General features: G+C 32.6%; 6 protein-coding genes and 1 long non-coding RNA gene across 11 annotated transcripts; 2 read left to right on the forward strand and 5 right to left on the reverse strand.

Moving 5' to 3' along the window:
- Positions 1-16,140: 16,140 nt before the first annotated feature.
- On the reverse strand, positions 16,141-73,853 carry LOC127709252 (coiled-coil domain-containing protein 137-like). Of its 2 annotated transcripts, none has more exons than XM_052214679.1 (7): positions 73,777-73,853; positions 31,216-31,355; positions 27,260-27,417; positions 25,497-25,561; positions 24,294-24,376; positions 22,980-23,068; positions 16,141-16,357 (listed from the first exon to the last, which is right to left on the reverse strand). In XM_052214679.1, the coding sequence occupies exons 1-7, from the start codon at positions 73,836-73,838 to the stop codon at positions 16,145-16,147; spliced, it is 810 nt and encodes a 269-aa protein (XP_052070639.1). In that variant the 5' UTR covers positions 73,839-73,853; the 3' UTR covers positions 16,141-16,144. The 2 variants fall into 2 exon arrangements, with proteins under 2 accessions (XP_052070639.1, XP_052070638.1); XM_052214678.1 differs by lacking the exon at positions 73,777-73,853 and adding an exon at positions 38,256-38,380.
- A 589-nt stretch (positions 73,854-74,442) lies between these two features.
- LOC127709261 (transcription factor MafK-like) lies at positions 74,443-84,277 on the forward strand. Its single transcript, XM_052214690.1, has 2 exons — positions 74,443-74,647; positions 78,767-84,277. The coding sequence occupies exons 1-2, from the start codon at positions 74,636-74,638 to the stop codon at positions 79,235-79,237; spliced, it is 483 nt and encodes a 160-aa protein (XP_052070650.1). The 5' UTR covers positions 74,443-74,635; the 3' UTR covers positions 79,238-84,277.
- Positions 84,278-93,033: 8,756 nt separating this feature from the next.
- LOC127709242 (uncharacterized) lies at positions 93,034-172,125 on the reverse strand. 2 transcript variants are annotated; one of them, XM_052214657.1, is made up of 20 exons: positions 172,073-172,125; positions 161,016-161,110; positions 130,280-131,645; positions 123,638-123,892; positions 116,886-117,146; positions 116,250-116,486; positions 115,038-115,286; positions 113,259-113,480; positions 111,876-112,196; positions 111,305-111,502; positions 110,789-110,955; positions 110,423-110,540; positions 109,316-109,477; positions 108,308-108,427; positions 105,647-105,933; positions 102,069-102,254; positions 100,741-100,921; positions 98,834-99,013; positions 98,136-98,300; positions 93,034-97,215 (listed from the first exon to the last, which is right to left on the reverse strand). In XM_052214657.1, the coding sequence occupies exons 2-20, from the start codon at positions 161,094-161,096 to the stop codon at positions 97,010-97,012; spliced, it is 4,962 nt and encodes a 1,653-aa protein (XP_052070617.1). In that variant the 5' UTR covers positions 161,097-161,110; positions 172,073-172,125; the 3' UTR covers positions 93,034-97,009. The 2 variants fall into 2 exon arrangements, with proteins under 2 accessions (XP_052070617.1, XP_052070618.1); XM_052214658.1 differs by lacking the exon at positions 172,073-172,125 and adding an exon at positions 171,875-172,066.
- Positions 172,126-183,426: 11,301 nt separating this feature from the next.
- LOC127709262 (uncharacterized) lies at positions 183,427-184,451 on the reverse strand. Its single transcript, XR_007985564.1, has 2 exons — positions 183,987-184,451; positions 183,427-183,589 (listed from the first exon to the last, which is right to left on the reverse strand). It is a non-coding gene; the product is annotated as an uncharacterized LOC127709262 (long non-coding RNA).
- A 2,352-nt stretch (positions 184,452-186,803) lies between these two features.
- Positions 186,804-205,239, reverse strand: LOC127709258 (ubiquitin-conjugating enzyme E2-17 kDa). 2 transcript variants are annotated; one of them, XM_052214687.1, is made up of 6 exons: positions 205,110-205,239; positions 201,981-202,044; positions 201,163-201,194; positions 200,426-200,503; positions 198,644-198,749; positions 186,804-188,173 (listed from the first exon to the last, which is right to left on the reverse strand). In XM_052214687.1, the coding sequence occupies exons 1-6, from the start codon at positions 205,131-205,133 to the stop codon at positions 188,034-188,036; spliced, it is 444 nt and encodes a 147-aa protein (XP_052070647.1). In that variant the 5' UTR covers positions 205,134-205,239; the 3' UTR covers positions 186,804-188,033. The 2 variants fall into 2 exon arrangements, with proteins under 2 accessions (XP_052070647.1, XP_052070648.1); XM_052214688.1 differs by having other exon boundaries at positions 186,804-189,008.
- A 9,271-nt stretch (positions 205,240-214,510) lies between these two features.
- LOC127709249 (alpha-L-fucosidase-like) lies at positions 214,511-225,716 on the reverse strand. Of its 2 annotated transcripts, none has more exons than XM_052214671.1 (8): positions 225,131-225,716; positions 222,514-222,620; positions 221,226-221,356; positions 219,722-219,855; positions 218,455-218,552; positions 217,220-217,352; positions 216,685-216,855; positions 214,511-216,156 (listed from the first exon to the last, which is right to left on the reverse strand). In XM_052214671.1, exons 1-8 carry the CDS (start codon positions 225,490-225,492, stop codon positions 215,901-215,903), a joined length of 1,392 nt encoding a protein of 463 aa, XP_052070631.1. In that variant the 5' UTR covers positions 225,493-225,716; the 3' UTR covers positions 214,511-215,900. The 2 variants fall into 2 exon arrangements, with proteins under 2 accessions (XP_052070631.1, XP_052070630.1); XM_052214670.1 differs by lacking the exon at positions 222,514-222,620 and adding an exon at positions 222,669-222,775.
- Positions 225,717-225,766: 50 nt separating this feature from the next.
- Positions 225,767-235,784, forward strand: LOC127709256 (nucleolar protein 12-like). Its single transcript, XM_052214685.1, has 5 exons — positions 225,767-225,899; positions 230,901-231,006; positions 233,173-233,358; positions 233,805-233,908; positions 235,646-235,784. Exons 1-5 carry the CDS (start codon positions 225,817-225,819, stop codon positions 235,776-235,778), a joined length of 612 nt encoding a protein of 203 aa, XP_052070645.1. The 5' UTR covers positions 225,767-225,816; the 3' UTR covers positions 235,779-235,784.
- The last annotated feature ends 17,645 nt before the right edge of the window (positions 235,785-253,429 follow it).

The raw sequence follows: 253,429 nt of genomic DNA on the forward strand, positions 1-253,429 counted from the left end.
AATTGTGATTATGGAATGATTGTAAAGTGTACATTTCTTTCTTGCAGGTATCATCTAACCTTGACCTCATTTTCATGGTTCATTGTACAAGGTTAAGTTTTTGTGGTTTTGTTTGTTTTTCAAGTACTATAAGCAATAGGTCAACTTTATTTAGTGTATGGAATTACTGTAATTTTAGTCTGGTAGGTTTCATCTTACCTTGACCTCATTTTCATGGTTCATTGGTCAATGTTAAGTTTTTTGTGTTTTTGTCTGTTTTTCAAGTACTATAAGCAATAGGTCAACTATATTGGATATATAGAAGGATTGTAAGGTGTATATGTCTGTCTGGCAGGTATCCTCTCACCTTGACCTAATTTTCATGGTTCATAGGTCAATGTTAAGTTTTTTTTGTTTTGATCTGTTTTTCAATTATAAGCAACAGGTCAAATATGAATTGTAAGGTGTATATGTCTGTTTGACAGCATTTATCTGACCTGAGTTTCTGTGATGCTTTTAGTTAAACCTTTGTCTTTAATACTTTCAACATTAAATCAATTGTCAGTAAAGCGGGTGAGACATTTCAGCGTGTGCACTCTTGTGGTAAAATGTTTGCAAGTGAAGGAGGTAGTGGTTTAGATCCCAACCTGTTTGAACAACCTGAAATTGGTATTTGCTGCTTTTCTGCTAATTACACGTCATTAGGAGCAAGAGCAACAATTGGTTTTTAGGTTGCGTCCAACTCTGGTTCAGTGTCTCTCTAGTTCAAAGCAGGGTCCATGCCCTGGTATGTAAGTAATATTTGCTGCATTACATTAACACTCATCCATCCATCTATTGAGAAACATCCGATTCAATTCGGGTCGATTTGCATGTTACTGGTAGAAACAAGTATCTGAGGTCTATTATTCTTGTTCATGTGCAGGATTATATCCACCAATGATGCATGTACTAGTATTCCTTTATTTTCAATTGTAATAGGTGTTGTAGGATCTTGTAGTTTAACCCTGCAAATATTCATATGCCTCTCTTGGAACTTGTCTCTGGTTGACTTGTGTCATAATGATACTAGTATTGTAATGTTTTATGTTGTTTTGGAGAATTTGGTGCTGATGGGAGTTCTTTAATATGTTCTGTTTTCTTAAAGATTCATCGGAAGATTTAGATCTTGACTTATTATATAAACTCTTTTGTTTTAAGTCTATGTATGTCTTTTGGTTGTGGTTTACTTTTCTGTTCTCATTAACATCTACCCCATATCTCTTCATGAGCCTGCAACATTTTGTCCAAGAAGCAAGATATAGTTGTCCATCCATAGCAGTGTCAACATTAAGGTTGTCTGGTTAGTTTTTTTCCTATTGTGATTTTTGTTGCTGAATGCAATACAAAGGGATTACTTTCTGGTGACAGCAGCCTAAAGCTTTATATTTCAGAAATTTGAAAACCTGGATGCTTCATACCTTATACCCGTATATAGATGCCTTAAATTTTGAAGTTTCTGGCCCTGTTTGGATATATGCATTTTGGCAGCCTATAGTTACCCTAGGTACCAATGGGTACCCATGGCTTGATATTTTTATCCTTACAAGGTCTTAATGTCCTCATAAAGAGTTCACCTGACCTGGACCTCATTTCATGGATCAGTGATCAAGTTTTAAGTTTTTGTGGTCACTTTCATATATCGGATACTGTAAACAATAGGTCAACAAAATTTGGTGTATGGTGCACGTGTCAGACCTATGGGTTTCATCTGGATTTGATGACTTTATGGAATGAATGTTATGAAACTTTGACAGAAGTTTTTTCAAGAAAAAGAAATAGCATCTGAAGTAAAATATTTGAATTTTAAAAATATTCTTATTTTACTAATAAATGAGCATATTGTATGGAAGTCAACATTACACTTATATCTCCGACTGTTAATGACGTCTTTGCACTAAATCCATTGGATGTTGGATGTGTACTGATTGATATTTTAGTCTTAGATACATAATTTTTTTTTATTAGTTGTTATTTGCTTTGAACTAGCTGTCAGTAACTGTGAGTACCCTCAGATCTGTTCTAAGTGTCTTTGTTGTGGGGATGTATAAGTACCTGTCTACATCCACTCTGTTTTTTTGTTAGATGTATTTCTATTATATCCATCTGATGATTTGAGCCTTTTTCAACTGATTTTTATAGTTTGTTCTTATGTTGTACAGTTACACCACTGTCCTAGGTACGAGGAGGGTTGAGCTCTAACAGACATGTTTAACCCCGCCACATTCTTTAAGTGCCTGTCCCAAGTCAGGAGCATGTAGTTTAGTGGTTGTCGATGTCTGTCATATTTGTTTTTCATATATTGTTTTGTTATAATTTAGGCCGTAAGTTTTGTCAATTGAATTGTTTCATATTTTTCATGTCAGGGCCATTTATAGCCGACCATACGGTATGGGTTTTTCTCATTGTTGAAGGCTGTACGGTTACCTATAATTGCTTACATCCACTTCATTTGAACTTTGGAGGATAGTTGTCTCATTGGCAATTATACCACATATGTTTCTATATTAGAAACAATAGCAGGTGAGACTCAGGATTGTACTTATGCATTCGGCCACTCCTTATTCAAAGTACAAAAATTTTTAAAGGAAAATAGGAAATAGGAGTCCAACAGATCTGAAAAGCGCTCGCTAATAGTACCCGAGAAAAATTTGACAAAAATTATTGTTGGATGACAAAAAAAATATTAAAAGTATTGGAAAATAGGAAGCTGAAAAGCACTCACAAGTTATAACTCACCACTGTCAAAGCTGCTGACAAAATATGAAGTCATTCTGTTCAATAGAAAGCAGAAATTGTCCATGTTTTTGTATTGGAAACCCCAAAAATCACTCCAATAAAAACAAGGGTGTACACACTGAAATGTTTTGCCTGCTTTACTGACCATTGATTTTATGTTGGAAGTCTTAAAAATAAAGTTTTACTAAAAGCATTACAGAAAACATTTTTAATAATCTATAACAATGAGGACAAGGTCAGATAAATTGTGTCAGACGGACATATACACCTTACATTTTTTTTAAACACCAAATATAGTTGACCTATTGCGTATGCAAATTGAAAAACAGACCAAAACAACAACTTAACATTGACAAATGAACCATGAAAATGAGGTCATGGTCAGATTATACCTGCCAGACAGACATGTGCAACTTACAATTATTCCATACACCAAATGAAGGAACCTTAGTGAGCGCGCTCACATACCCCACGTCCCCACATTGTCATTGGAGAAATAAAATAAGTGCAAGAAAAAAAAGTTGTATCAGAAAAAAAAATTGAATCATAATTTCCTGTCAATATGCACATCTACATAGTATGTCCTTATTATCTACACAGTTTCATGAAATTCTGTTGTGTGGTTTGAGAGGAGTTGCGATGACAAAAGGTTGCAGTAGTATATTGGGCAAATAAGTTCAAAGGGGCGCAACTCCTGGAAAAAAAATTGAATCGTAATTTCCTGTCGATATGCACATCTACGTAGTATGTCCTTATTATCTGAAAAGGTTTCATGAAATTATGTTGTGTGGTTTGAGAGGAGTTGCGATGACAAAAGGCTGCAGTAGTATATTGGGCAAATAAGTTCAAAGGGGCGCAACTCCTGGAAAAAAATTGAATCTTAATTTCCTGTCGATATGCACATCTACGTAGTATGTCCTTATTATCTGAAAAGGTTTCATGAAATTCTGTTGTGTGGTTTGAGAGGAGTTGCGATGACAAAAGGTTGCAGTAGTATATTGGGCAAATAAGTTCAAAGGGGCGTAACTCCTAGAAAAAAAATTGAATCGTAATTTCCTGTCGATATGCACAACTACATAGTATGTCCTTATTATCTAAAAAGGTTTCGTGAAATTCTGTTGTGTGGTTTGAGAGGAGTTGCGATGACAAGAAACAGGACTGATGGACTGACGGACTGACGGACAGATGGGTCAGAAAAATTATACCCTCCACAACTCGTTGCATGGGGTATAATAAAGCTGACTTATTGCTATTAGTATTTGAAAAACAAACCAAAATACAAAAACTTAACATTGACCACTGAACCATAAAACATGGTCAAGGTCAGAAGATACCTTCCAGATAGATATGTACACCTTACAATCATTCCATACACCAAATGTAGTTGACCTATTGCTTAAAATACTTGAAAAACAGACAAAAACACAAACACTTAACAGTGACCAATGAACCATGAAAATGAGGTCAAGGTGGGATGATACCTGTCAGACAGACATGTACACCTTAAAATCTTTCCATACACCAAATATAGTTGACCTATTGCTTATAGAACTTGAAAAGCAGAAACTTCACATTGACCAATGAACCATGAAAATGAGGTGAGAATCAGATGATACCTGCCAGTCAGACATGTACACCTTACAATCATTCCATACACCAAATATAGTTGACCTATTGCTTATAGTACTTGAAAAACAGACCAAAACACAAAAACTTAACGTTGATCCACTACAATCATTCCATACACCAAAATTAGTATTGTATATGTTAATTGAAAAACAGACCAAAACAAAAACTTAACATTGACAAATGAACCATGAAAATGAGGTCATGGTCAGATTATACATGCCAGACAGACATGTGCACCTTACAATTATTCCATACACCAAACATAGCTGACTTACTGTAAATTCAGAAATTATTGCGTGCATTAATTATTGCGATTTTTCAAGAATTGACAAAAATGCGAGATTAATTATTGCTATATCATGAAAATCTGCATACAGATATATGTTGCAGACATCAGAATGCGAGTTCTTATTTTTACGATAGTCACCCAGTCGCATTAATAAAAACCTCGCAATAATTTCTGAATTTACAGTATTGCTATTAGTATTTGAAAAACAAACCAAAATACAAAAACTTAACATTGACCATTGAACCATAAAAACAATGTTAAGGTCACAAACTACCTTCCCGACAGACATGTACACCTTACAATAATTCCATACACCAAATATAGTTGACCTACCGCTTATAGTATTTGAGAAAAGTACCTTATAACGTAACTTTAACCTTGATCACTGATCCATGAAATGACGTTGAGGTCAGGTGAACTCTGTCTGACGGTTATGTAGACGTTGCAAGGAACCCATATACCAAATATAGTTATCCTATTACTCATACAAGAGGCTCTCAAGAGCCTGAATCGCTCACCTGTATATCATAGAGGAGAAGATTTTTAAATGTTAGCAAACTTGATGAACAAATTGTGTAAAATTGTCTTTAAAGGGCAATAACTCCTTCAGGGGTCAATTGACAATTTTGGTTATATTAACTTTTTTGTAGATCTTACTTTGCTGAACATTATTGCTGCTTACAGTTTATATATATCTATGATAATATTCAAAATAATAACAAAAAACTGCAAAATTTTGTTAAAACTACCAATTTGGTGGCAGCAACCCAACAATGGGTTGTTCGATTCGTCTGATAATTTCAGTGCCGATAGATCTTGACCAATTCAACAATTTTACCCCATGTCACATTTGCTCTAAAAGATGTAGTTTTTGAGATATAAGCCAAAAACAGCATTTGACCCTTATGTTCTATTTTTAGCCATGGTGGCCATGTTTGTCGATGGATACAAACTTCAGATACAATTTATAAACAAGATACCCTAAGGAACATTTAGTTAAAGTTTGAAGGTAATTGGCCCAGTAGTTTCAGAGGAGAAGATTTTTGAATGTTAGCAAACTTGATGAACAAATTGTGTAAAATTGTCTTTAAAGGGCAATAACTCCTTAAGGGGTCAATTGACAATTTTGGTTATATTAACTTTTTTGAAGATCTTACTTTGCTGAACATTATTGCTGCTTACAGTTTATATATATCTATGATAATATTCAAAATAATAACAAATAAAATGCTCCGCTGGGCGCAGCTTGATACGACCGCAGAGGTCGAACCCTGAACAGTTGGGGCAAGTATGGACACAACATTCAAGCTTGATACAGCTCTGAATTTGGATTGTGATTTAATATTTGACACAGCATAGGTTACTGACACAGAATGAATGTGGTCTAAGAACTTAATTTTTTTTAATTTACCTATTATGGTCCAATATCCAAAATCTAAATACATGGTTAGATTCAGCATATCAAAGAATCCAAAGAATTCAATTTTTGATGAAATCAAACAAAGTTTAATTTTGGACCCTTTTTGACCTCAATGTGGACCAATTTGATAACGGGGCCCAAAAATCAAAATACATGGTTAGATTCAGCATATCAAAGAACCCCTTATATTCAATTTTTGTTGAAATCAAACAAAGTTTAATTTTGGACCCCAATTTGGACCAACTTGAAAACTGGGCCCATAATCAAAAATCTAAACACATGTTTAGATTCAGCATATCAAAGAACCCCAATAATTCAATTTTTGTTAAAATCAAACTAAGTTTAATTTTGAACCCTTTGGACCTTAATGTAGACCAATTTAAAAAACAGGACCCAAAATTTAAAATCTAAATACACGGTTAGATTTGGCATATCAAAGAACCCCAATAATTTAATTTTTGATGAAATAAAATAAAGTTTAATTTTGGACCCTTTTGACCTCAATATGAACCAATTTGATAGCGGGGCCCACAAATAAAAAATCTAAATTCATGGTTAGATACAGCATATCAAAAAACCCCATATATTCAATTTTTGTTGAAATCAAACAAAGTTTAATTTTGGACCCCAATTTGGACCAACTTGAAGACTGGGCCCGAAATCAAAATTCTAAATACATGTTTAGATTCAGCATATCAAATAACCCTATATATTCAATTTTTGTTAAAATCAAACTAAGTTTAATTTTGGACCCTTTGGACCTTAATGTAGACCAATTTAAAAACTGGACCCAAAATTAAAAATCTAAATACACGGTCAGATTTGGCATAACAAATAAATAAATGTGGTCAAAGATTTTACAAATCTAATGCGCCATACTGTGCAATTAAAGATTACTTCTTGAAATTTTTCAATATTTGAAATTTGAAAAAAAAAAATATTTGAAGAATAATTCTTTTTAATTTCTGAAATCTGAAATGAGAAAAAATGACCCCCCACAAATTCTTTTTACCCCCCCCCCCCCCCACCTTTTCCCCTAAAAAAGTTCTTTCCCTCAAGATATGGTCATAATCTCAATTCAAATTTCCAATGGAATTTGCAACCATAATTACCCATTTAAATTTACCATAGTGCTAACTTAATCTATTTTATAATAGAATTTAAAATATGGTGTCAAATCTTTCATATGGATTTTTTTGTAAAATAAAAAAGATGCAACATTTGCAGATATTTTTACTGGTCTTCCTTTATAAATATGCATTTCTTTAAACATAATTTAAAAGCAGTGTAAGGGAAGTAATCAAAACGTTGTTTGTGGATTACCTCCCTTACACTGTTTTAAATTGTCTTAATTGTTCATTAACCATTACTTTATACATAATTTAAAAGCAGTGTAAGGGAGGTAATACAAATGATGTATTTGATTTATCTCCCTTACACTGCTTTAAATTATGTTTTGTACTAAAGTATTTGTCCATATAAAAATGCTTGTTTTTTGTCCCTTTTTGGCCCAATTACCCCAAAAATCAATCCCAGCATTCCCTTTGTGATATGGAACCTTGTGGTACAATGTCAGAGAGATCCATACACTAACACACAAGTTATGTCTGGAAGTTACAAAAATGCTTATTTTTGGCCCCTTTTGGGCCCTTAATTCCTTAACTGTTGGTACCATAACCCCCAAAATCAATCCCAACCTTCCTTTTGTGGTATTGAACCTTATGGTAAAATTTCATAGAGATCCATTCACTTAAACTAAAGTTAGAGTGCGAAAACCAATGCGTCTTTGGACGACGACGACGACGCCAACGTCATACCAATATACGACCACAAAATTTTTTTGCGGTCGTATAAAAACTGCAAAATTTTGTTAAAACTACCAATTTGGTGGCAGCAACCCAACAATGGGTTGTTCCATTCGTCTGATAATTTCAGGGGCGATAGATCTTGACCAATTCAACAATTTTACCCCATGTCACATTTGCTCTAAAAGATGTAGTTTTTGAGATATAAGCCAAAAACAGCATTTGACCCTTATGTTCTATTTTTAGCCATGGTGGCCATGTTTTTCGATGGATACAAACTTCAGATACAATTTATAAACAAGATACCCTAAGGAACATTTAGTTAAAGTTTGAAGGTAATTGGCCCAGTAGTTTCAGAGGAGAAGATTTTTGAATGTTAGCAAACTTGATGAACAAATTGTGTAAAATTGTCTTTAAAGGGCAATAACTCCTTAAGGGGTCAATTGACAATTATGGTCATATTAACTTTTTTGTAGATCTTAATTTGCTGAACATTATTGCTGCTTACAGTTTATATATATCTATAATAATATTCAAAATAATAACAAAAAACTGCAAAATTTTGTTAAAACTACCAATTTGGTGGCAGCAACCCAACAATGGGTTGTTCGATTCGTCTGAAAATTTCAGGGGCGATAGATCTTGACCAATTAAACAATTTTACCCCATGTCACATTTGCTCTAAAAGATGTAGTTTTTGAGATATAAGCCAAAAACTGCATTTGACCCTTATGTTCTATTTTTAGCCATGGTGGCCATGTTTGTCGATGGATACAAACTTCGGATACAATTTATAAACAAAATACCCTAAGGAACATTTAGTTAAAGTTTGAAGGTAATTGGCCCAGTAGTTTCAGAGGAGAAGATTTTTAAATGTTAGCAAACTAGATGAACAAATTGTGTAAAATTGTCTTTAAAGGGCAATAACTCCTTAAGGGGTCAATTGACAATTATGGTCATATTAACTTTTTTGCAGATCTTACTTTGCTGAACATTATTGCTGCTTACAGTTTATATATATCTATAATAATATTCAAAATAATAACAAGAAACTGCAAAATTTTGTTAAAACTACCAATTCGGTGGCAGCAACCCAACAATTGGTTGTTCGATTCGTCTGAAAATTTGAGAGCTGATAGATCTTGACCAATGGAACAATTTTACCCCATGTCAGATTTGCTCTAAAAGCTTTGTTTTTGAGATATAAGCCAAAAACTGCATTTGACCCCTATGTTCTACTTTTAGCCATGGCGGCCATGTTTGTCGATGGATCGAAACTTCGGATAAAATTTATAAACTAGATACCCTAAGGAACATTTAGTTAAAGTTTGAAGGTATTTGGCCCAGTAGTTTCAGAGGAGAAGATTTTTGAAATAGTTTACGACGACAGACGACGAAGACGACAGACGACGGACGAAGGCGGATGCCAAGTGATGGCATAAGCTCACATGGGGCCCTTTGGGCCCCGGTGAGCTAAACTAGAGGCTCTAAAGAGCCTGTGTCGCTCACCTTGGTCTATGTGCATATTAAACAAAGGACACAGATGGATTCATGACAAAATTGTGTTTTGGTGATGGTGATGTGTTTGTAGATCTTACTTTACTGAACATTCTTGCTCCTTACTACTATCTCTATCTATAATGAACTTGGCCCGGTAATTACAGTGGAAAATACTTTGTAAAAATTTACAAAAATTTACAAAATTTATGAAAATTGTAAAAAATTGACTATAAAGGGCAATAACTCCTTAAGGGGTCAATTGACAATTTTGGTCATGTTGCCTTATTTGTAGATCTAACTTTGCTGTACATTATTGCTGTTTACAGTTTATCTCTATCTATAATAATATTCAAGATAATTACCAAAAGCTGCAAAATTTTCTTAAAATTACCAATTCAGGGGCAGCAACCCAACAACGTGTTGCCTGATTGGTCTGAAAATTTCAGGGCAGATAGATCTTGACCTAATGAACAATTTTATCCTCATCAGATTTGCTCTAAATGCTTTGGTTTCAGAGATATGAGCCAAAAACTGCATTTTACCCTATGTACTATTTTTTAGCCATGTCGGCCATCTTGGTTCGCAAGCGGGGTCATCGGACACATTTTTTAAACTAGATACCCTAATGATGATTGTGGACAAGTTTGGTTAAATTTGTCGTAGTAGTTTCAGAGGAGAAGATTTTTGTAAAAAATTACAAAAATTTATGAAAAATGGTTAAAAATTGACTATAAAGGGCAATAACTCCTTAAGGGGTCAACTGACCATTTTGGTCATGTTGACTTATTTGTAGATCTTACTTTGCTGAACATTATTGCTGTTTACAGTTTATCTCTATCTATAATAAAATGGTCCGCTGGGGCGCAGCTTGATACGACCGCAGAGGTCGAACCCTGAACAGTTGGGGCAAGTATGGACACAACATTCAAGCTTGATACAGCACTGAATTTGGATTGTAATTAAATATTTGACACAGCATAGGTTTCTCACACAGAATGAAAGTAGTCTAAGAACTTAAAATTTTTTAATTTACCTATTCAAACCATATCATTATTATTTGCTTTTATATATAAATCAGAAATAACCAATTTAAAATGGAAAATTTTAAAGAAAAAAAAGGAAAAAAAAATCCCCCCCCAAATTTTTTGAAACCCCCTTATGATTCATCACCCCCAAACTCAATCCCAGCCTTCCCTTTGTGGTATGGTACCTTGCAGTACAATTTCAGAGAGATCCATACACTTGAACACAAATTATTGTCTGGAAACTAGAAAAATGCTTGGGTTTTTTGCACCTTTTTGGCCCCAAATTCCTAAAAGTTTAGGGCAATTACCCCCAAACTCAAACCAAGCTTTCCCTTTGTGATATGGAACCTTGCAGTACAATGTCATAAAGATCCATACACTTACACACAAGTTATTGTCATGAAACTAGAAAAATGCTTGTTTTTTTGCCCCTTTATGGCCCCTAATTCCTAACATTTTGAGACAATTACCCCCAAAAACAATCCCAGCCTTCCCTTTGTGGTATGGTACCTTGCAGTACAATTTCAGAGAGATCCATACACTTGAACACAAGTTATTGTCTGGAAACTAGAAAAATGCTTATTTTTGGCCCCTTATTCCTAAACGTTTTGGGCAAGTACCCCCAAACTCAATTCCAGCTTTCCCTTTGTGATATGGAACCTTGTAGTACAATTTCATAAATATCCATACACTTACACACAAGTTATTGTCATGAAACTAGAAAAATGCTTGTTTTTTGCCCCCTAATTCCTAAAATTTGGAGGCAATTACCCCCAAAATCAATCCCAGCATTCAAACCCTCAATCAGCATCATTTAACAGTAATATCTAAAAATGGAAATTACATAATAAAGGTATTAAAATAGAAAATGACATCATAGTCATGGCTAAAAATAAACAAAATCCTTAATCAGCAACATTTTACAGTAATATCTAAAAATAAAATTCCTTTGTAACCATAAAAGCCCATTTAAATACATCATGACAGATATTAAAATAGAAAATGACATCATAGTCATGGCTAAACATAGCAAAAACCTTAATCAGCATCATTTAACAGTAATATCTAAAAATAAAAATTTCTTTGCAACCATAAAAGTAAAATAGAAAATGACATCATATTCATAGCTAAAAATAAACAAAATTTTTTTTTATTACCAAATTTTAAATGGAGTTTATTAAACTAAAACAATAAATTTGCAACCATAAAACCCCATTTAAACACATCATAAAAGTATTAAATAATTCAACTACATCATAAGGCTATAAAAATAGAAAATGACTTCATAGTCAAGGCTAAAGGTAAACAAAAAACCTTCATCAGCAAAATTTTATATTGGCAAATTTCCAATGAAGTTTATTATACTAAAATTGTTGGCAAATTTCCAATGCATTTATTAACAATAAAGTTATTGGCAAATTTCCAATTTACATAATTTAAAAGCAGTGTAAGTGAGATATTTAAATGAGTTTGAATTACCAACCTTACACTGCTTTTAAATAATGTTTTGTACTTATTTGTCTATTAACCTGGAAACCCTTGTTTATTCACCTTTTTTTCCCTTATTATTTAAAGGTTTGAGCCATAACCCTACCCCAAAGCCAATTCTTAATTCCAATGTAACCTAAATTTACAATATACATAACTTCAATTTAAGTTTTTGATAAAATCAAACCACATCATTATTATTTGCTTTTATATCTAAATCAGAAATAATTAACCAACTTTAAGTGGAAAATTTTCACACATCACGCCCCCCAAACTCAATCCCAGCCTTCAGTTTGTGGTATGGTACCTTGCAGTACAATTTCACAGAGATCCAATTACTTAAACACAATTAATTGTTGGAAACTAAAAAAAAATGCTTATTTTTAACCCCTTTTTTAGCCCCTTATTCCTAAACATTTGAGCAATTATCCCCCAAACTCAATTCCAACTTTCTCTTTGTGATCAGAATTAACCAACTTAAAATGGAAAATTTTAAAGAAAAAAAAAAGGAAAAAAAATCCCCCCCCCCCCCCCCCAAATTTTTTGACCCACTTCCCTTTGTGGTATGGTACCTTTAAGTACAATTTCAGTGAAATCCATACACTTGAACACAAGTTAATGTCTGGAAACTAGAAAAATGCTTATTTTTGCCCCCTTTTTTGGCCACTTATTAATAAATGTTTTGGGCAAACATTTTACAATAATATTTAAAACTGAAATTAATTTGTAACCTTAAAATTAAATAGAAAATGACATCATAGTCATAGCTAAAAATAAACAAACTATTGGTAAATTTCCAATGGAGTTTATTATATTAAAACAATAAATTTGCAACCATAAAAGCGCATTAAAATACATCATAAAAGTATTAAAAAAAATTTAACTACATCATAAGGCTATTAAAATAGAAAATGACATCATAGTCAGACTAAAGGTAAACAAAAAACCTTCATCAGCAAAATTTTATATTGGCAAATTTCCAATGAAGTTTATTATACTAAAATAATTGGCAAATTTCCAATTTACATAATTCAAACATAGTGCAGGTGAGATATTTAAATGAGTTTGAATTACCAACCTTACACTGCTTTTAAATAATGTTCTTTACTCAATTATTTGTCTATTAAAATGGAAACCCTAGTTTTTTAACCTTTTTTCCCCTTATTCCTTAAACGAAAAAAAATAATTACCCCTTTTTTTACCCCCCCCCCCCCCTTATGATTCATCACCCCCCCTTCCCCCCCAAACCAAGCTCAATAACAGCCTTGCCTTTGTGGTATGGTACCTTGTAATACAATTTTAGAGAGATCCATACACTTGAACACAAGTTATTGTCTAGAAACTAAAAAATGCTTATTTTTCACCCCTTTTTAGGCCCCTTATTACTAAACGTTTTGGGCAATTACCACAAAACTCAATTCCAGCTTTCCCTTTGCAAAATGGAACCTTGTAGTAAAATTTCAGAAAGATCCATACACTTACACACAAGTTATTGTCATGAAACTAGAAAAATGCTTGTTTTTTGCCCCCTTTTGGCCCCTTATTCCTAAAATTTCGAGGAAATTAACCCCAAAATCAATCCCATCATCGACCCTTTGTGATATGGAATCTTGTAGTACAATGTCAAAGAGATCCATACAATAACACACAAGTTATGTCTGGAAGTTACAAAAATGCTTATTTTCGGCCCCTTTTTGGCCCCTAATTATTTAACTGTTGGTACCATAACCCCCAAATTCAATCCCCACCTTCCTATTGTGGTATTGAACCTTATGGTAAAATTTCATAGAGATCCATTCACTTAAACTAAAGTTAGAGTGCGAAAACCATTGTGTATTCGGACGACGACGCCGGACGATGACGACGACGACGCCAACGTCATACCAATATACGACCACAAAATTTTTTTGCGGTCGTATAATAATATTCAAGATAATAACCAAAAACGGCAAAATTTCCTTAAAATTACCAATTCAGGGGCAGCAACCCAACAACGGGTTGCCTGATTGGTCTGAAAATTTCAGGGCAGATAGATCTTGACCTAATGAACAATTTTATCCTCATCAGATTTGCTCTAAATGCTTTGGTTTCAGAGATATGAGCCAAAAACTGCATTTTACCCTATGTACTATTTTTTAGCCATGTCGGCCATCTTGGTTCGCGAGCGGGGTCATCGGACACATTTTTTAAACTAGATACCCTAATGATGATTGTGGACAAGTTTGGTTAAATTTGTCGTAGTAGTTTCAGAGGAGAAGATTTTTGTAAAAAATTACAAAAATTTACGAAAAATGGTTAAAAATTGACTATAAAGGGCAATAACTCCTTAAGGGGTCAACTGACCATTTTGGTCATGTTGACTTATTTGTAGATCTTACTTTGCTGAACATTATTGCTGTTTACAGTTTATCTCTATCTATAATAATATTCAAGATAATAACCAAAAACGGCAAAATTTCCTTAAAATTACCAATTCAGGGGCAGCAACCCAACAACGGGTTGCCTGATTGGTCTGAAAATTTCAGGGCAGATAGATCTTGACCTAATGAACAATTTTATCCTCATCAGATTTGCTCTAAATGCTTTGGTTTCAGAGATATGAGCCAAAAACTGCATTTTACCCTATGTACTATTTTTTAGCCATGTCGGCCATCTTGGTTCACGGGCGGGGTCATCAGACACATTTTTTAAACTAGATACTCTAATGATGATTGTGGACAAGTTTGGTTAAATTTGTCTTAGTAGTTTCAGAGGAGAAGATTTTTGTAAAAGATTACAAAAATTTACGAAAAATGGTTAAAAATTGACTATAAAGGGCAATAACTCCTTAAGGGGTCAACTGACCATTTTGGTCATGTTGACTTATTTGTAGATCTTACTTTGCTGAACATTATTGCTGTTTACAGTTTATCTCTATCTATAATAATATTCAAGATAATAACCAAAAACGGCAAAATTTCCTTAAAATTACCAGTTCAGGGGCAGCAACCCAACAACGGGTTGTCCGATTCATCTGAAAATTTCAGGGCAGATAGATCTTGACCTGATAAACAATTTTACCCCATGTCAGATTTGCTCTAAATGCTTTGGTTTCAGAGATATATGCCAAAATCTACATTTTACCCCTATGTTCTATTTTTAGCCATGGTGGCCATCTTGGTTGGTTGGCTGGGTCACCGGACACATTTTTTAAACTAGATACCCCAATGATGATTGTGGCCAAGTTTGGTCAAATTTGGCCCAGTAGTTTCAGAGGAGAAGATTTTTGTAAAAGTTTACGGACGACGGACGGCGGACGACGGACGACGGACGCAAAGTGATGAGAAAAGCTCACTTGACCTTTCAGGTCAGGTGAGCTAAAAAGTGAGAATTTCTCATGACAAAAAAACTTAATTTTTTTTTCAAACTGTCGCTGAACCATGAATATGAGGTCAAGGACAATGGACATATGATTGACGGAAACTTTTTAACATAAGGTATCAACATACAAGATATGAAGCATCCAGGACTTCTACCTTCTGAAATATAAAGCTTTATACAAATAGTTTACGCTGCAGCTGGATAGTAATACCTATGTCTCAGACGAGACAAAAATTGAAATAGCAGATGTCATGGAGACATCACAATACAACAGAAGTGATCCATAAACATCTACAACTGGATTCTGTACCACAATAATAAAGACTGATGACAATCTGTATACTCCCCATCCAATCCTGTCCAATTTAATGGTCAGAAGATAACAAATATTGTTCTATTCCAGAACAACCACTTAGACTGATTCTCTTAACAATAGTGCAAATGAATGGTATAACTAAGTTTTACATAGTGTCTAATGAATTTAACCATGAACAGAGTATAGTGTCTACTAAATTTACTTGCACAACAGAGCTTCACTGTACAATTAATCAAATCAATAGTTTTTGCAAAATTATCTTCCTTGTATACTATCAATTAGATAACCTTTTCTACCTCAACAAATATTTTCTTTTAACAATCAATGACAACAAATAAGTCAAGTGAACAATGACAATAGTTAATTTCTTTTTAAAGAAGACAATAAATGCTAAAGCTTGGAAAACCTTTCCAAAATATTAAAAATGCCTTAGGGGAGGTTACCCTCTCAATTCATTTCAACTCTGTTTCAGCTCTGCATTGACTTGGCTTTTATATGGTTTTGGACATTTCTAGTACATCTCAGGGGAAGTAACAAGAATATATCATATATAAGTTACGAGACTTTTACTGTCTTATTTTTCATCAATCTATACAAATCAATAGCTTTCTGTCTTTCAGCATCCATTACTTGTTGTTTAGCCATGGAAAGATTTTTCCTTTTAGTAGTTTGTCCTATCTCTCTATTACTTGAACGTAAGCTACTATTTGGACTAGAAGCAGAATTTGCTAAAATTATTTCTTTTAGAAGAAGTGATCTTTTTCCAGGCTGAAAAAATAATAAAATAAAATGTAAATTCTTCACGCACAGTTGAATTTCCATAATTTATTGTCAGTTGTTTTAATATTGGAATATAGACTACAAAAATCTGCTACTGATAAGTATTTCATTGTTTCTTATATATATATTTATTCATACGCAAAAATATACTGCCTGCATTTCTAAGACACCCATTTTGCTCATCAAAGTATACAAAGAAAAGGCATTTAAATCTTGAGATACAAATTATGAAGCTTCCAAACAAGACATCCAGAGTACGGTTTTAGACTTTTTTTCACATTCATTACACTTGTTTGTTGAAGGTTGAAGGACTAACTAGTATTAGTAAAATTAGGGGGTGTATAGTAGAAGTCTAATACTTTCATGCACTTAGGGAACATGTGTACTAAGTTTCAAGTTGATTGGACTTCAACTACATCAAAAACTACCTTAACAAAAACTTTGACCTGAAGCAGGACAGAAGGACGGACGGACGGCCAGACAGACTGACGCAAAGACCAGAAAACATAATGCCCCTACCACTATCGTAGGTAGGACATAAAAATATTTGTGTTAACTACATATCTATACATATTTGTCACTTGATGTTAAGCACACAGCAATTAATCATATACTGCTTATAAATAATGTGCATAAAATTTAGGCATGTTTTTTGGAAATGGGGGGATTTCATTTAACTTGATAAATTAAGCAAAAGTTAGTATCCATTCTGCAGAAACAACCTGCTATAACTGAACCATATACTTAAACAGCAAAGTTATTTTTCTTTCAAAAAAAAATCAGGCAATTGTACTATAATAAACTGCTTCGCCAAGCACAGCTGGATACGACAGCAGAGGTCCAACCCTGAACAGTTGGGGCAAAAATGGACACAATATTCTCGCTTGATACAGGTCTGAATTTGGATTGTAATTAAATATTTGACACATTATAGGTTTCTGACACAGAATAAATGTAGTCAAAGAACTTAAAATTGGTTATATGATTTGAATTTATATTCAATTGAAGATTTCTTGCTTTTGTGCAATACACTGTGCTGTTGCGCAATACTAAGTAAATCTGTTTTCAGACTATATACTAATCAGCAATTGTGACCCCCAATTTTTCTTTGGAAAATTGACAATTTCTTAAATCTTGAAGAAAAAAAATTAAACCCCCCCCCCCCCCCCCCCCCCAAAAAAAAACATTTGAAGAAAATTTTTTTTTGTAAAATGTGGTACATTTTAAGAGACATCAATATACTTAATCACAAGTTATTGTCTGAAAACTAGAAAAATGCTTGTTTTAGACCCTTTTTGGCCCCTAATTCCTGGACTGTTTGGACAATTACCCCCAAAATGAATCCCAACCTTTGACTTGTGGTATTGAACCTTGTGGTAAAATTTCAGATCACTCAATATACTGATACACAAGTTATTGTCCTGAAACTAGAAAAATGCTTGTTTTGGGCCCCTTTTTGGCCCCTAATTCCTAAACAGTTGGGACCATCAACCCCAAAAACAATCCCAACCTTTCTTTAGTGATATTGAAACTTTTGGTAAAATTTCATAGAGATCCATACACTTAAACTTAAGTTACTGTCCGGAAACCAAATGTCTTCGGACGACGACATGATAGCAATATACGACCCCAAAATTTGTTTGCAGTCGTATAAAAAGTTTCTTTAATTTGTTCTTGGTCAATCAGGTAAACATATTCCAAACAAACAAAAAAGAAATGAAAATAAGAAAGGGAAAATATTTTATGCACATGCATTTATATATAATTGATTGATTGATTGTTGTTAGCTTAATATCCAGTGGCAAATTAGTATATATATTCCATTTCTGGAAATGCTGCACTTCATTCAATACAATAATAAAAATTAACCAACATTTATTTTTTTAAAGTGCAATGCATGCAGTTTGTGTGGAAAACATGTGAAAATGTTTTCAAATTAAAAAAACAATATTTCTATTGTATTTTAAACCTTTAATGAATTTAGTTTTAAAAGATTTTACAGATAAATTGGAAGGAAAACAGATCACTCTCACTTCATGGCTCATTTGGAGACACATGTGAAATTATGCAGATGTCTAACATAAAATATGAATCCAGCAGAAAATCCTTCTTTGTTTAATTTATTATCTGATTAATAACAGAACAAAGAATGTGAAATAGCTATTAAATGAAAAGGGCAATACAAGAGGGTCTGGATGGGGAGTGGGGCCTCCATTTCTTTATTCTTAAGACCATATTACTCAATTCTTTTTAATTCAGCACCCAATTATTTTCTATTCTTTATTTATTTGCCTTTTTTTCTCTATTCTGTTTTTTTGTTTGCATCTCATATTTTCAAACTGATTTCAAATTGTGCATACTTTAAAATAGTGCTAGATTTCAGTGTCATTAATCCTATTCAGCACCCTAGGTCAATATCTTCTTTCAGCATGTTCAGTACTATAGTACAATATCCTTATTCAGTGCCTTATTGCAATAGCATTATTCAGAGTAATAGTGCAAAAGCCTTATGATGGGTCTTAGTGCAAAAGTTTTATTCAGTGTAATAGCATGTTATTCATAGTGATATCTTTATTCAGTGCATAAAATGGAAGTCTTATTTAGTGTCTTAGTGCAATAGCCTTGTTAAGTGTCTTAGTGCAATAGTCTTATTCATTGCCTAATTGTGTTATCCTAAGTGATATATTTATTCGGTACTTAAGTTGGATAGCCTTTTTCGTTGCCTTAATGTGATTGCCTTATTCAGTGTCTTATTGCAATATCATTATTCATTCCCTGATTGCAATGACTTGTTCATTAACTTAGTGTCATAGCCTGATTCAGTGCCATAAGAGCAGTACCATTATTGAGTTCCTGAGTGTGATACCTTATTTAATGCCTTAGAGAAATAACATTATTCAGTGTCTTAAGTTTAATAACCTTTTTGGGTTTGGTGTCTTAATGATAGAATCTTATTCAGCACCTTAGTGCAAAATCCTTATTCAGTGTGTAAGTGCAATATAATTTTCCATTGACATTGTGAAAAGCACTAATCAGTGCCTTAGTGCAATAGCTTAATTCAGTGCAATAGAATAATAGCCCTTTTCAGTGCCCGAGAGCAATAGCTTAATTCAGTGCATTAGAAAAATAGCCCTGTTCAGTGCCTTAGTACAATAGTCCTGTTCAATGCCTTAATGCAATAGTTTAATTCAGTGCATTGGAACAATAGCCCTTTTCAATACCTTAGTGCAATATTTTAATTCAGTGCATTAGAACAATAGCCCTTTTCAGTGCCTTAGTGCAATAGCTTTATTCCGTGCATTAGAACAATAGCCTTTTTCAGTGCCTTATTACAATAGCTAAATTCAGTCCATTAGAACAATAGCCTTTTTCAGTGCCTTATTACAATAGCTAAATTCAGTCCATTAGAACAATATCCCTTTCCAGTGCCTTTGCGCAAAAGCCTTGTTCAGTACCTTAGTATGACATCCATATTCAGTACCTAAGTGTAATACCCTTACTCAATGTCTTAGTGAAGTACCCTTATTCAAAGACTTAGAAAAGTACTCGTATTCAGTACATTAGTCCAATAACATTATTCAATGTCTTGCAGCAATATTCTCATTAAATTTCTTAAGAAACTAGCCTTATTCAGTCCATTAGTGCAATAAACTTGTCTAATGCATGGGTATGGTGACCAAATTCTTAGTGTATAACCTCATTTGTAGCTTTAGTAAATAAACTCATCATAGATACCAGGATCAAAATTTGTATTGGCGCCAGACACACGTTTCGTCTACAAAAGACTCATCAGTGACGCTCGATTCAAAAAAGGTTAAATAAAGTACGAAGTTGAAGAACATTGAGGACCAAAAATTCCTAAAAGTTTTGCCAAATACAGCTAAGGTAATCTATTCCTGAGGTAGAAAAGCCTTAGTATTTCAAAAATTCAAAGTTTTAAAAACAGTTAACTTATAATTATGACCATATCAATGACAACTCATGTCAACACAGAAGTGCTGACTACTGGGCTGGTGATACCCTCAGGGAATAAAAACTCCAACAGCAGTGGCATCGACCCAGTGGTTGTAAATAAACTCATCATAGAAAATAAGCCTTTTTCAGGGCCTTGATGCAATAAATCTATTTAAGATGCAAGTAAAACAAGCTTATCCCGGGCCTTAGCATAACAAACTTATTCAATACCAGACTGAATGTCAGGACTTTAACCTTATTCAGTATCATCATTCAATAACCTTATGAGTCATGACTAAACTAAATGTTTTTCACATGCAAATTGTCGATATATCAACAAAAATTTGTACTTTGCATTTTGTCAGAGATCAAATAAAAATTCCTACCATTACAGGACATATTCTTTAAAGATACAATTTACCCCAAAAGAAGTAAACAAGAGTGCACATGCTGAAATGTCTTGCCTGCTTTACTGACCATTGATTTTATGTTGATAGTCCTAAATATAAGCTTTACTACAAGTATCACATAAACTTAACATGATCCAAGAAAATGAGGTCAAGGTCAGATAAACCAAACTGGAAATACATGTACACCTTACAATCATTCCATACACCAAATATAGTTGACCTATTGCTCATAGTTTCTAAGAATCAAACTTAACTAGGAAAACTTAACATTGACCAATGAACCATGAAGATGAGGTCAAGGTCAGATGAACCATGCAAGACAGACATGTACACCTTACAATCAATCTATGCATTAAATGTAGTTGACCTATGCTTATAGTATCTAAGAAACAAACTTAACCATGAAAACTTAACATTGACCAATGAACCATGAAAATGAGGTCAAGGTCAGATGATACCTGCCAGACAGACCTATACACCTTACAATCATTCCATACACCAAATATAGTTAACCTATTGCTTATAGAACAAAATGTATTAGAAAAAAAAAGACCTAAACACAAAAACTTAACTTTAACCACTGAACCATGAAAATGAGGTCATGGTCAGATGACACCTGCCAGTTGGACATGTACACCTTACAATCATTCCATACACCAAATATAGCAGACCTATTGATAATGGTATCTGATATATGGACTTGACCACTAAAACTTAACCTTGTGCACTGATCCATGAAATGAGGTCGAGGTCAGATGAAAACTGTCTGACAGGCATGAGGATATTGCAAGGTACCCACCTACTAAAAGTTATCCTATAACTCATGATAAGAGAAATTAACATTACAAAAAATCTTAACTTTTTTTTCAAGTACCGGTAGTTTTTGAAACATGAAAATGAGGTCAAGGACAATGGACATATGACAGACAGAAACTTCATAACATAAGGCATCTATATACAAAGTATGAAGCATCCAGGTCTTCCTTCTAAAATATAAAGCTTTTAAGTAGTTAGTTAATGCCGCCGCCTCTGGATCACTATCCCTAAGTCGAGCTTTCTGTGACAAAAGTTGCAGGCTCGACAAAAATACAGTTAATATTTGATTTAAAAGTGATCTTTTTATCTTCAATAAATATTTCTGTGTGAAAACTTGCTATACGTTACATGAATGCATAAGAGTACATTTGATATTCAAGCATGAATCAATTAATCCCTTTCCATAATTGTTACTGTATAAAGGGACGCTATAATCATACCATGTGAACAAAAAGTTATGCATAAAGCACCTAAGCTGTCGTCCCTCCTCTGTGATCTTAATGCACTTATTTTGCGTTTCACTTTTGTAGCTATTTCAATATTTGCAACTAAAATGTATTTCAAATATAGCTATTCCAAAAGTCAAAGGGCAAATCTTTAAATGAAACTGAGGAAACAGGTTTGTCAGCTGACAAAATAATACTATATATATTAAAAAATACTGTTTTTTTATAATGGTTAATGAGAGAATGTGCACACCATTTTTTTGGAAATGAAAAGAGAAAATTTGAATGAAAATTTCCTCAACTTATATATTACATTGCCATTGCTTCATAATGATTTAAACACAGTTTATAGAAATTAACCCCATTACAATTTATGTCACAAATTGATATAAATTTGTTCATCACCTGCTTTTCAGCAAAATCAAAATACTTTAAATTCTGAAATTTTTACATTGTTTTTATCATTGAAAAATTGTGATGGGATAGATTTCACAAGAAGAATGTGTCCATAGTACATGGATTCCCCACTCGCACTATCATTTTCTATGTTCAGTGGACCGTGAAATTGGGGTCAAAACTCTAATTTGGCATTATAATTAGAAAGATCATATCATAGGGATCATATGTTCTAAGTTTCAAGTTGATTGGACTTCAACTTCATCAAAAACTACCTTGACCAAAAACTTTAACCTGAAGCGGTACAGACAGACGGACAAACAAACGAACAGACGCACAGCCGAAAAACATAAACCCCCTTCTACTATCCTAGGTGGGGCATAAAAATAAAACTTGCATTTTAAATTTTAGAGTATGTAATTTGGATTATCTCCCTTTTAACATGTTGGAACAGGATTATTTTCCTGGGTGGTAAAAACAACTTTGTTAAAAAGAGGAGTTAATTTCTAAGGGGAAATATACAAGTGACTTGTCTTTATACCCATCCTTTAAACAAGAACATTTACAAACTTATTTAATTCACATTACCTTAGAAAACTGTTCGTCCTTTACTGCCTTTCTTGGTTTAGATGTCAATATTGGGGGTGCAGAAACTACTTCACCAAACTGTATATCATCTATAAATTATAAACTTTGTAATAAATATAAAGTAATCTGGTCTTGAATAGAGTTAACTTCACTTGTAACATTTACTTTACTCATTTACTAACTAATTTTTTGTTTGATCCCATTATCAGATAAGGCCAATTCTTGGTTGAAAAATACAAAATCAAAGATTTTTATCATTAACTTGCTGGAAACCTTGTATAAAGTATTTCTTGATTTGGATTCAAAAGATATTTGATAATGATGATGATGAATGGCTGTTTGACGTCCAGTGGCAAATTTAATGCATATTCAGGACAAGAACTAGTGCACATGTTATGAATATGTATTCTGCTTTGTACTAGGCCAACACCATAAGTCTAATTTTTACTATGCTAGTTTAAAAGAAAACAGTTGGTGGCGAGACATGTTAACCTAGCCATACACAATATTTTGACTCAAGGCTGACTAAGTCTTTTCTCTTACTCCCAAATGCAGCATGCTTAGGGGAGAAGCAGCAAATATACTAATTGTCAAGTCCTTGGATTGACCAAGCAGGAATCAAACCAAAAACCTGCACTTGAGGCTTGCACACTACCATGAGACCAATGAGGCGGTTAAAAGATATTTGAAAGCATAGATAGATAAGACTACATTAAAATAACAGTTCTGGGTCAAAGTTTTGACAGAAGCATTGAAAGTAAAATTGTAACAAGCAAATAGACAGGAGAGGTCCTTGTAAGTATAAATAATGGAGAGAAATTTATCAAAAATTTCGTGCTCTTATATTACATATACAGTAATGACAGCCATGTTAATATCCAGTATGATTGGATACAATTTTGAAACTGCACTCTTTTTGAGTGATTGTGCCGAAGTTTTCCCTGGAAAACTTTGAAAATAATTAAGATGACATATGCTGAGTGATGATAAAAAAAACATTTGAAAATTGACCAAAATCAAATTTTGTTTTATCAAAACATGAAGTAGAGACTATTTATGATGTCATACTGTGGATTCATTTATTTTTCGTGGGTGCCAGTTTTCGTGGATTGAGAAAACTTATTTAATTATTTAATTTCGTGGTGTTGCCAAAGTCTTCATACAACATTATAGATAATGTTTCATTCGTTGAACATTTAAATTCGTGGTTCACCTGTACCCACGACAATTGGTATCCAACGAATAATAATGAATCCACAGTAACTACATTTGTTGTGACACGCTACAATATGAAAACGTAGCCTTATACAAAACCTTTTAAAAATTCTGTTTCTTTGTTATCAATATCTCTTTCATGTTTCTTTTGTTTCATTTTCTCTTTCTTGTGTTTCAGTTTTCTGAAATCATATGTACAATAAATTAACAAATATCCCCCTTTCCTGAAATCATATGAACAATAATTCAACAAATACCCCCTTTCCTGAAATCAAATGTACAATAAATAACAAATACCCTCCTTCCTACAAGACTCCACAAAAGTTAATCCTCAATTTTTCACTTATAATCACTTTGTGAAACATATGACTTATACCCTTTGTTTAAGGGATGGGGTATCATTATTTTATTGTAATGTGTTGTTTGTTTCTTTACCCTGATCAACTTATTTATATTTTTAGTTTTTCTTCTGTTACAAAATGACAACTAGTGATACATATGGGTGATAGTAAAAATAGTTAACTATACTTCTTCAGCAATTTGTATCACTGGGGTGGTATACAATAACATGGTCAATTTGGGATAGTATCATAAGTTTGCATAACTGCAAAGAAAAAATTTAGAAATTGTCTTAATTCTTGTCTAATAATCTAATTTACTACTGGTATATTTTTTTTTATTAAGATGCAACAATAATAATAGTCCTTCCACATATTTAAACAGCTTAATATTGATTCAATGATCTAAGAAACAGCTTTCTAAAATCAGCATAGAATGGATTCACAATTACAAATTATTTTCCAAAAGATTGATATCTCTTTCCTTTACAGTTGTTTTAGCTAATTTTTAAAGTTTCAGCAAGCCTAAGGTTTCCACAATATCTGAAGCATGTACCTCAAGTGGAAACATATCACACTGGATGTAGTGGTAGTATCTGTATCTTAATAAGACATATTTCTGGAGATTGTGTTACATGTGTGTTTAAAACCATCTTTCTAGAATTACTGTGAACAGTCTGTTTACTGAAGTTGGTTTTTATCTGAAATCTTTCTGGAATTGAGGAATATGTACCACTGTAAACACTTATCTTTCTTGAGTTTGTACTTATGGTTGGCATTGCTGGTGTTTGAGATATATATGACTGTAAACCATCTTTGTTCTGGCATTTATGTTTTATCTTTGACTGTTAACAGTCCTTTTTTAAAAAAGAAGAAACAATTGTTCATGACAGACTATAAACAATCATCAATTAGTTGTTATCAGTCTTAAGTAACATTTGTCATTTTAACAGTTTATATTTACTCTTTTCTGCTTTTGCTCATTGACTTTTTCTTCTTCAAATCTCCATCTATATCTTCAATGTTCATCTGCAAAAAATATTAAACAATTGTAAAATGTTTTAAAGAGGCTTTTAAATGTCCCTGTATCCCTCCCCCCTACAAAAAAAAGAAGAAAATAATATTAGCGAGCTGATGGTTTTTTTTCTGTAGCCACCACATAGAATTTTGTTAGTTGGTCTGGTTAACTAATATCAATTTTTTCTAAAGACAACTCAATCAATAACTATTTTCAATAAGACCATGTATTTTCAAAGAAGTGCAGGTATCTTATTTGCTATATTCTGTCAATGGTCATCTTTGACGGTCACAAAGGTCATATTGACTGAAGGGTCTTCTGATCAATTTAAAAAAAGGACTTTTATTGGACTTCAACGTCACCTGGACTGAAAGCGTTTCAATTTTAGAAAAAGATATCATTCTTCATATTTTAGTCTTTCTATAGTAGAATAAACAAGTATTCTGTGAGTATTGCATGGCAATACATAGTCCCCTACCGGTTACAAATTCATTGTAATGGAACGAAATTCTAACTTGATCTATAACTTGTCATGGTGTAAACTACATAAAAATATCAAGTCAAAATCTTCAAGCATGACGAAAAAAACTGTTGAAAACTGATTATTTAAGTGAATTTTCTATGTCCACAGACCATAACTCTGCACAAAATTATCAGACTGGAACAAAATTCCAACTTGATCTGTAACTTATCATGATAAAACTATATACTAATTATCAAATTAATATCTTCAAGAAGGACAAACAAACCTACCACTAAATTCTTCAAACAATTTACCAAAGAAAAGGAAAAAAATCCAAAATTTTGTCTTTTAAAAGTCTTTTAAAAAATGAGTTATTTCCCTTTGAACAGAAATCTACTAATTAATAAGTATTTCACTAAAATTTAATTCTAGGGAAAGGGCTTTAACTGAACAAAGAGAAAAGCTAAAATCGTGAAAATTGAACTTGACCTGCAACTTGTCATGATAAATCAATAAACCAAATATCAAATCAATATCTTCAAGCACGAAGAAAAAAAGTCTGGAAAACTGATTTGCCGGACTGACAGATGGATGGACAGACAGACGGACAGACAGACGGACGGAGTGCAAACCTAAAGTCCCCTTCGACTTAGTCGGTAGGGGACTAATAAAATGATAAATGAAGTCACTGGCAAGACCTGAACGTAAAACTGTTATGGATAATCCAGTCAATATTTGTAAAAAAAAAATAAAATTGAGAATGAAAATGGGGAATGTGTCAAAGAGACAACAACCCGACCAAACAGCATAAAACAGCCCAAGGCCACCAATGGGTCTTCAACACAGTATGCATTATCTAACATTATGTCATTCAGCTTAGGCCATCACCACTGTGTGGCTTCTTTTTTGCATCAAAAATTGTTTTCAATAACAGAAATCTAATTATACTGTTGATAATAAAAACATGTTACAACATAGCTTCATTTTGAATTTTGGCAAATAATTATTAATAAATAAATACATATTTTGTAATCATATATTAATCTTTTTTCAGAATCAATTTCAATGTCTAATTGTATATACATGTACTGAAACAAAAATAATTGTAAAAGTACAGTAAAGATGAAATAACCAAAAGACTCATTAAAACATAGGTCTGTCATCGTCAATGTAGGTTTAAACTTTAGAGATCATTCAAAAACTTCAAGTTATAACTTATGTACTTGTATTCGTAACATTTACAAACCCCATAGTGATCCGATAATTTAGACTGTAGTAGAACTTTTTGAGTGGCATTATCAACACGATTCAAAAAATCCCTTTCCTTTTCTTTTTTCTTCTGAATAAATACTGGAGGTGGATCAAGAGGTCTTGTCTGTCCTGGGATCATCTTTTGGAAGGTATCTGCAATAAAAAAAACTTATTTGCAAAATTTAAATAATACTCAAAATTGACAACAACACTTCAAATGGTCTGCAATTTTATTTGCTATGGTCTACATGTTTCGCCTTTAGAACAATGTCATGTATCATATAAAAGTAAAACGAACTCATGTTACATTGTAAACAAACTTTACTTTTCTACATTTATCTTATCTATTTATAACTCTTTATTGCTACTTTCACTTTTCATTGTTTCTCTCACCTTGACAACGTCAAATTCAATGTACCACTTTGAGTACTTCAGTAATTAATTTCTGTATGAAAATTGTCCTGATGACGCCTGCCTTGCAGGCGAAACATGTAGACCATAGCAAATAAAATTGCAGACCATTTGAAGTGTTGTTGTCAATTTTGAGTATTATTTAAATGTTGCATTCATTTGCATAATTTGACAACCATGCATACCAAGGTATCCACTTCAGGGACTCTATCGAAATGATTCACACAGGCGTTGGTTCACCAAACGAGTATATTTTAATATTAATTTATTCTTGAACCCCTGCATCCGAAAGGAACTGCCTTGCTACAAGCGCCTATCTACAGGCCACCGCGTATACATCGACCAAGGAATATTCCATACCTGCGACAAAACAACAACTGAACCAAGATGACCAAGATTTCCGATACCACCTTACATACATGTACATCTATAAATGATAGCAGAAGAAACGTACCACACACCACGCGGGTGCCAAATAAATGAACTATAAATTTACAACCATGCCGATAAACAGACCAACTACCAGCAGACGATCAAAAAATTATATATATACCAAATACTTAACAAGGGAACAATTTTTGACAATTTCATTTTCCATTAGCGGCGACCAAAACCTTCCCATTGTTGCCGACGCGCCAGGAAGTAGTAACATCCAACAATGGCCAAGTTGGAAGAGAAGCCTTGCGAATTGGTAGGAACCATGGGAAGTTTGTCCATTTAGATACCAAGCCTTTAGAACAATGTCATGTATCATATAAAAGTAAAACGAACTCAAGTTACATTGTAAACAAACTTTATTTTTCTATATTTATCTTATCTATTTATAACTCTTTATTGCTACTTTCACTTTTCATTGTTTCTCTCATCTTGACAACGTCAAATTCAATGTACCACTTTGAGTACTTCAGTAATTAATTTCTGTATGAAAATTGTCCTGATGACGCCTGCCTTGCAGGCGAAACATGTAGACCATAGCAAATAAAATTGCAGACCATTTGAAGTGTTGTTGTCAATTTTGAGTATTATTTAAATGTTGCATTCATTTGCATAATTTGACAACCCTGCATACCAAGGTATCCACTTCAGGGACTCTATCGAAATGATTCACACAAGTGTTGGTTCACCAAACGGAGTTTAATTTTATTTGCAAGATATATAAGGAGTGGTAAATGATTAGATAATTTGTAAGAATTTTGTCTACCAGGCTGCCAGCACATCTTGGGCAACTTTAATACTCAATCTTAGTTCATACTTATACACTTTAAACAACAATGTATTTTCATTTTATCTGCAGAAGCTGAAGCCCTGAACTAATCGTATAATTCTGTGATGACTAAATAAAATTTCCGCAAGTCTTAGTATCTTTCTTAATGTACTTTATATCAAGCTTATAAAACAAATATACCATATTTGATTTCAGCGGGTTGAGCAGTTTTAAAGAAAAATGTCCTTTATATTACTAATAGGTTCTTATTAAATACCCAATGGAGTTAATACCATATGATAAAACTTTTCTGGCATATCTTTTTTTAATATCTGTTCTACATATTTGCCACAAGCATCTTTGTAAAATTAAGTTAAACGATGTCTGTCATTTTGTTCAACTGATTTGCAATATAGTAACAATAGTTCATTCAGTATCATACTGTTACAGTATCATACATGTACATCAAATCTGTCAATTATGTAGGGTTTAACTAGGTTGAACAGTTCCACATAAAAGTTTCAGTCAATCAGAAAACCTATTATTTACCATTGTGACCATGTCAACTATCAGATCAAAACCATTGTAGCAACATTTTGAACAAATAACCTACCAAATATCCTAAGGACCCTTTCTGTAAAATTTGGGGTGATTTGCTTCCCAAATGCTTAATGATATTGCTGGATAAAATGTACTTAAAAGTACTGCACCTGATATGAGTGTGTTAAACATGATTTCTACATCAGTAGATTAAGAACTTGGAGCTTGCTTTCAGCAACTGCAAGCATTCTTTTTACCATATCATTTACAAAGTATCCCAAAAAGTATCAGTAAAATACTGTTAAAGTAGCTACTACTACTGGAAGTGTTTAACGACCTTGACTGGCTGTTCAGCCCTCACACGGTCGTTAAAGTAGCTGAGGTGTCTTCCTCCATTTTGGATTTTGAAATAGCAGATGGCAATGGGTCTAGATCTTTAATGAAATGTACAAATTTCGAGAGTAGTATGTAATTTATGTGTAAGACTTGTCATGTTAATATAGAAAATTATGTGTTTTATCATATTTACTGCTGTATTTTACACAAAACAGAATATTTTTGTTTGATTCACTTTTTTCCAACTTTGCCACATAAGGGTAGATAACTCAGATATAGGGGACATAACTCAGATAAAGTAACTTTTATAATAGAATGTGTTGTGAATTTACCTATTTTATTATGTAGCAAGAAAACGAGTCCAGTGACTACATTTTTTCTTTTTCTTATCTGAAAGCATATTATAAGAGCTATCTTCTCATATTCTATCTTAAAATTCTATGGTGTAGTTTTCTTTTTATCACACAAAATTGGGTTTTCCATTCATAATCTATACAAAATCTGACAATTAGCACAACCTGTAGCATGATTAAAAGCCCAGTGACCCCTACTTTTTATTATATTTTTGAAAAAAGCATGACATTAACTACATTTTGACAAATTATTAAAAAATTCTATGGATTTTAATTTAGACCCCCCTATCTACCTTAAGTACTTTTCCTGAACTGGTCTTAATTGTATGTTTTACTATGTATATTTTGTTAATCTATTGATTAGATTCAAATGGAGAAAAATCTAGATGAACCTTGCCATATTATTCATGCACCTGTTCCAAATCAGTAACCTTTTAAGTTGTTGTCTTATGTTAGACAGGTGTGGATCCAGGATTTTGAAAAGGGGGGGTGTGCTCCTTACAACCAACGTGTGTAGTGATACTTGTAAATAGTCTATGCATTTATCATATACGGTATTTTGCATAAGGGGAGCCTGGGAACCTTGCCCCCCTAAATCTGCCTCTGTTAAAATTATATCTTACATGTTTTTGCTGTGAAGAATTTGATGTTCATTACAGATCTTTGTTAGTCTCTGATAAACTTAAACACATGTTATCTGGGCAATATATACCTTGACATCCTGTTCTATTGTTGAAGACACCATAATGATCTCTATATGTATTTGATTTTTTTATGTTGTTGGGTTGCTGTTTCATTTATGTAGATACACATGTACATGTAGCCTTCATCTTCTTTTATTCATTTTTGAACAATCATGAAAACCAAATTACAAAAATGTAAAAAAACTGGGAGTATATCCTGTTATAGCGATGTTTCAATCTTTTAGTGTATTTCAATAGTTGCTCTTCTGTTCTTTATTAGCCTTGAAGAAAACTTACATTGCCATTCAAAAATACATTAACTGGAGAATTTGTAATGTATTTTACCACAATGATAAATAAAGTACATGTACATGTATGTTTAATAATTGTTTAATGGTTACCACCATAGAAAATTTAACAATACCTTTTGCTTTCTTTTTCTTGAATTTTTGCCTTTTTCCCATTTTGAACTTTTCTTTATTGTCCATGAAAAATTGCACTTTTCTGGGAATTTCTTGCGCGTCATCATTTTTTGGAGCCTCATCTTGACGAGTTTTTTGATGGCTGAAATGCATAAAAAATTTAACATGCATTAGAGATGTACATACATGTATATGAAATGTAAAGCCAAAAAAAATGTATATGTCTGTTTACGGTTACCCGACCGACCCTAATCAAACATAGTTTGCATCGAGTCGCAACACATTTCCTTTATCCTCTCTCCTTGTGGACAGATCCCAATGAGTTTGGTTTTTTTTAATTTTTATTTGAGTTTTCTTTTCTTTGGTACTGTGTTGTAGGGTTGAACAGTAACTATATAATAAATAGGAATAAATTCTTCAAGGTGTATGAAGAAAGTACATGTATGGGGTACTGGCATGAAATTATTTTACTCATATTCTTCAATAAATTTATATTACTATTTTGTCCACTTGGGATTGACAATTTGCTCTCTTTATTTGGTAAAAGAGAAACTTAACCGTTATGAGCATGTGGAATAGTCATTATTTATGTAATATACAACTCATGTTCCAGATTTGATATCTAATGCCTATATAACAAGAGGCTCTGAAGAGCCTGAATCCCTCACCTGTAAATTTTACTTAAATCTTTCATCAATGATTATTTTTGCTTTTCAATATATATTATTGAGGGCTTAAAAATACCATTTAAAAGTTCTTTGTATCTGTCATATTTTCTTCAAAAGCAAAAAAATGCATTTTACCCCTTTGTTCCATTTTAGCCATAGTGGCTATGTTTCTTGACGTACAAGTAAATAAAATATAAAATTTATACTAGATACTCTGAAACTCATTCAGCCCAAGTTTGGCTGAAATTGATTCAGCAGTTTCAAAGGAGAAGATTTTTTAAAGTAAACAAACTAGATGAACAAATTGTGAAAAATTGTCTTTAAAGGGCAATAACTCCTTAAGGGGTCCATTGACAATTTTGGTCATTAAACTTATTTGTAGATCTTACTTTGCTGAACATTTTTGCTGTTTACAGTTTATCTTTACAGTTTATCTTTATCTATAATAATATTCAAGATATAACCAAAAACTGCAAAATTTTCTTAAAATTACCAATTTAGTGGCAGCAACCCAACAATGGGTTGTTAGATTCATCTGAAAATTTCAGGGCTGATAGAACTTGACCTAATGAACATTTTACCCCATGTCAGATTTGCTCTAAATGCTTTAGTTTTTGAGATATAAGCCAAAAACTGCATTTTACCCCTATGTTCTATTTTTAGCCATGGCGGCCATGTTTTTTGACGAAACAGAAAATAAAACACAAACTATATTCTAGATACCCTAAGGATCATTCAGCTTAAGTTTGGTTGGAATTGGTTGAGTAGTTTCAGAGGTGAAGATGTTTGAAACAGTTTACACCGGACGGACGACAACAGCGGACGCCAAGTGATGGCAAAAGCTCACCTTTCCTTTGGAAAGGTGAGCTAATAATGGTTTGAAATCATTAGAAGTAATGTATTACAGATATTATCTTTCATTTACAACGTTTTATTTATGATGGTATATAATTATTTATATGTACACATCATTTTATTCTTTATTAAATTACATTCAAATTTTCTATTTCGTAATCCATATGTAATTTATAAATATATTTATGAATAAAAAAATATTCAGCACTAGATTTTTTAAAATAAGCAAAAACAAGGGGAGTAACTCTATAAATTTATTATGAAAAATGTTTTTTGTCGTTTAGGATACTCATCATACCTTTGGGTGACATGACATAACCTATTCAACAGTACTATGTTTGATACCTATATATATATATATAGCTAACTCATTGAATTAACTGCCAAACTGGAAGAAACCAGTGGTTCAAAAATGTGTTTTATTATTGTAAAAGAGAAGGAAGACTCATTTGAGAGATAGGATATCATGGCTAGCTTGGATAATGTGCTTCATATAGAATAAAAGTAATTAATATAATGGTCAATTATTATTATTCAATGTGCCAACACTTGCAACAGTTTCTATTTAATTTTAAAACTAAAAACAATTTTGCTAAATTTGTAAAACTGTTGATACTGTTTATGTACAAAAAGTTTTTTCCAATTTGTGTCACTGGTCAGTGGTTGGGTGGTGAGTAAAGCCATAAAATCATTTTCAGAATTCATACAATATCTCTATATTAACAAGCATTCTGAAAGTATTGCATGGCAATACATAGTCCCCTACCGGGTAAAAATTCATTATACTGGAACAAAATGCTAACTTGTTCTATAACTTGTCATGGTGTAAACAAAAAGTAAATATCATGTCAATATCTTCAAGCATGACTACAGTGTGGAAAACTGATTATATGAGTGAATTTTTCAAGTCCAAGGACCATAACTCTGCACAATATTATTAGACCGAAACAAAAATTTGAACTTGATCTGTAACTTGTCATGAGAAAACTATATACCAATTATCAATCAATATCTTATAAGCATGATGAAAAAAACATTAGATATGATTAATAGTTCTTTAAAATTAGATATGATGTAATACAGTGTATATCTATTTTCAAATTATAATCAAATATAATTAATAGTTCCAAATATTTTTTTCTTTCATTTGTCACAAACTAATATAGATTTGTAACTTATCTATAAAATGTCAACAACTTTTATCTACACAATGTAATGTATTGAAATATATACATTAATAAAAATAGATTATTTTCTAATTAAAGGATTTCTCTTCATAATTTTTTTTTATATATATATATAGCATTCAGAAAATTACTTTATACTAAATAACAAACAAACCTGTCAAAAAATTCTTCATATAATTTACAAAGAATGTCTTTTAAAAAATGAGTTATCTCCCTTTGTACAGAAATATGGTTTAACATAGTACTCTAGATATGGTCCATAACTCTGGACTAAATCATCAGACTGGAACAAAATTTGAACTTGATCTGTAACTTGTCATGATAAAACTATATACTAAATATCAAATCAATATCTTCAAGAACGAAGAAAAAAAGTGTGGAAAGCTGATTTGCCGGACTGACGGATGGACAGACGGACAGACGGACGGAGTGCAAACCTAAAGTCCTCTTCGACTTCATCGGTAGGGGACTAGTTAAAAGAATAAAGTTACAAATTGTGCTAATTAATCAATTAAATCCAATCAACTACAGGTTAACCTCATCAGGTCAATCGATCACTGTTTTAAACAATCAAAATGCTGGTTAAATTTTACCTAGAATTTTTTTACCTCACAAATAAGATTAATCAAGTGAGATAAAATTTTATCGATATACAATTTTTTGACTGAAAATTATAGGATCACGCTCCAAAATTATAGGACAGAAAGTCTGAGGTGCTTTATGGGGAGAACACTGGATGCTAGGCCTTCAAATTTTTCCAACTGGTTATTTTTGATTGTACCCATAGTAATTATGTATTTTGGTCCATTTGTTATAATGGAGCTGAACTCAGAAGACAGTTTTTGTATAATATTGCAGGCAAGCTTTTTCCTTACATTCTGTTGGAAATATTCTGATTATATACAATAAATTTCAATATGTGTCATATCGAGATTGTACTTAGGAATCTTAATATTATTTTAATTTTTTTAAAACGGATGTTTGTATCAACTATGAAATTAATATATTTGATATATATATGCGTCTTAGACATTTTTTTTTATCTCCACAACTGCTATTATTCATAAAATTCAGTAACCTACTGCAAGTCAAATATATATCACTTTTATCTCTTGTACAGTTGTAAAAATGTGACTGATCGAGAACCAGCTACCGTCAGATTCAAAGTATTTACTCTTACCGGTATATTTTTTTTGCAGGAACTCTTTAAGTAAATATTCCTTTTACATATAAAGGGTAACCAAAGTTAGGTTTATATACTCCGACTTCAAATCCTCAACCAAACAACCCCAAAAAACAGGTAACTTCTATGCTGATTTTTGTGGGAATTTTATGGGTACAGTTATCATCCCTTTTGAATCTTGTCATTAAATGAAAGAATTTTCATTTAGCTGTAATCATGGTAATAGGCCACTTACATGTAATGGTTATTGCAGCCATATTGAATAGGGGCAGACTTTTTGGATGGAAGTGGAAATAGTCAGAAAGAACGGGAAAACCTATGCATGTTTCCATGCAACTGTTCTGTTTCAATGTTGTTTTCCCATGTTTTTCAAAGCATTTTTGCCTCCATTATGAAAATCTACCCCTATTCAAAATGATTGCAATAACTGTGAAAGGGTCTATATATAGCTACTTGTCTGAAGATATCAGCAGTATGTTGTTTTTGTGCAACACCTCAGTTATTGATTAAAAAGACAGGTGACAGTAACTGGTAACTGACAGTAACTCACTGGTCGAGTGTTTTTATTCTGTTGACAGAATCGACTGGGTCTGGAGCGACATGAAATATCACAGGCACTTGTTTATATCAATTAGAAGATCCGACATTTAATTTATAATAGGAAACCTCAATTCAGGTATAATCCACCATTTGACATATAATGGGATACACCAATTGAGGTATAATGCAGTTTTTATCCAAAAAAAATTTTAAGATATATTGGAGCATCTTTTTGCATTTACCATAACAAGCTTTGATGACCACTTAGTGATGACATGTAATTGATTCTGACACTGCATGCTGCAATTTGTTAGAGAAACCTAATAAACAGCTGCGCCATGAGCGCATGATACGCCCGTCGTCTTGTGTGTGAATTTTTATGCAATAAGCATAAATAGTTTCTGACATACTGCGTGACATGCGAAAACCCCCCTTTTTTTTTTTTACAAAAAACTCAATATCTCTAAAATAAAATTTTGAATCAAAACCAAAAAGTATACAGATCTTTAGATTAATATAACTAAGAAGTGTGTAAAATTTTAAGCAATAATCATAAATCGTTTTTGAGATACGGCGCGACATGTGAAAACCCCCCTTTTAAAAAAAAAAAAATCAATATCTCAAAAATAAAATTTTGAATCAAAACCAAAAAGTATACAGATCTTAAGGTTAATATAACTAAGAAGTGTGTAAAGTTTTAAGCAATAATCATAAACAGTTTTTGAGATATGGCGCGACGTGTGAAAAACCCCTCCCCCTTTTTTTACAAAATACTCAATAACTCAAAAATAAAATTTTGAATCATCACCAAAAAGTATACAGATCTTAAGGTTAATATAACTAAGAAGTGTGTAAAGTTTTAAGCAATAATCATAAACTGTTTTTGAGATACAGCGCGACATGTGAAAAACCCCTCCCCCTTTTTTAACAAAATACTCAATATCTCTAAAATAAAATTTTTAATCATCACCAAAAAGTATACAGATCTTAAGATTAATATAACTAAGAAGTGTGTAAAGTTTTAAGCAATAATCATAAATTGTTTTTGAGATACGGCGCGACATGTGAAAAAAACACACACCTGTTTTAGTTACTAAGTCCCGTAACTCAAAAAGTTTTAATCTTATTTTCACCAAAAAGTATACAGATCTTTTGACCATCATAAGAAACAACTATGTTAAGTTTCATGAAATTTGGATAAGTCATTCTCAAGTTACGGTGCGACATGTTTACGCCAGACAGACAGACGGACAGACAGACAGATATATGCCGGACATTTGTATACCATAATACGTCCCGTCAAAAATTTGACGGGCATATAAAAACTAATATGATCCTCCTTTTCCTACTTAAAAATTCTGAGTTTTCATCTATTAATGCTTATTTTTGTTCTGTAGTCTCTTCCTGTCCATTTCGACTAACAAATCTAAAAGTTGGAACTGATGCAGACTTAAGGAAAGCTATGTGAATATCCACAAATTGGTGGATTATACCTCAATTGAGGTATAATTCACATTTTCACCAAACACAGCACTGGAAGTCGGAAGTAATTACGTGTCATTAATGAGTACTTATCAAATCTTAAGGATTATGTACCCTTGTGTTGATTCAATGCTGAACATAAGGAAATTTTATAGAAAATCCACAGCCTTTTCACTTGTACTCTCATATTTGACAATTAATTAGCAGTGCTAGCAATAATTCCTTTAAAACAAGTTTATAAATTCAGATATTGGTTAAAACAAATATAAATATGGACCAATTTAAGTACATCTTTTATGGTGCGCTCGACTTTAGTGACCTAGCACGAGGTGTTTTGGAATTTAAAGGTTGTTTAGAACTTTTTGTAAACAATAAACGCTAGCTGATCATAGAAAAACAAGTGAGTAATCTATGTTTAAAATTTTATAACAAAAATCTCTGTATTAAAGCCTGTGGATTTTCTACAAAAATCTTGGTTTTATTTTCACCAAATTCTCTTTTTCTACTAAATGCAATTAAACTATAAATAATAATGCTTTACACGAAGTTTCCCCTTGACATATGTACAAAATGGTCCATCTCTTTTATTCATTATCTTTGCTGTTTTGATACTATTGCAGTTTGAAAATTTCTTAATTGACATGGCCACAGAAGGGGTCATAAACCTTAAGAGGGAATATGCAAAAAGATGCTCGAATTTAAAATTTAAAAATTTTTGTGATAAAAACTGCATTATACCTCAATTGGTCTATCTCACTATATGTCAAATGGTGGATTATACCTCAATTGAGGTATAATCTATCAATTAATGGTTATTCCTGACCTGATCAGTTTATGCCATTATGGCAATTAAACTATAAATAATAATGCTTTACACGAAGTTTCCCCTTGACATATGTACAAAATGGTCCATCTCTTTTATTCATTATCTTTGCTGTTTTGATACTATTGCAGTTTGAAAATTTCTTAATTGACATGGCCACAGAAGGGGTCATATGTCAAATGTCAAGATCAAGTGAGCATAAATAATTTATGCCGATTAAATTATGGTGAAAAACTTATTGCTCGTTAGCTTTCAGTTTACAGCTTTATGGATATTGATAGGAAATAAACAAAACTTAACAAACATTTGCTTTCTTTCACCGTTGTAAAATGGGTCAACAAATTTAATTTTCCTGTGCTTTTTACTTTTCTGTGGTTTAGACATTTTCCCCATGCTTGTTTGTTGTTTTTGTTATCTCCCCTGTCAGTTTCCCCTTGATCATAAATTGATGACGTTTTTAGCAGTTCCGGTAACGTTGAAACAAATTTTGAAGTTGATTGAAAGTATCATTCGTATGTATTTCAAAATATAATGTTGATTGGTCGATTAAGTTTAAAATGAACTAAATTGAAAACTGACTCTTAGCAACCTTAAACTGTTTAAATGAAAGAAAATCAGATTTAAGTTTTAACTGGAAAAAAAACCACTAAACACCTTTTTAGCTCATCTGGCCTAAACTAAAGATCAAGTGAGCTTTTGTCATCACTTGATGTTCGTCGTCCGTCCGTTGTAATCTTTAAAAAAAATTCTCCTCTGAAAATACTTATCCAAATGTTACAAACTTTTACCTGTATGTTCCTTGGAGCATGTGTAGGGTTAGTCCAAATAATTATGACGTCTTGAAAGGCTATTATATTTTTTTCTTTGACGCCTTACATCGACGATGTAAGGCATCAAAGAAAAAAAATATAATAGCCTTTCAAGACGTCATAATTATTTGGACTAGTATAGGGTATATATCTTGTTGAAATTCGTATCGTGGATTTGATCCATCAACAAACATGGTCGCTTTTGCTAAAAATAGATCATGTTGTAAAATGCAGTTTTGGGCTTATATTTCAAAAACTAAAGCAGTTAGTGCAAATCTGATTTTGGGTAGAATTCGCCGTTTCAGAATCTAATGCATTCTGGGTAATATTTTCACTGGTGTACACCAAAACATCGTGATTGGTTAAAAACGTCATAAACAATGGAACTTCAACCAATGAAGTGACATTATTTTCATTTTTGGGTACGAACCAAAAAATTACCCATAGTCCTTTAGATTCTGAAATGGTCAATTGATCAACAGATCAAAATATATCACCTGAGGAATTTTTAGAAAAATCCGACAACCAATTTTAGAGCTATTGCACCGAAGATATATTTTTTTTTTACAAATTTCCCTGTATTTCAATTTTGTTTTTTTTCTTGAAAACTATAATAGACAGAGAAATTTTAAACAGTAAAAATGACCAGAACAATAATTATATAGATCTACAAATAAGTTAACTTGTCAGAAATCGTCAAATGAACCCTTACAAGAGTTATTGCCTTTAAATGATGAATTTGATCCTTTTTGCATTTTGTATTAAACTATAGGTAATATAATCTCTCATTAACAATGTTCAACAAAATATGATCAACATAAAAGTTACCATGGATGAATTGTCAATTGACTCCTTATAATTATAGATTTATTGCCCCTGAAAGACAAATTCTACTGATTTTTTGCATTTTCTACAGAAAATATAATAGATGGAGAGAAATTTTGAATGCAAAAGTGTTCAGCAAAATAAGTCAAGATAGTCAAAGTGTCAGTTGACGTCTTATAGGAGTTATTGCCTTTGAATATTTTTTTTTAATTTATTGCAGAAACCACTATAGAGTTTAAAATTGTAAAAGCAAAGATAGCACAATAATATCTACAAATAAGTCAACATGAGTGAAATTATCAACTGACTCCTCTGGGAATTATTGCCCCTGAATGACCATTTATGAAAGTTTTTTTGCAGAAACAATGATAGATAGATAGCAACAATAAAAAGCTCTACAAATAAGTCAACAATGTTGAAATTGCCAATTGACCCCTGAGAGGAGTTATTGTCCTTGAATGATGATTTTATTTTCTCCATTTTTTTCAGTTTTTGCACTAACTATAATCATGATAATAGATCATGTAGATAGTGAGAAACAGCAACAAAAGCAAAAATGTTCAGCACAATAAGATCTAAAAATTAATTATCATGAACAAAATTGTCAACCAACTTCTTACAGAAGTTATTTCCCTTGAATGATGATTTTTATCCAGTTTTAAATTTTTTTCCAAAACTATAAGAGTTGGAGAGAAACTTTTAAAACCAACAAACATGACAAAGATCAGTAAAATAATTAAATCTTTAAAAAAGTCAAAATGGTTAAATTGTCACACTATTGTCATAAACTGAGGTTTTGTATTTTTTTCATTTCAAAGACTTTAATAGATTTTACCAGGTGAGCGATTCAGGCTCTTGGTGATAAAATTGACTCTTCTAGCTGCCATTCATGCTCCCATTGTTTTCTATGTCTATTCCGTGGTACAACAGTCAATTTTGCCAAATAGTTTTGCATAAACATTAGACAAAAATAACTCTGTTCACACAACATGTGCAACTAGAATCATTTATTCATTAACAAACCCGGCAGCAGCTACAAAATGTATAACGGTATATATATAGAAAAAAAATGCTGTTTTGTGTTTCAGAAAAATGAAATTGTTTCAGGATTTCAGGATTTTGAGATCTATTTTTTTTTTTCATCAATGTACAATTAATAGACCACTTTCGAGTAATGTCCTTCACCAGAAAAGTTTGTCAATTATATGCATGCCTTTATGAAGTCATTTACCAGATAGAGGGGCATGCCTTTATCCCTGCATTATTAAAGTTCAAAAGCGTCTTCATGATTGTCATTATGCAGGATAAACTAGAAATAATGTTTGTTCCGTAGGTACTTAATCACAGCAGTGCTGATTATCAATTAGAAGAATTTAATTTGCCATATAATTCGTGCAATATAGCATCATATTTTTCAGCCGCTCTCTCAACATGGGAAAAAAGTGACAATGCCCCTAAACGCACGAATGATGTTCACTAAAACCAAAGTTTTTGACAGAATTGCAACCAACTGGAAAGTGGTCTATTGGGCCAGATGGTTAAACATACTATATATATATAAGTCCCTTCAATCATGACAGTGCATACAGCTTCTTAAGTTGATCTCAAATTTCTAAATCTTTCTAGTAAATTCATCTTTAATTTACACTTCTTTACAACTGAGTCATGCCTTTAGCTTATTCTCTTTTTTCCCTGCTGGTTTTCATTTCAAACCTATTTCATGATGAATGTTATTTTTCATTCTCTAGGACATGTTTTATCTTTTTTTTTCTTCAATATTGTTCAATCTAATTATAACAAGCCATCTCAACTCTTACACTAAGATAAAGAACATGATTTCAATACCATATAAGCATGTATAATTCTACATAAATCAAAATCTGACAGATTCTTGAAGTCTCAAATCTTCTCTTAATTGACCATATTTACATATAAAAGAAAGAGTTACATGTACAATAATCTGAAATAACTTTGACTGTGATTTTGATATGAACAAAATAGAAATTTTCATAATTAATGGCAATTAATTTGCTTAAAAAAGATTAAGGTTACACGAAGGATTCAGGCCCAGTAAGATAGGGATAAGCAATCAGAGAACACAGGAAATGTCTTACTGCTAGGATACAATTATATTGCGGTTTTTCAAAAGAGAGTGTTCTTAGAAAACCTCCTTACATTATCAGATATTCAAACACTTATTCCAAAAACTTAAGATATATGCTTGATGTTTTTAACTTATACATATGTATCTCTTGACCATGTTGACTTTTCTATCATTTTATTTTAGAGGCTTGTTGTGGGATAAAGGAAACATTACACATGCTTTGTCTTGACACACACAATGAGAAGACTGTTAATTGAAAAATGAGCATGTACAGTTTGTCAAAAAACGTTCATTCAGTCTTGACACAAATATTAAGAAAAAGACTTTTATGTTGTGATATAAACCATTTAGTCTATGACGTAAGAAATGGATGTCAATCATGTCGAACAGTGAGACATAACAGTTCTCAACCCAATACACAACCTAAAAGTTCTGACCGTAAAATAAGCGACGATGATAAAGATATAGAACCAAGTTTAAAAACTGTCTTAGGCGATAATGTAAACAGTGATAAAACCTGCAGCACAGATGTTATACCTGGGAAGGGACGACCACCTGAACCTCCGGTGGATTGCTGTATGAGTGGATGTGCTAATTGTGTGTGGATACAGTATGCAGAAGAATTGAAACAATACTATTCTGATGGATCAAAAAGAGCTTTAAAAGAAATTGACACAATAGAAAATGAATCATTAAAAGCCTTCATTAAGCTGGAATTAGGTTTGCTTAAATAACTACCTCAGTTTTCTGATGGATCAAAAAGAGCTTTAAAAGAAATTGACACAATAGAAAATGAATCATTAAAAGACTTCATAAAGCTGGAATTAGGTTTGCTTAAATAACTACCTCAGTTTTACTAATAGTTATGTTCTAACTTATTTATACTGGAGTATTCTCCCTTTGCATAGTGTTTAGCCTTTACTCATTAAGTAAGTACAGTCAGATGTTCACGTTAATTTGTAAACTTTGTCATATATTTTTTGACAAATCTTTTAAAGCCTTCATATACTCTTTTTACAAATATTACAATTTTATTTTTAGCTGAAGTTATCTCCCCTTGCACATCGAATCAACTTTGTTTTAAAGTGCACAAGTGTCAATTTTTTTTTAATTGACTTTTACAGAGAATAAAATCATAAATTTGTTTTTAAAACACTTGTAAAGTCAAATTGAAATTTTTTTTGTAGCTTTTCTCTAAACTAAAAAACTTAAATTGATTTTTAATTTAGATGCTGATCGTCTGACCCAATGTGTTAGCAACTTGGTCTCTGTCATATGGTTTGTTAACAAAAAAAATGTGATAAATATAGTAAAAGATGTACAAGAGACGAATGCCAATTTTGAAAAGTGCATTCTCAGTGCAACCACATGTTGTTTATACATATATTTACTAAAAAATTAATTGGCAAGTACATTTTCATGTCACCTTGTAAATAAAACCCTCAGTTTTACATGTATACAAATACCTCATTAGTACAGTGACATCTATTTGCATTCTAGGGATGATTTTAAGAGTTTATTTTAAATGCACAGTTTACAAAATTTATGTAACTTTTGTTTTAAGTGACTAGTGTGATTTTGTACTTTAGTTTGAGCTTGTACTTTTTCATCCAGAAGATTATTTTGTTTATATATCTAGTATAAAGTATGTATTTTTTATACCTGCCAATCAACCAACATGACTACCATGGCTAAAATTATAACATAAGCCTAGGGTTAAATGCAAGTAATTGTCTAATGTCTTGAACTCCCAAATAGATGGACAAAAATATAACTAGGAAAGAGTTATCAAATGATCGAAAAATCAGTTTTAATTAATAAAAATGTCAATAGACTCCTTACAAGAGTAATTGCCCTTTAAGGACAATTTTTAGGGAATTTTTCTTAATTTAAAAAAAACCAAACGCATATACATGTACTGTAAAATTGATTTTACTATTACATTTTTCTAAAATAAGTTGATTTCTTTATTCTGTACATCCTTCATTACTGTAATCAGTATTCTATGGCCTAATTCTGTTATTTACTACAATTATTCTTTTATACTTTTTGCACACTATTACTCTCTATTTATTTTTCTTTTGCCATTATTCTTTATTCTCTATACCCCATCCAGATCCTCATATAAACTTAAAGGTATCGAAAAGTGTCAATATTAGAAGTAATCAGATATAAAAGATCTACAAATAAATCTGCATATCTGAAATTCTCTTTAGACTTCTTAAAGGAGTTATTGTCTTTTTAAAAATGACCATTGGCAGCCATTTATTGTGTTTTGGGCAATGATCCATAAAACCTATGATAGATAGAGAGAAAGTGTAACAAACAAATCTTAGCAGCAATTTAAGATCTACAAATATGTTAACATAGGCATTATTGTCTTTTAAACATTTTTTAATTATGATGTTTTTTCTCCAATTTTCACATTTCAGTCTATTGATCCTCAAGGAAAGATATACAAGTTAATCACATTAATGAAACTTTCAATTGACAAGCACATTGAGATCATTTCATATTGTGATGACTGCATAGTTGAGGGCCTTTGAGTGAAGGATGCAGGTGGGGAACTGAAGACAAATTAATTAATGGCCTTAATTTCACTTGAATGTGCTTAAATTTATATTTGATTTGCTTCTGGAGAAAAAAAAGTGATTGCAATAAAGGTGAAAATTAATAGCAAAATGGCATATTCTTGCCAGGTGAGAGGTTCAGGCTCATAGGACTAACGGGCCTCTAGTATTATTTGTAAGTAACACTGTGATACTGTTATTTTATGTTAATTTACTTAGTCAGTTATTGTTACACTCAAGATTTTAAATGCAGTGAAAGTTTTTAAATTTAATTTGTGAAGATGTTATTTTATTAATAAAATCTTTTTATTTCTCAGCGATCAATGTTTTAGTTCAGTTGGCTCTTTTAGTTACATTTGTATGTATGCCTTTTATACTGCAGCTTGGGTGGATTTGTTCATAGAAGCTCACAAATCAGATTCAATCGTAGACTTTGTAAAAGTATTTAGTACAAAACACTAACTCATTTTTTTCAATTCTTGAAATAGACACAGGGGACCATCTAGAAGTTTTGCCTATTCTGTGCACAGGTTGAAATACCACTGAAGAGTATTATCATCTTTTGATACATTGTGGTATCAGTTAGTGTTAAACTTTTTATGAAAAATCTGATTCTCTTAAACCAATGTAGAATTTTATGAAAAAAATTATAGTAATTATATATGACTAGATAAAATAAGGAGACATGTAATGAAACAACTATCCAACAAAGACCAAAGGACAATGATGTGAACATCTACAGTGAACTACAGCCTTCAACAATGAGCAAAACTCATTCTGTATAGAAAACTATAAAAGGCCATGAGATGACAAAATGAAACATTTCAAAAAAGAAAACCAACAGCTACCGTAGATTTATGCTTAAAACAATAAAAAAAAACCAATTATCATGGTAGACAGCAGTCCATGACAACCACTGCATTACAGGGCTACAAGCTCATGATGAACTACCATAAGTGTTAAACTTTTTATAAAAAATCACACTCTCATTACAGGCTCATGATTCAGAACCATAAGTGTTAGTAAGTAGACAGAGATATATACTATGTTAAGACATGTTTTGAACTTTTGAAAATAGAATCAAAGTTAGTAAAGATAAAGACAATATTAAACAATCTTACTTTAATGTTAAATTGATACCTTTCAGAATAAACTTATTCAACCCTGCTTTAGTACCAGAATAAACTTATTCAACCCTGCTTTAGTACCAGAATAAACTTATTCAACCCTGCTTTAGTACCAGAATAAACTTATTCAACCCTGCTTTAGTACCAGAATAAACTTATTCAACCCTGCTTTAGTACCAGAATAAACTTATTCCCTGCTTTAGTACCAGAAAAAACTTATTCAACCCTGCTTTGATACCAGAAAAAACGGTTACTATACATATTGTAAAAAGAAGAAAGAGAGGGAAAAAAAAAACACTAAAAAAGGAATTACCAAATTCTTTAATGCCATGCAAGTGCAACAGTTAACTCAAACTCCTTTATGAAAGTTTTATTATTTCATTAAAACATTACACAGTAGTTTAGTACCACAGGAAAAACTAAATCTGCATGATATATATTTAGGTCTTCCCCATAATATATGGTCATGAGTCGTCTTACCTAAAATTTATAAAAAAATATGTATCCCCTTTGGAGATGGTGTCCTCTCTGATTTTGAATCACAAGTGACATTAATCATGTTGGTTACGATGTTTATTTAGTGAATATAAACTGAAATTCAGAGAAAAAATATTGTGTTTTAGCTCACCTGGCCAACATTCAGTCGACTCCTTATTTATAGAGTTATAGCCCTTTGATGACGATTTTTACCAATTTTTATACGACCGCAAAAAAATTTTGTGGTCGTATATTGGTATGACGTTGGCGTCGTCGTCGTCCGGCGTCGTCGTCGTCGTCGTCGTCCGGCGTTGTCGTCCGAAGACACATTGGTTTTCGCACTCTAACTTTAGTTTAAGTGAATGGAACTTTTTGAAATTTGACCATAAGGTTAAATACCACAAAAGGAAGGTTGGGATTGATTTTGGGGGTTATGGTACCAACAGTTAAGGAATTAGGGGCCAAAAAGGGGCCAAATCTAACAGTGTATTTAGATTTTTAATTTTGGGTCCAGTTTTCAAATTGGTCTACATTAAGGTCCAAAGGGTCCAAAATTAAACTTTGTTTGATTTTAGCAAAAATTGAATATATGAGGTTCTTTGATATGCTGAATCTAAACATGTATTTAGATTTTTGATTTTTGGCCCAGTTTTCAAGTTGGTCCAAATTGGGGTCCAAAATTAAACTTTGTTTGATTTCAACAAAAATTGAATATATGGGGTTCTTTGATATGCTGAATCTAACCATGTATTTAGATTTTTTATTTGTGGACCCCCGTTATCAAATTGGTTCATATTAAGGTCAAAAGGGTCCAAAATTAAACTTTGTTTGATTTCATGTAAAATTGAATTATTGGGGTTCTTTGATATTCCAAATCTAACCGTGTATTTAGATTTTTAATTTTGGGTCCTGTTTTTTAAATTGGTCTACATTAAGGTTCAAAGGGTCCAAAATTAAACTAAGTTTGATTTTAACAAAAATTGAATTCTTGGGGTGTAACACAATTGTGTTCCATACGTTAATCATCAGGAAGTAACTAAATACAGCAAATCCGAAACGATTACATGTAACCTTTAGACACTTAATAACAAACTGCACGAATATTATAGACCTATACCCTGCAGCCAATAAATGACCATGTCTACTGTGAAATAACATGTACCCGTCAGGGGTTAATTGCATAGTTTGACAATTATCCACAGACTAGTATTACTCCACAACCAGACTACTACGCAACCTGCCAACAGCTATGGGCCATTGTGTAACGATGGATGACCCCACTGAACTATATAAGATCCAGCTTTGGACTCGAACGAGATAGATTTGTACAGATAGATTCCGACAGGAGATTCCGCCAAGGTCTCCCCCCTTGTGGGTAGGCTGGAATTAATTCACTAACCATCCGAATTACTCAGTCAGGACTGAACAGTTATACGACTATACGATCAGGTATCCGTGTGACGATATGAACATTCGAACAATTCAACTTTAGAGACAGTTTGTGAACAATCTAACATTTGAACTTTAGAAACAGTCTTAACTTTGTAATTACATAATAAAATTATTTAATCAACCATTGACTTCGCCACATAAGTCAAATTGATGCCGTGTGACCAGGATCGACTTGGATTGGCTAAAACAACGCAAAGGAATATAAAACGTAAGAACTAAGTTACTTTCATTTTTTCTTTATGGACAATCAAGATATTTCTATGTCAGCGCAAAAAGTAGAAATGGCTTTTCAAGGGATGGCACACATATTTAGTAAAGTTTTTAATTTTAAAGGGAGTGAGGCCGTATATTTAAAAGGCTTAAAATCAGAAGTTTGTTCACGAGCTGTGGTTCGCACGAAATTTTTTATTAGTATTTATAGATATTGTACGTCAATTTAAGAATTATGAATACACATATTCTTAAAACAATTGAAGATATTTTTTTAGTTATTTTTATATGCATATTTTTAATAGATAGGATACGTTATATATAATAAGTATGATTCTTAAAAATAAAACTTTTTTTTTAAGTTTGAAGAAGCTAGTTTTTCGTTTAGAGTAAATATGTAATAAAAAAAAGTAAAATGTCTGATACTATAGCATTTTTTTCGTATTTAAGATTTTTGATCATATATATTATGGGTTGTTTTCTTGAAGATACATTCAATTATTCTAGAAAATATATATCTTACGTAAAATTAGCAGAGCACCGGTATATATGAAGGTTGATTTAGAACCTTTGGTAGATGAAGTTAAGGGTACATTGAGGATACATTGTTTGCGATGTTATAGCCATTGACGATTATGGTTTACGCAGTTGGGTAGTGTGTATGCACGTTTGTTTAGAGAAAACAAATAGTCTATAATTTTAGATTCCAACCCCTTCTTCGGATGATTAACATAAGTGATGTTAACTAATTAAATGGTGCAATTTGTTTTATGGTGTTAGATTACGCCTTATTTACATAAAATAAATGTTAATAGATAAAGAGAAGTATCTTCAGAAAATAGCACATTAAAGATAAATGTTGATATGTTTTGCCCTAAGGGATTTACAGTATTTTTGTGGTAGATCGATATTTGTAAAAAAAATGAGAGACATATGAACTTCATGACTAATGACAAAATCTAAGTGAAATATATAATTGATATTAAAGGGAAACTAGCATTAAAATAAAATTGATTTTTTTTAACAATTATGAGGATAATTATCAGAAATTAAAATAAGAATAAGAAAATAATTAATTTAGTAGTAAAACAAAAAATGAGTCTAAACAATGGGCTTTGTTCATAAATAAGCATAGAACAAACTTTAAATTGCTTTGGTTTTTAAGAAGTAAGTCAAGTTTAAAAAAAAAAAATAGAATGAATAAAAACATTCAGTCATAATGAAATGTATAAAAAGGAAAGGCAGTAGGTTGCTGATGTTTTAAAGCAAATTAAAATGATATATATAAAAAACGAAAGGAAAGACTATGATGAGGAAACTATAAACATTTTTTGGAAATGTAAACGATTTAAGAGTGATGAGCCTGAATTAATTTGTGGACTACATTTAGCATTAAGATTAATTAATGAGAAACTAAAGTTAAAGACGTAAAAGTATTACTATTGGTAACAAAGTAACACCTATAATTTTTAGTAATTTTTTTTTATAGGTATCATGTAGGTATAGGGGTTATATAAAATGATCGAATTGAACTTATTTGATTGTTACTATATATATATAAAAATATTAATTTTCGCGAACCATTTAGGTCACGGAAATTCCATTTTTTGCCATCAGTAAGGAGAGTTGTACAAATAATGTGAATACACAGAACCCCGATCCAATTCATCTTTTGCTAAAAATATTTATCATTTTCTGTTTTATATCTCCTAACATCATTCCATTTTTCTCTAATTTCGATTAAAATATGCCTAAACCTGCAGTAAAAATAGATGTATGCCCCAAATAAACATTCCCCGATTGGTTGAACTACTATGGCGTCGATGTAAAGCAACGAAAGCCTCGATGTAAAGCAACGCAAGCCTCGATGTAAAGCACACGCTTCCCAGGAGTAAGGAGAGTTGTACAAATAATGTGAATTCACAGACCCCCGATCCAATTGATCTTTTGCTAAAAGTGTTCATCATTTTCTGTTCTGTATCTACCAACAACATTCCATTTTTCTATAATCCCGATTTAAACATGTCGAAACCTGCAGTAAAAATAGATGTATGCCCCAAGTAAACATTCCCCGATTGGTTGAAAAGCTGTGGCCTCGATCTAAAGCAACGCAAGCACACGCAAAAATTTCCGTTGAAATGTTGAACTTCGACCCCGAGCCGATTCACATAGAGATTTTCTTGCGCTCAAATGTAATTCTAAGTGAAGTATACTGGTAAAGTAAAATTATGTTCTTTTACAGAAATATTTACACATTTTATTATTAATGTTTTGTCATGCTTCTGCAAATTTACGCTTAGCTTTAGTTAAATATAATTATATACAAATTTTGTTACGTCAAGCATTAAGAGTAAGAATATATTTCGCGCCATTACAAGAAAATAATCTGTGTCACCAAATAAGTTTATCAGCATCTTTCTGAAATTTTCCAAAAGAAAATAGCGTTAATTATAGAGAAATTTTGGTGAGTATTACTTATTAATGTTAAGGTTCTCCAGAGGTGGTTCTCTACACCATCTTAGCGGTCAATTTAATCCCATTTATCAATTATCCCCGATGGCGACGACACCCAGTCGATTTGTGTCATGACATGAGTGAAAATCTTATCTATTTGATGAAATAACTTCTTCATTAACTGTACATGCAATATTTTTGTAGTTTTTGATAACCGTGCACATTCCCATTGCATGTCCGCAAGATAAATGGGTTATGCATTTGTGAATTGTGTAAGTACAGTAATATTGTGTGATAAAAATTTGTGACGGTCAGTGCGTGATCACGTGACATTATTATTTGTAAACAAACGGGCTCCCCATGTAACACGTGTCGGAACTATCCATACAAGGTGCAATCAATCTTTTATTTCACTATTTGATGATATTTCTGTGTCTGTTTGTAGGTTTTGCAGATCAGATCATCGACAGATGTCATAGTGTAGTTTCATAGGTAAAAAAGTACCATGATTGTTCCTGTTCAGTAGTTGTGAATTTTTTTTATAGAATTAGAAGGTAATTCTACATTAGTCATTATTTGAATTAAGTCTGAAAAAAAATGACTCAACTCTCTGTGTAATTTTTCCCCAATTTTTGAAACATGCATAATTTAAAGAGCATTTGCTTCCCTTGAACCCTCCCCCCCCCCCCCCTCCCCCCCCCCCCCCCTCCTTACAAATTGCCCAAAACTCATACTCATAGTCCGAGATAACTCTGGTGTCCAACATCTGTTTTCGCGATTCCGGCATTTTAACTCTTTATTTTCAAATTGAACACACTCGGCCATTCAGCTTATTTGCATCATAAATGAACAAGGTGTTAGATTATGTTTTCCTATTGAATAAGGGTCATTTTCATAAATCAGCTCTCATACATGTAATGCATTGTAAATTACTTTTTCTGTTGGTCATGTCACAATCTCTTAAAGTTAAAAAAAAATGCAAGTGTTGATGTGTCGATGTGAAAACTGTCCAAATATGAGAAAATAGCGGGTGGCAGGTCGATTAAACTTACTTTAATGAAGAGAAAAATCAACTAATTGAGGCTCGTTTTATATAGATTATGTTTTCCTATGGAATATGGGTCATTTGCATAAATCAGTTCCCATAATGTTGGTCATGTGACATTATAAAGTGAAAGTTAAAATGAGGGTGGTAATGGGGGTACCTTCATGACGAATAACGGTAAAAAATCCTGCCAAATGACGTTAACGATAATTTTTGGTGCATGACGATAAAATACTTTCTTCAAGACGATAAAAAAATAGACAGATTTTGACGAATCACATTAATTTTTCCCCAAAAATAACGGTAACGATAATTATTTGAAACCTCTGACGAATTACGATAAGGATATGTTGACGAATCACGGTAAAATGTTAACCATGTTTGACGCCTGACGGAAAAGGGCATTCATACCCAGAGTTCGCGAAAACTTATTTTGACCCGTCGGTCATGGGACCGACAAAGCATGATTATTTGTCAGTCCTACAAAATCTCTCAATTTTATCCTGAAAAAAAATTGATAACATATTTTATCGAAAAATAACTTTATTAATATTAGTTTTATTCTTCGCACCCACAGGCAAATTAACAATGAAAGACCAGTTCAGGTCTTCTGATTGTTCTTATTTAAAGTCATCTTCACTATCCATTTCATCATCTGAATCACTTTCTCGGCTGTTACAGTATTTGTTTGCTCCATTGTAGGGTTCAATCGCCGATTGTTTGCCAGGGATGGCTCTATGGACAAATTAAGTAGGCCACGTGTAGATCGCCGCTTTGGTTTGTTTATAATAAATCCGTAAACCAGTACCAGAAATTGGCAGCGGATACATCTGATATCCGATGTAAACACTTATTGGAAACAGTTGCGGTACATCTAATAACCGATGTAAAAAAGTGCCGAAATATGCACTACAACGGCCGTTTTTACATTGGTCATTGGGACCGGCACTAGCCTTCAAAATACTGGTCCGAGCCTCATTTTGACCGACAGGACCGACCATTTTCGTGAACTCTGCATACCCTCTAAAATGCCAGTATTGATGGGTCAATGTGAAAACTGTCCAAATATGAGAAGATAACGGGTGGCAGGTTGATCAAACTTACTTAAATGAAGAGAAAAATAAATAAATTGAGGCTTGATTAATATGAATCCAGTCGCCTCCGCTTCGGACAGGCAAATATCATCTATCTGATATGGGACCAGCTGAAGTCCCACTGCCCTAGCTGGTGTCGCAAAACAGTCGTTGGAGGTTAGAGTAATCTCTGACTACAAAACTCAATTCCAATGACAAAAATGCCCTAATCTTAAATTGAAAGCATTGGAAAAGTAAACTCTAAACTATAATTTTGACAATGACCACTATTTGTTTTAGTTCAATGTACATGTAATAATATGCGGGATAATACATGAACTTAATACTGCTTCAAGGTTATACAGGTTTGTCAATGTAAAAAGAAAATAATTTGTTTGCTAACTTAGGGAGCTACCATTTGATTTTTAGGGGGGGGGGGGGGGGGGGTCTAGGATGAAGTTATATGGGATTGTATTTATGTATTGATGTGAGCTCCCTTTAGATTGTTTTGGGATTTTAGAATTTACATTATCCAGTTACAATGTAAGGGGTTTTATTCATTCAAAAAGGGAGATTTCCATGTTTTTGGACATTAACTCGAAAATGCTTTAAGCAGTTGTTATTTGTCATGAAACTTTGGTTAATTGTTTATATATATATCTATTGATGCAAGCTCCCTTTCAATTTAATAAATTGTGGGATTTTATTCGTTAAAAAGGATGGCTTTCCCAGTTTGCAGATTAAATTCAAAAGTTTGTACATGCACTTCTCTGGCATGTTTCAATAAATGTGTAAATTATAACTGACATAACTAACTTTGACAATGACCACATATTTTTAAGTTCAATGTACATGAAATATACAAGGTAATGCATGTAGACTCGATACTGCTGCAAGGTTATACAGGGTTGTCAATGAAAAAAAAAAAATTGTTTGCCAACTTTAGTGTTTCTTTCAGAAGGTTTTGGTGTGGTATGACACCCTGTCATTTTTATACGCCCGTTTACGGGACGTACTATGGTATACCGTTGTCCGTCGTCAACATGTCGGACATTAACTCAAAACAGCTTTAACCAATTTGCAGAAAACTTTGGTGAATTGTTTATATCTATTGACATGAGCTCCCTTTCGTTTTTTATAAATTTTAGATTTTACATTTCTGAGCTATGGGGTTTTATTCATTAAAAAAAGGGGGATTTTCCAGTTTTCAGACAATAAAAGCTTTCACCAACTTGCAAGAAATTGTGGTGAATTGTTTATATCTATTGACATGAGTTCCCTTTCGATTTTTTATATTTTAGATTTTACATTTCTGAGTTGCAGGGTTTTATTCATGAAAAAAGGGGGGATTTTCCAGTTTCGGACAAAAATCAAAAATGCTTTCAGCAGTTCGTATGAAACTTTGGTGAATTGTTTATATCTATATTGATGTAAGCTCCGATTAAAATTTTATAAATTTTACATTTTACATTTCTGAGTTATGAGGTTTTATTCATTAAAAAAGGGGTGATTTTCCAGTTTTCAGACAATAGCTCAAAAATGCTGTCAGCAATTCTCATGAAACTTAAGTGAATTGTTTATATCTATTGATGCAAGCTCCCTTTACAGTTTCATAAATTTCTAATATGACTGGGAATTAATTGAACTTTATTTGTTTATAGTCTGACGACAGATTTACTAAGTATTGCGCAACAGCACAGTGTATTGAACAACAGCAAGAAATCTTTAATTTCATCACGTTCTAATGAAGTAACAAGCTTATTTCGCTGAAAGTTAGAATGATTTGATCTACAATTGAGTAACAAGTACCAGAAGTGATAAAAAAATTGTCTTTATGAAAATAACATGCAACCAACTTTAAAATCAATGCTTTAACCTCCTAAAGAAAATAAATTGTTTACGTCTTTGAATTTCTTTACTTTCAAATGAAAAATTGCTGTTTCATCGACTTGGTAAATGTTGAATATTGCCGATGACGAAAGCGACTGAAAGCGAGTATCGTAAACAACAGGGCGACTAGATTTCGCTTTTGAAGGTCGGTCAAAGCGAAGTGGCGACCGGGAAAGCGACTTTGTCGCCCCAGTAGCATGGTAACGTGAGCCCTGCACAATGCTTATTACTTTAAAACATAGTCCTGTAATATTTTTTATTCTACTTTGAATATTGCCTGCTTATTTCAGCAACTATTCTTACAAAAAAATCCTCTATTTATCCTAGGTGTTGCACTCAGTATTGTTGATTATATTTATATGTATATGTAGTAAAGTGAATGCAACCCCCTTTTTGAAGGTAAGTAACTAACAGTTAACAAACTTTATCACTTATCAGTAGTTTAGAATGGTTTAAAAAAGATCTAATAGATGTTACATGCATTATGCCTTCCTCTCAAAAAGTTTGCATGTGTTTTAAAGTGGTTATTTAGCAATGTAATTTTTTCCCTCAGTATTAACATTAATTTAGAAGTAAGTTAAAGGATTTCAGTTAACCAAAATTATTTCAAGCCTAATTTATATAAACAAATCCCACGTTGATATATAACATGTACAACAATCAAACATCAACCCACGCCAAACTGGATGTAATTGAAAGACATCTAGAGGTCAATATACAGTCTCGAACAAAAGACAAAATGAGGAAAAATATAGCGAATTTTTGAGAATTATTATTGCATGTATATTTGCAATATTTAAAATGCATAGTTTAAAATCTTTTGAGTTTTAGGTTCCACCTACCATTTAAGAAAACTGGGATTTCATTGCAGCTAGTCTATTAGATAACATTTTATAATTTTGAATGTTTCTTCATCAGTTAACTAAAATTAGGTGGAGGTATGTTCTTATTTCTGACAGAGGGGTACTCAACCTATATCAATTTGTGCATGAAGCGATTGATAGTTGCTAGATACTGAATAATTTTACCACAAATTTGTGAAAGTTTTAACCGGTGTATATACTTAAAATATGTTAGTAAAGTTCATGTCTTTTTCAGGACTTCTGATCCAACCATGTAGTATGGCATGTTTGTGAGATATGGTTTTGGCCAGTAGGATGTTCATGATGGACCTGTAGTACAAAGTATATCACTGGATTGAGCTCATTGTCTAATTGTATTATTAAAGTGCTTTGCTTTGAGCTCAGTTCATTGTTATGCAATTCATTCTTTGTGAAATAAAGATTTGACAGACAACTCTCATGTACAAGGAATTGTCAAAGTGGTATCCATTCTATGAACAATGTAAGTAATAGGGAGATAAAAGCATTTTATTTAGATTTGAACCAAACATTTTTTGTCCATTAGCCAAACTAAAATAAAGAAGCACAAATTCACCAAACAATGCTACTGGCGCTACTAGCAATATGATGCTAGGTTCTTTTGTTACACTTTATTATGCCCAGCCGTATCGGAGGGGGCATTAAGTTTACCCTTGTCCGTCTGTACGTACGTACGTTCCAAAATTGGTTTCCGTTCTCTAACTTTAGTTTGCCTCAACCAAATGTTATAAAACTTATACACATTATGCTTATTACCACAAAACACAGATCAAGTTTGAATTTTGGTGGCGTCACTTTTATCGTTCTAGAGTTATGCCCCTTTACAAATGGAAAATTGCTGAATTTATCATTTCCGTTCTCTAACTTTAGTTTGCCTCAACCAAATGTTATGAAACTTATACACAATGCTTATTACCACAAAACACAGATCCAGTTTGAATTTTGGTGGCGTCACTTTTACCGGTCTAGAGTTATGCCCCTTTACAAATGGAAAAATTGCTGAATTTTTCATTTCCGTTCTCTTATTTTAGTTTGCCTCAACCAAATGTTATGAAACTTATACACAATACTTATTACTACATAATACAGATTAAGTACGAAATTTGGTGGCAACACTTTTACCATTCTTGAGTTATGTCCCTTTATAAACATAAAAATTGCTGAATTTTTCGTTTCCGTTCTCTGACTTCCAAATGTTATAAAACTTACACACACTTTTGCAATAGCTTTTTCATATTGAATACTAAAACTTTTTAGATATTTAGACATATTAAGTAGATGTTCATAATATCCACTTGACATTTTATCATATGATTTCTGTAGTTAGTTATGAGTCTTTGAAGCATGCTCACAAAGGTTCTTTTGTTGATATCATTTTCATACTGGTCAAAACTTTTTTCTGCTTTGACCAGCTTTGGAGGAGATATTTTCAAAGAATTAATAAAAAATAACACAGAAATTCACTTTCTAGCTCATCTAGCCCCAATCATCATGTCAGGCATTGTCATTACTAAAAAACATTAAATGTCTTCTAAACTGAGAAACAATTTCCACATTTAACCGAAATCTTTTACTTATGATACTGACAATCCCCCACAAAGTAATATAAATAGAACCATACAAATAGTAAGCAAATACATGTTCTCAGATACCATCTCCCATATAAAAAAAAATCACATTAAGAAAAAAATGAACCTATTATGTGTTCCTCTCCTAGCTACAAAATGTATCCAAAATCAAAGATGTGGAACATATATATTCTATCATAATCATTTGGTAATTAATGCAATTAGTATCTGTTGAACATAAAAAACTAAATATTACATAAACAACACCCCTAATGCTCATGTTGGCTGTCATTGTGCAACACAGTTAATACATAGAAAACATAAAACATAGAACTCCTTTTGTCATATAAAACACTGTCAAACATCCAATCATACTGTCCACACTGATCTGTGTCCACACTTGTAAATTTATAAATATATTTCTTATGTCTTGTGTAAATAAACGTATCTTTGTTTTTATCATGTAGGATTCTCAAAATTGTTGAAGTTGTATACGACAGTTTTTTTTTCCCTCTTTTGTTTTTTGTTTTAACCAGATAATTCGATATTTAAGAGAACGTATTGATTTTACCTAGAAATTGTTTTATTAAAATTTGCTAGGCTTGAATAACCCAATGAACTAAAGGCGATTGAACAAACGATTGATAAATAAAAAAGTAGTAAACAATATTTAGTTTTTCCAAATTGAGATAAGTTTATCGGTGGGGTTTAGGTGCGATCTTCATTGGAATAGCCATATTTTTGTACTGTTAATTTGTTCAGAATATATCTTGGTTGGCCAAAAAGAAAAGTGTGAGTTTTGGTTCTAATGCCACGAACAATGGGTACAAAAGGGTGTCTACGTGATTGGTTGGGACAGATGTTACTGATTCCAGAGAGATGTCTTTCTCTGCGCCATTGATCAAGGACGAAACTTAACCGAAGGCCGATGTTAACAGCCTCTGAAGAAGGATGAACCAACCAGCTAGATGCGTCAACTACTTCGTAATGGAGATGACGATGATGACCGACACGTGTACAAAGATGTGTGCCCTTTCCAGCAGTTGATGAACAATATTCTATAATGGTGACGGGAAACAGTATGCACAATATATACCCAAATATTGAACTTATGATTCGAATGAACTATGTTTAAATATATCCAGCTATTGGACTTGATGAATGTGATGAACTTATTATATCATGATATTGGACTTATAGAACTTTATAAACTTTAGATATGTGGTGATGGTTACCGGAAACCTTACAATAAACTATTAGAATAACCTACAGGAAGAAAAATACCGTATTTTATTGAACTTTCGTTCTATTTTGGATGGAAGGCATTATGTAACACAATTGTGTTCCATACGTTAATCATCAGGAAGTAACTAAATACAGCAAATCCGAAACGATTACATGTAACCTTTAGACACTTAATAACAAACTGTACGAATATTATAGACCTATACCCTGCAGCCAATAAATGACCATGTCTACTGTGAAATAACATGTACCCGTCAGGGGTTAATTGCATAGTTTGACAATTATCCACAGACTAGTATTACTCCACAACCAGACTACTACGCAACCTGCCAACAGCTATGGGCCATTGTGTAACGATGGATGACCCCACTGAACTATATAAGATCCAGCTTTGGACTCGAACGAGATAGATTTGTACAGATAGATTCCGACAGGAGATTCCGCCAAGGTCTCCCCCCTTGTGGGTAGGCTGGAATTAATTCACTAACCATCCGAATTACTCAGTCAGGACTGAACAGTTATACGACTATACGATCAGGTATCCGTGTGACGATATGAACATTCGAACAATTCAACTTTAGAGACAGTTTGTGAACAATCTAACATTTGAACTTTAGAAACAGTCTTAACTTTGTAATTACATAATAAAATTATTTAATCAACCATTGACTTCGCCACAGGGGTTCTTTGATATGCTGAATCTAAACATGTGTTTAGATTTTTGATTATGGGCCCAGTTTTCAAGTTGGTCCAAGATAGGGTCCAGTATTTAAACTTTTTTTGATTTCAACAAAAATTGAATATATGGGGTTCTTTGATATGCTGAATCTAAACATGTATTTAGATTTTTGATTATGGGCCCAGTTTTCAAGTTGGTCCAAGTTGGGGTCCAAAATTAAACTTTGTTTGATTTCAACAAAAATTGAATATATGAGGTTCTTTGATATGCTGAATCTAACCATGTATTTAGATTTTTTATTTGTGGGCCCCGCTATCAAATTGGTTCATATTGAGGTCAAAAGGGTCCAAAATTAAACTTTGTTTGATTTCATCAAAAATTGAATTATTGGGGTTTTTTGATATGCCAAATCTAACCGTTATTTTAGATTTTTAATTTGGGTCCCGTTTTTTAAATTGGTCTTCATTGAGGTCCAAAGGATCCAAAATTAAACTTAGTTTGATTTTAACAAAAATTAAATTCTTGCGGTTCTTTGATATGCTGAATCTAAACATGTGTTTAGATTTTTGATTATGGGCCCAGTTTTCAAGTTGGTCCAAGTTGGGGTCAAAAATTAAACTTTTTTTGATTTCAACAAAAATTGAATATATGGGGTTCTTTGATATGCTGAATCTAACCATGAATTTAGATTTTTTATTTGTGGGCCCCGCTATCAAATTGGTTCATATTGAGGTCAAAAGGGTCCAAAATTAAACTTTGTTTGATTTCATCAAAAATTGAATTATTGGGGTTCTTTGATATTCCAAATCTAACCGTGTATTTAGATTTTTAATTTTAAGTCCCGTTTTTTAAATTGGTCTACATTAAGGTCCAAAGGGTCCAAAATTAAACTTAGTTTGATTTTAGCAAAAATTGAATTCTTGGGGTTCTTTGATATGCTGAATCTATACATGTGTTTAGATTTTTGATTATGGGCCCAGTTTTCAAGTTTGTCCAAGTAGGGGTCCAAAATTAAACTTTGTTTGATTTTAACAAAAATTGAATATATGGGGTTCTTTGATATGCTGAATCTAACCATGTATTTTGATTTTGGACATTGGACCATAATAGGTAAATTAAAAAAATTCAAGTTCTTAGACCACATTCTTTCTGTGTCAGAAACCTATGCTGTGTCAAATATTTAATAACAATCCAAATTCAGAGCTGTATCAAGCTTGAATGTTGTGTCCATACTTGCCCCAACTGTTCAGGGTTCGACCTCTGCGGTCGTATCAAGCTGCGCCCCAGCGAAGCATTTTATTTGTGTTTTGCCTTATATCTTGAAAATTATAATAGATAGATAGAAACTTAAAGATCTACAATTAAGACACTATGGAGGAAATCGTTCGACGACTCCTTATTGGAGTTACAAATGTTTTGCCCTTTAATGACAATATTTACCATTTTTTTGGTGTTTTGTCTTATATGTTAAAAATTATAATAGATAAATAGACACTTTACATAACAAAAATTATCAACAAGGCAAGTTCTACTAACAAGTCAAATTTTGCTGATATAGTTAGTAGACTGTCACTCTTTATAGGAGTGATTGCCCTTAAATTATGATTGTTTTATCCTCTTTTGTGTTTTGAGCAAAAACTAGACAAGATAGAGGACACTAAACAGACTAAATGATTAGCAATAAAAGATCAACAAAACAGAGATTTTTGTCAAGAATTCTATTCTTGTCTACAATGTTGGAGAGTGTCCTTTGTTGAATATGCACATAGACCAAGGTGAGCGACACAGGCTCTTTAGAGCCTCTAGTTTTCTGTTAATGTAGCTGCTGACATTATGTCCTCACTGGCATTAATTTAATAACAATTATATCATCTCTAGTTTTGATTTAAGTGCAAAAGACCTTTCTTTTTGAGATGGACATGTTAATAATGAGGATTTGTTTTTATACGACCGCAAAAATTAAGAATTTTTTGGTCGTATATTGGTATGACGTTGGCGTCGTCGGCGTCATCCGGCGTCGGCGTCCGAAGACACATTGGTTTTCGCACTCTAACTTTAGTTTAAGTGAATAGATCTCAATGAAATTTTACCATAAGGTTCAATACCACAAAAGGAAGGTTGGGATTGATTTTGGGGTTATGGTACCAACAGTTGAGGAATTAGGGACCAAAAATAAGCATTTTTGTAACTTCCAGACATAACTTGTGTGTTAGTGTATGGATCTCTCTGACATTGTACCACAAGGTTCCATATCACAAAGGGAATGCTGGGATTGATTTTGGGGGTAATTGCCTCAAAATTTTAGGAATTAGGGGCCAAAAAAGGGGCAAATAACAAGCATTTTTCTAGTTTCATGATAATAACTTGTGTGTAAGTGTGTGGATCTTTCTGAAATCGAAGTACAAGATTCCATATCACAAAGAGAAAGCTGGAATTGAGTTTGGGGGTAATTGCCCAAAACGTTTAGGAATAAGGGGCCAAAAATAGCATTTTTCTAGTTTCTAGACAATAACTTGTGTTCAAGTGTATGGATCTCTCTGAAATTGTACTGCAAAGTACCATACCACAAAGGGAAGGCTGGGATTGATTTTGGGGGTAATTGCCTCAAAATTTTAGGAATTGGGGGCAAAAAAGGGGCATTTTTCTAGTTTCATGATAATAACTTGTGTGTAAGTGTATGGATCTTTATGAAATTGTACTACAAGGTTCCATATCACAAAAGGAAAGCTGGGTTTGAGTTTGGGGGTGATTGCTCTTAATGTTTAGGAATTTGGGGCCAAAATGGGCCTAAAAACAAGCATTTTTCTAGTTTCCAGACAATAACTTGTGTTCAAGTGTATGGATCTCTCTGAAATTGTACTGCAAGGTACCATACCACAAAGGGACGGCTGGGATTGAGTTTGGGGGTGATGAATCATAAGGGGGTTCAAAAAATTTAGGGGAGGGATTTTTTTTTTCTTTAAAATTTTCCATTTTAAATTGATTATTTCTGATTTATATATAAAAGCAAATAATAATGATATGGTGTGAATAGGTAAATTAAAATTTTTTAAGTTCTTAGACCACATTAATTCTGTGTCAGAAACCTATGCTGTGTCAAATATTAAATCACAATCCAAATTCAGTGCTGTATCAAGCTTGAATGTTGTGTCCATACTTACCCCAACTGTTCAGGGTTCGACCTCTGCGGTCGTATCAAGCTGCGCCCAGTGGAGCATTTTATTGAACAATGTTGTTATCCCTATGTTCAGTAGTGCTGATTAAATTCTCAATTAAAGGTTTGGGATATTCTATTTTTGAAAGTTCAATACATATCTTAACATATATATATCTCTGTCCAATTATTTTAAACATTTATGGATCTGAATCATGAGTGTCTCTCTCTCATACACACACACACAAAGTGTGTGTGTGTTCTCATAATATCATGTCTGTTTTTGGCTTAGTATAATTTGATGTTCTCTCTCAGTTGTGGGTGTTAGAGATTCTGTCCTGTCTGCGTTGAATTGACAGGGACAGGTCCCTGTCTGCATTTGTTTTGGTGCCAATAATGTTATCTCTGAGTTTGGGATAGTAGAGCTTCAATCCTGTCTCTGTTAAGTTGACATGATTACTGTCCTGTCTGTGTTTGACTTAGTTGAATTGATATCTTCTCTGTGTTTGGTGTTCTAGAGATTCCTTCTTGTCTGTGTTGAACTGACAGGAATAATGCACTGTTCTGTGTTTGGTTTGGTAGAGTCATTATTATCTTTAAGTTTGAATGGTAGAGATTCTGTCCTGTCTGTGTTTGGTTTGGAGGAGATAATGTTATCTCTATGTTTTGATTTGTAGATACTCTGCCCTGTCTGTGTTTGGTTAAGTAGATTTATGTTTTCTCTGGAGTTTTAAATGGTAAAGATTCTGTGCTATCTGTGTTTGATTTGATAGAGTTTTTGTTTTCTCTGAGTTTTCAATGGTAGAGATTCTGTCCTGTCTGTGTATGGTTTGGAAGCGTTAATGTTATCTCAAAAATTCAAATTCCAATTTAAAGGATATTCTGTCCTGTCTGTTTTTGGTTTAGTTAAGTTAAGGTTATCTCTATTTTTTTAATGGTTGATATTCTGTTCTGTCTTTGTTTGGTTTGGTGGAGTTATTGTTTTCTCTGAGTTTTCAATGGGGGATACTCTGTTCTGTTTGTGGTTGGTTTGGTAGAGTTAATGTACTGGTAATCATAAAATTTTGAATAGTAGAGATTCTGTCCTGTCTGTGTTTGGTTTGGTTAAGTTAATGTTATCTCTGTCTTTGAATGGAAGATATTCTGTCCTGTATGTGTATGGTTTGGTAGAATTAATGTTATCTCAAAATTTCAAATGGTAGAGATTCTGTCCTGTCTGTGTTTGGTTTAGTTAAGTTCCGTTCATTTTATCTCTATAATTTAATGGTAGATATTCCTTCCTGTCTGTGTTTGATTTGGTAGAGTTTTTGTTTTTTCTGAGTTTTGAATGGTTGATATTCAGTCCTATCTCTGTTTGGTCTGATAGAGTTAATGTTATCCCTATGTTTTGAATGGTAGATACTCTGTCTTGTCTGTTTTTGGTTTGGTAGAATTATACATTTTTCAGAGTTTTAAATGGTAGAAATTCTTTCCTGTCTGTGTTTGTTTTGGTAGAGTTAATGCTATCTCAAAATTTCAAATGGTAGAGATTCTGTCCTGTCTGTTTTTGGTTTGGTTAAGATAATGTTATCTCTATGTTTTGAATGATAGAGATTTTGTCCTGTCTTTGTTTGGTTTGGTAGAGTAATTGTTTTTTCTGAGTTTTGAATGGTTGAGATTCTGTCCTATCTGTGTTGGGTCTGATATAGTTAATGTTATTTCTGTCTTGTCTTTTTTTGGTTTGGTAGAGTTATTCTCTTTCCAAAGTTTTGAATGGTAGAGATTTTGTCCTGTCTGCTTTTGGTTTGGTTAATTTAATGTTATCTCTATGTTTTGAATGGTAGATTTTCTATCCTGTCTTTGTTTGCTTTGGTGGAGTTATTGTTTTCTTTGAGTTTGAATGGTAGATATTCTATCCTGTCTTTGTTTGCTTTGGTGGAGTTATTGTTTTCTCTTGAGTTTGAATGGTAGAGATTCTGTCCTGTCTATGTTTGGTTTAGAAGAGGCATTGTTATCTCTGAGTTTGAATGGTAGAGATGCTGACCTGTCTATGTTTGGTTTAGTAGAGTTATTGTTTTTTCTGAGTTTTTAAAGGTTGATATTCTGTCCTATCTGTGTTTGGTCTGATATAGTTAATGTTATTTCTATGTTTTGAATGGTAGATACTCTGTCTTGTCTTTTTTTTTGTTTGGTAGAGTTATAATCTTCTCTGAGTTTTAAATGGTAGAGATTTTGTCCTGTCTGTGTTTGTTTTGGTAGAGTAAATGTTATCTCAAAATTTCAAATGGTAGAGATTTTGTCTCATCTGTTTTTGGTTTGGTTTAGGTTAATGTTATCCCTATGTTTTGAATGGTAGAGATTCTGTCCTGTCTTTGTTTGGTTTGGTAGAGGTATTGCTTTCTCTGCATTTCAAATGTTACAAATTCTTTCCTTTCTGTGTTTGTTTTGGTAGAGTTAATGTTAACTCGAAAGTTCAAATGGTAGAGATTCTGTCCTGTCTGTTTTTGGTTTGGTTAAGTTAATGTTATCTCTTTGTTTTGAATGGTAGAGATTCTGTCCTGTCTGTTTTTGGTTTGGTTAAGTTAATGTTATCTCTTTGTTTTGAATGGTAGAGATTTTGTCCGGTCTTTTTTTGGTTTGGTAGAGTTATTGTTTTCTCTGAGTTTTGAATTGTAGAGATTCTGTCCTGTCTGTATTTGGTTTGGTTAAGTTAAGGTTATCTGTATGTTTTGAATGGTAGAGATTCTGTTCTGTCTTTGTTTCTTTTGGTAGAGTTAATGTTATCTCAAAATTTTGAATGGTAGAGATTTTGCCCCATATGTTTTTGTTTTGGTTAAGTAAATGTTATCCCTATGTTTTGAATGTTAGAGATTCTGTTCTGTCTGTGTTTGTTTTGGTAGAGTTAATGTTATCTCAAAATTTCAAATGGTAGAAATTCTGTCCTGTCTGTTTTTGGTCTGGTTAAGTTAATGTTATCTCTTTGTTTTGAATGGTAGAGATTCTGTCCTGTCTGTTTTTGGTTTGGTTAAATAAATGTTATCCCTATGTTTTGAATGGTAGAGATTCTGTTCTGTCTTTGTTTGGTTTGGTAAAGGTATTGTTTTCTCTGAGTTTTAAATGGTAGAAATTCTTTCCTGTCTGTGTTTGTTTTGGTAGAGTTAATGTTATCTCAAAATTTCAAATGGTAGAGATTCTGTCCTGTTTGTTTTTGGTCTGGTTAAGTTAATGTTATCTCTATGTTTTGAATGGTAAAGATTTTGTTCTGTCTCTGTTTGGTTTGGTAGAGTTATTGTTTTTTCTGAGTTTTGAATGGTTGAGATTCTGTCCTGTCTGTGTTTGGTCTGATATAGTAAATGTTAATTCTATGTTTTGAATGGTAGATACTCTGTCTTGTCTTTTTTTGGTTTGGTAGAGTTAATGTTATCTCAAAATTTCAAATGGTAGAGATTCTGTCCTGTCTGTTTTTGGTCTGGTTAAGTTAATGTTATCTCTTTGTTTTGAATGGTAGAGATTCTGTCCTGTCTGTTTTTGGTTTGGTTAAGTTAATGTTATCTCTTTGTTTTGAATGGTAGATATTTTGTCCGGTCTTTTTTTGGTTTGGTAGAGTTATTGTTTTCTCTGAGTTTTGAATTGTAGAGATTCTGTCCTGTCTGTATTTGGTTTGGTTAAGTTAAGGTTATCTGTATGTTTTGAAGGGTAGAGATTCTGTTCTGTCTTTGTTTCTTTTGGTAGAGTTAATGTTATCTCAAAATTTTGAATGGTAGAGATTTTGTCCCATATGTTTTTGGTTTGGTTAAATAAATGTTATCCCTATGTTTTGAATGGTAGAGATTCTGTTCTGTCTTTGTTTGGTTTGGTAAAGGTATTGTTTTCTCTGAGTTTTAAATGGTAGAAATTCTTTCATGTCTGTGTTTGTTTTGGTAGAGTTAATGTTATCTCAAAATTTCAAATGGTAGAGATTCTGTCCTGTCAGTTTTTGGTCTGGTTAAGTTAATGTTATCTCTATGTTTTGAATGGTAAAGATTTTGTTCTGTCTCTGTTTGGTTAGGTAGAGTTATTGTTTTTTCTGAGTTTTGAATGGTTGAGATTCTGTCCTGTCTGTGTTTGGTCTGATATAGTTAATGTTAATTCTATGTTTTGAATGGTAGATACTCTGTCTTGTCTTTTTTTGGTTTGGTAGAGTTATTCTTTTTTCAAAGTTTTGAATAGTAGAGATTTTGTCCTGTCTGCTTTTGGTTTGGTTAAGTTAAGGTTATCTCTATGTTTTGAATGGTAGAGATTCTGTCCTGTCTTTGTTTGGTTTGGTGGAGTTATTGTTTTCTCTGAGTTTTGAATTGTAGATATTCTGTCCTGTCATTTTTGTTTGTTTGGTAGAGTTATTGTTTTTTCTGAGTTTTGAATGGTTGAGATTCTGTCCTGTCTGTGTTTGGTTTGGTTAAGTTATTGTTATCTCTATCTTTGAATGGTAGATATTCTGTCCTGTCTGTATTTGGTTTGGTAGCGTAATTGTTATCTCTTATTTTGAATTCTAGAAAATCTGTCCTGTCTGTTATTGGTTTTGTTAAGTTAATGTTATTTCTTTGTTTTGAATTGTAGAAAATCTGTCCTGTCTGTTATTGGTTTGGTTAAGTTAGTGTTATTTCTATGTTTTGAATGGAAGAGATTCTGTCCTGTCTTTGTTTGGTTTGGTATAGCTATTGTTTTCTCTATGTTTTAAATGGTAGAAATTCTTTCCTGTCTGTGTTTGTTTTGGTAGAGTTAATGTTAACTCAAAATTTCGAATGGTAGTTAAGGTTATCTTTATGTTTTGAATGGAAGAGATTCTGTCCTGTCTCTGTTTCTATTTGTAGAGTTAATGTTATCTCAAAATATCGAATGGTAGAGATTCTGTCCTGTCTTTGTTTGGTTTAGTAGAGTTATTGTTTTTTCTGAGTTTTGAAAGGTTGACGTTCTGTCCTGTCTTTTTTGTTTGTTTGGTAAGGTTATTGTTTTTTCTGAGTTTTGAATGATTGAGATTCTGTCCCGTCTGTGTTTGGTTTGGTTAAGCTATTGTTATCTCTTATTTTGAATTGCAGAAAATCGGTCCTGTCTGTTATTGGTTTTGTTAAGTTAATTTTATTTCTATGTTTTGAATTGTAGAAAATCTGCCCTGTCTGTTTTTGGTTAAGTTAAGATGGTGTTATTTCTATGTTTTGAATGGAAGAGATTCGGTGCTGTCTGGGTTTGGTTTGGGAGAGTGATAGTTATCTCTTAATTTTGAATGGTAGAGTTTATTTCCTGTTTGTGTTAAATTTGGTAAAGTTATTGTTATCTCTTATATGAAATGGTAGATATTCTTTCCTGTCTGTGTTTGGTTTGGTAGAGTTATTGTTATCTCTTAATTTTGAATACGGTAGAGACTCTACTATAAAAATAAGAAAGATGTGGTATGATTGATAATTATATCCACCAGAGACCAAATGACGTAGCTTTCAGCAATTTGGTAGTGCGATATTATATTGACATTACAATCAAGGTGTGAAATACCTTTTTTCTTATTATGAAATTCATGCCTATATTTGTAAAAAAAAAAGACTTCTGACCAATTTTAGTCCAAATAATTATGACGTCTTGAAAGGCTATATTTTAATGTTTTGCTGTGACGCCTTCCTATACATAAAAAATAACATAGCCTTTTAAGACGTCATAATTATTTGGACTCGCTAGACCAATTTATGATAACTATATCCATGCTGTTGTTCAGTAATGAAAATGTCAAAATTATTGAAATCTGAGGCATCGCGGCAAAAGCGCGGAGAAATTTGCTCTCCAAATTAATGAATAAGCGAATGGGACTTCAAAAATTAAATCTCTATGGGTTTTGTCGAGGATATGTGCCCAAATGTTGCCAGGCAATTCATGGGAGAAAAGACAGAGATATTTGTTTTGAGAGGCTTAAAAGGTAGTTGATACAAATTATAATTTGAAAAGTTTACAGGCATGCAACAATCATCTTCCAAGACCAAAAATGTTTCTAGTTACCTCCATCCATGGTATTAGGGTCTGGGTGTGGTGTATCCTTCATTTCTTTATTCCGTATTTATTAACCCATTTTCTCTATTATTTATTATTTTTGCCCGTCATTCTCTATTCTTTATATTTTAACACCCCATTTTTCTCTATTCTTTATTTTTTTGTCCTTTATTCTTCACCTTTTGCTCATCATTCTATATTCTGTAAAACCCCGGCATTCAGACCCACTGTGCCCGCTGACAAGGACAAAAGTAAATTTTTTTACCGTTTATCGATTGTTGAAGGCCGTACAGTGACCTATAGTTGCTTCCATCCACGTCATTTGGTCTCTGGGGGATAATTTTCTCATTGGCAAACTTACCATATCTCCTTATTTGTAAATTCCGTCGTCGTTGCTTCACATTTAGTATAGAGTAAGACCTCGGGTTAAAGTATTTGGAACTTCGACATCCGTCGTCGTTGCTTCACATTTGATATAGACCTTGGGTTAAAAGCATTTGGAACATCCACAAAAAAATAAATTATCAAATCTCAATAAACTTATACAAATTTGCAGAGAGGCTTGTACCAGAACCAAAATTATGAATTTAAATTTCCAATCTTCCGTATTTTGACCGCTTTTTGTTGTTCGATTTACGTACAACTTTACCAAACTGAAATATAGACCCTAATAAAAAAAATAAAAAATATGTAGTATGTTTGCTAAGGAGACAAATATCCATAAGAGAAAAAAAAGTGCAGATATAAGTAACTATAGGTCGACGTACGGACTTCAACTATAAACAAACCCATTCCGCATTGTAAGAAAAAAGGCCCGACATGACAAAATATAAAACAATCCAAACGAGAAAACCGACCAGGGGCGGATCCAGGATTTTGGAAAGGGGGGGCGTATCATTAAATTTTTTGGACCTTTTTTGGCTAAAAAACCATAAAATAAGTGTAAAATGCATTTTATAGTTAACGTGTAGGGGTTGGACATTTTTGGTGCCGTATTCTCTCCATCAATTGTCTATTATAAAATGATTGGATGGATCCAAAGCTATGTACTAATTGATATATTTGATGTGGGATTTGTCAGTAAAAACTGGACAAGGAAAATTCTCGTTTGTTGTATGGTTAGTTAGCATAACCTCACAGATTTCTTGTTGTAAACAAGATATACGGCTATTCAATGAAATTTACAATACGACCGACACGAAGAAAGACAAACAAGCAATTTTTATCCAAATGTTTCACCCAAAAAGGGAAGTGAGGGGTTCCAAATCAACCAAAGGCTACGAATGAGTCGGAAATGACAATGAAGTTGTGAATGGCGTTCGACACATGGTGACATATTGGCCACACCCAGCAGGCAGGTTGCAGTCGGGCATTGAAAAAAGTATTCAGTATATCAGTTCGGCGAAACAGACATTCCGGTCAGATATGGGATTCACATGCAACCCCTCAAAAAAAAATACACCAGTTTTTTTATTAATCAGGTTCATTTTAATGCTAAATAATTCTGTTGAAAATATTTTTTTCTCATAGCAAAAAAGTGGACAAGATTATTGTTTTCAATCCAGATACGGCCAGAATTTTTGTTTAAGGCAAAAATCAGGGTCAGAATGTTTTCTCTAAAATATCTCAGACTGACCCCTCAAATCAAATGGTCCGTACCTTAGACTTAAAAATCTATATCTAGAGCTTACTGACTGGGGATCACTATTCAGCAATGTTATTAATGGGCTGGGGCGTGTGGGGTTAAACATGTTTTCGTACATGTAGGTAAATAATATTGCTGTGGAACTTTTTTTTTCATGAGAGTGTAATAGAGTATTACTTTCTGTTGGGTGGAATTGTGAAATAGAAGTCAATACGTTCAACTTCTTGCTCAATACTTTGTTGCTTTGAAGGCGTCATCCTCAGCCTAAGCAATGCGTTACTGTAATCTGAATTTCAAAATGTCTTAGTGACGTTTTTTTCGACGTACTGGTCAACTCCACCGTAGCGAATCACATGACTTTGACATAATCAATAATATATTACGGTAAATACGAGCGAAAAATATCTTTATAAGTAAAGAATTGTCGCATAAAAATTAAATACACGGGAAATGGCAAAATTCACAAAGTCTATTCTGATTAATCATTAAAAAAAAAAAAAAAAAAAAGTGCAAACAAAAGGGGGGGGGGGGGCGTACGCCCTCTACGCCCCCCTCTGGATCCGCCACTGCCGACGGCATAATCTTATACCAGAACAATTTATATAAAAACGAAAAACAAATGACAGACAGCAACCAACGACAACCACTCAGTGATTTTATAATAAATAAATCATGTTCGCCACTAATGAAATATCAAGTACACATCCAACGTCATGAACAGACAAGAAGGCCACCAGGGCTATTGTCATCACTTCCCGTCCGTCCGTCCGTGTGTTCGAGGTAAATTTTACACACGTTCATCTCAGTTTGCAATATTGTGTCAATAATAACTCATCTAGAAAGAACTCGTGATCATTCATGAAAGGCCCTTGACAAACAATTTTCATTTATTTCCGAATTTATGAAAAGCATGACGATGGACGACAAACAGCGCCGGATGTCAACCGAATTTTGAAGAAATCAGTCAAGCATGGTCCTTTGTAGAACATCCCTCATTTTGTTCATATCGTATCAACACTCTGACATAATTGACCCGACAATGAGAGGCGTTCCTTATATTTTTAATAAACCGTCTCATTTGTACAGTTCCTGACATGACTAGGCATTGGTCCGTTATATTTCATTTGAATGGACATCTTCGACAGGCAAGGGTTACGATCCGATACATTTTTCGTTATCAGAATTAAACTGTAATAATTTGATTCATTCTTATCTGCCTTTGTCCCCATTTAACAATATTGTTTTTATTTTTTCGTTTCGTTTCGTTGATTCCCTTTTCGTTTTGGTTTGTGTCTTTTTGTTTCGTTTTTGTTTTGTTTTTGTTTCGTTTCGTACTTTATTGCCCCCTCCCCGAACAGACTATTACTTAAACTTAACCAAGAGTTTGTTTTCCGTTCAGTATATGCTCACTGAGATTGTTTTTGCTTTGTTTTACTGCATGTAAAGGTTTATTGATTCTCCTTAAGCATTTTCTACCCCCTCCTAAATGATATTATCATTCCCAATTTGACTAAAACTTTTAAAAAATGGCACAGTCACTTCGTGTTTTCACTTACGTTTTTCATAGTTGAAATTCAATGTTCGAAATACGTATAACGCTTAAAAGTCTTTTCAACCTGGTCCTTTTGGTCTATGGTGGGTAGTTGTCTCATTGGCAATCATATCTAAATTTGTTAAATTGTCTGGACGTTTTGTTGCCTGAATTCTACCCCTGATCTTAAAAGAACTATATAAGAGGTTAGAATAGTAGGGTGTTGGGTATGTAAATGTACGGCCAAAATAGTGAAAAATTTGTGTTTGATGCGCAAAAAAGAGGCGAAATATACCAAAAGGATATCCAACACACATAAGTCGAAAACGAACTTTCAATGCAATGAAACAAATCAAACAAGAGGCTCCTAAGAGCCTGCATGAATCGCTCACCTGATTTTTTCTATTAATGCGCGTTTAATCACGCCTTTAAAAAAAATTCTCTCTATCTATCATAGTTTCTGCAAAAAAAACTAAAAACAAAAATGGTAAAATTATCTTTCAAGGCAATAACTCCTTTAATGGATCAATTGATAATTTCTGAACATTTCCTGTTTAAATTTTTTTTCCAAAAACTGAGAAATTTAATAAAAAATATTATTATTTCAGGGGCAATAACTCCAAATTTAAGACTGTTTTGGTTTTTGAGATTTAAGCCAAAAACTGCATTTCATTTCTATGTTCTATTTTTAGCCATGGTGGCCATGTAATTTGACTGACCGGAATAAAAAACCACAATCGTCATACTAAATACCATAAGGAGCATTCACCCCAATATAGAAATAAGGAGATTTGGTATGATGATGGCCAATGAGACAACTACCCGGCAAAGTTCAAATGAAGTTGATGTAAGCAATTATAGGTAACCAAGTTTGGTTGAAATTAGTGAATAAGTTTCAGAGGAGGAAATCTTTTAAAAAGTCTACGACGACGACTACGGAAGACGACGACGGATCACGACGGACGCCAAGTGATAGCAATAGCTCACATGGTCCTTTGGGCCTGGTAAGCTAAAAAATTCGTAAGGGTTCCGCGGAACCCAGTGTCTCGCCTACTTTTGCTGTTAGTCGCAGGCTCAACAAAAATGGGGAAAAAATTATTAAAAATTTTACTCTAGATACTATCTTTTGATTGTAAGAAGTTCTGTTCAAGTTTGGTAAAAATCGAAGAAGGTTTATGAATCTAATAAATGTTTTAAAAACTTTAACTGCAGACTGTACGTTATGTTAACTGGAATAAAACTAAGTCCATTTATAAGTAATATACGGAAAAACAGGAAATAAATTTTTACAAAATTTCCTTTTAGATACTAGCTTTTGATCATAAACAAGCTTCTGTCCAAGTTTGGTACAAATCCAGGATAGTTTAAGAAAGATATTAAAATTTGAAAAACTTTAACCACAGAGTGAATGTTATGTTAACTGGCAGAAAAACTAAGTCCAGATATGAGTAAAATACGGATAAACAGGATTTTTTTTTTACAAAATTTACTTCTGGATACTATCTTATGATCATAAACAAGCTTCTGTTCAAGTTTGGTTGAAATGCAGGATAGTTTAGGAAAGTTATTTTAATTTCAAAAACTTTAACCACAGAGTGAATATTTGTGGACGCCGCCGACGACGCCGTACGACGACGACGACGGAATGTAGGATCGCTATGTCTCGCTTTTGCGACAAAAGTCGCAGGCTCGACAAAAACGACCAAATGACAAATATAAATAAGGAAAAGTGGTATGAGTGCCAATGAGACAACTATCCATCCAAGTCACAATGTGTAAAAAGTAAACAATTAAAGGTCAAAGTACGGTCTTCAACACGGAGCCTTGGCTCACACCGAACATCAATTTATAAAGCGCCCCAAAATGACTAGTGTAAAACAATTCAAACAGGAAAACCAACGGTCTAATCTATATAAAAAAAACGAGAAATGAGAAACACTTAAAAACCACACCAACAAAAGACAACCACTGAACAACAGGCTCCTGACTTAGGACAGGTGCATAAAAATGCAGCGGGTTTAAACGTTTTAACAGGCACCTTCACCCTAACCTGAAACAGTGGTGTAACATTACAACATAAAAAGACACACAACATTATACAAAACACAACTTAGAAAACTTTAGACTTAGTAACACGACTCCCACCTGAAAAAGCTCGGAAGGGTAAGCAGATCCTGCTCCACATGTGTCACCCGTCGAGTTGCACTTGTAGTACAAACCCAGTGAAGAGTCGATATCGGTAGGTCACATTCGAGGAAAAGAGAACTGGATTGTGAGCAGGTTACGACATTTGGGACATATCCGTCGTCATTTGTGAAACAGATATTCCATAACTGTCAACAAACTCGTGATGATACCTGTATATATATAACTGTAAAGATGATTCAAACTATGTATCGTATAATTATCTTTACGTGGTGTTTCCTTTGACGTCCGCTTTATATTCAAATGCTTTCCAAGACGTCCGCATTTAATCGACTATATCACCTGAAGCAAGACTTTTTTTGTCAGAATACGCATATTTCCTACAGAGTGGAATTTAGAACTAAGGGGTCAGCGTCAGTGGAAAAATGTAACGACTTTAGTTACGCATCTTGCTTCCAAGAGAGAAAAAACTGCTCCCTCAATTTAATCCTATAAAAATTGGAATACCGATATTTAGATTGACTTGGTATGTATCAAATATATTTACTATTCCCGGTTAATCGTAGGAAAATCTGAGATTACTATAACAGCTAGTTTTGTAATCTCAGGAAATAAACAAGACGAAAGAGGTGCTGAAGTAAATCAATAACGGTATCCAATATAGGAGGCCTGGGTTTAGGAGCTGATCTATTATAACTTGTAAATTTAATGGATGTTGCTATTGTTTACACATTATGCAGTTTATTTTTGACACTATTGTAACACTAAAATTTCTAAACTTCAAAATTTATCATGAAAATGAACCGGCGAAATATTGTATCCCTTAAAAATTACTATACTCACAAAACTAGAAAAATTCAATGATTCCTTTCTAAATAAAATATTAACTTAAAATATCGGCCTGAAAACGTGGATCTAGTCTCCTATATAAGACTAGTTGGATCACATACCTCAGATGCCTCTGTGAACGAGGTCTTGAATTTGAATAAAACTTGACCAGAGACACATACATTTTGTTAAATAAATATAAAAAAAAACAAATACTTTGTTTGCCAACCACGGCGCCCAAAATGATCAAACTTGCATGAGCAGAATAATTACAATATATAATTTTTCAAACATAATATATGAGGGTCATATATATATATATAAAATAATATGTGTCCTCTAAGTCTTCCATTGGACATTTTTCAGATTCTATACTGTAGCTAAATGTCATTTATTACATTTACTGTTGAATTACTCCTCAACACACGAATACCTTTGATCACCTTTGTTCTTCCTTGTCAAATGTTGTTTTAAATTTTTATTTTATTTAGGACAAGAAATTAATCAATACTTGAAATCAATCATGTACCATATTCAAATAATACATTTAAATAACAACCAATCGTATCTATAAATCCATTTTTATATTTAGCAATCCTTTAAGTGTACGCAACTAGTCCCAAAACAAAACAATCTGCTGCTGGAGAAACGGTTCTCCATAGCACTGTTTACATAGTCACTATGGGATTGTGTTATTGTTGTGGTTTTTACTGCTGAATCATCAGAAACGTAGAAGGTTGATTGAGTTCGTGCTGAGTCATCAATTTGAACATTTCACATAGCCAATCAGAATTCTTCCCGAGAGGCGCAAAAATACGCACCGCTCCGAGAATTGCCGAGTCGCAAAATAATACGTAGAAACCAAAATAAACGCATTTTACAGAATTTGGAGATTTTATACTTGGATTTAGGTGACCCAGTTATTCCGAAAAGGACAGTTTAATATTAATTAACCTGATAAGTGTTGACAGATAAAGGAAAATGAGTAAAAAGGTAAGATTTTTTTATAATTTCAACCACGATGTGTAAAGTTGTACTATGGCGTGGCCTTGTTTATGTTTTGTTTACATCTGGAATACACGTTTCTTGCTTTCTGTGAATTAGTTTTACATGTAAAAGGTTACATTTTGATGTAAAAATGATATTGAATCAGTTTTTAAATACATATATTTGGTGATATTGTTATATTTGACAGATTTTAGAACTGCTGAGTTGTTTGTTGTTGAAGACCACGTGATATGTTCGTCCCCATTGATTATTGCGCAGATCGTCTTTGTGTATTGAGCTTATGCAATTGTAAATTTTAATGACATAACCACTGTCCTTAGATTTTGTTCTCGTTCTATAGATTAAATCTATAACATTTACCTAAAGTATAAAAAGAAATTATACCAGTACATAAAGGTACATGCCAAATATGATTATTAGAAAATAGTAAACATTGTTAGGGCAATAGCCAATACCTGGAATTTGACCTAAATGTCACATGTGTTTAAAATGATGAGCTTTCACTTTTATGTCTTCTTTGGAAATTCATCAGATTTTCAGCATTATAGAATAACATTATTGTATTTCAACCAAAAAGACACATGTACATGTACAAATACAGTTAAAAGCTTTAAGTCCAACTCATGATTTATCATCATTTGTACAAAATTGCAATAAGATGTACATTTGTAATATCCTGGATGTAATATAGCCTTGTTGATTGAGTTACAGGTTGGTTTAGAATCAGAATAGTTACAAAGAGGATGATTTACAGAAGTTGAGATTGAAGTATTTCACTTTCACAAATCTTATCACTACTGTATTATAATGAAAAAGAGTTTTCTGAGAAAAATAAAATTTGAAAATTCATGTACATTACAAGAAAAAAATATAATAGTTTAGCTGGTTGAAATTTGTAAGATTTTGGTAAATAAAAGATATCTTTATATTGATTTGTAAAAAATGTTTCAGCTGAATCAGTAAAAAAAAATTCATTAGTCATCTAAAAAGATGAGTGAGTAATACCTATATATTGATTTTATTTAATCGTCTTTTTCTCAGTATACTGTACAGATAACAGAAACAGGATCTAGCAATTTGGAGTGATTAGACAATATACATTTGTACATTTAGTAATAGACCTTTTACCTACATATACATTATAAACTGCTGTAGAACATTTGTACATGATCATGTGCTTATTAAAATTTATTTTTATCAGGAAAGATTATTTAAGATATCAGTTTTATATAATAGATAACCACAATTATCATTTACTTCTAACTATAAAGCTACCTGAAATGAAAAATTTAGAAGATGTGTACGATTACTTGTTCATTCATTACCATGTGATCAGGTTATTTACAGAAATAATGTTGTTTTGGCATGTGATCACATTATAGGTAGACTGCATTGTGTTTTGGCAATGGAAAGTTGACTGCTGTTAAAGAATAAAAAACAAGGACATTCATTACCCATTGTTTATGACTTGTCAGTCCTGATGTTAAAGTTTGGGTCAAATCTTTTCTTATATTTTATATGATTTGCTTAATTAGGAATCCTTTACCATGATTAGTTTCAAGTCCTTCTGGTACATGTGGTAGTGAGTTTTGATGCAGGTTATTTTTGTTAACAACGCAGTAGCTTTAATTCATGTTAAACATTCAAAACATGTAAATTGTATACATTATTTACTATCCACAGTGCCTGAAAAATCAAAATACATTTTGTGTACATGTAGTTAAAGATTAATTAGAATTGAACACCTTGTTCTTGAATTGGGGTATAGTGATGTGTAAAGTAGACCAATTCACTTTGGACTTTAATATATTTTGTGTGAATTGGCCCAGTTTTACACATTCATAAACTCGGGGGATAAAAATTGCTTACCAGTAATTCATTATTAAATTAGGTGAGAAAATTAGAGAATAATCTATAAATGTAAGTTTATAGTTGTAATCTGATATTGGACACTGCTCTATCTATGTCTGCTGTATGACATGACTCTGCATTTGATAAATTTGTTGTAATGGGATCACATTTTGGTGCAATGGGATCACATTTGCATAAAAATTTGTGAGTTTTGCTCAAGTCCCCTATGAGATTAATTGCAATTTTCTGGGCTGGAAAAAAAATCCAAGTCTAAAAACAGTTCAAGTAACATGCACATGTAGTCAAATGTTGAGGAATACCTTTGAAGAATCAAAAAGGGACCTAAATGGTCTTGGAATATGAGGTGTTGCAGTTCTACAGACACAGAACATGCTTGTTTACAATATCCCCATTCAAGTTCCTGAAGTTCATGGTCTTTAAGTTAGACCAACTCTGAGAAAAATTGTATTATCTCATCTTATTTACACCATCGAAGGGGTATTAATATTAAAGGAATTCACAATGTATATCACATCTTATTTACACCTTTGGAAGGGTAAATGTATTTATGGTCAAGGAACTGTAATAAAGATACTGTGTGAACAAAACTACTGACACATATGATAGTGATAATTAGCCATCGATACATGAATAAGGATCTACATACTTTGTTTTCCAACCAATTATGGGAATACAAATTCTACAATATATTTGTGCTTGGAGTTTACCTTTCCTTTAAATGAAGTTTATTGTTATTTGCTTAGATCAGGTCAATTGTTTTCTCTTTTGCATCGTTTCACCTGGGCTTTTACAGATATTAGCTTTATATGTACTAAATCAATTTTCTCATTGTTGTCAGAAGGCCATACTGTTCCCTGAAACTACTCCATCTTTTCTGGACCAAATGTCCAGTGAACTCAGAAGACCTTGGGAATCACTGACTATGTGATGTTACCAAAGAAATGTCCAAAATTAATGGTTAACAGTACTAGTATAGGCAGTATGATTTCTATTGCATGGTAAAGTTTTTCTTGGTTCAGTCAGTTTGATGTGATGTCACAGTGTATTATGTGTTTGAGTTCTTTATCACAGAAAACATCAGGACAAGGTGAGCTCTGCTCCTCCATTCTTAATTGACCGGAATTATTAGTTTTCCTGTGAAAGGTCTTTTTTTCCTCTAGTACACTAGTACTGGCTTCCTGCACCTGGCTGCCATGATATAGCCAAGTGTGGAGAAAATCACATGAATGACATCAATCAATCAATAGGTTGGTGTTTGTTTTAGGTTAGGATTATAATTTAGAGTCAGGCATGGGTTAGAGTTAGTTTAATGAAGCCCTTTATCATGGCTATATGGGTTGGGTCCACTTATAATTACAGTTCAAGTAAATGAAGGCCTTAAAGCCCAAAATTATTTTAGTCCCCTACTGACGAAGTCGAAGGGGACTTTAGGTTTGCACTGTCTGTCTGTCCGTCAGTCAGTCCGGCAAATCAGTTTTCCACACATTTTTCTTCATGCTTGAAGATATTGATTTGGCATTTGGCGTATTGTTTAATCATGACAAGTTTCAGATCAAGTTCGAATTTTGTTCTGGTCTGATAATGAGTTATGGTCCTTGAACTTAGAAAATTCACACAAATAATCAGTTTTCCGCACTTTTTTTGGTCACGCTTGGATATTGATATTGATGATTGGATAATAGTTTTATCATGACAAGTTCAGATCAAGTTCGAATTTTGTTCTGGTCTAATGATTTTGTGCAGAGTTATGGTCCTTGGACTTAGAAAATTCACTCAAATAAATTCACTCAAATAATCAGTTTTTCTCACTTTTTTTCGTCATGCTTGAAGATATTGACTTGATAATTGGGATATAGTTTTATCATGACAAGTTACAGATCAAGTTCGAATTTTGTTCTGGTTTGATGATTTTGTGCAGAGTTATGGTGCTTGGACAGAAAATTCTCTCAAATAATCAATTTTCCACATTTTTTTTCGTCATGCTTGAAGATATTGACTTGATATTTGTTATTTAGTTATGCCATGACAAGTTATAGATCAAGTTAGCATTTTGTTCCAGTGCAATGAATTTTTTACCGGTAGGGGACTATGTATTGCCAGGCAATACTCACAGAATACCTGTTTACATTATTGGTACACTGGTTCTCTCGCACCTTCAAATATATAAGCAAGGACTTTGATACAAGTGAATATTTTGTATGTTCAATCTAATAGGTTTTCTATTATTTTCAGATCTTTCTGTCGCAGTGCAAGTCCGATGCAGCTGCAGCTTTGGCTGCATGTAGCCCACCTTCTCGTCCTAGCAGAAGCAGCACACCTACAGCACCCATCTCGGACAATGAGCTAGTTGCCATGACGGTCAAAGAGCTGAATAAATTACTTAAAGGCTTAAATAAAGATGAGATTATCAAGTTGAAGCAGAGACGTAGAACGTTAAAAAATCGTGGATATGCTGCAAATTGTAGAGAAAAGAGGATGACACAGAAAGAAATTCTTGAAGGTGAAAAAGATGGTTTGAGAGCGGAGGTTGAACGTTTACAGCGTGAAAATGATGTGGTTAAACTGGAATTAAATTCACTGAAAAACAAATATGATGCTTTACAGAGATTTGCAGAGGTGAATAGGATCCGTGTTTTATCACCACCCATTATGTACTCAACTGGTTTCCCACATATCGTCAAAGCGGAACCAAGTCTTGGGTAACCCAAGTTGAACATTCCTTATCATTCACCTGTACATAACATTTCTGTTTCATTAATTTATTACAAGTGTTAATATCAACACGAACTTGACAATTTCCAGATTGAAGATTGCTGGTTGCTCATTTGCCTTACAAGGTTTAAAATGTGTTCAGATTTTTTGTAATTTTGTATTGTATGTAAATTGTAAGGGTCATTGACTAAAGGAGTTGTGTAATGCTGTTACATAAACTTGGACAAAGTCTTACAAGAAACTGATCATTCAACTTTTGCATGATAGTTGACTTTCGGCAAATATTTATAAATCATCAGGTGACTATGTCACATGAAGCCCTAGATACTCCCACTTACTACATGTAGTAAACAAATGTTTATTTTTAGTTATGTTAATGCAGCAGCGCTAAATTGATTACAAGTGAAGAAGTTCATTGACAAGGAAATGAAAAACAAACAAAATATTAGTCATTTGAAAATTAAAACACAAATCATGCACTGGTACTTAAAAACATTTCATGATTTTCCAACTTTTATATTTACAAGATTTGCTGTAGTAATAAAGGAGATATTAAGGTTAATGATCAGTTTCTGTATTTTGACTGATTTTTATGGTGCTGTAGTATTAGTGGCAAGTAATTTTTGCACAAATTGCACATGTCTGGTCATATGGAAAATGTTTTATTTATTTATGATGTTTCAAAGGTTGTGACTTGTTATAGGTGCAACTATTTACCTATGAATGAAGAAGATAGGGATATTTTTAGAACAGATGCACACATTTGAGGTGGAAATTTTAAGTATGACTAACTGTTCAAAAGAAAATTATTTTATCCTTTGAGCATTTTTTTAAAATGACTTCTTGAGATCAGTAGGAAGTTGCGCAATATTTTTTATTACTGAAGTGGGATAACATTCATTTTGATGTGTGCGGAAGTTCTAATTAGTTATCCATATGATGACTTCCATTCCTAGGTTGCCTTGCAATAGTTTTTTTTTATTACACCTGGGCATTTTATTTCATTCCTTACAGTTCAAAATCTTTATGAGAAGCCTTGTGGGAAAATATCTTTGTATGTACATGTAAAACCTGTTTTACCTGAAAACTACTTTCAAATTTATAATTGTTAAAAACAAAATTGTTCTTGCCAAACCTATATTTCTTACAAATTTTTGTGGTTACAGAAAAGTTTTAAAAGGCAGTAGGTTTGGACAACAAGAAAGAGTAATAAGAAATTGAGGAAAAGGTTACATTCCAATGACCCAACAATTATGTGATTGATTTTATGTGTTGATGTATTGAATTATCAGTGATTGCTCTGGGGTACCATGTCAAATTATCCTAGTTCAGTTATTTAATTTTAAATTTAATTTATTTCAATTAACAAATATTGAAATTGTATGAGGTAACCAGAGCAGTCTGATAGAATTTATGACAAAGTTATCAGATGTGGTTTATGAAAGATCAGAATCTAACTCCCAGATATTCATGGGATTGTGTAAGATATTGACCATGTAATTGTATATGAACTTGATAAACTTTTATAAGGTGTGCTGCCTCAAAACTCATAGGAGAAAGATCATTATGTGAGAGTACAGTGCAAATATATTTTTAGACTTTTTAGTCCGCTTACAGTACAATGATCAATTTGTAAGTGCAGTCATTTAAAAAAAAAAAACAATTTCATGCCAAGACATTGTTACACAGTGTTTAAATTTAGGACATTTGTCAACGTTTAGTTAGAAAATCCTGACCAACAAGGAAGGAGAAAACGAAAATGGACTTCCTGAATTAGTTATTTTTGTGACATAGTCATTGTAGTAAACAAACAAATATTACGTCAATACCACCACTCTGAGCTTTATTTTTTGTACAATATAAATCACAATGCCGTCCAATAAGTAGTTGTATATATATTTAGACGTTGTATTACTGTATGAATTTCTGTATTGTTTGATTGACAAGTTATAACTAAGACAGGTGCTTTTTACGTCTTTTTCAGATCTTCCCAATACACTTCAGAACTTAATAAGATGGGATCATACAAATAATGCAGTTTGAAAATTTAATTGATATTGATTTATGTAAAACAAAATTTAAGTACAAAGCCAATTTAAAAAGGTATATTAAAATAAAAAAAAAATTGTTTGAACTTTCAGGCTTCAATTATACCTTCAAAAGTTTTCGTTTAATTAGTTAAATTTATCACATTTGAAGGAGTACAAAAAACAGAGCTTAAATAAGTACATGATCTCATTTTATGACGTGTTTTGGGTGGATCATAGTTTGTGGTTATTAAAACTACTTCACACTAGGATACCACTATTGATGACATTTTTACCTTTAAATTGCTTTAACATGCTTTATCAAGTATTGTTAAAATATACCCAACCTATATACTTAAGAAAAATCACTGAAGCCTGTCAAACCAGGAGAATTTCCTGTTGACATATTTTTTGTCAGCTCAGCAAAAATTTTATTGCTTATAGTGCAACATTAGGATTTATAACAAAGTGTGAATTCAGCACTTTGTGATTTATTTCTAATTTATATGTTCAAATACATATTCTTTTTAGATCAGAAACATAAATATTATCAGACTAGTTAAAATGTTCTGTTGCAATTGATTAAAATTTGTAAGGTTGAGTAATTGTGGTATGATAGATCAGTTGTTGCCACATCTCACTATTGTCAAAGTAACATACTGCACAACCTGTTACCAGTACGTGGCTGGTCATATTTAGTTAATGAAAAAAGTATAATGTAACAAATGTTTTAATGTTTTACAAAAAATACATTTATATGAATTTTTTTGAAAAAGAAACTTGAAATCTTGCAAAGACACTAAGTAACAAAAAGTTATGTAATATTAAAAGTAACAAAAGTAGGCTTTGGGTCATGCACATTTCAGAATTGATTTTAGGTACGAAAATGAAAAGTATGTATGGGCTTAATTGGAGTGAAGGAAAAAAGATGAACAATCCCTGGTCAAGAGAAAAATATTGTTTCTCATTGGTATTTAATATATCAAACCTTCAATATTGGTATTTTTAACTTGTTCATTGAAGGTAACTTATTAAGGCATATGAAATAGATTACAGGTAAATAAATCAATAGTGACCTGTTTACCTAGACAGGTATACAAAACGCTACCTTTTGATCCATTTCCTGGTGTTGTGAAACATGTTATATATTTATGCAGACTAAACAAGTTTTTATAAGCCACAGTAGCTTTCTTAAACAGTCAAAATACAAATATGCACATGAAAAAATCTCTCCTATGCTGATCAAATATAAAAAAATGATGAATAGATCATTTTTCCTACTTTTAGAGGTTCAAATAGGCAATATTTTTTTCAAGTACATGTTACATTAAACCATTTTCCAAATGCTGCTGTTTTAAAAATAAAATAAGAAAAAGGACAGTTTAACATTTTTTTGAATACTGCTTTCAAATTTTAATCAAAAGACCCATATTGAAAATATGAAGAACAAAAAGTACCTCAAAACTAAGATATGTACTTACAACATGTATGACATGTATGGATGTGAAATATGTTTATATAAAACTATGCCGTCAAGAAAAGATTAAGGTACCACCCTGAATTTTACAGAATAATAAAAGTGCTAGAATGTTTCTCAAAGGTGAAAATTCAAAGTTCATTTATAGATTCATGATTTGAATGCCACATATTTCTATTTGATGTGGTTTTATATGCTACAAAACTTATTTCTAATGAATGTACTATGCAGTGATGTAGAAATCCAATTAAAGTGTTAAGTGGCCTCAAAATTATAAGTAGACCAGATGGTAGCTTTACAAACAACCAGTACATATGCACTGAGTTAAAGATAATCCAATTGAGTTGATATATCACTGCTTAGATGATTGAACTTGTGGTCATGACAGATTGTGTTCAGTTGAGATGGTTCTTTTTGCATTTAATTTGCAGAGGGGATTGAGGTTTATATGGACGGGATGCAATATTGTTGTTTATTATTTATATTTATGAATGTATTGTAAGTGTTTATGAGTTCATGGGGCAGCTAATGGATCTTTTGTTTTGTATATTAAATCTTTAATTCATTGTACTTTCCATTTTTTTATTTCAAAGAATAAACGGGTATTGAAGACCTTTAATGAAAATGTCAACAATGCTTATCTACCTTGGTATTACAAGCAAGTCCTTACTTGAGTGCATTCTTGGTAATATTTTCAAGGTACCGTAGGTCAACAATATCCTATTTAAAGGATATTAAACTAATCGTGTAATGTTATTTTCATTTTAAGGTATAAACCTTGACATTTACCAATAAGTTCTGAAAGGCAAATTAATAAAAAGATTTTCAGACATCTTTCAAGTTCAACTGAGGCAAATTTTTTGTGTGTTATATATTTGCGGGAATTGAAAAAAATATTTACATACATATTTGTTTATAAAGTATATCTTTAAAAATTTCCTTTCAAAGCTTTGTGAAACAGAATGATAAAGAATTTTTCATGTAACTTTAGGAAGGGAAAAGATAACATTGTGTGTGATATAGATGGTTTATTCTTTGAAATATATTGTACAAATGTTCAGTCATACTACACATGTACTATATAACTTGATGTAAATTTATGCATTGAATCATTTGGATATTGTAGTGCTATCTCTTTGATCTTCTGAGTGCTGTGATTAAGTAACATTTCCATGTATGTTTTACTTATGTTTTTTTCTTGTACTTGTTTTTAATTACAAAATAATTTGAAAATGATTGATGGATGTATGTTTCAGAGTAAATTATTCAATGCTACATGTAATGGAAAAAAAAATCATGTAAATACATGTATGTAATACAGGTTGAAATAATAGACAAATTAATGTTGATTTCTAAATTTTTGTGCAAAAATTGATTTGAAATAATGTATTTGAAACACTGTTTTTTTTTATTTGCCAAAATTTGTGTGAAATTTCGATCACATTGTGTTTATATTTTACATGCAAATTCAGTTATTGAATGAATATGTACATCAAATTGCATTTAATAAAAACAAAATTTCTCAAAGATCATTTGAGCTGTATACTGGCCCTAAGGTAAATGTTGCAGTAGCTTATAGGTTATATAAGGAGTAAAATACAAAGAGCAGTACATTTTCCTTGACATAACTTTGTTTTTCCATGTCTATTTTGGAAGAGGTTAGAAAGGATTACAGGAAAATCTGTTTCATTTTTGTCTTGTCTGTGATGAGTATATAAATAAGAAGATATGGTATAATTGACAATGGGTCAACTATCTACCAGAATTCAAATAAAGTTGATGTAAGCAATTGCACGCCACTATACGGTCTTCAACAATGAGAAAAGCCCATACTGTATAGGAGGCAATAAAGGCCCTGACATGAAATATGTGTAGTTAAGTTTATATGGCTGTGGCACCAATAGTGTAAACTATTTATAGAAAGCTTTTAGAAGATACAAGAGCTGGATAATTCATGTTTTGTACATACACATTTATAGGAAGAGGGAAAAACCAATAATATTCCTGTTAAAATATACTGATGAGAAATACCCAGTGAATAAGGATCACACAGGAGCAGATTGATAAATGTCTTACCTAAACTTTAGAAATCCCAAATTCATAAACCATTAGTTATGTAAATTCTCTAACCTATAAACTTTACCAATTGTGATACACTGTTTTGCAGGACAAAGAATATGAGACAGTTACCTGTAACAACAACAGACATTGAAAATTAACATACAACATACAACACTGAAAACTAAATTAAAACCAACACAAACTCCTTTAAAACAATAGTATGGGTGAACTCATATCCTTGGGAAGGGTTTCTGCTCCACTGGTGTCACTCAGTGCTTGCTCATGGCAACTCAAAACTTGGTATGAAATTAGAGATATCTGCACAATCCAGGAAAATAGAATGGAATTGTGGCTACATAACACTCAACCATCCATAAACCTTTTGGTTCAAAATTTCTTTGTAAGTTGCAACCCTGCAATAAAAAATCATGAGAGAAACCCAACCGTGGAATGCAGTATCAATTGGGAGCTATTTACTCCATATGGAGGTGCTGCTGGAATGTTCCAAAACAGAAATGGAAAGTTCACAATAGGAAAATCGAAATCATCTCTAGATAAAATGGCTTTAAAGGACCACACAATTTTTGTGGTCGTATAATGTTATGACATCATCGCCGTCGTAATCATCACCTAAATACATTTGGTTTCCAGACAATAACTTGGAGTATAATTGACTACTGTATGGATATCTATGAAACTACCACAAGGTTCCATACCACAAAAGGAAGGTTGGGATTGATATTGGGTGTTATTGTTCTAGCTGTTAAGAAATTCGGGACCAAAAAACAAGCATTTTTCTTGTTTATAAATCGCTTATTTCTTGACCAATTTCAATGGGGTTTAATTCAAAGTCCTGAATTCTTTGGGTTCTTTGATAAGCTGAATAAACTTGTTATGCCTCCGCCGTAGCTGAGGGGGCATTAAGTTTTACCCTTGTCTGACTGTACGTCCAAACATCCTGAAATTGGTTTCCATTCTCTTACTTTAGTTTGCCTCAACCAAATATTATGAAACTTATACACAATGCTTATTACCACAAAACACAGATCAAATTTGAATTTTGGAGGCATCACTTTTACCGTTCTAGAGTTATGCCTCTTTACAAATGGAAAAATTGCTGAATTTTTCATTTCTGTTTTCTAACTAGTTTGCCTCAACCGAATGTTATGAATCTTATATGCAATGCTTATAACCACAAAACACAGATCAAGTTTGAATTTTGGTCGCGTCACTTGTACCGTTCTAGAGTTATGCCCCCTTACAAATGGAAAAATTCCAGAATTTTTCGTTTCCTTTCTCTTAACTTTAGCTTGCCTCACCCAAATGTTATGAAACTTATACACAATGCTTATTACCACAAAACACAGATCAAGTTTGAATTTTGGTGGCCTCACTTTTACTGTTCTAGAGTTGTGCCCCTTTACAAATGGAAAAATTGCTGAATTTTGTTTCCGTTCTCTAACTTAAGTTTGCCTCAACCAAATGTTATGAAACTTTTACACAATGCTTATTACCAAAAAAAATCAGATCAAGTTCAAATTTGGGTTGCGTCACTTTTACTGTTCTTGAGTTATATCCCTTTATAAGGTTAGATGCAAGCGGGGGCATCATCTGTGTCCCATTGACACATTCCCTTTTTATTTTGTATGATTTCATCAAAAATTGAATTATGAGGTTCTTTGATATGCTGAATCTAACCGTGTATTTAGAGTCTTTATTTTGAGGCCTCTTTAAAAAAGTGGTCCACATTGAGGTCCAAAATTAAACTTTGTTTGATTTCATCAAAAATTGAATTCTTGTGGTTTTTTGATATGCTGAATCTAAAATAAGGAAGGCTGGGATTGATTTTTGGGGTATGGCCCTATTCAATTAGGAAAAAAGGGGCCAAAGACAATACTTTCTATAGATACTTTGTATAAATTGCTTATTTCTTGACCAATTTCAATGGGGTTTAATTCAAAATTGTGAATACAAGGGGGTTCTTTGATATGCTGAATCTAGACAGGTTTTTAGATTTTTGATTTTGGGCCCAGTTTTCAAGTTGGGCCAAATTGGGGTCTAAAATTAAACTTTGTTTATTTCAACATCAATTGAATATATGGGGTCCTTTGATATGCTGAACCGTGTATTAAGATTTTGGGTTTTGGGCCCCGTAATTCAAATTGGTCCACATTGAGGTCCAAAGGGTCCAAAATTAAACTTTGTTTGATTTCATAAAAAATTGAATTCATGGGTTTTTTTGATATGCTGAATCTAACCATGTATTTAGATTTTGGATATTGGACCATAATAGTTAAATGTCAATTTTTAAAGTTTTAAATCCACATTCATTCTGTGTCAGAAACCTATGCTATGTCAAATATTTAATCACATCCAAATTCAGAGCTGTATTGCACAATTGATAGAAGTTGTAAGTAGATTCATAGTTAAAAATAGATACATCATCAAAATCTTAATTTAGAGAAGAAATTATGCATAAATATAGTTTGAAATTTACTGCTCATTATTAGATATTTTGAAAAATAATTAAAGAGTTTTATAGATTTAAAAAAAAAAATTGTATTAATGATGAATGATATATTGAAAATTGTTTTTATCATTTTTTTTTTGTAAATTTTATGAAGAATTTCGTGGTAGGTTTGTTTGCTATTCTGTATAAATTAATTTTCATGAAGCAAACCCATTTAAAAACTAAGCTAATAGTGTCCATTAATAAATAAATAAATAAAATTCTTGGTGTACTTGGATATGCTGAATCTAACCGTGTATTTAGATTTTGAATATTGGACCATAACAGGTAAAAGTCCCATTTCAAATTTTTCAGTTCTTTGACCACATTCATTTTGAGTCAGAAACCTATGCTGTGTCAAATATTAAATCACAAACCAAATTCAGAGCTTGAATGTAGTGTCCATACTTGCTGCAACTGCTCAGGGTTCAACCTCTGTGTAGTATCAAGGTGCACCCAGCAGAGCATTTTGTTTTTAGATAATAAGGACATACTTTATAGATATGCATACTGACAGAAATAATGATTCAATTTTTTTCTAGGAGCTATGCCCCTTTGACCTAAATATACTACGCATCAGTTTATCATCACAAATGCTCTGAAACCACACAAAAGAATTTCATGAAACTTTGTACATAATTAGAAAATACTATGTAGATGTCCATATTAACAGCAAATTATGATTCAATGTTTTTTTTCTAGGAGTTATGCCCCTTTGAATTTGGAATTTGGCCATAATATTCTACTGCAACTGTTCGTCAGATAACTTTGTAGTAAATAAGGACATACAATGTTGATGTGCATAAGACAGGAAAATCTTTGAACTTAGGAATCTGGTGAGATTTTGTTTGCCTAATCTCAATTTGGGGAGGGGATCGGGTATGTGAGCGTGCTCACAAAGTTTTTTTTCATTTTTGTCAAGCCTGCGACTTTTGTCGCAAAAGTGACACATAGCGATCCTACATTCCATTGTCGGCGGCAGCGTCCACAAATATTCACTCTGTGGTTAAAGTTTTTGAAATTTTAATAACTTTCTTAAAATATCCTGGATTTCTACCAAACTTGGACAGAAGCTTGTTCATGATCATAAGATAGTATCCAGAAGTAAATTTTGTAAAAATATATTTCCTGTTTTTCCATATATAACTTATAAATGGACTTAGTTTTTCTTCCAGTTAACATTACATTCACTCTGTGGTTAAAGTTTTAAAAATTTTAATAACTTTCTTAAACTATCCTAGATTTGTACCAAACTTGGACAGAAGCTTGTTTATGATCAAAAGCTAGTATCTAGAAGAAAATTGTGTAAAAATTTATTTCCTGTTTTTCCATATACATGTATAACTTATAAATGCACTTAGTTTTTCTTCCAGTTAACATTACATACAGTCTGTAGTTAAAGTTTTTATATGACCGCAAAAAAATTTTTGTTATATGACCGCAAAAAAATTTTTGTGGTTGTATATTGGTATGACGTTGGCGTTGTCGTCGTCGTCGTCGTCGTCGTCCGGCGTCGTCGTCGTCCGAATACGCATTAGTTTTCGCACTCTAACTTTAGTTTAAGTGAATGGATCTCTATGAAATTTTACCATAAGGTTCAATACCACAAAAGGAAGGTGGAGATTGATTTTGGGGGTTATGGTACCAACAGTTAAGGAATTAGGGGCCAAAAAGGGGCCAAAAATAAGCATTTTCTAGATTCCAGACAATAACTGTGGAACGGTGTATGGATCTCTCTCAAATTATACTACAAGTTTCCATACCACAAAGGGATGGTTAGGATTTGCTTTGGGGGGTTATTGCTCAAACCGTTTAAGAATTAGGGGCAAAAAAGGGGGAAAAACAAGGATGTCCTCATTAATGGACAAATACTTTAGTACAAAACATAATTTAAAGCAGTGTAAGGGAGATAAATCAAATACATCATTGAAATTATCTCCCTTACACTGCTTTTAAATTATGTATAAAGTAATGGTTAATGAACAATTAAGATAATGTAAAACAGTGTAAGGGAGGTAATCAGAATACAACGTTTTGGTTACTTCCCTTACACTGCTTTTAAATTATGTTTAAAGAAATGCATATTTATAAAGGAAGACCAGTATGGCGCATTAGATTTGTAAAATCTTTGACCACATTTATTTATTTGTTATTCCGAATCTAACCGTGTATTTAGATTTTTAATTTTGGGTCCAGTTTTCAAATTGGTCTACATTAAGGTCCAAAGGGTCCAAAATTAAACTTTGTTTGATTTTAACAAAAATTGAATATATGGGGTTCTTTGATATGCTGAATCTAAATATGTATTTAGATTTTTGATTTTTGGCCCAGTTTTCAAGTTGGTCCAAATTGGGGTCCAAAATTAAACTTTGTTTGATTTCAACAAAAATTGAATATATGGGGTTCTTTGATATGCTGCACCTAACCATGTATTTAGATTTTTTATTTGTGGACCCCGCTATCAAATTGGTTCATATTGAGGTCAAAAGGGTCCAAAATTAAACTTTGTTTGATTTCATCAAAAATTGAATTATTGGGGTTCTTTGATATGCCAAATCTAACCGTGTATTTAGATTTTTAATTTTGGGTCCTGTTTTTTAAATTGGTCTACATTAAGGTCCAAAGGGTCCAAAATTAAACTTAGTTTGATTTTAACAAAAATTGAATTCTTGGGGTTATTTGATATGCTGAATCTAAACATGTGTTTAGATTTTTGATTATGGGCCCAGTTTTCAAGTTGGTCCAAGTTGGGGTCCAAAATTAAACTTTGTTTGATTTCAACAAAAATTGAATATATGGGGTTCTTTGATATGCTGAATCTAAACATGTATTTAGATTTTAGATTTTTGGCCCAGTTTTCAAGTTGGTCCAAATTGGGGTCCAAAATTAAACTTTGTTTGATTTCAACAAAAATTGAATATATGGGGTTCTTTGATATGCTGAATCTTACCATGTATTTAGATTTTTTATTTGTGGGCCCGCTATCAAATTGGTTCATATTGAGGTCAAAAGGGTCCAAAATTAAACTTTGTTTGATTTCATCAAAAATTGAATTATTGGGGTTCTTTGATATGCCAAATCTAACCGTGTATTTAGATTTTTAATTTTGGGTCCCGTTTTTTGAATTGGTCTACATTAAGGTCCAAAGGGTCCAAAATTAAACTTGGTTTGATTTTAACAAAAATTGAATTTTTGGGGTTTAGATATGCTGAATCTAAACATGTGTTTAGATTTTTGATTATGGGACCAGTTTTCAAGTTGGTCCAAGTTGGGGTCCAAAATTAAACTTTGTTTGATTTCAACAAAAATTGAATATATGGGGTTCTTTGATATGCTGAATCTAAGCATGTATTTAGATTTTTGGCCCAGTTTTCAAGTTGGTCCAAATTGGGGTCCAAAATTAAACTTTGTTTGATTTCAACAAAAATTGAATATATGGGGTTCTTTGATATGCTGAATCTTACCATGTATTTAGATTTTTTATTTGTGGGCCCGCTATCAAATTGGTTCATATTTAGGTCAAAAGGGTCCAAAATTAAACTTTGTTTGATTTCATCAAAAATTGAATTATTGGGGTTCTTTGATATGCCAAATCTAACCGTGTTTTTAGATTTTTAATTTTGGGTCCCGTTTTTTTTAATTGGTCTACATTAAGGTCCAAAGGGTCCAAAATTAAACTTAGTTTGATTTTAACAAAAACTGAATTCTTAGGGTACTTTGATATGCTGAATCTAAACATGTGTTTAGATTTTTGATTATGGGACCAGTTTTCAAGTTTGTCCAAGTTGGGGTCCAAAATTAAACTTTGTTTGATTTCAACAAAAATTGAATATATGGGGTTCTTTGATATGCTGAATCTAACCATGTATTTTGATTTTGGACATTGGACCATAATAGGTAAATTAAAAAAATTGAAGTTCTTAGACCACATTCTTTCTGTGTCAGAAACCTATGCTGTGTCAAATATTTAATCACAATCCAAATTCAGAGCTGTATCAAGCTTGAATGTTGTGTCCATACTTGCCCCAACTGTTCAGGGTTCGACCTCTGCGGTCGTAGCAAGCTGCGCCCAGCGAAGCATTTTATTAAAACATTTATTAGATTCATAAACCATTCTGGATTTTTACCAAACTTGGACAGAAGCTTCTTACAATCAAAAGATAGTATCTATAGGAAAATTTTTAATAATTTTTTCCCCATTTTTGTTGAGCCTGTGACTAGCAGCAAAAGTAGGCGAGACACTGGGTTCCACAGATCCCTTACGAATTTTCTTAGTTCAATGTATGCTAAAATATCACTGTTTTATTCAAATGAATATTTTCAGCTATTATTAGCAAACGTAATAGAACAACTATATTTGGAATATTATTCAAGGTCTGTCAGACCTTGATGTATAGAATGATATAAGGTGTAATTGTCCCACTAACAGGGTTCATCTGACCTTAACCTCCTTTGATTTCTTTATTACTAATTAGTAAAATTACAATATTTAGATGTACTAGCATTTTTCCTAGAATTGTATTTTTTTTCTCAATTTTTTGCTTAGTTGGAAGATGTTGAAAACTAGCATTTAGTTGTGCATGGGCAAGTGGGTGGTGAAAAGTGGGACCTTTTTTATGTAATCAACCTTGAAACTTCACAGGTAGATTGCAAATATATTATACATTTTACACCTGCTACTATGGAATTGTTTGAAGAATTATTTCTTAGTTTTCCACATATCAGAACTTAATCCTTTTTTGGCAAAATTTACAAAAAATGGTTCCAATTTTGTGTGATCAACTCCTCTAAGAGTTTTCAACCAAGATCCTCGAAACCTCACAGATATATTGCACACACATTGCAATTGTGCATCTGCTATTATGGAATTGTTTAAGGATTTTAAGGAATATCTCAGCAAAGTTTACAAAAGAAAGTACCTATTTTGTGTAACTAACTCCTACAGTTTCCACTCAAATCTTTGGAACAAAAAGCTTTTACCACCCTATTGAGGTTGTGCACTACCATTGTGGAATTTTCAAAGATTTTTGTCCATTTTTCATTTTCATATTTCCATAAAGGTATAAAAATGCTCATTATAGACCATTCTCTATTGTTAAAACTCACTCAATGGTCTCTTGTTCGCCTCAAGTGTGAGAGGTTGTGGTTTCCAACCCTGGCTAGGTCAGTTTGAGGACTTTAAAATTAGTTTTTACCAGTACTGCATTTTCTCTAAGAAAGTTAGTAGAATGTGTCTGGGTAAGGTGATATGTCTGCCTGCAGACTTTTACCTTGTGAACTAGCACATTACAATTCTGGCTCAGTGTATTGGCCTAGTACAAAGCAGGTTTCATACACATGTTCTTGTCCCGAATATGCATTTAATTTGCCACTGGATGTTAAACAGCCATCCATCCATCTATCCATCCATTGTTTAGGTAAACTTCTGCATAACCTGGCCATTTAAGTCTTCAATCCATTTTGTAAAAGACATTTTTATGCAAATGTCAGGAATTTTTGTTATGACCTTGCAATTAAGATAGATTTTAAACAAAGAAGTGATAGAAACTAAGCTTTGAGTTTTGAATTTAACAAGTAAGTTCGATAGTCTACTGTATCAATTTCTCCTAATATAAAACAGGTGATGTAGATGTTGATATTTAATTTTAACGCCACTGATTTAACAGAAGAAATTGTATTTTTAGGCTAATCTGAATATAAAAACAAAACACGATTTTGCACAAACACCACAATTTATTTTATAAATAATAACACACAAGTTTGAACATAACACACATTGTATTACTGTGTTATACACAAATGTTTACACAAGCGGCGGGAATGATTATGAGGAATGGCTGACACATAATATTGCCTTATTAAAATAAAAAATAGTTTTAGTGAAATCACTTCCTGATAAAAATAAAACTTTTTTTTTAAGTACGTTTTTCAACCAAGCCCGATCTTGTCTTATGTAGGCAAAGGGAGTTAATCCAATAATCTATAATCCCCTTTATTTGTAATGTAACCAACTCACTTGGAAATACACCATTAAAAACTAGAGTTTTAGTCTTGGGTAAATACTTTTTAAACAGGTACAGTTTATGCAAGTTATAAAGGTCAATGATCATTGGGGAAAGAATAACCTTTAAATGAATGTTTTTTTATAAAAAAAAATCATCTTTTTGAGTTATTGTTCACAAATTTAGGAATGAACAGAGTTTAAATAGTATAATCCTACGTGTACATAATGAACTGGCAAGAAAATGGGTTCACAGAATACATTCTAAACAACATAAAATGAAGGATTTAAGTACCTAATAGTGTAATGGTAACTGACTAGAGTGGGTCAACTTGATGATTTTTTACACATGATTTTTTATAAACAATTCAAATACATAATATGATAACATACACAATATTTTCATTAAAGGTAAGTTATAAATCGTAAAAATTCTAGGGAAAAGCTAACTATTATGTAAAACCTAAAATGTTTACGTTGATTCTTTTGATGAATTATTAAGTAGTAGATTCCTGAATTATTTAAAATTTGCTGAAATATGTGATGTTGCATTTACTTTATAGTAAAGTATCAACCTCTACATGTCTATGTCAGTCACCTTGTATTGTTGGGTTGCTGTCACATTGACATTTTCACCATTTATCAATTTATTTACATATAACATTTTTTTTTGTGTGTGTGCTTTTTTTCTTAAATTTTTATCTTTATTCTTATATGTTTTATATTTTTGCTTACCAAACTTTTTTGTTGTGTAGCTGAAGAAAGTTATTCAAGAAATTTGTGTCTCTTTCATACTCTTTTTCTAAAATAAATGCCATAGTACAGCATTTTTAGATTTAAATAAAAGGCTATGAAAAAACTCAACTATTACTCCCATACAAAACTATATACTAGTTTTAAATTGAAAGTATGGATTAACTGGCCCTACTTTTACAATATGAAAGCTCAGTTAAAAAGTGAATTTCACCCTTTTTCATATAGTCACAGAATTTATAAACACAACATTTATTTTTTACACTACCTATTCCTAAAAAGTCAACTGAGCCCAGCAACACCACATAATCAGCAGAAACAACATTGTTTAGAACTATGATACAGCATCACAGAGAATTAACAACAAAAAGCTGTTATATAACAAGAATTGCATATTACTATGGGATAAAAAGCAAAATCTATAACAATATAATCATTAAAAAAACTGCGTGTTTTTAAGTACAGTTGCACTTCATAAATGTTTTTATTTTTAAAGCATTCTTGACGACAACTAAGCTTGTTAAGCATTAAATTGAGAACAAATTAATATGTGGTATTAAAATTTGAATCTCGGTAAATAAATTTTTTTATTTTAGTTTCAAAAATGATTTTATTTATGATTATACTAATTTAAAAAATAATGAGAATACAATTGATAAAGGATGTGCCATTTAAAAGTTTGATTGGTTTAGCTGATGTTCCATTTTATCTCATTTCATGAAGTTCATTATAAAAATTTTATAACAAATTCTAAATTAATTTGGAGTCTTGCTCATGAAAATTCCATAAAAAATTGAACATATAAAACTTGGTTAAGGTAACTTTAATCAATTGAAATTTTCGAGTTAAAAATCATTTAATCATATTTATCATTTTACAATCAAAGGAGAGAAAATTTACTGCATCAGAATATAATGCATTCTTGGTTATATTTTGTAAATTGTATACCAAAACAATGGAGACTAGAAAAGACAAACTATGCATGATAAAAGGGAGGTAATTAAATAACAATATTTATTTTTTTGTTTGTAATATAAACATCAGGATTCTGGATTTAAAAATGGAAAAATATTTATATCTGAATTATAAAAGAACAATTTAAAAAATCAAATTCAAATATTTTATTTTCAATCCTATTGTTTTGGTACTGGAAATCCACAATATGCAAAAATGATACAACCTATTAAATCATTACAACAGAAAAGTAAACAACTATGTTACAATTTAAAAATGAAGGCACAAAACTTTATATTACAGCAAACTTCACCATTTGTGCCCATTTGTTTTATAATGGTCTGAATAAATAACATTTAAACAGAAACTGTTGATTTTTTATTTAAATTTGTAACTATTGCCTTCTAGCTTGCTTGCATTTAATTATTATTGCCTGTTTATTTTCTATGTTTCGTATATAACATTAAGCATGCTAGTAGTTTAGAGCTATTTTCCTAATGCTTGTAGTTTAAAGGTTTGGTTGGCTTGCTTGCTTTGTTTGTATAAATGTTTGCTCAAGCATTGTAATTAAGATTGACATCTGTAATCAATAGGTAGGCGGGGCTTCAGCTTGTACACATTATACTTAAATGTTATTGGATGTTAAGTATAATGCAGAGTATGTTGTATACCCCGCCTATATATTGATTGCAGATGTCAATCTTAATTACAATGCTTGAGTAAACATTTGTACAAACAAAGCAAGCAAGCCAACCAAACCTTTAAACTACAAGCATTAAGAAAATAGCTCTAATGATAAAAAATCATTAATGGTTTGAACTAATATACACAGATATAAACAAAGGTTTTATATCTCAATATGGAAATATGAAATTACTTTCTGTTATTTTGTTGGTAAATATGAATTTAAGTATGGAATATGACAGCAGTGACCAAACTACATACCTAATCATTAACAAAAACTGTATTGTAAGTAGTTAAAAACATCCACAAACAATAAGGAATGATAAGAGACATAATAAATACAATCTTTAGAATGTAACAAACAAACAATAGAAAACATTAATAACAAAAATAAATTAAAGCACTATAAAAGTTCAATAAAACAAAATATAAAAAATAAATTAGTGTAAAAGATAATGCTAAAAGGACAATTTGAATCAATTTAATCTTATTCTACTGAACAAAGATTAAATAATATGTAAAATTAAGGGGAATATTCAGTTATGTTAATAACTTTACTGTTAAAAGGCTTCAGAGGAAGCGACATAAGTTATAGGTATAAACGTAATATAAGTATTTGCTTGGGAACTGAAATTCTTGGATTAGAACAATGATGGGGTTGTCTTATTTCAAAAAACTTGGTAACTTTTTATATTCAGAAAACAAAGTTATGTCCCAAGTTTCTCACTAAAATGTGAAAATAAGGGTACACGGAAGTGAAAATAACCGTAATGACAGAAATTTGTGAACAATGATTCACATGTCTATTGGAATTCTCCATATGGAATGTTATCCTTTTTAGACGATAAATAATATGAAAACTATGTTTCTATTTACCCGTTATTATATTAATAGAGTTAAATATCACTAACAAAATCTTGATAAATAACAAAATCTTGATAAACTGCTATAATTAATTCTACAATTGAAGTCTGTGATTCACATAAAGCTCTAATGTTGTAAATAGAAATTTTTATAAATTATTAAAATTACATTGTGAATATTGTAATTAAATTATGAAAATCGCTTTAATAATGATTCAGCACTCCAAACAACAATACTTCATGTTTTTTTCTTCTTCAAATAAACTGACTTTCAGGTCACTAAAATGACCAAAAGGAAATCAAACTTGCGTAATCCCTGGTTGTATCATAAAATGCTGTTAAAAAAGATACCATTATTTTCATGGTCATATTTTTCTCTTCAAATTTCTTGAATGACTAGAATCTGACTGGATTTCTGTCCTTAGGAGCAATCACTAGACAACTGTGCTGACATAAACGATCTGATCTGGACTGTCTAGACTTGAGTAACTACAGTGTATCCGTTTGTCACGTCCATTTAAGACTAGTACTGTAGATTTAGACGGTGCTGCTACATACTGACTGAACATATCACCAGTAACTATTGTTCTAACTGATCTTGACCATGGCCAGACACGTTCTGTACGGGCTTCGTCTTTACCTGAGAAAATACAATAAAGGACTAAATATAAAGATATAAAATATTCTGGTCTAGGTTTCAGTAATAGAATTAATCATCACTTTATTTGATTATACAGAAATATATTTAGTTTGGTGATTAGTGAATTGTTTTTCAATTTATTTGTCCTCAAAACTGCAATACATGGTTTAGGGAATTGACACTAAGATATGATGTGATGTAGGGTTTGAACATGATTTCCAATCCGCAATAAACAATTGGAAATGCACAAGAGCACATTTTATAGGGTAATGCTGTCATTTTGTTTGTCAAATTTTAATTCAAACCAACTAAATGTGGTATGATTTCAAGTTGCTATCCATTCCAATGTTAGCTAAAGGATATTTTGATTTGATAAAACTTAACCTTATACCACCTGAAACATTAAAACTATACCTTACTGCATAGAATTTAAGTTGCAGGTAAAGTAATCAAATTTGAGGTCATCATACCTGCCAACATTTCAAAATGGCCATGGGGGTTTTATGTGCAAGATGGCCCTCATAGTCCTACAAAACCTTTAAAGGGGCCTTCAAATTTATTGGAATGTTGCTAATTTGCTTCTTCATACTTTTACAAACCTATAGTCATTGTAGATTGATTTTTTTGTTTTAAATAGTGGACAAAATTGCTCTTTCAAAATTTCCATTTGGGAACTTTCATAGTGGAAATCCCCCACAAATAGTGACAGTTGGCAGGTATGGGTCATGTAAGCAGAGATCATAAATCTATACACCTATCTCTGGCAGTCAAAAAAACTTTATTCAAATTTATACATTTTATTCAATTCAGGTTGAATACACTTGGGCATTATGTATGCTTTAAATTAAGCCGAGATATATTTCATGTTATTATATACACTAACTGATGCTGCAGTTCTTTTTAAATTTCAGATATAATACCTGTTATTGTTGTTACTTGTCCATTATCTAATCGTACTGGATAGATAGATTCCTCACCAACTGCTGCCAGAAACATGTCATATCCTGTCCTAATGTCTGATGGGAAAAATGTTACCTCACTCAGTGCAGAACCTGTTGTCACCTCAAACTTCTTCTTAATTGTACCTAAACAGAAATAATAGAATGAACAGCCAACCCTTATACCCTAACCTTTTATAACTCTTAATGAAAAAAAAAATGTCAACTTAAATATCATGACTCATAATAAACACATAAACTTTATAAAATGAAATGGAAACTAAAATTAGAATAAAATGCTGGTTAAATAATGCCAAAACAGTGTAAAAATTAGGTATTTTTATTTCATACTCATTGAGTTATTGTCAAATTGGCAAACATATTGCATTTTCTTATTTTTATACAATGAGCACCAATACACCAGTAGCATTTTTTACATAGGGATTTTACATGTTAAATAAACTTAAAATAAAACGATAAAAATCAATGAAACATGACTAAGAGGAGTTGAAGACTTGCAATTGGATGCTGATGCAAGATCTTAGCAGAAAACCCAAATTAAAATTTGTGAGATTCTTAAAAATTTGTAGTGTGTCTAAGATGACAAGACTGAACAAATTTGGAATGTATTATGTTATACAAAGTCATCAAGGTTCTTTAAATACAACTCAGGTATTTACCATTTTCCTGAACACTGAACACTGCAACATGTCCCGTTGCCATCTGAACAAAGATCAGGTTCCTGGAGTCTGGTGATACATAAGGTGTACCCATTATAGGCAATATATATATTACGGAATCCGTTATATAGTCCATTATGATCTGCACATGTCTGTGACATTCTACCACAATATAACCTCCTAGGAAGAAAATAATACTGTAATGAAGGAACTGCTAGGCATTCTAATGTCTGGCTGATGTATTGACTGTCTATTGAATATTAAGGAATATTTAAACAATTTTTGCCTATTTCAAGATCTACAGTACAGCTATGTGATTTTTACCCCACTATTATTAAATAAACTGTTATCACAGAGATATGTCTCTCCTTTTTGTAATTTTGATAATGCAAATGTTGAAATTAAAATAGCAATACTTTATCATGTAAGTTATGCAAATATTCAAAGTCGATGAACCATGACTAAAGGTACATGGCTAAACAATCTCCATGGAATGAGATGTGCCAATGCTAATATGACTGCATACCAAATACCACTGACTTATTATAAGTTGTTCCCTTTAAACAAACCTAAACACAAACATTAACTTGTAAACTATGTAAAAGTTTCAAAGTCAATGAATCATGATCAGGGGTGGGGCTATATAATCTCCATGGAAACGATATTTGCAAATGCCAATACATTTGCATACCAAATATCATTGACTTAACCTTAGCAGTTCATCTTAAACTGATCTAATCACAAACTAATACATGTAAACTAAGCAAAAGTTTTAAAGTCAATAGACCATGACTGAGGGGGCGGGGCCAAATATTCTCCATGGAAATGAGATGTGCTAATGCTTATACAACTGAACACAAATTAACATTGGCCTACCACTAATGGTTCCCCTTGAACTGATCTAATCACAAACTAATACATGTTAACTTAGCAAAATTTTCAAAGTCTATAGACCATGACTAAGGGGGCGGAGCCAAATAATCTCCATGGAAATGAGATATACATACTTGTTCAACTGCATACCAAATATCATTGACCTACCACTAGTAGTTCCCCATAAATTGACCTAATCACAAACTAATACATGTAAACTATGAAAAGTTTCAAAGTCAATAGACCTTGACTGAGGGGGCGGGGCCAAATAATCTCCATGGTAATGAAATGTGCCAATGCTAATACAACTGCATACCAAATATCATTGACCTACCACAAGTGGTTCCCCATAAATTGACCTAATCACAAACTAATACATGTAAACTATGAAAAGTTTCAAAGTCAATAGACCTTGACTGAGGGGGTGGGGCCAAATAATCTCCATGGTAATGAGATGTGCCAATGCTAATAAAATTGCATACCAAATATCATTGACCTACCACTAGTGGTTCACCATGAACTGGACCTAATCACAAACTAATACATTGTTGACGCCGTCGCCGACGCCGGAAACAGCATACCTATGTCTCGCTTTTTGACTCTGTCAAGGCGAGACAAAAAGTTTGTGTAACAGAAGTATAGGAATATTATATTAGATGCTTTGAAATGCACATCTAAAGTATTAGATTTCAGCCTTGTATCATTAAGTTTTAGTAAGGATTAAGTTGCTTCCAAACTATTAAACAATTGGTTTGTTTACCCAATATGATCATTATTGTGATATTTAAGGAATTACTGTTTTGTATTTTTGCACTAACCCACAACTATTGTTAATTTTATCAGAGTACAGAAACAAGTGAGAATATAATATAACCAACAGGTTTTGCTCTATAAATCAAGAAATTAAATCCTTGTAAGAATAAACCCATAGTGTACAGTTTACAATCTTTTCGTCAAATAATATCTTTTCAACAGTAAAGTTATACTGGGAAACTTATTTTTTAACGATACTAAATATCATAAAATATTATTACCTATTGGAATAAATGCTACTGATTTTGGAATGCAGTCTTGTTTTTCAAAGTCAACAGCTTTGGTATATCTCATTGAATCAAGGTCAAGTTTAAATAATCCTCTCTGTTTACTGTGTATTACATAACCATGTTTGAACTTATGGTTAAGGTCATTTTGTGGAGGTAAAAATATATCTTCAACCTAAAAAAAAAATCATAATGAAATATTTATTTTCTGTCTGTCAATACTTGAAATAACATGATACTGATCATATAAGCTGGAATTATATGTAATATTTATCATAGTATAAAACTGTCAGATTTTGAACATAAAGAAAAAAATCCTCAATATGACAACCCCAATCTGATTAAAAAACAGATCATGTGTCCATGCTTAAAGCAGCTTTGGTTACAACAATAAAATCTACTTTTTGTTCTGGTAGTTATTACATCAGCCAATGATTTTTTTTTTTTTTACAATTCTAAAGTATGAGCTACTGATGTTACTAATAATATGTGTATTTAAATTCTGTAAAATTCATCTATATTTGCAGAAAAAAAGCAAGAAATTAAAATAATTAAGAATTGGAAACCACATCTGTGGAATGTATAGAATACAAACATGTATGACATATTAATAAACCTGATATTGCTAGAAGGATAGAATCTTATATATCATCGAAAGTCAATAAGGTTAATATCTATTTTATATTTTGATGTTATTGAGAAAATTCTTTAAAAAAAATGAATAACCTGCCAAACCTGCCAAACCTGCTAAAGTTGGCCCCACCATAAGATGTCCAGGATTCCCCTGCCCACCCTCCAATTTCCTCAGAATAATATATATAAATAAGCACAGCATTTTAATGTAAGCAGTATGGTTCATATAGTCTATTGTTGACTTTCAAAAACAGGGTACTGATTATAAAAGACACTCATTTTCTATTTCTTGGACTGACAGAAGGTTGACTGTTCTGTGATCTTTGTTTCTGAGTTCAGGAAATAAAACTTTTTTAAATTATCTTTCACATTAACATAATTTTGATTTTTCTTTTATTTACTATTTCTCCATCAGATGTGGATCCAGGATTTTGAAAAAGAGGGGGGTAAACTAGGCAACATTTAGAGTGGGACAATTTTAATAAGTCTATGCATTAACCATATATGTAGCTCCATGAGGGGTGCCTAGCCCCATGCCCCCCCTAAATCTGCCTCTGTTCATTACCATAATATATTCAATATCACAATAAACCATTACAATAAAAAATCTGACAAGACAGCATTAAATAAATTTGTATATTTTTTTTTGGCAAATATATCAAACTTAATTTTCTATAAATTAAACTGACCAGATCAAACCTATATCCAACAGGTTGTGTATGTACTATGTGATGTCTGACATCTTTGCTGGCATCCCTAATAACGACAATAGTTTTACTGCCAGAGTTATGGTCAGCATTCCAACACAGAATCCATACTTCATCCAGATGTTCTACATAGTACAGTTTTACTGGATACTTGTCTGTCTTTACAATCTACAAAAAAATAGATGATCTATGACTACAAAGTTTGATTCATCCCCAAATTTGCTTGATTAACATTTGTGCTTTTAAGCCAATCTGATTAGTCAACCCCTTTCCAAAAATTACTACAGTTTGTTCTTATGCTGTTACACCACTATCCTATGTTTATCAGGGATTGAGTGCTCAAAAATATTCTTTAAGTGCTAAAAAGTTCCAAACTGAGGAGCCTGTAATTGAGTGGTTGTTGTTAACAGCTGTCTGTCATATACCGGTAAGGCTTTTTTGTTTATTGGTTTGTCAAAAATTGTTTTCTCTATCAAATTGTTTCACATTTTGTCATACATTGTTTTCTCTATTAAATTGTTTCACATTTTGTCATGAATATGGTTTTTTAAAGATTTGTATAGTAAGATCTTCTAACTATAAAAATCCTTGCTATATGTAAGGGTTTTGTCTATTGTTATTTGGCTAGCCATAAAACCAGGTTCAACCCACCATTTTTTCTTAAAATTTCCTGTTCCAAGTCCGGAATATGGCAGCTGTTATCAAATACAATGTAGTCTGTTTCTATGTAATGTTGGCGTTTGTTTTTGTAGCAGTTCAGTGTTTATGTTATTCCGTTGTTTTACTCTTATAGTTATAGTTGATGTGTTTCCCTCGGGTTTGGTTTGTGACCCGGATTTGTTTCAGTTAAATCGATTTATGACTATTGAACAGCGGTATACTACTGTTGCCTTTATTTATGGCCGTAATGTGACCCAAAGTTGTTTAGATCCTCGTCTTTTGGTCTCTGGTGGTGATACTTATACCACATATAGTTTACATCCTCGTCCTTTGGTCTCTGGTGGTGATACTCATACCACATATAGTTTACATCCTAGTCCTTTGGTCTCTGGTGGTGATACTCATACCACATATAGTTTACATCCTCGTCCTTTGGTCTCTGGTGGTGATACTCATACCACATATAGTGTACATCCTAGTCCTTTGGTCTCTAGTGGTGATACTCATACCACATATAGTGTACATCCCAGTCCTTTGGTCTCTAGTGGTGATACTCATACTACATATAGTTTACATCCTCGTCCTTTGGTCTCTGGTGGTGATACTCATACCGCATAGTTTACATCCTAGTCCTTTGGTCTCTGGTAGTGATACTCATACCACATATAGTTTACATCCTAGTCCTTTGGTCTCTGGTAGTGATACTCATACCACATATAGTTTACATCCTAGTCCTTTGGTCTCTGGTGGTGATACTCATACCACATATAGTTTACATCCTAGTCCTTTGGTCTCTGGTGGTGATACTCATACCACATATAGTTTACATCCTAGTCCTTTGGTCTCTGGTGGTGATACTCATACCACATATAGTTTACATCCTCGTCCTTTGGTCTCTGGTGGTGATACTCATACCACATATAGTTTACATCCTAGTCCTTTGGTCTCTGGTGGTGATACTCATACCACATATAGTTTATATCCTAGTCCTTTGGTCTCTGGTGGTGATACTCATACCACATATAGTTTACATCCTAATCCTTTGGTCTCTGGTGGTGATACTCATACTACATATAGTTTACATCCTAGTCCTTTGGTCTCTGGTGGTGATACTCATACCACATATAGTTTACCTCCTAGTCCTATGGTCTCTGGTGGTGATACTCATACCACATATAGTTTACATCCTAGTCCTTTGGTCTCTGGCGGTGATACTCATACCACATATAGTTTACATCCTAGTCCTTTGGTCTCTGGTGGTGATACTCATACCACATATAGTTTACATCCTAGTCCTTTGGTCTCTGGTGGTGATACTCATACTACATATAGTTTACATCCTAGTCCTTTGGTCTCTGGTGGTGATACTCATACCACATATAGTTTACCTCCTAGTCCTATGGTCTCTGGTGGTGATACTCATACCACATATAGTTTACATCCTAGTCCTTTGGTCTCTGGCGGTGATACTCATACCACATATAGTTTACATCCTAGTCCTTTGGTCTCTGGTGGTGATACTCATACCACATATAGTTTACATCCTCGTCCTTTGGTCTCTGGTGGTGATACTCATACCACATATAGTTTACATCCTCGTCCTTTGGTCTCTGGTGGTGATACTCATACCACATATAGTTTACATCCTAGTCCTTTGGTCTCTGATGGTGATACTCATACTACATATAGTTTACATCCTAGTCCTTTGGTCTCTGGTGGTGATACTCATACCACATATAGTTTACATCCTCGTCCTTTGGTCTCTAGAGGTGATACTCATACCACATATAGTTTACATCCTAGTCCTTTGGTCTCTGGTGGTGATACTCATACCACATATAGTTTACATCCTAGTCCTTTGGTCTCTGGTGGTGATACTCATACCACATATAGTTTACATCCTCGTCCTTTGGTCTCTGGCGGTGATACTCATACCACATATAGTTTACATCCTAGTCCTTTGGTCTCTGGTGGTGATACTCATACCACATATAGTTTACATCCTAGTCCTTTGGTCTCTGGTGGTGATACTCATACCACATATAGTTTACATCCTAGTCCTTTGGTCTCTGGTGGTGATACTCATACAACATATAGTTTACATCCTAGTCCTTTGGTCTCTGGTGGTGATACTCATACCACATATAGTTTACATCCTAGTCCTTTGGTCTCTGGTGGTGATACTCATACCACATATAGTTTACATCCTCGTCCTTTGGTCTCTGGCGGTGATACTCATACCACATATAGTGTACATCCTAGTCCTTTGGTCTCTAGTGGTGATACTCATACCACATATAGTGTACATCCTAGTCCTTTGGTCTCTGGTGGTGATACTCATACCACATATAGTTTACATCCTAGTCCTTCGGTCTCTGGTGGTGATACTCATACTACATATAGTTTACATCCTAGTCCTTTGGTCTCTGGTGGTGATACTCATACCACATATAGTTTACATCCTCGTCCTTTGGTCTCTGGTGGTGATACTCATACCACATATAGTTTACATCCTAGTCCTTTGGTCTCTGGCGGTGATACTCATACCACATATATAAGTGTTTATAGAATCTTTGTTTCTGTGCCTACCTGTGCTGGATAATATATGTTCTAAGCATCTTTGATTTGTGCTTGTATGTACAGGATTATACATGTATGTGTATAATTGATTTTGTTCTTACTTTTACAGAATTATATGTGCTCACAGTATCTTTGACTCTGCTTACTTGTAAAGGGATTGCATGTGCTCACAGTATGTTTGACTCTGCTTACCTGTAAAGGATTACATGTGCTCACAGTATCTGTGTAAAGGATTACATTTGCTCACAGTATCTTTGACTCTGCTTACCCATAAAGGATTACATGTGCTCACAGTATGTTTGACTTCATTCTGTGCTTACCTGTACAGGATTATATGTGTTGGCAATATCTATAATGATAACTCTGTTATGTTCTGGCTGGCTTGAGTAGATGTATTTATTCTGAACATTGACAGCTCCTCCCCATACACAATCTTGTCCAATTCCACACATAGATGGAGCTCTGTCTAACTCCTCGGGAATGTACTTTAGGTTCCCAAAGTCACCTTTAACATGACGTACAGTTTCACAACCTTCAGGTTCATAAGCTGTGTAACCATTTTTATGGAAAGCATAGAAAGCTTCCAACCTTTTTTTCTCAGGAGTTCCTGCAAAAAATGTATAGATACTGGGTATGCAACTTCTGTTAATATTCTAAATGCAATTAAATTGCTATATCTTCCAGCTGAATAAGTATCATTCTAATCAATCATGCAATGGATTATTAAGTTACCAGCTGGAAATCGTTTGTTTTAGACACATATATGAACAGACAAAAGGATGGAAGGATAAAGTGACTACTTTACACTCCTGATTTTTTTTCCAGAAAGCATAAAAAGTCAAGGACATATGAAATGTATGAACCACATGTACATAGATATAAGAATATGTGGTTTGAGTGCCAATGAGACAACCCTCCATCCAAGTCAAAATTTATAAAAGTTAACCAATATAGGTCAAAGTACGGTCTTCAACACGGAGCCTTGGCTCACACCGAACAGCAAGCTATAAAGGGCCCCAAAAATTACTAGTGTAAAACCATTCAAATGGGAAAACCAACGGTCTAATCTATATAAAAAACGAGAAACACTTATGAACCACATCAACAAATGACAACTACTGAACATCAGATTCCTGACTTAGGACAGGTGCAAACAATTGCAGCGGGTTTAAACGTTTTAATGGTACCAAACCTTCACCCTTATCTGAAACAATAGTGTAACATCACAACATAGAAAAACACACTATAAAATATCAATTGAAATGGCTTAACTCAATCAAAAGACATATTAACACCGGTGAACATACACTGAACAAATAAATTTGATCTATGATACAATGCAAATACAAAATAAATAAACTAAGGGAAGATTGTTTATTTATTTTGGAAAGTCATGGATAGGTAATGAGATAAAAACTACATTAAAAAACTTTAAGCTGGCTTAAACAACTCAAAAATGAGATAAGTTCATATGACAATGAATGACTGACAATGTTTCATCATTAATAACCTCTATGCATTTTTTGGTTGACAGAGGAAATGAAACTGTTGAAGGGAGAAAATAAATATTAAATACAATATGACAAAGTATTTATTTTCTCCCTTCAACAGTTTCATTATTAGTATGGTACATATTTTCATTGATTTCCTATCTATAGATGAACTTTTGAATATTAAATAATTAAAATAAACAACAAAATAAAGATTTTCCATTGTGTTAAAACCACAAAATTAAGTATCAGTGAACGTACAATTTTTCCTCAATACATGAAATTTTTTACACATGAAAAAAAACAAAAAAAAACATGTTTAACCCTGCTGCATTTTGCACCCTGTCCAAAGTCAAGAATCCTTAACCTTTGTTAGTCTTGTGTGTTTTTTTTTTTTTTATTTTGGTTCATTTGTATGTTTCAGCATTTAGTGTGGCGTCTCAATTCTAGTTAATTACACAGACAATGTAAATATAATAAATGTGGATAGTGTCCACATGTGGACACAGATGATGCCCCCGCTTGCATATCATATAGTTATAAAGGGACATTACTGAGGAAGGTAAAAGTTGACGCTATCCAAATTTGAACTTGATCTGAGTTTTGTGGTAATAAGCATTGTGTTTAAGTCTCATAACATTTAGTTGAGGCTAACTTAAGTAGAGAACAGAAACTTAAAATTCAGCAATTTTTCTATTTGTAAACACGAATAACTCTAGAACGGTTGTGTATAAGTTTTATAACATTTGTACTTGATCTTAAGTTTTATAGTAATGAATATTGTGCATAGGTTTCATAATGTTTGGTTGGGGCAAACTTAAGTTACAGAATGGAAACTAAAAATTTTGCAATCTTTCAATTTATAAAGGGGCATAACTCAATAATGGTTAAAGTGACACTTCCCAAATTCAACTTGATCTGTGTTTTATCAGTGGAAGTCAAAATTAAACATTGCATTGTATAAAGCATTGATTGTAGTTGATTCAACTATAATCATGGACAAAGGACGATAACTCCAATTTAAAAAAAAACTTGATATTTAGAAGAAAAAATTTTTTGGCAATTTTTCCATTTATAAAGGAGCATAACTCTAGAATGGTTTAAGTGACACCACCAAAATTCAAACTTGATCTGTGTTTTGTGGCAATAAGCATTATGTATAAGTTTCATAACATTCGGTTGAGGCAAACTTAAGTTACAGAATGGAAACTAAAATTTTTGCAATTTTTCCATTTATAAAGGGGCATAACTCTAGAACGGTTAAAGTGACGCCACCAAAATTCAAACTTGATCTGTGTTTTGTGGTAATAAGCATTGTGTATAAGTTTAATAACATTTGGTAGAGGCAAACTCAAGTTAGAGAACGGAAACCAATTTTGGGACGTACGGACGGACGTACGTACGTACGTACGTACAGACGGACAAGGGTAAAACTTAATGCCCCCACCGCTACGGCGGGGGCATAACAAAATCCTAACTAAAATACCATACCTGGTTTATTAATTTTAGCCTCAGCTTCACCATTCCCAACTATATTAGTAGCTTTACATTTATACGATCCTATATCTCTCACTATGTCAGAATTATGGATCATTAAAGTGCCATTATTATCTGTAACAAAAAATATATAATCCATGATTACAAATTCTACCGTGTTCAACATGTAACAGAATTATGTCCTAATAAACATGGGATTTAACAACAATTCCAGATGCTAATTGCAAAGAAAGCATAGGAAAAATAATCTAAGATGTAAAAATGTATTCCCAATGAAATGTAAGAATCCACTTTATATTAAAGTGAGATAATTTTTAGGAAAGCCATTTAAGGATGTACTTAGGTGAGGGTTTGGAATATGTGTCAGATGTTCGGACTCCTTGGTGTTTTTCTATACGATACAAGGTAAAATATTTTGCCCCATAACATCTATTTATCTTTTAATATAAGACTTAGTAGCTCATAAAAGGTCATTTGACAAAATTTAAGCAGATTTTTGATTTTCTTTTGTTTGATTTGAGACCCAAATAAAACCAATGAAAATATAAGGTAAAAGTCCGAGTCAGCCTTTTCCCGCCATATTTTATAAATCAAATATCTTGAAAAGGAGCTCCATGACCTATCAAAATTTTTAGCTTATTTTGGTCCTTACCTAATACTCTTCCAGCTTATAGTTCCAATTTTAAATTCTTGATTTATTTAATTTCACCTTAGATTACCTAAGTACATCCTTAATTAACTCAATAAGATGTGTCATCACAGCAAGCTGAATGACTATGTAGGTCATGATGTTTTCTAAAATTAAATTTATTAGATAAAGTTTTAGGAAAAATCAACAAAAAAACATGAAATGTAGTATCAAGGTGGTTGACTTTTATATAACGGGAGTCAATACTCAGCTGTGTTATAATGCTGACAACTTACGAGTAGTTATGAAATGTTTTGGTTTTGCTGTTTATTTTCCAGGTTATACTCAGCTGTGGTATAGTGCTGACAACTTACGTGTAGTTATGAAATGTTTTGGTTTATAAGGAACTGGTTCGTTGTTTATTTGCCAGGATATACTGGGCTGTGGTATACCATCTACATGACAGTCAATGAAAATATCCAAAGAACTCATCTCCATAGTTTGCATTTGCGGTGACACTCTCACTATTGGACGTACTGAAAAAGTAATACAGAATAGTACAATGCATAAACATGTGTTATACCTCTCCATAAAAGAGGTACACTGAATTGTTGGCATAAATTATGTATCTGTATCACCTAATTAATTATATTTCTTTCATAAAAAAAAACTAACTTTCCCAAACAAAGACAGACATGTTTCTTTTTCATTGATACTGTAGTTTTGTTATCATTTGACACACTTTTTTTTTTATAAAATTTATACATCTCTTGTAGTTCTAAGTTTTTTTTAACAATGATTGCTTATTGTATAACCAAGGATTGCATAAATTTCAAAACAAATACATTTACAATTACATGTACTATGATTGTACTGTTCACTGTCCAGCTAAACATATTTGTGAAGTCTCACATTAAACAAATCCTTCTACCTGAACAGATATTAATCAAACCAGAGTATACTGAACTGCTTATCAGCATTATAAAGAATAATGAGAAGAAGAGAAAAGATACAGTAAATTTTCATAGAAATGAAAAATGTGACATTTACCCTAATAAATCCACTTTTCACCTTAACCCCAAACTTCTTTCAACAGTAACAACTAATTAAGCATAATAGTTCTGGTAAACCTTTTCTCTCTAAATTCTGGACATTATATTTGATGGAACCTTGAAAGTTACTAATTCTTGAGAAAGGGTAATAAGGTGACCTTTTCTACTTTTACACATGATACACAGATAGCTATTTTGAAGCATACATATGATAATTTAATGACAATAAAAAGTGCTAAAATTTTGACACATGGTTCAGATTTAAGACATGTTCTTGACATTACACTTGTTTGAACTTCGAAAATAATTCATTCTTAACACAGGGCAATAAGGTGGCCTTTTCTACTTTCACACATGATATACAAAAAGTTACTGAAGCATAAATATGATATTTAAATGACACTGAAAAGTGCTAAAACTTTGACTCACAGTTCACATTTAAGACATGTATCTCCTTGACACCTGGTTTGACTTTATCATAACATGTATAGTTTCCAGTATGGTGAAGACCTACATCTTCAAAGTATAATGTTCCATCAGAAAACACCTGTCAATAAATACAAGTAAGGTATAATTATGTTCACATTAAAACACTATCACAATTTAACAATTTGTTATGTAAGGATTATACATTTTATGTACAAAGTTCTTATATACTATAGCCAAAATATATTTCCACCAGAAATGAAATTCTTGTAGAAATAGTCTTTCTCTGCAATACAGCTTCCTTGTCCAACAACAGAAAAATGCCATATCGGCCTCTCCATCATGAACTAATCATATCAAATCACTTACTGCCATATCAGGAACACTAATTGTATTGAGGTCAATATTGTTTCTCCTCCATACTACTTCAGAGTTCTCCAACATTGGAACACCACACTTGATCTCCAGACCATTACCAGCTGTTGATTTAACATGAATGATTTCCAAGTCTTCCTCTATAACAGCATCTGCCACAGCTATAATAAAATAATATCGTTAAACTTGAATGTTCCCTCTTTTAAAATTCCACAAGAATGCAGGCATTGTCATGCTAAGCAGAATCCACCTTTCAATTCAAGGAATTTGAAAACTAGAAGTAGGTGTCTGACAGATCCAAAATGCACTCATGTGTTACAACTTGTCACTTCAAAGGTGCTGGCCAAGTATGAAGTCATCATGCTTAGCAGTACCAAAGAAAAGTATGAAAGACATATTTGATAGACAAACAGATGAAGGACATAGTAATTGCCATTAAAGATCCACTCTTAGAGTTGGTGTATCAGATCAACTGAAAACTAAGTAGAACGTTAAAAGTACAATACTTACTGAATGCATTTAAGAAGCTCAGATGATCAAGTTTCCTATCTTTTGCCTCATACTTGAGTATATCTAGTAATGTGCATATTGTAGAAATGTGCTCTAAATTCTCTGCAATCTGCATCTCCCATAATTCATCATTGCTTATGTCACCATTCATGTCACGGTCATAGTAACTGAACATCAATGATGCTATGTAACCTTTATCTGCAAAAAATATACATCATGAAAATGTAGGTACTTGTATAGTTTAACATGTGTACAATAAAAGTTCTGATATAAAGGAAACCCTGAAACTACTAAATAAAAGAAGATGTGTTTTACCTTTGCTCTATAAAACAAAGCCAATAAAGCAGTGAATACCATTCTTCCAAATAAAATGAGACAAGTGTAACCCGTGATTCCCAAGTGCAATAGTTTTAAAGAGAAAGTTAAAAGATTTTGAATTCACTAGTATATTAATTTTTATATTGGTTTTTCTTTGAATTGATTTTCTTACTGTAATAAGGACTTCTTCTATCTACTAAAACTGTGATAAGTAAAAGGTCATGAATATATAAACATAGACTTTTGTACTTACTTGGTATTATATTTTCATCACAATGTGTCTCTCTGAATCTAACACAATGGTATCTCAGTAGGTCCGATTTAAACTGTACATAATCTTCTTGTGAACACACTAAATCGTCTTCATTGAAACTGTCCAATAATTTAGGCATATCATCGTATGGTGGTTTAGTAGATGGAAGTAGTGTGGTTGTAGTCTTCAGATAATTTTCTGCTTCTTGCACTTTCTTATTTAACTCTGATTTCTCTTTCCCTTCTACCTTTTCTTTATTGACAATATCAGGTTTGGCATTTGGTAATTCATTTATTTGTGGTACCAGTTTTAGGATTGCCTCTGCAATAAAATATAAATATATTGTTACAGTTGCTGGCATGTCAGTAACTGCTAGTAGTCTGTTGTTATTAATGTATTATTGTCATTTTGTTTATTTTCTATTGTTTCCTATTCTGACATCGAACTCGGACTTCTCTTATACTGAGTTTTACTGTGCATACTGTTGTGCGTTTGTTTTTACTACATTGGCTAGAGGTATAGGGGGAGGGTTGAGATCTCAAAAAACATGTTTAACCCCACCGCATTTTTGCGCCTGTCCCAAGTCAGGAGCCTCTGGCCTTTGTTAGTCTTGTATCATTTTTAATTTTAGTTTCCTGTGTATAATTTGGAGTTTAGTATGACGTCCATTATCACTGAACTAGTATACATATTTGTTTAAGAGCCAGCTGAAGGACGCCTCCGGGTGCAGTAGTTTCTCGCTGCATTGAAGACCCATTGGTGGCCTTCGGCTGTTGTCTGTTCTATGGTTGGGTCGTTGTCTCTTTGACACATTCCCCATTTCCATTCTCAATTTAATTACAGTACTTATTATATGAAATGTTGAAATTTATGGATAACTTTCAATTATTTTCTACGTCTTTATTTGTTGTTGGTTATAGTTTGTCTTTGTTTGTATGTCTGGTTGTCAGATTTATTGATTGTTGGTTGCTTAATGTCCCTGGTTTGTCAGAAGAGACAGGTGTTGGTGTTTGATAGGTTCTGTATTTGGTGTTAACTGATATCATTTTTATGCTTTATTTTATCTTAGACCATTTCATTTAACTTTTCTTTTCTTTGTTACTCATTTAAAATTAACAATATCATACAGTATACAGTTTCTGATCAAAACAAAACAGAACGTAAAAAGAAGACCTAAATATACATTTCCTGCAAAATTATCCATGAAATAACCATTAAAGCTACTACAATCAATCTTTTCTACAAATATCTAAATTTGCTTCAGTTTAAATTGTCCAAAGTGTCTTGGTGAACACATTTTCGTCAATCCCAAAATTTGTATTTACTAACATCCTTTGTGGAAGATGATAGTCTTAACTTTGTTGTAAACAATCTTTCACATACCATGCTTTGAATGACATTTCTTGATGACATAGTTCAGATTTTTCCCCAGAACACAAGACTGATCACTGTAGAGGTCACATTTGAGACTATCGTAATTGTATCTAAATCCAAAACAACTGTCAACATTACACATGTCTCGACATTTCTCCATAGTATCCATGTCACTGGACGTTACTCTACAGGGCATCATTCTTGCTGACTGAATCTGGTGATAGTCACAGTCTGAAAATACAAATATAAATTACATCCACTTGAGTAATATTTTCATTGTTGAATTAGACATACTGTGAATTCATTTATTTTCATGGGTTCTAATTTTTGTGGATTGAGGAAAAATTGTATTTTTGTGGATATTTCATGTCGTGGTTTTGTGAAAGTCTGCATAGAATCCTAAAGAAATGTGTACTTTTTAGAACATTTAAATTCCTGCTTCATCTTTACCCATGTAATCAAGGAATCCCACAAATAATAAGGAATTCACGGTAAACTATTATCATTAACAATTTTAATCTTGTTTAAATAAACCGTTGACACAGAGATATGTCTCGCCTGTCGTCAGTAAATTCAGAAAGAGACAATCTGATGGACAGCAAAATTGCTAATTAATTCAAAGTCGCTGGACAATGAACAAGGGGCAGGGCTGAACTGAGATGTACTGATAGTAATTCAACTTTATAGAAAATATCATTGTCTATTATAAGTAGTTCCTATCCAACTAACTTAAGCAGAAAACTTAACATTGAAAATTGCTAATTACTTGAAAGTCGCTGGACCATGACCTACATGGGCAGGGAGTCGAAATTGTCGTCAAACTGATATGTACTGATAGTAATTCAATTTTATAGAAAATATTATTGTCTATCACAAGTGGTTCTTAATAAAACTAACTTAAGCAGAAAACTTAACATTGAAAATTGTTTATTTATTGAAAGTAGCTGGACCATGACCTAGGGGGCAAGGCCTCGAAATAGTCTTCAATCTGATATGAACTGATAGTAATGCATAGAAAATATCATTGATCTATCACAAGTAGTTCCTATTAAATTAACTTAAGCAGAAAACTTAACATTGAAAATTGCTAATTAATTCAAAGTCACTGGACCATGACCAAGGCGGAGGGCCTCAAAATAGTCGTCAAACGGATTTGTACTGATACTAATGCAATTTCATACAAAATATCATTGATCTGTCACAAGTAGTTCTTATCAATCTAACTTAAGCAAAAAAGTTAACAATTGTTGACGCCAAAGACAACTATGTCGTCGTCGTCGCCGGAAATGCAATACCTATTGGTGAGTCAAAAAAATTTTTAAGTATTAGAAACAAATCAATCTGTTGTTCAATAGTTATCTTTCTTTTCATCAAAATAAATGTTAATCTCTTGGTAGTGGTCAAAAGGAGATCTTTTCTTGGGATGAGAGTTGGAATGACAAATTTTCTCCAGAATTATTCAATTTTTATTACCATGCAAAATACTAATTTTTAACCTTGTTAAAAGGATTCATTATTTTAACAACATGCATAATGTTATAAGTTGACTTTAGTTGTGTAAACAGAAATTGTTTGTATTAGATATAGTAATATATTGACATTCTACTCAACAAATGGCAATTACAACTAAATTGCATTAGCATTTAGTTACTGAGAGTGGTAAATGGAAAGTTAAGTAATTGTGTAGTTTGAACAGTAAACTCAATAATATCATTGGTTTCTATGACATCAAAATTGAAAAAATTAGTTTATCTCTTGTGTATGTACATATATATTTTCAAACATTACCTTTAGGATTTGTACATCTCTTCACATAATAATTTTCCTTCTTTTTATTAAGAAGTTCTATACAAGATTTGTCAAAGAAGATTTCACAAGCTGTAGACTGGTCTTCTTTGGTAAGGTATTGGAATGCTTCACAGCGACCATGGACACAAGCATCATGACATTCTATCAGACTGGACACACTACTGGTAGCTTTACTACACATGAAGGGGGACTTTCCTGGGATAACTTCTAAAACATTGCAGATATCACCTGAAAATATTTGTAAGGAAGAGTGTAAAATGTCAATTGAAATTATGACTGAATTTTATTCATTATGCAGAGAAGAGCAAGAAATAATGAGTGGAATACTATTGATTTTGTCTTAAACATGTTTTCTTTTGCCTTTGAAACGAACTGATTTACAATTCTTAAGCAAAATTTAATCTATAACAGAAAATGTTGAGAATCCTATGTTGTGCATTACTGACATATCATATATTTATTTTATTTTGAGACAGTACAGTACCTGAAATACCAAACATAACTCTATCATTAATATTTTTTAGAGTTAATTTCCTAAAACTTGTAGATTAAGACTTTGGTAGGCTCAATGCTTTGTTTGTGTAAACGTTTGCTCAAGCATTGTAATAAAGATTGACATCTGCAAACATTATGAATAGGCTGAGTTAAACATGTATACATTATACTTAAATTTGATTATTTGATAATGTCCAATCAAATCTAAATATAATGTATACAGGTTTAACTCCGCCTAATTATATTGTTTGCAGATGTCAATCTTAATTACAATGCTTGAGCAAACGTTTATACAAGCAAAGCAACCAAGTGTACCAAAGTCTTAATCTAGGAGCATAAGGAAATTAGCTCTAAGAGGAATTGATGATTTGTACTTTTCTGATGTTGTCAGTTAACATGTTGAATTGAATTATTTCAAAATAGAGAAAACAAATGTCTGAATAATACTACCGGAAGTTAAGTTTTAAAATCTTATGCTTTAAAATTTTTATCATAATTCTGATTCATGTCACTGCTGGAGTGAATTTGGTCACAGATTTCTCAAGTCATCCTTAAGCTGCTGTCAAAACAACTTTAAAAATGTAAAATAATATTTTACATAAGACTTGTTAGACAAAGCAATATATCATTTACTAAGAAACTTGCAATTTCATTATCATCAAAATCTAAATGATAAACTTGAACTACCACAATTACCTTTTTCATTACATCTCTTTATATAGTGGACAATACCTAGGGCATTCATCATATCTATACAAGCTTTACTGTGATGTATGTCACAAATCTTCTCATCTTTTCGGTAAGTAAAGGCTGTACAGTTTTGACAGGAATCTCGACATTCTTCATAAGATTTTACAACACTGGTTTTTACATTGCACATGGCATAGATATGCTCTGCTACTAAGTTAACTGGCTCAAAATCACATTCATAATCTGTAAAAACAAAAGTTTAATAAAATTATTGAGGGCAATTTCAGTTTCTTTACAATGGCAGATGTTTAAATGTGTTGCTAATAAGATTGGTCAGTATGGCAAGTCTTACTTCTCAAAACAGTTTTTTTTTTAACGTTTTTACTCTCACTGAATCTGAGCAAAAAAGTAGCGCGCCTCCAGTTACTGAGACTTCGAAATATTCAAGTTTTTGGAAAATTGCTTTCAAAATAACATCATTTCACTTGTACTACATATATTGAAAAATGTTCTTTCATGCCATTATAGTGACCTATAGATGTTAACTTCTACATCATTTGGTCTCTAGTGGAGAGTTATCTCATTGGCAATCATACACCATCTTATTTTTACTTTAAGAACCTGAGCAACAATAAACAATACCTGGATTGGGTTGACACCTCCTCTGTTCATAGAAATCCATCTCAGAGTTTGGATGTCTGATTATATCAGTTGGTTTCTCAAACAGGAAGCATAATCCACTCTTCTCTGCAGAATACTGAAAAGCAAAGCAACCACTATTGTGTGATTTCTTATCACACAGGTCACTGCATTCTAAGAGAGATTTCACCGAAACAGGCATCAAAATATCTCCCCACAGGATCCCTTCTTGTCCCTTAAACACACTGTATTCACACTGGGTACCTGAAATTTAATGATTCAATTAAAACTATCATGTGGCTGGTTGGCTATTATTTCAATGTTATTAAGTTCATTCAACAACATTTTTAAGCTCAAGACCAAAAAAAATCAAGTTTAAGACCAATCATGAAAAAATATGGTAAATTTTCATCTTCTACGTGCTTATCATTTCAAACTTTAGCATACAGGAAGTGCCTGCAGAAGGCATGGCACTTTCAAAATATCTGCATAATGGGATTCAATGTACTTCAAAATTTGAATGTTGCTGCATATTTATTCATCCCCCACATTCAAGAATATACTCAGAAAGGTCATACAAACTGATGTAAAAATGCACTCCGCCTGGAGCAGCTGGATACGACCACAGAGGTGGAACTCTGAACAGTTGGGGCAAGGTATGGACACAATATTCAAGCTTGATACAGCTCTGAATTTGGATAGTGATTAAATATTTGACACATTTTAGATTTCTGACACAGAATAAATGTGGTCAGATAACTTAAAAATTTGAAATGGGACATTTAATCTACTTAATGGTCCAATATCCAAAATCTAATTCCATGGTTAGATTCAGCATATAAAAAAAACCCCATGAATTCAAACAAAGTCCAATTTTGGACCCTTTGGACCTTAATATGGACTAATTTGAAAACAGGGCCCAAAATTAAAAATCTGAATACACAGTTAGATTCAGCATATCATAGAACCACAAGAATTCAGTTTTTGATGAAATCAAACAAAGTCTAATTTTGGACCCTTTGGACCTCAATGTAGACCTATTTAGAAATGTCCAAATATCCAATATTGTAATACATGGTAAAAACCTCAAACAATTCAAGACTTTAAATTAATCCTCATTGAAATTGGTAAAAAGATTTGTATTTATTTTCAATTGAAGATTTCTTGCTGTTATGTTATGCAATACTTTGCTGTTGCGCAATACTTAGTAAATCTGTTTACAAAACAAGAAATGATTGTAACAGGATGCTGTTACGAAGTCTCCCAAACGAAGCTCCCATAATTCGTAATTCCCAGTGTCGCCTGACATTGGACAAAGTCCAGTGAAAATTGGTTTGGTCCAGTAAAGTTAATGCATTAGTGATGCCTGGGGACTAACCCTGTATATCATTCAAATCATCTTGGCATGACAAACCAGAATATATATGGTTTAGGGGTGGGGATCTCAACCATTTACAAGATACTAGAACATTGGGGGTGGGGGGAACCCCTGGGGACTGACCCTATACATCATTCAAATGTTCGAGAAACTACGAACAGGAATATATATGGTCTAGGGGTGGGGATCTCAACCATTTACAAGATATTAGAACTTTCTCAAATGGCAGGAGGTCGGGATGACCCCTGGGGACTAACCCTGTATATCATTCAAACCATCTTGGTATGACAAACCAGAATATATATGGTTTAGGGGTGGGGATCTTGACCACTTACAAGATATTAGAACTTTCTTAAATAGCAGGGGGTGGGGGTGACCCCTGGGGACTAACCCTGTATATCATTCAAACCATCTTGGTATGACAAACCAGAATATATATGGTTTAGGGGTGGGGATCTTGACTACTTACAAGATATTAGAACTTTCTTAAATAGAAGGGGCTGAGGATGACCCCTGAGGACTAACCCTGTATATCATTCAAACCATCTTCGCATGACAAACCAGAATATATATGGTTTAGGGGTGGGGATCTTGACCACTTACAAGATATTAAAACTTTCTTAAATGGCAGGGGGTGGGGGTGACCCCTGGGGACTAACCCTGTATTTCATTTGATGTGCTTTATCATGACAAACCAGAATATATATGGTTTAGGGGTGGGGATCTCGACCATTTACAAGATATTAGAACTTTCTCAAATGGCAGGGGGTCGGGATGACCCCTGGGGACTAACCCTGTATATCATTCAAACCATCTTAGCATGACAAACCAGAATATATATGGTTTAGGGGTGGGGATCTCGACCATTTACAAGATATTAGAACTTTCTCAAATGGCAGGGGGTCGGGATGACCCCTGGGGACTAACCCTGTATATCATTCAAACCATCTTAGCATGACAAACCAGAATATATATGGTTTAGGGGTGGGGATCTTGACCACTTACAAGATATTAGAACTTTCTTAAATGGCATGGGGTGGGGGTGACCCCTGGGGACAAACCCTGTATTTCATTTCATGTGCTTTCTCATGACAAACCAGAATATATATGGTTTAGGGGTGGGGATCTCGACCATTTACAAGATATTAGAACTTTCTCAAATGGCAGGGGGTCGGGATGACCCCTGGGGACTAACCCTGTATATCATTCAAACCATCTTAGCATGACAAACCAGAATATATATGGTTTAGGGGTGGGGATCTCGACCATTTACAAGATATTAGAACTTTCTCAAATGGCAGGGGGTCGGGATGACCCCTGGGGACTAACCCTGTATATCATTCAAACCATCTTAGCATGACAAACCAGAATATATATGGTTTAGGGGTGGGGATCTTGACCACTTACAAGATATTAGAACTTTCTTAAATAGCAGGGGGTGGGGGTGACCCCTGGGGACTAACCCTGTATATCATTCAAACCATCTTGGTATGACAAACCAGAATATATATGGTTTAGGGGTGGGGATCTTGACCACTTACAAGATATTAGAACTTTCTTAAATAGAAGGGGCTGAGGATGACCCCTGAGGACTAACCCTGTATATCATTCAAACCATCTTCGCATGACAAACCAGAATATATATGGTTTAGGGGTGGGGATCTTGACCACTTACAAGATATTAAAACTTTCTTAAATGGCAGGGGGTGGGGGTGACCCCTGGGGACTAACCCTGTATTACATTTGATGTGCTTTATCATGACAAACCAGAATATATATGGTTTAGGGGTGGGGATCTCGACCATTTACAAGATATTAGAACTTTCTCAAATGGCAGGGGGTCGGGATGACCCCTGGGGACTAACCCTGTATATCATTCAAACCATCTTAGCATGACAAACCAGAATATATATGGTTTAGGGGTGGGGATCTCGACCATTTACAAGATATTAGAACTTTCTCAAATGGCAGGGGGTCGGGATGACCCCTGGGGACTAACCCTGTATATCATTCAAACCATCTTAGCATGACAAACCAGAATATATATGGTTTAGGGGTGGGGATCTTGACCACTTACAAGATATTAGAACTTTCTTAAATGGCATGGGGTGGGGGTGACCCCTGGGGACTAACCCTGTATTTCATTTCATGTGCTTTCTCATGACAAACCAGAATATATATGGTTTAGGGGTGGGGATCTCGACCATTTACAAGATATTAGAACTTTCTCAAATGGCAGGGGGTCGGGATGACCCCTGGGGACTAACCCTGTATATCATTCAAACCATCTTAGCATGACAAACCAGAATATATATGGTTTAGGGGTGGGGTTCACGACCATTTTCAAGATATTAGAACTTTCTCAAATGGCAGGGGGTCGGGATGACCCCTGGGGACTAACCCTGTATATCATTCAAACCATCTTAGCATGACAAACCAGAATATATATGGTTTAGGGGTGGGGATCTCGACCATTTACAAGATATTAGAACTTTCTCAAATGGCAGGGGGTCGGGATGACCCCTGGGGACTAACCCTGTATATCATTCAAACCATCTTAGCATGACAAACCAGAATATATATGGTTTAGGGGTGGGGTTCACGACCATTTTCAAGATATTAGAACTTTCTCAAATGGCAGGGGGTCGGGATGACCCCTGGGGACTAACCCTGTATATCATTCAGACCATCTTAGCATGACAAACCAGAATATATATGGTTTAGGGATGGGGATCTTGACCACTTACAAGGTATTAGAACTTTCTTAAATGGCAGGGGGTGGGGATGACCCCTGGGGACTAACCCTGTATTTCATTTAATGGGTTTTATCATTTAGAACATTTTCAATTAAAAAGATTGTGTCTATCACAAACGGTTTTCAATTTATAATCATTTGAAAATTTAAAAAAATAAAATCCCATAGGGTTCTATAGTAAAACCCTCTTTTCTTTTTGCCCCTCAAAGTACCCCTTTATAAACCCCATTGCACAAACAAAACCCTGATTGCACCACTAGACATGTTAGTCTAACATATTGTGAAACCCTAAGTTAATCTGACAAGCGGTTTTGGAGAACGGGTGCGGACAAGTTCAAATTTAAAAGCGGCGGAAGAGGAAGAGGAAGAGGAAGAGGAAGAAGAATAATAATAATAATAAGAACTGAGCAAAAACAATAAGTCTTCCCAAACTTCGTTTGGGAGACTTAATAAATATAATAATTTACACACCCTGTTTGGTGTGTATCTCCTGCCATATCAGTATTTGTTGTTTCTTTATATAGATCAGAAATAATTTATGTTGGAACCAGCTTAGCCAGTATTAGAAAAGTCTTGTTTTTGGCCCCTATTTGGCCTCTAGTTTCTTAACGATTAAAGCCACAACCCACAAAATCGACCCCAACCTTGTGTGGGTTATGGAACCTTGTGGTACAATTTCATAGAGAACCACTGACTAATACTTAAGTATTTGTTCGGAAACCAGAAAAACCTTTTTTGAACGACGACGACGACGATAGCAATATACGAACGCAAATTTTTTGCGGTCATATAAAAAGTCTAGATAACCAAGATAGCCAATTTCTATGTAATTGCAGCAGTATTTCTATATGTCTGCATTTCAAAGAATTTCTATGTAAGATTTTGAGGATGCAGTACAGTTCTAAAAACACAATTTTTATAGGATGTTTTAAGCCAAATTCCTTATTACAGTAAAGGATACAAGTTGTCACTTAAACTTATGCAATCTAACAAGTTGTCCTTGTTTTTCTGACCTACTTTTTAAATTTGATAAGTAAAACAAAAACAGATAGAATGAGACAATAATAAATGAATTAAATGAATGAAATGTTCAGACAAAAGTACAGTTATGTCAGTCAGAAACTCATCATATGACCATAGAACAATGTACCCTAGAGACTAATACAATGCACTCTAACTAATTGATTAAATTATAAACATTACCAATATTTGCATCCCATAATTGACATTTAGAGTATAATATAAAACCAGGAATCAAATCTGAAGTAAATGTACAGGAATTATCAAAAGTTATAATAATGGTGGGTGTATACATAGTTGATTGTTGCATGAATGCAATCTGTGAAACAAATTATTTGAATAATTGACTATAGTCATGCAAGGATGATGGATATATGCTATATGTATAGTATAACTGACATGGTGCAGTAAAATTTATCCAAACATAGTTCTACACAATGACACAAACTTTAACCAAAGGATGGGAGTGTTGGTAAAATATCATAAATTTGAATGCTCTATAAATAAATTAGATTGGAAAACTAGGGTTAATGTACATGAAACAACATTCCTATAGATATGAGGTCAATGTACATACCACAACATTCCTATGGAAATGGGTTCAATGTACATGACACAACGTTCATATAGATATAGGGTCAATGTACATGACACAACATTCCTATAGATATGAGGTCAGTGTATATAACATAACATTCCTATAGATATGAGGTCAGTGTACATGACACAACATTCCTATAGATATGAGGTCAGTGTACATGACACAACATTCCTATAGATATGGGGCTAATGTACATGACACAACATTCCTATAGATATGGGGCTAATGTACATGACACAACATTCCTATAGATATGGGGCTAATGTACATGACACAACATTCCTATAGATATGGGGTCAATGTACATGACACAACATTCCTATAGATATGGGGTTAATAAACATGACACAACCTTCCTATAGATATAGGGTTAATGTACATGACACAACATTCCTATAGATATGGGGTTAATGAACATGACACAACATTCCTATAGATATGGGGTCAATGTACATGACACAACATTCCTATAGATATGGGGTCAATGTACATAACACAACATTCCTATAGATATGAGGTCAGTGTACATGACACAACATTCAAATATCTGATGAGATTCCTAACTTTGGGTGTGAATAATTATGCAAACACATCCAATTTTTTAATTTCTTATATGTACATAAAATCTGATTTTCGGATGTTTTGTGAGTGCGAATGCTTCTGCGGACACTTTCTGTGTGCCAATAGTTTGAAATTTATGCAAATTGATTGCCTTACAGACAATCCTCAGTTGAGTAAAGCAGCCCCATTATACAAAGTGTCTTTTGGGAAACCTTTAGTTGATATACTCTATGGAACTGGGTTCATAAGATGTTGCTATATGTTATGTAGCGGTCCTATCAAGAAACATACTGATTGTCAGCATCAGGCTTGGCATACTCTAATTTGAAGGCTGTATCTTATATTGTTCTAATGTTTTGAATTTGAGAAATTATTCAGACATGGAAGTTGAAATTTGATGGAAAATCTTTATTTTTTCACATAAAAGAATGATTATATACCCTCATAAATAGGCTGTATCTTGAAATGTTCCTGTAAGTTCTGTCCACATTGCCCATCATGTTTGACTTTAATATGGATCTGTTTTAGGCAGGCCTGACGATGTAACTCGCAGTGACTAGGGTATAACTGTCCATCAGACCCACACACTGCCACTCTATGATGGTGACCTTGACACAATGTGGCATCACCACAAACACAGACACCACTGTGGCACATTCGCCCTGGTGAACATCCTCCATCATCTATACACAGTTCTGAAAAAGAATTTGATGCATAATGTCATTATTCTCTGTTTTAATGGTACAATCCTCAGGTTTTTATTATCTTTCCTCAAACAAATTTACTGTCTGTTTAAATGAGCATTTCCAGGACATGTTGTTATTATGATAATGTCAATTCAATTCTAACAGACTATCTAACATTTGATATGACCTTACTAATTGATCTCCACTATTTTGCTGATGTCATTTATGACTCAAAGCTGCTTTAAAAAAAAGAGGCTAATGACAAACTAGCAAATGACAGTCCAATCAATGTATTTTTTAGGGGAGTTGAGTGTAGGTGGTTTATGTGGTTTGTTTGTTTCAATAGCATTACTTTTATGCACTCTACGATACTGTTTTTTTAGTATTGTTATGAAAATGTAGATGCAGTAAATCTGACAATGAGACAATTACCAAAAGGACAAGGAATCTACCCAGATGGACATTGATCATTTTGCTAGTAAATCTGCTGTCACACAAAGTCTTTAACTTCACCACAAACAAATAATTGATGTCATTCATGTTTCTTGCATTTTTTTACATTTTTGAATTTTCAGCTTTATTTGACCTTATAAAATTACATAGATGGATATAAAATCCTTACATTTTTGTCTTTCTGAATGTTGATACTGTGGATTCATTTATTTTCCTGGCTACCAATTTTTCGTGGATTCAGGGAGAATTTTCTTGGTTTTGCAAAAGTCTGCATACATATACATATGTAAAATTGAACTTTGTTGAACATTTAAGAGATAACTGTATTGTATTTGAAGCTTTGCGGACGTCCATCGGTAGTTTTACTGTCGCAAATTGAGTTTACCTGGCGACGCGTAGCGGAGACAGGTAAAAGGATATTTGCGACAGTAAAACTACCGATGAACGTCCGCAAAGCTTCAAATACAATACAGTTATCTCTATTCTAATGCAAAATAAACAAATCGTTGAATTTAAGTCATTATTTCAGTGTAAAATTTTCATTAAACAAAAATTCCGCGAAATAATGTTATCTTCTTTGGCGCCTAAACTATGTGACGTCATAGGTAAGCTTCCGGCATCAAACGTAAACACCATGCATTTTCTGGCTTCTTGTCCGCTTCAGAATGGAATAAAATTTGATAAAAAGAAAATTTGTAGGTGCAAAATGTAAGTTTTTTTGCTTATTATTGGAGAAATTACATGTCAATACATTCCGGAATTCAAAATGTCGGCTTCCTTAGTTACAGACAAGGAGATAGAGAATTGTACGCTTACTGCCATCCAATCAGAACCATTGATACAAAATAATTGCATTAGAATTATAATTGTGATTCACCTATACCAACAATGTTCAGGTAAATTGGTATCCCAAGAGTAATTATATGAATCCACATACTGAAGATTTGAAAGGCAAAATGTCTAACAACAAGAATTTATTCAAAACTTTCCTAGACTTAGGGTAATTGAGACATTGAGATTATATGGAAATTTGTCTACTGTTGAAGACTGTTATGTTCACCCCTAGATTAACTATACTGCTTTTTTCTGTTATTGGGTTGCAGACTCATTGATGTCTGCTGCGATCACACTTTTCCTTTAACCCATTTATCAAGTACACCTACATATAGTGCTTTGTACTATCTAGTTTTTATAATGTCAGGTAAAATTTTCATCATTCTCAGAAATTTGAAATACTATTGATAATCAATATATAGATGTTTTTAATATTATTCTCCCTATACAACACATAATGACTCAAGTTTATGCTTTACACTGGTGTTGTAATCTATTGTATTTATTCAGCTTGGCATTTCTATATCAGAATTTCCAGATACAAGATTAGTCAGCTTGTTTTTACTACATGTCAGAGGTCAAATTGTATTCAACTTTTTGCTGCCATTTTTTCAATCTGCAAACACTGATTACAAAATGATTTTAATGATTTTTTATCAACACTGATCAATAGTTTTGTAATCAATATGATATCACAGTAAGAAAACATAAAAAAAAAGTATCAAGGGAAATCATTGGAAGACTAAGAAATATATTGTATGAGTAAGATAGCTTTCAAACAGTGGCATTTTTATTGACCATTAATGTGATTTGTACTGATTCCTTATCTGAATCAAATAACTTTCAAAGTGAATCTGTTCCCATACAATTCAACTGTGATTTGGTATTCATGAGGATTGGTATTATACACAATGTCTGAATTGGAGAAGAATGGGTCAGACATGTAAATGACATTGTGAGAGAAAATATAAATATTATACAAATAAATCAAAGATGATCAAAATTGGTCAACTATTTCCTATAAGATTAAAGGTCAAATGGATTCCTGTCATCTCCATTTTACTATCAATGACTTATTGTCATAACAACATAACACATTTCAGTCTGAGTCTAGCAGTAATAACTTTATTACAAAAAAGAACCAAATTAGTAACCTAATACAAATATCTTTCTTTCTTAACAGTAAATATGAAACAATGTAATATTTTTATTAAATCGCCATCCAGAACAGTGCCTTTATATCTATATACCATACTCAAAAAGTGAAGTTCACCACGCAAAGGACCCCTTGAAGCCTAGCCAATTGCACTAAGAGTGCCTGCCCTCTGAGATAAAATTACCCTGCCCTTTTCAAAGTATACAGTGATGAATGATTGTATCCATTGGGTTTTGAAAAAGTAATAAAGGTGAGCACAGGTGGGTTGTATCATGAGAAGAACAAAAGTAATAAAGGTAAGCACAGGTGAGTTGTATCACGAGAAGAACAAAAGTAATACAGGTGAGCACAGGTGGGTTGTATCACGAGAAGAACAACAGTAATACAGGTGAGCACAGGTGGGTTGTATCACGAGAAGAACAAAAGTAATACAGGTGGGCACAGGTGGGTTGTATCACGAGAAGAACAAAAGTAATACAGGTGAGCACAGGTGGGTTGTATCACGAGAAGAACAAATGTAATAAAGGTGAGCACAGGTGGGTTGTATCAATAGAAGAACAAAAGTTATACAGGTGGGCACAGGTCAGTTGTATCAGGAGAAGAACAAAAGTAATACAGGTGAGCACAGTTGGGTTGTATCATGTGAAGAACAAAAGTAATACAGGTGAGCACAGGTGGGTTGTATCACGAGAAGAACAAAAGTAGTACAGGTGGGCACAGGTGGGTTCTATCACGAGAAGAACAAAAGTAATACAGGTGAGCACAGGTGGATTGTATCACGAGAAGAACAAAAATAATAAAGGTGAGCACAGGTGGGTTGTATCACGAGAAGAACAATAAAATGCTCCGCTGGGGCACAGCTTGATACGACCGCAGAGGTCTAACCCTGAACAGTTGGGGCAATAAGGACACAACATTTAAACTTGATACAGCACTGAATTTGGATTGTAATTAAATATTGGACACAGCATAGGTTTCTGACACAGAATGAAAGTGGTCTTAGAACTTAAAAATTTTTAATTTACCTATTCAAACCATATCATTATTATTTGCTTTTATATATAAATCAGAAATAACCAATTTAAAATGGAAAATTTTAAAGAAAAAAAGGAAAAAAAAATACCTCCCAAATTTTTTGAACCCCCTTAAGATTCATCACCCCCAAACTCAAACCCAGCCTTCCTTTTATGGCCCCTAATTCCTAAAAGGAGTAGGTCCGGTAAGGGCCGATTTTGGCCTCAAATTTCAGGTTCATCTGATGAAATATTTTGGACACTTTTTAAACACTCAAGTGTCTACTTTAGTAGATTCAATTAGTTAATCTGAAAGATTTGGGCCTATTTAGTCACTAAAGACGCTCAAATTCAGGCTTAAATATTAAAAATCTATCAATTATGCCATAATATGTCACTTTTCAGATGGTTTTTGTCAAAAATGAAAGTGGCCGCATTCGTGTTCATCCTCGATCTTTATATATGATATGTATTATCATCAAATACAACTTACATTTAAATATTAAGAATGAACACGAATGCGGCCACTTCCATTTAAGACGAAAACCGTCTAAAAATTAACTCAAATGCTAAAATTGTGAAGATTTCAGTAATTCAGCATGACTTAATGATGCTAGTACCCGATACATGTGCATTGTATTGTAAAAAACAGCCCATATTTATGTAACAAAAGTATTCTTCTTTCCTATAAATAGCTATATTTTGGGGCCAAAAAGGGGTCTTACTGGACCTACTCCTTTTGAGGGAATTACCCCCAAAATCAATCCCAGCCTTCCCTTTGTGGTATGGTACCTTGCAGTACAATTTCAGAGAGATCCATACACCTGAACACAAGTTATTGTCTGGAAACTAGAAAAATGCTTATTTTTGGCCCCTTATTCTTAAACTTTTTGGGCAATTACCCCCAAACTCAATTCCAGCTTTCCCTTTGTGATATGGAACCTTGTAGTACAATTTCATAAAGATCCATACACTTACACACAAGTTATTGTCATGAAACTAGAAAAATGCTTGTTTTTTGCCCCTTTTTGGCCCCTAATTCCTAAAATTTGGAGGCAATTACCCCCTAAATCCATCCCAGCATTCCCTTTGTGATATGGAACCTTGTAGTACAATTTCATAAAGATCCATACACTTACACACAAGTTATTGTCATGAAACTAGAAAAATGCTTGTTTTTTGCCCCTTTTTGGCCCCTAATTCCTAAAATTTGGAGGCAATTACCCCCAAAATCAATTCCAGCATTCCCTTTGTGATATGGAACCTTGTGATACAATGTCAGAGAGATTCATACACTTACACACAAGTTATTGTCATGAAACTAGAAAAATGCTTGTTTTTTGCCCCTTTTTTGCCCCTAATTCCTAAAATGTGGAGGCAATTACCCCCAAAATCAATCCCAGCATTCCCTTTGTGATATGGAACCTTGTGGTACAATGTCAGAGAGATCCATACACTTACACACAAGTTATGTCTGGAAGTTACAAAAAAGCTTATTTTTGGCCCCATTTTGGCCCCTCATTCCTTAACTGTTGGTACCATAACCCCCAAAATCAATCCCCACTTTCCTTTTGTGGTATTGAACCTTATGGTAAAATTTTATAGAGATCCATTCACTTAAACTAAAGTTCGAGTGCGAAAACTAATGTGTCTTCGGACGACGACGCCGACATACCAATATATGACCAGAAAATTTTTTTTTGTGGTCCTATAAAAATAATACAGGTGAGCACAGGTGGGTTGTATCGCGAGAAGAACAAAAGTGATACAGGTGAGCACAGGTGGGTTGTATCAATAGAAGAACAAAAGTAATACAGGTGGGCACAGGTCGGTTGTATCACGAGAAGAACAAAAGTAAGCTAGAAAATGCTGTGTCTGCAGATATCAACAAGAATGATGACAAGAACAGCAACATGCTATAATATATATGTAGTTTAAAAATTGTGGTCACATACGCATTAAGTTTTAATATACATGTAGTTTAAAAATGGTGGTCAAATACGCATTAAGTTTTAATATACATGTAGTTTAAAAATGGTTGTCAGTTTAAAAATAGTGATCACATACGCATTAAGTTTTAATATACATGTAAGTTAAAAATGGTTGTCAGTTTAAAAATAGTGATCACATACTCATTAAGTTTTAATATACATGTAGTTTAAAAGTGTTGGTCACATACTCATTAAGTTTTAATATACATGTAGTTTCAAAATGGTGGTCACATACTCATTAAGTTTTAATATACATGTAGTTTCATCATGGTGGTCACATAGTCATTAAGTTTTAATATACATGTAGTTTGAAAATGGTGGTCACATACTCATTAAGTTTTAATATACATGTAGTTTCAAAATGGTGGTCACACACTCATTAAGTTTTAATATACATGTAGTTTCAAAATGGTGGTCACATACTCATTAAGTTTTAATATACATGTAGTTTCAAAATGGTGGTCACATACTCATTAAGTTTTAATATACATGTAGTTTCAAAATGGTGGTCACATACTCATTAAGTTTTAATATACATGTAGTTTCAAAATGGTGGTCACACACTCATTAAGTTTTAATATACATGTAGTTTCAAAATGGTGGTCACATACTCATTAAGTTTTAATATACATGTAGTTTCAAAATGGTGGTCACATACTCATTAAGTTTTAATATACATGTAGTTTCAAAATGGTGGTCACACACTCATTAAGTTTTAATATACATGTAGTTTCAAAACGGTGGTCACATACTCATTAAGTTTTAATACACATGTAGTTTAAAAATGGTGGTCACATATACTTTTTACACTTTTTTGCATTACTACTAAATGTGTAACTTGTTAATCCAATTATTGTTTTCATGGGGTCCCTTATGTCATTTATAATTCTCACAGTTCAATGATGTAGATGTTGGTCACTTGAGACCCAACAAAACATTTAATACTTACGTAGTGGTTTAGACTGTATGTATTCCTTTACACTTTTAATTGGTGCTGCAGTTACGGACACAGCTTTAGTTGTTGGGGGATTAGGACTTGTCTTTGCTACATTTGTTGTTTTAAAGGCAGGATTTAACCTGGATGCTCCTGAAAGTTCACTGGCTTTTTCATGTTTTTCAAGAGTTTTCACTTTGTCAGGTTTTTCTGATGAAGGTGTTTGAGCTTTTAATGTAGTTTTTGACACTGAGAATACTTCAGGTTTTAATGTACCTTTTGACATAGACAATGTTTGAGGCTTTGATGTAGTTTGAATTCCCTGCACATCACCATCATTCTGTTCTTTTTTCTGCTCAACATTAGGATGGAATGGTTTTTCTTTTTTATAACCTAAGTCAATATAGTTCTCCTTTCCTGAAGACTTTTTACCAACATTTTTGTCTTCAATGTTAATATCTTTTTCAATATAACCAGGCAGAACTAGATCGTTTTCATTTGACTTTTCTCTGATGTTCTTGTTATTTTTCTTTCCAGTATTATGCCCTGAATCTGATGACTTTTCATTTATTTGCTTTTTAATATTGTCTATTGAAGCAGAGTAAGGTAAAACTCCACCATAAATTTCCTCTACCAATTCTTCCCAAGACTTTTTATTTTCTGATTCTGAATTAGTACTTTTTTCATCATTATCCTTTTCATCTTGTTTTATTGTTCCTTCCAATGGCACATTTTTCTTTTCTTGTTTTCCAACGATTTCCTCTTCGTCTGCCTCCTTATCAAAGTAATTATAATCTTGATAGTTATCATAATCATCATCTATACCATCTTCATCTTCACTACTTTCATCTACATCTACCTCAGCAGTATCATCAAAAACATCCTCTGAACTACTTCTATCTTTTTTGTCGTCTGTAATTTGCTTATTGTTTTCAACATTTCCAGTTTCATCAGAATTATGTTCTATTATGCCTACAGTTTGTTTATTTTCATTGGCAACAGGAACTGGTTCCTTGCCATCTGTAACATGGTTTATTAGTTGATTATTTGGTTCCTTGATTTCATACAAATTATGCCAAAGTTCATCTTTGCTTCCACTATCTACTTCATTTGGTTGGCTCTCTGAGTCAAATGATATTGCTTCTTGATTTAGAAAAACATCATGATTGTTTCTCTTTTTACTTAATTTCTTCCCCTTTTTAATACTTGTTGGTGTTAAAATATCAAATGCAAGATTTACACCACTGTCTTTTTGCTTATTTTGTTTTGGTAATATAAGCTCTTGATGATGAATTTCATCATTGATTACAATGTCTTTTTTATGGTCATCATTCACTACTAAAGATCTTTCTGTCTGCCATTTATGTTTGTGTTTGTGTTTCTGAAAAAAATAATACAGCATAAGATTAAGCATTGTCTTAAACAAATAATGACTAATTTTGGAAATACAGATTAAATCTCCTTGTTTGTTTCACAAGTTCAATACTGACAAACAGTTTAGATTTGATTGTTATCAGAAGACAGGAGGGTGGTTGACTAAAAGGATTGATGGTTGTGATAGAGTTTCAAATTTAAATGGATGGGGTCTAAATTAATGCACATTGGCCTCTGTGGGCACCATCATGTATAAACCCTCTAGGGGGAAAGTTGAGTCATATGCATCTCTTTTTATAGATCAAATTCATGCAAGAATCAAGTGTATCTGAATCAAAATGCTGATAAATGAGAAATTTCTTCAAAATTCATTTCACATGAGTTTCAAATAAAATAATCAAAATACAATCAGAACAATTTCTCCCAGACTAATTGTCGGAGGACAATGCATGGTTTCATTATCCTTAGATTTAATTTTGATGAGAAAAACCATCCACTAATTTTACATATAAACTATCAAATTATGTTTTGATCGATAGCATTGCCAACAATTTAATTTCCATTTTTTGGTCATTAATATTTGTATTGCGGTAATTCAATATTTTTCTTTCCATTTTCCAAGCAATTCTAAAAGTTTAAACCATTAGCAGTTAAAATCTATACATTCTGTTGTCAGTTCCCAGACAAAAACTTCAATAACAGCACATCGTTAAAATGCATGAATTTTATGGTATTTTATAGGGAACTTGTCTGAAATGTCTACTGGAAACCAACTGACCTATTACTTACATTGACTAAGAAGCAGGTCTTATCATTAAAAAAAGATAAAAGACTCAAATGGCTGAGCTACACTGATTGTTTCAATGGAGAATGGTCTATATTAAACATTTAAATATATGGAAACAACTCCATTATGGAAAATGCATAACCTCAGGTTTGCTAACTCTCTGGAAAGTTCTGAAGAATTTGGTTGAATGCAAAAATTGCTGCTATCTTTGGAAAAAATATTTGCTGGAAAATGACTAAGTTCCCTGGAAAAAATGAAAATAAATTCTTCAAACAATTCCATAATAGCAGGTGCGCAACTTCCTGTGAAGTTGTTTCAGGGATCTTGGTGGAAAACTGTAGGAGTTCAATGAATTTCTTAAACAACAAGAATCACACATAGCATACCCCACTCTTAATTCAAAGTATCAGAAAACTAGAAGTAGGAGTCTGGCATATCCAAAGAGTGCTCATACATTACAACTCATCACTGTCAAGCTGCTGACTAAATATGAAGTCATTTTGTTCACCAAATATAGTTACCCTATTGCCTATAGTATCTGAGAAACAGACCGTATTACGGAAATTGAACATTGACCAATGAACCATAAAAATGATGTCAAGGTCAGATGAACCCTACAAGACAACATGTTCACCATGCAATCATTCCATTCACCAAATATAATTGTCCAATTGCTTACAGTATCTGAGAAACAAACAAAACCATGAAAACTAAACATTGACTAACAAGCCATGAAAATGAGGTCAAGGTCAGATGAACCCTACCAGACAGACATGTACACCTTACAATCATTCTGTACACCAAATACAGTGGGCCTACTGCTTAAAGTATCTTAAAAATAGAACTTAACATTGTTCAATGAACCATAAAAATGAGGTCAGGTTAACCCGGTCTGTCAGAAATGTAGATCTTGCAAGGAACCCATATATCAAATATAGTTATCCTATTACTCATAATAAGTTAGTTTTTAACATGACAAAGAAAATATAATTTTTTTTCAAGCAGTCGCTAAACCATAAAAATGAGGTCAAGGACCATTGGACATATGACAGACAAAAACTTAGTATTATAAGGCATCTGCATACATGGTATGAAGCATCCATGTCTTCTATCTTCTGAAATATAAAGCTTCGGCTGTTGTGTGCTCTTTGGTTAGGTTGTTGTCTCTTTGACATATTCCCCATTTCCATTCTCAATTTTAATTTAATATACAAATAGTTTACACAGTCACTGCTGGATAGTAATCCCTATGTCTTGCATTCTCGATGAAAAGGCGAGACCAAAATTTTCATTTCAAGAAATTCCAATGCTGTTGAATTCTTTTCTATAAATATGAAACAATTTACAATTCATCAAATGTTATGTCACATCAACATGGGAGAAACTATAAAAATAATCGACCATGTTCATATAACATCATTCTAATTTCACTTTCGTAGGAAGATATCAATACTATTCCATGCATTATTTATCCCTGTAAAAACTAAAGTGACTCATGTAAAAGTAAGGTGATGAATTCAAAATGCATAAAGTGACGTCAGTCCATTTACAGTAAGAATCTGACTTTACAGAAGATCAATATGTATTTATCAAAGTTTGATTAATTTTCATTAACCATAGATACAAAAAAACATGGAAATTTCCACACAACAAAACATATAGAGAAATATTTCATCAATAGCATTAAACTGAATCAAAATATTAATGTGCATTAAGTTAAAGGCTAAAAAAATACACATGCATAATAATCCTCCTACAGGATTTTTATGCATTCTATAACTAAACCAAATGTTCTGTACTGCTGTGTCACAGAATTGATATTGTTTTGAAATCTTAATATATAAGCAGTGACATAACTTTTGATCTATAAGCAGTCCCTTATTTGGTTACAATGACGGACTGATTCTTGGGCAGTATCACATGACTAGAGAACATAAAATACCAAATTCCAAATTTCGATGGATATCTCGTTTTAGAAGAACATTTATTGATAGGAATGGACAAAGTTTAGAAATTCACTAAAACAGATATCCTTGTGAAGGTCAATTTCTACAGGTCAGACAAAGACAGGACATTTCAATCAGTAAACTGTTGGATGGACAGATTTGTCATTGATTAATAGTATACATCATATCAATATTACAGATGATGAATGTTTCCTGAAAATATTCCCCAACAATAGTGTTGCAACTCCTATGTAATCTCGGGAATTTATGATTATCTGTTTTATTTTGTCAGTTATAGCTGTTAAAATTGGATTGCACCAAGGACTGGCTTGCTGCACAATATATGGAACAAGCATTCTGTGAGTATTGCCTGGCAATACATAGTCCCCTACCGGTTAAAAATTCATTGTACTGGAACAAAATGCTAACTTGGTCTATAACTTGTCATGGTGTAAACTATATAACAAATATCAAGTCAATATCTTCAAGCATGACAAAAAAAAATGTGGAAAATTGATTACTTGAGTGAATTTTCTAAGTTCAAGGACCATAACTCTGCACAAAATCATCAGACTGGAACAAAATTCTAACTTGATCCGTAACTTGTCATGATAAAACTATATACCAATTATCAAATCAATATCTTCAAAGCATGACAAAAAAAAGTGAGGAAAACTGATTATTTCAGTGAATTTTCTAAGTCCAAGGACCATAACTCTGCACAAAATCGTCAGACCGGAACAAAATTCAAACTTGATCTGTAACTTGTCATGATAAAACAATACATTCAAGCATGACGAAAAAAAGTGTGGAAAACTGATTTGCCAGACTGATGGATGGACAGACAGATTGAGTGCAAACCTAAAGTCCCCTTCGACTTTGTCGGCAGGGGACTAATAAAACATCTACAGTAAATGTAAAGGAAACTAGATTAATTTTGAATGTACATCTAATTAAAGTTTAAAAAAACTTAAACATTGTAAGACACAGGGAAATTTAGATTTATCAAAGCTTAAACTTATACATTTTGGTCAGCAGCAGATCTTTTTGTTTCCCAGTCATCCCATTAAAAACCTGTCCTATTTACATAAACTTTCATTTCCAGTCATATACCAGACACTTTTTTCCCTAAAGCATCATATAACTTATCCGTCTTATTTCTTAGCAGACCCAACTCAACAATAAACCAAGAACTGTAACAACTCGAACAAATTCTCATCTCTTCAATACTTTTCTGATATAAATCTAACAGGGAGTCATTGGAAATTTCTCCGTCAGCAATACTCTAGAAGGGATGATGAACCATACAAGATCAATAGAGATACATATCCATACCGAATTTCAGACTAATTAGCTTAGCGTTAAAATCTTATGATTCATGTAATATGATGTAATATGCAAAATCAATCAGAGATTGACATGACAAAAATAACCTAAACTACTTTTATTATCTGATGAACTGAAATTAAGAATAAAACAGAATTTCAACAAGGGTTTGTTTACACATTTTAAAAAGTATTGTCAGCCAAATAAAAGCCATGTTGGAAGGATTAGCATTCTAGAAGACCTTTTCAAATTTCTGAGTGATATAGAAATATTAATCAACTTTTTATGTGCTTTAAAATTTTGTGTTATGCTTTATCTATCTATGTTATAATAAAACCTTGTCATTTGACAAATATCTATTAAATCTTAACAATAGACTATTTTCGTATTACCCATTTTTGTCTCCAGATTATATATATTTTAGACAGGATACCTAGTCTTTGATAGGACATTCTGGTACTTGGTCAAGTCAGAGAAACTAATAGAAGTAAAATCATCAAGTTTACAATCGGTGCAATTAGGGGAAAAAAATGACTGTTTCCGATGATTTTGTTGTGTATAGAAAATATAAAACAATTATTTTTTTCCCGAAAATTGCACCCATTATGAGCTTGATTTTTCTTCTTTTAGTTGCTTTCACTTTGCAGAGTATCAGAATGTCCTACCACAGAATAGGTAACCTGTAGAACAATTATATACTACAGAGTCAAAAAGTCAGTAATATAAAAATAGTCTATTTATAGGTATGGAAATTAAAATATCAAGGAATTCAGAAATGATTGATAAACAGCAAAAAACATTGACAATACAAAAAAAAAGGCAAAAATATAAAAAAGAAAGTATATTGTACCTGTTTTCAATAAGAATGAAGAGGGTTTATTTTTAATTATTTAGAAGAACCAATAAGTTGCTTCTTGAAACATCCAAAGAATAGGATGTATAATTTTAATAATAATAATTCTTTATTTTTTACGGTACTACAACTAATTTTCCATGAGTTGACACCTATATTCATCTGTAGGAGAAACTACACTCTGGGACTGTTTGGGTGTATATCCTGCAATGTTAAGTTTTTTGAAGAGGAAATCTGTGCGACTTGAAATCACAAAACTACATTTTTCAAAAGACTTGACCCCTCCTGAACTTCAACAGGAAAAAAGTTGAGACATCAAATTGAATCTCCCTTCATTTATGTCTATGCCTACTCTGTCAACAGAGTGGGGTTCAAAAGAAAGTCTTTCCAGGAAAAAGAAGATATTGTTAGGTAGTTGACTTTCGCCTAATTTCCTCGTCTTTATAAACTTAAATGATGAAGAGGGTTTTCAAATACATTATACAAGAGAGGAAGTAAGATAACAAAATAAAATAATAAAATTTATTAAGTATGCCTTTAACAGCTATTATACACCGACAATACCACCGTAAACGTCTTACACCAAGAACTCAATTTAGGTTAATTACTGTAATGATTGGTCCCCTGTTGGACGAAAGTGGTTACAGTTATTGAATAATTATAAAACACTTTCAGACTCTTTTCACATAATAAAAGTAAATTACATTTTCTACTAAAAATCCAATACCTAAGCAACAATCCAGAATTAAAGCTTTTGTATTTGTTTATTTCACCAAGACTTTCTTCAAAGTCCTAGTGGGAAAATAATTAATTTCTAAACAATAATGGCAAAATTGTTTGTGTAATGGACCTTAATGCTGTTGATATTTAATTAACTTATTTTCATATTGTACAATACTGAATTTTGATGGCAAAATAGAGAATATATATTGAATATTTTTTTGATCCTCAACAAAGAAATTATTGTGTTTTATCCACTCTCCTAGGAGACTTTATACTGTAACATAACATAAATTTCAACCTACTTCCTGGAAAAATCTATGAATATATTCAGTACAGAAGCAAGCTGATTATACAAATGCTTCTTTATGCACCAACACTATATACAGAGGACAAAATTTTTCACTAAATCTACCATAGAACAATTATCTTAATGTTTTATGGGTACAGTTGATATTTGACCTTTTGTTTCATTCGGCAAAAAAGGAATACTTGGTGTAATAATGTACACAAAAAAACATTCCAATGATGTAATAAGAAACAAATATATATTTATATCTTCATTGCCTTATTCATCATATAATTTCAAGTGGTGGTCCTTTAACTTAAGGTAGGTTTTTTCTTTAAGACTTTTCATATACATTTATCCAATGCAAAGACTATGTTGCATTTGAAGCAACTGTAGACACAGCTCTGCATTTACAGCAACTGAAGACACAGCTCTGCATTTACAGCAACTGTAGATACAGCTCTGCATCTAAACCAACTGAAGATCCAGCATTGCATTTATAGACTGTAGACACAGCACTGCAATTTAAGCAACTTTATACACAGCTTTACATTAAAGCAACTGTAGACAAATCATTGCATATAAAGCAACTGTAGACACATCATTGCATATAAAGCAACTGAAGACATATCATTGCATATAAAGCAACCGTAGACATATCATTGCATATAAAGTAACTGTAGATACATCATTGCATATAAAGCAACTGAAGACACATCATTGCATATAAAGCAACTGCAACTGAAGACACATCATTGCATATAAAGCAACTGAAGACACATCATTGCATATAAAACAACTGAAGACACATCATTGCATATAAAGCAACTGAAGACACATCATTGCATATAAAGCAACTGCAACTGTAGACACATCATTGCATATAAAGCAACTGTAGACATATCATTGCGTTAAAATAACTGTAGACATATCTGACATTGCATATAAAGTAACTGTAGACACATCATTGCATATAAAGCAACTGAAGACACATCATTGCATATAAAGCAACTGCAACTGAAGACACATCATTGCATATAAAGCAACTGTAGACACATCATTGCATATAAAGCAACTGTAGACATATCATTACTTATAAAGCAACTGAAGACACATCATTGCATTTATAGAGACTGTTGACACATCATTGCATATATAGATACTGTTGACACAGACACAGCTTTGCTTTAACGGAGACTGTTGACACATCATTGCATTTGTAGAGACTGTAGACACAGCATTGCAATTAAAGCAACTGTAGACATAGCTCTGCATTTAAAGCAACTGTATATATAACTATATAATAGAAACTAGACACAGTATTGCATTTAAAGCAATTGAAGACACATCATTGTATTTGCAGTGACTGTAGACACAACATTACATTTAAGCGATTGCAGACACATCATTGAATATAAAGCAACTAGAAAAGCATTGCATTTATAGAACCTGTAGACACAACATTGCAGTAAACACTTCTACAGACACACCATTGCATCTAAAGTGACTGTAACCCTAGCATTGCATTTAAAGCAGCTGCATACAAAGCATTGCACTCAAGACTGTAGACACAGCATTGCATTTAAAGTGATTGTAGACACAGCATTGTATTCAAAAAGACTGTAGACACATCATTGCATTTAAAGTGATTGTAGACACAGCATTGCATTCAAAAAGACTGTAGACACAGCATTGCATTTAAAGTGATTGTAACCACAGCATTGCATTTAAAATGATTGTAGACACAGTATTAAATTTAAAGCGATTGTAGGCACAGTATTGCAATTAATGCGATTGTAGGCACTGCATTGGATTTGACAAGGCAATGTGCCAGACATAGTTTGTGTTTATATATAACATTACCAAGAAAAAGAATATTTTCAACACTTCTGTTAGATCCAAGATTTTTTTAAGAAGGGTAAGGGTACAGTCAACCTACTAACCATATCGACTAAGTATGTGCAACCGTACAGTTTTTTTTTTTACATTTTATTCTTTTTTTAAATCATTTTTAAAGTGCTACTGCAAAATGGGCTAATTCTATTAAGAAGTCAACTACTGCAAGAAATTTGTATAATTCAAAAAATCTTTTAACACAAATTTGCCTACGTTATAATCCAACAATCTTCAACTTAATATTTGCATATGAAACAGAAAAGATGAATTTTTTTTTACTTATTCCCTCTAAATTATGCCATGGTTTATAATACAGATTTAAAATATGACATGGGGATTTATTTTTCATTTCATCTCTTATTGTACCAATACTGTGATAAAATTTAATTTGTTTCCAAATATATCTACTGGTTTATATAATAACACTAAATATGTGAAAGATCTTGATATTTTAGAGGGTGAGATTTTATCTGATGACATTTTATTAATACTATTGGGATTATATTTGATCTGACTTATGTATTCTATAAATCTATCTAATGTTTCATTTATCAAATTGTAACACAATGCAACCCCAATACAATTTTATATAATGGACTCTTCCTCATATTACACTGTTTTTTGTCAGCCGTCTTTAATATTAAATTGTATAATTTCATATAAAATGTAAATCAATCTGATTTAGCTCAAAAGCTATTTAATCCCTAAGACCTTGAATATATAGATCAGAAGAGTTTGTATGGTAATTCACTAGTCATATCTTTCTTGATGTTTTTTGTCTTTAAAGAAATTAGTGCGAGAACTTTGATAGTCTCTTTTAAAATAACTTTCACATTATTTTTAATTACTGTTAATTCATGATTATTCATGGGATACCAATTTTTGTGGATTTTGTGTGCAAAGGTGAACCATGAATTTAAAGATTCAACAAAGTAAAAGTTTTTGATAGGCTTGTTTATATAAAAATAAGAAGATGTAGTGTAATTGCCAATATGAAAACTCTACACTAGAGACCAAATGACGTAGAAGTTAATAACTACATGTCACTCTATGGCCTTCAATAATGAGCAAAACTCCATACCGCATAGTGAGCTATAAAAGGCTTTGAAATAACTTGTAGGCAGACTTTGGCAAAATCAAATATCCATGAACATACAATTTTTCCTCAATCCACAAAAATTTGAACCCACAAAAATAAATGAATCAACAGTATCTAGACACTTGCCAATCATTGACATCTAGAATCTAGAATCTAGAATCTAGATGTCTTTTGATATTTGTGCCGTTAGATAGATGTCTCATCGATGCATATCCCACCTCCAATTTTATTCATAATATCCTCATAAGAATTTTTGAAATGTCCTGAGACACTCTTTCCAACTAGAACTGTAGTATCTGGTGTACAGTGATACACAGAGGTTACACATGACAATGTATTGCAGACAACTGTAGTATCTGGTGTACTGTGATACACAGAGGTTAGACATGACAATGTATTGCAGACAACTGTAGTATCTGGTGTACAGTGATACACAGAGGTAACACATGACAATGTATTGCAGATAACTGTAGTATCTGGTGTAAATTGAGTCACAGAGGTTACACATGACAATGTTTCACAGACAACTATGGTATCTGGTGTACAGTGATACACAGAGGTAACACATGACAATGTATTGCAGACAACTGTAGTATCTGGTGTACAGTGATACACAGAGGTAACACATGACAATGTATTGCAGACAACTGTAGTATCTGGTGTACAGTGATACACAGAGGTTACAAATGACAATGTATTGCAGACAACTGTAGTATCTGGTGTACATGGATACATAGTGGTTACACATGACAATGTATTGTCAGACAACTGTAGTATCTGGTGTACAGTGATACACAGAGGTTACAAATGACAATGTATTGCAGACAACTGTAGTATCTGGTGTACATGGATACATAGTGGTTACACATGACAATGTATTGCAGACAACTGTAGTATCTGGTGTACAGTGATACACAGAGGTTACACATGACAATGTATCGCAGACAACTATAGCATCTGGTTAACAGTGATACACAGAGGTAACACATGACAATGTATTGTAGACAACTATAGTATCTGGTGTACAGTGATACACAGAGGTTACACATAACAATGTGTTGCAGACAACTGTAGTGTCTGGTTGTCACTGATAACACAGAGGTTACACATGACAATGTATTGCAGACAACTGTAGTATCTGGTGTACTGTGATACACAGAGGTTACACATGACAATGTATTGCAGACAACTGTAGTATCTGGTGTAGTTATACACAGAGGTTACACATGACAATGTATTGCAGACAACTATAGTATCTGTTGTACAGTGATACACAGAGAATACACATAGCAATGTATTACAGAAAACTATAGTATATTGTATACATTAATACACAGTTGTTACACATGTATGGCAATGAATTGCAGGCAACTGTGCACCTTTTCGAAAATAATTTTTGTTACACATGTACATATCTAGGCATTTGTAATTAGATTCTTGACAAAAAAACACAGACTTGCGGCTTTTATTCATTTCAGAGGGAAAGATTCTACAATTTACCACTAAGGATTAAGATATTTCTCCACTTTAACTCTTTGAATTCAAAACAAAAATAACAGTCTTCAGTAGATGAATATTTTAATGAACTATAGTGTAGTAGAATTTATATATATCACTGAGCAGCAGCTGCTTCTTCTGTTAGATATTATAAACCAATTTTAGGAGAATATCAAAATTCACTTAATCATTGTCAGAATTTCTCTGTCAACAATTTTTCCTCCCATTAAAATCAATAATCATAAAGTTTTAATATTGTGTATAACAGCAATTAGGTATGCATAACCAAACACAAACAGATAATTAATTTAACACAAGTTCAGGAAATACAAATTTCTAGTGAACTTGTCTGAATACCAAAATATAATAAGGTCTCTCATGAGTATGACAAGTTTAAATTACAGTAAAATTATGTAAATTCTGGGAATAACCTAAAAAAATAAATAGGAATGACTTTTCTCCCTATTGAAACAGCAGAACTGAAGTCTATTAGTAATAAGAAATGTTTAAATTCCAATTTTAAATCTTCCTGTTACATTGTCACCTACCAATGTGCTTGTGTTTCCTGTTAAGTGTTGAGATAAGGATGTTGTTAAGATAGTTCCTGAATAATATTTTTCTTTGACTGCTTATGTTATAACATGTCTTTTTTTGTTTTCACTTTACAGTGTATTTTGTGAGTTTTCATATAACATTGTGTTTTGTAGAGAGTTCATGTCAAATTATGATACAATGTGTTTTGCTGAGTGTTCATATTACAATGTGTTTTGCTAAGTGTTCATATTACAATGTGTTTTGCTAAGTGTGTATATTATTACAATGTGTTTTGCTAAGTGTTTATATTATTACAATGTGTTTTGTTGAGCAATCTTATTACTAAGAGTTTAGTTGACTGTTAATGCTAGATTGTGTTTTGCTGATTATTGTATGTTGTTTACTGTTAATCCTACATTGTGTTTTGCTGATTTATATTGTATGTTGTTGACTGTTAATGCTACATTGTGTTTTGCTGATTTATATTGTATGTTGTTGACTGTTAATGCTACATTGTGTTTTGCTGATTTATATTGTATGTTGTTGACTGTTAATGCTACATTGTGTTTTGCTGATTTATATTGTATGTTGTTGACTGTTCATATACAATGTGGTTTATCCAGGATAGGTAGACTAATGTGTTTGCTTTGTTGAGTGTTATGTTAAAAATTTTGTTTTGATGAGTTTAAGCATTATGATGTGTTTATGATGTGTTTATGATGTGTGTTTGATGAGTTGTTATGTTACAAATTTGGCTTGCTGTGTGAAGTTATTAAAATGTATTTGTAGAGTGTTATATGTTACAAATGTGTTTGTTGAGTGTTATGTTACAAATTTGGCTTGCTATGTGAATTTATTAAAATGTATTTGTAGAGTGTTATATGTTACAAATGTGTTTGTTGAGTGTTATGTTATAAATTTGGCTTGCTGTGTGAAGTTATTAAAATGTATTTGTAGAGTGTTATATGTTACAAATGTGTTTGTTGATTGTTATGTGACAAATTTGGCTTGTAAACGTTTTGTTGACCATTCATTTTATATTGCATTTTGTTCGGAGTTTAACTGTTATAAGTCAGTAGGCTACAATGCCTTTTGTTGAAAATAAGATGTATAAAGGATAACAGGAATCATTAAAATTATTAGACAGTACAAGAGACCACACAAACCATCAACACCCGAATCCTCTAAAAACATGATGAACAGACAAAAACAAACAACAAGGAAAAACATATGGTCTAGATTGCCTGACATGGTACAGGCACAAAATGTGTGCACAAACCTCCCCCTTCATAAAAATAAAGAGATGTAGTATGATTGCCAATGAAAGAACTTTCCATCAGAAACCAAAGGAAAAGAATATAAACAGCTACCTGTCACTGTATAGCCTTTATCAATGAGCAAAACCAATACTATGTAGTAAGCTATAAACAGCTGTATATATTTAGATCACATGTCATGAAAGTAAGAACACTAACTTGAGCAATGAATAAAACAGACAGCACATAATTTGGAAAGCAAGGTCAAAATGTGCTAAATTCTACAGAGTTCATATGAAAATGTCTTTTTAATGTTTTAAAAAAATAAATGGAGAATGTGTCCATGGGACACAGATGATGCCCCTGCTTGCATATAACCTTATAAAGGGACATAACTCAAGAATGGTAAAAGTGGCTCAACACAAATTCAAACTTGATCTGAGTTTTGTGGTAATAAGCATTGTTTATAAGTTTCATAATATTTGGTTGAGGCAAACTAAAGTTAGAGAACGGAAACAAATTTTGGGACGTACAGGCTTACAAGGATAACACTTAATGACCTCTGCTGCGGCAGGGGCATAAAAATGACCTTGCAATGTGTTTATCACATCACCTACTTGATTTATAATTGTTTTGTTGTTTGTACCATCATTGTAACAAAGTAATTTATACTTAATCTTTCTTCAATCATCTCCCAAGATAATTATTGTATATTGATCACTATGTGTCTTTTTTAATTTTAAATGGTATTTGAGTTATTGAAAACTATCAGACTATTGAAAGAAGAAATTGGCTAAAAAAAAAAGTTCAGAGAAAAAAATCATTTAAATTTGTATAAAATGCTTACTTATGTTAACATTATTTTCGAAAAGAATAACTTTTGTATAAATGATCAAGGTGATTGATTTAGTTATAGAAAAGTGTGAACATCTACCAATTTAGAGAGAGAGAAATCTGAGACAAATGATATCCACACACTAATGAACTATTCCTACTTCAATCAATGCTATGGTTTTTACACTCAATGCTTTGGTTTTTACTGGAGATAAAACCAATTACTAAGTGTTTGGTGAAAACAGAATAATATTTAATGTCCATATAAAGAAAAGTACAGGTGAAACATAGGTCATCATTGGTTTCATCATCCATCAAAGTCATTACTTGAGGTTATCTGATTCAAAACGATTTTAGGTATATCCCAATACTAATTTTCATGTGTACAAGAAAAATTAAATCAGAGAGCAGAAAAATTTATACTTTTCATTAAGTATGATTACCAGATAGTATGGACTGAAGTCATCCCAGTTTGCATCATAAATTTCTGAATACCCAAAAGATATCTTCTTATTCATGGTACTTGTTGGTACTAAGCTAGATTTGAATGATTACAAATCTTGTCCTTGGTGATACTGTATATTTTAACATGGTTGCACAAATAAATTATATGAACTTACAAGGCAAACAAAGCCTCTAATATTCCATAGATCTCCACAGAGATTCCTAAATCAATAAACATGGAACAATAAATGAAATATTAACCATGATAATACTAGGAATTCTCAGATGATATATTCACTACAGCGATTTTATAATGCGGGCTTGGTAAAAGCATTGTTTTAATGATACTTCTGACAGTCTGTCAGTTTTAATATATCATATTATCCAAGTGAAAGATGAGATAAAGGACTATTTGATTCATTGTAATGCTGCTGAAATATTTTTGCAATGTTCTCTTGTATGGATCTTAAGATTCTATAATTTAAGTTAAGGATGTAGTCATGTCAGCTTTAGGAATTTTTGTTAGATGCTTGGACTCCTTGGTTTTTTCCTACAAAACTGTTACAGGGTAGAATATTTTGCCCCATATCACCCACTTTTCTTTTCATAGAAGACCTCAATAGCTAATAAAAAGGTAATTACCAAAATTTAAGCAGATTCTAAATTTCTTTTCTTAGGATTTGAGACCCAAATAATGCCAATGCTAAATATAAGGTAAAAGTCTGAGTCTTCCTTTTCTTGCCATTTTTTTAAAAATCAAATATCTCAAAAATGGAGTTCCATAACCTATCAATATTTTTAGCTTATTTTGTTCCTTAACTAATGCTATTTTGACTTATAGTATCAATTCTAAATTCTAGATTTTTTTAATTTCACCTAACTACATCCTTAATGTTTACTGATTTCTATTCCATTTTAACCCTGAAAGAAAGTACATGTAGCTTGTCTTTTTACTTAAACTTGCTAATCAATAATTAGGAATAAGAGGAGATGCTGCATATACTTCTATGAGACAGCATCCCAATGACACAACAAAAACAAAAGACTTGTTCATGATTTTATAAGTTATATGTATACACTTTCGTAAAATTTGATAATTATATTCAGTAATTTTATGGGTGTGTTAACAACAATTTACACTACACTTTTGCTATAAAAGATATTTTCTTATAATGTGACACTTAAATAAGAATGAAATATGAGTAAACTCACTAAATAAATATTTCAGCTTCTGTAAAATTTGAATAATTGCAAAAGTCAACTGACACCTGTCAGATGCATATGAAATTCAAATAATGAAATCACAATACATTCCTAAATTATCATGTTTAATTCAAGAAATTCAGACCTAGTCAATAAAAATAAAATGAACCACTGAAGGTCCTGATCAAATGATGTATGTCACCCAAATTCACATCATCAAATTATAAATGAATTGTAATCAGATATATATGGTTAGTTGAAAATGAGACTAAACTAGACTAATTATGCCACATGAATATTTGATTGTTGTTTTCTTGATGTCCATATGAAATATGTCAGAAGGACATACATCCATTACAACAAGTTCACATTCATAATACAGTTTATTAAACCATTGCCATGACGTCAGCCTATTCACTTACCATGGATTCTTTTTCTAGAATCTACGCTTTCTAAGTCTGTTGCTGAAATGGACTCACCAAATTATATTCAATTTTTTCCTTTGTGGGCCTAATTTCATTAAGTTTGAATTGGCTTATTAATAATTTCTGTTCACTGATGGAATTAATCTAAAAACTTACCTTTAGCTTTTGTAATTTTCATATGCCTTCACTGGGAATCGAACCCCTCCTTGAAATCTGTTTTGTGTGACTGACATCAACACATCAACGAAACCTCTTGGTTACCAATGGGTTGCAATTTAGATGTCTATTTTATATAGATAAATGAACATATGATAAACATTGGTACAACTGACACACAGGGTTTGTACCTTTATATATACATAATAGACAATCGTATAAGTTGGTAGCCACGAGGTTAAGATCCATGAGTTATAGAGTCAAGTTAGAAGTCCTTATTCTTTACTTTTTCTGTTTTTCTTATTTGTATGTTATTTTAGATATTTTTGTAATAATAGTGGGTTTTCTCGCTTATTTTTGGATTGTTATTGGCCAATTCAGGTATTTGAAAAAAAAAATGATTTCATTCAATTTGTCCATTTTTGTTTTATAAATATAGTATGATTTCATCTATTTTATTACATATCTTTACAAATGTTTATTCGCACATACCTATGTGAGTAAATAGTGATGTGCCTAGGTTTCTTGCTAGAAATTTCGGTAACAAACTTATTATATATACTTAAAAATAAGTTCGAATTTGTCTTATTTCGTAAATTATGGATAATTTTCAGATGCATCACAATTCAAAGACAGACGTGTTATGCTATATTTGTGTTTCTCTAACCAATTAATTGAGAACTTTGATTTATTAATGCATCTTTGAACATGATAACGGGGGTTATTCTTACTCACTTACAATACCTTCTAATTAAGAAAGACATCAACACAATAGTTTAAGTTATAGATACAATGAATAAGCGTTGATTCATGAAAAACAAACCATTCGCCCTCCAGGCTCATGGTTTCTTTTTCGAGAATCAACGCTTATTCATTGTATCTATAATACTTAATCATGTGCAGTATCTGAGGACTACTATAGCTACTAAGAAACAGACCTGCTTTTTAAAACATGACCACTAAAGCTTGAAAATGAGGTCAAGACCATATGATATACTTTTCAGGACAAAGCTACTAACCATATATTGTTGACCTGTCAACCAATAGTTACTGAGAAACATACCTAATCCTGAAAGTTAAACATACCTACTTGAGTCTTAAAATAAGGACAAGGTCGGATGATAATGATTGGCTGATAATGTCTCATCATAAACAACTTCCATACAAATTTTGTTTAATCTAAGTGAAAGGGGGAATTAGATCGATAGGTATTGTCAATTATCAAAGCTGCTTGAAAAGTGATATCTAACAATAAAAGTATCCGAGTTGCTTTTCATATCAAACCCCTATTGTAACTTACAAGAATAGCTTTTAAATATTAAACAACATTACTCACAAGTAAGAATGGTTTGGTTAAATAAAAATGAGAATCTTTTGTTACTACTTTTAGTCTTTCATAGTTAAAAAAAAAATTGTTATGCTCTACTTTAACGAGATTATTTCTCGTAATCTAATATTTTTTAGGTGACAAAATAGAAGAAGATTTATTCTTGAAAAGCAAGAACCAAAAATTCTTTATTACATAAAAATTGTATCCTCTATAGGAAAATTTAATTCCCATTACACAGGACATCCTTATCATTACCCATTATGGATGACATTTCTACGCCAGTGTAATCCATCATGGCTATTTGTGAACTATTAAGAGATCACAAGCAGGAAAAACTACATCAAGATCAGAATGAAACAACAAAAATAATGGTGCTGATAATCATCAGGAACAATACGAACAGATATGTCACACAACTGAAATGGCATTAAAAACTTTCCCCAAATAGGAAAATTCAACCCACATAACATTTTCTATTGTTTCATTTCTATTAGTACACTATGGTATAGAACTGTCTATACCATAAAGCACAGATATGATAGGAATACAAAAGCAGATGTTGCACTGCAACCTGTAGAATTTCTTTATAGAAATACTGGTACTGAAGAGTACTTACGAAATAACAAAACTGTTGACCAAATTTGCCTACCATTAAATTATAAAACAGGGCAAATTAATGAAATCTGGTTTGATGTTGTAGTTGTATTTCAACCTTTAACCACTGTAACTTAATAATAGCCACATTTTTTATCTGAAAATTCTAAAACATGAACAAACAAAGGTTATCTATGAGTACAAATGCTGCCTATTTCTGCACACAATATGATGTCAGAAATTCAGAATTGCAGTAAATTCACTTCCAGTAGATTGCATGATAATATTTTGTACAGTGACAGTGAAATATTTTTTGAACCAAAGTCAATGAAGCAAAAAATGTAGGTAACAGTGACCATTTTTGTCTAGATGAAAACATACACTTCAGTATGAATCCACATACTAACTTAGATTATTTTATTAAGCATAGTTATTGAGATATATATGAACTTGGAAGTAAATCTTAACCAAATTCAACAATGCAGTAAATGTAGGTCACAGTGACTTATTCTTGTCTGGATTCTTACCAGTCTTCTATAGTGTATCCATACACTAGTTACATGAGCCATGTTTAAAATTATGACTTAAATATGAACTCAGGTTGTAAAACTTAACCATAGTGAATGAAATGGAAAATGTTGGTTACAGAAAACTAATTCTAGGATAGAGAATGGAAATGGGGAATTTGTCAAAGAGACAACAACCTGACCAAAGAGCAGAAAGCAGCCCATGGCCACCGATGGGTCTTCAACACAGCGAGAAAATATGCAGCAAGAAAAAAATTGTCTAGATGCTAACCTACATGGACATAGACATGTACATGGACCTTCATAAACTGACCAGTTTTACACAAATCTTTCTATATTCACTACTGTCTTATCAAGTAAAAAAATCAAACAAACAAACATCGCATGGCAGATTGATATGAAACAAATCATAGGAGACATAATGAGACGGGCCTCATCAACAAAAAAATACTTGATCAAATAAAATGCTCTCACAAAAAATCATTAATCAATAATGTATAACACATTTACTGGAGAATTAGTAAACAATTGTCTTTCTGGGCTTGTCCAGTTTGTACCCAGTACTGGATCATCTGTATCAAAAAATAATTCTTGTCATAAGCAGACTCTAGACAAACAATACCCCAAAAAATAAGACCATCCTCATAAAAAAATGTCCTCTTCCTTCAGGAATTGAATCCTCCCATCCCATCCTGTTAATAACTTTTTAAATGATCAACAATGGCTATATTGAAAAATTTCTTAGATGTCAACTGTATTACGGATGCTTATAGTATGAGATCAAATAAATATACTATCAGGTTTCAGGTATATTTTATGTATATTTGGTTTCCTAACTTTAAACAAAAGCCCAAAAGGAAAGGCTTTAAGTATGGTATCTATAATTATATACTGTTATACAAAAAAAAACCTCTGTACTTGTTTAGATGTTTGTCTCTTCTATTTATTTGAATTGATATGTTATAACATTAGTAACTGATCTAAATGCAGTAATATCTTGATTATAAGATTTTCTCATCACGAAAGGATGAAGTGAAGAATATGTCCAGCAGGCAGACATTCAATTACATTCAGAACAAGAGAATGTTGATGAATGAAAACACAAATCTGTATTAGTTCAACAAAAGCTGGATTTTTAACACGCAGGCTCATGAATTTACAGTCCACAAGAAGTCATATTACAATTATTCCTACTGCAATCAAGCAATAACACCTTTGCTCTTAATCCTAAAACAAGATTCAAACAAAGTTGTATTAGATTACAATTTCAGAGTTTGCTTTCACCTTGTTTGGAATCAAAGTCATAAACCTCAACTGATTGGAGCTTATTACCAAGTGACTACCAAAGCAGTTTGGCACTTTATGGAGACAGGGGCAGACATATTCAGCGTTAAAGGATGATTAAACATGTTAAAGGTTCCAAGTGAAATAAAGAACAGAAAAAAAAATATATAACAGGGTTGTCAATATTCCATGAATATTCCTTCTTTTATTACAGCATCTTTCTTCATCAATCAATAGTACACTTCTGTCAGATATGCTAATATATTCCATCAAGGAACCACAATGTTCAGTTCTGTTAACATTTCAAGCAGAAAGAAATGAATTAACTTAAAAGATAGAGTAAAGATATACCAAAAAACATCAATATAATGTTTACTTAGCTAAACAAAGAAGGCATCAGAAATTTGATTTAAAAAATGGAATTAATACAGCATACTTTCTCCAATCTCAAACCTGTCAAGAAGTTAAAAGACAAAATAAATCAAATTTCTTCCATCAATAAAAATCTGTCTAATTTAGGCTTAGATGCTTGGCGAACCGAAAGAGAAAAATTACAGCCTTTAAAAATGAATTCATCAAACAAAAGAAAAATCTACTATTTAAGACAAGAGAGTTTAAAATGTCATTGGCTGTCTGGACTTAAACATAGGCTGACAACAGCAATTCATGAGCTAGTTCATTGTTAGGACTTCAATATAAGCTGACAGCAATTCATGAATGAGTTGGCTATCTGGACTTTAATATATAGGTTGTAAATAGCATTTCAAGAGTAAGTTGCCTCTCTGGAATGGAATTTAATATAGGCTGACAATAGCATCTCATGGGTGAGTTGGCTGTCTGGACTTTAATACATAAGCTGTAAATAGCATTTCAAGAGTAAGTTGTCTCTCTGGACTTTAATATAGGCTGACAATAGCATCTCATGGGTGAGTTGGCTGTCTAGACTTTAATATACAGGTTGTAAATAGACAGGTTATATTGACAACACATCCTTCTAAGTATATATAAATCTCATTTTACTTGTATCAACGAATTTTATCAGATACTGACCATGATAAAGAACCAAGTTTGTTTATCAAAATCTGCATTTCAAGAGTAAGTTGCCTCTCTGGACTTTAATATAGGCTGACAATAGCATCTCATGGGTGAGTTGGCTGTCTAGACTTTAATATACAGGTTGTAAATAGCATTTCAAGTGTAAGTTGCCTCTCTGGACTTTAATATAGGCTGACAATAGCATCTTATGGGTGAGTTGGCTGTCTGGACTTTAATACATAAACTGTAAATAGCATTTAAGAGTAAGTTTCCTCTCTGACTTCAATATAGGCTGACAATAGCATCTCATGGGTGAGTTGGCTGTCAGGGCTTCAATATAAACTGACAGCTGTTCATGAGTGAGTTCATTGTAAGGACTTCAATATAAACTGACAGCAATTCATGAGTAAGTTCTATGTCTGGACTTCAAGATATTGATTGATTGATTGGTGTTTAATGCCACCAAAAGCACTATTGGCTATTTCGTGGCGGTCAGTTTTTATTGTAGGAGGAAGCTAAGTGCCCAGAGAGAACCAACGACCTTCGGTAGGATAACTGACAATCCTAGTCAATTAAGATTGGAGTGACTTCAATATAAGCTGACAACAACATTTCATGAGTGACTTTGATGTCAGGACTTTGATATAAGCTGACAGTAATTCATAAATGAGTTGGTTGTCTAGATTTCAATATGGGCTGTGAAAATAGTACTTCAGGTGTGACAGTGCCGTTTTCTGACAGCATTTGTACTACCTGTATATATACAAGAGTCATTTAACATTTTCCTTGAGTTGTGTTCTAATAGCATTCTTCTTCAACTGCTTACTATTTTTTCTCTCATATAACTGTTTAATTTGGTGTGAACGATCTTAAACTCCAACATTGCAATTTTCCTGTTGGTCTTATTCTGTTGATGTTGAATGTGATACAGTTTGCCATACAATGAAGTGCCAACAACTTGAACCATTTCAAAATCCTGAACATTATTGGTCTTTTTTGGAATTATAATTATTGTTTACAATTGACATTTCATAATGTCCATTACAAAAGTTAAAATTTATTTTATTTCTTTAACATGTTCACTTGTAATGTTATGTTTGACGTTCAACCTATAGATATTACTCAAAATCTAAATGTCAATTCGCAGTAATATTTCTTTACAGAATGCTGAAGTTCTTTCATATGGTGAGCAATTTCCGATATTAATGCTGAACAAACAATTACTATAATGAATGTTATTATTATGTTATAAATGCCATGCAATCGATTGTAAATGAATCATACTATATATTTGCTCAAATTGTGGGAAAAAATAATAGCTTTAAATAAAAGTATACTAGAACAAATTGGATTTCAAATGGAAACTTGGTATTATTTAAGACACTTTTATCTTTCTATATCTAAAACTATTTTCCTTCTTAGTAGAAACCTTGTATTTTGTAGCATCTTCAAAAATATCTACATCAATGAGGATCTAGAGCTAAAAAAATCTGAAGATTCATATCAGTGGCGGATCCAGGAGGGGGGGGGGTTCCGGGGATTGGAACCTCCCCCCTTTTTTTTTGGACGATCAATGCATTTGAATGGGGACATATAGTTGGAACCCCCCCTTTATCCTGGGATGGGAACCCCCTTTTAAAAATGGCTGGATCCGCCCCTGCATATGGACCACCATTGTGGATACCAATTTTTGTGGATTGAGGAAAAACCGTATTTTCGTGGATATTTGATTTCCTGGTTTTGATAAAGTCTGCATACAAGCCTATAGAAAATTTCTACTTCATTGAACATTTAAATCCGTGGTTTATCTATATGCATGAAATCCATGAAAATTGGTATCCCACGAAAAATAATGAATCTACAGTATATTCTTTTGTGCGACGACAAGAAAGGAAACCGAAATCAACTCTTTTCATATTAGCACTTTCAACACAGTAGAAAATGTCACAGAGTTCCAGTCTAAGAAAGGCTATGTGTTGATGTTCATAACAAAGACAATTACAAATATCATTCCCAAAGTTCACACTATAAACTTCATTTTGGTATATGAGTCATGTGACCAAATTATAAGAGTTTCTAAGATATATCTTCAAGATGTCTGTCTCATTCTTCTGAGATGCTGTGAACATACAAGCTAAGGTACAAATATATGAAAAAGATACACCAATAATTCTCCCTCTCTTTTGTTGTGCCTAAATAAAACTGAACTGCTGAAGTCATGCAGTGCCATTAAAGAGAGTCTTCTACAAGCATATACATGTAGCAAACAACCAAACAACCAGACAATCAATTCTTGTACATGTATAGAATTACATCAGTTAACATCTGATTATTCATTTACATGGTAGTATAATATGATGATAAATGTCTATATGTAGACAGTCTCCATGTATTGGCTATCTATTAAAGCCATATCTATAACTGAATTCAGGAGATAAACTAAGTAAATGGAAACCATTTCTGCTTTACTTTGGAATCTGAAATGATGACCGATGTTACATCAGGAAGTAGTTACCATAAATAGCGAGGAAATAAATTTCCTGACCAGCTTCCGACTTTGTTATACATTATTCTTTTACAGCTTAACTTCAGGATGAACTCAACTGATAAGAACAAATTTTCAGTGGTCAATATTTAAGAGAAAAACTATGGTATCTATAATAAATACAACAACAGGCACATATTGATTAAATTTTATGAATTCAAGGAAAAGTTAATTAAATTCACTTCTGCTAGAGATCATCTAAGTTTCAAGGTATAAGCACTGAAATAACATTTAAGATTTTTCAGCATAACGTAAGATGAAGTTCATATATAAAAATAAAACTGAAGAAGAATGGATATGATGGGATGAGCAGTGGAGATAAAAAAAAAACAATCTCACTAACTCATAATTTTAACACTAAATATCTGAAAATTAGTAACTGTGATAATATTGTGAAAATTTGATAAAAAACATATGTTCAAATGTTCAATTGTTTCAGTCAAAAAAGATTTTTCATCAATTGCATCATAAGTGATGTATTTGTGACGTCATAAATGTAGATAAACTTAGCTAATTTGTCAAAATTTATGACAGTTTCCTCATAGATTAACAGAAGCGCCACCCCCGCCAACAAATATGTTTGCTGAAATATTCTTTTTATACCTGATTCTTTACTTTCCATCAAAAATTTCAATGGGCGAGGGGTGGCGCCACATATGTAATTATGAAAAAAGGTTGAAAAGGTGACAAATTTCTAGAAGAAATGGACTCAAATGAAATCTATTCCCATTTCAGACTAATAAGAATAAAGCAACAAGAAAATTGCAATGTTGGAGTTTAAGACCATTCACCACCCTATTTAAATTCAGTGGTTGTTGTTTGTTGCTGTATATCATATTTGTTTTTCGTTCATTGTTTTGTACATTAATCAGGCTGTCAGTTTTCTCGTTTGAATTGTTTTACATTTGTCATTTCGGGGCCTTTTATACCTGATTATGCGATATGGGTTTTTCTCATTGCTGAAGGCCGTACAGTGACCTAAAGTTGTAAACTTCTATTTTATTTGGTCTCTGGTGGAGAGTTGTCTCATTGGCAATTATACAACATCTTCTTATTTTTATAATAAACAGGCTATTATTTGAACTTGGAATTATTTTTAATTATGGAATTTGCATAATTTCTTGTGCTTGAAATTTTTAATAAATTCCATGTTTATTTGGTATTATAATGTTTTGAGCAGTTCATAACACTTTCCATAAAATGTATTTTGTATAGATAGTGTTGTGCGCGGCACAGTACATTCTATTGAAAATGTACTATCTTCTTTGTAATAGAAAGTGTTGTGCACAGCACAGAAAATTAAAGTACAGAATAAACATGGAATTTATTAAAAATTTTAAGCACAAGAAATTATGCAAATTCCATAATTAAAAATAATTCCAAGTTGAAATAATAGCCTGTTAATATGTATTTATAAATATGAAGAAGATATATACTTTTTCTTATTTTACTCTGAAAAATAGTACCAGTACATTTAGCCATACATACACATTAGATTTAGACAATCAAAGTTTAAAATAACTTTACATGGCCATTTAATGGGGTTACTGGCTCTACTGCTTTACTTTGAAATTACTATATATATTGAAGAGACAGTGTATTCCTTCTTTTTCCTTCTGTGTTTCCTTGTACAAATGTTGTATCAATATACATTTTTGAATTTGTGCACTTCCCATAAATTTCCTATGTCACAATGCTCATGTTATTACAACACAGTAAGAACTGATTATTCGATGACCATGTTAACGTCAACTGACCTCAGGTTAACCAGTGAAACTTATTCATATAAAACAACTAGAGACTGGTATATTAATACTGGTTGATCTAGAATGTTCACAAAAAATGGAGGGGACTGGAAGGTACACTTTGGTATATATTTGCCATTGTTTGGCAGGATTCGGGCAATCCTTCACACCTTTTAATTCTATACAGCCTCCTTGTTTTAATCGTTTCCAACAAGAACCACTTTTCATGATGAATTACACAAAAAGGAAAATCTTTAAAACAGAAGGAAATGAATATTCAATGCAAATAATTAATATATTTAAGTAAAGAACTACCTTTTATCAAACATGTAAATTAGAAACATGTATGTGCTTAAACTAAGATTATCCGAAAATGGAACCAGAGGCTTTAAAAATTTCCATATAAATATTCTATATTGAGTTACTGGATATCCATTTTTTCCCTATATCAATCGCTGATCTCTGTAATATATGCATAAATCTTTCCTTCATATTAATATCCCAGCACTGCTCTGCTGTCCAATTGTGACAAGTGAGTCTGTGACTCAAAGTTGACAATAGAAAAAAACCTGGTATAATGACTTAATCAACACCATGTTATGTAAATCAGGTTTAGGCATCAATTTCCTTTTCCAGACCATAAAGATAAACTACCAATTATATTTATCATAAAGTGCTATTAGCAATGATTATATGTCTTCTTTTGTAGGAACATATTCCACGTAGAAAAAGCTATAATCAGAGAGTAAACAACCCATATTTAACACTAGCCACCAGGAAAAGATAAGATTCATGAAACTATTGATGAATATTACTAGCTGTGAATAGTATTTCATCAGTATTTTCTCTGCATCTTCCTATTCAAAGAATATCTGAGGCCTAAAATCGCCTAGAGTTTAAACACATTTCCCCCTTTCACCATTGTTCCCAGATGTTCTTCCTGTAAATATTACAAAAAAACATTCTGTTTGTGCCTGTCCGAAGTGATGTCTGTACTTCAGTGGTTGTTGTTTGTTGCTGTATGTCATATTTGATTTTTGTTGATTGTTTTGTACGTAAATCAGGATGTTTGTTTTCTCGTTTTAAATGTTTTTACATTTGTCATTTTAAGGCCTTTTATAGCTTACTATGCGGAATTGGTTTTGCTCATTATTGAAGGCCATACAGTGACTATAGTTGTTAACTTCTTTGTCATTTGGTCTCTGGTGGAGAGTTGTCTCATTGACAATCATACCACATCTTCTTTTTTTTTTATATTTATAAGTAATAAATGAACAGAGTTCCAACTTCATTGTCCCCCACTTTGCACATATTTTATCTATCCAAGGTACATTAAGGGCAATAACTGAAAAAAAAAAAATTGTTTTGTTCTTTAAAACTATTTATAAATATCTTATAGAGAAATGAAGGCTTCAGAGCAAATGCAATGTGATTTCCATTATCATCAATATTTCCAAGTGGCATAACTCTTTAAAAAATATTTGATCATCACTTATTTTCGAAAGTGTCAAAGACATTGCTGATATAAACCTATGATATAAGTTTCATAAAAATCTGCCAAGAATTGTACACATGAAAGCGCTAACGATGCAATTTTCCATATAATAAATTATTCCAAGGGGCATAACTCTTTTAAAAATAATTGATCAGCACTGATTTTCGAACTCGTCCAAGACATTGCTGATATAAACTTATGATATAAGTTCCATAAAAATCTGGCAAGAATTGTACATGTGAGAGCTAACAAGACCAGATGGACGGACGCCCGGTATTTCTATGTCCCCCGCAACACATTGTGCGAGGGACAAATAAAGATTGCCCATGATAAATAAATAATCTTAAGCCCATTAATTTGTTAAGTATTGGTATCATTTGAATGTTGATTAACAAGAAGTTGCACATGTTGTCGTGCTAAGCATACCCTCACTTGTAATTCAAATTACAGTATAACAAGAAGAAGTTGCTGACAGATCCTCAAAGTGCTCGCATATTACATGTCATCCCCGTTAAGCTGCTGACCAAATATGAAGTTCTTCGGTTCAGTAGTATCTGAGTATGAACAAAATATTTGTTGGATGAACAGATGGACAAGGTGATTGCAATATAGACCCCACACCTAGAGTGGAGGCAATATAGACCCCACACCTAGAGTGAAGGCAATATAGACCCCACACCTAGAGTGAAGGCAATATAGACCCCACACCTAGAGTGAAGGCAATAAAGACCCCACACCTAGAGTGAAGGCAATATAGACCCCACACCTAGAGTGAAGGCAATATAGACCCCACACCTAGAGTGAAGGCAGTATAGACCCCACACCTAGAGTGGAGGCATAATTACTTTTGTACATTTATTGTATAACAGCAAAATGGAAAAGGTATCATAAAATATTGAAAAACAATAAGCAATAGGTTCTATGGCAAATCTCCAACTAAAAAAAATCTTCAGCTGGAGATTTCACACTTTGAGGTTTGAAAAGTTGACAGCTATTGATAATTCACAATCTGTCAATATTTTGTATTAAAAATGACAACATGAAAGATGTTTAATACTAGTAGATGAAAATTGATCAGTTAACTGATGCAAACATAACATATGCATGTACCTGCTAAATCTAGATTGAAATTGAATTAAAATGGAAAGAAGACAAAAATAGAGAGAATCAAAATGAGAGAAACATCTCAAACTATGGTTATTTTCGTTTCTTGTAAAGACCACCAAACTCAAGGTCATGGTGACCTTAATAAGCTACATAGCCTTTGCTGAAACATAAGACTCTTACAGAAGACATGTCAAGGGATTATTGGTAACCTATCATCCAGTAATTGAAATTAAACATAAGCAATGAAGCATATTATAGATTCATAATTATCAGAGTGACCTAGTTTTGTTGAGAAGTTATACGTCAGGGAATGAAGATAAACATCTCTTCAAAATGCATGAACATTGTTGTGTATAGCACCTAAGCACAGTATGTATCAAAATAAAATTCCTAAAATAATCTTTCTCTTGTGGACAGGAATTGACAAACTATCTTCTTCCTTTGAAAACATTAGTACGGAAAAGAAATATTATTATCAAAACATGATCAGACCCAGCTTCATATCAGTAACTGGTTCCATACCATGATATTTCATACACAATTTTGGGCACCAGTACAATGGAATATATATATATGTTTCAAATGCACATCTCTCTTAGAACACAGATTATAAGTATAGGTTGAAAATTTCTTCCTTAAACCACAATTTATTGATAGTTTTAGTTAAAATATGGACTTAAGACATTGAGCTGTCAGAAAGTAGCACTTTTACCAAGGTGAGCTGTACAAGACAAGCAACTGAGATGTCAGGAAATGTTCCATATATGAAAACAAATACATGTATCTACTTTTGAGGTGTTTTTATGAGATGAGGGAAATAACATGCTATTTTTGTTTGGACGAACCAAATTTAGTCAATTTTCTGAATTATAGCTATTTTAACCGCAATGGCCTTCCATGGACTGCTACAGCAATGGCTGGTTTCTTTCAATAAAAGCACTCACCAGAACCCAATCTATCTGAACTTTCCCACTTCCCAAAAACTTGAGGATCAATGAAAAGTTTAGAAATCAGGGAGAAAATATATAATGGGGTAGCTAATTTGAAGGCATGATCCCCCATCAAAACTCAATAAGCCCTGCCAAGTGATTACTCATTTTGACATTGATCATTAGGGTCTAGTGAGTGGGTATAACTCATTTGTATATATATTTCAAACTCTTTTTTTCCAAGACAAGTAAAAATAAAATGCTTCGCTGAGTGCAGCCTGATACGACCGCAGAGGTCGAACCCTGAACAGTTGGGGCAAATTTGGACACAATATTCAAGCTTGATACTGTCTGAATTTGGATTGTGATCAAATTTTTGACATAATATAAGTTTCTGATACAAAATAAATGTGGTCAAAGATCTTATAAATCCATTGCGCAATACTGTGCAATTGAAGATTTCTTCTTGAAACTTTTCAAAAATTCGAAATTTAAAAATTTTGAAAAAAAAATATGAATCCCTTAAAAAAATTGGGAAAAAAATCCCCCCCCCACCCAACTTTTTGAAACCCCCCTTGGAGCAATAACCTCAAAACTCAATCCCAGCCTTTACTTTGTAGTATGGAACCTTGCAGTACAATTTCAGAGATATCCATACACTTACACACAAGTTATTGTCTAGAAACTAGAAAAAATACTTGTTTTTGGCCCTTTTTTGGCCCCTTATTCCTACATGTTTAGGGCAATTAACCCCAAACTCAATCCCAGCCTTCCCTTTGTTATATGGAACCTTGTAGTAGAATGTCAGAGAGATCCATATTATTACACACAAGTTATTGTCTGGAAACTAGAAAAATGCTTGTTTTTGGCCCCTTTTTGGCCCTTAATTCCTAAACTGTTGACCCCATAACCCCTAAAATGAATCCCAACCTTCTACTTGTGGTATTAAACATTGTGGTACAATTTCAGAGCAATCGAAATATTATACACAAGTTATTATCCTGAAACTAGAAAAATGCTTGTTTTGGGCCCCTTGTTGGGCCCCTAATTCCTAAACGGTTGAGACCATCATCCCCAAAATCAATCCCAACCTTCCTTTTGTGGTATTGAATCTTCTTAAAAAATTTCATAGAGATCCATTCACTTAAACTAAAGTTATTGTCCAGAAACCAATGTGTCTTCGGACAACGACGCAGACGCAGACGACGACAAAGACGACATCATACCATTATACGATCCCAAAAAAATTTTTGCGGTCGTATAAAAAACAATCAGAAGTTGAAGGCCATACAGTGACCTATAGTTGTTATCTTTTATGTCATTTGGTTTCTGGTGGAGAGTTGTTTCATTGGCAATCGTACCACATTTTCTTATTCTTATAATCAGAATAGTTCTTTTCGGAAAGACAGATCAAAGTATTGTTAGTGAAATGAACCCAAGTAAAAAAAAGAGGATTTATAGCACTTGACTTTATAAGCTCAATGTATTACAACATTTAAGATGACAGTATATATATCTTACCTTTTCATGTGGCCTGGAGAGGACAACTGACAGACAACACAACACTACAAAAGTCACTACGATATATCTTGCTGCAGACATGATAACAGTATCATCTGAAATACAGACAAAGCAATTTACATAATATACTGAATAACAATTCCCTCTTGTACACTATGGTATCATTCAATTCACAATCTGTCAATAATCTATATGTCTTTGACAGAGTTCTCAAAAAGTGGTGGTTTGAATATTTTGAATACCAAAATTTTGCAAAAAAAATAATAGTGAGGACCAACATAGGACCACCAGGGAAAGTTTTGAATATTAATTTTTAAATTGTACCTTCAAATTACAATTAGAGTTTGACATAGAAGCCCTAACACACATGTCTGCAGCAATTCAGCATAAAAAAATCTACAATTTTGTGTTTGATTGCAAGTTAAAACCTTAAAATTGCTTTAAATCATAAGATCTTTTTTGTAAAATACAAGCCTAGTTCTTCTTTGTACCTTTTGATTTGAAAGATTTAGTCCAACTTGTTTCATGGCCAACGCAATTATAAATATTTTGCTTTAGTAAGGGACAAATCATACTTGGTAAAAAGTCATTCAGATTCAAATAAAAAGTTTTTTGAAATGAAAATAACACTTAATAAGTTTTGTGCATCTAAAGCACTTTTTTGCCTTCATCAGAAATGGTCAAACCTAAACTTTGAAAACCAGGGATGTAACAATATGTAGAAAGAGATAACATAGAAGACACTGACATCATCAAGATATCTAATTTGGAGGATGCATTTTTCTTTTTAAAAAATTGCATTCCTATAGGAACCAACTGTGCTCCTCTTTTTACCACCTTATTCCTACAATCTGATGAGGTAGATTTCATACAAGAGCTTTTCCACAAAAATTTAAAAGAAATTGGCATGATTAAGTTTAAACATAGCATTCAACTATATAGAGGATTTCCTTTAAATGAATAATTCAAACATTGGTGACTATGCTTATCAAAGCTATCCCAAAAGGCTTGAAATAAAGGATACCACAGATACAGTTAAGTTTGCTTCATATCATGACTAACATCTAGAAATTGATAATGAGGGTCAGTTGAGAACTAAAACTTTTGACAAAAGGAATCATTTCAATTTTCCTATTGGGAACTTTCCATTTCTGTGTAGAACATTCAAGTAGCATCTACATATGGAGTTTATATATATATAAATCGAAGTTTATACAATATTCAAGGGCCTGTGTTTCCTATCATAATTTCAGTGATAGAGGGTTGCTGCTAACAAGGAAGCTATTGAACCAAAGGTTACAAATAACAAAGTTGAAGTCATCACTATGAATATTTTGTCGATGTCATCATGATTGAGTTGACTGGTATTGAATGTTTGTGATATCATATGTGCCACTTGTTTTATATATATATACAAAATTCTGTCCTCTTTTCCTTGATTGTGACATCCCAGAATGTGACTCATCATGAATGCAACTTTTCTTCTAACTTTAACTTGCAATGAGTAACAAGACAGGTTCCACTAGTGGAGCAGAAACTGCTTACCCTTTCAGAGCACCTGAGTAACAAGACACATTCCACTAGAGGAGCAGAAACTGCTTACCTCTTCAGAGCACCTTAGTAACAAGACAAGTTCCACTAGTGGAGCAGAAACTGCTTACCCCTTCAGAGCACCTGAGTAACAAGACAGGTTCCACTAGTGGAGCAAACTGCTTACCCCTTCAGAGCACCTGAGTAACAAGACAGGTTCCACTAGTGGAGCAGAAACTGCTTACCCCTTCAGAGCACCTGAGTAACAAGACAGGTTCCACTAGTGGAGCAGAAACTGCTTACCCCTTCACAGCACCTGAGTAACAAGACATATTCCACTAGTGATGCAGAAACGGCCTACCCCTTCAGAGCACCTTAGTAACAAGACAGGTTCCACTAGTGGAGCAGAAACTGCTTACCCCTTCACAGCACCTGAGTAACAAGACGGGTTCCACTAGTGGAGCAGAAACTGCTTACCCCTTCACAGCACCTGAGTAACAAGACACATTCCACTAGTGATGCAGAAACGGCTTACCCCTTCAGAGCACCTGAGTAACAAGACAGGTTCCACTAGTGGAGCAGAAACTGCTTACCCCTTCAGAGCACCTGAGTAACAAGACAGGTTCCACTAGTGGAGCAGAAACTGCTTATCCCTTCACAGCACCTGAGTAACAAGACACATTCCACTAGTGATGCAGAAACGGCTTACCCCTTCAGAGCACCTTAGTAACAAGACAGTTTTCACTAGTGGAGCAGAAACTGCTTACCCCGTTTATCCCAATGTTTTGATGGGGTTCTTGTTGCTCAATCTTTTGTAGAGTGTGAGGACTGTTATTTGTGTTGTCTGTTTTTATTCAACTTATTGGTTTTGATTGACAGTTGGTATATATTCTTTTTTTGTTATTCCACTGATTAAGATTAAAAGTGTGCAGAGAAATCAAAAACCAGGTTAACAACAGCACATCTTCATGTGCCTTTCCCAAGTCAGAAATATCATCAGTCACATGTCAGTTTTGTCTTTAGTTTTTTTTTATCTTATTGTTTAAAGTCCTTAGGGGATTTGTTTTTATAATGAATTCAGCAGAAAGGACAGTTGTCCACTTTTGACCACTTACATTGCAGGTTACTTGTGAACATTTCTTTAAAATGAATACTAAAATGCATCCTAATTCAATTCTAAAGTTATTTTTCTTAAGTTCCCATTCAAATTATCAGTCCATTTGAATCCCATTTAACCCTATTTATCTTTGAAATCTGTAAAAATCTGCAAGAGTTCTAGAAAATGCATCTAAATCTCAGATCATTAGGTTTAGCGAATTGAATATCTAAATGGATTATCAATTAACTTAAACTATGCAAAGGGTGTCATCCTGGTTTGCCCACTTTTAATTACATGCATATGTAAACATAGGGGGGATTGTTGTTTTAACAATTATAGTTTATTTCTGAATTATAGTCATATTTTTTGCCTATTATTTTACATGTAAAATTTTATGAAAGATATTATATTCTGCTATTAAAGCAAGGAAAATGTGCAAAATATTTTATATTTGATATAATTTTTAGCAGGAAAATATATTGAATTTGACCAAAAAAAATATCTAAATATGTGTACAAAAATGTGAATTAAATTTTAGCATTTGTCAACAAATAGTTTTAATTATTGGTACATTCTGAAATTTTTTTAAAGTAAAATAATGAAACTAAGAAAAGATTAGAATAAATGTCATTTGAATTTCTTTTTATTTATTCAACTTATTCTTTTTTTAAATTTTGATAAATACACTGTTCTGAAATTTAATATAAAAAATATCCTATCAATTCTAACAAATAGAATATAAAATGCAACTGTTCAGTAGCCAAGCTTTGTATATGACACCATTTGAACAGTATTAACTCTTATAATTTCCACCCCACCTAGTTGAGGATGTTTGGCTAACAACTTTAGAATACATAGTTGAAGCTGACAACACACCCGTAACAACATCATTTACTGATTACGTGACAGAGTTCTGGGTTGAAGAATACCACTTTCTATGGAACCACTACTACACAGAAGGACCACGCATCACCTGGAAGGATAGCACAACAAAATCAAGAAGAGACTCCAACATGCCCACCCTTACATCTATGAGATCATTGAGTTACTGAAGAAGACCCATGCACTAACAGAATGTAATATTATCCAGTATGCAGCAGGAGGAGCCCGCCCACCAAAAAGACGAAGATACAGAGTGATAGACTCCAACTACTGAAAGACAGATACCAACAAGGACTCATCAACTACTCTGACGCAACATCCCACCTTCTCAATTTAAACTGAACAACTTAGTGAAATATTGTAATTTGTGACTTTGTAAATTTAATGTTTTGTGACTTTTGATACATATATATAAAATATTGTATTTCCGATCATTATACATATAGTGCCCCATACTACTTATTTTGACATGTGCTTTATTATTACCTTAATATGCAATGCATTTATAAACTTGATTCATATATATTATATATATTGGTGTATTTATATCATGAAAATCATTCAGAAACTAATGAATTATTAAGACACTTTTATTACTGAATGTCATTGTTTTGTCAATAGTTGTACATGTAAGTTAAATGAATCCATTGAATTGATATTAAATTATTGAGAAAAAAATGTTTAATTTAATTGTTATTTTTCTATACGAATGAAAATGGAAGTACAAAATAAATCAAAGTACTGAAGTACTGAACATCGGATGACCACAAGTTCTTGAGGATGGTCAAAAGCACTTGTCTCAGAAAAAAAACAACATATCTCTTTACCTGAAACTGAGGTTAATGTACAGAGATATATTTTTTTCTGAGACAAGTTCGTGCGTGGATGATGAATAAATGACAGGAAATTCATCTTCACCGTAATAACTACATGTATTATATTGTAGTGATATGTCACCAGGCTTATTTGGACTTAATTCTAATTTTATCATTTATTTAGAAATTGGACTTTTAGAAAACTTATTATTTTACAAATTCAAATATTTACATGTATAGACAAATAATGTGTTAATCTTAATTAGTGACATATGATTTTCAAATGTTTGTGACAGATTTATTTATTGAGTAACAGAAATTAATATGAAAGACATTAATTCATACTAAAGGTGTGAAAATTATTGAAAGAATGAGATTATATATGAGTATTATAAATTATAATTATCTTTTATATTAATTAATGTGAATGCTGTCACTTATAGCTTAAAGTTATGAAATGTCATTTTAATTTGAGTATTGTCATGTTAATTGAGTATTGTCTATTTTCGATATTCAGTATAAATATTTGTTGTAAACTAAAGTACGATCAGAAGTAAGAGAAGTGTAGAACATTGAGTAAGATACAGTAGGAGTCACATTATATTGACATTGTCCTTTGTGTATGTTATATTAGTACTTTGGCTTGGAATTAAATTATATAACTTGAATGTGTTGGATCTTCGTGAACTGCAACAACTAGTTCCTGATATTGGTGACCGTCATGGTTTTAATTGTTTTTCTAATGATTTTACAAATAAAATCATGACCCCGTAACATTTAGGGAGCCAAGACAAGAGTCCCAACTGCGCCCCCAATTGGTTACATATGGTGGACGACCCGCGGCATGTTGACTTCTATGCTCAACAACGATCCCAGATACCTTTAACAGCAGCAAGTGAGTGCCCCCAGTTTCATCAACAATTTTAGCAACATGGATATAAATTTACGACCGCAATGGAGATTATGGAACTTTCCTAGTCAAAGACCAGTATGTGGTAAATGTGGAATAATGCACAACAGAATTTGTTTTGCCAATTTCAAAACGTGTTTCAAATGTGGAAAAAAGGGACATTATGCTAGAATGTGTTTTAATCGTGTACAATCAACGAAAGCGAAAGAACAACAAACAACAATAAAGAACAAAGTAAAGAGTAAGAAACGAACAGAAAGGGACCGATCCCGATTCATTCAGCATATGGAGAGAAAACAACCAATGTTTGAATTGCCATTTTCAAATATCAGAAATGCAGCCTTCGTGAGTGTTTTAGAAACAAATAATTCAGCAAAAGTGGAGTTAAAAAGGATTAAAGAAAAATTAAAGGAGAATAATATTGACCGTGAAAATTTTAGACAACAGAACAGACAAAAAGATGAAGAAATAAGCGATCTAAAAGAGCAGCTGCACACAATGTGGGAAAGAGCACAACTATATGTGAAACAAAATGAAGACTTTCGCCAAGAATTGGAAAAATTTAAATCAACACCAGAAAACCTGAATATTAATGATCTATATTGGCAAAATGAATTATTAAGGGCAGAAAATTTAAGGATAATGACAATCAACAATGATTTATTGAAACAACAACATAAAGAGAAGAGTAAAATTGATGCAGAGTATAATGATATAGTGAAAAACCATCAAATATACATCGATCTTCAACTAGATTATGATCAGTTACAAAAGACGGTAGATATATTTAAAGAATCAACAATGGGAAGAAGAGAAGAAAGAGAAAAATATGAAATAAAGATTGTACAGCTTGAGATGCAGATAAGACAATTGCAACAACAACAACAACAACAACAACAACAGCAGATGTGGAATCAACCACAGAATGTTTATAATCAAAGACAATCGTTTCATTCTAGTAACAACAGTAGGAACAATAGAGGACGATTTTATTAACTTCGGGAACACGAGGACGTGTTTTTGTTGAGGAGGAGCCATTTGTCACCAGGCTTATTTGGACTTAATTCTAATTTTATCATTTATTTAGAAATTGGACTTTTAGAAAACTTATTATTTTACAAATTCAAATATTTACATGTATAGACAAATAATGTGTTAATCTTAATTAGTGACATATGATTTTCAAATGTTTGTGACAGATTTATTTATTGAGTAACAGAAATTAATATGAAAGACATTAATTCATACTAAAGGTGTGAAAATTATTGAAAGAATGAGATTATATATGAGTATTATAAATTATAATTATCTTTTATATTAATTAATGTGAATGCTGTCACTTATAGCTTAAAGTTATGAAATGTCATTTTAATTTGAGTATTGTCATGTTAATTGAGTATTGTCTATTTTCGATATTCAGTATAAATATTTGTTGTAAACTAAAGTACGATCAGAAGTAAGAGAAGTGTAGAACATTGAGTAAGATACAGTAGGAGTCACATTATATTGACATTGTCCTTTGTGTATGTTATATTAGTACTTTGGCTTGGAATTAAATTATATAACTTGAATGTGTTGGATCTTCGTGAACTGCAACAACTAGTTCCTGATATTGGTGACCGTCATAGTTTAATTGTTTTTCTAATGATTTTACAAATAAAATCATGACCCCGTAACATTTAGGGAGCCAAGACAAGAGTCCCAACTGCGCCCCCAATTGGTTACAGATACAAATCAGTATACACTGATTTGTTGTTATATATTATATTAAAATAACAGTTACATACATATATGATTTGCATCCATTTGTATATCATTCTATTCTACTATTCTAATAATAGTGCAATGCAAGTGCATGGTGGACACTTTTCTGTAAAAATTCGAGTTTTCTAACATTGGATACGAGTAGGCATTCATATTTTCCCGCAAAAACAATTACAGAGTTACCGGTCCTTCAAAACGTTCTTTGAGATATTCTTCCGCATGCTTTAACACAATTTTTCGGTACGTGTGCATTGATATTATCAATGATTTTTTACTTATATATATATATATCTAACTACAAAACATTTTCATATTATTAATTTATGTTGTAAACAAAAATATTTTTATCAGTATTCATTGAAGAGATGTATTTATATCAAACGATAAGGAATGTTATTTTGCATTCGTTTATGTGCGCATATTTATCATGTTTATAGATCGGTTACAAACCCAAAACTAATTTACATAATGGAAATCTAGGCGATAGCAATACATCGTAATGACCTCAAGGTCATCGCGATGTAAAAATACCTGAATATATAGAAAACACTAATAAACTATATTCCTAAGTTGGAACAGACTATACAATTGTATGTTCATTAAACCTTTTGTCTTTTTTGTTTTCTTTACTAATAGATAATTGGTATAATTAAAAGTGGGCAAACCAGGAGTAAACCATGCAAAGCACTTCTAAAGAAGCAAAATGTAATTTTTTTTTAAGAAACATTTCAGTTTAGTTAATTTTCTATTAATGGCTTTGTCAAAGATACTGATGACTTTTGTTTAAATTTTGAATGAAGTCATGAATCTTAATTAAAACAATTTGAAGAAGAATTTTAAAGATGCATAATAGCTAGTTACACAACCATTTTCCAAATATATGCAAATTATGATTTATCATAACTATAGAAGTAAGCCTCAGGGTAAAATAAAACTGATCAATTTATCTTTAATGATGTATTTGGATTATAACATATCTAACACAGATTAAGATAATACATCATAGTATAGGCTAGAAGAAAATCAATTGTTAATTACATGCCATTCTCAAAGTGTTGAAATATCAATGAACTCTTCATCAACTGTCAAATGCATACTGTTGTGAAGGAATTAGTCTCCAGGCTTCAATACTAAATCAACAGGAAACAATCCTAATTCATTTTATAGAACCAAAGCTAAAATCTGATTTTACCATAATAAGCCCTTAAACTTCCACATTAGCTAACTAAGAATGCAATTTACAGTGACACAACATTTTTAACTCACTATATTTTGTAACAGAATTACTATGGCAACCTTCTTTTTCATACAGACAGAGACCTGTACTAAAAATATCCATCAAAATCATAGCTAGGACTATCGGTACATGTAATCCAAAGTCTAAATACAACTTTTTCCTGCAATTGTTCTCTGTTATTTTCAGGTGCAAGTATTACATAAAATTTTCTCTTATTCTTCTGTACCTTTTTCCAAAGTCAATGACACTGAACTTCATAAATGATAAGTATTTTACTTGTACAAAGGTCAGGGCCTATTAAATACATGTACCGGCATTGCATATTAATAAACAAATTCTGATGCAGTTTCTTTTTGGGAAAATTGGAATTAATATTCTAAGAAATTTAATGGTAAATAAAAAAATAATTTAATAAATCCTTAAGTTCTTTATGTCATTGACACATACTGGTATTAGTATATCAAACTAAATGAACCTACATGAATTTGTAGAATATTGTATTCTTTATTATAAGAAATTATAGTGTGCCTTTGTTAATGCTATTGTCATTGATTGTTGAGCAAATGAAAAAAAATGAGAAAATAATCAAACAGATTCCAGGAAATGCTGCAAACAAATGTTATAAGTTTAAAATGCAAGATCAATTATTGGATCTGAATTGACTTTGATTGCCAGTTTACTACAGACAGTCAATGGTTCTCTCCAGGTACTCAGGCTTCATACATCAATAAATACAGGCTGCCATGATACAGCCAAGAGTGCTGTTAGTGGCATTAAACACTAGTAGTAAATGATTATTTTAAGTTATTTCAATGCTTATATAGATTTGCAATATTACTGAAACAATCAAATATCTGATATTTGAAAGGAATGACGATTGATTACAAAAAAAATTACTTCAGATCAGTTCTTCATAAATTTAAAAATAAAACCCAAAGGAAATTTCTAGTTGTCTATAGAAACATTTTGGACTTATAAATTTCTTCTGGGATTACATCTCCATTATAGATAGACTCATCAAAATATTCATAATGGGCTTCTAGCTGTACTAACCCCTATGGATACAAGCATCCCTGTATGTAAACATATTTTATTAAAGAAATCGTTATAATATATAGCTACAAGGGTAAAGACATAAATCTGAATATACAAAAGATTCAATAATTGGGATTAGGAAACAGGAGTAGTGCTCTTATATAAATCCGTCTCCCTAAATTCGAAAATAAAATTACAAGCTATGAATACATGCTGAATAGCAAACGAATAAATATGTAACAAAATGATTACAATAACAAAAGGAAAATTCATAAGAAAAAAATATATAGCAAAGGAAAGGGGTGAAAGGTGTTTTTAGAAAAATGAGAGTGTTATTAAAGAATGAAACAATATTTTTTATATAGGGGAGGAGTGATTAATTAGAATTATTTGATTGTGGATGTGAATCGATTGATACTTATAATGAAGTTTTGCACAGCTTTGAATATCAGTATGTTTTGTTCTACTGTGAGTCTAACGGAGACAAAAAGTAAGACATTAGTGGAAATTTTGATTGGAATCTGTAAGTTGTGAATGTGTCTTTGGCGAGGTACATTGAATATTTTGCATTTTAATAAATAGTGTTCCGTTGTTTCAGGGTCTCCACAAACACACTTCAGGGATTGTATCAAGTTTCTGTCATAAGGGTGTTTGTTAAGTCCACTACAGTTCATTCTTATTCTCGCATGATATATTTGACCGGATCTGGAACCACAATTATAAAATACCGGCTTAATTTCACGGTTACTTTTAAAATTATTTTTGAAGCATCCCTTTACTCAGCTCAAATGAGGCTAATGGGAGGGTTACAAGACTATAAGGCGGCAGTCTTTATGTGAACTGTTTAAGTAAGTTTCTACTGAACTAAAAATTAATGCAAGTGCAGTGAAAAGGTCCAAACACCAAAAGTTGAAAACACAGGCCAACAACTCAAAAACACAGCTTTGATTTTGGTATAACCACAACTCCATCACTAATGTATAAGGCAGAATATGTAATTATGAGTGTCAATCTTTACTTGTCAAAATAATTGTAATGTTTCAAATGGAGAATGCTTTTTCAGTTATTGCTCCAACATCTTCATGACCTTTCAATAGAAATATGGGATCTATAAAAATTCAATTAATTAGTATACTGTAGAAGTGAAGATTATCTTATCCCTATTGGCATTTGGAAGACAGTTTGACTTTAGAAATTTCAATAAAAATCATTTAAATATAGATTTACCTATCATGATTTTACAAAATCTATGATTTTGCAAGAAAATCCAAGATTTGTTTTCACATAATTTTTTATCCCCCCATTTTTTCTACAGTTTTAACATTATTTTTTTTTCCCTTTTTTATTTTATCTTTTGTACCATATTTTAGTATGTTAACTGATATGATTGTCATTTTTTTATTTTTTTTACACTTATCTATGCAAATAATTTAAATCTTATTTCATGTATATACAATTACACTGTGTTATTATAAGTATTCTCAGTCTTCCTCAACTATCTTAATTTATTTCATTCATTATAAACTACTTTTTACAAAATTATTAGTAAGTATACGAATAACCTTAAATGATCTTTGTTTAATTTACCTGAAATTACTAATTAGTCCAGAAGTCACAATTTGGTTATGACTCAGTCAATATTTAAATAAACAGGTTTAATAATTTCCTGGGTCAACTGTACATATGTCCATATCACTTAAAACTTGCTAAAATCCAGAGAGTGTTTACAACATATGCTGTCATTTGTAAACACAACAAAGAAATCAAATCATTAATATTTCTCACCTGGCTCCTTGTTGCTGCAACAAGCACTGTTGTGTGCTAATTATAAATTTAAAATGGCCACCGGACTGGTTCTATATTTATCCGGAATCGATTTTCCATCATTGGATGAGCAATAAAGTTAATAGCATTGTGAACATTTATGGATTTTACTTTTTCGTAATGTTACTGTTAATAGTAGTCTGACTGCTACTATAGGACTATGTGTTTTGGTATATTTTTTTTTATTCTTGCAGCATAGATTCGCCTGGGACCACTAGAAAAATTCAGCAGTCCATCATCCATTCATTCACATTTTGGTCAACTATTAAAAGGAATTAACGAATCTGGCAAGTGCACTAAAATTACTACCATTAAAAGCCTCATTATTCAGTATTGCAATAAACTCTATCAAAACACAGGTGTCAATCATTTTTGGAGTATAAAAACATCTGAAGTAAAAAAAAAAAACATGCTCAATTTTATTGATCATGTAGTAGCTCCATGGACAGTTTAAGGCTTTAAATTTCTTGCTTGACAAAAGCTTTTTTCGACTATATATCGTCAATCTTTCGGGGAAAAAAAATTTCTATAAATGTTGACTGCACATCTTTTCTTTAACTGTTATGAATCTTCTTTCATAAAAAAAAAATTAATCTTGACAAAGTAAACGTAATGTTATCATTTTCAATGTTGTACCAGAAACATATAATACTACAGACATGTGATAATATATATGTTTCTGGTTGTACTTACTGTTGATTATCCAAAGTTAATCAAACATGCTGAAGGTATTTCAGAACTGATAATACAAGTTAATGTTGTCCGTTTTTAGGCGTATGATGTATCAGTGATACGAAAAGAAAGTATTGCAACTAAAATATACAACAAAACAGACGCGATTTCAATTTTGCCACCAATGTAAGACGGTAATATTCCTCTTGCCGCATTCTATGGCATGCATATTTCACAACTTGTAGGGTTTGCTAGAATATGTTCATATACATATAGTGCTGATCAGTCGACTTAATGACAAATACTTTACAGAGTAACAAAATACTTTGAAAAATGTTTATCTGTAAATGTATGTTTCTCGTAAAAATTATCATTATTTCTCATCCTACCTATTATTTGGTCACAGTAGGCCGTTGAAAGAACTAAATCAATTAAAAATGAAATAGTTTTACTCAGTAGAGTTCTTATGTACCTTTCAACAGCAAAGCTATGCGTGAGTGATATACATCATACTAATTCAGTTAAAATTGTTATTTTTGCTGATGCCGATATGACGATTTTAAATACTAACTGGCCTCTCATAAAGACTGCCGACGCAAAAAAAACCCAAAACTATGATGAGATTAGGAGTGTTGCTGCTTTATATTTGTATTTTTGGCGGCGGCAGTATTCAAGCAACAGCTGTGGCTACTTTAACAAGCTTCATGTAGTAGCTCACTTTGACCCTCCTTCTCAATTTATGTGGCGTCTTTTATTTCCTTTTCCAAGTTTTTGGGCATCCTATTGCTAGATGCACTGTGCAGTATCTTTATTGTGTGTTTTACTATACGACATATGGTCTAGATAGGAAAAGGGTAGGTTTGTGCGCTCGTAAAGCTGGTTTAACCCCACAACATTTGGTACCAAGTCAGATTATCTGTCCCTATCTGAACAATGTGTTGTTCGTTTTTGTTCGATTTTGTTTGTATGTGTGTTTCTTTTTCGGGCGCTTGGAAACAGGATTTGGATGGGTTGTTTTTTATTGCAATTAATATTCTATTTGTATAACACATACATAACACTACTTATATCCACGCCTGTGGGGAGAGCTAGTCGGATGTTTCTGCATGGTTAGTGCGGTTTGTATTGTCCAGTATTTTGGGTGATTTCTGTTATTCTTTTTAATGTACCGATAAACGTGCACACCGAAAAAGGCTATCGGTAAATGTGATAAAAGGGTAGACCCATTTTGGGTATACAACACTTTTGCACCCCACTATTCTCTATTCTTTATATTTTTTTGCTCGTTTTTCTCTATTCATTTTTTTTGCAACAATTCTCTATTCCGTTAACCCCATCCAGACCCTTATGTCACCTCGTGTTCAAACAGTGTCCACATATAGTACTGAGGGATCCATCCCATACAGTCGAGCAGGTGTAATTTACTGCTGGGCTCTTTCTTAAAGGCATTTTTTATGAGCATCTCCGCCTCCCCCTTTTTTTAAATCTGTAGCCGTCGCTTGTACTAAAAGGCACACCAAATTCAGTAATATGAAACCATGTCGTCCTACATTCTAATATTGGTGGTTGTTCTTCAGAATAGTCTTTAAAATTTTCAAATAATTTTAATTTAATTTTAACAGTTTAAAAAAGACACGACCTTGTGCAATGCCTAGAACAAGTACAGTATAGAATACAAACGGGACATTATACTATAGTATTGCTTTAACATTAGCGAATTGGTGTTCATTTATACATAAAACCACCAGACACATTGATTAACAAAAGCAGTATGTTTATAACTTTATCCATAATAGCATATCAAGCATAAAAAAGAAAGATTCAAGGACTTCACACATTTTTTATTTTAAAAAATAACATGCACTTGCCGTAAAAATATGGGTGTGACATATTACCGTTATTTATACCGTTTTAAATCTGATTAGAATACAGATCCTGTGTTCAAGCCTCGTTATCAGATTGTACTTATTTCATCAGATCATACTTCCACAATAAATCTCAATATTTGTGATAATATTTAGAAAAGACCTGACGAATCTATGATATCCATATGTCTGCTGTAAAATTCTTCATTTAGCAATGCAAATATAAGGTTCATTGAAGAGATCGACGTGAAATACTTTTTTTTTATGAAATTTTTACCAAATCCCTGCATATGCAGTTGAAATCATACTTCTCTATATTCGTGATAAAAAATGATGTTGTTACGCCTTTACTAACCTTTCACGTTTGATCCATGCCAATTGGCAAACTTTTGCCAAGCACCCTAAATTATCCAAGATCTTTCCCAAACCTCCTGTCTTAGCTTTTCGGAGACCAGCAAGTCTGAAAGACTTAAGTTTGTGAGAGCTGATGTCTCCTCTAATAAAAGCTGTTCAACTGCGGGATGGTGCAAGTCGTGTGGTAACAGACGATGTCTGGCCTGCCAACAAATACTGAATACTCAAACATTTACTTGCCACTCCACTGGGTCTGTGTACACTATATTTTGCAATGTAACTTGCAAAACCCAGAATGTTGTATACCTTCTTCAGTGTCGATGTGGCATGCAGTATGTTGGCGAGACAGAACAGCCATTCAACAAACGCATGAATGGTCATCGAAGTGTCTACACCTGCAAGCCCGACCTCCCCGTAAGTCGTCATTTGAGATCACCTGGGCACGCCCAAGCTGATCTCAAAAACCTTACCATCACTATCATAGACCACAACGAGGGTTGGTCAAGGACCGATAGACTTGCTCGGGAAAGGTTTTGAATAAGAAAGCTTAGGACAGTTTCCCCAGAAGGCATAAATGAAAAAACATAGAATGTGTCACTCATTTTTCCTACCATCACTTGATTCCAATAACTCAGGCTTCCGTTTTGGACTCTTACAATTTTTAAGAAATTTATTCCTCCTCCCAAACATCAATATTGAAAAAAAAATTACCAGCGTATTGATTATTGATAATTTGTATAGCATTCAAGATTTTTATTTCAGTTTGACTACCACATGTCAAGATAAGATTCATTTTACATCTTACTGATGAAGGATATTAGTTATCCGAAATATCTAAAATTTGTTCATGATTTAATTATTTTTTGGTGATGTTGTACCCTTTTAGACTTGTTATATATATATTGAACGTTGTTTTCAATTTAGACTTGTTTATATATATATATACCCCTCTACCAAGAAATTTGTTTTGCATGCACACGTATAAAAATTGCGGTTTTTATCCAACGCAATCATATATATATATATATAGGTTTGAACGTTGTTTTCAATTTAGACTTATATATATATATATATACATATCTCTGCTGTAATAGTTTTTTTTTCAGTAATCGCGGTAACCATTATGTTCATTGAAATCGGATCTTTTCGACTATACAAACACGCGCATATCGGACTAAATGAGAAATGTACACTCAATAAGATGGAGCCAATGATACGAAAATGAACAACAGGAAAGGAAAAGTAATACGTGTTGGTATAAAGATAACAACGAGAAATTCTAACAGTAAGATCTTAATACAGTGTCTATTGACACTGATGGAAATATTTTATGTTAAGTAAAGTATAGAAAAACTCAAATTGATTTTAGATGATTACAACAATGAAATTACGTAACGGATTCGCTGGTGTCCACTTGCTAGCGTTGCTGTAGCTGTAGACAATGTAGAAATATGGTTGATTCAATACTATATGAGGGTCTGGATGAGGGGGCTTTCAATTCTGTATTCTTTAATTTTGTAAGCAATTTTTCTCTATTCTTTATAAATTTTGCTCATTATTCTCTATTCTTTTTTTGTCCTATTTTTGACTATTCTTTACATTTTTTACTCTTTATTCTATACATTTTTTCCATTATTCTCTATTCTGTAAATCCCATCCAGACCCTCCTTTATATGAATGTATATATAGTTGTTGTATTTACTACGAGAACACTGATCAACTTATCAAATCAAATCAAATAAGATGGTAAACGTAAATTAGGATGTTTATATGACTATTCAGTAAAATAGTCTTGCAGTCGTGTAGAATACATTTGTAAACGAGGGGCTCTGAAGAGCCCGTGTCGCTCATCTACGTCAGTGGTGGATCCAGAAATGTTCATAAGGGGGGGGGGGGGGCACTGACTGCCATAAGAGGGGGGCCCCTCCAGTCATGCTTCAGTGGTCCCTAAATTATCAACCAATTTTTTCCCACTAAAAGGGGGGCGGGAACCCTGCCCCCCTAAATCCGCCCCTGTAGGTCAATGTGCATCTTCAGCAATGGACCATGACTCTCCAACAGTGGACTAGAATAGAATTCATGACAAAAATCTCTTTTTTGTTGATCTTGTATTGCTGGTAATTTGTTTCTTTTTATAGTTTCTCTCTATCTTCTTTAGTTTTTGCACAAAACACACAAAGGGCAAACAAATCGTCATTTATGACAATCACTCCTATAAAGAGTATACTAACGATTTCGGCAAAACTTGACGTTAATATTTTACCTATTTGGAGTTCTTGTCTTGCTGATCAATGACAATACCAAGGAAAAACTACTTATCAGGTGCGGATCCAGGATTTTGAAATAGGCGGACAGGGAAGCCAACGTTTGGAGTGATATTTGTAAAAAGTCTATGCATTTATCATATATGAACCTCCATAAGGGGGCAGGGGATGATCCCCTGTCCCTCCCTTTATCCGCCTCTGCTTATACAGAAAGAAAAATAATATAACCATATTATCAATACAAAATGCAAACACGATTCTCGTGCTCAATCCTTTTTTGTGAATGTGTTTTATGGACTTTTGCTATCACTGTTAGTTCTTTTTTCTTTTTCTACAAAAGTAAAACGTTTTTACTTACTTTGATCAGTTTCTGTGTAATGTGCGAAGCTGTGAATTAAAACTATGTAAAAAACATGACATTTGGCGGCTTTTGATTAACCACTCCAAAACTGGACAAAGAGGGGCAACTCCAATTACCTGATTATCTCGTTCAAACGAAGGGATAACTGAGTAGTAATTCTCGAAAACCATAACTGAATACATAGGAATCTTCATGAGAGGTTTACCAGTTTTAACAACCGGGGAAGAATCGGGTTTTTCATGTTTCATGTCTTTGCGAAACAAATTGCATAATCAATCGCCCAATTGAATGTCCCTACTATGTATTATTCTACAAAAAAAACCCCCCGTAAAATATTGTTTCAACTCGGCCTCTAGGAAGTGTTCTACAATTAATCTATCAGTGCTTTTAGTTAGTTCCTTAACTACTATCAAAGTACTTCCTTAGCTACTATCAAAGAACTTATCATTAACTTTTGTAATAAAACACATGAAAAGAGTGGAATTAACTTTTTTGGAGTGTAAACAAATCTTTGGATGTTTTAGACGCGCTTTTGATGGTCCTTTTGATTCTGCTGACAATTTGACTTTTCAACTCTTTACACTATACTTTCACACAATCGTATCAAACAAAATTGTTCTTGTTCAATTAAATGGTTGCTTGACAAATCTGATTGCAAAGTATATGTACTACAACTCATTTAAATCCTTCTTCCGTCTAATGGGAAAGGTAAACATTCTAGATATACTTACTGAAGGTATGATGAGATTATATAGTGAAGCTGTTAATATTCTCCTTGCCGACATTTATGTACGTTTCGGCAAAAAAGTGTATCGACAGGTTGTAGGTATTCCTATGGGCACTAATTGAACCCCTTTAATAGTAGACTTGTTCTTGTACTGTTATGAATCACAGTTTATGTCCAAACCCAGTAAGTCTAAATTGCATTTAATTGATAAATTCAACAACACTTGTCGTTATCTTGATGATATTTTTGCGTTCAATAATCAAGAATTTTCAAAATATACTGCCGAAGTTTACACAAAGGATTACTTTAAATAAATCAAATATAAACGGTAATAACTGTCGTTTCCTAGCTAGATTTAGATATTTCAGTTCTACACAAGAAACTCTACACAAAAAATTACGACAAAAGGGACAATTTTTCTTTCCCTATTGTTAATTTTCCTTTTTTGGATGGTGATGTTCCTTTGGAACCATCTTACGGTGTTTATATATCACAACTCGTTTGTTGTGTCCGTGTCTGAAGTGACGTTTTGGATTTTAATGAACGTAATCTATGGTTAACTGGTAAATTATTAAGTCAAGGATTTCTTTATCACAAATAACTTAAGACCTTTACTGAGTTCTTCCATAGATACAAAGATTTGATTTGGAAGTTTGGCTGTCCTGTAGAAAACCTATTTCAAACGGGATAGCACATCCTACTGTTTACGAAGGTGATGTTTACCGAGCCCGGAAATTTAGATACGATCCGGGTAAATTTATCGATTCTCCAGCAAAATAAACTTATTCGAAAAGGTTACCAAATCAACACTGTAAAATTATCTTTGAATATTGTTTTTCTTGGTATAAATATTGATTTTGTTATCAGTATATTAAAACCAAACTAATATTATTGTTATATACATAAACATATACATATGCACATTCACGGTTCTACAATCTTTCGATACCTTTATTTTGGCATTGCACAAGGTCATGTATTTCTCTGACTGTAAATGACGTCCCTACACTAAATCCATTGGATGCTGGATGTGTACTGATTGATATTTAAGTCTTACATGATTTTGTTTTTAATTTGTTATTGGCTTTGAACTAGCTATCAGTAACTGCGAGTACTCTCAGATCTGTACTTGGTGTCTTTTTTGTTGTGGGGATGTAATAAATAACACGGTCTGTGTTTTTGTTACTTGTTTTTCTGTTTTGTATCGATCTGATGAGTTAAGTCCTTTCCAACTGATTGTTATAATTTGTTCATATGTTGTGCTGTTACACCACTGTTCCAGGTTAGGAGGAGGGTTTGGTGCCCTTAATCATGTTTAACCCCGCCACATTCTGTATGTAGCTGTCTCAAGTCAGGAGCCTGTAATTCAGTGGTTGTTGTTTGTTGCTGTATATCATATTTGTTTTTCGTTCATTGACTTTTGTTTTGTTTCTACATAAAACAGGCCGCTAGTTTTTTCGTTTGAATTGTTTTAAATTTTTGTCATTTCGGGGCCTTTTATATCTGACTATGCGGAATGGGTATTGTTCATTGTTGAAGACTGTACGGTAACCTATAATTATTAACTTCTATGTCATTTGGTCTCTGGTGGAGAGTTGTCTTATTGGCAATTTTACCACATCTCCATATTTTTATATTCAAATTTAGATAAATTGGGAAATTTGATATGACGTTTAAATGAAGAAAAAACAACGAAACTGCACTAAACAATGACGACAAGCCACTACATAGGCACTCGTATCTGAAAAAAAAACCCTTCTGTATACACGTATTTTATTCACGTACATCAGAAGGGTGATTTTCATCCTCCCACACACATCTCTGTTACCTAGACCGGAGTTGAAACTAGAATGGGTACTATGGGGGACTCGGTAGGCCAAAGTTGCCCCCTACTTTGACCTGGAGATCAATCTTCTGAAATCTCTTCGGTTTGTCTGTTCCCGCCGAGCAGAACGGTGATTCTCTCCGAGTACTTCGGCTTCCTCCACCATAATAACAGACTGCCTGGTGGCCTAGCACTCCCTTTGTGTTGGGGTGGGGGATTGTCCTTGTAAATTTTGTTGTAAATTCGTTAGTGACACATCTCCATTAATCCCGATTGGGAGTGTACACGGATTCCACTGTACCCTCGCAGCTCTCGAGGGGTGATCCGAATAACGGAGGGATCTACGTACATACATACAGTGCCTGTGTATTATACAATATACAATATTTTATTTTCCAAATTAAAGGGCCCATTAAGAGCATAACATTAATAACAAAATGGCATAAACATTACAGAGTGATTAAAGAAACATGAAATAACAGTTCAAATGCACGAGGAAGGGTCAGTGGTCAAGGGAGATAATTTTGCTATCTATTAGAGTATTTAACTAATTTTCTGATTTTCTAAGTTGCAGGCCTTTACCAAGGTATGCCATAACAATCATGAAAAACACGTGCCGTATTTTTTTTGCATTGAAACCATCCAATTAAACCTAAGTACGCTTAACTGCTAAGTTTATTCCATTGATGCCTGTTATCAAGAACATCATAGCTTGATGCAAATTCATGAAAATTAGTTTTGTTGACATCTTTATTACAGTACTTGAATAGAATTATGTTTTGCAACATAGTTTGAGAGGAGTGCGGCGTGCCTCAGTGCTCGAATGTATAATTTATGATTGAGGAACTCGCGGACAGGAAAGGTAAAATGTGTATTACTGATCGTGAACATCAAGTTTCAAGTGATTTTGAGTTGTTTCCACTGCTCGACATGTACACGTTCAGTAAACTTTGAAATTAGGGTGAACATTGTATTTTTTTATATAGTATTAAAATTTACCCAACAATAAACATGAGAAATAATTTCAAGTTAATCTGGCTCAACTCCATGATATAGTACAGGTCTTGGTATAAAACTTTAACCTCACACAGGACAGACGAACCGAATTTCAGACGGACGCGTATACAAGAAAAGATATTGCCCTACTTCTTTCGCGGGTAGGACATAAAAAGACCAAAAGTGCGTAAACTGAATTGGAAATAGGGTTCTTCAGTGTCTAAACATTGAAAAAGGGCACTTTTTGGTGATACCCAATTTTAAAAGATGAAAGCAATACCTATTCTTCATATGCTTTGTCAAGGTTATGTAATCATATAGATGATTTATTTAGCTTTTTATCAGTGTTACAACAAGGTAATACCTGTTCCTACGTGTATATTGACTTTACTGCGTTCGATGCCATTTTCTTTATCTTCGCAAATCCACAAAGTACTTTACAAATTAGCTTTTGTTCATAGATCGTAATTTAAAGGCAATAAGTCATATAAATAGTTACTATTAAGCGCATTTCCAATAAAGTTATGTACTTTTGTTGGTCTATGTAAGTCCACTGGTAGAGATTAAAAGGGGAGTGTTGAGGTCGAAAACAAGAGGCTCATCTGATCCTCAATCACTAACCTGGTGAAAAAGTGTCAATTTGCTAATGAAGACCATTACATTCATAAACTACTATTTTTGTGTGTGTTGCTGCTCATTTTTGCCATTTTCACTTTTAACCTATCAGCAAATCCCCCCCCCCCCCCCTCCCCGAAAAAAACAACACAAGCTGTGACAATTGGGGGAGAAATGGATATCAAAAACAGGTTGATAGAATTTTCTTATAATCATGTACATAGATCTTGTTGTGCTGGTCATTATTGAAATTCACGTTTTAAATCTAGTACCTATAAAATTCAAGAAAACAGCAAAAACATAACTGAAAATTGCAAAAAAATCTTACAATTCAGTTACAGAAACTTAAGATTTTTTCTGCAGTTTTTCAAGTAAATAGAACTTGCCATTTTACACTTTTAAACTAGCTCCTACAAAACAATAGCAAAGGAACTGCCAAAAAAGTAAAAACAAGTGTGCCCAGCCCATGACGAAATGTCTTGCCTGCTCTACTTATGATTGATTTGATTTGATTTTTTGGTGTTTTAACGCCACTTTTAAGCACCGCTTTTTGGGCTATTTCGTGGTGGTCAGTTTTTATTGGTGGAGGAAGCCGGAGTGCCCGGAGAAAACCATGACCTTCGATAGGAAAACTGACAATCCTAGTCAATTAAGATTGGAGTCGAGTGCACCTGCACAAGCGGGGTTCGAACTCACAACCTCAGTGTTGACTGGCTAGTGATTACAGTAGTAACTTCTTAGACCACTCGGCCACCGAGGCCCCCCTACTTATGATTGAGTTTATGATGAAAGTCTGTAGGTTTTAATACAAGTATTAAATAAACTTAAAATTATCAATGATCCATGAAAATAGGTCACAGTCAGATGAACCATGCAACGCATGTACACCTTACAATCAGTTCATACACCGAAGATAGTGATCCTATTGCCTATAGGTGGTAGTACCTTAGAAATAGATCAAATGCAATATCTTAATATTGATCAATGAACCATGAAAATGAGGTCAAAGTCATATGAACCTTGCCAGACCTACAATCATTCCATTTGCCAAATATGATGACCTATTGCTTTTAGTTTCTGATAAACTGTCAAAACTACAAAAAACTTATTGACCAATGAACAATGAAAATAAAGTCAAGGTCATATGAACCCTGTCAGTCAGACATGTACACCATACAAAAATATAGTGGCCCTATTACTTAAAGTATCTGAGGAATAGACCAAACTACAATAAAATGCTTCGCTGGGGCGCAGCTTGATACGACCGCAGAGGTCGAACCCTGAACAGTTGGGGCAAGTATGGACACAACATTCAAGCTTGATACAGCTCTGAATTTGGATTGTTATTAAATATTTGACACAGCATAGGTTTCTGACACAGAAAGAGTGTGGTCTAAGAACTTGAATTTTTTTAATTTACCTATTATGGTCCAATGTCCAAAATCAAAATACATGGTTAGATTCAGCATATCAAAGAAACCCATATATTCAATTTTTGTTAAAATCAAACAAAGTTTAATTTTGGACCCCAACTTGGACAAACTTGAAAACTGGGCCCATAATCAAAAATCTAAACACATGTTTAGATTCAGCATATCAAAGAACCCCAAGAATTCAATTTTTGCTTAAATCAAACTAAAGTTTAATTTTGGACCCTTTGGACCTTAATGTAGACCAATTTAAAAAACGGGACTTAAAATTAAAAATCTAAATACACGGTTAGATTTGGAATATCAAAGAACCCCAATAATTCAATTTTTGATGAAATCAAACAAAGTTTAATTTTGGACCCTTTTGACCTCAATATGAACCAATTTGATAGCGGGGCCCACAAATAAAAAATCTAAATTCATGGTTAGATTCAGCATATCAAAGAACCCCATATATTCAATTTTTGTTGAAATAAAAAAAAGTATAATTTTGGACCCCAACTTGGACCAACTTGAAAACTGGGCCCATAATCAAAAATCTAAACACATGTTTAGATTCAGCATATCAAAGAACCCCAAGAATTCAATTTTTGTTAAAATCAAACTAAGTTTAATTTTGGACCCTTTGGACCTCAATGAAGACCAATTTAAAAAACGGGACCCAAATTAAAAATCTAAAAACACGGTTAGATTTGGCATATCAAAGAACCCCAATAATTCAATTTTCGATGAAATCAAACAAAGTTTAATTTTGGACCCTTTCGACCTCAATATGAACCAATTTGATAGCGGGGCCTACAAATAAAAAATCTAAATACATGGTTAGATTCAGCATATCAAAGAACCTCATATATTCAATTTTTGTTGAAATCAAACAAAGTTTAATTTTGGACCCCAATTTGGACCAACTTGAAAACTGGGCCAAAAATCAAAAATCTAAATACATGTTTAGATTCAGCATATCAAAGAACCTCATATATTCAATTTTTGCTAAAATCAAACAAAGTTTAATTTTTGACCCTTTGGACATTAATGTAGACCAATTTGAAAACTGGACCCAAAATTAAAAATCTAAATACACTGTTAGATTCGGCATAACAAATAAATAAATGTGATCAAAGATTTTACAAATCTAATGCGCCATACTGTGCAATTAAAGATTACTTCTTGAAATTTTTCAATATTTGAAATTTGAAAAAAAAATAATATTTGAAGAATTAATTCTTTTTAATTTCTGAAATCTGAAATGAGAAAAAATTGGCCCCCCACAATTTCTTTTTATCCCCCCCCCCCCCCCTTTTTCCCCCAAAAAAATTCTTTCCCTCAAGATATGGTCATAATCTCAATTCAAATTTCCAATGGAGTTGGCAACCATAATTACCCATTTAAATTTACCATAGTGCTAACTTAATCTATTTTATAATAGAATTAATAAAAATATAGTGTCAAATCTTTCATATGGATTTTTTTGTAAAAAAAAAAGATGAAAACATTTGCAGATATTTTTACTGGTCTTCCTTTATAAATATGCATTTCTTTAAACATAATTTTGAGGCAGTGTAAGGGAAGTAACCAAAACGTTGTATTTGGATTACCTCCCTTACACTGTTTTAGATTATCTTTATTGTTCATTAACCATTACTTTATACATAATTTAAAAGCAGTGTAAGGGAGATAATTTCAATGATGTATTTGATTTATCTCCCTTACACTGCTTTAAATTATGTTTTGTACTAAAGTATTTGTCCATTAACCAGGACAACCTTGTTTTTTCCCCTTTTTTGCCCCTAATTCCTAAACGGTTTGAGCCATAACCCCCCAAAGCAAATCCTAACCATCCCTTTGTGGTATGGAAACTTGTAGTATAATTTCAGAGATCCATACACCGTTCCACAGTTATTGTCTGGAAACTAGAAAATGCTCATTTTTGGCCCCTTTTTGGCCCCTAATTCCTTAACTGTTGGTACCATAACCCCCAAAATCAATCCCAACCTTCCTTTTGTGGTATTTAACCTTATGGTCAAATTTCAAAAAGATCCATTCACTTAAACTAAAGTTAGAGTGCGAAAACCAATATGTATTCGGACGACGACGCAGGACGACGACGACGACGACGCCAACGTCATACCAATATACGACCACAAAATTTTTTTGCGGTCGTATAAAAAGGAAACATCATCCAATGAACCATAAAATTGAGGTCCAGCTCAGATGAAACCTGCCAGTCAGACATGTACACCTTACAATCATTCCATACACCAAATATGATTGACCTATTGCTTATAGTATGATCTGATAATCGAACTTTACCATGAAATCTTAACCTTGTATGAAAGATGATAGACCTTGCAAGGATCTCATATACCAAATTTAGTTATCCTAATACTCATAATTCCACATGACAAATTTTTTTGTGTTCATTGAACCATGAAAATGAAGGTAAAGGACAATGGACACATGACATAACATGATGTATATACATACAAGGTGTGAAGCCGCTGGATTGTAATCCCTTTGTCTAGCATTCAGCGGCAATAACTCCAAAAGAGGTTGACAAGATTATTCTAGTTTTCAGAATAGATTGAGCTTATTGTGCTTACCAATTCCATTAGATTTTCTTTAACTGTAACAATTATGACGAATTACTAGTAGTAAAAAACTGCAAAACTATGTTCCATCTGTAGCATCAGTGGCAATATTGTTGAACAACTCACAAACTTCATAGCAGACATCCTATAGATGAAACAGACAAACTTTGTTTCAATCCATTGAGGGGTTTCAGGAATAAAACCACTAATCCATGGCCCCATTGCTTTCTATGTTAAATTATGCAATTATTCAAAACTAGTTTGTTCGTCTTAAGTTTAAACAAAGTGACAGTCATTTCATGTCAAAATGGGTGCAATTTAAGAGTGTATTGTTGAAGACAATATATTGACATATTTTGGTTTTTAGTGTGGTTGAGTTGCTGTTTCATTGCCATCGGAAATATCCTCCTGGTGACAAATCCAGATAACCAATATTTTCGGCAATCATGCACAGTGGATACCAAAAAACCTTCTCTACAAAATGTATTGTGTAAAACAAAATTCTTACAGGAGGCTTTTTCCATAATATAAATTCCTATTCTCGCAGTAAACTTTGGTAAATGTTAAAAAACTTATCTATAAAATGGTTTAAAAGTTCAATATTAAATTCCAAGACAACAAAAAGTAAACCAACAGAGAAATTTGAAACTCCATAATAGGGAAACAAGTTTTCTTAAATTTAAGTATGAAGACATTGAAATCTCATAACAAGGCCCAGATTAAGATAACATTTAGTTTTTACCAGAGATATTCATCATGGTTAGCCATTCATTCTCTAAACAGAAACAACCAAAATCATTCTATTGAGTAGACACCTCAAACAGTACAAATACTTAAATATACTTTATTTGGCCTTCAAACTATTTTTTATTTGAAAGTCATTAATCTGTTTTTTCGTAGATGAAACACATGGCTGCCATACAACATTATAAGCTTTGTACCTTTGATGAGTTTTTTTAATACCATATTTAACATATAAAGTAATCAAGACAAAATATGAATTAAGATATTTATTCAAACATGACTGGTGACAATGTTTGCAACCACTGAAATGTACATAGTTTACTTAAACCTGGAGAACCTTAGGGTGAAATATTGCATCAATTCATAAGCAGATTTAAATTATACAAAACTATCCATACATTTTTAAAAAAAAAATTACTAATTTGATAATCCTAAATGTAGAAATATTTTTGTGTTTGCTTTATTACTGTAAGATTTTTATGATTTACATTTATTGTCAGCACATTTTACAAAGAGAGAGGAATAACAAGTTAACAACAAAAATTTGATCATCCTAAATATGAAATATGTTCCTAAATTCTGTGTTATTGTAAAAGAGTGACTTGTATGATATCTATTAACTATCAACAGTTATCAGAGGAAAAAAAACATAACAAATTTAATAATCCTAAACATACAGTACAAATATTTTTTTATAAATGTTATCTACTTTTACAGTGGAGAAATGACATTTGAATAAGCAGCACAGTAAAATCATTTTCTTAAGATTTTCAATGTTCTTTTCTGGTGAACTGACCAAAAGATGTATTCAATGTCATAAGCAGGTGTACTTTTTTTATTGCTTAACGTCACAAAGGTAAAAGCCAAAGAAGGAGAGGGAAATTTGACTGAGGAAATGGTAAAAAAAAAACCAACTAAAACCGATTCTGATTCAGAAAATATATATTGATGTAGAATTCAAGAACACTTTCAAGTGGGTGGAAAATCCCAAACTTAATGATTTTCTAGAACATTTTTTTTTTTATTATAAAACTTGTCTGATTTAAATAAACTTATAATGAACGTTAACATTTGCAATGGTGACAATGATGTTACAATCTGAATCAACCACAGTTCCTCACAAACATCTAAATCATGTGTATATCCAAAGACTTAACACAGTTTTATAAGCTTTTTTCTATTTTTAAATCATTAACTGTCTTTACCAACAGAAAATAAAAGAAGTCTGACAGAGAATATTTGTGTACCAAAATCTGAAAAAAAGAATAACATTTTCAATCTTCACAATATCTAATGGGTAAAATTTACAATATTGTATTGTTGTAAGAACTTCTTACAAATGGACTAAAAAACAAAACATGTCAATAAAAATGGAAAAAAGTCTTCCTGCACTATTTTAGTATCTAGCACTTGTACAAGATTTTCAATAAATTCGCTTGTCATTTATCGTACCACAAAACAATGTTTATCATTTAGCATTTTTACGTAGCATATTTCTGTGTCCATTCTTTAGCTATTTCATTATACTTCGGTCTGTCTGTCTTATAAGTTCTGGCAATATCTGGTACTAAAGGGTCATCTGGGTTTGGGTCATTTAAGAGCGAGCATATGGACAGAAGCACTGAAAAAATATTCAAAATAATCCTTAACTTCCTTGATACAATAATTATAGCATGAAAATAAAGATTACAAAATGTCAACATACATAAATTGTGTAAAATGTGAAACAACTACTGTACATGTACATAAATGACTGAACATGCAAAAAACGAAAGGAAACATAGACTTGTATGAAATTTCACTTCTAAAAATACTATTTCATTACCGATTAGTATTTTCTTTGTAAAAAACCATATCACACTTTGTGAGGTATTATAATTAGACATACAACAGACTTGCATAAATTATCACAATATTTCAAGCCACAATTTCAAATTGTTTCCTGTTCTTGTTAACTAAAAATTTCCATCGGTTCAATAATATTTTTAGAAGTAAAAGTTTGAACTACAATAATTGGGAGCAAATGAACTGAAGTACATATTTAATGATGAGGTTAAGATATAATTAGCATTTCAGAAATGATAAATATATAATAAATATGTACATACAATTCAATTCATTAGGGAGCATTTCATCTTTAAATATGTACTTGTACAAAACTTCAATGACTGGTCGAAAGTTTGTTAGTGCATATTAAGTTATCAGTCATTGTACATTTTCATTTACTTCCCAAATAAATTCTTCATATATTTTCAAATCTATATATCATAATATTGTATAAAAAACTGTCAATTTATTATCCATGGAAAGTTTGTATCACATAGCGAATTTCCTGGTCCACTCTTTTGCAGTATCAGCATATTTTTTACGATCGGTCTTAAACAATCTGGCTATGTCCGGAACTAATGGGTCATCTGGATTTGGATCACAAAGTAGGGAACATATAGAGAGAAGAACTGAAAATATATGAAGAATTTAAGTTATCCAGAAAAGATTTTCCGTTGTAACAAACTGTTTTCTGAAGACATATAGGTGCTATACATTAGTCATAACATTTCCTTCCACTCATGTCATCAAATCAAAACATTTTCATGCAGAAAAGTCATAAATGATCTCATTTAAATGAAGGGAAGGAAATGTTTTAAATATGAAACAAAACTGCATTATGTCCTCCTTAAATGTCAATATACCGGTATGTGGAAAGGTTTATATCTAAAATCTTGTTTTTGGGGACATAAAGTTTTCAATTCTGCAGATCAGTTGGATCCAAAGAAAGAAATATGGCACTTCTTCATAAGACCCCAATTCTTTTGTCAGTATCTTACATAGGTATAACAGTACACTTCTGTTTCACATTTTAGAGTAAATACAAGAGCAATACAACAACCATGCAAACTTAATTAACTCAACTGATTTTACTATTTGAATATAAAACCATTATAATATTGTAGGTGCATTCTGCTAATATTTCATGGAAAGCTTTACTGCTATGGTCCTTTTTTTAAGAATACTAGGAATAAACTAAGCAAAACTGGACAAGGTCATGAAATTGGAAATGATTTCATACTACTACAGCTGCATACATTTGCATAAAAAAAATTCTGAAAGCAAAGAAAACAGACTGGACAACATTAAAAATTGGAAGTAACCAAACTATTTTTTTTAATTAAACAAAACATGGTGTCTGAAACGATACGCAACAGAACAAAATTGAAATGAAGATGCATATTTGATGAAAAAAATGAATCATGCCTCATGAAGGAAAATTTTGTGTACTTTATAGTTTTTCCTCATATAAAAAATTTGTACAATTCAACACATAAAATTATGTATTGTTTTGATAATTAAATAGCCATTCATATTTGTTGAATCTTTCATTCCACTATCAAATGTATGCAGTTTGTAGAATCATTGAGCATATTTCCTTGTCCATTCTTTAGCAGTATCAGCATACTTGGATTTATCAGTTTTATAAATTCTAGCTATATCTGGTACAAGTGGGTCATCTGGGTTGGGATCTGTTAGTAATGAACAGATGGACAGAAGGACTGAAAACACACAAGATAAATTAATAACTCTGTTCTGATGCCAAGTTATTTCTATATCACTGCTTACATTAGTACATCTACCTATTATATAATCTGTATAGACAGGCTATATCATCTGTTCAAAATTTTCATGCTACATCAAAATGGTATTTTTAGTGTGAAAAAATTTTCAAAAGAAAATAATTGGAGAATGTGTCAATGGGACACAGATGATGCCACCGCTTGCATATAACGTTATTAAGGGACATAACTACTGTAATAGTGATGCCACCCAAAATCGAACTTGATCTGTGTTTAGTGGTAATAATCATTATGTATAACATTGTATAAGTTAAATAACATTTAGTTGAGGCAAACTTAAGTAAGAGAATGGAAATGAAAAATTCAGCATTTTTTCCATTTATGAAGGGTATAACTCCAGAATGGTAAAAGTGTTGCCAACCAAATTCGAACTTGATCTGACTTTGGTGGTTATAAGCATTGTGTATAAGTTTCATAACAATTGGTTTGAAGGAAACTAAAGTTAGAGAAAGGAAACCGATTTCGGGACTTACATATGGACAGAAGAGCAAGGGTAAACCTTAATGCTCCCTCTGCTACAGTGGGGGCATAAAAACATTGTACTGAGGATGTCTAGATATCCAAAGTCTTTTGATATTGAAGTATAGGTCTTTATCAAAATTTAACAGCAGACTGGATGGTAAAAATATGAATATGAATGGTTCCAAATTCTTGAACTAAATCTCAGATCTTCTGAAACTCCTCCAGACTTATTATCTCTGAAACTGTCTTAGTTCAAATGAAACAGTTGAATTTATCATACAACCACAGGTATCTACCACTTTTAATTTTTGCACAATCTTTGATATCTAAGATACATTTCATTAGCCACAATGGAGTTCCAATTCAAAATACTAAACTGTTATACACATACACATATCTATAAATTTCACTTCTGTTCATTTGCTTGTGCAGTTGTGATTTTTGATACCTGTATCAATACCTGTGAAGCAAATTGTATAATATTGCAGTTAAATTTGTTATTGTGCATAATTAACATATTTAATCTAAGCCAGCCTGTATTAGAACATATTAAATTTAAGCCAGCCCGTTTAAGCACATATCAAATTTAAGCCAGCTTGTATTGGAACATATAAAATTTATTCAATTTTTCTGTTTTGCTGGCTACAAAAAGGCCTTTCTCACACACTTTTCTTTGATCTTGTTACCCAAGTTCACATCTTACCAGTTCAAAGGTTGCATGTATTTAATCAGCAAATTAATCTATATTACATATATGATATTATCATGATTATGATATAAACGATGGTTACTAGACTTGTTTTCAAGTTCATTTGGCAACCAACTGGCAAGGTAAAAACAGACAGGAATTGAATATTTTAAATAAATCTCAATCTTTTTTAACCACTGTGTTAAAATTCCAAGAGGATATCAGACAACAAGATGACACACCCATACCGTCTCATATGAGCATCTTTATGGTCCTATAAAAATAACATAAACACAACCTACCTAATCATTCTCATTCAAGTTTTACATTCTGCAATTTCAAGTAAATTGAATATGCAAAACAAAATATATTTGTAAACTTTGCATGAGAAAAAAAGCTGTGTAGATTTTACATAAAAATACAGGTAATATACAATCAAATACTAAAGTTGGTCTAAGGTGCACAGGAATGAATTGGTATGTTTTTAATTTCGATCATTAGGTATAAGATGTGCAATTGCAGTTGTTTATATCCAGATATTTAAGTGACTAAGTCACAAGTGTGTTCTGTCTGTGTTTGCACTGCAGTCAAATTTGCATAAGCTTAAAGGCATATGATACAGTAGCAGGGGCATATAACACTGTCAAATCAAACGTTTTCTAATAATTGACATTGTAAATTTGCAGAAAATATATTGATATCTTAAAATTGGTTGATTATTTTTCTTTGCATTTTTTGAGAGTCCTTATTAATATTGATTGATTGTTGAAAATTCAAGGAAATAAATGTGGATAGTGTCCACATGTGGACACAGATGATGCCCCCGCTTGCATATCATATAGTTATAAAGGGACATAACACAAGAACGGTAAAAGTGACGCTACCCAAATTTGAACTTGATCTGAGTTTTGTGGTAATAAGCATTGTGCGTAAGTCTCATAACATTTGGTCGAGGCTAACTTAAGTAGAGAACAGAAACTAAAAATTCAGCAATTTTTCTATTTGTAAACATGCATAACTCTAGAACGGTTGTGTATAAGTTTTATAACATTTGGTTGAGACAAACTAAAGTTAGAGAACAGAAACGAAAAATTCAGCAATTTTTATGTTTATAAAGGGACATAACTCAAGAATGGTAGAAGTGTTGCCACCAAATTTCGTACTTAATCTGTATTATGGGCAAACTTAAGTTACAGAATGGAAACTAAAAATTTTGCAATCTTTCGATTTATAAAGGGGCATAACTCAATAATGGTTAAAGTGACACTACCCAAATTCAACTTGATCTGTGTTTTATCAGTGGAAGTCAAAATTAAACATTGCCTTGTATAAAGCATTGATTGTAGTTGATTCAACTATAATCATGGACAAAGGAAGATAACTCCAAATTTAATAAAATGCTTCGCTGGGGCGCAGCTTGATACGACCGCAGAGGTCGAACCCTGAACAGTTGGGGCAAGTATGGACACAACATTCAAGCTTGATACAGCTCTGAATTTGGATTGTTATTAAATATTTGACACAGCATAGGTTTCTGACACAGAAAGAATGTGGTCTAAGAACTTGAATTTTTTTAATTTACCTATTATGGTCCAATGTCCAAAATCAAAATACATGGTTAGATTCAGCATATCAAAGACCCCATATATTCAATTTTTGTTAAAATCAAACAAAGTTTAATTTTGGACCCCAACTTGGACAAACTTGAAAACTGGGCCCATAATCAAAAATCTAAACACATGTTTAGATTCAGCATATCAAAGAACCCCAAGAATTCAATTTTTGCTAAAATCAAACTAAGTTTAATTTTGGACCCTTTGGACCTTAATGTAGACCAATTTAAAAAACGGGACTTAAAATTAAAAATCTAAATACACGGTTAGATTTGGAATATCAAAGAACCCCAATAATTCAATTTTTGATGAAATCAAACAAAGTTTAATTTTGGACCCTTTTGACCTCAATATGAACCAATTTGATAGCGGGGCCCACAAATAAAAAATCTAAATTCATGGTTAGATTCAGCATATCAAAGAACCCCATATATTCAATTTTTGTTGAAATCAAAAAAAGTATAATTTTGGACCCCAACTTGGACCAACTTGAAAACTGGGCCCATAATCAAAAATCTAAACACATGTTTAGATTCAGCATATCAAAGAACCCCAAGAATTCAATTTTTGTTAAAATCAAACTAAGTTTAATTTTGGACCCTTTGGACCTCAATGAAGACCAATTTAAAAAAAGGGACCCAAATTAAAAATCTAAAAACACAGTTAGATTTGGCATATCAAAGAACCCCAATAATTCAATTTTCGATGAAATCAAACAAAGTTTAATTTTGGACCCTTTTGACCTCAATATGAACCAATTTGATAGCGGGGCCTACAAATAAAAAATCTAAATACATGGTTAGATTCAGCATATCAAAGAACCTCATATATTCAATTTTTGTTGAAATCAAACAAAGTTTAATTTTGGACCCCAATTTGGACCAACTTGAAAACTGGGCCCATAATAAAAATTCTAAATACATGTTTAGATTCAGCATATCAAAGAACCCCATGTATTCAATTTTTGTTGAAATCAAACAAAGTTTAAATACTGGACCCTATCTTGGACCAACTTGAAAACTGGGCCCATAATCAAAAATCTAAACACATGTTTAGATTCAGCAAATCAAAGAACCCCAAGAATTCAATTTTTGTTAAAATCAAACTAAGTTTAATTTGGACCCTTTGGACCTCAATGTAGACCAATTTAAAAAACAGGACCCAAAATTAAAAACCTAAATACACGGTTAGATTTGGAATATCAAAGAACCCCAATAATTCAATTTTAGATGAAATCAAACAAAGTTTAATTTTGGACCCTTTTGACCTCAATATGAACCAATTAGATAACGGGGTCCACAAATAAAAAATCTAAATACATGGTTAGATTCAGCATATCAAAGAACCCCATATATTCAATTTTTGTTGAAATCAAACAAAGTTTAATTTTGGACCCCAATTTGGACCAACTTGAAAACTGGGCCAAAAATCAAAATACATGTTTAGATTCAGCATATCAAAGAACCTCATATATTCAATTTTTGCTAAAATCAAACAAAGTTTAATTTTGGACCCTTTGGACATTAATGTAGACCAATTTGAAAACTGGACCCAAAATTAAAAATCTAAATACACTGTTAGATTCGGCATAACAAATAAATAAATGTGATCAAAGATTTTACAAATCTAATGCGCCATACTGTGCAATTAAAGATTACTTCTTGAAATTTTTCAATATTTGAAATTTGAAAAAAAAATAATATTTGAAGAATAATTCTTTTTAATTTCTGAAATCTGAAATGAGAAAAAATTGGCCCCCCACAATTTCTTTTTATCCCCCCCCCCCCTTTTTCCCCCAAAAAAATTCTTTCCCTCAAGATATGGTCATAATCTCAATTCAAATTTCCAATGGAGTTGGCAACCATAATTACCCATTTAAATTTACCATAGTGCTAACTTAATCTATTTTATAATAGAATTAATAAAAATATAGTGTCAAATCTTTCATATGGATTTTTTTGTAAAAAAAAAAGATGAAAACATTTGCAGATATTTTTACTGGTCTTCCTTTATAAATATGCATTTCTTTAAACATAATTTAAAAGCAGTGTAAGGGAAGTAACCAAAACGTTGTATTTGGATTACCTCCCTTACACTGTTTTAGATTATCTTTATTGTTCATTAACCATTACTTTATACATAATTTAAAAGCAGTGTAAGGGAGATAATTTCAATGATGTATTTGATTTATCTCCCTTACACTGCTTTAAATTATGTTTTGTACTAAAGTATTTGTCCATTAACCAGGACAACCTTGTTTTTCCCCCTTTTTTGCCCCTAATTCCTAAACGGTTTGAGTCATAACCCCCCAAAGCAAATCCTAACCATCCCTTTGTGGTATGGAAACTTGTAGTATAATTTCAGAGAGATCCATACACCGTTCCACAGTTATTGTCTGGAAACTAGAAAATGCTCATTTTTGGCCCCTTTTTGGCCCCTAATTCCTTAACTGTTGGTACCATAACCCCCAAAATCAATCCCAACCTTCCTTTTGTGGTATTTAACCTTATGGTCAAATTTCAAAAAGATCCATTCACTTAAACTAAAGTTAGAGTGCGAAAACCAATATGTATTCGGACGACGACGACGACGACGACGGACGACGTCATACCAATATACGACCACAAAATTTTTTTGCGGTCGTATAAAAATTACGTGATATTTTGAAGAAAATAAAAATTTTGCAATTTTTTGATTTCTAAAGGTGCAAAACTCTAGAACGGTTAAAGTGACGCCACCAAAATTCAAACTCGATCTGTGTTTTGTGGTAATAAGCATTGTGTATAAGTTTCATAACATTTGGTTGAGGCAAACTAAAGTTAGAGAACGGAAATGAAAAATTCAGCAATTTTTCCATTTATAAAGGAGCATAACTCTAAAAAGGTAAAAGTGACGCCACCAAAATTCAAACTTGATCTGTGTTTTGTGGTAATAAGCATTGCGTATAAGTTTCATATCATTTGGTTGAGGCAAACTAAAGTTAGAGAATGGAAACAAAAATTCAGCAATTTTTCCATTTATAAAGGGGCATAACTCTAAAACGGTAAAAGTGACGCCACCAAAATTCAAACTTGATCTGTGTTTTGTGGTAATAAGCATTGTGTATAAGTTTCATAAAATCTGGTTGAGGCAAACTAAAGTTAGAGAACGGAAACCAATTTTGGTACGTACGTACAGACGGACAAGGGTAAAACTTAATGCCCCCTTCGCTACGGCGGGGGCATAAAAACCTAATGAGGTCTCTTCTGTATCATATGCCCTTAACTGAATAAACGTGATTCAAAATGACTTAAATTTTAAATCTATTTAATTCACCTTTAATGGGATAATACAGACATGAAACAACAGTTAAATTCAGTTAAAACAATAAAATAACATAAAATCTTCCTAGCCCTACTGAAACATGCTGTGTAGATAAAGTAGAACACATCTTCCATGCTTAAAACATGAGGTGTATGTTCATAGTTCTACTGAAACATGCTGTGTAGATAAAGTAGAACATATCTTCCACGCTTAAGCCATGAGGTGTATGTTCATAGTTCTACTGAAACATGCTGTGTAGATAAAGTAGAACATATCTTCCACGCTTAAGCCATGAGGTGTATGTTCATAGTTCTACTGAAACATGCTGTGTAAATAAAGTAGAACATATCTTCCACGCTTAAGCCATGAGGTGTATGTTCATAGTTCTACTGAAACATGCTGTGTAAATAAAGTAGAACATCTCTTCCACGCTTAAACCATGAGGTGTATGTTCCTAGTTCTACTGAAACATGCTGTGTAGATAAAGTAGAACACATCTTCCATGCTTAAACCATGAGGTGTATGTTCCTTAAGTTTTGTTTTTTTTTGTGGTCATAAGGATGATACATATTTCTATTCATAAGTCATGGGTTTTTTTTAAATATTCAAATGTTATTGTTTTTGTCTTGTAGAGAACTTCTTGTTGATGGCAAATCTTTTCAAAGCTTCAGTTAAATTTATTCACATCTTTTCTTGACTTGTGACAATTAACTTCTAGATATATTGTATAGAAACTTGTTGTTTGTTGAAGACAATTTACTAACTTCCAGGTGCCTTTTGATTCTTTATGTCATTGGGTTGCTTTCATACTGTCATATGGCCCACCTCTCTATTCAGAGCTCAGCATAACAACATATGCTAAATAAGGAAAATGTGGGCTATGTCAACATGAACCAAATGCATTGCCAACAGGTAAAATACCTTCAAAATCGATTCCTGTGAGAATATATTTTGGGCAAGGCTTTATATAAATGGCAGACCTCCCTTCTAATCAGATGTTTTTTAATGATTCTTAAACAATGAATAAGTGTTGCTGTAAGTGAGGACTTTATGCTATGTGCAGGATTCCTTGTATTGTATTTTAAAACATGCATTCTATGCATGGCACATATAGAATAAAGGACTTTTTGTTTTTGATACCAACTTTACCATGGTAAAATACCAGATGAGCCCTTTGTGTGAGCCTAATATTTTACAGTGATAAAGTCAGTATCAAAAACAAAAAAGTACTTTATTCTTTTTATCCCTAAGTATGAAAAAATGAAAATGACTACAATAACAAACAAAAATTTTTTCACACAATCGTTCAAAAAAGCTAAACTAACCTTACTGAAACAATGACAAGTGTTTCATTCACCAAATAAATGGGGAATGTGTCCATGGGACACAGATGATGCCCCCGCTTGCATATAATGTTATAAAGGGATATAACTGAAGAACTGTAAAAGTGACGCTACCCAAATTAGTACTTGATCTGAGTTTTGTGGTAATAAGCATTGTGTATACGTTTCATAACATTTGGTTGAGGCAAACTAAAGTAAGAGAATGGAAACGGAAAATTCAGCAATTTTTCCATTTGTAGAGGAGCATAACTCTAGAACGGCAAAAGTGACGCCACCAAAATTCAAACTTGATCTGTGTTTTGTGGTAATAAGCATTGTGTATAAGTTTCATAACATTTGGTTGAGGCAAACTGAAGTTAGAGAACGGAAACAAAAAATTTAGCAAATTTTTTCTATTTGTAAAGGGGCATAACTCTAGAAAGGTTAAAGTGATGCCACCAAAATTCAAACTTGATCTGTGTTTTGTGGTAATAAGCATTGTGTATAAGTTTCATATTATTTGGTTGAGGCAAACTAAAGTTAGAGAACGGAAACCAATTTTGGGACGTACAGACGGACAAGGGTAATACGTAATGCCACCTCCGCTACGGCGGGGGCATAAAAACAAGTGTGTTTCTGCAAAAAATTCACTTGATTTTGTGAATGAAACGGAAAGTATATCCTTACGCGGTGCACTCACGCATGTTAATTGCGAACTGACCATAATTTTTTTTTCACCACCAGTCCACTGGTACTGACATTATCAGCAAGTACACATCAAAGGAAAAATGCACAAATTATCGATAAAAACATTTAAATGAAACAGGTGAATTGTGTTCTACTGTAATGTTTAATAGAGTAGATAAACTTTCATAAGGGCTTTTCCATTAAAATGAATATGGAAGGATAAGACTTCAAATCTCCAACAACCTACATACTATGAGTATTTAGCATGTATCAAATGGTCATACAATCATAAATGACCAACAAACAAAGTCCAAAAAAAAATAATTTTCTTTTTCCTGTCCTTATTTATTTCAATGGAATAGCCCTCATGCTGAGAAAATATATTACCTTTAGATATGGTTAAAGCGGGAGACCACTGTGAACGTAATATATCAAGACATATGCTACCATTACTGTTTATATTGGGGTGATATATCTTAGTTGTGAATGAAACCTGAAATGGACAATATATATATACAACACAAATAAAATACAACCATCAAACTATTTCTCTAATGAGCAAACAATAAATGCACCGTTAGCATTGTTGTTGAAGACAACTTTCAGTTATGTCTGGCAAATATAATTGTTCAAGCATTATTTCCAAAGGGCTATACAGTACATCCTTTAAATATTCAGTCTTAAAGCAGGAAATTGCTGTTGTTGGAGGCTCTGCACAACATTTGCTTTAATATAATTGTTGATTAATTAAATGATGATCTATGTAAAATACAATAGAGTAAGAAAGAAATCCTTCTATTTACAACACTTTTAGAATTTATTCACAATATCAAGAAACTCGACAAAAAGTCGAAAGAGATATTGTCTCACCTGAGTGTATTTCAATAGTATAATGCAAATGTTAAAATCTGAATATCATCACTTTAACAGGGAAATCACTCTTTTCACCATTTAAGAAAGTATTTCTGAAAATTTTGTAGTCTACCACTCAATCTGGTGACATAGTTATGACCCCCAAACTAATTAACGGTCATAACAGGTGTGATAAATTGTTGTTACAAGCAAACCTCTTATACAATAAGCATTAATGATCCTCAAATCTAATTCATGTAAACAGAATCTCCCAGTCTGCATTTGGAAAATAATATACTTTTTGATATGACCTCAATTTTATTTACCTTGATTTCTTGACAAAAACCTAATTTACAGAAGGAACAATATGTAAGGAACTCATTTGAAAACAGTTTTACTTGAGATCTATTTAAAATTTTAAATCTGATATGTTTTGTCACTTCTGAATACAAAAGGGAAGCCATGATCCTCTTTTCTGAATTTTGTCTTTTTTAAGCCATTTTTCTCTATTCTTTCTTTATTTTGCAATTAAATTTTTATTCTCTAAGTATTCTTTATATTTTAGCAGTCATTATTTTCTATTTTTCTATATTTTATCCCCCGTTATTCTTTATTTTATGGCCATTTTTCTCTATTCTTTAATTTTTTACCCACATCTAGAAACCACATCCGAACACTCATTTAGGACTGGAAAAATGCAGCAAAAGTGAAAATCATCAAATTGAAATTGACCTCCATTTAGTCATCAATAACAACATATTAAATCTGAAAATCATTGGTTGAACGGTTCATAGATTATTTTACGAAAACGACAAAGTGCAATTTAAAAATCTATCAAGAACCATAACTCCTGAACAGTAATTAATATGAAAATCTTCAATACTGAACTTGACCTCCATTTTGTTATCACTAACATTATATTAATATCTGAAAAGCATTGGTAATTGCACAGAAACAACATACAGTGAAATTTTCCAATATATCAAGGACAATTATGTAAAGTCCTGATCAACAAAAGTAAAAATCGTCAATATCAATCTTGACCACATTTTGTCATCAGTAACAACACATTAAGATTTGAAAAGCATTGGTTGAATAGTTCATAAGTAGTTATTGCACAAAAACTGTTGGCAGCCACCTACCAGCCAACTGTACTTCACCTTTGGAAAACCTGGATAAAATACAGGTAACTATGTAAAAATTTCAATGTCAATAGACCATGACGATGGAAACAGCATACCCAAGCCCTGCAGGCGAGAGACAGTAGCTTTTTAAATGTGAGCGTTGAAAAAATAACAAGAAGTGGTGTCTTGTTACCTTTGGAGGCTTGAATGGGTAGTCTGTGGGGAAGTGTATTGTAAGGAAAAATACTCCTCCTTGGTACGGACTGTCAGGCTGAAAAATACAAAGTTGATACATATAGCATTTTATTTCAGTTATTTTTTTTAATCATCTTCATTTAACAATGTATGTTAGAATATTTTTAGAAAGCATTGTTGGCCACCTCCTTGAAGTCTCTCAATACTATTAGTATTACTATGAGCAATCAATTTTTAACACCATTCTTTCTTCATCCTTCCAACTTTTCAAATTTTTTTGTAAGGATATTGTTATTTTCTTATGGTTGTGGCCTTTTATCTATTTCTTGCATGGAGAGATATTTCTTGTATCACACTGCACAGAGTGCCACCCAAATTTCGTAATTGATCTGTGTTTGGTGGTAATAAGCATTGGGTTTAAGTTTCATAACATTTGGTTGAAGCAAAGTAAAGTTAGTGAGTAAACAGCTAATCTACAAATTTTTCCATTTATAAAGGGACAGTTCTCATAAACATTTTGTTTATGCAACCTAAAGTTAGAGAATGGAAACAAATTTTGACGGATGAAAAGACGTACATGTATGTACAGACAGACAAGAGTAAACCTTAATGCCCTCGCCTCCTATCGAAGAGGGCATAAAAAATACATCCCATGACCTAACAGCTGTATGGTTTCATTTTCTTTTAAACAAACATACATGACCTTGTATGTTTTAAAATAAAAAAGATACTTACTGGACCCATTATTGTGGCTTGCCAATGAAATACTGAAAATAAATTGAACAAAATCATTATGAAACATATAACAATAGCAAACTTGTCATTAATTACATTTGAAAACATTAAAGATTAAGATTGAAGATATATTAATATTCTTTCCAATTTATTTAGGTTTCCCTTTTTTTAAAGATCAATACTAGTCAAACACTGCCTTTAGACTTAACAGGCATCTCATAAAAGGAATGACACTGTCTGTGTTTTACAATACACAAATGTAGTACCCTGATCAACATACCTACCAAAAGAATTCAGCTAGAAGTATTGCTAAAGGTGTCCACTATGACTTTAAGATGAAGAGCAGCAATAAATGCTCCAAGATGTTCCTTTGACATATAATTTAATATCATGTATTTTGGGATTTGGTGTCATTAATTATTTTATCATATTTCTACTTTTCCAGTGTAAAAATTTTCCCTTTATGAATAAAAGAATCTTTGTATTTAGATGTCTTATATACATATGGGACATAAACATGTATCTTACTTCCCTTGGGGGAGTCTTTGTATTTCATTTTACCAAATCAACACACAAATATACCTCTGAAGTTTTAAAATAACATAAATACATTATATATTTAGACCACAAAGTTTATCAACATCAAATGCTCTACCGTAAAGTCTATCAACATTAAATCCTTTAACTACAAAAACATATAAAATTGTGCCTTCCAGTCATTTAATGCAGAACAAGTATATGACTAAACTTGTACATTACTGTACAATTATGTTGGTCCTTTGAATGGCTCTTGTGGACATACATGTAGCTTTACTTACAATCATCCCCTACTGGACCTGCTGAGCATTGTGCTGGTGGGTCTCTGCCTAAATCTTGTAACTCCTGAAAAGTTAATCATAATTATTTATAAGAGCTGCTTTTTAAAAAGAAAAAAAGGAAATTTATTCAATAGCTCAAAGGGGAAATAGTTACACAATCAGTTGAATTGCTATCTTCTTTTATGAATATTGTGCACCAGAATTCTATTTTTTGCTGATTAAATATAAATATAATAAATACATATCAATGGAGTTTTATGATGAATTATTCAAATTTGATGGAAAAATCAATATATATATGATTAGGTTTTGTCATTGAATTTATCATGTTATAGTGTTTCCTACATCATGTTTAATGGAAGGACGAGATGTGGCTCCAATTTTTACAAGGCCTTGCCCTTTTCTGGAGATATTTTCGGCCCTGTCCTTTTTCTATATCCTATTTTATAATGCCATGTCATATTCTTAAGGATTAGTAAGTACTGTGATTCATTTACAATAAGACCAACTGAGTGATTTCTCTTTGGATGCAAAATGTTATGCAGTCTTTTAAGAGACTGAATACAAAAATACTTTTGAATTTTGAATATAATAATTTAGACAGTGCCTTTGAACATTTTAAAATGTATACAATTATAAGGGAAACCAGGCAATAGTTTGTTATAATTTTACACATGGAATGTTCAGTCTGGCAAGGGGAGGGATTGGTGGAGTCTAAAGACAGCTTTCTTTCTGCTCTTATTTATATTTAATAAAAACAAATAAAAATGTGAGCTACTGCTCACTAATGATATCCCCGCTTTAAAAATTCAGTAAACAGGAAGTTGACACATGTAATGATAAATCTGAAAATATACACAGTAAAGCATGTTCATATAAAGTCTGATAACATATTTCAGAAGCGCTTACATGTATTTGTAGTTCGCAAGAAAAATTTGACAAATATTTCAGACATGACTTGACCATAATTACATATGTGTTTGAAAATATAAGTAATTCATAAATAGGAAATTGATGACATTGATGAAGAAACACATCACAAGGTAAAACATGTTCACATAAAGCCTGATAACAAATTTATGGAAGCTCTTATTTGTAATTCCCTAGAATTCATACATACTCATTATGTATTAGAATATATAAGTAATTAATTAGTAAATAGGAAGTTGATGAGCTATGACTGACCTAAAATTTTTACAAAGTTATCAGCCAATTGCAAGGCAACTTTGATTGGTATACATTACAACTCAAATGGTTTTGACACTATTATGTTGAGCAACTAAAAAGCAATGCCTACATTGTATGCTCTTGGCTATGGAAGACTTGACAATTTACACACAAATCATTATGTACATCCTGGCCAAATATTCTAATTTAACTCTGAGTACTGTCTTTTGATTATGAAAAGTCTTACACCCAAGTTTCATTAAATTTCAAGAAGGTTTGACAAAGTTATTGATGTCTAAAAAAAATTAACAACAGACTGAATGTTGTTGCGGAAAGAATAAAGTATATATCGCTATGACTAGCTTCATGACAAAATATTGCAAGCTCGCAAAAGGGTAATAAAACACTTCAGGTTGAAAAAAATAATTACTTAGTCAACCATTGTTTAATACGGGAAACTAACTGCAGTTAGAAGTGTGTTATACATGCTGTCTAATAAACAATGTAGAGGATTAAGTTCTTGTAAGGGACATAAAACACCATCATTATGAATTACAATATAAATGTAACAGTAACATTTTTATAAGTACTCAATTCATTACTATGAATAATTTAAATAAATACTTCCATATAACAAGTGGATTCATCAGAAATCAATGAGTATGCAGTTGAGAGGTCAACCATGTTTAAGCTATGGTATTAAAGAAATTTAAAGGGGAAAATTTTGCCATATGCATGAAGGTTTGTGACAAGACATCAATAAATAATTTTTTTTAATGCTTTATCCTTTAATATCTAATTAAAAGGACCTTCCCCATTATGTACATCAGATAGGGTTCGATATATCATGTAAAGTCAAACATAAAGATACAATTATTATGCAAATTGGCTTAATCTAATTTAAATAATTAGAAATAAATGTAATTGATATTTTTTAACTGTGAATACAGAACCACCCTTAATTGTAGCCTTGGTGGTACTTTAACACCAGGCTAAAAATAAGATTTTGAAAACTATTGACACTAGACTGAAATATCATCAGGGCAAGATCTTCCCCATTACAAAAATGTATCTACAAAAGAATAGGGTTCGATATAAGTAGTCAAACAGACAGTATAACAAGCTGAATTTGACGGATTTATGAATGGACTATAAAAATTGCAACAAATGGGAAATAACTCTTGCTCAAATTGCATCAATACTACAATATATCAACAGTTATCATGGTTATACAGAAAAATATCTAGTAGTAAATAATTTCAAAAATGACTTGTGCATCATCAGAGCACCATTATTGTACCTTATATATGTTATTGTAATGGTGTGATGAAGCTGTATTGCCAGTTATTTACATATATAATATATTTCACTTTATATTCTAATGGTCCATCATTTTGAAAATTAACAGCTTACATGTTAATTTATGTCAAATAAGGGAGAATATCAATAAACAAATGATTTAAACCTGTTAACCACTTCCTTACTTTCAGATTACATGTCTAGTGGAAATTATATCAAAATTTCACAAGACTTCTTTATATAGGTCAGGAATACTAATTGGCAGGAAAATATATAATTTGAGTGTATGGAACCCTTACTACAGAACTGGGGTTCAATATCCCTTACTTGGAAACCTTTGCCGGACTCTCCAAATTAACAGTTATGTCCCCCTGGTTTATCTAGTGCTCACTATTAACAACTGCAACATTTTGACTGCGCAGACCTTTTTGTACAAACCATTACACGAATACATTAAGATGTCTAATAATTGAATCCTTTGAATGAAAACCAAATATGTTACATTTGATTTACGCTAAGAAAGAAAACCTTGCTTTGCTCGTGAACTTGAATAAATGGCGGAAACCAGACAATATTCCAAGAAAACACTTCCATTAAATGTTCAAATTGGGTTTCAGTTCCTAAAGAATTACATTTAGTTCATTTATCACTTCGTATACTTACCTTATTTATTCGTTTTAAAGCCATTTTGTGTGTTATTATATGTATGATTAATGTTTGAGTGAGGAGCAAGTGATCTTCCTTTCCTTACAAATCCGGAACTAACGAAAAGACATGCGCAGTCCAATTCGTTAGTAACAATTCTATGGAACACATCAAATAACATAATTTCAATAAAGCACCATAAAAGACATAAACAATGCTCACAGTGGGACTTATTAATTTATACTAAACACGGATTTATCAAAATAAGTAAATCAAAGTTTCAAATGATATTATTGAACTGGAGAAAAGTGCTATATGGCAATTTAAATTTACTGAATGGTTTTGCTTCTAAAATGAAAAGATTTCTCTAAAAATAATTCAATCATAAAATCAAAATACTTTTTAAAAAAAACCGATTGCTACATGCTGTGGGGAGCAAATGATAAAAAAAATGTATTTGATTTGTAAAGGCAGAGATGTGTATATATGTCTCTGGTAAAGGGTATTTTAGATATATAAAAAAACCAGTATTGATATTCAAGCAACCAGACCTACACTAAGAGTACAAAATCTTTTATCAACAAACGAATCAGAATAAAAGTACTCTAAGACAAATTTGTCAGTATGGTTCAATTTCTGTTTGGTTATTAGTGGACGCATCTTTTCACAATAAGAATACTTAATACACATCCCTCATTCCATATTCGTATACAAAGTACATCCAAAAGGTACTCTCTCTCTCATTACAATTTAGTGACCTTCAGCTACTTAAAAAAATGGTCTGTGAAAGACTTTTCGGAGAGAGTTAATTGTTCTAATCCTAAATGTAAATAAAATGTTTGCAAATATACGATAAGCAAACACCTATCTTCATTGAGCTTTCTTATTAATGTGATATATATAATTGCAAATATATAAACGATAAGTAAACGTCCATCTCTTATTGATGTGAAACATAAACATTGCATAACGGAGCAAGCATACGGCAATATGCATACCACATCTCAATGTTTTATATTTAAGCGGTTGTGTGCTGTAATAGGGGTGGATCAAGGATTTTTTTAAAAAGGGAGTTAATTATAGAAAACATAAAATATAACGGTGTGTGCATTACCATGGGTGGATCCAGGATTTTTGAAAGGGGGGCGTTATTGTAGAAAACATTAAATATAATGTCGAAAAAATAGAACGAGTTTTTTTTTTTGGGGGGGGGGGGGACGATTTTATGCTAAAAATAATATATTTTCCAATCGAAGTGGGGCATACGCTCTTTACAACCCCTGAAACCGCCACTGACTAACAAACCAAACTTGTTCATTTGATTTAGAAATACAAAGCAAGATCTTGGTCGACCAATTTACGCTGACCGGTAATAGAAAAATAAGGAGATGTGGTACGATTGCCAATGAGACAACTATTCACCTGGCAAAGTTTAAGTGAAGTGGATGTAAGAAATCATAGGCACCGTACGGCCTTCAACAACGAGAAAAGCCCGTACAGATTCTATAAAAGGCCCCGACATTGAAAAAAAACTAACGGCCTAATTCATAACAAAACAATTTACGAAAAAAGAAATATGACAGATATGAACCAACGAACAACAGGCTCCTGACTTGGGATAGGCACATGAAGAATGTGGCGGGTTTTAACATGTTTTTGAGCGCTCAACCCTCCCCCGGCTGACCTGGGATAGTGATGTTACAGCATGGCATAAGAACAAACTATGAAAATCAGTTGAGAAGGGCTTAACTCATCAGATCGATACAAAACAGAAAATCATCTTACAAAAACACAGACCGGACGTGGCATGGTATTTATACATCCCTAATAACAACAAAAAACACAAAGTACAGATCCGAGAGTACTCGCAGTTACTGACAACTAGTTCAAAGCCAATAACAACTAATAGAAAAAAATCATGTATCTAAGACTATTAACAGTCAGAGAAAAAAGCATGTCCTTGTGCAATGCCAAAATATAGGTACCGACAGATTGTAGAAAGTGTATATGTGTATAACAATACTATTTAGTTTGGTTTTAATTTACTGATAACAAAATCCATATTTATACCAGTAGAACAATATTCAAAGATGTAATTACATTGCTCGGAATTGGAAACCTACCAGAATAAGTTTATTTACAGGATTGATTAGTTCACCCGGATCATATATAAATTTCCGGGCTCGGTAAACAACATCACCGTAATATTTAGGATGTGCTATTCCGTCTGAAATATTTTGTTTGCAGGTACAGCCAAACTTGCAAACTAAATCTTTGTATCTATGGAAAAATTTAGTAAAGGTTTTAAGTAATTAGTGGTAACAAAATCCCTGACTTAATAATTTACCAGTAATACATAGATTACGCTCATTGAAATACAAAACGTCACTACAGACACGGGCATAGTGAACGAGTTGGGAAATATGAACACCGCGTAAGACGGTGCCAAAGGAACATCACCGTCCAAAAGGAAAATTAACAATAGGAAAAGAAAAAACATCCCTTTTGTTGTAAATTTTTATGTAAAGTTCCTGTGGTAAAACTGAAATATCCAATATAGAAAAGGACATTTATTGCTGTTAATAATTGATTAAAGTTCTTCTGGGTAAATTTCGGCAGTATATTTAGAGAATTCTTGATTATTGAACGAAAAAAAAAATCATTAGATAACGGTAAGTGGTGTTGAATTCATCAACTAAATGGAATTTAGACGGATCTTTACTGAGTTTGGCCATTCACTGTGATTCATAACAGTACAGGACCAAGTCTGCTATTCAATTGGTGCCCATAGGATTACCTTCAACCTGTCGATAAACTTAATTGCCGAAACGTACATAAATGTTGTCAAGGAAGAAATTTACGGCTTGAATCATATCATCACACCTCCAGTAAGTACTAGTATATTTACCTTTCTCATTTGAGAAAAGGCTTTATACGAATGGCAGCAAATAAATTTGCAATAAGATTTTAATAATCAAAGTACTGAAGTACTGAACATCGGATGACCACAAAGTCCTTGTGGATGGTCAAAAGCACTTGTCTCATGAAAAAAATCACATATCTCTTTACCTGAAACTGAAATTAATGTACAGAGAATTATTTTTTTTCTGAGACAAGTTTGTGTGTGGATGACGAATAAATGACAGGAAATTACACTTCACCGTAATAACTATTATGTTGTAGTGATACAAATCAGTATACACTGATTTGTATACACTGATTTGTTGGTATATATTATATTAAAATAACAGTTACATGTATATATGATTTCCATCCATTTGTATATCATTCTATTCTTCTATTCTACTTATGATAGTGCAATGCAAGTGCATGGCGGACACTTTTCTGTAAAAATTCGATTTTTCTAAAAGTTTGGATACGAGTAACCATTCATATTTTCATATTTTCCCGCAAATTATATTTATTCGAACCGGAAGTCCGCTTATTGAGAATATTGTGTCACGTTCCCAGACTATCGGTACGTGTGCATTGATATAATCAATGATTTTTTACTTATATATATATACTACAAAACATTTTCATATTATTAATTAACAAAAATATTTGTATCAGTATTCATTGAAGAGATGTTTTTATATCAAACGATAAGGAATGTTATTTTGCACTAGTTTATGTTCGCGTATTTATCATGTTTATAGATCGGTTAAAATCCCAAAACTAATTTGCATAATTTATGCATTAATGGAAATTTAGGCGATAGCAATACATCGAAATGACCTCAAGGTCATCGCCATGTAAAAATTACCTCAAGGTCATCGCGATGTAAAAAGGAAAGTTTTTGTTTGGTAAGATTGTGTGGAAGGAAAGTATAAAGGGTGGAAAAGTCAAAACTGTCAACTGAATCTAAAGGAACATCAAAAGTACGCAATTAATCTTAAGCATCCAAAGAATTTTTTACACTCCAAGAACGGTTAATTCCACAATTTTCATATGTTTTATTACAAAAAATAATGATAAGGTCTTTGGTAGTAGTTAAGGAACTTGTTAAAAGCACTAAAAGATTAGTAGTAGAACACTTACTAGAGGCCGAGCGAGATGAAACGATATTTTACGGTTTTTTTGTGTGTAGTTTAGGTAACAAATATATTACTATATGACTCTCTGTGGAGCATATTACGGCCTTGAATGTTGTTGAATGTCTAATTTCATTCTTAAGGCCATTCTTTCATTCGACCATGACAACGAAATTATTCTCAAATAAAATGAAATGCTGCAAACTGCACTCCCCGACCTCTTTTTTGTTTAACTGTTTTATAGTGTATATGATGCAATTCAATTTTCAAATTCATGGTTTCGTCACAGCAAGGATTTGTATATTTCTTACTATACAAATCCTTGGTCACAGTTACCAAGAAAATATGCCTTTTTCTTATTCCATTCACTAATTATAACGGGATTGACGGTTAGTTTCACTGTTTATATTGTGCATTTTTTAAAGGAGTTGTGAATTTGCAGTTCGTTGTTTCATTCAATAAATGGATGGATGAATGACAGTTCAACATCCATATTAGTGGCAAACATTTAGTGTTTACAGTGCACTAAATCCGTTGGATTATAGTACCGATTGATACTTTAGTCGGGGGGAACATGATTTACGTTGTGATTGGCTTTTAACTAGCTTTCAGTAACTGCGAATACTCTTATTTCGGTGCTTTGTGTCTATTTTTTTAGGTCAGTTGTGTTTGTGCGTCGTATCGATCTTTTGAGTTAAGCCAATTGTTACTAATTTTTACAGCGTGTTCTTATGTTGTGCTGTTACACCACTGTTCAAGTTTTATAGGGGATTGAGCGCTCACGGACAAATGTTTAACCTCGCAACATTGACCAAAGTCGGGAGCCTGTAGTTCAGTAGTTGTCGTTGGTTCATGTCTGTCATATTTGTTTTTCGTAAATTGTTTTGTTATGAATTAGACAAATTACTAAAGATATATATTTAAAGATGCACCAAAGATATTATTTTTATATTAGATACATATTTAGGACAAATGTTGAAATGACATGAATATGAACCTTGCTTAGTTTAGTATTAGACCGACATACTTCGTCGAATTTTAAACGTGTTAGATCACAAAGTAACAGTCCGCATGACGTCGTGTAAACGGCCACAGGCACTTGTCTCTAAAATATATTCGTTACAACCTTTATACTTTAGTGATATATATATAAAGGGTAAATTATTACCGGAAACAGTATTCTGACTTCTTTCAAATCAAAAGGGTTTTATTGCCATTGAATGGTGTGTCCGACTTTTCTCGGTTGTCAAAGAAAATAAAATGTATTTGCAAATACGAAGTGCACTATTAATTTCAGCAGTTATATTAGCACGGGTTATTTCATTATCTAAACACAGATCAACACACCTTATCTATACATGTATCATAAATATGAATTTTCCTGATAATGTAGAATTATGAAAGCTATTAATCAAATCAACGTCTGACCTTAAAGTATAAAAATAATGGAATCCGAAGCAAGATGATATTGCCATTTTGTTGTATATTTTATGGACAAAACAGTAGATAAAAAGGCATCAGAATGTAAATGGTTACCAAACTTACTTTAAGGATATAAATGATTAAATGTAATAAAAAGGGTCGTGTTTTTAAAACGTGAAATGCATAAAAATTTCACTGTGTGCAAATTTTCTCTGAAATTTCAAGATCTTTCAAGACTGTTAAACAAAATTATTTTTTGTCTGCACAGTGTTTATATCTATAAAAGGGTGTTCCTTAGATTTTTGTAAATTTAGGAAAGAACTTTTCCGGTAAACATTGTCACTCAGTTAGTTTAAAAAACCTTTATTAATTTTATTTACAAGAGTGCACACACTGAAATGTCTCTGGCCTGCATAAACCTTTACTTATCATGATTGAATTTATGTTGAAAGTCTGTAATATGAAGGATTTGCTTCAAATATCAAATACAATTAACATTATCAATGATCAGCGTAAATGAGACAAACAGGTACACCTTACAATCATACCATTCACCAAAACAGTTAGCCTATTGCTCATAGTATCTGAGAAGACCTAAGAGAGCAACCATTTAACTTCAAGGGGGGGGGGGGTTATGTTTTTTTTGTCGGAGTCAGAATTTTTTTTTTTAGTTTTTCGAAGCTATCAATCAAATTTTTTTTTCTTCAAAATTTAACACTATAAGGTATGGGGAAAATCTGGATTCAAAATTTTTTTTTGTCATCTGCTTGACCACAATATTTTTTTTCCATCAAATTGGGGATCAGAATATTTTTTTAGGAAAAAACCATAACCTCCCTTGAAGTTAAATGGTCGTTCCCTAATGAAACATATTGAACATTGACCAATGAACCATAAAAATGAGGTAAAAGCAAGATTAACCCTGGCAGACAACCTGCAATAATTCCATACCCAAAATATAGCTGACATATTGCTTATAGTATCTGAGCAAAAGACATAACTATGCAAACTAAACATTGACCAATGAACCCTGAAAATGAGATCAAGGTCAGATGAAACATGCCAGACAGACATGTAAACCTTACAATCATTCCATATACCAAGTATAGTGACCCTATAGCATATAGTATCTTCGAAATAGACTAACAGGAGAACTTAACATTGTTCAATGCACCATGAAAAACGGTCAAGATCAGATGAAACCTGTCAGATGGCCATGTACATTTTACAATCATTCCATACACCAAATATAGTGGCCCTATTGCTTATAATACCTGAGAAACAGATAAAAACACAAAAACTTAACATTGACCAATGAATCATGAAATAAGGTCAAGTTGATATGAACCCTGCCAAACAGACATGCACATCTTACAATCATTCTATAAATCAAAAATTGAGCTATTGCTTATAGTATATGATAAAACTGACAAAACCATGAAAACTTTACATTTACCTATGAACCATGAAAATGAGTCAAGGACATATGAAACTGCCAGACAAACATTTTTAATTTCAACTGAATTTTATAGTTTGTTCTTATGTTGTGCTGTTACACCACTGTCCCAGGTTAGGGGAGGGTTGAGCTCTCACAAACATGTTGAGCTACAGACGCAAACAAATACATTATAGATAAGGTTGCCTATAATTGCTTACATCCACTTTATTTGAACTTTGGTGGATAGTTGTCTCATTGGCAATCATACCTCATCTCCTTATTTTTATATGTACACCTTACAATCATTCCATACAAGAAATAAAGTGGCCCTATTGCTTTCAGTATCTTAGAAATAAACTAAACCACAATAACTGAACATTGTCCAATGAACCATGAAAAAGATGTCAAGGTCTAATGAAACCTGCCAGTCAGATATCTACACATAACAACCATACCATAAACCAAATATAGTTATCATCTAAGAAACAAACCTAATTAAAAATAAAATGCTTCGCTGAGCGCAGCCTGATACGACGCCAGGGGTCAAACCCTGAACAGTTGGGGCAAATTTGGACACAATATTTCAGCTTGTCTTGATACTGTCTGAATTTGGATTGCGATCAAATTTTTGACATAATATAGGTTTCTGACACAAAATAAATGTTGTCAAAGATCTTACAAAGCTATTGTGCAATACTGTGCAACTGAAGGTTTCTTCTTTCTTCTTGAAACTTTTCAAAAATTTGAAATTTGAAAAATTTTGAAAAAAAAATATGAACCCCTTAAAAAATTGGAAAAAATATTTTTGAATCCCTCCTTGGAGCAATTACCCCCAAACTCAATCCCAGCCTTTCTTTTGTAGTATGGAACCTTTTAGTACAATTTTAGAGAGATCCATTCACTTAAACACAAGTTATTGCCTTGAAACTAGAAAAAATGCTTGTTTTTGGCCCCTTTTTCCTGCATGTTTGGGGCAATTACCCCCAAACTCATTCCCAGACTTCCCTTTGTGATATGGAACCTTGTGGTACAATGTCAGAGAGATCCATACACTCACACACAAGTTATTGTCTGGAAACTACAAAAATGCTTGTTTTTGGCCCCTTTTTTGCCCTTAATTCCTAAACTGTTGGCACCATGACCCCCAAAATGAATCCCAACCTTCTACTTGTGGTATTAAACATTGTGGTACAATTTCAGAGCAATCAAAATACTTATACACAAGTTATTATCCTGAAACTAGAAAAATGCTTGTTTTGGGCCCCTTTTGGGCCCCTAATTCCTAAACAGTTGGGACCATCATCCCCAAAATGAATCCCAACCTTCCTTTTGTGGTATTGAACCTTCTTAAAATATTTCAATACAGATCCATTCACTTAAACTAAAGTTATTGTCCTGAAACCAAATGTGTCTTCGGACGACGACGCAGACGACGTCGACATCATACCATTATACCATCCCAAAAAAAATTTTGCGGTCGTATAAAAACTGAACATAAACAATGAACCATAAAAATGAGGTAAAGGTAAAGACACCATGAACACCATGCAATGATTCCATACATTAAATATAGTTGATTGATTGCTTTAATATAGTATCTGAGAAACAGACATAACCTTGATAACTTTCCATTGACCAATGAACTATGAAAATCAGGTCAAGATCATATGACACCTGCTAGACAGACATCTACACCTTTCAATAATTCCATACACAGAATATTGTGGTCATATTGCTAATAGTATTCGACCTATACACTGTCCAATAAACCATGAAAAAAGGACAGGGTCACACGAAACCTGCCAGACAGATGTGTACACCTTACAATCATGTCATATACCAAATACAGTTAATTTATCATTTATAGTATCTAAGAAACAGACCAAAATACCAAAACTTAACATTGACCAATGAACCATGAAAATGAGGTTAAGGTCAGATGAAACATGCCAGTATGACATGTACATATTTCAATCATCCCATATATCAATTAAATCACTGATCCATTAAATGAGGTCGAGGTCAGGTGAACCCAGTTCTGTTGACCTTGCAAGTATCCCATATACCAAATATCGCTATCATATTACTCATAATAAAAGAGTATTTCACATGACACGACATTAACTTTCATTTTCTAACAAGCAGTCACTTGAACCATGAAAATGAGGTCAAGGACAATTGACATATGACAGATGGAAACTTTGAAACAAAGGTTTTCTGCATTCAAGGTATGAAGCATCCAGGTTTTCTATCATCAGAAATATTAAGCAAATAGTTTACACAGCTGTTGCTGGATGTAATCTTTATATCTTGCATTTTGGACTTCTAAAACCACAGCAAGTTAAGAAGATGAGCACTATTTTTATTCTGGACAAAACTAAGCCAAATATTTTTCTGTACTATAATGAGAAATTGTACCAGCATATTTTGCCAGATAATTATGAGAGGAACATTGTTATTTCTACTACTGTTTTCCGTTGTAATCTAGGTGCAAGATTTGGTTTATAGATATAAAATAACCACAATTTATTGTAATATATTTTTTATCAAATAAGGTACAGTATTTAGTTAACATGTAAGAAAAATTATAAAATTTTAAAGAACAATGATAAAAAAAAATAAACAAAACAAAATAATCTCTGTAGTATAAGAACACCAAATAATTGTTCATGAGATACATCATCAACTGTATTATGCACGGACTCTGATTTGAAAGGGAAATGGTCAGTCAAGATGGAGATAACAAATTAATTATTAAAGGTTTGTTCACTTTCAATGTATCAAAAACCCTTGCAACAACTCTTTAAAGGTTTTGTAGGTGGCCTGTTGCAAGGCCAAATTCATGTCCCTATCTAAATTTCTTGCCCTTCATGCTGGTCAAACCACTTGACAGAATCTACCTTCTATTATGCTTATAATTTATCATGCAATTATACACTATAAATGTTAATCATGTGGTGGCATAGTTTACTACACACTATTTTTTTTTTAATTAACACTATAACTTTTAAAATAAACATAAATATAAAGACTGCAAAATACTTATCATATAGATAAATGTTATATACAGGTTCACCCCTTGGTTTTGAGGCTGATAAGCTCTTTTTGTACTCTGCTTGTAATACATACATGTACAAGATGCTTTACTGTAGATGAGAAGTTGAATATCCTAAATCATCTAGGAATATAGAACATCTTTTCTCTTTTGGGACATATTTGTTGTATATATGGATTATGCATCTTTTGTATATATATATATTTTTGAAATGGAATGTAAAAGATAAAATGTCTACACATTTGAACACACTTGACCACTATTCATTACTTAACAAAATGGTAAAAATACATATATATTAAAGTACAGTAATTGATTTTTTTCTTTACATTTGTGTCAATTTAAACTTAATTTCAACATGGAAGTAGAAAACTTACAATTTATGGTACAATGTACAGTTACCCACACTATCTTACTTTTTACTGATTTCATGTCAAATAATCAACTTAAGGATGGGGATTTTGGAACAACATTGTGATTGTATGGTACACATATTCACAAATATGTATTTAAACTTTTGTATCTAATATGTTTGCATTTAGGTTTTATTCAATATTTTTTTTCTAATTCTGATTTCTGTATCATGCAAGTTGTCAACTTAAACCATTCTTTAACACATATACACACAGCTGAATCCTGTTATGTTTTTCTGTTTGTTTTTTTTGTGAAAAGAATAACTTGAATGATTCTTAGTAATAAATTCTAGATAATCATATGGTTGATTAGGACATTCTAGTACTAAATATACCATGAGACTCTAACTTTAGTAAAAAATGTCATTTCATTCCTTTTCATTAATTATAAAAAAAAGAAGACATTGACAGTATAAATAAACTAACAAACAGTTAATTATTGTATAATTAATTTTGCAAATTTTCAAGTTTGAGTACCCAGACATCATTACATGGTAGCTTGTTAATTGTTATAGGAGGTATAGTTACTTCTATACCACCTCCTGAATTTGGTTTCCAGTCAAAGTTTCCATCGTATCCAAGCATACTGACGATTGTTGACGATGAAGATACTGGCGCACCAAGAATTACTGTGTTATCTGCTGGCCAAAATAACAAAATGGCATAGACTGTAACATCACTACCAGCAATCTGTGATGTATACCTTAAATAAAGGAAATATAATCACATTTTTAATGTGGTATTTCAGATTTGTTTTTTTTCTCGTTCAAACTTTTATTACCCATATTCATTCTTCCAAAATTAAGCAGGTCATACTGTGGTATGATAGGAAAGTATTTATCATCTTATATCTTTGCTGTCAGTTGATGACTTTCAAGCTTGTTTTATTTCATTTTTTGTCAAAATATGAACTAGAATTATGTTAGATGTCAACAAAGTCGGAATCTATTGACTAAGTTTTTTTTTACTTTTCATATTTCAACTACCGTCCTTTGTTCAATTGTTTACATTGGCAAGACTGTTTTATCCCAATTATTCACACTCTGGTGGACTGTAATTTAAAATTCTATAGGACCATTTCTATGGATTATTTCAACACTGAATTCATGCTCTTATCTGCAATAGACAACATAAGTATATGTGTATATTTTCCTCTTTTTCAGTTGTCATTTTCTAACTCGGTCATCTTACACATTTTTCATTCCCCTCACTATATCTTATGTCATATTACCATATATATTTAGTGATAGTGTCATTTTGATGACTCCAAGGTTTTGATCCATAAATAGCTTCTCCATTTACACCCAACCATTCACCAAGTTGCTTAAGTCTCTCCTGATAGATAGGTATAATCATTCCATCTTTTGTTGGTCCAATATTAATAAGTATATTGCCACCAGTGCTGAAGTAGAAATATATTTTATTGTTTATTCATGTGGATACATGCACAATTTTCGCTTTTAAATTTCTGTTCCATATTGTCTTTATCATTGATTTATACATTTGTAGTAATTTATAGTCATATTTCCATAAGCACAACTGTGACAAAACATGCCTTAAATGATAATCATTGTATATGTGGAAAAAACAAAAAATAAATGACCTTGAATATAAATATAACTGATTTTGATTAAGAAGTGCATCTTATACAACTAAATAATATCTTCTTGAGGAAAAGTTTTACTTTTAATTGTAACTCACTTTTTGTCTTGTTACTAATTTTTTGCCCAACTTAAAATAGTCAATAACTTGCTGTTCAATATTACCTAACTGTTTCTGCGACCTCTGATAAAAGTTCATGCATACTGAAATAATCAGCTAGTCTGGCATTACGTCTGTAGCCCCAGGAATATCTATCCATTTCCATACAGTTTTCCCACTTTTTTTTATTCAACACACCTATTAAACATATATAATTATATTATAAACATTCAGACTTCTTATTCTTCAAATATGTCCTCAACAGTATCCTTTATAATTGTGCAAAACAAGAATATCTCCATCTTTAAACTTTCAAATCAAAGGTAATGATAGTAATATGTATATGAATAATATGTGGATTCTAAATGTTATAAGAGGCTCCCAAGACCTAAATGGCTCACCTGGTAAAAATATGCCATTTTGATATTTATTTTACTTTTATGGCAATCAGTTTAAAAACTGGTAGCAAAGATAAAGCCAAGGATTGTTACACACCAACAAATAAAAAAAGCAAAAACATGAGTGTGAATAATAACTACCAACTTAAGATCAAAGGATAAGACAGTAAATTTCAACACAACTTTCACCAAATGTTTGCTTACTATGAGCAAAATTATAGATGCTACTAATGGAGTAGGATCTGGTTACCCTTCCGAAGCACGATGATCACCCCTGGTTGTTGGTCTGGTTCGTCTGTATTTTTCCAAGTAGAGCTATTTTTTTTAAATTGTTTGTCCTCTTGTCGTCTTTTATTTCTTTTCAACTACAAGTTTTGATTGTACCATTGGTATCTTCTGCCTCATTTCTACATGCAGAATTAACCAAATTCATCAAACAGACCAAGAAACTAGAGGTATAGGGGGAGGGTTGAGATCTCACAAAACATGTTTAACCCTGCCGCATTTTTGCGTCTGTCCCAAGTCAGGAGCCTCTGGCCTTTGTTAGTCTTGTATGTTTTTTAATTTTAGTTCATTTATATGTTTTGGAGTTTAGTGTGACGTCCATTTTCACTGAACTAGCACACAATTTTATTTAGGGGCTCAGCTGAGGACCACCTCTGGGTGCGGAATTTTCTTGCTGCATTGAAGACCCATTGGTAGCCTTCGGCTGTTGTCTGCTCTTTGGTCGGGTTGTTGTCTCTTTGACATATTTCCCATTTCCATTCTCAATTTTATATTACAATGGAAATGCATAGGATTTAACCATTTAAGTCTCAATCCCTGCATTATGTTTTAGTTTATAGGAGGTTCAGTCATTCAGATAAGATAAATGCATGGTTGTACATCTAGTCAATGCAGACCTGGGTTATACTTGTCATTGCAGTTCAGGAAACCTCCATGTTTACATCTGATATTACTTCCCCATCTGTCATTCACACAAACTTTGTCTTTCACTGGACTGAAAATAAAAACCCAAATATTTTAAATCTATCAATGAACTGACTTGTTAAATAGATGAAAAAGTGTAAAGAAGAAACCAATTATCATTTTGTTATTAATGCTAAGAGACATATAATACATCTCTGATGCATACCACTGAACATGTTATTTCTCCAATGTATTGTTATAGACTAATCACAGTCCGGGGTTTGTCTTCAGTACCAGTTTGTTTCTCTGTCAGCACTTACTTTAGCTGTTTAAAAATCCACCTACTGTACTCTGGCAGTGTACAAACAATTTTCTTTACACATAGTAAATGAGGATTTTTAAAACCAAACCTCTGTGGATTAAAAATCTGCTACAGCAAAGTTTGAACTGTTATACCAGATACTTATAATGGTATTATAATACATATCTCTGGTTATACAATTATACACACAAACATTACTTGTAGAATAATTTTACATTAATCTTATCCATTTCATAGAATAAAAAGTGATTTTTAACTTTGATCCCTTGTTTTCACCAACTCATAATTTAAGCCCCAAAAAATTGGAATTTTTTGAACTGCAATAATGTTGTAAAAATTTGATGAGAACATATGTTAAAATGTCCAATTGTTTCAGTTAAAAATTTCAGCAATTGTGTCATTAGTGATGTAAATGTGACATCACAAGTGTAGGCGAATTTTGTAAAACCTGATTTTTTGAAGAATTTTGCAAAATAAATGACAGCTTTCTGAAAAATTAACAGTGGCGCCACCCTTCGCCCACAAATATTTTTGTTGAAATTGTCTTATTATGCCATATTCTTTACTTTTCAACCAAAATTTCAATGGGCGAGGGGTGGCACCACATATGAAATTATGAAAAAAGGTAGAAAAATTTGACAAATTTCGAAAAAAATGGAAGAAAGTGAAATCTTTTCATATATTTATAAATGTGAAGCAGATATACAATTTTTCTTATCATACTTTCAAATAGTAAACATTTAGCAATGCATACACATCAGATTTACTTAAACAATTGATGTTTAAAAAATACACCTTAACAGGGCCATTTTTTGGGGTTCCGGGCTCTACTCCTTTTTAAAACTGTGCAATTATGACTCAACAATAGAAAGACAAAGTCTGGACACAAACAGAAGACAGCTATAAGACTAGTTTAAACAGTTACTTCATAATTATACCTCTCATTATATAACCAAGCAAGGAAATTTGTAGCATTCCAATACACATCTGTAGTTGTCCAGTCTCCATCTGACCATATAATATCTGGCTGGTATCTATTTACCATCTCATATAGCTCAGGCATCGTTTTGGTCTGTCAAAGGTATATCAATAAGTTTAATTAAAGAGCAGATCAAATTAAACAAGCATTCTGTGAGTATTGCCTGGCAATACATAGTCCCCTACCAGCTAAAAATTCATTGTACTGGAACAAAATGCTAACTTGATCTATAACTTGTCATGGTGTAAACTATATAACAAATATCAAGTCAATATCTTCAAGCATAATGAAAAAAAATGTGGGAAATTGATCATTTGAGTGAACTTTTTCTTAGTCCAAGGACCATAACTCTGCACAAAATCATCAGACTGGAACACAATTCTAACTTGATCTGTACCTTGTCATGATAAAACTATATACCAATCATCAAATCAATATCTTCAACCATGACAAAAAAAAGTGCGGAAAACTAATTATTTGAGTGAATTTTCTAAGTTCAAGGACCATAACTCTAAACAAAATCGTCAGACCGGAACAAAATTCAAACTTGATCTGTAACTTGTCATGATTAAACAATACACCAAATATCAAATCAATATCTTCAAGCACGAAGAAAAAAACTGTGGAAAACTGATTTGCCGGACAGACAGGACAGACAGACAGACAGACAGGACAGACAGACAGACAGACAGACAGACAGACAGACAGACAGACAGACAGACAGACAGACAGACAGACCAGACAGACAGACAGACGAAGTGCGAACCTAAAGTCCCCTTCGACTTCCTCAGTAGGAAACTAATAATGCAGACATAATGATTATCTTGACCATGCCGTTATTGAAAAAGAGTTTTTAATGCTTTTTGATAATAAAATTGTGTTTTATATCTGTTATATGGATTGTATGATTATTTGATATTTAAGAGGTTTTTGCTTTAATACAAGTGACCAAACAACAAAACAAATACTGATATGTTAAATATCTATCAAAATTGAAGTCAATTTTTACAAAGCAATTCCTTATCTGACTAATATGATTTTTCTGTAAAAATGAATCTAAAATTTTAATACACCAAGTGTTGACTGGGGTATATAAATATGGGCTGATGGAAAGGGTCTGTTTGGCTGAGCAGGATGTATAAAAACGTAGCAACATAATGTCAGCTTGGGGAAGTTTAAATCTGTTACCTTGGGAATGGAAAGTGTCAAAAAACCATTACATTAAGTCTTTGAGGGGTATACTGCTAAAAAATTTACTTCCCCAAACCAACATACATCTTTTTTTACAATGCGATCCACATTTCTGGTTCAACCGTCATAGAATCTACCTAATTCATTTCATCGTTTAATTTATTCTTAATATACATTAAATATTTGGCAAGGAATGTAAGGCAAACAATAAACATTTATTACAAAGTATAAAAAAACATATAAAATTTCATCTCAACAATAGCCCTACTCACTCTGACAAAGTCCTGAGTCTTGAATCCATTCTCTCTGTCCTGAATGTATAGAGGGTTGAACCATTCAAGTAAAGAATGGTACATTCCAAAATGTATGTCAGTCTTAGATCGTACTGCTTTAGCAAGTTCTCCTTAATATAATATGAAAGAAAAAAAATGTAATAGATATTGAGTGTCTATATTGTGTTGTTGCTGTCTCATTGATTCATATAACTATCCTTTGTCATTTAAAATACAAAGAAAATATAAGTTATAAATAGTCTAGATAAAACAAAGTAAAAGATTGGCAAACAAATTTAAATAAGTCATATCACTGGCACATATATATGGACTTCTATAAAGCCAACTTGACATTTTAACAGAATGTTATCTGCTATGTTCGAATTTCCAATCAATTTCAGAAAAGAACAACAGTGAATCCAATCAGTGCAGTTATGATACTTTATTAACAGTAAATAATGTGAGTGGTGTCCAAGGCAACTTTTACTGATCAGGAGTAGAAAAGACATGTTACATATGAGAAATGACTGAAAGGGCTGAAGTTTAAATGACGGAAGAGGGCTCAACTTCAAATAACTTAAAAGGTCTTAGCTTCAAATGATTGTAAAGAGCTGAACTGCAAAAAATAGTTTTAAAATTTCCATGATTTCTGAGCACTTGAATAATTAATATATTTTAAATGAAACTTATCACAATAACAAGTCTGTTTTTATTTTCTTGTGCTATATATGCATGGTTTTTATGAAAGAAGCTATTTCCACACCAGTTTCAAAACAACTTTTTTGTGGCTTGGAAATTTCCCCCTTTAATAATAAATGTGTTATATATAATATGTTTCCACAAAAAGATTGCATTGGTATGAGCAAGAAATAGAAGATAAAGGTAAATGAAATAGTAAACATGATAAAGAAACTTAAAGCAATAAAATCTTATAATACTGAGTATAATGATGCCCCAATGTAAGTGCCTGTGTTCTTAAAACAGAAACATTTCAAACATTTAGCATAATTTTAGAGAAGTATTATGAAATAATAAAGATACACAAAACAAAGTATAGAAATGGAAATGGAAATAGTTTGGGATATATATGTTTTCACTGTTAAGCTTTATTAAAATGATACTGCATTACCTTGTGCAACACAAAACATCCACAAGAAAGACACACACATACGCAACAGAACAATTGGATTATGTTAAAATGAAATAGGCAACACATTTAAATTGAAATCATGCAAAAATCATATGCAGCATTGTAAAATTTGACATAATTTCTTGCATGCCTACCTACCAACAATGTCTCTATTTGGGCCAACATCCATTGCATTCCAGTTCCATGAATAATTAGATGGCCAGAGGGTAAACCCCTCATGATGTTTACTCACTAACACAACATATCTGCAAAATGTTATAAAGAACTACATCACATGTAAATCAGCTACATACCTACAATATCTCTCCTAGGCCCTACATCCATAGAGTTCCAGTTCCAGGAATAGTTTGATGGCCAAAGGGGAAAACCTTCACAATGCTTGCTAACTAACACTACATACCTAGAGAACAGATAAACATTATAATGACCATCATATGGAGATGTATGAGAATAAAATAAAATGTAGGGTATAAGTCAATGAGACCAAAAATAACCCAAAGACAACTAGACAGCATCATACACTCTTCAACAAAAGAGTACTGGAAAAAACTTTCTACAAAACAAAGATATTGTAAATTCAGCAAAAATAAATAAATATATTCAATGACAAAGATGTTTTAATGGATGTTGAAAATTTTACTTGACAACCAACCAGACAATGATTTTATGTAGTTTAGGTGCAAAATATTTTTAGCTAATTAAATGGTGATAATTGGTAGGAAGCTTTGTTTTAAAAAAAAAAGTCAAAGTATACAATTTGAAATAAATTAACAAATTTGAAGAGGAATCATCAGTGTTTCATCTGTACAATGGCCACCTTTTTTTTTTATAAAAAGATTTTCTTTTTGTACTTTTATTGGGGTGAAAAGGCATGTACCAAAATACATTTTGTATCATGTTAGTCAACACTTTTTTACCAAAATTAAAAAGCATTCAATTCTTAAAAATACATTTTATTGCTGAAAATTTTGTTTCTCACTATTATAGAGATATTAAGATCAAATTAGAGTTATCTTTCTTTGTACAGCTGACTGACTCTCCATTTCAATTTGTTTGCAATTTTGTATTAATCAACATGAGAACTTTCTGTGAAAGATGTGCAAGTGTGCAAATCAGTTTTCTTTTGATTTTTCTTAATCATATGCCTATAATGAGCCCTTTAAATAATTTGAATAAGTGTATACTTTCAAAGTATAAACTATTCAATATGATTGCCAATGAGAAAACTATCCAACGAAGTCTTTGGTGGATAAGTTGTCTAATTGGCAATCATACCACATCTCCTTATTTTTATATAGTTATGATAATGAAAAACTAGTTATGATAATGAAAAACTTGTTCAAGCTATTCATTTGTTTTGTTTTACAGTATTCCTTCGCATTGATGTGTATTATTGTCATGTGTTAGTAGGATTGGGATAGTTTTACTGTTACTTGACTGTAAGTAATGCTCTCCTGTGACCTATTGCAGTTCATTCAAAATTAAGACCCAATTGCAATTTGTTTTATCAAATCAAAATGTTCAACTTGTCAGAAATATTAACCAACTGCTGAAAAGAAACAGTCAAGTTATCAAAGTGCAAAGTGATTAATAAGTAAAGTATCCTTCGCTCATAACTACATAACTCCCTTGAGAAGGCAAAGTTGACCTTAGATGGATTTGCCTATTATCTTTAGGTCCTGTTTAGTCAAATAGCTAACTGCTTCTGTTCTTTTATACATCAATATAAATTTGAATGAACTGCAATAGGTGGCCATGGAGAAAAACACTTAAAATGTATAATCAAGTCACAGTAACGTTCTATACAGCAACTTAATGCTCCAAGTCAGATGGTCAAGCTTGTTGCATTTTTTTGATCTTAACATCACTTTATAACAGCATGTGATTGTTGTCTGCCAATCAAATGATGGAATCCTTATGAAACACAATTAAAAAAATCTATATCTTTTTATGGAAAGTCAAGCTAGATAGAAAATCTACCTGTCATAACCAATAGACCTTATCGCTATTTGGAAATCTGCGCTGCCTGACCTGAGAATCTGTGCCTCTTGAAATATAGACCACCTTTGAGTTTGTCCTTCACCAGAAAAAACTCGTCAATTATGGACGCCTTTATGACGTCATTTACCAGATAGAGGGGATCGCCTGTATCCCTGCACTATTAACATTCATCAAGCGTCTAAGTGATCGTCATTGTGCAGGATAAACTAGAAATAATGTTTGTTCTGTAGGTACTTAATCACAATTCCCTAATGACAGCAGTGCTGATTGTCAATTATGAGAATTCAATTTGCCGAATAATTCATGCAATATACATGATATAGCATCATAGTTTTCCAACCACTCGCTCAACATGGGAACGGAAGTGACGACGCCCCTAAACGCACGAATGATGTTCACTAAAACCAAAGTTTTTGACGGAAATGCATGGAACTCAAAAGTTGTCTATTGACGCGATACAACAATCGTTTTCCATTGTGGCGTCAGATATTTTCTATTATGATGTCAAAATTTTACGGGAACCATTGCTGATGTCCAGTAATGGTGGACAAATAGCGATAAGTTGTATTAGATTAATAATAAATTATTGATTATAATATGAATTGCCTTGTCTTTTGCAAATTTTCAGTTGCAATATATCTGAGGCGAAATGTAACCAATATCTGTCATGTCTGTACGGTACATTAAATAAAAGAAATTACAATACATATTGATCTATATTACCAAATGTATGGTATAATTTCTTTGCGCTTACTTTGCTCCTGAAGACTTCAGTATTTCTGCCCATTCGTTGGCATTAAAAAATTCAGCTGAAAATTGTGATGCGAAATCAGGGTATGTGAAATCAGGTCTATAATTTTTCTTCATAAAGTCCACTGTAGCAGGATTCTTTGCTTCCTTCCATGTCCACCAAAACCATTCTGTCCCAAATGACGGAACCGAAAATACTCCCCATGTGATGAAAATTCCTATCTTTGCTTCATCATACCATGATGGAAGAGGTCTTGAATCTAGAGACTCCCAATTTGGCTCGTACTTGACACAAGAAACATATAAGATATTATTGAAGACAACGAGAAAAGTAAGAACCAAAAATAATGTTATTGTCTTTTCCATGTTGACTTTGTTGTGTAAAGTTGATATATAAATAGGTTTTTTTCATGGATGATCAGCTATCATGTGACATGCAAATCATGAACAGTTCTCCGAGATATTAGTCAAACAGTTACTGGGATAAAGCAAGAATTTCAATGTAGTTTTGCTCGGAATCAAGTCGTTCCGTCCCAATTTAGCTCAACCATAAATATATGAAAAAATTCTGGGCTACGATAAAAATTGCAAAATCCGGAAAGAGTTGAATACGTAAAAGTTTCGGTTATTACTAATTTTAAGCGTCGTTCAGATGATCAAACTCTTGATAAAGCTTTAAAAATATTAAACATGGGATTTGAGAAAAAGAAGAAAAAACAGCCAAAGAATAGAAAAACAAAGACAGTTCTTGTATTTGATGTTAAAGCCAGAGAGTAATTGCATATTTTGAAATGTTGTTTGCATTGCTTATGAAGACAGAAGTCCACAAAACATTAAAACTAAAAATAATTGAGCAATATAAACCTCACAGTTACACAGGCACATGTCTCTGTAAAAAATAAATATACCTATATATTTATACCTTTACTTTACACAAAGTACTTATCTTGTATTTTTCGTGAAATGACACTAGGTCGTAAATTTTCGTTTTTTTCTATTCTGTTGCATCTAAATTTTACAAGGTCCACCATTTTCATGATTCAGTCGGTTCTATATACCTTATCGCTAATCCCGCTTGACCTGAGAATCAGTCCCACTCGAACTTTTGACGTCATACAACAATCACTTTTCCATTGTGGCGTCAGATATTTTCTATTATGACGTCAAAATTTTACGGGAACTTGTGTGATGTCCAGTAATGGCGGACAAATAGCGATAAGGTGTATTTTTATACGTCCGTTTACGGGACGTATTATGGTACACCGTTGTCTGTCTGTCCGTCTGTTAGTCGTCAACATGTCGGACAATAACTCAAAAATGCTTGAACCAATTTGCATGAAACTTTGGTGAATTGTTAATATCTATTGACATGAGCTCCCTTTCGTTTTTTATAAATTTTAGATTTTAAGTTTCCGAGTAATGGGTTTTTTCATTAAAAAAGGGAGATTTTCCAGTTTTTGGACAATAACTCAAAAACACTTTCACCAATTTGCAAGAAACTTTTGTGAATTGTTTATATCTATTGCCATGAGCTCCCTTTCGATTTTTATAAATTTTAGATTTTATGTTTCGGAGTTATGTGATTGTATTCATAAAAAAGGAGGTATTTTTCAGTTTTCGGTCAATGCTTTGAGCAGTTATCATGAAACTTTGGTGACTGGTTTATATCTATTAAGATAACCTCCCTTTAGTTTTTCATGAATTTCTAATATGACATTGAGAAGTTATTAAACTTTATTCTTTGAAAAAGCGATGGGCGTATCATGCGCTCATGGCGCAGCTGTTTTTTTTTCTACTGTTTCGTACAGATAAAAAGAGTCATTGTGGTTTGTTCTGAGAACGTTCAGTAGTATGTCAAATCAGATACTGGTTTTATAGAAACTTGCAGATAGATGGACTTAAATGTTGCTCTTAACATTTACTCATATAATAGAATATTTTATTTTTTCCAAATTACAGGGCTTTTAAAGAGCATATAAATCAGATACAACGATTGAAGTAATTGAGTCAACAATAAGACATAACAATATAATAATTTAATATGTATCCTCAATCTTAAGGCCTGTTGGCACAAATATATCACCACTTATAACTGAGTCCGTCAGAGTCTGTGCCAAAAACAAAAAATAAGACATTTATATCATATTCATGTACCAGTATCATGACCTGCTTTTTCTTAACTCAAAAGAACTACCAATAAATTACCTTTTTAGCTCACCTGGCCCAAAGGCCCAAGTGAGCTTTTCTCATCACTTGGCGTCCGTCGTCGTCGTTAGCTTTTTACAAAAATTTTCTCCTCTGAAACCACTGGGCCAAGTTTAAAGTTTAACCAAACTTGGCCACAATCATCATTAGGGTATCTAGTTTAAAAAATGTGTCCGATGATCCCGCCAACCAACCAAGATGGCCGCCATGGCTAAAAACAGAACATAGGGGTAAAATGTAGATTTTGGCTTATATCTCTAAAACCAAAGCATTTAGAGTAAATCTGACAGAGGGTAAAATTGATTATTAGGTCAAGATCTATCTGCCCTGAAATTTTCAGACAAATCTGACAACCTGTTGTTGGGTTGCTGCCCCTGAATTGGTAATTTTAAGGAAATTTTGCAGTTTTTGGTTATTATCTTGAATATTATTATAGATAGAGATAAACTGTAAACAGCAATAATGTTCAGCAAAGTAAGATCTACAAATAAGTTGTCATGACCAAAATTGTCAGTCGACCCCTTTAGGAGTTATTGCCCTTAATAGTCAATTTTTAACAATTTTTTGTAAATTTTTGTAATCTTTTACAAAAATCTTCTTCTCTGAAACTACTGAGACAAATTTAACCATACTTGGCCATAATCATTATTAGGGTATCTAGTTTAAAAAATTTGTCCGATGATCCCCACCTTCCAACCATCATGGCCGACTTGGTTAAAAATAGAACATAAGGGTAAAATGCAGTTTTTGGTTTATATCTCTGAAACTAAAGCATTTAGAACAAATCTGACAGGTGGCAAAAATGTTCATCAGATTTAGATACATCTGCCCTGAAATTTTCAGACGAATCCGACAACTCGTTGTTGGGTTGCTGCCCCTGAGTTAGTAATTTTACAAAAATTTTGCAGTTTTTATACGACCGCAAAAAAATTTTTGTGGTCGTATATTGGTATGACGTCGTCGTCGTCGTCCGGCGTCGTCATCCAAAGACACATTAGTTTTCGCACTCTAACTTAAGTTTAAGTGAATGGATCTCTATGAAATTTTACCATAAGGTTCAATACTACAAAAGGAAGGTGGGGATTGATTTTGGGGGTTATGGTACCAACAGTTAAGGAATTAGGGGCCAAAAAGGGGCCAAAAATAAGCATTTTTGTAACTTCCAGACATAACTTGTGTGTAAGTGTATGGATCTCTCTGACATTGTACCACAAGGTTCCATATCACAAAGGGAATGCTGTGATTGATTTTGGGGGTAATTGCCTCCAAATTTTAGGAATTAGGGGCAAAAAAGGGGCAAAAACAAGCATTTTTCTAGTTTAATGACAATAACTTGTGTGTAAGTGTATGGATCTCTCTGACATTGTATCACAAGGTTCCATATCACAAAGGGAATGCTGGGATTGATTTTGAGGGTAATTGCCTTCAAATTTTAGGAATTAGGGGCCAAAAAGGGGCAAAAAACAAGCATTTTTCTAGTTTCATGACAGTAACTTGTGTGTAAGTGTATGGATCTTTATGAAATTGTACAACAAGGTTCCATATCACAAAGGGAAAGCTGGAATTGAGTTTGGGGGTAATTGGCCAAAAAGTTTAGGAATAAGGGGCCAAAAATAAGCATTTTTCTAGTTTCCAGACAATAACTTGTGTTCAGGTGTATGGATCTCTCTGAAATTGTACTGCAAAGTACCATACCACAAAGGTAATGCTGGGATTGATTTTGGGGGTAATTCCCTCGAAATTTTAGGAATTAGGGGCCATAAAAGGGCCAAAAAACAAGCATTTTTCTAGTTTCAGGACAATAACTTGTGTGTAAGTGTATGGATCTTTCTGAAATTGTACTGCAAGGTTCCATATCACAAAGGGAAAGCTGGGTTTGAGTTTGGGGGTAATTGCCCTAAACGTTTAGGAATTTGGGGCCAAAAAGAATCGACTGAAATAGACACTTAGGTAATTAAAAAGAGTCCAAAATCTTTCATCAGATGAACCTGAATTTTGAGGCCAAAATCGGCCCTTACCGGACCTACTCCTTTATTATGTGACCTTTCAGCTGTATCCTGAGATAAACCTTTTCTACAAATATATTAATTTCTTTTCATACATGCAACTGAATCAGTAGTTATAAACATTCCCCAAATTTCACAGCCAAACAAAAGAATTGGATTTGTTGTTTGATCATATTGATGTATAAAAGTTGTAATACTAGGATTAGAGGATGACAAACACCTCTGTAACTTAAAACATGCTTTAAGTGATTTTTTGTATAATTCATCTTTACATTGTTTACATTTGCCAATTGATGGTAATGTAATTCCAAGATATTTATAGAATTTTGCACATTCAATGTCTTTTCTTCCAAAATAAATTCGGCATTTTAAAAAATTTCCTAATTTATTGAAAATTAAAATCTTTTGTCTTATTAATATTAATATCAAAACACCATTCTACACAAAAAGTATTCAACATATACACATGTATCAATTCTTTTTTGCAAACCATCAGGTGTTTCTGAAAATATTACAAAATCAACAGGATCAGAACTTGATAAGAACTTGTATGGTAGATCATTTATCACCGTAAATGTACATTGTACCCAACAACACCAATGACTAATAAAGATCTCTAGGGCAACATTCAGCCTTCAACAATAGAGAGGTGTTTATGCCATATGTCAAGCTGTAAATAATTAAATCACACCAAGTTTATAATATATCTAAATACTGGCAACTTGGTTTCCAAATCTCCTCATATCCACAATGAGTTATGACTACCTTATGAACATTTTGATACATTTTCAATTTTCCAGAAGAAAAAAAAATATTAAGATTGCACCTCTTTAAGACAGTGTTGATCTAACTTATAATAGGTCAATTGTTGGTTAGATTGAATATTATATATTGCTTCCTATGCATACATCTTTCACTATAGTATTATAGAAATATTTGTGTCAAAGACTACCTGATGGCAAATCAGGAAAAAAAATTGAATCTGAAAGTTCTGTAATTATCATTTTGCTAATAAAATGAATTTAGAGACGAGTTATATTTTAAACTATTGATGATTGTGAAAGAAATAAAATCTTTTCCATAGAATCATTTGCAGTTTACCTGTGGATTTAAACTTATGTCAGTTCTTTTGTCCCATTGAATTAATACAATAGGTATTGTTCTATGTGTAGTTTATTCACTGGGACCTTTAAATTTCTTCTAAGAGAAATCCATCACTCATTGATTAATTTACCTGAAGAAAAGTTATCTTCTAAGTAGATGAAAATACATGCATCAACTCCCAAAACTGCATGTGATGTTGTATTTATTCAATGTCAATGATTAGCACTGATTCAAACATTAAAAAGTGATTTCTTACAAATTTTCAATATTGTTCCTGTTGAAATTTGTTTTTTTGCGTGTTTGACACATAATAACTGGAAAATGACAATTAAATTAAGGCCTTAATTGTATTCTATAACTAAACAAACACCCCAAAAATGTTAGCTATATAGTAGTCTTGTGTCAAAAGAGAATCTGAAAGTGATGTAAATTTTATCTAAGATTTTCTTATCTTTTCAGAGAATTCCTGACTGGATTTAGGAAAAGAAAAAACGAAAGAAGAAAGAAGGCTCAGGATGAACGAAAAAGTCAAATGAAGCTAGATAAGAAAGAATCAAAGCAGAGAGTAAATAATCTTGACAACATTTTTAGCTCACCGGGGCCCAAAGGGCCCCATGTGAGCTTATGCCATCACTTGGCGTCCGTCGTCGTCGTAAACTATTTCAAAAATCTTCTCCTCTGAAACTACTGGGCCAATTACCTTCAAACTTTAATTAAATGTTCCTTAGGGTATCTTGTTTATAAATTGTATCCGAAGTTTGTATCCATCGACAAACATGGCCGCCATGGCTAAAAATAGAACATAAGGGTCAAATGCAGTTTTTGGCTTATATCTCAAAAACTAAATCTTTTAGAGCAAATGTGACAGTGGTAAAATTGTTTAATTGGTCAAGATCTATCTGCCCTGAAATTTTCAGACGAATCGAACAACCCATTGTTGGGTTGCTGCCAAATTGGTAGTTTTTGCAGTTTTTTGTTATTATTTTGAATATTATTATAGATATATATAAACTGTAAGCAGCAATAATGTTCAGCAAAGTAAGATCTACAAAAAAGTTAATATGACCATAATTGTCAATTGACCCCTGACCTGAAGATCCCTTAAGGAGTTATTGCCCTTTAAAGACAATTTTACACAATTTGTTCATCAAGTTTGCTAACATTTAAAACTCTTCTCCTCTGAAATACAGGTGAGCGATTCAGGCTCTTGAGAGCCTCTTGTTTTTATTACAATGTGTATCCGAGATATACAAAAACAGAACAAATTTGTTATTACAATGTGTATCTGAGATATACAAAAACAGAACAAATTTGTTATTGACTTCAAAAGATCACATATCATCAGAACATTTTCAGAAATCTTCTATAAACATCTGTGCCTATTGGGATTAAACTTTGTTGGCAGCCTCCTGGAGGAAATCTACATAAATAAAATGTCTTGATGATCACATCTATCTGTCAAAAAATCCGCCTGTTACTAAAATATAGACAGTAGAGGAAACATTTAACTAAAATTCAAAGCTGTTAGGAGCCTCTAGCTTATATTTTGGTCAATGATCCCATCTGCCATACATGATACATGACAGCTGCTATGACTTAAAAAAAAAAATTCAGAAAAAAAAGGAATTGGTATGAATTTATGAAAATAATCTCCAAAACATGCCTGATGTTTTATTGGTTTGCAAGTCAATAATTCAACCTCATGAATCATGTTGTTCATATTCCTGCAACCTTCAATTTGACCCTTTGCTGGAGATAGTTTATGCATGTTCTAAACATGTTCAGTTATTCAAAAGAAAAGAATTTTATAATTTTGTGACATGACGTACATTGTAATACAGATTAGGGGTTTGGTTAAGCCTTTGCAACCATGACTGATGTAGATGACATGACGTCATACAGATTAGGGGTTTGATTTAGCAATTACAACCCTATCTGATCATGCTGATATCAATATCATCATGGATGGCTGATACTGAAGAATAGCCATTGATTGTATTACACATGCAATTTACATGCATTTACTACTAAGTATATAATTATAGATAATCGATGGTTTTTCAAACAAGAGGGTTTTTCTTGACTACAAACTCATCAAAGGCCAGAAATATCCTTGAATTTCAAAGACCATTGATAATCTGTTTATTGCTATTTTGCCTGTGACGTTGTTGATGTTGACATTGACAAAGGCATGTGCGCCCTTAGTTTCTAGCATTAATTGTCTATCTCAAGCGAGTAGCATGATATGAAAAATTATCACAAAAAAAGATCAAAGGATAAATACACCAAATAGCGATAATAAATATTATTACCATGAGATAAATATATATTCATATAAATGTATTCCCTTAAATGAAAATTCCAACGAATAAATGTCATTTCTGCATCAAAATTTTAAAATACACCATGTAAAGAAGGTTTAGTTGACAAGTACTTATGTCCATGCTCTGTCTATTTATAATTTGAAATTTGTAACATAATAATTGGTGTCTTGCATTTCTATTTTTTGAAAAGGATATAACTCAATTGAATACTTGTATATATATCGACAACTTCCTGCATGATAAAATTGAGAATTGAAATGGGGAATGTGTCAAAGAGACAACAACACGACCAAAGAGCAAAAAACAGCCGAAGGCCACCAATGGGTCTTCAATGAATCTTTTTATTATTTTTATTATATTTATTTTCCATCATTTTTTGTTAAATACCTCTTAATTTTTCCTTGCAGAGAAAGGAACTGTTAAAAAAAAGTATGGAATACACTGGAAAGAGAAAAAAACAGAATCCAGAAATGGATTTCAAAGAATTTGTAAAATCAGAAGTTTTAGATCTTCCACAACATACAGTTACAATCACTGATATATCTGATATAGACTTTGCCGGTCATAATGGTCTTAGACTTGGTCAAAACAAGGTAGGGGCATTGGTTATATATATGTTATATCAAATAGGTGAACATAACTGAATTTGTAGATCAACTTCTTGTAAAAGATATATCCCCATGACAATTTCTGACTAATAGAGCAAAAGTAATTACCAAGACAAGATCATCATAAATTATTGTCAATTGTCTCCTTAATTTGGTAATTGTCCTTAAATGACTGCCATGTTTTCAGAAAACAAATTTGAAAACACTTTTCATTGATTTTTACACGCTTCTTTACAAATGATTACTTTAAAAAAAAATAAAAGAGATAAATGCATTATTTTTTTTGTGATTTTCAGTTTAAGATTAACATGTTACAGCTGTAAGCAAAATTTGACCCAAATCTATGACATGATCCATTTGCTGTAACTTGACCTTAAATTGTTATACCAGCTTTTCATTTATATATTCAGTATTTAACTTTTGATTTTAAGGACAGTGAACAACAAATTGAAGAAGAAGAAGAATCAACAGAGGAGACAAATGAAGATGGAAATAAAAAACCATTAGACAAAAAAGGCATTCAAAAATTATTTAGGTAATATATTCTTACAGTTTTATAAATGATCATGTTTTAACTTTATATACCAAATTATTAATTACTGTGCATATTTGGAAGGGTTTGATTTTTCATAATACCTACCAATTGGTAAAATGTTTTACCAAATTGCAGTTTGAATTTATCTCTATAAACTTGAGCTTAAGTGAAAGGTTATTTATAATATGGAGCAAGTGCAGTGAAATGAAAATAATTTTTACAAACTTATTACTGTTATTGACAACTGTTATGACAAAAGCTAGGTGTAATTAGAACACCTAATTCTTATTGTAAGTAACACTAGTCTAAAAATAACTCGTAAAATGGTGTCTCAAATGCTATTACTGCTGTCCGTGTAACTTTGACTGCAAAAATTAAGTCCATTTACCAGTGTAATATGAAAAAAACATTTAAAAATCTGCCATTTTTTTTCGAACATTCAATGTAGGTTTAACAAGATTATGGATGCCTATTTTTTTATTATCACAGACTGTATGCAAAGGTTAACCAAGTCCATCTATTAGTAAAATATGAAAAATGAAGAAAAAAAATATGTTTAAAATTTTGCTTCAGACATTATTTTTTTATCATAAAAAAAGCTTCTGCCAAACTTTCATTAAATTTTTCTCTGGATACCATGTTTTTACTGTTAAATCCCAGAATAAATCTAAATTTTAACTGCAAAAATAATCCAAAAAGTCCATTTATCAGTAAAAGATGGGAAAATGAAGAAACAAAAGAAGATATTTTAAAAATTTTGCTTTAGATACTGTATTCTGATCCTTAAAAAGCTTCTGTCCAAGTTTGTGAAGTTTGTGATTGTTTGACAATGTTATTGATGTCTGAAAAAACTTGATCATTAGAATGTACCTTAATGTAAACTGCAAAAAAATAATAAGTCCATTTATCAGTAAAATATGGAAAAAAATGAAATAAATATCTTCAAAGTTTTGTTGGTTATGATAAAAAAAAAGCTTCTGTTCAAGTTTTGTAAAATTCCATGACGGTTTGACAGTTATTGATGTATAAAAAACCCAAAGACTGAGGTTAACCTACTAAATATTGACGCCATGAAGACAGAATGTATTGAACATTTTTTAAATCAGAGAATGGGTAACATTTGGGAATTAATTGGAATGAAGATATGGTCTTAATGTGTAATGTACACACAAAAAGTATTCTGAATACTGGTACATGTACAGACCAAATAAAATATTAATTTGTTTTTTGAGAAGTCTATAATTGACAAAAATTTGTAATTATTATCAAAAGCTCTGGCAATGAATTTATTATTCAGTACTGGTGCATGCATTTTTATCACTAGTTTTAAGTTTTTGGACAGCAAAATCAATCAATGAATGATTGGTTTTTTTAAGGAGAAATCTTAAGTGCCCATTGAATGAACTCCACAGGACAAAAGCCATTATATATATTCAATGAGATAGTTCACCTTCCAAGAATTTAAATACATTGACAAACATCTACTGATTATCATGAAATATTTTATTTCCTTCACAATGAATTATAAGAAATTTTAGTTGTTCTTTATATAATCCACAGTTTCTTTTGATACAATCAGATTGAAAAATATAATGCTTTTTGAAATTTTCTAGTATTTCTTAAGATTAAATGCATTAGAATTCATAAGGTAATTTTTGCTTTGAATGATTCATTATTATGTAAAGAACAAACACAGTTCTGTGACAAATTGAAAATATAATTCTTTTATTATTTCAGGAAAAAGTCGACGGAACAACATATGAGGAAAGTGTATGGCAAACATAAAGTCAACTATACTCATGCACAGGACAAAAAATTCAAAATGAAACGTAGAACTGACTTCCCTAAAAAGAAAATTAAAAAGAGATAAAACTGATTTTTTTCTTCTTCAATTAAACAGGAGTAGATTCTACCTTGTAAGATCTTGTAAGAGTCAATACTCAGAGAATAACAATTTATCCATTTAGCTTACCTGACCCAATGGGTGAGCTATTCTCATGACATCACTTGGCCTCCATTGTCCATTGTTGTCATTCATCAACTTTTACAAAAGTATTTTCTTCTGAAACTACTATGCCAATTAGAACAAAAATTGGCCCAAACATTATTTGGGTGTTTAGTTTAAAAATGTGTCTGATGATCCCACCTACCAACCAACTTAGCTACAGGCTAAAGATTGAACATAGTGATAAAATGCTGGTTTTGTCAATTATCTTGAAATCTCTAAAGATAGAGAAATCTTACAGGGGCAAAAATGTCCAGAATATTGAGATCTACCTACTGTTCATTTAAATCAAAACTGTCAGATAACATCTTACCGGAGCTTAAATGACTAATATTACCAATTTTTGTCTCACCTGCGACAAAAGTTGCGGAAAGCGAGACATAGGGATTGCTTTTCCGGCGGCGTTGGTGGCGTCAAAAATTGTAAAGTTTTCTGCTTGTTAGTTTGATAGGAACTACTTGTGATAGATCTTTGATTTTTAATATGAAGTTGCATTACTATCAGTACATATCAGTTTGACAACTATTTCGAGACCATGCCCCATAGGTCATGGTCCAGCAACTTTGAATTAACTAGCAATTTACAATGTTAAGTTTTCTGCCTCAGTTAGTTTGATAGGAACTACTTGTGATAGATCAATGATATTTAATAGGAAGTTGCATTACTATCAGTAAATATCAGTTTGACAACTATTTTGAGGCCCTGCCCCCAAAGTCTTGGTCCAGTGACTTTGAATTAACTAGCAATTTTCAATGTTAAGTTTTCTGCTTAAGTTAGTTTGATAGGATCTTGTGATAGATCAAGGATATTTTTTATGAAGTCGCATTACTATCAGTACATATCAGTTTGACGACTATTTTGAGGCCCTGGCCTCTAGGACATGGTCCAGCGACTTTGAATTAATAAGCAATGTTGCTGCCTCAGTTAGTTTGATAGGAACTACTTGTGATAGATCAATGATATTTAATAGGAAGTTGCATTACTATCAGTAAATATCAGTTTGACAACTATTTTGAGGCCCTGCCCCCAAAGTCTTGGTCCAGTGACTTTGAATTAACTAGCAATTTTCAATGTTAAGTTTTCTGCTTAAGTTAGTTTGATAGGATCTTGTGATAGATCAAGGATATTTTTTATGAAGTCGCATTACTATCAGTACATATCAGTTTGACGACTATTTTGAGGCCCTGGCCTCTAGGACATGGTCCAGCGACTTTGAATTAATAAGCAATGTTGCTGTGCATCAGATTGTCTTTTTCTGAATTTTATGTGGATAGGCTAGACATATCTCTGTATCAACAGTTTTATTGTCGAGCCTGCGACTTTTGTCGCAGAAAGCTCGACATAGGGATAGTGATCCGGCGGCGGCGGCGGAAGGGGGCAACGGCTGCGTTAGCTTACTTCTTAAAAGCTTTATATTTTACAAGGTGGAAGACCTGGATCCTTCATAATTTGTATATGGATGCCTCATGTTACGAAGTTTCCGTCAGTCACATGTCCAATGTCCTTGACCTCATTTTCATGGTTCAGTGACTACTTGAAAAAAAAGTTAAGATTTTTTGTAATGTTAAATTCTCTCTTATTATAAGTAATAGGATAACTATATTTGGTATGTGCGTACCTTGCAAGGTCCTCATGCCTGTCAGACAGTTTTCACTTGACCTGGACCTCATTTCATGGATCAGTGAACAAGGTTAAGTTTTGGTGGTCAAGTCCATATCTCAGATACTATAAGCAATAGGTCTAGTATATTCGGTGTATGGAATGATTGTAAGGTGAACATGTCCAACTGGCAGGTGTCATCTGACTTTGACCTCATTTTCATGGTTCAGTGGTCAAAGTTAAGTTTTTGAGTTTTGGTCTTTTTTCTTATACTATATGCAATAAGTCAACTATATTTGGTGTATGGAAATATTCTATGATGTACATGTCAGTCTCGCAGGTTTTATTTGACCTTGACCTCATTTTCACGGTTCATTGCTCAGTGTTAAGTTTATGTGTTTCAGTCTGTTTTTCTTAAACTATAAGCAATAGTTCAGCTATATTTGTTGTATGGAAGGATTGTAAGCTGTTCATGTCTGCCTGGCATGGTTCATCTGACCTTGACCTCATTTTCACGATTCATTGGTCAATGTTTAGTTTTCTTGGTTGAGTCTGTTTCTTAGAAACTATAAGCAATAGGTCAACTATATTTAGTGTATTGAATGATTGTAAGGTGTACATGTATTTCTCGTTTGGTTTATATGACCTTGACTTCATTTTCTTGGATCATGTTAAGTTTATGTAATAGTTGTAGTAAAGCTTTCATTTAGGACTATCAACATAATATCAATGGTTAGTAAAGAAGGCGAGACATTTCAGCGTGTGCACTCTTGTTTTACTTATGTTTATTATCTTGAATCTGTATTAAAAAGAGTTAAACTCTTAATCGCAGAAATGATCAGCAAGACAGGATCTACAAACAAGTCAAACAGCAAAAATTGCTAAATGTCTCCTTATTAGAGTTATTGCAGTAAAATGACGATGTTGTTTTTTTGTCTTAATCATTTTTGTCTATTGAAAACTGAAAACTTATAACTGTTACACATAAGAGAGACTCTTTAAATAGCAAAAAAGATCAGATCTATAAGCAAGTCAACATGGCCAAAATCATCAGACAATTTTTGATTGGAGTTATTAAATAGATAGATAGTTTAGAAGCAAAAATGATGAGCAAGACAATACCTAACAACAGGTTAACACAACCAAAAATTGTCAGTTAACTCCTTTATATAGGGGTTATTGCCCTTAAATAACATTTGTATTAACCTTTTTTGCGCATTGGGCAAACACTATAGAAGATAGAAACTGTAAAAAGTTAAAATGATCAGCAAGACAAAATTAACAAATATGTCAATATACCTCTTACAGGAGTTACTGCCCTTGATTGATGTTTTTTGTCCCCCCCCCCCCACGTAATGCGTAAATACCGTCTGTCTGTCCGTCTGGTCTTGTTGGCGCTCTCACATGTACAATTCTTGCCAGAATTTTATGAAACTTATATCATAGGTTTATATTAGCAATGTCTTGGATGAGTTCTAAAATCAGTGTCAATCATTATTTTTAAAAGAGTTATGCCCCTTGGAAACATTAATTTTATGGAAAATTGCATCATTAGCGCTCTCATATGTTCAATTCTTGCCGGATTTTTATGAAACTTATATCGTAGGTTTATATCAGCAATGTCTTTGACACTTTCGAAAATAAGTTCTAATCAAATATTTTTAACCAGTTATGCCCTTTTGAAATATAAATTATAATGGAAATTACATTGCATTTGCTCTGAAGCCTTCATTTCTCTTAAGATATCAATAAAAAGTTTTAAAGAACAAAAAAAAGTGCTGTTTTTAGTTATTGCCATTTTACCTTGAATAGATAAAATATGTGCAATGCGGGGGACATTGGAACTCTCTTCTTTTATGTACTTAGTTTTGTGTTTTTGGCAAGACTATAGTAGATAGATTGAAACTAACCAGAAAAAAATTATCAGCAATAAAAGATAAATAAATAAAGGAATTTTAGTCATAAAATATATTCTAGTCTAATAATAGAGTATTGTCATTGTTGGAGATGCACATAAATCCATGTTAGCATCACTGGCTCGTTAGAGCCTCTAGTTTAGCTAAACTGCATCTATTGTGAGCTATTTTCATCATTTGTTGTATGTTGAATTTAACAAAAAATTCTCTACCTGAACAATTACAATCAGATTTGGCCACAAGCATCCTTTAGAGTATCAAAGTTATTTGTTGGGTCATATGAACCTGCTGGCTAACAAACATGGTTTCATGGCTAGAAATAGAACAAAATGGATGAATTGCAAGTATAGTTAGTTCATGTTTGCCCAGGAGAGGGGGGAGAGGGTGTAGAAAAAAAGATCTTTACCTTCTTTGTCCATTATGACAAAAAATTTTTAAACAATCTTTCACATTTTAAACCGGTGTCATATGGTATTCTGAACCCCCTGAAAATTCAATCTGGGGTCAAAAAACCATATGGAAAATTGAACCTGTGAAAATTTTTAAACATCTTTTTTAACATGTTTTATTACAACATAAAATAAAGCATACTTACAATCCTATTATACTTTAATTCCACTTCATTGGTTATAATAAATTTACTTGAAGAATTTCATACGTATAATTATTGAAATTTTCATTCAAAAGGTGATGGGTAGAAATTTTTGAATTGCTAAAAAAATGTCCAAATTTAAGTTTTGAATTATTTCCTCTAAAATGGCGTTTATCTATGCATGCTACAAAGCTCTCTTTAAATAATCTCTAAAACACTTGGTGAAATATAGTTTAAGCTTAAATATGTTCTCTTGAAGTTTTAGATATAGCATGTTAATCAAGAGTTTAAATGCCTTGCTTGCAAACTTTGTTTGGTTGTTTTGCTCAGACATTGTAATTAAGATTGACACCTAAATTCAATGGGTAGGCGGAGTAACAGTCTGTTTACTTTATACAAAGGTCTGATTGGTCAATGAATATCAAAATTGTTTCCAGTAAGGCACTTGAAAGATAAAAAGAAGCATGGGCTAAAGGGGGTACAGGAAAGGTAAAGTTAACAAATTTGGAAATGGATTAAAAACGTAAAGCATGAGCAGTTTTAATGTCATATTTTAATTCAAACTATTTTTAATCCATTTCAAAACTATTAGTTTGAATTAAAATATGACAGAAATGAGTGGCTCTCAATGCTCTAAGGGTCAATGCAGTAGTCGTTATAAAGGGAATATGACCATCAATATTATAAAGGCACTCTTCGACAATTACAATAATTGTATATTTACTAACTTTTATTTAAAATAAAAATAGTTACACAATTTATAAAACTCATTCTCATATTTGCTTAGTGCATTACAATTTGACAATAATGCAGTAAGAAATGAAACCATATTCTTGCCACATTACTAATTATTTGATATACAAGAAAATTAATGCTTCCCAGTTCCCATTTCAATTTTTATGACGATAGAGTTCTTTAAATATTTTAGTGAGAAATGAAAACTATGTTTTCGTCATTACGATCCAAAAAGAAGCGAGAAATCCGAAACCAGTCAAAACTTTAAAAATTATTTGCCTACAGCAGTTTATATTTTTTTTTTGGGGGGGGGGGGGGGGGGTGTAGCATTTTTATGGGTAGAAAGATGAAGGGGAAACAGTGAACAATTCAAATTAATTTTTTTTATGATTCTACATAAAAAGCAAAAATAACTAAAAAAAAAAAACCACACACAAACTTAAACAAAATAATCAATGCTCATTCAGTAATATCTCTTTTATCTTCTGGTGTAAATTGTTTTGATAATATAACAAGAGTGCACACGCTGAAATTTCTCACCTACTATACTGACTATTGATTTTATGTTGATAGTCCTACATATAAAGTTTTACTACAAGTATCACATTAACATTTATGATCCAAGAAAATGAGGTCAAGGTCAGATAAACCAAGCCGGAAATACATGTACACCTTTAATACAATCCATCCATACACAGAAGGGGGCCTCGGTGGCCGAGTGATCTAAGTAGTTACTACTGTAATCACTAGCCAGTCAACACTGAGGTTGTGTGAGTTTGAACTCCGCTCGTGTGGGTGCACTCGACTCCAATCTTAATTGACTAGGATTGTCAGTTTTCCTTTCAAAGGTCGGTGGTTTTCTCCGAGCACTCCGGCTTCCTCCACCAATAAAAACTGGCCGCCACGAAATAGCCCAAAAGCGGTGCTTAAAAGTGGCGTTAAAACACCAAAAATCAAATCAAATCCATACACAGAATATAGATAACCTATTGCTTATAGTATAAAAGAAACAGACCAAACCATGGAAATTCTGTACTGACCAATGGACCATGAAAATTAAGTCAAGGTCATTTGAACCCTGCCAGACAGACATGTACACCTTAAAATCATTCCATGCATCAAATATAGTTGACAGGATAGCTAACAGGATTTTATGTATGCTTTATTTTATCACCTTGCACTTTCCCCGTGAGTTGAACTTGACTGGTTTTCTACAACAGTTTGTTCAAATTTTTGACCAGTTTAACAATTTGTTTTGATAAAACAAATTGCAATTTGGTCAGAATTTTGAGTAAACTGCAATAAGTGAAGAGCAACACTTACAGTCAAGTCACAGTAATAATTACTTGGTAGGGATAAAAAATATAAGAAAAGATGTTTAAGCATATTTACTTGGCTATGGTATTTTGAAACCCCTAACATGGAAAATTGAACCGCTCTATAGAGTATAGTCCTCAGATTTTCAAATTGTCAAAGCTATTTCAACTATGTAATATAGTAATGATACATTAATGAGTACATGGTAAGGTTTAAACATGCAAGAAAATATTTTAAAACATTTTTTCTCAGCCATGATATTTTGAAACCTCTACCATGGAAGAGACCCTATATAGACATCAGATTTTCAAATTATAATAGATATTCAAACTTATTTATATAGATATAATGCTTTAATAAGTATTTGCTAGGGATATAGAATTTAGAATGGAAACGGGGAATATATAACATGTAAGAAAACCTGATATTTTGAACCCCCTCCCTCTATAGACCTCAGGTTTTCAAATTGTCATAGCTATTCAAACTATGTTATATCGTTATAATGCATTAACAATTATTTGGTATGAATAAAACATGTTAGAAAAGATGCTTAGACATTTTACATATCCATGGTATTTTGAACCCCATCTATAGAACTCGGATTTTCAAATTGTCATAGCTATTCAAACTGCTTTATATAGTTTTAATGCTTTAATAAGTATTTGGCAGGGAAATAACATGTAAGAAAATATTTATAAACATTTTTACTCAGCCATGTTATTTTGGATCATTTTGATTCCTCTACCATCGAAAATTGAACACACACCCCTATATACCCCAGATTTCCAAATTTGCATAGCTATTCAAACGATGCTATATAATAATAATGCATTAAGTATTTTGCATGAATAAAACATCCTAAATGTTATTAAAACATTCCACTTAGCCATGGTATTTTGAACCCCGGTCTAATATGGCTCACCTGGCATTGGCTTCATTTAATGGATAAGAGGTCTGAGTTAAGGTTTCTGGAATGAATGTAAGGTGTACATGTCTGTCAGGCAGGGTTCATCTGAACTTTACCTCATTTGTCGATTCATTGGTCAACGTAAAGTTTTTATGGTAAGGTCCGAACTACTGGTATATTTGGTGTATGGAAAGACTAAGATGTATATGTTTCTGACTCAAGATTCATTGGTCAACGCATAAAATTTAGTGGTGAAATAGAAAATTTAGGGTCAATGATACAGAAACCAAAGAACTGATAAATCAAAAAGTCAACATACAGTTTTCAACAATAGACAAGCTTCTATACAATCTGTCAAGGTTTAAACCACCCCATCTAGAAAAATGAATAAAGTGTACCCCTTTCTAGGAGTTTGGTCTACAATGCAATCACCCTATCAGTCTATCCATTTGTTATCTTTTTGTCCCAACAAACACTTTTGTCACTTTTTTCTCAGAAACTACTGAACCTCTAATTTGGACAGCAGATCGACAGTGATCAGTGGTAAAGAATACTAATGAGCAGAAGGACATTATATAATAAAATGCTTCGCTGAGTGCAGCCTGATACGACCGCAGAGGTCGAACCCTGAACAGTTGGGGCAAATTTGGACACAATATTCAAGCTTGATACTGCCAAATTTTTGACATAATATAGGTTTCTGACACAAAATAAATGTGGTCAAAGATCTTATAAATTCATTGTGCAATACTGTGCAATTGAAGATTTCTTCTTGAAACTTTTCAAAAATTTGAAATTTAAAAAAATTTGATATTTGGATCCCTTAAAAAATTGGGAAAAATATTCCCCCCCCCCCCCCTTGGAGCAATAACCCCAAAACTCAATCCCAGCCTTTCCTTTGTAGTATGGATCCTTGTAGTACAATTTCAGAGCGATCCATACACTTACACACAAGTGATTGTCTGGAAACTAGAAAAATGTTTGTTTTTGGCCTTTTTTGGCCCCTAATTCCTACATGTTTGGGGCAATTAATCCCAAACTCAATCCCAGCCTTCCCTTTGTTATATGGAACCTTGTGGTACAATGTCAGAGAGATCCATACACTTAAACACAAGTTATTGTCTGGAAACTAGAAAAATGCTTGTTTTTGGCCCCTTTTTGGCCCTTAATTCCTAAACTGTTGGCCCCTATAACCCCTACCATGAATCCCAACCTTCTACTTGTGGTATTAAACTTTGTAGTACAATTTCAGAGCAATCGAAATATTTATACACAAGTTATTATCCTGAAACTAGAAAAATGCTTGTTTTGGGCCCCTTTTGGGGCCCTTAATTCCTAAACGGTTGGGACCATCATCCCCAAAATCAATCCCAACCTTCCTTTTGTGGTATTGAACCTTCTCAAAAAATTTCATAGAGATCCATTCACTTAAACTAAAGTTATTGTCCGGAAACCAATGCGTCTTCGGACGACGACGCAGACGACGACATCATACCATTATACGATCCCAAAAAAATTTTTGCGGTCGTATAAAAAGAAGGAGGTGTGGTATGATTGCCAATGAGACCAGTATCCAAAAGAATTCAAATGAAGTGGATGTAAGCAATCATAGGCCACCGTACGGCATTCAACAATGAGCGACAGGAAAAATGTGAACCAATTCAAACAAGAAAACTTATGGCCTAATTTATAACAAAACAATTTTACGAAAAACAAATATGTGACAGAGATAAACCAACGATGTCCAACCACTGAACCATGGAACCTGACTTGTGACAAGTACATAAAGAATATGGTGGGGAGAGACGTGTTTTATGAGCGCTCAACCATCTCCTAACCTGGGACAGTAGTTTAACAGCACAACATTACAACAACTTGTAAAAGTCAGTTGCAATTGGCTCAACTCAAAAGATCAGTACAAGGGACAAAAAACTAACATAAAAACAAACAACACAAAGCACCAAAATAAGAGTACAATTACAACTAATATTAAGGGAACGACCATTTAGGGGGGGGGGGGGGGGGGGGGGGGTAATGAAAAGAAAATTTCTGATCCCCAATTTGATGAAAAAAAAATATTGTGGTCAAGCAGACGACAAAACAAAATATTCTTAATCCAGATTTCCCCCATACCTTATAGTTAAATTTTGAAAAAAAATAATTTGATTGATAGTGTCGAAAAAATAAAAAAAAAAGTTTGTGCATTGCGTAAAAAAAAATTCTGACTGCGACAAAAAACCATTACCCCCCCCCCCCCCCTTAAAGTTAAATGGTTGCTCCCTAAACAAATCATGATCTCCAATCTTGACTTAAGTATCCATCAGTACAGTAACACATCAAACAGATTTAGTGTAAAGACGTCATAAACAGTCTGAAAAACCTTGTGCAATGCCATAATATAAGTAAACAGTATCAACAGGTTTAAAGTTCTATATCTAGTTATGTTTTTTTATTGTGTACACATTTGTGAAATTACCATTTTTACTTTTTGACAGGACCTTTGGAGCAGTACACTTTCAAGGGTATACTTACTATAGTAATACAATTGTACAGTGGGCACGACACATGTTCCTGATATAATCCTCAACTAATAAGCTCCAAGTTTCGAATGACAAATGCCAATTATATATTAAATGTTCTGGGGGCATTAAAACCACATTAGTACCTACTATGAACAGTTAAACTAGTGGTATCTCAAACTATTTTTAATTACAGCTGATGTTTTCGTCACTAGAAAAATCATTATTGCTCCATGCATGCCATCCAATAAGAATTTAATAAAAACCTTTATAGGGGTCTTCAAATGATCATTTCTATTTGACATTGTAATTTCAGAGCATAAAAATTTGAAAATTGATGAATAAGATTTTATAGTAATATTAAAATAAGATTCTAATGAGACAATTTTCCACCAGAGACCAAATGATGCAGAAGTAATAAAAAATATCTATATATTCGTATATGCACAATTCACAATCATTTCATACACATAATATAGTTGACTATAATATATATACTAGTATATAACTGCTTATATTATCAGGTAAACAGATAAAACTTGAAATTGTCCGATGAACCATGAAAACCATGTCAAGGTCTGATGAAACCTGCGAGACGGACATGTTCATCTTACAATTATTCCATTCACCAAATGTAGTTGACCTATTACTTATAGTATTTGTAATACGGACTTGACCATGAAACCTTAACCTTGATCACTGATCCATGAATAGAGGTCGAGGTCAGGTGAACCCTGACTGACAGACATGAAAACCTTGCAAGGATACCATAAACCTAATATAGTTATCTTATTACTCGTAAGTGAGTATTTCACATGACAAAAAATAACTACTTATATACATTTTTTTCAAGCAGTTGCTGGACAATGAAAATGATGTCAAATACAATAGATATATGAAAGACCCCCAACTTTGTTACAAAAGGCATCTGCATACAAGGTGCAAACCATCCAGATCTTCTATCTTCTGATGTAAAAAGCATTACACAAATAGTTTACAAGGACTAGTAATCCCTTTCTGGCATTCTGCATCTTTTGCTGTCACAGGCGAGACAAAAATTATAAATAATGGAGAATAACTCAGAATTTCTTTGACTGTTTTCAGTCGTAATGGCATCTTTTCAATATTGTCTTGCTTATCATTTTTGCTGTACATCTCGAAATAGTTTTATTTTAAATATGGTTGACCTATTTCTTATACCGGTAGTATCTGAGAAAATAGACAACCGAAACATTAACAAATGAACCATGGTAGTCACGAGGTCAAGGCAAGATGGATCCTGCAAGACATACATTTTCATTTAACAATCATTCCATATACCAAATATAGTTGAAAACTTTCATAACTTAAAAACCTACCAATGAACCATGAAAACGAAGTCAAGGTCAGATAAAACCTGTCAGACAGACAGGTACTCCTTACTGTTACTGGCTTACAATCATCCCATACACCAAATATAGTGGCCCCATTGCTAAAATATGAGAAGCAGAACAAACCACAAAAACCTAACATAGACCAATGAAAATGAGGTCAGATGAAGCATGCCAGTCAGTCATGTACACCTTGAAATCATTCCATACACCAAATATAGTTTACCTATTGCTAATAGTATCGGACATATGGAATGGACCTCTGATCCATGAAATGAGATCAAGGTAAGAGGACATGTAGACCTTGCAAGGATCCCATACACCAAATATTAACAAGAGGCTCTCAAGAGCCTGAATCGCTCACCTGTTATTTTTTTTGCTTAAATCTTTCATCAATGATTATTTTTGCTTTTTACCCATATGTTCCATTTTAGCCATATTGTCTATGTTTCTTGACGTACAAGGAAATGAAATACAAAATTTATACTAGATTCATTTGAGAAGATTTTTAAAGTTAAAAAAAACATAAAACAACTTGTGTAAAATTGTCCTCAAAGGGCAATAACTCCTTAAGGGGTCAATTGACAATTTTGGTCATATAAACTTTTTTGTAGATCTTACTTTGCTGAACATTTTTGCTGTTTACAGTTTATTTTTATCTTCAATAATATTCAAGAGAATAACCAAAAACTGCAAAATTTCCTTAAAACAACCAATTTAGTGATAGCAACCCAACAATGGGTTGTTCGGTGTGTCTGAAAATTTCAGGGCTGATAAATCTTGACCTTTTGAACAATTTTACCCCATGTCAGATTTGCTCTAAATGCTATAGTTTCTGAGATATAAGCCAAAAACTGCATTTCATCCCTATGTTCTATGTTTAGCCATGGCGGCCATGTTTGTTGATGGATCAAAATTTCAGATACAATTCATAAACTAGATTCCTAAAGGAACATTCATTCAAAGTTAAGAAGTATTAGGCACAATAGTTTCAGAAGAGAAGATTTTTAAATGTTAGCAAACTTGATGAACACATTTCGTAAAATTGTCTTTAAAGGGCTATAACTCCTTAAGGGGTCAATTGACAAATTTGGTCATTTAATTTTTCTGTAGATCTTACTTTGCTGAACATTATTGCTGTTTACAGTTTATATCTATCTATAATAATATTCAAGATAATAAAAAATAAAATGCTCCGCAGGGCGCAGCTTGATACGACCGCAGAGGTCGAACCCTGAACAGTTGGGGCAAGTATGGACACAACATTCAAGCTTGATACAGCTCTGAATTTGGATTGTGATTAAATATTTGACACAGCATAGGTTTCTGACACAGAATGAATGTGGTCTAAGAACTTAAAAATTTTAAATTGGACATTCACCTATTATGGTCCAATATCCAAAATCTAAATACATGGTTAGATTCAGCATATCAAAGAACCCCAAGAATTCAATTTTTGATGAAATCAAACAAAGTTTAATTTTGGACCCTTTTGACCTCAATGTGGACAAAGTTGATAACGGGGCCCAAAAATCTAAATACATGGTTAGATTCAGCATATCAAAGAACCCCATATATTCAATTTTTGTTGAAATCAAACAAAGTTTAATTTTGGACCCCGATTTGGACCAACTTGAAAACTGGGCCCATAATCAAAAATCTAGATACATGTTTAGATTCAGCATATCAAAGAACACTAAAAATTCAATTTTTGTTAAAATCAAACTAAGTTTAATTTTGGACCCTTTGGACCTTAATGTAGACCAATTTGAAAACGGAACCAAAAATTAAGAATCTAAATACACGGTTAGATTCGGCATATCAAAGAACCCCAATAATTCAATTTTTGATGAAATCAAACAAAGTTAAATTTTTGACCCTTTGGACCTCAATGTGGACCAATTTAAAAACAGGGCCCAAAATCCAAAAACTTAATACACGGTTATATTCAGCATATTAAAGAACCCCAAGAATTCAAGAATAAAACCCCATTGAAATTGATCAAGAAATAAGCAATTTATAAGAAGTATCTTCTTTTGCACAATACTGTGCAATTGAATATTTCTTGCTATTGCGCAATACTGTACAATTGACAATTTCTTGCTATTGCGCAATATTGTGCTATTGGATATTTCTTGCTATTGGGCAATACTGTGCAATTGAAGATTTCTTGCTATTGCGCAATACTGTGCAATTGAAGATTTCTTGCTATTGTGCAATACTGTGCAATTGAAAATTTCTTGCTATTGCACAATACTTATTATATAAAAATTTACTCATCCTGTTTGGTGTGTATCTCCTACCATATCATTATTATTTACTTTTAAATATAAATCAGAAATAACCAACTTAAAATGGAAAATTTTAAAAGAAAAAAAAAGGAAAAAAAGAAAAAAAAAGAAAAAAAAAAAAAAATCCCCCCCCCAAATTTTTTGAACCCCCTTATGATTCATCACCCCCAAACTCAATCCCAGCCTTCCCTTTGTGGTATGGTACCTTGCAGTACAATTTCAGAGAGATCCATAAACTTGAACACAAGTTATTGTCTTGAAACTAGAAAAATGCTTATTTTTGGCCCCTAATTCCTAAAATTTTGAGGCAATTACCCCCAAAATCAATTACAGCCTTCCCTTTGTGATATGGAACCTTGTGGTACAATGTCAGAGAGATCCATACACTTACACACAAGTTATTGTCTGAAAGTTACAAAAATGCTTATTTTTGGCCCCTAATTCCTTAACTGTTGGTACCATAACCCCCAAAATCAATCCCAACCTTCCTTTCGTGGTATTGAACCTTATGGTAAAATTTCATGGAGATCCATTCACTTAAACTAAAGTTAGAGTGCGAAAACCAATGTGTCTTCGGACGACGCCGGACGACGCCAACGTCATTCCAATATACGACCAAAAAATTTTTAATTTTTGTGGTTGTATAAAAACTGCAAAATTTCCTCAAAACTACCAATTTAGTGGCAGCAACCCAACAATGGGTTGTTCGATTTGTCTGAAAATTTCAGGGCTGATAGATGTTGACCAATTGAACAATTTTTTACCCATGTCAGATTTGCTCTAAAAGCTTTAGTCTTGGAGATATAAGCCAAAAACTGCATTTGACCCCTATGTTCTATTTTTAGCCATGGCGGCCATGTTTATCGATGGATTAAAACTTCAGATACAATTCATAAACTAGATATCCTAAGGAACATTTAGATGAAGTTTGAAGGTATTTGGCCCAGTAGTTTCAGAGGAGAAGATTTTTAAATGTTAGCAAACTTGATGAACAAATTGTGTAAAATTGTCTTTAAAGGGCAATAACTCCTTAAGGGGTCAATTGACAATTTTGGTCATATAAACTTTTTTTGTAAATCTTACTTTGCTGAACATTATTGCTGTTTACAGTTTATATCTATCTATAATAATATTCAAGATAATAACAAAAAAACTGCAAAATTTCCTTTAAACTACCAATTTAGTGGCAGCAACCCAACAATGAGTTGTTCGATTCGTCTGAAAATTTCAGGGGTGATAGATCTTGACCAATTGAACAATTTTACCCCATGTCAGATTTGCTCTTAAAAGCTTTAGTTTTTGAGATATAGGCAAAAAACTGCATTTGACCCCTATGTTCTATTTTTAGCCATGGCGGCCATGTTTGTCGATGGATCAAAACTTCGGATACAATTTATAAACTAGATACCCTAAGGAACATTTAGTTAAAGTTTGAAGGTATTTGGCCCAGTAGTTTCAGAGGAGAAGATTTTTGAAATAGTTTACGACGACAGACGACGACGGACGCCAAGTGATGGCATAAGCTCACATGGGGCCCTTTGGGCCCCGGTGAGCTAAAAAGTGAGTATTTCAAATGACAAATAAATCGTTAATGTGTCCATGGGACACAGCTGATGCCCCCGCTTGCATATAACATTATAAAGGGACCCTTTCCAAATTTGTACTTGATCTGAGTTTTGTGGTTATAAGCATTGTATATAAGTTTCATAACATTTGGTTGAGGCAAACTTCAGTAAGAGAAGGGAAACGAAAAATTCAGCAATTTTTCCATTTGTAAAGGGGCACAACTCTATTACAGTAAAAGTGATGCCACCAACATTCAAACTTGATCTGTGTTTTGTGGTAATCAGCATTCTGCATAAATCTCATATCGTTTGGTTGAGGCAAACTAAAGTTCAAGAACAGAACAAAAAAATGCAGCAATTTTTCCATTTGAAAAGGGGCATAACTCTAGAACGGTAAAAGTGACGCCACCAACATTCAAACTTGATCTGTGTTTTATGGTAATCAGCATTGTGTATAAGTTTCATAACGTTTAGTTGAGGCAAACTGAAGAAGAACAGAAACGAAAAATTCAGCAATTTTTCCTTTTGTAAAGGGCATAACTCTAGAACGGTAAAAGTGATGCCACCCAAACTCAAACTTGATCTGTGTTTTGTGTAAAAATTTCGTAGTATTTGGTTGAGGCAATCTGTGTTTTGTGGTAATAAGCATTGTGTAAAAGTTTCATAGTATTTGGTTGAGGCAAACTAAAGTTGGAGAACGGAAACCAATTTTGGGACATACGGACGAACCGACTTACAATGGTAAAACTTAATGCCCCTCCGCTAGGTTGGGGGCATAAAAAACTAAACATTTTATTCAACTTAGTAAAACATATGCCATTTTGATATTCTCTTTTCTTTAATACATTCAATTTGGACATGTTGACTTTTTTTGCAAATGTAATTTTGTTGATCTTGTTTGCTTTTTTTAAAAGTTTATCCCCAAACTCCAGACCTATATTTTTGACTAAAATGCAAAAAGGATAGAAATCACCATTCAAGAGAAATAACTTGTTTAAGAAGTCGGTTAATTTCAAAGGACTGATTTGTAGATCCTATTTGCTGTATACTGTTTCTCTCCTATCTTTGTATTTTAGTATATAATTCATAAAATGGATAAATTGACAAAATCATGATTAGAAAAAATCTTGTTTTATAGGGAAACACCTTGAGCCATCTATTGGTTTCTGTGATATAGGCATTTCTATGGATCTTGTATTGCTGTTTAAAAGTTTTAGAGATAATTGGCAATAAATTGCTTCGCCGAGCGCAGAGGTCCAACCCTGAACAGTTGGGGCAAAAATGGACACAATATTCGTGCTTGATACAGGTCTGAATTTGGATTGTAATTAAATATTTGACTCATAATAGGTTTCTGACACAGAATAACTGTAGTCAAAGAACTTAGAATTGGTAATATATGAATTTATATTCAATTTTTTGCTTTTGTGCAATACACTATGCTGTTGCGAATTAACCCCCTTACCCCCCCCCCCCCCCCTCTCCCCTTTTTTTTGCATAAAAAAAAAAAAAAATATTTGAAGAAATTTTCTTTTTAATTTCTGAAATCTGAAATGAGAAAAAATTGTCCCCCCCCCCCCCTTTTTTCCAAAAATTCTTTCCCTCAAGATATGGTCATAATCTCAATTCAAATTTCCAATGGAGTTTGCAACCATAATTACCCATTTAAATACATCATAAAAGTCTTAAAATAGAAAATGACATACATAATCATGGCTAAAATTTATATTCCTTAATCAGCGTTTTTAAATAGTAACATCTAAAAATATATTGACAGCTAATCACCTCAAGACTATACAACATTTCTTAATACATAATTTAAAAGCAGTGTAAGGGTGTTAATTCAAACATAACAGTGTACTTTTTTTTTTATTAATACTCAAAATTGACAACACTTCAAATGGTCTGCAATTTTATTTGCTATGGTCTACATGTTTCGCCTGAAAGGCTGGCGTCATCAGGACAATTTTCATACAGAAATTAATTACTGAAGTACTCAAAGTGGTACATTGAATTTGTCGTTGTCAAGGTGAGAGAAACAATGAAAAGTGAAAGTAGCAATAAAGAGTTATAAATAGATAAGATAAATATAGAAAAATTAAGTTATTTTTTAATTGTCCATTAACCAGGAAACCCTTGTTTTTCCCCTAATTCCTAAACAGTTTGAGCCATAACCCCCAAGCCAATCCTAACCATCCCTTTGTGGTATGGAAACTTGTGGTATAATTTCAGACAGATCCATATACCGTTCCACAAGTTATTGTCTGGAAACTAACAAAATGCTTATCTGGGCCCCTTTTTGGCCCCTAATTCCTAAACTGTTAGGACTATAACCCCCAAAATCAATCCCAACCTTCCTTTTGTGGTTATAAACCTTGTGTTAAAATCTCATAGATTTCTATTTACATATGTAGGACTCTAAAGTGCGATGGTCACGCTAAAGTGCGATGGTCTACGCTAAAGTACGATGGTTTCTCACGCTAAAGTGCAATGATTGCTAGTTTGCTAAAGTATGATGGTATAGCACTCTAAAGTGTGATGGAACAATAGGGTAAGGTTCGAGGGCTTAAAACATTCAGTAAAGTGCATGGATGTTAAAAACAAGTATTTTTGCAAAAGCTCGTATGCTAAGGTATAACATATGTAATAGGCTTTGATTGACCGGTAGGCTAAAGTGATTGTTTCTAAATTTAGAAGACAGACCA

Source organism: Mytilus californianus, unplaced genomic scaffold (assembly GCF_021869535.1).
Source record: "Mytilus californianus isolate M0D057914Y unplaced genomic scaffold, xbMytCali1.0.p SCAF_7, whole genome shotgun sequence".
Classification (NCBI taxonomy): Eukaryota; Metazoa; Mollusca; class Bivalvia; order Mytilida; family Mytilidae; genus Mytilus; species Mytilus californianus.

What these genes read in the sequence shown, in the direction of transcription:
- LOC127709249 (XM_052214671.1), bottom strand. Translation starts at nt 225,492, where the DNA reads ATGGAAAAGACAATAACATTATTTTTGGTTCTTACTTTTCTCGTTGTC. An exon ending in CAATGACAAGTATAACCCAG is followed by an intron (nt 217,353 to 218,454) that starts GTCTGCATTGAC and finishes TATGTTTAATAG; the next exon opens with GTGTGTTGAATAAAAAAAAG. An exon ending in GAGGTCGCAGAAACAGTTAG is followed by an intron (nt 216,856 to 217,219) that starts GTAATATTGAAC and finishes TTTCTACTTCAG; the next exon opens with CACTGGTGGCAATATACTTA.
- LOC127709258 (XM_052214687.1), bottom strand. Translation starts at nt 205,133, where the DNA reads ATGGCTTTAAAACGAATAAATAAG. An exon ending in AAGCCACAATAATGGGTCCA is followed by an intron (nt 200,504 to 201,162) that starts GTAAGTATCTTT and finishes TGTATTTTTCAG; the next exon opens with CCTGACAGTCCGTACCAAGG. An exon ending in ACCCATTCAAGCCTCCAAAG is followed by an intron (nt 198,750 to 200,425) that starts GTAACAAGACAC and finishes TGTCCATTTCAG; the next exon opens with GTTTCATTCACAACTAAGAT.
- LOC127709252 (XM_052214678.1), bottom strand. Translation starts at nt 38,344, where the DNA reads ATGGGGAAAATGTCTAAACCACAGAAAAGTAAAAAGCACAGGAAAATT. An exon ending in CAAGAAAAAGAAAGCAAAAG is followed by an intron (nt 27,418 to 31,215) that starts GTATTGTTAAAT and finishes TTTTTATTGCAG; the next exon opens with ATACCTTCCAAAAGATGATC. An exon ending in AATTATCGGATCACTATGGG is followed by an intron (nt 25,562 to 27,259) that starts GTTTGTAAATGT and finishes TATTTTTTGCAG; the next exon opens with ATGAACATTGAAGATATAGA.
- LOC127709242 (XM_052214657.1), bottom strand. Translation starts at nt 161,096, where the DNA reads ATGTCTGCAGCAAGATATATCGTAGTGACTTTTGTAGTGTTGTGTTGT. An exon ending in AAAGAGATGTAATGAAAAAG is followed by an intron (nt 115,287 to 116,249) that starts GTAATTGTGGTA and finishes AAATATTTTCAG; the next exon opens with GTGATATCTGCAATGTTTTA. An exon ending in AGTAGCATTTATTCCAATAG is followed by an intron (nt 99,014 to 100,740) that starts GTAATAATATTT and finishes TTTTCTTCCTAG; the next exon opens with GAGGTTATATTGTGGTAGAA.
- LOC127709256 (XM_052214685.1), top strand. Translation starts at nt 225,817, where the DNA reads ATGGGATTTGAGAAAAAGAAGAAAAAACAGCCAAAGAATAGAAAAACA. An exon ending in TTTGATGTTAAAGCCAGAGA is followed by an intron (nt 225,900 to 230,900) that starts GTAATTGCATAT and finishes TTATCTTTTCAG; the next exon opens with AGAATTCCTGACTGGATTTA. An exon ending in GGCATTCAAAAATTATTTAG is followed by an intron (nt 233,909 to 235,645) that starts GTAATATATTCT and finishes TTATTATTTCAG; the next exon opens with GAAAAAGTCGACGGAACAAC.